This window comes from Chlorocebus sabaeus, chromosome 22, assembly GCF_047675955.1.
Source record: "Chlorocebus sabaeus isolate Y175 chromosome 22, mChlSab1.0.hap1, whole genome shotgun sequence".
In the NCBI taxonomy this organism is placed as follows: Eukaryota; Metazoa; Chordata; class Mammalia; order Primates; family Cercopithecidae; genus Chlorocebus; species Chlorocebus sabaeus.
Window position 1 is genome coordinate 91155731 of NC_132925.1, and position 273080 is coordinate 91428810.

At 54.0% G+C, this 273080-nt stretch overlaps 13 protein-coding genes across 35 annotated transcripts; 10 read left to right on the forward strand and 3 right to left on the reverse strand.

Moving 5' to 3' along the window:
- The first annotated feature begins 1240 nt into the window (after positions 1-1240).
- Positions 1241-28672, forward strand: CELSR3 (cadherin EGF LAG seven-pass G-type receptor 3). 4 transcript variants are annotated; one of them, XM_038003970.2, is made up of 36 exons: positions 2518-6288; positions 7837-8487; positions 8811-9036; positions 9324-9439; positions 9781-9869; positions 9974-10131; positions 10720-10883; positions 11165-11290; positions 11385-11554; positions 11988-12173; positions 12621-12737; positions 13112-13283; positions 13442-13583; positions 13681-13801; positions 14085-14268; positions 14579-14680; positions 14899-14913; positions 15965-16059; positions 16252-16461; positions 16719-16914; positions 17183-17338; positions 18254-18419; positions 18928-19095; positions 19319-19445; positions 19538-19744; positions 19979-20153; positions 20355-20467; positions 20877-20956; positions 21487-21613; positions 22062-22178; positions 22261-22409; positions 22678-22787; positions 23141-23299; positions 23623-23823; positions 24569-25454; positions 26905-27424. In XM_038003970.2, exons 1-36 carry the CDS (start codon positions 2541-2543, stop codon positions 26930-26932), a joined length of 9957 nt encoding a protein of 3318 aa, XP_037859898.2. In that variant the 5' UTR covers positions 2518-2540; the 3' UTR covers positions 26933-27424. The 4 variants fall into 4 exon arrangements, with proteins under 4 accessions (XP_007982334.3, XP_037859898.2, XP_007982332.3 ...); XM_007984141.3 differs by having other exon boundaries at positions 21490-21613; XM_007984143.3 differs by lacking the exon at positions 14899-14913 and having other exon boundaries at positions 1241-6288; positions 21490-21613; positions 26905-28672.
- Positions 28673-29345: 673 nt separating this feature from the next.
- On the forward strand, positions 29346-39359 carry SLC26A6 (solute carrier family 26 member 6). 7 transcript variants are annotated; one of them, XM_007984144.3, is made up of 21 exons: positions 29346-29766; positions 31511-31669; positions 31760-31899; positions 32066-32176; positions 32752-32888; positions 33087-33251; positions 33330-33482; positions 33824-33906; positions 33990-34137; positions 34410-34523; positions 34608-34685; positions 34964-35059; positions 35143-35249; positions 35411-35480; positions 36405-36497; positions 36578-36685; positions 37086-37178; positions 38046-38225; positions 38416-38470; positions 38732-38868; positions 39083-39359. In XM_007984144.3, the coding sequence occupies exons 1-21, from the start codon at positions 29744-29746 to the stop codon at positions 39095-39097; spliced, it is 2265 nt and encodes a 754-aa protein (XP_007982335.1). In that variant the 5' UTR covers positions 29346-29743; the 3' UTR covers positions 39098-39359. The 7 variants fall into 7 exon arrangements, with proteins under 7 accessions (XP_007982335.1, XP_007982336.1, XP_037859902.1 ...); XM_007984145.3 differs by having other exon boundaries at positions 38049-38225; XM_038003974.2 differs by having other exon boundaries at positions 33330-33368.
- A 2642-nt stretch (positions 39360-42001) lies between these two features.
- On the forward strand, positions 42002-45920 carry TMEM89 (transmembrane protein 89). Its single transcript, XM_007984137.3, has 2 exons — positions 42002-45194; positions 45613-45920. The coding sequence occupies exons 1-2, from the start codon at positions 44793-44795 to the stop codon at positions 45796-45798; spliced, it is 588 nt and encodes a 195-aa protein (XP_007982328.3). The 5' UTR covers positions 42002-44792; the 3' UTR covers positions 45799-45920.
- A 12708-nt stretch (positions 45921-58628) lies between these two features.
- On the forward strand, positions 58629-70464 carry UQCRC1 (ubiquinol-cytochrome c reductase core protein 1). Its single transcript, XM_007984136.3, has 13 exons — positions 58629-58757; positions 59026-59166; positions 63042-63128; positions 64387-64516; positions 64735-64933; positions 65521-65600; positions 68000-68115; positions 68342-68485; positions 68620-68780; positions 68905-68990; positions 69321-69409; positions 69758-69833; positions 70276-70464. The coding sequence occupies exons 1-13, from the start codon at positions 58689-58691 to the stop codon at positions 70338-70340; spliced, it is 1443 nt and encodes a 480-aa protein (XP_007982327.1). The 5' UTR covers positions 58629-58688; the 3' UTR covers positions 70341-70464.
- Positions 70465-74117: 3653 nt separating this feature from the next.
- Positions 74118-106298, forward strand: COL7A1 (collagen type VII alpha 1 chain). 3 transcript variants are annotated; one of them, XM_073010235.1, is made up of 119 exons: positions 74142-74161; positions 74269-74354; positions 74910-75090; positions 75757-75916; positions 76004-76097; positions 76190-76351; positions 76515-76678; positions 76754-76883; positions 76986-77102; positions 77205-77351; positions 77439-77555; positions 77631-77780; positions 77861-77989; positions 78632-78775; positions 78864-78989; positions 79092-79235; positions 79736-79855; positions 79985-80128; positions 80460-80585; positions 80667-80813; positions 81068-81190; positions 81528-81674; positions 81915-82049; positions 82136-82279; positions 82361-82497; positions 82785-82911; positions 82996-83142; positions 83228-83400; positions 83499-83534; positions 83618-83644; positions 83741-83785; positions 83857-83919; positions 84360-84440; positions 84530-84565; positions 84706-84741; positions 84919-84990; positions 85099-85176; positions 85413-85439; positions 85521-85574; positions 85695-85757; positions 85860-85919; positions 86047-86082; positions 86301-86345; positions 86423-86458; positions 86813-86857; positions 86953-86988; positions 87107-87142; positions 87517-87549; positions 87700-87753; positions 88134-88193; positions 88283-88318; positions 88426-88506; positions 88608-88643; positions 88839-88883; positions 89113-89184; positions 89421-89465; positions 89708-89734; positions 89952-89981; positions 90098-90178; positions 90250-90285; positions 90361-90396; positions 90488-90568; positions 90811-90846; positions 91269-91331; positions 91419-91463; positions 93393-93428; positions 93501-93536; positions 93648-93743; positions 93862-93897; positions 93985-94020; positions 94124-94171; positions 94518-94553; positions 94662-94784; positions 94867-95067; positions 95163-95198; positions 95279-95341; positions 95540-95608; positions 95684-95728; positions 95855-95917; positions 96099-96143; positions 96489-96524; positions 96654-96689; positions 96812-96856; positions 97021-97053; positions 97133-97195; positions 97310-97345; positions 97424-97504; positions 97638-97706; positions 97837-97872; positions 97953-97994; positions 98191-98235; positions 98316-98360; positions 99085-99120; positions 99203-99262; positions 99400-99507; positions 99656-99727; positions 99868-99903; positions 100034-100093; positions 100190-100234; positions 100453-100488; positions 100609-100644; positions 100721-100777; positions 100918-100989; positions 101506-101577; positions 101826-101861; positions 102213-102293; positions 102493-102546; positions 102621-102674; positions 102748-102810; positions 103184-103246; positions 103351-103467; positions 103632-103709; positions 103806-103859; positions 104044-104092; positions 104704-104736; positions 104875-104961; positions 105170-105262; positions 105394-105591; positions 105951-106298. In XM_073010235.1, the coding sequence occupies exons 2-119, from the start codon at positions 74270-74272 to the stop codon at positions 105965-105967; spliced, it is 8832 nt and encodes a 2943-aa protein (XP_072866336.1). In that variant the 5' UTR covers positions 74142-74161; position 74269; the 3' UTR covers positions 105968-106298. The 3 variants fall into 3 exon arrangements, with proteins under 3 accessions (XP_072866337.1, XP_072866338.1, XP_072866336.1); XM_073010236.1 differs by lacking the exon at positions 105394-105591 and having other exon boundaries at positions 74118-74354; XM_073010237.1 differs by lacking the exons at positions 99868-99903; positions 100190-100234; positions 100453-100488; ... (17 more) ...; positions 105394-105591; positions 105951-106298 and having other exon boundaries at positions 74118-74354; positions 99958-100066.
- A 363-nt stretch (positions 106299-106661) lies between these two features.
- UCN2 (urocortin 2) lies at positions 106662-108613 on the forward strand. Its single transcript, XM_073010240.1, has one exon. It carries the CDS (start codon positions 107241-107243, stop codon positions 107583-107585), a length of 345 nt encoding a protein of 114 aa, XP_072866341.1. The 5' UTR covers positions 106662-107240; the 3' UTR covers positions 107586-108613.
- Positions 108614-109075: 462 nt separating this feature from the next.
- On the forward strand, positions 109076-150586 carry PFKFB4 (6-phosphofructo-2-kinase/fructose-2,6-biphosphatase 4). 4 transcript variants are annotated; one of them, XM_073010239.1, is made up of 15 exons: positions 113490-113565; positions 119285-119355; positions 119981-120097; positions 120255-120351; positions 127761-127827; positions 131352-131426; positions 131810-131866; positions 132505-132626; positions 135268-135475; positions 136128-136274; positions 142565-142669; positions 144396-144525; positions 144627-144689; positions 146187-146251; positions 148355-150583. In XM_073010239.1, exons 3-15 carry the CDS (start codon positions 119986-119988, stop codon positions 148412-148414), a joined length of 1308 nt encoding a protein of 435 aa, XP_072866340.1. In that variant the 5' UTR covers positions 113490-113565; positions 119285-119355; positions 119981-119985; the 3' UTR covers positions 148415-150583. The 4 variants fall into 4 exon arrangements, with proteins under 4 accessions (XP_007982320.1, XP_072866339.1, XP_007982317.1 ...); XM_007984129.3 differs by lacking the exons at positions 113490-113565; positions 119285-119355 and adding an exon at positions 109076-109183 and having other exon boundaries at positions 148355-150585; XM_073010238.1 differs by lacking the exons at positions 113490-113565; positions 119285-119355 and adding an exon at positions 112934-113057 and having other exon boundaries at positions 148355-150586.
- A 16985-nt stretch (positions 150587-167571) lies between these two features.
- SHISA5 (shisa family member 5) lies at positions 167572-202551 on the forward strand. Its single transcript, XM_007984120.3, has 6 exons — positions 167572-167722; positions 170429-170585; positions 190377-190457; positions 200679-200794; positions 200948-201160; positions 201335-202551. Exons 1-6 carry the CDS (start codon positions 167653-167655, stop codon positions 201412-201414), a joined length of 717 nt encoding a protein of 238 aa, XP_007982311.2. The 5' UTR covers positions 167572-167652; the 3' UTR covers positions 201415-202551.
- A 225-nt stretch (positions 202552-202776) lies between these two features.
- Positions 202777-204663, reverse strand: TREX1 (three prime repair exonuclease 1). The gene is made up of 2 exons (XM_007984121.3): positions 204116-204663; positions 202777-203790 (listed from the first exon to the last, which is right to left on the reverse strand). The coding sequence occupies exon 2, from the start codon at positions 203763-203765 to the stop codon at positions 202821-202823; it is 945 nt and encodes a 314-aa protein (XP_007982312.1). The 5' UTR covers positions 203766-203790; positions 204116-204663; the 3' UTR covers positions 202777-202820.
- Positions 204664-204773: 110 nt separating this feature from the next.
- On the reverse strand, positions 204774-225516 carry ATRIP (ATR interacting protein). Of its 4 annotated transcripts, none has more exons than XM_073010244.1 (14): positions 225160-225510; positions 221765-221898; positions 219415-219585; positions 216895-217013; positions 212749-212906; positions 210948-211040; positions 210491-210620; positions 209609-210298; positions 206546-206682; positions 206295-206386; positions 205769-205849; positions 205345-205597; positions 205040-205073; positions 204774-204943 (listed from the first exon to the last, which is right to left on the reverse strand). In XM_073010244.1, coding segments are annotated over exons 1-14 (2340 nt in total). In that variant the 5' UTR covers positions 225407-225510; the 3' UTR covers positions 204774-204942. The 4 variants fall into 4 exon arrangements, with proteins under 4 accessions (XP_072866345.1, XP_072866344.1, XP_007982313.3 ...); XM_073010243.1 differs by having other exon boundaries at positions 205040-205076; XM_007984122.3 differs by lacking the exon at positions 205040-205073 and having other exon boundaries at positions 225160-225516.
- A 2412-nt stretch (positions 225517-227928) lies between these two features.
- TMA7 (translation machinery associated 7 homolog) lies at positions 227929-232225 on the reverse strand. Its single transcript, XM_073010245.1, has 4 exons — positions 232118-232225; positions 231963-232018; positions 231793-231880; positions 227929-228294 (listed from the first exon to the last, which is right to left on the reverse strand). Exons 1-4 carry the CDS (start codon positions 232131-232133, stop codon positions 228260-228262), a joined length of 195 nt encoding a protein of 64 aa, XP_072866346.1. The 5' UTR covers positions 232134-232225; the 3' UTR covers positions 227929-228259.
- A 70-nt stretch (positions 232226-232295) lies between these two features.
- On the forward strand, positions 232296-240650 carry CCDC51 (coiled-coil domain containing 51). 3 transcript variants are annotated; one of them, XM_007984117.3, is made up of 4 exons: positions 232296-232445; positions 237672-237991; positions 238952-239116; positions 239657-240650. In XM_007984117.3, the coding sequence occupies exons 2-4, from the start codon at positions 237680-237682 to the stop codon at positions 240413-240415; spliced, it is 1236 nt and encodes a 411-aa protein (XP_007982308.1). In that variant the 5' UTR covers positions 232296-232445; positions 237672-237679; the 3' UTR covers positions 240416-240650. The 3 variants fall into 3 exon arrangements, with proteins under 3 accessions (XP_007982308.1, XP_007982309.1, XP_007982310.1); XM_007984118.3 differs by having other exon boundaries at positions 237793-237991; XM_007984119.3 differs by lacking the exon at positions 237672-237991.
- A 2100-nt stretch (positions 240651-242750) lies between these two features.
- PLXNB1 (plexin B1) lies at positions 242751-269476 on the forward strand. Of its 4 annotated transcripts, none has more exons than XM_007984116.3 (38): positions 242751-242808; positions 247436-247488; positions 248152-249264; positions 250133-250315; positions 250619-250747; positions 250873-250973; positions 251273-251405; positions 251699-251855; positions 252126-252234; positions 252309-252417; positions 252825-253505; positions 253716-253838; positions 254043-254165; positions 254451-254544; positions 254630-254802; positions 254931-255082; positions 256565-256670; positions 256852-256988; positions 257260-257436; positions 257672-257858; positions 257977-258219; positions 258951-259127; positions 259204-259352; positions 259860-259960; positions 260060-260277; positions 260398-260576; positions 260713-260779; positions 261009-261155; positions 261967-262135; positions 262449-262552; positions 262627-262711; positions 262930-263102; positions 263277-263437; positions 263533-263680; positions 266228-266292; positions 266421-266496; positions 267530-267604; positions 268735-269476. In XM_007984116.3, the coding sequence occupies exons 3-38, from the start codon at positions 248158-248160 to the stop codon at positions 268837-268839; spliced, it is 6423 nt and encodes a 2140-aa protein (XP_007982307.3). In that variant the 5' UTR covers positions 242751-242808; positions 247436-247488; positions 248152-248157; the 3' UTR covers positions 268840-269476. The 4 variants fall into 4 exon arrangements, with proteins under 4 accessions (XP_007982307.3, XP_037859913.2, XP_007982304.3 ...); XM_038003985.2 differs by lacking the exon at positions 242751-242808 and adding an exon at positions 242834-243052; XM_007984113.3 differs by lacking the exon at positions 242751-242808 and adding an exon at positions 243244-243552.
- The last annotated feature ends 3604 nt before the right edge of the window (positions 269477-273080 follow it).

Here is a 273080-nt window from a genome sequence, read left to right on the forward strand (position 1 = left end):
CGATCTCACCGCTCAGGAGTGAGGAGCTTTGCTCTCCAAAAGGAGTGTTAGCTGGGGCCAGCGCCAGCCCTATAGGTGAGAGGGCAGGGCTTGATTTCCCTCAGCCATAGTCCCTTTATGCCTCTGCACATTTGCCCACACAGTCTCCAAGACCTAGGATGCCCACCCCCCATCCCTATCCCTCCCTGCCCTTCCTTTGCAGATGCAGATGTCCCCTTGGTCATTCAAGGCATTGCTCGGGCATCTTATGCAAGAAGGCTTCCCAGGTCTCGAAGGTGACTCAGACGCCTCCTTTGGGACCTTAGCACCCTTCCCCAGCAGAGCCCCTGCCTGTCTCCCTCTGTGGCGTCAGGTTTTGTGCCCTCTACTCACTAGATTGTGGACCCAGAAAGCGCTGGTGCTGTCAAAACCACTTCTGGGTTGCCAGGCGAGGTTGCTCACACCTATAATCCCAGCACTTCGGGAGGCCAAGATGGGCGGATTGCTTGAGCCCAGGAGTTCAAGACCGGGAGTTCAATACATGGTGAGACCCCGTCTCTACAAAAAATGCAAAAATTAGCCAAGTGTGGTGACACGTACCTGTAGTCCCAGCTACTCAGGAGGCTGAGGGGGGAGAATCGCGTGAACCTGGGGAGTTCGAGGCTACGGTAAGCTCTGATCACCATTGCACTCCGAAAGAGTAAGACCTTGTCTCTAAATAAATAAATACATAAAACCACTCTGGGGGACTTGCCTCTCCAGCCCCTGCACCGATTAGCTCCCATTCAAAGGAGTTCAGCCCTAAGCGCCTCTGCAGATCCTCCACCCCCACCCACAAACCCGTGGGAACCCCGGCCGTGTATCCGGCCCAGAGCTCTGATCCTCGGGAGGTCCTCAGATCCGTAGACGGGAGAGGGCACAAATGGAGACCTGCTGCCTGTCCTTGGTAGCCATAAGGGGCGCTGGGGAGGTGGGACCCGCAGGAGCCCCGCCTCCCGGAAGCGGAGAAGTCAAGGGGCGAGAGAATGCGCCCACTGATTGGTTGATGGTGATGTCATAGGTACCGTTCGCGGCGGGCCAGAGGCCTTGGTCGGGAGTTCCTCGCCTGTTAGAACCAGGATCCACCCCATCGCGGGAGCCGCACCCTGTGGAGCGTTCTGGGGTCCCGGCCCTGACCTCTTCCTGGGTGTCGGGATGCCCGCGTCCTCTGCACCCGGCGCTGCATCTCGTTATCGATTCTGCCTTTGGAGGCCGGTCCGTATAGTGTACCTCCCGGACTATCTCTCACGTTTAGCCGACAACCGGTGGAGCCCCCTCGCCCATGCGACGAGTCGTCCGTGAGGGGCGGAGCCTCCCATTGTGCCAATAGAAACAATGACTCTCTGATTGGAGTGCTTCGCTTTCACCCCTCGCCTCCGCTCCTCTTGTGACGTCTGTTGCGCCAGGTCCACCCATTGGCCTGGCGAGACCGGCGCGTGCCAGGAGTTACGCAGGGAGAGCTGGAATGCACCGAGGGTGGGGGGAGGACTGAGTTTCTGTGTCAGTCCCTTCAAGGGGTTAAGGGATGCGGTCGTGGCAGACGAGGGGCGGGGATCCGAAGAAGCGGGGTCCGCAGCCATGGGGTAACGCTGGGCTCCACGTGGCATCCCAGAGCACTCGGGACCCTCAGCCTCGGAGGGTGTGCAGCCTCCAGTGGAGGGGCCCCGAGCCCGGGAGACTGCGGGGGACAGGCAAGGCAGGGAAGAATTCGTCCTCTGCTCCCGCCTCGGGAGGGTCATCTCCGGTTCCTGCTCCGCAGGGGCGCTCCAAACAAGCAGGCGGTCGCGACATGTTTCATAAAACTAGCTGATCGGATAGTTAAAACTATTGTTCGGGGTGTTGGTATCCCAGATCCCTGTCCAGCCATCGTCCCCTCTACCCCAAGATTTCACACAGTACCCGCTCCCAGAACCATGAGAACGCTCTTGGGCACCAAAATTTCAGACCAAAATCCGGGACACCGTTCAGAACTAGTGGTCAGGAAGGGAAACAAGAGATCTGGAAGGGGAGAAAAAGGCTGAGAGACAGAGCTGGGACAGCGCCCTAGAAGGAGGGAGGTGGGTGAGGGCGGCGGCCGAAAGTGGGGAGGGCGGACCTAACGGCGGCGAACCCCCGTGCTCTGTTCAGCACCATGAGCAGCGCTCACGTCCTCAATAAAGATGGCGTCAAGAGCTTCCGTCCTCAGAGCTGCCATGCGCGATGGGTTGTACCACCGTGTTTCGGGCGCCGGGGCAGAGGTGGAGTGAACCATCGGGGCGGCCGGGAGCCATGTTGGAGCGGCGGGAGGCGGCAGCAGCGTCGGGGATGCTGTGGTGGGGGCGGAAAAAGCTGGGGCCGCACGCCGGAGGGGCTCCGGCCGTGGAGTAGATGGTGCCCAGAGGGCGGCGGGGGCGCGGAGAGACAGGCGGAGGGGCGGGGGCCCAGGGCGGCGGCAGGGGCCCGGGAGGGGGCCCGAGCGGCGGGGCCAGCCCAAGGACCGGACTGGGGCGGGGGGCGGTGGAGGCCGTGCAGGGAGGCGGGGGATGATGGCGAGACGGCCGCCGTGGAGGGGTCTCGGGGGACGGTCGACCCCCATACTTCTGCTCCTTCTCCTCTCTTTGTTCCCCCTCAGCCAGGAGGAGCTGGGGGGCGGTGGGCACCAGGGCTGGGACCCCGGGTTAGCTGCCACTACGGGGCTAAGGCCGCATATCGGTGGCGGAGCCTTAGCTCTTTGTCCCGAGTCTCCCGGGGTCCGGGAGGATGGGGGGCCTGGACTGGGGGTCAGGGAGCCTGTCTTCGTGGGGCTCCGAGGGGGAAGGCAAAGCGCCCAGAACAGTCGAGGTCCCCCTGAGCAGCCGAACGAGGAGTTGAGGATTGAACACGGCGTCCAGCCATTGGGCAGCCGCGAACGAGAGACAGGACAGGGACCAGGGTCTATGTTACACTGGCGCCCAGAGATCTCCTCTTGCGGGCGGACAGGACCTTTGCAAAGAGGTAGTCTGTCACCAGGGGCTCTGTCCCCAGGGGTCCCGGGCTCGGGGAACAGCTCACCCCTCCCTTCAGACTTTTTGGTTCGGCACCACGGTCCCAAGCCGGTGTCCTCCCAGCGGAACGCTGGGACAGGCGCCCGCAAAAGAGTGGGCACCGCGCGCTGCTGTGGGGAATTATGGGCAATAGGGAGCAAGAGTCAGGGCGAGAGAGCCACGACATCTGGAGCAGAAAGGACAGCCCCCCGGCGGAACTGTCTTCCAGGGGCCTCGGGATCTGGCCCCGAGGTGGATTCAGCACCGCGCACGGCGAGGACAGCTCCTGCACCAGGTTCAGCACCCCGCGAGTCTTGGACAGCTCCCAAGCCGGTGCCCGAGCGCATGCGCTCCCGGGGTCTCTTCCGCCGCCACTTCCTCCCTCAGCGCCCCGGGCCTCGCCCCCCGGGAATCCCGGCCCGTCCTGAAGCCAGGAAAATAACCTCGGCGAACCGGGCACGCTTTCGTCGCGCCGCAAACCGCCACCCGCAGTTTCCGCAGTACAACTACCAGACGCTGGTGCCGGAGAATGAAGCAGCAGGCACCGCTGTGCTACGCGTGGTTGCACAGGACCCGGACGCCGGCGAGGCCGGGCGCCTAGTCTACTCGCTGGCGGCGCTCATGAATAGCCGCTCTCTGGAGCTGTTCAGCATCGACCCGCAGAGCGGCCTCATCCGTACGGCGGCAGCTCTGGACCGCGAGAGCATGGAGCGTCATTACCTGCGTGTGACCGCGCAGGACCACGGCTCGCCGCGCCTCTCGGCCACCACGATGGTGGCCGTGACAGTAGCTGACCGCAACGACCACTCGCCGGTTTTTGAGCAAGCGCAGTACCGGGAGACGCTTCGCGAGAATGTGGAGGAGGGCTACCCTATCCTGCAGTTGCGTGCCACTGACGGCGACGCGCCCCCCAACGCCAACCTGCGCTACCGCTTCGTGGGGCCGCCAGCTTCGCGCGCTGCAGCTGCCGCCGCTTTCGAGATTGATCCACGCTCCGGCCTCATCAGCACCAGCGGCCGCGTGGACCGCGAGCACATGGAAAGCTATGAGCTGGTGGTGGAAGCCAGCGACCAGGGCCAGGAGCCCGGGCCGCGCTCGGCCACTGTGCGCGTACACATAACTGTGCTGGACGAGAACGACAACGCTCCCCAGTTCAGCGAGAAGCGCTACGTGGCGCAGGTTCGCGAGGATGTGCGCCCCCACACGGTGGTGCTGCGCGTCACGGCCACCGACCGGGACAAGGACGCCAACGGATTGGTGCACTACAACATCATCAGTGGCAATAGCCGTGGCCACTTTGCCATCGACAGCCTCACTGGCGAGATCCAGGTGGTGGCACCTCTGGACTTCGAGGCAGAGAGAGAGTATGCCTTGCGCATCAGGGCGCAGGATGCTGGCCGGCCACCGCTGTCCAACAACACGGGCCTGGCCAGCATCCAAGTGGTGGACATCAATGACCACATTCCTATTTTTGTCAGCACGCCCTTCCAAGTCTCTGTCTTGGAAAATGCTCCCTTGGGTCACTCAGTCATCCACATTCAGGCAGTCGATGCAGACCATGGGGAGAATGCCAGATTGGAGTACTCCCTAACTGGTGTGGCATCTGATACTCCCTTCGTGATAAACAGCGCCACTGGCTGGGTCTCTGTGAGTGGTCCCCTGGACCGTGAGTCTGTGGAGCATTACTTCTTTGGTGTGGAGGCTCGAGACCATGGCTCACCCCCACTCTCTGCCTCAGCCAGTGTCACAGTGACTGTGCTGGATGTTAATGACAATCGGCCTGAGTTCACAATGAAGGAGTACCACCTACGACTGAATGAGGATGCAGCTGTGGGCACCAGTGTGGTCAGCGTGACCGCAGTAGACCGTGATGCCAACAGTGCCATCAGCTACCAGATCACAGGTGGCAACACCCGGAATCGCTTTGCCATCAGCACCCAGGGGGGTGTGGGTCTGGTGACTCTGGCTCTGCCACTGGACTACAAACAGGAACGCTACTTCAAGCTGGTACTAACTGCATCTGACCGGGCCCTTCATGATCACTGCTATGTGCACATCAACATCACAGATGCCAACACTCATCGGCCGGTTTTTCAAAGTGCCCACTACTCAGTGAGTGTGAATGAAGATCGGCCAGTGGGCAGCACCATAGTGGTCATCAGTGCCTCTGATGATGACGTGGGTGAGAACGCTCGTATCACCTATCTCCTGGAGGACAACCTGCCCCAGTTCCGCATTGATGCAGACTCAGGGGCCATTACACTACAGGCCCCATTAGACTATGAGGACCAGGTGACCTACACCTTGGCTATCACAGCTCGAGACAATGGTATCCCACAGAAGGCGGACACTACTTATGTGGAGGTGTTGGTCAATGATGTGAATGACAATGCTCCACAATTTGTGGCCTCCCACTATACGGGGTTGGTCTCTGAGGATGCCCCACCTTTCACCAGTGTCCTGCAGATCTCAGCCACCGACCGGGATGCTCATGCCAATGGCCGGGTCCAGTACACTTTCCAGAATGGTGAAGACGGGGATGGAGATTTTACCATTGAGCCCACCTCTGGAATCGTTCGTACAGTGAGGCGGCTGGACCGGGAGGCAGTGTCAGTGTATGAGTTGACTGCCTATGCAGTGGACAGAGGTGTACCCCCACTCCGGACTCCAGTCAGTATCCAGGTGACGGTGCAGGATGTGAACGACAATGCACCTGTCTTCCCAGCTGAGGAGTTTGAGGTGCGGGTGAAAGAGAACAGCATTGTGGGCTCAGTGGTGGCCCAGATCACTGCAGTGGACCCTGATGAAGGCCCCAATGCCCATATAATGTACCAGATTGTAGAGGGGAACATCCCTGAGCTGTTCCAAATGGACATCTTCTCTGGAGAACTTACGGCACTCATTGACCTAGACTATGAGGCTCGCCAAGAATATGTGATTGTGGTGCAGGCCACATCTGCTCCTTTGGTCAGCCGGGCCACTGTACACGTCCGCCTGATTGACCAGAATGACAACAGCCCTGTGCTCAACAACTTCCAGATTCTCTTCAACAACTATGTATCCAACCGTTCGGACACCTTCCCTTCGGGCATTATTGGGCGCATCCCAGCTTATGACCCCGATGTCTCTGACCACCTCTTCTACTCCTTTGAGCGTGGCAATGAGCTGCAGCTGCTGGTGGTCAACCAGACCAGTGGAGAGCTGCGACTCAGCCGAAAGCTAGACAATAACCGCCCACTGGTGGCCTCCATGTTGGTGACTGTCACAGGTGAGGGGCAGGGGGCAGGCAAGTGACCCAGTGACCCCAACCTGTTAGGTCACAGGGACTCCACAGGGCACCTCATACCAAACAGGGATTTCTAAGCCTTCCAAGAACCCCTTAAGGGTAGGGTTCTTGCACCCTACAAGATCTGCCATAGACCTCACAAGGTTAGGTTCTCTGCTTAGGTTCCTGGATAATCTCCACAGAATCCCAATGATTCCAAGGCATCTAGCAGACTCCATAAAGCCTGTAAAGAACTGTCTGCTACCTAGGGATAGCTCCCCTCCTGACAAAAGGTCAGCGGTGCTGGGGTAATCCTCTGGAGGTCCCAGGCAAAGCCAGTATGGGCCAGTCAGTCCACGCTATGCCCATGTTCAGACAAAGGGTTACTTTGGGTCCAGTCTGATGCCTACCCCATCTGTGCAGGAAATGACCAATAATTGAGTGGTCAGGAACAGCAGCTTACTATGGAAGCTTCAGGTGGAGAGTGGCTTCATAGGGGCTGAGACCCTGACATTTGGGAAAATGTCCAGAGGTCTACCTGCCTCTTTCCTGCTCCATCTGCTCCAGTCGTTCACAAACCCCTCCATAATAGGAGAGTGCAGGTGGGGAGGCTCTTGAAGTCCTGCCTACTGGAGGCTGCAGAGGTTGTGAAATAGGCTTTACTGGTGCTCATTCCTCAGTTCTGGAGCAGGGACTCCTGGAACAGCCTGAGAAGGCACAACCTTCATTTATCCCTCAACTCACTCAACAGTCTGTCCTCATTGACCACCCAGTATGTGCTAGGGTGTGGGGACAAGATGAACAAGGCAGCTAAGCACTTCACCTTCATTTCTGGAGTGGTCACTGAAACCACAGGACCCAGATCTGAAGTAGCGAGCAGGCTGCTAACTCAAGAATGCTGGTGTGTGTGTGTGTGTGTGTGTGTGTGTGTGTGTGTGTGTGTGTGTTCAAGACCCTCCTGGAGCTTGATAACCCAGGATTCTGGAGGACGGCATTGAGTCTTCACTGGGCCAGGACCCCTTCTAGTGCTATGGAAGAGCAATTTGCTGACCAAAAGTAGGAGATAGGTGATTCCTGATCTGGAACCTTTGTTTTCTGTAGCGGATGGTTCTGCTATGCTGGGGGAGGGGAGAAGGGGAAGGTGAATGGGAATGAATGGCCAGTAGCCCTAGCTCCTCTCCGTGTCCTGAGTTGGGGTAGCCCGCTGACCATGATAACTTGGGGAAGTGTGGGTTACTGAGTACTCAGGGTATTTGAGTGCTGTTGGGGGAGTGACTTGCTAACCCATGGGCACTGTGTGGGGTTGGTTGATCCCTGGCCCAGACCCCTCCTTGTATTGCGGGTTGGGGGAGGAAGCAGCGGCTTTTTGACACCTTGATGCTGGGGGAGGTGGTGGTCACTAGCCCCAGACTCCCTTGTGTCCTGGTGGGGTCAGCATGCTGACTTAGAGGTTCTGGGGGCCTAGGCTATCACTGGCCCCAGCCCTCTTTTGTCCCAGGGAGGGGCGGCCACTGGCCCCAGGATGACCACTGCCCCTGCCCCCACCTGCAGATGGCCTGCACAGCGTGACGGCGCAGTGTGTGCTGCGCGTGGTCATCATCACGGAGGAGTTGCTGGCCAACAGCCTGACCGTGCGCCTTGAGAACATGTGGCAGGAGCGCTTCCTGTCACCGCTACTGGGCCGCTTCCTCGAGGGCGTGGCTGAGGTGCTCGCTACGCCCGCTGAGGACGTCTTCATCTTCAACATCCAGAACGACACAGACGTAGGGGGCAACGTGCTCAATGTGAGTTTCTCGGCGCTGGCTCCACGTGGGGCCGGGGCGGGCGCTGCGGGGCCCTGGTTCAGCTCCGAGGAGCTCCAGGAGCAGTTGTATGTGCGCCGGGCGGCGCTGGCGGCCCGCTCCCTGCTCGACGTACTGCCCTTCGACGACAACGTGTGCCTGCGAGAGCCCTGTGAGAACTACATGAAATGCGTGTCCGTGCTCCGCTTTGACTCGTCCGCGCCCTTCCTGGCCTCGGCCTCCACGCTGTTTCGACCCATCCAACCCATCGCTGGCCTGCGCTGCCGCTGCCCGCCCGGATTCACGGGAGACTTTTGCGAGACCGAGCTCGACCTCTGCTACTCCAACCCATGTCGCAATGGCGGAGCCTGCGCGCGGCGCGAGGGAGGCTACACATGCGTCTGCCGCCCGCGCTTCACAGGTGAGCAGGACGCCGGGCCAAGGCTGGGGGCGGGACCGCAATGCGAGTGAGTACTGGGCGTGACTTCTGAGGCCAGAGGCTGGTGTGGACGCGGTTAGGCCAGAAGCCGTGGAGCGTGGCCGGGAGAGGCAGCCGCCGAGGCGGCGATGAGACTGGGGAGGGGGCGGCGCCGCGGGGCGGGGCCAGTCGGAAGGGGCGTGTCCACCGAAGAGCTCGACCTTTCGGGGGTCTTGGCACCCGGCCTCTGGGCGCGCGGTCTTTGAAGAGGCCAGAGCAGGGGCGGGCGTGGGCGTGACCGCCTCTGACCGCGGCTTGGCCCCCAGGAGAGGACTGCGAGCTGGACACCGAGGCCGGCCGCTGCGTGCCGGGCGTCTGCCGCAACGGGGGCACCTGCACCGACGCGCCCAACGGCGGCTTTCGCTGCCAATGCCCGGCAGGCGGCGCCTTCGAGGGCCCGCGCTGCGAGGTGGCTGCGCGCTCCTTCCCGCCCAGTTCGTTCGTCATGTTTCGCGGCTTGCGGCAGCGCTTCCACCTCACGCTGTCCCTCTCGTAGGTGCCCGCCCCATGTCTGAGCGCCTCCACGCCGCCCCCACCTACCTGCCCTGACTCAGATTCCTGACTGCCCTGTCCTGGCATTCCCACGAGACACCGCCCCTCCCCTGACGCCCCGCCCGGGGTCTCCTGACCTCGCTGCACCCGCGTCCCCTCGGTCGGTCCTGCCGTCCCTTTCGCTTCCTCTCTCGCCCCAGCCCCTTCTCCTCGCAGGGATGGTGGGTGTGAAATGGTACCCTGCTCCTGACGCCCCCACCCCCGCAACCCCCTCCCACCCCGCCCAGGTTCGCCACGGTGCAGCAGAGCGGGCTACTCTTCTACAACGGGCGCCTGAACGAGAAGCACGACTTCCTGGCCCTGGAACTCGTGGCTGGCCAAGTGCGGCTCACATATTCCACAGGTGGGTGCCCCGAATGTGACGGCGAGAGGGTGCATGTGTGCTGGAGGACGCAGGGCCCAAGTCCCCTCAGGTTTGCCTCACTGTGCATCTGAGCACACACTCCACGCCATACAAGCAGTGAAGACCTACCTCCTTGTCCTTCCCTGTGGGAAGGTCCCTCCCTCCAAGAAGTCTGTTTCTCCTGTCTGTTCAAAGGCACTCCGGGCCAACCATTGTAGTCACCAGTGGGGGACTGATCTGATGCATCCAGGGTGGCCCTGGGAGTGGCTGTGCTTATATAACTAGGGTGAGATGGGGTGACTCCACTGCTCCTGATGATTCTACATGTGTCTCCCCTCCAGGTGAATCCAACACAGTGGTCAGCCCCACAGTTCCAGGGGGCTTGAGTGATGGGCAATGGCATACAGTGCATCTGAAATACTACAACAAGGTGGGGACCATCCCTGGCATCGGGTATGAGGGGAGTTGGGATGCTGACTTCTGCTCCTCGGGGGTTACTAGGGGCACTGTTGACTGGTGTGCCTGGGTCTTTAGCCCCGGACAGATGCCCTAGGGGGTGCACAGGGCCCCTCCAAGGACAAGGTGGCTGTGCTGAGCGTGGATGATTGTGATGTGGCCGTGGCTCTGCAGTTTGGTGCTGAAATTGGCAACTACTCATGCGCGGCTGCTGGTGTGCAAACAAGCTCCAAGAAGTGAGGCCCCCGCCCCTGGTCCCCTTGTCCCCTGCCTACCAAAGCCCACTCCAACCCTTCACATCCCATTCCTTATCCCATCCTGCCAAACTCTCCCATTTTTCCCCCAAACCACCAAGATTTCCTTCTCCTTTCAAAGACCCTGAAAGCCTGCTCACTCTAGCCCCCAATCCTGCATTCCACCCCAGACTTCCACCTCCCACACACAGTCCCCAGGCAGTCCTCCAAAGCCTCCACCTCCCCACCCCAGTCTCACTAATGCCCCACGTCCCCTCCGAGTCCCTTAATCTCATGTCCAGTCCCCAGACTCCTCACGTCTCCATCCCCTCCCCAGCCAGCCAGATGCCTCACTCTTTCATCATAGTCCTTAACCGCAGTTCGCCTACTTTTCCCCAGACCATTGGCCCATCATGAGCTCCCCTTTGCACCCCAACTGAAGTAAGACCCTAACTCCTTCCCCAACTTGGCCTTATTTTCCTCCCTCAATCACCCTACCCTCTGGGTCCTACCCCCTGCTTCCTGTGGCCCCCTAGGAGCAACTCTGCTTTGGCCCCAGTCCTACCAATGACCCAAACCCCTGATCCCCAGGTCCCTGGACCTGACGGGCCCTCTTCTTCTGGGGGGTGTCCCCAACCTCCCCGAGAACTTCCCCGTGTCCCATAAGGACTTCATCGGCTGTATGCGGGACCTGCACATTGATGGCCGCCGAATGGACATGGCGGCTTTTGTCGCAAATAATGGCACCATGGCAGGTAGGCCTGAAGCTTCCACCAGCCCAGCCCATGGCCCTGTCCCCATCATAGGGAGGGAGCAGAGGACTCCATGGGGTGACTCCACATCTGACTTCAACCCAGTCTCTTTGGGTGGCAAGCACCATGCTACAGCCCAGACTTTAGGGCCTGGCTCTTACCAACCCCACCCATCGAAAGAAAATGGGGCTGAGATCTTGGTCTCTTTCAGCCCCTCTGTACAATAAAGTCCTATCCAGCACTTGTGCCCCCCAACCCTTGTTCTCATGTCTTTCCTCTCCCAGGCTGCCAAGCCAAGCTACACTTTTGTGACTCAGGCCCCTGCAAGAACAGTGGCTTCTGCTTGGAGCGCTGGGGTGGCTTCAGCTGCGACTGCCCTGTGGGCTTTGGCGGCAAAGACTGTCGGCTCAGTAAGTGGGCAGCATGGGGTGGCGGGGGGGTGCCTGCAGGGTTAGATCTGCTCCTGGAGTAGGGGCTGTAACCCTGTTTCTCTTATCCACTCAGCTATGGCCCATCCCCACCATTTCCGTGGCAACGGCACACTGAGCTGGAACTTTGGAAGTGACATGGCTGTGTCTGTGCCATGGTACCTGGGGCTGGCATTCCGGACACGGGCAACACAGGGGGTCCTGATGCAAGTGCAGGCTGGGCCACACAGCACGCTCCTTTGCCAGGTGTGTCCACTCTGCTCACCCTCCCTATACTCTCAGTTCTCAGTCTCTTAGGCCACCACTGACATTCTTGTGTGTTCAGGTTGGTCACACAGCATACTTTTCTGCCAGATGTCCCAGCCGCACTTGACCCTGCTCTGGACCCTAGCTCTTGATTCTCTTTCTGTCATTATATCCTCTGTAGGTGCAGGGCTCCAGCATAGCTCTCTCTTATGCGAGCTGCACCAACCCACCCACAACACCTGGTCCTATCCTCTGCCACCTGACACTATATCAGCAACATGATGTCCCTGGCACAGTACCCTGTGTGCCAGGTATAACCTTGACCCCACTGTTCTGACCTCTGATATTCCTGACCTCTGAGCCCTCTGATCTCACCTCCAAGTCCCAGCCCACTTAGGGCTCTAACCCCAGGGCTATGCATCTCTGCCCACAGCTAGATCGGGGGTTACTGTCTGTGACAGTGACCCGGGGCTCGGGCCGTGCTTCCCATCTCCTTCTGGACCAGGTGACTGTCAGTGATGGCCGGTGGCATGATCTGCGGCTGGAATTGCAGGAGGAACCAGGTGGCCGGCGGGGCCACCATGTCCTCATGGTCTCACTGGACTTTAGCCTCTTCCAGGTCTGGCCTCTGACCCCAGGGTAGCCTGTTCTCAGCCTTCCAACCAGATCCACCTTTTTTGACCCCACCTCTAGTTCAGCTCCTCTCAGTTCCCTCCACTGCACCAAGTCTGATGTTCTCCCCGCAGTTCCCCACCATATATCCTTGCACTGATCCCACCCCACCAGCCAAATTGGTCCACTCTCAGGCCATCTTTGTGCCAGATTTAGGGCCTGGTCTTGGGGAACCTCTGTAGCCAGCACTTTGCCTGATTCCTAGAAGCCCCTTCTAGTCTCTGCCCCAGTCTCTACCCACCCCTGGTCAAAAGCAAGCAATATTAAGGTCTGCTGTGGGTCCAGGAGGGAGGGGGCAGTCTAGAAGGGCTAGAAGAAGGCCAAGATTGACTCTGGGCTATGACGGGTTCATCAGGCCCCTCTCCCACAGTGCTGACTGCCCCCCTTCCTCCAGGACACCATGGCGGTGGGGAGCGAGTTGCAGGGCCTGAAGGTAAAGCAGCTCCACGTGGGAGGCCTGCCCCCCGGCAGTGCGGAGGAGGCTCCTCAGGGTCTGGTCGGCTGCATCCAGGTGGGGGTCAGCATGGGAATGTGATATGGGGCATTAGGGTCAGGGGTCAGAGGTCAGAGGCTCCTTGGGACCTGAAAGGCAGCATTCAAGTGGGGGTTGGCACGAGGGGGTGAATGACCCAGCTTTGAGAGCTAGGTCAAGCCTTTCTGTGGCATTGGAGGTGGGAGTCTAGCTTGGATTATCAAGGACCTTTAGGAATCTGTGTCAGAAACAGCACAATTAGAGTCCCACAGGGGTACCAAATTGGGGATATTTTTGAGGCCTGGGTTTTTTGAGGGTCTCAGAAGACTGCATGTCAGGGTGGCTGACTCTGCAGTACTTGAGGCTGAGGTGCCTTAACATAGTCTCACCCCTTGCTGGCTGTGTGTCCATAGGGGGTGTGGCTCGGCTCCACACCCTCTGGCTCCCCAGCCCTGCTACCCCCCAGCCACCGAGTGAATGCGGAGCCTGGCTGTGTCATGACCAACGCCTGTGCCTCTGGGCCCTGCCCACCTCACGCCGACTGCCGGGACCTCTGGCAGACCTTTTCTTGCATCTGCCGGCCAGGTGGGCCTTAAGAGGGTTGGGGGAAGGGTGACCTGGGCAGATGTTAGGGGCCCATGATGAAGACTGGGGAACCTGAAGGAGGCAGGGACTTGGGATGGGTGCCTGCTTCCTTCCATGCTCTGTGACCAGGGTCCTGAGCTTTCTGACCCAATCTGCAGGTTACTACGGCCCAGGTTGTGTGGATGCCTGCCTCCTGAACCCCTGTCAGAACCAGGGATCATGCCGGCACCTCCCAGGAGCTCCCCACGGCTATACCTGTGACTGTGTGGGTGGCTATTTCGGGCACCACTGTGAGCACAGGTAAGAGGCTGGGGCTGAGGCGATGAGGAGACCTGGCAGGGACAGGGAGGGTCACTGGGATACCATGGAGGCATCTTACCTGGCTATGCACCCCCAGGATGGACCAGCAGTGCCCACGGGGCTGGTGGGGGAGCCCAACCTGTGGCCCCTGCAACTGTGATGTTCACAAAGGTTTTGATCCCAACTGCAACAAGACAAATGGGCAGTGTCACTGCAAGGTGCGCCTGGCCCCTGACCTTTTAACCCTTCCTTGGACGCAATCTGTAATTCCTGTCCAGCTTGCTGACCTCTGCCACCTGACTTGGGCCCTAACCTCTTGCCTGTGTCCTGTGACCCAGTTGCTGTCTCTCATCCTTTACCCATGACCCCTCCCTTGCCTTCACGCATGGCCCAGGTGTCTTCTGGCCCATGAGCGCTGTTCTGTTGACCCTTTGTCCTTGATTCCACTCATTCCCCAAGCCCTGACCTCTGACTTCAGGCCCCTGGCCCATCCTCAAACAGGAGTTCCACTACCGACCGCGGGGCAGTGACTCTTGCCTCCCATGTGACTGCTACCCTGTGGGCTCCACCTCGCGCTCATGTGCACCCCACAGCGGGCAGTGCCCCTGTCGCCCAGGAGCCCTTGGCCGCCAGTGCAACAGCTGCGACAGCCCCTTCGCAGAGGTGACAGCCAGCGGCTGCCGGGGTGAGCAGGCTCCACCCAGTGGTACCCATAGAGGGCTGGCTCCAGTGTGCCACCATCACGTATCAGTGGCACACTTGGCTCCTTGGGGACTCTGGAAGCTTCTCCTGAGGGAGACCACTTACACCCAGGGAACCCTACCTTTGCCCTAAGTACTTTGCTGACCTGTCACAGAATCTGACAGGTCAGCTCCTGAGAAGCCAGCAGGAGTGGCGGGCAGTGGGCCTTGGGGTGGGTGGTGGAGGGGCAGTGGGCGTGGCTGTCACCTGCCCTGGACCCTGACTGCCTGGCTCAGCACCTCTTCTCTCTCTAGTGCTCTATGATGCCTGCCCCAAGTCCCTGAGATCTGGTGTGTGGTGGCCCCAGACAAAGTTTGGTGTCCTGGCCACAGTGCCCTGTCCCCGGGGGGCCCTGGGTGAGTATGTGGGGGGAGAGGACATCACTGAGGGTGGGGGTGGGCCTGTCCTCTGACTGCTAGAGCCATCTCCTTTCCTGAGTTGGGTGGCTTTGTTCCTGCAAAGAGGTGGAAGTGGGGTGGGAGTCCATGTGGGCCCCTCACTACCGACTAGGGGCTCTGGGCCCTTCCCTACACCCTCATTGAGCCTCCATCTGTTTCTCTTGGCTTCTGGGCAGGATTGCGGGGTGCAGGTAAGGGGTACGTGTTTGCTCAGGTGCGCTGCCCCCTCCCACTGCCAGAGCTTTTGCAGACACCTCCTGCTGTCTGAGGTCCCTGCAGACCCTTCCCTGCTGCCTGAAGTCCCTGCAGGCCCCTTCTGGCTATCTGAGTACCCCAGGGTCCCTTCTCTGATGCCTGAGATCCTCAGAGACCCCTCCCTATTGCCTGAGGACCCTGCTGACCCCTCCTCAGTTCCTGGGGTCCCCATAGGACTTTCCCCACTGCCTGAGGTCACGAAAGATCCCTCCTCAGTCTGAGGACCCTATAGCTCCTTCCTGCTGCTTGGGGGGCCCTCCCCACTGCCTGAGGTCCCCTCAGAACACCCCCTGCTGCTTGAGGTCTCTGCAGTGGCTGGACAGAGATTGTCTGGGTACGCATGCTCATGTGTGTGTCTCTGTGCCTGTGCACGTGTCCATGAACCTGTTGCAGGGAGGGGATTCTGTGATTAAGTTGGGCTCTCTCTTGTTGGTAGCTACAAACTTTTTTAAGATCCAAGTCAATTCTCATTCAACCCCCATCCCAACCCCAGAGACAAGGGAGAGAAATGACAGCAAAGTAACCACTGGGGCAGTTAAAACTTATGTGAGAATCCTCCCACCTGACTTTGGTCACTGGATGTTCCTAGAAGCCCCTTCTGTGTTGGCATGTCTTGTGTGTGTGCAAGAGAGCACTGTGTGTCTGTGTGCTGGTCTGCTCCATACATGTGTGTGTGTAATTGGTGAGCATTGGTGTGTGTCTGTGTGAACTGGCATGTCTATGAGCCTGTCCTGGCCCACATGGGTGAGTGTGTGCAGCCCCACTCTTGTGCTTTGTGTGGTTGCAGGTTGAGAATGGCCTATAGCCCTCTCAGGAATTGCCTGACAAGCAGCTGGTGCCTACCTGGGCTTGGGCCACTACCTCCAGGGGTGCAGCTGTAGATGCTCATGACTCTGACTATCCCCTAGGATAGGAGAGGGTGCTGCGGTTATCTCCTCAGCAAAGGTATCCAGGCCCCAGGCCTGATCAGGGGTTGCCTGCCTCCAGGTGCTGCTGTGCGGCTGTGTGATGAGGCCCAGGGTTGGCTGGAGCCCGACCTCTTCAACTGTACCTCCCCTGCCTTTCGAGAGCTCAGTCTGCTGGTGAGACTGCCCAGAACTTTTCCTGCAACCTAAGACCTTCCTTGGCCTGTGGTGGGCCCCAGATACCACACCCTAGCCCTTGACCTCCTGAGCCTTTCCTGGTTGCCCTTTAATCTGGCAAGGCTTTCTCCCTGTGAGGCTTTGGAGGAAGGCCTAAGGGACCACAGAGCAACCATCTCCTTGTCCTGGCAGCTGGATGGCCTAGAGCTGAACAAGACGGCACTGGATACCGTGGAGGCCAAGAAGCTGGCTCAGCGGCTACGGGAGGTGACTGGCCACACTGACCACTATTTTAGCCAAGATGTTCGAGTCACTGCCCGCCTGCTGGCCCACTTGCTGGCCTTCGAGAGCCATCAGCAGGGCTTCGGGCTGACAGCCACACAGGACGCCCACTTCAATGAGGTGGGGCTGTGCCCTATGTTCTCATTGCCTTAGCCCCCCAGCTCCCAGCCTTCTGCCCCTGGATCCCCAGCTCAGGCCCTTGCTGTCCTCTTGGGAAGTGAAGGGCCTGGGCTCTCCCTCTGCCCTTGTCCTCTCCAGCCCCACCCCCTTGCTTGTTGGGGCCCCTCTGAGCACCTGTCCAGACCTCTCATGCCTGCCCCATCCCCTCATACATCCTCACCACCTGGCTGAGCCCAATTCTATCTCCATCCTCCCAGAATCTGCTGTGGGCCGGCTCTGCACTGCTTGCTCCAGAGACAGGGGACTTGTGGGCAGCACTGGGGCAGCGGGCCCCTGGGGGCTCCCCAGGCAGCGCAGGGCTGGTGAGGCACCTGGAGGAGTATGCAGCCACGCTCGCAAGGAATATGGAACTCACATACCTGAATCCCATGGGGCTGGTGACGCCTAATATCAGTGCGTTGTGGGTGGGGTGGGGCGGGGCATGGCAGGGGGCCATGAAAGGGCAGGTACCTGAAGGTCTGAGGGGCTGTGGCTATCGATGCCAATGTTAATGGCAGGAGACTCAGCCACCACCCTCAGTGTTTTGTAGGGACAGGCTCTGAGCTGGTAGCAAGGAAAACGGATTGTGGGACTCAGGTGTGGGATGCGAGTAAAAGGGAGTAGAACCCTTGGCAGGGGGAAGAGGTCCATGATGGGTCTCCCCTTTCTTTCTCCCGGGTAGTGCTCAGCATTGACCGCATGGAGCACCCCAGTTCTGCCCGGGGTGCCCGTCGCTACCCCCGCTACCATAGCAACCTCTTTCGGGGCCAGGATGCCTGGGATCCTCACACCCATGTGCTGCTGCCTTCCCAGTCCCCACGGCCATCCCCATCTGAAGGTGAGAGCCCCTGAGGGACCCCTGGGCCAAGTCCTGTCTCTCTGTCCCCCCAACCAGATACCATGTTGTCCTCCTCCCAATTTTCCCCTTTCCAGACCTCCCCAATGTCAGACCCTCCCACATCTCCCCTCCACCCTCCCACATCTCCCCTCCACCCTCCCACATCTCCCCTCTACCCTCCCACATCTCCCCTCCACCCTCCCACATCTCCCCTCTACCCTCCCACATCTCCCCTCTACCCTCCCACATCTCCCCTCCACCCTCCACCCTCCCACATCTCCCCCTCCACCCTCCCACATCTCCCTTCCACCCTCCACCCTCCCACATCTCCCCTCTACCCTCCCACATCTCCCTTCCACCCTCCACCCTCCCACATCTCCCCCTCCACCCTCCCACATCTCCCCTCTACCCTCCCACATCTCCCCTCCACCCTCCACCCTCTCACATCTCCCCTCCACCCTCCCACATTTCCCCTCCACCCTCCCACATCTCCCCTCTACCCTCCCACATCTCCCCTCCACCCTCCACCCTCCCACATCTCCCCTCCACCCTCCCACATCTCCCCTCTACCCTCCCACATCTCCCTTCCACCCTCCACCCTCCCACATCTCCCCTCCACCCTCCCACATCTCCCCTCCACCCTCCCACATCTCCCCTCCACCCTCCACCCTCCACCCTCCCACATCTCCCCTCCACCCTCCACCTTGCCACACCTTCACTTTGTCAGACCCTCTCCCTCATCACAGATGATCCCTCCCAGGCCTTGACTGTTCCTTTCTGGGTTCCTGTTCCCTGCATTCTCCAATTCTGCTCCCGTAGGGAAGAGACTCCCATACTTGATCAGGTTCAGAGCTGGGTTGGTGGGTGCTTTGGGTCAGAGGTCACTGACAGAAGCTCCTCCTCCTCTCCTGGCAGTTCTGCCCACAAGCAGCAGCATGGAAAACTCCACCACCTCAAGTGTGGTCCCCCCACCAGTCCCGCCAGAGCCAGAGCCTGGGATCTCCATTATCATTCTCCTTGTTTACCGCACCTTGGGGGGACTGCTCCCTGCCCAGTTCCAGGCGGAACGCCGAGGTGCCAGGTACTCAGGCCCCTCACCCCTGAGCTTCCTGTGAACTTCTCAGCCCGGCAGCCCCTTTTTTGGTGGGTAGATGCATAGGTTCACAACACACAGAGAGGAGCACAGCTCCAGGGAGCCCCGTCCTTGCTGGGTTCTGTGTGAATCTTATTCTCTGGAGTTGTGCAGAGTGGCAGAGACCCTGGCTGACAGACACAGAGCCACACACAGGAGGGATCCATGAGCCAGGTACAGACAGACCAAAGGGCTGACAGAGACAGACAAGGACAGGTTAACTGACGGTGGTCAGATGGGGGTAGGAGGGAGGACAATCAGAGGCAAACAGCTGCAGGTCCCCTGGAGCTGCTCAGCTCCTCAGCAGAGGCTGGAAGGGTTCTTAGAAACAACTTCCACTCTGGGGACATCCCAGACCCTGGGTCAGCTCTGGCGAGTGGCATGAAGATGGGGTGAGGCAAGCAGGCTGAGTGTGGGGAGGTCAGCAGTGTGCAAGCCCAGATGGGTGTCTCTCCAGGCTTCCCCAGAACCCCGTTATGAACTCCCCGGTGGTCAGCGTGGCTGTGTTCCATGGACACAACTTCCTAAGGGGAGTCCTGGAGTCCCCCATCAGCCTAGAGTTTCGCCTGCTACAGACAGCGAATCGGAGCAAGGCGATCTGTGTGCAGTGGGACCCACCTGGCCTGTGAGGACCCCCATTCTGGAAACCCTTGGTCCCCTGTTAGCCCTTGGGAGGCCAACTAATAGTCCCAGTCTACCCCTGGGGCCCCCACTAGTGCTGTCATGCAACCCGAATCATGAGGAATGCTGTACCCCAACTCCAGACACCCTCAGCCCTTCCTATGATCTCTCACAAACCCCTGCCTGACAGTGGGTCACAGTTGTGTCTAACTGCCCTGTGGCTGCAGGGCGGAGCAGCATGGTGTGTGGACAGCACGTGACTGCGAGTTAGTGCACAGGAATGGGTCCCATGCACGGTGTCGCTGCAGCCGGACAGGGACCTTTGGGGTCCTCATGGATGCCTCTCCCCGTGAGGTGAGGCTGTGTTCAGTGTCCCAAGGAAGTGGGGGGTCAAAGGGACACAGGGATTCTGCCCAACAGCCCATCAACCATCCCTGTCTCTGTAGAGGCTGGAGGGCGACCTGGAGCTGCTGGCTGTGTTCACCCACGTGGTCGTGGCTGTGTCTGTAGCTGCGCTGGTGCTGACTGCAGCCGTCCTGCTGAGCCTGCGCAGCCTCAAGTCCAATGTGCGTGGGATCCATGCCAATGTGGCAGCCGCCCTGGGGATGGCAGAGCTCCTCTTCCTGCTGGGAATTCACAGGACCCACAATCAGGTGCAGGATCAGGGCCAGGGAACTTGTGTCCCAATGACCCTACTGGCCCAGAAGGCCTGGGGCCAAAACTCAGGGTCAGAGGTCAGGGATGCTCAGGTTGGGGCCAGGGTTTTTGGCAGGGTGCTGGGGTAAGATATTGTGGTTTAGGGGTGAGAGGTGCGAAGCAAATGCCTGGGGTAGGGGTCAGAGGTGGGTGAGGCAGGAGAGGTCCTGACACACGCCCCCTACCCTCAGCTGGTGTGCACTGCAGTCGCCATACTCCTGCACTACTTCTTCCTCAGCACCTTTGCGTGGCTCTTCGTGCAGGGGCTGCACCTCTACCGCATGCAGGTTGAGCCACGCAATGTGGACCGTGGCGCCATGCGCTTCTACCATGCCCTGGGCTGGGGCGTCCCTGCTGTGCTGCTGGGTGAGGGCTGTGACCCCCAATCTCCATCACATGGCCTGACCCCTGACCCTGTCCCCATTCCTGCTCATGACCCCCAACCTCAAACCCCAAGCCATCTATTCATGGGGGGCTGCTCTGTCCTCACCCCTGCTTTCTCCCATACATGGGCTGGTCAGCAGTGCTGGAACACACGCCCTCAGTTCTACCGTTTCTCTTCCCAAGGCCTTGCTGTGGGCCTGGACCCTGAGGGCTATGGGAACCCTGACTTCTGCTGGATCTCAGTCCACGAGCCCCTCATCTGGAGCTTTGCTGGCCCTATTGTCCTGGTCATAGTGGTGAGTGCCCTGGACTTAGTGCCCCTTCTGTACTTCCCTCCCTCATGGGGGCGTGGAGCTGCAGTGAAGTCAGCTGAGGGCAGCCAGATGGCATTCTGCAGGCTTCCTGGGCTCGACCTTCATTTTTTCTGTCCTCTGGTCAGTGACCACCCCCATTCAACTGGCATGGAGATGGGGGCGGGGGGTCAGAGATTCAGTTGCCTGTCCATGCCTCTGCATCTCTCTATCTCTCAATCCCTCTCTGGTTCTCCATTTCTTTTTCTGTAATGCTAAGCTCCTTTGGTGTGTGTGTTTATGTGTGAATTTCTCACTGGTTCTGCCTCTCTCTGTGAATCTTAGTCTCTCTCACTCATTGCCTCTCTCTCTCTCTCTGCCCTGCCCGGCCCCACATGTCTGGCCGTGGGTCCAGATGAACGGGACCATGTTTCTCCTCGCTGCCCGCACATCCTGCTCCACAGGGCAGAGGGAGGCCAAGAAGACCTCCGCACTGTGAGTTGGCTGGCCGGAGGAAGGGGGGTTCTCAGGATGACAAGTCCTCCTGGGTGGGGTCTGGGGCCCCCAGATCTTCCCTGGTGCAGGTTGGGCTCCAAGTCCTGGATGAAGGAATGAAGTCACACCTGCCCTGACCTGCGGTCCCTCTCTGGCACCCTCACTATACTGTGGGCCCACATGTGCTTCTGCCCTGCTGTCTCTCCTTGTCCTCTGGGTGCCCCCAGAGTCTCCCATGGCCTGGGTGGCTCCCTTGGCCCCCTGCCCTGTGTTCCCACTTGTCTTCCATGCCCTCCCTTATGGCTCCCATACCTCTGTGTTTTTCCCACGTGTCCTCATGGCCCTTTGACTGCTCTCCTGCTTCTTTGTGGGACCTCTCATCTCCCCCAGTGTCCTCCAGAGACCTCCATGTTCCCGTGTGACTTCCTTTTTTTCACGTTCCGTGTATGGCCTGTGTGTCCTCCTGTGTTCCCTGCATGAGCCCTACATGAGCCTTGCATGTCCTCCTCTGTCTTCCCATGTGCCCACAGCAGGACCCTTCGCAGCTCCTTCCTGCTCCTTCTGCTGGTCAGTGCCTCCTGGCTCTTTGGGCTCCTGGCAGTCAACCACAGCATCCTGGCCTTCCACTACCTCCATGCAGGACTCTGCGGCCTCCAGGTGACTCTGGTGCCCCTCCCTCGCCCCAGAACCAGGTGGGCCTTCAGTAGGCTGGGGCCATCCCTAGGCAGATGCTGACCCCAGGCCTGGAGCTGACTCGTACTGGATAACTGTTGCCAGGCTGGGTACTACCCCAGACCAGACACTGGCCCTAGCTGCTGCCCCCAGACCTGGAGCTGACTCTAACCTAGGCACTGATCCCAGACTGAGTGCTGATCCTGGACTGACCTTCACCAACACCGAGGCTCCTGGCCCCTTGCTGATCCACACTGACCTGACCGACTCCAGCCACTCCTGCTGCTCCAACCTCTCCCCTGCTGACCTTCCCCAACTCCCTTACTGAGTCCTGCATGGGCTCCTCACTGACCCCCATTGCTGACCCACAGTGACTTATACTGGTCCCTGATTGACCCCTGCTGACCCTGCTTTGACCCTGGCTGACCCACAGGGCCTGGCGGCGCTGCTGCTCTTCTGTGTGCTGAATGCAGACGCTCGGGCTGCCTGGACGCCAGCCTGTCTGGGCAGGAAGGCAGCGCCCGAGGAGGCAAGGCCAGCACCTGGGACGGTGAGTCGGGATGGGGGCCCTGAGAAGCCAGGGTTTGAGGCTGCTTCAGGGTTGGCTCACATTCTGTCCCCACCACCCCCAGGGACCTGGAGCTTACAACAACACGGCTCTCTTTGAAGAGAGTGGCCTCATCCGCATCACTCTGGGCGCCTCCACCGTCTCCTCTGTGAGCAGTGCCCGCTCTGGCCGGACCCAGGACCAGGACAGCCAGCGGGGCCGCAGCTACCTCAGGTGAGGGGAAGGGCCTCCTTGTGAGGGCACACTCAGCTTAGTCCAGCCCCACCTTACCAGGGCTTGGCATGACCAGGTCCTAGGGTGGGTGGCTCCACCCATCTCGGCCATCTGGGGCCCTACTTCTGCCTCTGCCCTAAATGCTTCCCACCACACACCCAGGGATGCCATTCCACCCGCAGCTGGCTGTGCACTCAAAGACACTCCAGCCTCCAAGGCACCCCATCACATCCCTCTTTCATGGCGGGGGGGGCTCCTGCATTTCCAGGGACAATGTCCTGGTTCGACATGGCTCAGCTGCTGACCACACTGACCACAGCCTCCAGGCTCATGCTGGCCCCACTGACCTGGACGTGGCCATGTTCCATCGAGATGCTGGTGGAGTTGGGGCCTGGGGCAGGGAGGAGGGAGGCAGAGGATCTCTCCCCATCCCCTTTTCTTCTGCACCATACTGGGAGCAGTGGCTGACTGGGGTGGGATGATCTCCCCCAAGGTCCCTGCCTCAGGAGGCACCTACCTCTCCAGCCCTGGTTCTCCCAATCCACTCCTAATTCGTCCTTCCCTCTGCTAAGTCCCAGCCCTTCTGCTTCTACCTCCACTCCAAGCTCTGCCCAGGTTCCCATCCCCAACCCTAACCCCCTTGCCGTACCCACCTCTAGACCCTCAACTCCAACTTCCCTTATCTCCAAGTCCCTTACCTCTGAAAGTCCTTCTGACTTTCCCAACTCCAGGCGCAGACTCCGACTCCGACAGTGACCTGTCCTTGGAGGAGGAGAGGAGTCTCTCCATTCCATCTTCAGAAAGCGAGGACAATGGCCGGACGCGGGGGCGCTTCCAACGGCCACTCCGCCGGGCAGCCCAGAGTGAGAGGCTCCTCACCCACCCCAAAGGTGCCAGGCACCCTCTGACCCCTTGGGTGACCAAGGGATGCCCCATTTGTTATCCCTCCAGCTCCCCATCTTTCCTGCAGTTGGGGTTCAGCCTGGTCTTTCTGACCCCTCAGCCATCAGGTTCCCCGACTTCTAGTCTCTGTCCACCTCCAGTTAAGGGGAGGGGGTTCACCAGTCACCCCCACCCATTGATCTCTAGGAGATACCCTCCTGTTCCCACCTCTGCTCAAGGAGAACAGCCAGGGTTTCAAGGGTCTAGGGTCAGGGGTCATGAGTCACCGGGATCAACCCAGAAGCTCCTGTAACCTGCCCTGGCTCCACAGATGTGGATGGCAATGACCTCCTGTCCTACTGGCCAGCCCTGGGGGAGTGCGAGGCAGCCCCCTGTGCTCTGCAGACTTGGGGCTCTGAAAGGCGCCTGGGGCTGGACACCAACAAGGATGCAGCTAACAACAACCAGCCAGACCCGGCCCTGACCAGTGGGGATGAGACTTCTCTGGGCCGGGCCCAGCGCCAGAGGAAAGGTACAGTCCCTGAGCCCTGGCCCGCACTACAGGAATGCTGGGGGCTGCTCATGCCCTGAGCCAAGGGACTGCAGCTTCCTCATCCCAAACTGAGAGCTCTTCTTATTCTGACCTGGAGGGCTTCTGCTTCTCTAGCCTGTTTCATGGTCCTCAGTGCTCCTATCCTGACCTGGGAATTCTCTGTCCCCCTCTACCCTGGCCGGCACTACAGGGGGACCACAGGGGACCACTCCTGCGCCAGCCCATCTGTTTTCAGAGACCCTAGGAGTTGCTTCCCCCTGGCCTCCCACCCAGATTCCAGAGTTCCTGCTCTGATCTGGAAGATTTCTGCCCCCCACTCTGCTTTTATGGGAACTCGGAGAAAAGAGGTTTCTGCCCTCACCCTTGCATCACAGGGACCCTGGGGACTGCTCCTGCCCAACCCAGGGGCTTCCTGCATTTCAGCCAGGCTTGCATTGTCAGGATCTGAGGGCTGCCCCTTTCCTGACCTCAGGGAGTTTGCCCCATCCCTTGCACCATGGGACCTGCCCGCCTTCCCCCCGCCTTGGGACCACAACTGGAAGATGACTGCCCTTGCACTCTGACCCCTGTCCTGCTGCCTCTCTGGGGCCACCAGGGTTGCCTCTGCTGCTCCCAACCCTGTGTTGGAAGGATCCCAAGGGCTGCCACACCCCCAGACTCAGGAATTCCTGCCTGCCCTCCCCCTCCCACACACACCCTGCGCCCCATTTTCTTCCTCTCATAGGCATCCTGAAGAACCGGTTGCAATACCCACTGGTGCCACAGACCCGAGGCGCCCCTGAACTGTCCTGGTGCCGTGCAGCCACCTTGGGCCACCGTGCTGTGCCAGCTGCCTCTTATGGTCGCATCTATGCTGGCAGGGGCACAGGCAGTCTTTCACAGCCAGCCAGCCGCTACTCTTCTAGAGAACAGCTGGACCTGCTCCTCCGGCGGCAACTGAGCCGTGAGCGACTAGAGGAGGCCCCTGACCCTGTTCCACATCCCCTGAGCCGGCCAGGGTCCCAGGAATGCATGGACGCTGCACCGGGCCGACTAGAGCCCAGAGATCGGGGCAGCACCCTGCCACGGAGGCAGCCACCCCGGGACTACCCTGGCGCCATGGCTGGCCGCTTCGGGTCACGGGATGCGCTGGACTTAGGGGCACCTCGAGAGTGGTTGAGCACACTGCCCCCGCCCCGCTGCACCCGGGACCTTGATCCACAGCCCCCACCTCTGTCCCTGTCTCCCCAGCGGCAACTCTCAAGGGACCCCCTCTTGCCATCCCGGCCACTGGACTCTCTGTCTAGGAGCTCGAACTCTCGGGAGCGGCTGGACCAGGTGCCTAGCCGGCACCCCTCACGTGAAGCCCTTGGGCCACCCCCACAGCTGCTCAGAGCTAGGGAGGACCCGGTCAGTGGCCCCAGCCATGGCCCCTCCACAGAGCAGTTGGACATTCTTTCCTCTATCCTTGCCTCTTTCAACTCCTCGGCCCTCTCCTCCGTGCAATCTTCAAGCACACCCTCGGGCCCTCATACCACTGCCACACCTTCTGCCACAGCCTCTGTGCTTGGGCCCTCCACGCCACGTTCTGCCACATCTCATAGCATCTCGGAGCTGTCGCCAGACTCAGAGTAAGTATGGTCCAGCCACCTGCTTGCACCCTCATCAGCTTAGGGCAACCTCCTGTGTGCCCTGCCCTGTGTTCTGCCACAGAAGGGGATGAGGGCTGGCAGACAGGTATGGGCTACCCCAGGCCCGGCACAGCCAGAAGGCCACAGGCTGGGGACAGGAATCTGGCAAGAAATGGGGGTTGTGACTAGCAGTGACTTGCTGGCTGTGTGACTGGGGCCAGCCCGCCTTCCCAGCACCTCCCAGGCTAAGGAGAAATAGGTGCCTTCCAATGTGTTGAGCTAGTGGAGGGGAGGACAGGAGCTGAGGCCTAGAAGTGGGAGATGACCTGGAATATGCAAGGGGCAGAGAGGAGAGCAGGAGGCCTTGCTTGGGAAGCTTCACCTAGGGGGTCGTATAGGACAAGGAGAGGCTGGAAGTGGTGCCAGGATATACCAGGCTGAAGAGCTTGCTTTGTTGAGGATAAATCATTCATTCATCGATGTATTCAGTCAATATTGAGTTCCTCCTGTCTGTGGACACTTTGGGGTGGGGCTCACAGGAACTGAGTTGGAACCTGGTTCATCTCGGGTGCCTATGAAGCATCTGTGGGGAAGCGGGTGGCAGACAGGCCCAGGAAGTAGTAGACCCAGGAAGTAGCTGGATACACAGGAGTCTGAGAGGGACTGGTGGGAGTGGGGAGGGACCAGGAGCTGCCAAGTCTTGTAAGCCAAGAAGAGAGTTGAGTTTCAAGGAGGAGAAACAGCTGGGTCAGGCTCTGGGGGTTTGTGGGGTAAGAGATGGCTTGGGGAGGAAGGGAGTCCTGGGGTGGGGCAGGGGACCAACAGAATTGACCAGGACCCAGGGCAGAGAGAGGACAAAGGAGAAAGGAGCAAGGTTTTGGGGGTCCTGGGGCCTGGGCACTGAGGGCTGCTGCGGGGTAGGGACCAGAGGGAGCTAACCCACTGCCTGGGTCCCCCTGCAGTCTAACTTTGGGGTCTGGCTGTTTGGGAGGTAGACTAGGGACTGAGCAGGGGTTCAGGCTCTGGAGTCACAGAGGTTTGAGTTTGAGCTCTGTCTTACCTCACTAGCTGCGTGACCCTAGGCAGAGGCAAGTCTTTCTGGGCCTCAGTTTCCTCATCTGTAAAGGAGTCTGTAGTAATAAACTCTTTGAGATGTGGAAATCTATGAGATAATATCTGTCAAGTGCTCAGCATAGCATCTGTACACAGTAGGTGCTCTTGAAGCACTCAGATAAAAGACCTGGGCAGCCAAGGAGCCTTGCTGAGTCTAGGGGCACGGAATGAAGGACTCTGAGAACCCCAGAGTGGGCATGAAGGGGCTGGGGGCTAAGAGGCAAGAGCAATGGTGGAGGCAAAGGGAACAGCCAGGCCAAATGTGGTGGGGGAATCCAGAGCCGCCTGACTTGGAGCCCTCTGGGCATCAATCTCTGATTTCCTCATGTGCCTCCAGAGTTCCCAGAAGTGAGGGTCACTCCTGAGGGGACGACGGCGTGGACGAGGAACAGCTGAGGGTGACAGAGGATCTAGGCTAACAGGAGAGACTCCAGGAATGGGGGCGGATCCCAAGGCAGCCTCCTGCTCCCCAGTGGCAGGTGCCCCAGCTCCCCCTGGCATGGCAGGGTTGAGGCTCCATGCGCATCTGTGAGCATGCGTGTGACAAGTGCAGAGAGGGGGGACTGGAGGGAGACTTTTATACGTTTTGTACCTTTGTAACCAGAGAGATGCTTATGTTATTTTTCAGCTTTTCTGTCTCCTGGGGGGTTTGAGGCTGGGCTGGGAGGGGGAGGGAGATAGAGGGAGAGATGCAGTTTGACCCCATTTGGGTCCTGAGCAAACCTTATGCTCATCTCTCTCTTCTTCCTGGGGTGGACTCAGATGGGTGGGACATATGCCTTCCTCCCCCTATTCCACCCCCAAGTTGATCTGAGTATCATCAGGGGCCCAAAGCACAGAATTGTCCTTTGCTTTTTCTTGAATGCCCCAAAGGCCAAACTTCTGGGGCTGGGGGTTGGTCTTGGAAACAGGGGTCGTCTGACTTCCTCATGGGGGCTCACTCATACCGCCCCTCCCGGTGGATGTGTGTGTTTATTATGTGGAGTCCCTGCCACTTACTGCCTTATGACCTAGGACTGATGCTGTGGGGTGCTGGTGGAGCAGCTGATGTCGTGTTTACAGAGTAAGGCTTCCCTGTCTCCCACGGGGAGGGGCTCGGGCCTCTAGTCAGACATTCCTGCAGAGGGTCGGTGGAGGGGTCATTCACCTGCCCCTGCAGCGAACAAAAGACAAAAGTTGTCTGTGGTGCCATTTGATTCCCTGACACTGCCCCCTGCTTGAATCGATTCTGAAGGTTAATGTGGGAAGGTGAGCAAAGGGAGCAGAAACAAGGGAATTCAAGACCCAGAATGTAGGTGCCACTGCCTCCTATGTTTACAGGATCCTCCGTGGCCCTAGGCACCTGGGCTGCAGGAAGTGACTCCATTCCACTCCTCCTTTATTCCTTTAAAAAGGGAAAAGTGACTGTTACGACCCTGTTCACAAAACTCTTACTTTTGCTATTTTGTCTGCTGTCCAGAACTGGAGACTTCAAAATTTTGTTACTGTTTACAAGTCCAGATTCAAAAAATGTTTTTACTTTGTTTACAACTCAAAACTTTGAGCTTTTACACTTTGTTTACAGTAGAGAATTTTTTTTCCCCTTTGTTTGCAAGTGAAAGGTAGGGAAAGTAGGAGAGGGACTTGGGGGACCCACCTGTGAGGACCCTGACCTGGCCATCTTGAGGGGTTTTCTAACCTCCAGCTTTCCCAGGCCGAAGGTCAGCCTTGAGTCCCCAGACCTACAAGACCTTGAGAGTAGGCGTCTTCTAACCACTGGGGAGAGTGGCTGTGCAGGGTTGGGGGGTGGTCTGTGCAGACACCTCCTCACCCACCACCCCATGCATACTCTTGGGAAGCAGTTTCCTGGGAGATTAGAAATTCTACTTCCCTGACTGGAGCTAAATCCCACCAGCCAGGACCCAAACTCTTACCCAGAAGGACCCCAGCTCTTGAAGGGCTGAATGGCCTGCTGGGGGTGGGAGGGTGAGTTTGCTATGTCCTAGGTTTCCTCGATGCCCCTCTCTGGGGGGTTCCCCTCCTCCAGCCCAGCGGCCCTCTGTCCTGTCTGTGTAAATTGTTCCGTGAAGCCGCGCTCTGTTTTGGGAATAAACTTCTATAGAAAACAGTTGTTGCCTTTTCCTGTTGGGGGCTGGGGAGGTAGGATGGCAGCTGTGAATGATTCAAGCCAGACTGACCTTTGAGAGGAATCTGAGCCCCTCCCAAGAATATCCAGCTATTTTTAGCCCATTTCATGGCAGATCTCTTTCACCTTGAAATCTGGCTCCTCACCTTGTGAATGGGGCCTGATGTTGGAGCACAGGTGCTGAGAATAAGGTGCTAAGGGAAACCTCCCCCCTAGTCAAGGCAGCGGCACCAGGACTTCCTAATTCTTCAGGGTCTGCAGCCCTGGCCCGGCATTTTTTGCCCTCACCTGGGTGAAACCAACCTGAGGAACTGCTCTTGCAGTTCCCGCCTTGCCCACCAACAGCACCGACCCCCACCATTCTCCTCGGCGGCCCGCGCAGGAACCTTCTGGGAGCGATGTCCAGGCTGTGCTTAGCGCAGCAGAGGGGATCCTCCAACCATTTATGGCCTGGGTGGCCAGAGTTAAACGGGAGGACTTGGGGATCGTCGGCTCCGGATCTCAAAGACATGCCTAGTCTCAGAAAGCCTGAGGGTGGCGCTCTCAGCTGGAGGCATGAGAAGCCCCACAGACCTGGATCCCCCACAAGTTAAGGCTGGGGTCCACCGGCCACACCCCTAGGCCTCCCGGCCAGTGGAGTCTCCCTTTCCCACTCCGTGAGTACCTTCCGCCGAGCCAGTACCTGGGATCAGCTCCAACCTACTCAAGGCCTCGGGGCGCGACTACAGCCAGCCCAGCGCGGGTGCTTAGTTCCAGTTCTGCAATCCCATCCAGCTCGGGGCAGAGGGCCGGGCGAGCAGCGGGAGGCCTCATAGGCCAGGTCGCCAGGGTGGAAGCGGTTAAATCCTTCTTCTCCAGGCACTCCCCGCCCGGCGCGCGCCACTTAGGTCCCGCCCCAGCGCGCTGATTGGCCCAAGCCTCCCCGTCCTGCCCCGGGATTAGCTCCCGGGAGCGCGCCGCTGGCCTCACTCGGTCCCGGCGACGCCTTCCGGAGCGTAGGGGCCTCTAGCCCGAGCAGCAGGAGCAGCCCGCGCCGGACAACGTGCGAGCCATGGGGCTGGCGGATGCGTCGGGGTGAGTTCAGAGCACAGCCCCGGTGGCCCCGCGCAAGCGCCTCGCTGGAGCAGGCATTCTGCGCTTGCGACGCCTCGGTTTACCTCTGCCGATTTTATGCAGGCGGCTGCCCCTCTGCAGCAAGGGGTAGGGGCGGGAGCTGGCGCGACCCCAGTCCCTTGGGCTGTGCGGAAAGCCGCTGGTGTGCCGCCCGAGGGCCATCCCGGGCCACAGGGAGGCAGCTGCGTATGGAGGAGCCCGGCCAGGAGATGTGCCGGCCGGGGTACGTGGGGGCCGGGAGTCCTTGGCTGCGGCCCGTGGACTAGCTGCTTTCAGCTGGGTCCCGATTCCACCCAGCTCCACTGACCCCGGAGTGAGCGCTCCAGCCTTTCTGGCCCCAGTTGCCCTCCTACAGGGAGAGGCCAATGAATCAAGGCTCCGCCCTCCAGGCGCGGGTCCCACGTTGTGGGGTGAGGAAGCCCTTTAAGAAAACCTGAATGACTCACGTAGGAAGGGAGAGGGGGCTCTAAGATCTCCTTGAGATAGCGGTCCCAAGAGTTTCTGAGGATCTTCCTTGCACCCACTCCACACTCCCAACAGTACAGCCAGGTTAGAGGCCCTTCCCAGGTGAGTTCCTGTCCCTCAAATGGGATCCTCTCCCCAGGTCAGGGCTTTTCCTAGATCAGAACTTTCCTGACTAGTGAAATCTTCCCCAACAGGCTAGAGTTTTCCCCCAGAAAAGATCCCTCTGTGAGGTCTATTCACAGGTGACAGCTTTTCCCCATTCCACGTGGGAGCCTCACCCCAGGTCAGAACTTCCCCTAAGAGAGAGTACCCCGGAGGTGAGAACCCTCTCCCTCTAGGTCTTCTCCTTCTACGTGGGATCTTTCTCTGACTTCAAGTAGGTGCCTCTGGGCAGAGGGAAGATTCCCCCTATGTCAGAACTTGCCTGGCTGGTAAAGATTCTCTGGTAGGTCAGAGATCCCTCTAGGTGAGATTCCCCTTGAAAGCTTCTATTCCCAGATGAGCTCTTTCCCCCACTTCAAGTGGGTACTTCCCTTTCCAGGTGGGAGCCTCTCCCTCTAGGTGAGAGATTCCCACTGGAAAGAGCTCCTTCTCAGGTGAGAGCCAATCCGTGGCTTCCCCAGACCAGGCCTGAGCAGTGTACAACCTGGACCCTGGCGCTGGAGGCCCTGGGGCAAGCTTGGCCCCAACACTTTCCTTCCCTTAGAGGGGAGGGTCTCATCTGAGGCCTGAGGCTTGGGAAAGGAGTTGCTTGAGGAGATGGAGCCCTGGTCCCTGGTTTGCTGGACCCCTTCCCTGAGTGTGCTCTCAGCCAGCAGTGGGCTCCCGGGGCAGCCGGAGGAGGACCTGGAGACTGGACAGGGATTGGCTAGGGGAGAGGGATTGCGGTGGGAGGGATTGGCTAAGGGAGAGGGATTGCGGTGGGAGGGAGCAGCCTGGGACATGGACTGTTAGAGCGTTCAGCACTGGGCAGCCACATCTCGGCTGGAGGTATAGATAGTGCTCATCCTGCAGTCCCTACTTGGGGGACTTTGTCCTAGAAAGAGGCTTTCTCACCAGCCAAAGTTCAGGTCTGAGTTTGGGCATATGGCCCACAGATGCCAGCGTGGGGCTGGAATACTGTACCTTGATCTTAGGGCCCGGAAAAATCAGGTAGGTAACTCTCTGGTCCTAGGTGGAGGTGTAGGGGAGGTTGGGCCAGGGGTGCCCTCACTGTCTCTCTCTGGTCTTGCCACCCCAGACCGAGGGACACGCAGGCACTGCTGTCTGCAACACAAGCAATGGAGCTGCGGAGGCGAGACTACCACATGGAACGGCCGTTGCTGAACCAGGAGCATTTGGAGGAGCTGGGGCGCTGGGGCTCAGCACCTAGGACCCGCCAGTGGCGGACCTGGTTGCAGTAAGGCCAAGATTGGGGCTTGGGGGTGCTGGCAGGGCCCAGGTAGCCCCTGTTCCTGACGCTCACCTACCCCTCATATCATGTCCCCAGGTGCTCCCATGCTCGGGCCCGTGCCCTTCTGCTCCAACACCTCCCGGTTTTGGTCTGGTTACCCCGGTATCCTGTGCGTGACTGGCTCCTAGGTGACCTTTTATCTGGCATGAGTGTGGCCATCATGCAGCTTCCACAGGGTGAGCCGCCTTCAGTGCGTTGGCCTGGAAACCCTGTGGTCTGTGATGCCCAAAACTGGGGCCATGACCTCTACCTTGGAACTATGGCACCTAACCCAGGGCTGGGATTCCCCTATCGTTTCAAGATCTGCTCTCCAGGCCCGCACTGCTACCATTCTACTCCTAGGCTTGGCCTATGCCCTCCTGGCTGGATTGCCCCCCGTGTTCGGCCTCTATAGCTCCTTCTACCCCGTCTTCATCTACTTCCTGTTTGGCACTTCCCGGCACATCTCCGTGGGTAAGTGGAGGCAGGCCTAGCCTTCCAGGAGGATGCCCACATCCATCATGGAGGGCAGGGTGAGGGGGCGCTGAGCAGGGCAGGAGTGGCTGGAGAAGAGGACAGCATTGGTGCTGCATCCCTGGGCTAGCCCATGAGTCATACCCAGGCAGGACTAGACCCCTGACTGTAGGACCACAGAGGCAGAGGACCTCAAAGCCCTGGCTCCAGGAAGATGTGAGTGAGCGAGGCAGCCCAAGGGGCCTGGAACTTGGCGGAGGCCTGAGCAGCCTGAAGCAAGCCCTGACCTCTTCCCTACTCCGCAGAGCCTCTGTGTCCCTGGACCAGTAGACACAGGTGGGACAGGGTAGATGAGGCAGGGACAGCATTTCTAGCCACGCTTAAGGGCCCATGAGCTCAGGGTTCACTCCTGGCCTGGCCAAACCTGAACCACCAGCACTGTCCCTGTTCATGCAGCCATAATCTGAGGACATTTGTCCAGAACTGGAAGTCTCCTGGCCTGTCTCTTAGGACCAGGGCTCCAGCGCAGGACAGTGTGCTCTCCCCTTCAGACCTGCCCCGTGCCGTCCTTACAGGGACCTTTGCTGTCATGTCTGTGATGGTGGGCAGTGTGACAGAATCCCTGGCCCCGCAGACCTTGAACGACTCCACCAGAGACGCTGACCGGGTGCGGGTGGCTTCCACACTCAGTGTCCTGGTCGGCCTCTTCCAGGTGTGAAACAGTCAGGAGTGTGTGTCCCCCCCACCACTTCTGCTCCTGCCACTACCCCGTCTGCATTCCCCTGAGTGCTGACCATCGTCGTCCTCCTCTTGCCATCCACTCATCCCACTCCCATCCCACTTGCCCTGCGCTCCTCATCAACTACCCCAGGACCCCTGCCTGTCCTGACTGCCCCTGGCCACCCCACAGGTGGGGCTGGGCCTGATCCACTTCGGCTTCCTGGTCACCTACCTCTCAGAGCCTCTTGTCCGAGGCTATACCACAGCTGCAGCTGTACAGGTCTTCGTCTCACAGCTCAAGTATGTGTTTGGCCTCCATCTGAGCAGCCACTCTGGGCCACTGTCCCTCATCTATGTGAGTGAGGGCAGGGGGAGAGAGGGGTAGGTGTGCCCCATGGCCTTGAGCGCTGGCTGTAACCTGGCCTCTCCTCAGACAGTGCTGGAGGTCTGCCGGAAGCTGCCCCAGAGCAAGGTCAGCACGGTGGTCACTGCAGCTGTGGCTGGGGTTGTGCTCCTGGTGGTGAAGCTGTTGAATGACAAGCTGCAGCGGCAGCTGCCCATGCCGATACCCGGGGAGCTGCTCATGGTTCGAGGGCCAGAAAGTGGGGGGTAGGGGAGAAGGGCAGGACAGGCTGGGTCCCTGCCACGTGGGCAGCCTCCTGTATTTGAAGGCCAGCTGGAGGGGGACTGGGGGGGTTCTTGGGTATTGTGGGGGGCACAGCAGAAAGCCCCTGTGTTGGTTTCTTCCTGCCCCTGACAGCATCTCCCCATAGTCGAAATGGTGTTGCCCGTCTCTCACCCTATGTGACTTTTTCCCACCTCTGAAGAAGGTTTTGCCCAGTGTCTCCCTCCTCACCCCACAGTGGTTTACATGTCCCCCGACCATGATGCCAGCACCTGCCTCCCTGACTCTGTCCTCTCCCACAGCTCATCGGGGCCACAGGCATCTCCTATGGCATGGGTCTGAAGCACATATTTGGGGTAGATGTCGTGGGCAACATCTCTGCAGGGTGAGCTCTGGCGTCCGTCAGGTCAGGGAGGGTTGGGCAGCCAGGCCAGGACCTTGTTTTGGCCTCACAGATGCCTCTCACAGGCTGGTGCCCCCAGTGGCCCCCAACACCCAGCTGTTCTCAAAGCTCGTGGGTAGCGCCTTCACCATCGCTGTGGTTGGGTTCGCCATTGCTATCTCGCTGGGGAAGATCTTCGCCCTGAGGCATGGCTACCGGGTGGACAGCAACCAGGTCTGGGTGATGCAGGATGTGTAGGAGGCATCCAAGTGTATGGAGGTGCCAGCAACGGGTGGGGGAGGAACAGGTGGGACATGGGGAGACAGCAGATGTGCTGAGGCCATGTGGGGGACTGAGGATGGGAGAGTAGGACGTGTGGGACAGCATCCAGTCTCTGGGGGCCACTTGGTGGGGATGGAGATTGGGGATACACAGGCCTAGACACAGTGGGACAGTGACAAGCCACTTCTAGGAAGTCTCCTCACACCCACACTGCCCCCCGTCAGGAGCTGGTGGCCCTGGGCCTCAGTAACCTCATTGGAGGCATCTTCCAGTGCTTCCCCGTGAGTTGCTCTATGTCTCGGAGCCTGGTACAGGAGAGCACCGGGGGCAACTCGCAGGTGGGTTTTGGGTGTGGGCATGGGTGTGGACATGCCTTGCCTGGGGAAGGGGGTCTCGCCCCTCCTCATCCCCTCCCCCAACAGGTTGCTGGAGCCATCTCTTCCCTTTTCATCCTCCTCATCATTGTCAAACTTGGGGAACTCTTCCGTGACCTGCCCAAGGTAAGCCCCCACCCAGCCAGGCTTCAGGTCTTGGCCAGGCCAGGACTCAGATCAGCCAGTCTAGGTTCAGGTGAGGGGTGGGGACACAAGGTTAGGTCCTGTTTTTCAAGGCTGAGATCTTCAAGGTGAGATTTGGAGACAAGGGTCAGGGTCTGGGTGGGGGTTTGTGTCTGGGGTTCTGCCTGAGTGCTTGGGCTTAATCTGGCCATGCCTCGATGGGGAGGGTTGATGGCATCGGGTGCCCTCAATGGCCCCTGGCGGCACTGTTCCCACCCCAGGCGGTCCTGGCGGCCATCATCATTGTGAACTTGAAGGGCATGCTGCGGCAGCTCAGCGACGTGTGCTCCCTCTGGAAAGCCAATCGGGTGGATCTGGTGAGTGCCCTGGGAGCCCGGGGCAGGGACTGGGCAGCCCCATGGCTCCTCGCCACCCGCCGACCGCTGCCCTCTGTTCTCAGCTCATCTGGCTGGTGACCTTCACAGCCACCATCCTACTGAACCTGGACCTTGGCCTGATGGTTTCGGTCGTCTTCTCCCTACTGCTTGTGGTGGTCCGGACACAGATGTGAGTCCCCCATGTTGGTCCCCTCATTCCAGCTAGTGAGGGAGTGCCACAGGGCTCCCCGCAGCTTTCCCCACATCTCTGGGGGACTTCAGGCTCCTTTGGACCCCTCTGTTATCCCCTTTTTCTGCCCCCTCTTCTTGCATTCTTTCTCTCCTCCACAGGCCCCACTACTCTATCCTGGGGCAGGTGCCAGACACAGATATTTACAGAGATGTGGCAGAGTACTCAGAGGTGAGTGGCAGGGGCTGAGTGGAATGACGTGGATGGGGAGATGGAGGAAGAATGAGACTTTGTGGATTCGTTCCACACTTGGCCAGGGCACTGGGGGCTGAGGACACTTTAGTTTGGTCTTTGGGATTTCAAGGGAGGAGTTTGGGTCTACGACCCCCTCTAGAGGTATGAAGGCACAGAGGGAGAGTGGACAGAGATGGGTCTGGGGCTGGGGAGGGGTCTATCACGGAGTCAACAGCACAAGCTCCACCTGCAGAGCAGCCCTGGGTTAGAGAGCCGGAGTGGCAGCTCCCTGGGGCACCAGGATGGAAGGGAGGCATTTCCTGATCTGATCAGAGGGGTTTTTAAGTCTTCAGTCATCCATTTATCTCCTGAGAGGTCTTGGGCCAAGTGCTAGGAACATAGATGGGGGGCTCTGGAATAAAACAAGGCTGCTCCTTGCAACATGGGTGCAGTGCGATTAGGCAGTGTGGGGAGGAACTAAGGGGTCTGAGACATGGGAGAGGATGAGGGGGGCAGCCCAGCCCTTACCATGCGGGCCTGGAGCCCAGCAGAGACCTGGGCTGTGACCTGAATGGGGTGGGAGGTGGGGAAGGTCTGGTTGGTGTGACAGCCTAGGAGGACCTCTGGGTGCAGAAAACAGATCACAAGGCAGGGGTTGGAAACCCAGGAGAAAGGTTAAGAGCCTGTGAAGGCTGCCTGGGTGGTGGCAGGAGAGGTGGGGAGGGAGAGGCATGGTGCGGGAATGGGGATGACACCACCGGGCTTGTGGCCCAAGCCCCTGGGAGGGCCTGGACTGCAGCCTGGGGAACAGAGGGCTGGGCAGTGGCAGGCACTGGGCACACTAGGAAAGGAAAGGCAGGAGAACAGGATGCAGCCTGGAGAGAGGAGATTCAGCCACCACCAGTTCTGCCTCATCCCCAGGCCAAGGAAGTCCCAGGAGTGAAGGTCTTCCGCTCCTCGGCCACTGTGTACTTTGCCAACGCTGACTTCTACAGTGATGCGCTGAAGCAGAGGGTGAGGTGGGGTCCCCAGGATGGGTGTCAGGCCCCAGCTCCCCGAGAGTTCACCAACCCTTCTCTGACGTTTGCCTCCAGTGCGGTGTGGATGTCGACTTCCTCATCTCCCAGAAGAAGAAACTGCTCAAGAAGCGGGAGCAGCTGAAGCTGAAGCAACAGCAGAAAGAGAAGAAGCTTCAGAAACAGGCAGGGCCCCTTTTGTCTGGTGACCCCCGTCTGCTGCCCCCTGCTCCCTGCCCCAGCCTTTCTCCTGGCCTCCCGACTCCTCCCTCATCCGCACTCCTCATCCCTTCCCCTTTCTCTCTCATGCTCCCAGGGGCCCTGCCTCACTACCCTAGCAGGTCCAGGCTCTAGGTCGCATTTTGTTTCTCTCCCATCATCTGAACCAGTGACAGTGTGAACCGTCACAGTCCTCTTCTCTTTCATGGCTGTTCCTGGAGCTTCAGCCTGGTTGCTGCAGGTCCCACAGCTTCTGGTCCTGGCCCACCTACCTGCCCAACACCAGGGGGCATCACTAGGCCTACATGACATGGCTGTCATGGCAGCCAGGATAGCTGTTTCCCATTCCCTGTCTTCCCTGGTGTAGGCTGCCTCCTCCAAGGGCGCTTCAGTTTCCATTAACGTCAACACCAGCCTTGAAGACATGAGGAGCAACAACGTTGAGGACTGCAAGGTGATGGTGAGGCTGGAGGTGGGAGAGGAGGGGACAGCTGTGAGCTGCAGAGACACAGGATCTACACGTCTCATGAGGAGTACCATGGACCCAGCAGCTGTGGGCCAATGGCAGGAGTTGTTGGGGCTGGATCAGATATTCTGCAGGGAAATTCATGATATGCCACAGAATCTAGGCTTAGATTCTCAGGCCTAGATGAAGACCTTGACTTTGTAGATGCCACAAGACTCCCCCCTGAGTCTGCTTATGGGTAGAGGAAAAGGATTGGGTGTATGGGAGAAAATCAAGGGGTCAAAGACAGGCGTGGTGGTGCACACCTGCAGTCCCAGCTCTTTGGGATGCTAAGGCGGGAAAATCATTTGAGCCCAGGAGCTCGGGGCTGCAGTGCGCTCAAATGGTGCCTGTGAATAACCACTACATTCAGCCTGGACAATGAAGCGAGACCCCATCTCTGAAAAAATATATAGGGGTCAAAGAGGATGCCAAACTTAGAGACTCAGACAGGGTAGGGTGCTGAGGTGTCTGCGTGTGTTTCATGTGGATGCCTGTGTCTATTCTGGCCTGCTCCTGGGCCCCTCCCCTCTCAGCCCTGGCTGATGAGAATGGGACAGGGTCTCCCAGCACCGTGCTTTCTCATGTCCCTGTGCAGCCTCGGCCCAGGAGGTAGCAGAGCATGTCTGGGTGTGCCCTCCTGAGTGTCCCCATACATCTGTCCTTCCTGTCTTTGCATACCTATGTGACCCCCATGTTTGTGTCCTTATGTGTCCCATGAATGCTCCCCACCTGACCTTGCGTGTTCCCGCATGTCTGTGTGTGGCCGGTCCTGCCTTCACCCTCTCATGGGTGGCCCTGGCAGCATGTCTGGCTCCCCAGCAGGTGAGCCCAGGAGATAAGATGGAAGATGCAACAGCCAATGGTCAAGAAGACTCCAAGGCCCCAGATGGGTCCACACTGAAGGCCCTGGGCCTGCCTCAGCCAGACTTCCACAGCCTCATCTTGGACCTGGGTGCCCTCTCCTTCGTGGACACTGTGTGCCTCAAGAGCCTGAAGAATGTAAGGACGGGGGCAGGCCAAGGCCCCTCGAGCTTCCCCACTGACCCTGTAATTTGCCCTGAGAGTACTCCGAGACTCTGACTCCCCAAACCCTCAAAGCTCCCCATCTAAACTCCCTCCCCAAGCCTGCCCGAGCCCCCCTCTACGTCCCTGAGCCTTCCTCTGAGGCTGGCCCCCTTTTCCGCTACAGATTTTCCATGACTTCCGGGAGATCGAGGTAGAGGTGTACATGGCGGCCTGCCACAGTGAGTAGGGTGGGAACAGCAGGAGGGACCTGGGAAGAGGGTAGGATGCTTTTGGCCAAGGGGTTTTCCAAGTAGCACAAGGAAAAAGTCTTTCTCTGGAACTGAAGGTCAGAGGTGTCCTGGGAGACAGGAGTCCAGGGTTACAAGTGATGTGGATTCAGCTGGAGCCTCAGGTGGTGAGGTCAGGGCATTCTGTTTTCTCCTGGGAGTTGAGTTCCTGGAGGTTCTGAGAGTCAGGGGAGGCCTACTTCTTGCCCACAGGCCCTGTGGTCAGCCAGCTTGAGGCCGGGCACTTCTTCGATGCATCCATCACCAAGAAGCATCTCTTTGCTTCTGTCCATGATGCTGTCACCTTTGCCCTCCAACACCCGAGGCCTGTCCCCGACAGCCCTGTTTCGGTGAGCCTACCTCTGGCCTGCTGAGCTCTTTTTTGTTAATCTATTGCTTCTCCCCACCCTGGGTCCAGCTCCAGGGAGTCTTTCCTGGTGGCCATGGTTCTGTCCCCAGTGGGCCCAGTGCTTTCCCCGCTGTCTTTGGATAAAGCTGTTCCTAGGGGTGGGGGTTGGTCTGTGTCCTTTGGAAACTGGAGCCTCCCCTCCTCTTCCCACTCAGGTCACCAGACTCTGAACATGCTGCATACTGCCCGAGACTGCACCTCTGGAGGTTGTGACAGGGCACCCTTGAGAAGCCCCTCAACCCTAGGCCGCCTCCAGGTGCTACCCAGGAGTCCCCTCCATGTACACACACACACCTCAGGGAAGGAGGTCCTGGGACTCCAAGTTCAGTGCTCCAGGTCTGGGACAGGGCCTGCAGTCAGGCTGGCAGTGGCTGGTTACGGGGAGGGAACTGGTGCATATTTAGCCTCAGGAATAAAGATTTGTCTGCTCAACTCCAGGCTCTGCTGTGGCTTGGTGGGGCCCCGGTGGTGGGTGGTCCACAGCTGTGGCTGCTGACCCTTCCTGTGCCCTGAAGGTGAGACGGGGCAGAAAGTGCAGGAAAGACGCGGGAGGTCAGGGTACAGAGTGGGGGAGTTGTGGAGGCATCCCCTGTTTAGGTCTCTCCCCAGCCATGCATAGCCCTCACTCCCTGTCTCCTCAGCTGTGAAACAGTTGGAACTAGAGCTGCTTCTCAGGAATAATTCACTCTCGGGAATACCCGATAAGGCACAGGGCAGTGTGGATGCCAACGGGCAGTCCCTGGAGGATACAGAGTGAACACCTAAGAGCAGCTGTTTCCCCACACTGCTACTCTATGCTTAAGAATAAGCATGACCGGGCTGGGCACAGTGGTTCACACCTGTAATCCCAGCACTTTGGGAGGCATAGGCGGGTGGATCACTTGACGTCAGGAGTTCGAGAACATCCTGGCCAACATGGTGAAACCCCGCCTCTACTAAAAATACAAAAGTTTAGTCGGGCATGGTGGTGCATACCTGTAATCCCAGCTACTCGGGAAGCTGAGGCACGAGAATCACTTGAACTTGGGAGGCAGAGGTTGCAGCGAGCAGAGATCATGCCACTGCATGGGTGACAGATCACCTGGGCATGGTAGAACACTGTCAGCCAAGGAGTGTGTGTTGATTTCTGCCATTAAATGCCGACATCTGGGCATGTGACCCAGCAGGCAGTGGGGCGTTGGCCCAGCTGACACAGTGATGGCAGGGGAGGGACTAGGTCCTAGGATCTGTCTGGTCCTCAGTGTACTGTTCATTTGTAGAGCGTGAGTGGTCACAGTTCTTGTTTCATGGGTTGCTCAGTGAATATTAAATGAGTAGATGCCGAGCCTATAATCCCAGCACTTTGGGAGGCCCGAGGCAGGTGAAACCTCATCTTTACTAAAAATACAAAAATGAGCTGGGCATGGTACCAGGTGCCTGTAATCCCAGCTACTGGGAAGGCTGAGGTAGGAGGATCGATTGAACCCAAGAGGTGGAGGTTGCAGTGAGCCGAAATCGTGCTGGAGGGAGCTGCACTCCAGCTTGTGTGACAGAGCAAGACCCTATCTCAAAAATAAATAAATAAATGAGGAAATGCCGGGAAATGCTTAGAACAATGCTGAGCTCAGGTCCTCTGCTCCAAACATGTGAGCACTGCTGTTCATCAGGTCTGAGCAGGTGCCAGGCCCTGTGCTGGGGTCTGGGCACCATCCTGAGCATGGACAGAGGCCACCTTGCCCTTCAAATCACAGAGACACCCTTGCCTGGCTCTGTTTTATCATGGCCTGTGTTAGTACCTGGCACCATCATCCCCACCACCCCCATTCATGTCCTAGAAGCTCAGCCCCAGGAAATAAGAGCTTTTATTTATTCTGTCACACCACATCCTAGCATCAGAAATGGTGCCTGGCAGCTGCTCTGTAAATATTGTTTGAATGAAGCTTGTATGTTGGAGAGGGCAGTAGATCTCAAACAGGAAACTTCAGGTAGTTAGAAATGCTTTGAAGAAAATAAAGCAGGGTCATGTGATAGAGGTCATATGTTACCCAAGATGCTTATGGAGGGGGGACTCAGCAGGTGACCCTGGAACTGAAACTTCAGCCATAAGGAGGTGACTTTTTAGACATGGGGAGCTGTGGTCCTGACAGTGGGAACAGTGGGGGTATTGAGGGAGGCAGGGGCAGCATGAGCTGAGGTGAGAGGGTGAGGGGACCTCACAGTCCAGGGGGAGCCTTCGGGCTTTGTTCTGACAGTGGGGGAGCCGCCTGTGGATTTGGATTCCACATCTTCGAGCACTCACCCAACTGCGACGTGGACTGTGGGGCTGAGGCTGGGTGTGGGGGACCTGCAAGTTTGGTCAGCCTAGAGAGGTGATGCCCCTGGTGGAAAGCAAAAGGTTTTAGGGGCCATGTCGATTTTTTTTTTTTTTTTTTAATCGGCTCTTGCTCTGTCCCCCGGACTGGAGTGCAGTGCTGTGATCACCACTGTCTACAGCATTGACCTGGGTTCAAGCGATCTTCCTGCCTCAGCCTCCTAAGTAGCTGGGACTACAGGCACACACCACCACACCCAGCTAGTTTCCCCCCTCCCCCCAAAAAAGATGGAGTCTCACTGTGTCGCCCAGGCCAGAGTGCAATGGTACGATCTTGCCTCCCGGGTTCAAGTGATTCTCCTATCTCAGCCTCCTGAGTAGCTGGGATTTCAGGCATCTACCATCATGCCCAGCTCATTTTTGTAGAGATGAAGTTTCACCATGTTGGCCAGGCTGGTCTTGAACTCTTGACCTCAAGTGATCCTCCTGCCTCGGCCTCCCAAAGTGTTGGGATTACAGGCGTGAGCCACCGCACCCAGCCCCAGCTAGTTTTTGTTTGTTGGCTTGTTTTTTGAGACCGAGTCTCGCTCTGTCGCCCAGGCCAGAGTGCAGTGGCATGATCTCGGCTCACTGCAACCTCCGCCTCCTGGGTTTAAGCAATTCTCCTACCTCAGCCTCCCGAGTAGCTGGGACTACAGGGGTGTGCCAGCATGCCCAGCTAATTTTTTTTTTTTTTTTTTTTTTTTTTTTGTATTTTTAGTAGAGACAGGGTTTCACCATTTAGCCAGGATGGTCTCAATCTCCTGACATCGTGATCCGCCCGCCTCGGCCTCCTGAAGTGCTGGGATTACAGGCTTGAGCCACTGCACCCGGCCTTTTATTTATTTATTTATTTATTGAGATGGAGTTTTGCTATTGTTGCCCAGGCTGGAGTGCAATGGCGCGATCTCAGCTCACTGCAACCTCCACCTTCCAGGTTCAAGTGATTCCCCTGCCTCAACCTCCTGAGTAACTGGGATTATAGGCATGTACCACCACACCTGGCTATTTTAGTAGAGACACGGTTTCTCCATATTGGTCAATCTGGTCTCAAGCTCTTGACCTCAGGTGATCCGGCTGCCTTGGCCTCCCAAAGTGCTGGGATTATAGGCCTGAGCCATGGCGCCTGGCCTAGTTTTTAAAAAACAGTTTGTAAGGTCGGGTGTGGTGGCTCACACCTGTAATCCCAGCACTTTGGAAGGCTGAAGTGGGTGGATCACCTGAGGTCAGGAGTTCGAGACCAGCCTGGCCAACATGGTGAAACCCTGTCTCTACTAAAAATACAAAAATTGGGGCTGGGTGCAGTAGCTCAAGCCTGTAATCCCAGCGCTTTAGAAGGCCAAGGTGGGTGGATCATGAGGTCAGGAGATTGAGACCATCCTAGCTAACACGGTGAAACCCCATCTTTACTAAAAATACAAAAAATTAGCCAGGTGTGGTGATGCACGCCTGTAATCCTAGCTACTTGGGAGGCTGAGGCAGGAGAATCGTTTGAACCAGGGAGGCAGAGGTTTCGGTGAGCTGAGATTGCGCCACTGCACTCCAGCCTGGGTGAGAGGGCAAGAGTCTGTCCCCCACAAAAAAAAAAAAAAAAAAAAAAAAAAAAAAAAAAAAAAATCGTAGATGGGTTGTTACTATGTTTCCTAGACTGGGCTCAAATTCCTGGGCTCAAGAGATCCTCAGCCTCAGCCTCCCAAAGTGTGATTACAGGCGTGAGCCACTGCAGGTGTTTGGATTTTAGGGATTGGCTGATAGGTGAGGAGAAGGCCAGGGTGAAAGTGTTACTGAGGAAAACAACTCACTGCTTGAAATGCTAGAAACCAGTACTGTGACACTAGGTTTTGGGCTGAAGCAATCCTCCTACCTCGGCCTCCCAAGTAGCTGGGACTACAGGTGCATACCACCATGTTGGACTAATTTCTTTTTTAAAAAATATAGTGACGGGGTCTCACTATGTTGCCCACCATGGCCTCACTCCTGGGCTGAAAAGATCCTTCCACCTCAGCTTCCCAAAGTACTGAGATTACAGTTGTGGGCCGGACACCAGATTTGGGTTCAAGTGATTTTCCTACCTCAGCCTTCCCAGTGGCTGGGATTACAGCAGTGGCGTGATCTTGGCTCACTGCAACCTCCGCCTCCCGGGTTAAAAAATTATTGTGCCTCAGCCTCCTAAGTAGCTGGGATTACATGTGCCCACCACCACACCCGGCTAATTTTTGTATCTTTAGTAGAGACAGGGTTTCACCATGTTGTCCAGGCTGGTCTCAAACTCCTGACCTCAACTGATCCACCCACTTCAGCCTCCCAAAGTGCTGGAATTACAGGCGTGAGCCACCGTGCCCAGCCAAGAAAAGCTTTTTATTGCAAGTCAACTAGCAAGGAAGCAGGAGTCCAGCTTCAGTGTGTCTCCCTGTGCTGGCTTTAAGGCAGTAATTTTATTAGAAAAGGTTTAGGGGATGGATACTGGGATTAGTAGGTGGGTGATTGGTAGAAGGAAGCAGGAGGTCTGGAAAGTTCTCAGGCATGTGCAATTAACTCTTCATGCCTCCTCATGGGTCTCCTGTGCAAATTTTGGAGGAGTTATATGAAACATGGTGGAAATTCAGGCTGTGATGTCAGCAAGCTCTTTCTGTGCACACTCCAGTCGGGAATATTGGGTCCATCTGATTTCAGTTTTGTTATCTTACAAGCAGAGGGAATTTCAGCGTTTCAGCAAGTTGTTTCTTTCCTTATCTACCATCCTGTAAACTCAAGGATTTCTAGGGGCCAGGCATGGTGGCTCACAGCTGTAATCCCAGCACTTTGGGAGGCTGAAGTGGCAGGATCACTTGAGGCTAAGAGTTTGAAACCAGCCTGGGCAACATAGTAAGACCCCTATCTCTACAAAATAAATGTTAAAAATAAGTAAATAAATAAATTAGCCAGGCATGGTGGTGCACACCTGTAGTTTCAGCTACTCAGGAGGCTGAGGCAGAAGGATCACCTGAGCCCAGGAGCTCAAGACTGCAGTGCGCTGTCTCTTAAAAAAAAAAAATTCTGTTAGTTACTGGTTTCTTTAACTGTTCAGGGCTTAGTTTCTTTTTTTATCTTTTTTTGAGACAAAATCTCACTCTGTCGCCCAGGCTGGAGTGTAGTGGTGCAATCACAGCTCATTGCAGCCTCGACCTCCCAGGCTCAGGTGATCCTCCCACTTCAGCCTCCTGGGTAGCTGGGACAACAGGCATGTGCCACTATGCCCAGCTAATTATTTGTACTTTTTATGGAGAGGGGGTTTCGCCGTGATGCCCAGGCTGGTCTCAAACTTCTGGGCTCAAGCCATCCACCTGCCTCAACCTCCCAAAGTGCTGGGATTCTAGGTGTGTGCCACTACACCCAGCCTAGGGCCCAGCTTCAAAAGGAGGTGCTCCCTCAGTTTGGTGCCAGCCAGGCCCACTGGGAGAATAGGACCCAGAACCCAGGTCTGCCATTCTCCTCAAGCCCTGGACTCCAGCCCCCTTACCACAGCCAGTTTCTGGCCAGGCTGCTCATGAAAGGCCATGGGTCTCGCTGGAACCTGCTGCCTCAGAGCCAGGCCTGTTCATGGGGGAGGGGCGTTTGCCGGTCGCCAGGCGCCCAGGTTCCGGCCCCTGGCACTAGCGGCGGCCATGCTGCACGTGCTGGCCTCGCTGCCCTTGCTGCTCCTGCTGGCGATGCCTGCTCCAACCCACGCCTGGTCGCGACCCCTCTGGTACCAGGTGGGGCTGGACTTGCAGCCCTGGGGGTGTCAGCCAAAGAGCGTGGAGGGCTGTAGGGGTGGCCTGAGCTGTCCTGGTTACTGGCTGGGCCCTGGAGCAAGCCGCATCTACCCTGTGGCTGGGGTCATGATCACCACCACCATGCTGATGATCTGCCGCAAGATACTGCAGGGGCGGCGGTGCTCACAGGCCACCAAGGGTGAGGTGAGCGCAGCTCTTTCTCCCCCACAGCCCCTGCCTCCATGTACGCCCAGTGAGCCGCCTTCCACCCAACCCTGCCCCATGGGTCCACACTGGCCTGTGGGCCTCCCACACTCCCACCCCCAGCTCACAGCCCATTGTCCCTGTGTCCACACACCTTCGTGGAACCCATGTCCACCACCCACAGCCAGCACCCTGCCCCCAGCTCTCCCCTTTAGAACCCTTGCTCTCATCCAGCCCCTGAGGGCCCCGTGACCACTGTAGCCCACAACAGACCCTCGGTGATTCTGTCACCCTGAGTCTCCCATCCCATCTGGGCACTGCCCCACACCCTACTCCCTGCTCCCCAGCTTCACTGCCCCTCATCGCACCTCCCTCTCTGCCCTCCATTCTCACTCCTGCCTCTTGGTCCTGTTCTCAGCATCCGCAGGTGACCACTGAGCCCTGCGGACCCTGGAAACGGCGGGCCCCAATCTCAGACCACACCCTGCTCCGTGGGGTCCTGCACATGCTGGATGCCCTCCTGGTCCACATCGAAGGCCACCTACATCATCTAGCCACCCAGCGGCAAATCCAAATAAAGGGGACTTCCGCCCAGAGTGGGTGACCAAACATGTGCCTCTCTCTGCCTGACAGCCTGGGGTCCTGGGCCAGGTCTGCTCTCTCCAGGCCTATCTGGACCGTGTGTCCCTTTTCTACTTTTAAAGCCAGCTGACTTGGTGTCCAGGACAGGCGGGCAGGTGGGGCACAGGCTGGCTCACACTGCTCCATTGCCCCCACCAACTGACTTTTCCTCCCTAAGGATCCCTCCTGGAGACACAACTGCTCCTCTGGGCTGGGTGTGGTGGCTTACACCTGTAATCCCAGCGCTTTGAGAGGCCAAGATGGGAGGATCACTTGAGCTCAAGAGTTTGAGACCAGTCCGGGCAATATGGCAAGACCCCATCCCCACAAAAAATACAAACAAAAAAGTTAGCTGGGCATGGTGATGTATGCCTGTAGTACCAACTACTCAGGAAGCTGAGGTGGGAGGATGACTTGAGCCTGGCAGGCAGTGGTTGCAGTGAGCCAAAATTGTGCCACTGCCTTCCAGCCTGGGTGACAGAGCGAGAACTTGTCTCAAACAAAAACTGCTCCTCTGGCCTGACCAGTACCTGGGGACTCCCAGTGTGATGGGAGAGGACTTACCATTGGGACAGACTTGGGTGGCTCAGGAAGGGCTGCCCAGAGGAGCCAACAACCTGGCTGAGCCCTGAGGGGAAATGGCTATAAAGAAGGGAACTTCAGGTGGAGGTCTGGTTCTGAGCAAAGGCCACGTGCTGTCTTTGGTACTCTCTGCACATGGACAAGGCGGGCAGTGCCCATGATTAAGGGCCGCAAGTGCCGAGTGAGGGTCCTGGGCCTCTCCAGTGCACAGGGGGAGCCAGGAGCACAGGGGGAGCCGAGTGGTCAGCTGAGAAGAGGGGTGGGGGCAGTGGTGAAGTTGGAACCAGACACTGAGGATCTCTGATGGGGGACTGAGAGCCCCAAGCCCCCAGTCACTGTAGAGTCACACACCCTTTGGCTTCACCCATCCTTGTCACCACCTCATGGAGGTGACTTTAGTCCTGCCATCAATCAGCAGCTGGCTCTGGTTTCTTCTTCCCAGGCCCTGCAAGGCCTTCCCTTGAGGGACCACTGCTCTGTCTCCAATAACAGCCCCTCCCCAGATCCTTGGCTCCAGCAACCCCAACCTGGGGTCAGGCAGGCCACCCTAGCTGCCTTTGTTTCTATGGCAGTCTCAAACGTGCTCTAGTACCTCAGTGGCCCTTGCTCCAAGGCCCCTGGAGAAGCTCCATGAAGGGACCCTCACTTTACTCCCTTTCTCTTTTTTCCCTTTTTAAAAATTGTTTCTTTTTGTGTTTTGTTTTGTTTTGAGACGGAGTCTCACTCTGTCGCCCAGGCTGGAGTGCAGTGGCACGATCTCAGCTCACTGCAAGCTCCGTCTCCCAGGTTCACGCCATTCTCCTGCCTCAGCCTCCCAAGTAGCTGGGGCTACAGGTGCCCGCCACCAGGCCCAGCTAATATTTTTGTATTTTTAGTGGAGACAGGGTTTCACTGTGTTAGCCAGGATGGTCTCGATCTCCTGACCTCGTGATCTGCCCGCCTCAGCCTCCCAAAGTGCTGGGATTACAGGTGTGAGCCACCGCGCACGGCCTCCTTTTGTTTTTTTGACCAAATCAAGCAATCCTGCCTCGGCCTCCCAAGTAGCTGAGACTACAGGCATACATCACCATACCCAGCTAATTTAAAACATATATATTTGTAGAGATGGGGTCTGACTATCTTGCCCAGGCTGGTCTTGACTCCTGGCTTCAGCTGATCCTCCTGCCTCAGCCTCTCAAAGTGCTGGGATTACAAGCATGAGCCACAGTGCCTGTTCCAGGTTCCTGTTTTAGAAAAAGAGAACAACGTTATGAATTCAAAAATGGAAGTGAATTAAAATAATGAGAAAAGAAATGATGACACTATTTTTTTTTGGAAACTTTTTTTTTTTGAAAACTTTTTTAAATTGACAAATACTACAATACTAAATCCAGAAAAATAACATAACTGTGACAACTTCCTGACATATTTCTTTCTTTTTTTTTTTTTTTTTTTGAGACGGAGTCTGGCTCTGCCGCCCAGGCTGGAGTGCAGTGGCCAGATCTCAGCTCACTGCAAGCTCCGCCTCCCGGGTTCACGCCATTCTCCTGCCTCAGCCTTCCGAGTAGCTGGGACTACAGGCGCCCGCCACCTCGCCCGGCTAGTTTTTTGTATTTTTTAGTAGAGACGAGGTTTCACCGGGTTAGCCAGGATGGTCTCGATCTCCTGACCTTGTGATCCGCCCGTCTCGGCCTCCCAAAGTGCTGGGATTACAGGCTTGAGCCACCGCGCCCGGCCGACATATTTCTATAATACTTTGGTCCCGTACATGGTTTGGCTTCTTACTCTGAAGGCCTCCACATAGGACAAGGATTTTGTGATTTTGGGGGGATATTTTCCATACAGAGAAAAGATATTTCAGTCTTCCTCCTAACATGGTTGAAATTTGTGTTTTAATTATTGGTAGTTTAGGAAAGTTAAACTTCCTAACCTGTTGTTGATGATGACATATAAATGTTCTGGATTGTTGTAAAATTTGAGAAACTGTCATCAGCCATCTGTCATATAGGAACTGTGAAATTTGGAAGGATTTACCACAGATGAGGTTCTGGCTCCACGCATTTCAAACCTTGTTTTCCTTCCATGGCTCACAGTTTTCCCAGCACTGGGTGCCGTGGGGCATGTCCTTAAGGCAATAGGACTTTGCACTTCTGTCCTTAACCAGCAGGATTTTCCTACAAGCCACATTCCTAGTTTATTCTAGAACAAGACCAATAAACTAACTTTACACAAGGGTGGAGCAAACCACATAAATATGTCCCTCTAAACCTGGTGTAGAAAGTGAAAAAAAAGGCCGGGCGCGGTGGCTCAAGCCTGTAATCCCAGCACTTTGGGAGGCCGAGACGGGCGGATCACGAGGTCAGGAGATCGAGACCATCCTGGCTAACACAGTGAAACCCCGTCTCTACTAAAAAATACAAAAAACTAGCCGGGCGAGGTGGTGGGCGCCTGTAGTCCCAGCTACTCGGGAGGCTGAGGCAGGAGAATGGAGTAAATCCGGGAGGCAGAGCTTGCAGTGAGCCGAGATCTGGCCACTGCACTCCAGCCTCGGCCACAGAGCGAGACTCCGCCTCAAAAAAAAAAAAAAAAAAAAAAAAAAAAGAAAGTGAAAAAAAAAAGTTCCTCTTCAAAGATTCCCTTGTTAAAGAATAAATTATAAGTGTTAGAAATAATAGTTTAGTTTAAAGACTAACTTCCTTTAAGCCTCCTCACTTTGTTAAGCCCTATCCTATGTAGCTGTTAGATATAAAGAAATAAGTACATTCTATGTCCTTGTACCAAGATATTTGTGCTGGACATGCAGGCACATTCCAACTTGCAGCCTATGTGCCTGCCTTATTTCGAAATGTTATTACTTTTGGCCGGGTGCAGTGGCTCACACCTGTAATCCCAGCACTTTGGAAAGCTGAGGCGGGCAGATCATGAGGTCAGGAGATCGAGACCATCCTGGTTAACACAGTGAAACCCCACCTCTACCAAAAATGCAAAAAAGATTAGCTGGGCATGGTGGCGGGCACCTGTAGTCCCAGCTAGTTCAATGGCGAGAACCCATGGCGGAGCTTGCAGTTACCTGAGATTGCGCCACTGCACTCCAGCCTGGGCGACAGAGTGAGACGCCATCTCAAAAAAAAAAAAAAAAAAGAAATTTTATTACTTTTCTAAGTCCTTCTAAGTCTTTTTTTTTGTTTTTGTTTTTGTTTTTTTTTTTTTGTTTGTTTGTTTGTTTTTTTTTGAGACGGAGTCTCGCTCTGTAGCCCAGGCTGGAGTGCAGTGGCCGGATCTCAGCTCACTGCAAGCTCCGCCTCCCGGGCTTACGCCATTCTCCAGCCTCAGCCTCCCAAGTAGCTGGGACTACAGGCGCCCGCCACCTTGCCCGGCTAGGTTTTTTTTGTATTTTTTAGTAGAGACGGGGTTTCACCGTGTTATCCAGGATGGTCTCGATCTCTTGACCTCGTGATCCGCCCGTCTCGGCCTCCCAAAGTGCTGGGATTACAGGCTTGAGCCACCGAGCCCGGCCTGTTTTTTGTTTTTTTGAGACGGAGTCTCGCTCTGTCACCCAGGCTGGAGTGCAGTGGCCGGATCTCGGCTCACTACAAGTTCCGCCTCCCGGGTTCACGCCATTCTCCAGCCTCAGCCTCCCGAGTAGCTGGGACTACAGGCGCCCGCCACCTTGCCCGGCTAGTTTTTTGTATTTCTTAGTAGAGACGGGGTTTCACCGTGTTAGCCAGGATGGTCTCGATCTCCTGATCTCGTGATCTGCCCGTCTCGGCCTCCCAAAGTGCTGGGATTACAGGCTTGAGCCACCACGCCTGGCTAAGTCTTTTTGTAAGCAACTTCTTCTTTTCCTTTGTTCTCCCTTGCCTTTACCTATTTAAGAAAGTTTTAAATTATTAGCCAGTCAAGTTTAGCTTAGATTGTGCAGTCCAGCTCCAGCCAATGGAGACAGGATACAGTAGCAAGGACAAGCTGCATAAAGAATAAAAATTGCTTCCCTCCTTTGTTCAAGTGTGCTCTCACCATTGTTTCATCTGAGAGGAGCACCCTTTCTGCAGAAAGTAAATTTGCCTTGCTGAGAAAACTTTTTGTCTCAATGCTAATTTTTCCTTGCAGTACTGAAGAACAGCATTCTGTTTCTGAATAAACATTTTACTTATAACACCCGGTGTTTCCCTGTGGTAGATTCAGAGGTGTGCCACATGAAGGCCAGCTGCTGCCAGCCACGGGGGAGACAGCCAGCAGACAGGTCCACTCTGGCTGTGCAGAGCCCCTACAGCCAGACTTCTTCCTTGCCCAACCCTTTCCCTCCTTCCCTCAGGTGCTCATCTCAAGGGACTCTTATAAATATCTTGTACACTGATCTTCCACTTGGAGTTAGATTCCTAGAGAACCCAACCTGGGACCATCCTCAACCCACTTTCCCCTTGGCTGGACCCCGAAAATGCCACAGCCTCTCTGATGTCCTCCAAGTAAGGGGAAGTAGGCTGGAGTCAAAAGAGAGACAGGGTCTCATTATGTTGCCCATACTGGTCTCAAACTCCTGGACTCAAGTGACTCTCCCACCTTGGCCTCCAAAAGTTCTGAGATTATAGGCATGAGCCACTGCACCTGGCTGAAAAAGAGATTGTGACAGGAAGTATCCCTCAGGAAGCCCAGACATTGGAATTATTAATCAAAAACAATAAATCAACTGTCTTAGTATGTTCAATGAACTAAGGGAAGCCATGGACAAGAACTAAAGGAAATTAGGAAAATTATGTCTGAACATAAAGAATATTAACAAAGAGAAAAAAATTAAAGGGACCAAACAAATTCTGAACCTGAAAAGTATAGTAACTGAAATGAAAATTTCATTAGAGGAATTCAGCAGCAGATTGGAGCAGGCAGAATAAAGGATCAGTGAACTTGAAGCTAAGAGAATTAAGGCTGGATGCCATGGCTCACATCTGTAATCCTAGCACTTTGGGAAGCAGAGGTGGGCAGATCACTAGGAGTTTGAAACCAGCCTGGCCAACATGGTAAAACCCCATCTCTACTAAAAACACAAAAATTAGCTGGGTGTGGTGATGCACTCCTGTAGTCCCAGCTACTCCAGAGGCTGAGGCAGGAGAATCTCTTGAACCTGGGAGTTGGAGACTGCAGTGAGCCAAGATGGAGCCACTGCACTCCAGCCTGGGTGACAGAGCAAGACTCCGTCTCCAAAAAAAAAAAAAAAAAAAGTAATCAAAATGTTATAATGGTATACTTCAAAAATCAAACACCAAAAAAAAAAAAAAAAAAAAAAAAAAAAAGGCAGTAATAGAGGAATGGAGGAACAAGAAAATAAATATAAGACATACAGAAAACAAATAGTTAAACAGCAGAAGCAAATGATTTGTCAGTAACGTCATTAAATGTAAATAGATTAAACTCTCCTATTAATAAATGGATTTTCAGATTGGTTTAAAAAGGTTAATCTATATGTTGCCTATCAGAGACTCACTTCAGATATAAGAACATAAAAACACTGGAAGTAAAAGGATGGAAAAAATATTTTATGGCCAGGCATGGTGGCTTATGCCTGTAATCCCAACACTTTGGGGGCTGAGGCAGGTGGATTGCTTAAGGAGTTTGAGACTAGCCTGGGCAACAAGGCAAAACCCTATTTCTACAAAAAACAAAAAATTAGCTGGGCATGGTGGTGTGCACCTTTAGTCCCCGCTACCCAGGAGGCTGAAGTGGGAGGATCACCTGATCTCAGGAAGGTCAAAGCTGGAGTGAGTCATGATCACACCACTGCACTCTTGCCTGTGGCGACAGAGTGAAACTGTCTCAAGAAAAAAAAAAAAAAGAAAAAAAAATATTTCATGCAAATAATAACCAGAAGAGAGCCAGGGTGGCTTTATTATTGTCAGGTATAGTAGCCTCTAAATCAAAAAGGTTACAAGAGACAAAGAGGGGCATTATCTATTGATAAAAATTTCTTTTTTTTCTTTTTTTTGAGAGGGAGTCTCGCTCTGTTTCCCAGGCAGGAGTGCAGTGGCACGATCATGGCTCATTGCAACCTCTGCCCCCTGGGTTCACACCATTCTCCAGCCTCAGCCTCCCAAGTAGCTGGGACTACAGGTGTCCACCACCATGCCCAGCTATTTTTTGTGTGTGTGTGTATTTTTAGTAGAGATGGGGTTTCATTGTGTTAGCCAGGATGGTCTCTATCTCCTGACCTCGTAATCTGCCTGCCTTGGCCTCCCAAAGTGCTGGGATTACAGGCATGAGCCACTGCGCCCGGCCTTTTTCTTTTCTTTTCTTTTTTTTTAAGACAGAGTTTCACTCTTGTTGCCCAGGCTGGAGTGCAATGGCATGATCTTGGCTCACCGCAACCTCCACCTCCTGGGTTCAAGCAATTCTCCTGCCTCAGCCTCCTGAGTAGCTGGGATTACAGGCATGCACCACCATGCCCTGCTAATTTTATATTTTTAGTAGAGATGGGGTTTAACCATGTTGGTCAGGCTGGTCTTGAACTCTTGACCTGAGGTGATCCACCCAACTAATAAAAGTTTCAAAACAAGGCAATATGACAATTAGAAACATTCATGTGCCTAACAGAGCCCCAAAAATAAATGAAACAAAAACAGAATCGAAAGTAGTCAGCTCTACAATTATAGTACATATTTCAACCACCCACTTTCATTAATGAATAGAAGAGGCAGGCCATGGTGGCACACGCCTGTAATCCCAGGACTTGGGAGGCCAAGGCAGGCAGATCACAAGGTCAGGAGATAGAGACCATCCTGGCTAACACAATGAAACCCCATCTCTCAGGAGTTCAAGACCAGCCTGGTCAAGATGGTGAAACCTTGTTTCTACTAAAAATACAAAAATTATCCAGGCATGGTGACAGGCCCCTGTAATCTCAGTTACTCGGGAGACTGAGGCATGAGAATCGCTTGAACCGGGAGGTGGAGGTTGCAGTGAGCCGAGATCATGCCACTGCACTCCAACCTGGGCAACAAAAGCAAAACTCCATCTCAAAAAAAAAAAAAAAAAAAGAAAAAAAAAAAAAGGCTGTGTGCAGTGGCTCATGTAATCCCAGCACTCTGTGAGACTGAGGCAGGGGAATCACTGGAGCCCAGGAGTTCGAGACCAAGCTGGGAAACGTGGCAAAATCCTGTCTCTATTTTTAAAAAGTAAAAGTAAATTTAAAAAATAAAAATAAGGCCGGGCGCGGTGGCTCAAGCCTGTAATCCCAGCACTTTGGGAGGCCGAGACGGGCGGATCACGAGGTCAGGAGATCGAGACCATCCTGGCTAACACGGTGAAACCCCGTCTCTACTAAAAAATACAAAAAAAAAACTAGCCGGGTGAGATGGCGGGCGCCTGTAGTCCCAGCTACTCGGGAGGCTGAGGCAGGAGAATGGCGTAAACCCGGGAGGCGGAGCTTGCAGTGAGCTGAGATCCGGCCACTGCACTCCAGCCTGGGCGACAGAGCAAGACTCCGTCTCAAAAAAATAAATAAATAAATAAATAAAAATTAAAAAAAAAATCTAGAGGAATAAATAGGTGAATGTATCAAATAAATATTGAGTAAGAAGGGTAAGGTGAGTACCAGAGCCCTCCCAACAGAACACAGCCTGCAGGGACCTGGTACAGGTTTGAGAATCTATGGGATGATAGAGGGAACATTAGAGATGGATTGGAAAACAGGGCCTGGTCAAGAAATGGTGTTACAAAATTTAGTTTGCCGTTTAGGGGGAAAGAGGCTATTTTGACCTTACCTCACTCCATATACCAAGTAAATTCCAGAAAAGCAATGAGTCACCAAACACTGTGGCAAAATTATTGCAATGATCACTGCTTGCACTTAACATTTTAGTAATATTTCCTGTTTTGACCAACCCCTTGAAACACGTCATTCCCAACCAGCATCACACTTCCTGGTTGTCTCCTACTTCAATGGCCTTCCCTTCTTAGCCCAGGGTAGCAGTGAGTATAGGGAGGGAGGCTAGGTGACTGGGTTTAGAAATATTTCATATGGGAGGCTGAGGTGGGAGGATCACCTGAGCGCAGGAATTCAAGACCAGACTAGGAAATATAGTGACACCCCGTCTCTAAAAAAATTTATTTTTAAATTAGCTGGGTGTGATGGTGCATGCCTATAGTTCCAGCTACTCAGGAGGCTGGAGTGGGAGGATGGCTTGAGCTGGGAGGTTGAGGCTGCAGTGAGCCATGATCACACCACTGCGTTCCAGCCTGAGTAACAGAGAGCCTCTCCAAAAAAAAAGGAAGAGAGAGAAGGAAGGGAGGAAGGGAAGAAGGGAAGAAGGGAGGGAGGGAGGGAAGAAGGGAGGAAGGAAGTAAGGAAGGAAGGAAGGAAGTGAAATCCTGTCTCTACAAAAAATATACAAGTTAGCTGGGTATGATAGTGAGCACCTGTGGTCCCAGCTACTCAGGAGCCTGAGGTAAAAGGATCACTTGAGTTGGGCGCGGTGGCTCACGTCTGTAATCCCAGCACTTTGGGAGGCCGAGGCAGGCGGATCACGAGGTCAGGAGATCCAGACAATCCTGGCTAACACGGTGAAACCCCATCTCTGCTAAAAATACAAAAAATTAGCCGGGCGTGGTGGTGCGCGCCTGTAGTCCCAGCTACTCGGAGGCTGAGGCAGGAGAATGGCGTGAACCCGGGAGGCGGAGCTTGTAGTGAGCCGAGATTGCGCCACTGCACTCCAGCCTGGGTGACAGAGCGAGACTCCGTCTCAAAAAAAAAAGGATCACTTGAGCCGGGGCATGGCGGCGTGTGGCATCCCAGCTACTTGGGAGGCTGAGGCAGGAGAATTGCTTGAACCCAGGAAGCAAGATTGTGCCACTGCACTTCAGCCTGGGTGACAGAGCGAGACTCCGTCAAAAATTAGCCATATTGGCATGTGCCTGCAGTTCCAGCTACTTGGGAGGCCGAGGCAGGAGAATTGCTTGAACTTGGGAGGTGGAGGTTGGAGTGAGCAGAGATCATGCCACTGCACTCCAGCCTGGGTGACACAATGAGACGCTGTCTCAAAAAAGAAAGAAAAATAATAGACATCGTAAGACTGAAAGAATGAACTCTTTGTAGCAATAAGATACCAAAGTATAAACAAGACCGAAGGCCATGCCAGGCAAGAGTTAAGCCATTCACCAAAGAATAAACTATGTTCTAAATGCTGCAAGGTATTTCTTTTTTTCCAGCAGCTAAACAAGCACTGGCCTTGAGATAAGCAATACGGAAACAATTGCAGTTCATCCATCACAGACACTGACCCCACTCCCTGTTCCACAAGCCATAACTATAGCTTTGATTGGACAAGAGACTGATTTTAATGATTTTTTCCTGATAAGAGACCACTGACCAGGGACTGGCTTTAGTTGGTTTATGGAACCTGTGCACTGAGTGCTTTTGTACCCTTGCTTCATATTTTGACATATGGGGCTAATTGTATTTCTTTTGGTGGTGGTGGTGGTGGTGGTGGTGGTGGTGTTTGAGACGGAGTCTCCCTCTGTAGCCCAGGCTGGAGTGCAGTGGTGCGATCTCGGCTTACTGCAACCTCCGCCTCCCGGGTTCAAGTGATTCTCCTGCCTCAGCTTCCCAAGTATCTGGGATTATAGGCACATGCCACCATGCCTGGATGATTTTTTGTATTTTTAGTAGAGATGGGTTTTCACCGTGTTAGCCAGGATGGTCTCAATCTTCTGACATTGTGATCCACCCACCTCGGCCTCCTAAAGTGTTGGGATTACAGGTGTGAGACACCGCGTCCAGCTGAACATGTATGTTTAGCCAAGCCATTTGACATACAGCTCCTGCCCAAATCCCTCCTCTTTTGAGAGGTCTGTCTCTGGTTTTGACCAGAGGCCCACTTCCCAGACTGCAGGTTGCAACCCTTTATAAGAAATGAAGTCAGCCTGGTACGGTGGCTCACGACTGTAATCCCAGAACTTTGGGAGGCTGAGACAGGAGGATCACTTGAGCCCAGGAGTTCAAGATCATCCTGGACAACATAGTGAGACCCCTGTCTCTACAAAAAATTTAAAAAATTAGCTGGGTGTAGTGTGCGAGCCTGTGGTCATCATGGTGCCTGGCATGATTTTTATAAAGATAGTTTTATTTTAAGTATAAGAGTAGTTTTTATGGTTTTTTTTTTTTTTTTTTTTCCAGACGAACTCTCACTCTGTCGCCCAGGCTGGAATGCAGTGGTGCGATCTCAGCTCACTCACTGCAACCTCCACCTCCCAGGTTCAAGCAATTCTTGAAGCGTCAGCCTCCCGAGTATCTGGGAGTACAGACATGTACCACCACATCCAGCTAATTTTTGTACTTTTAGTAGAGATGAGGTTTCACCATTTGGTCAGGCTAATCTTGAACTCCTGACCTCAACTGCTCCACTCACCTCGGCCTCCCAAAGTGCTAGCATTGCAGGCGTGAGCCAAAACGGCCGACATTTTTATTTTCTTTGAGACAGAGTTTTGCTCTTGTTGCCCAGGCTGGAGCGCAATGGCATGATCCTGGCTCACCACAACCTCAACCTCCCAGGTCAAGCAATTCTCCTGCCTCAGTCTCCTGAGTAGATAGGATTACAGGCATGCATCATCACGCCCAGCTAATTTTGTATTTTTAGTAGAGACGGGATTGCACCATGTTGGTCAGGCTGGTCTCAAACTCCTGACCTCAGGTGATCTGCCCGTCTTGGCCTCCAAAAGTGCTGGGATTACAGGCGTCAGCCACCACGGCCGGCATTTAAAAATTTTTTTTGAAACGGAGTTTCATTCTTGTTGCCCAGGCTGGAGTGCAATAATGCGATCTCAGCTTACCGCAACCTCCATCTCCCAGATTCAAGCAATTTCCCTGCCTCGGCATCCTGAGTAGCTAGGATTACAGCTGCCCACCACCATGCCCAGCTAATTTTTCTATTTTTACTAGAGACGGGGTTTTGCCATTTAGCCATGCTGGTCTCGAACTCCTGCCTTCAGACGATCTAACCGCCTCGGCTTCCCAAAGTGCTGGGATTACAGGTGTGAGCCACCACACGGGGCCCTTTTTTCCTCTAAAGACAGGGTCTTACTCTGTTGCCCAGGCTAGAGTACTGTGGTAAGATGATAGGCCACTTTAAACTTCAGACTCCTCAAGTGATTCTCCCACCTTAGCCTGCTAAATAGTAAATAGCTAGGACTACAGGTATACCACCACCACACCCAGTTAAATTTTTTGTTTTTTTTGAGACAGTCTCACTCTGTCACCATGCTGGAGTGCAGTGGTGTGATCTTGGCTCATTGCAAGCTCCCCCTCCCGGATTCAAGTGATTCTCCTGCCTCAGCCTCCCGAGTAGCTAGGATTATAAGCATGCGCCACCACGCCCAGCTAATTTTGTGTTTTTAGTAGAGATGGGGTTTCTCCATGTTGGTCAGGCTGGTCTTAAACTCCTGACAGGTGATCCGCCCAACTCGGCCTCCCAAAGTGCTGGGATTACAGGCCTGACCCACCGCGCCCAGCTAGAATTCTTTTTCCTCTTACAGGAAAGGAAAAGTTTCACTATGTTGGCCAGGCTGGTCTCGAACTCCTGGCCTCAAGTGATCCACGTGCCTCGGCCTCCCACTGTTGGGATTACAGGCGTGAGCCACCGCGCCCGGTCTCTACTTAATTCTTTTAAAGAGAAAACTGGCAGGGCGCAAACCTGACCAACATGGAGAAACCTTGTCTCTTAAAGATACAACAATTAGCCGGGCGTAATCCCAGCTACTCGGGAGGCTGAGGCAGAATTGCTAGAACCCGGGAGGCGGAGGCTGCAGTGGGCCGAGATCGCGCCACTGCACTCCAGCCTGGGCGACAGAGCGAGACCGTCTCAGAAAATAAAAAATAAATAAATAAAGAGAAAAAAAACTGACTTTCAGCACCGCCTTGTGGTCCCAGGTAAGTTTCCACTCTGGTACTTCAGCCCTGGACTCGAACCTGCGGACACGCTGCGGCTGCAATGCCCCACCCGCCAGACCTCTACTCGGAGTACGCAGCCCGGCTGGTGAGAAACATCGTGCACTCTGACTTCCACGCGTGGAATGGGGAGATGGACCGCACGGCGGGCAAACCTGCTCGGGCTGATGGACGGCAGGCGGACTGTGTGCGCAGGCACAGGCGGCAGCACGGATAGAGCCAGCCAGCCAGCCAGCCAAAGCCAGGCCAGCACAACTGACGGTCCCCGATCCCGCCAGGAGGCGGCCGAGCGCCAACTTTACGATACTGCGCCTGCGCCACGACCGCCAACGCTCCTACTCTACGCTTGCGCGGCACAACTTAGAGCCGACTAGAGCTGGAAGATGGCGGCGTCCGTGGTCTGCCGGGCCGCTACCTCCGGGGCACAAGTGCTATTGCGCGCCCGCCGCTCGGTGAGGTGGTGGCGAGAGCGCGGGGCTTCAGGGGACAGGGCTTCGGGAAGCGGACGGGTGTGGGCTGTTAGCAGTGGCAGGTCAAGGTGGGGAGGACGCGGGGTCAGGGCCGTGGGAAGGTCATGGAGGAGGGCGGGGAAAGGTACCTCGCCGCTGGCCTAGGGGCGGGGGCGGGGACGGGGACGGGGACGGGGATCCTCCTGAGCACCTGGGAGGTGGTGAGCGATTCCCCAACCGAGTCCTCACTCGCAGCTGTTCCCTTCCACAGCCGACCCTGCTGCGGACGCCAGCCTTGCGGAGTACGGCAACCTTCGCTCAGGCGCTCCAGTTCGTGCCGGAGACGCAGGTTAGCCTGCTGGACAACGGCCTGCGTGTGGCCTCCGAGCAGTCCTCTCAGCCCACTTGCACGGTGAGCTGGGGACGCCACTGGGGAGAGGGCCTCCAGATTAGGCCTGCCATCTTTTCTCAGGTTGGGGTGTGACCTTGGGCTCGGGTCTTCCCGTTTATGGTTTGGGTTCGGACTCAGGATCACTCACCCCGAGAATGGCCCCATTCCCGACCCTAGCCACGCCTTGGCTTCACGGGACAATCTTCACTATAAGCCAACATTGTTTAGCATATAATGCCCGTCAAGTAGGCGGCCAAATTCTTTTCCAGCCTTTTGTTAAGGAGCCCATGTAAGAGAAGTGGTCACGTCTTCTCTTATAATGCGGAAAATGGGATTCAGACACCTTAGGTGACTTGCAGGCGTTCAGGTCTGTCACCCTCACTATGCCCAAGCTCATAATCTCCAGGCTAGACCACAAATGCATTTTAGGAAGAAATTAATTTTAACAGTACAATACAACAGTGATTTTCAAAAAAATACAAATTCTCAAAATTGACTCAAGGATAGAAATCTTGACTCACAAATAGATATATGAATAGGTGAGAAGATTCCCAAGAAATAATTATCTCCTCCTCCCTTCAGTCCCCATCCCCCAGCTCCAGGGCCATATGTTTTTATTGACACATCCTTTTAGTTTTCCAGAAACAATGTCCTGCGATTTAAATTATTACTAAGCATAGGAAAAGGTGGCCTGCAACTTCCTTGTTATATGGCACCTGTTGTAGTAAAGAATGCTATATTACATGAACTTCAAAATGTCCTAGATTGTAAGGAGCCGTCTGTGTTCCAGTGCAGAGAATCTTAAGAGTCTTGCCAATTTTGATAAAAGGGTACTGTAGATTGTAAAATGCCTCTTGCATTCCAAGATGTTAGATGTGAAATACATGTTCATCTAAGATTGTGTGACTTATGATATATGCGTTGACATCTCTTAGGAAAGCAAATTACGTTCTCACTTATCAGTGGGAGCTAAGAAATATGTACATACAGATGTAGAAAGTGGAATGGTGGACAGTGAAGACTTGGAAAGATGAAAGGGTGGATAATGAGAAACTACTTAATGGATTGGGGCCTGGAGGTTCACGCCTCTAATCTCAGCACTTTGAGAGGCCAAGGCAGGCGGATCACCTGAGATGAGGAGTTCAAGACCAGCCTGGCAAACATAGTGAAGCCCCATCTCTACTAAAAATACAAAAATTAGCCATGCATGGCAGCACATGCCTGTAATCCCAGCTACTGGGGAGGCTGAGGCAGGAGAATCGCTTGAACCCGGGAGGCAGAGATTGCAGTGAGCCAAGATCGTGCCACTGTGCTGCAGCCTGAGTGACAGAGCGAGAGTCCATCTCAAAAAAAAAAAAAGAAGAAGAAATTACTTAATGGGTACAAGGTGTGTTATTCTGGTGATGGATAATGTAAAAGCCCTGATTTGACTACTTGTGCTTTTTTTTTTTTTTTTTTTTTTTTTTTTGAGGCAGAGTTTCGCTCTTGTTACACAGGCTGGTGTGCAATGGTGCAGTCTCGGCTCACTGCAACCTCCATCTCCCGGGTTCAAGTGATTCTCCTGCCTCAACCTCCTGAGTAACTGGGATTACAGGCATGCGCCACCGCACCCGGCTAATTTTTTGTATTTTTAGTAGAGATGGGGTTTCTCCACGTTGGTCAGGCTGGTCTTGAACTCCCTTGACTATTTGTGCATTCTGTGCATGTAACGACATCGCACTTGTGTGCGGGGCACAGTGGCTAACACAGGTAATTCCAGGGCTTTGAGAGGCCAAAGCAGGAGGATCAGTTGAGCCCAGGAATACCAGGTTGCAGTGAGCCATGATTACTCTGGCCTGGGTGACAGAGCAAGGCCCTCTGTCTTTAAAAAAAAAAAAAAAAATTGGAGTTTTGGGTGTGGATAGAAACTTTTAAAAATTGCGCTTGTACCCCATAAATTTATACAATTAAAAAAAAGTCTTGGCGCAGTGGCTCATGCCTGTAGTTCTAGCACTTTGGGAGACCGAGGCAGGAGGATCATGAGGTCAAGAGATTAAGACCATCCTGGCCAACGTGGTGAAACCCCACCTCTACTAAAAATACAAAAATTAGCTGGGCGTGGTGGCATGCACCTATAGTCCCAGCTACTCGTAAGGCTGAAGCAAGAGAATCGCTTGAACCTAGGAAGCAGAGGTTGAGTGAGCGGACATCAGGCCACTGCACTCCAGCCTCGTGACCGAGTGAGACTCCATGTCAAAACAAACAAAAAAAGTGGCCGGGCGCGGTGGCTCACGCCTGTAATCCCAGCACTTTGGGAGGCTGAGGCGGGTGGGTCACAAGGTCAGGAGATCGAGAGCATCCTGGCTAACATGGTGAAACCCCATCTCTACTAAAAATACAAAAAATTAGCCGGGTGTGGTGGCAGGCGCCTATAGTCCCAGCTACTCGGGAGGCTGAGGCAGGAGAATGGCGTGAACCCGGGAGTGAGCCGAGATCACGCCATTGCACTCCAGCCTGGGTGACAGAGTGAGACTCCGTCTCAAAAAAGAAAAGTATCTTAGGAAAGTAGATGTGAAAAACTTAAATCAGCTGTGAACAAATACTAAATTAAAAGACTAGACCATGTGACCAGGTGGGGTGAGTGGTACACGTTTCTGTTTCTGTTTCTTTTTCTTCTTTCTTTTTTTTTTTCTTTTTTTTTTTTTTTTTTGAGATAGAGTTTCTGTCTCACCCAGGCTGGAGTGCAGTGGCACAGTCTGGACTCACTACAACCTCTGCCTCCCGGGCTCAAGCGATTCTTCTGCGTCAGCCTCCCAAGTAGCTGGGACTACAGGCATGTGCCACCATGCTCAACTAATTTTCGTATTTGTAGTAGAGACAGGGTTTCACCATGTTGGCCAGGCTGGTCTCGAACTCCTGACCTCGAGATCCACCCGCCTCGGCCTCCCAAAGTGCTGGGATTACAGGTATAAGCCACCACGCCTGGCCTGTGGTGCATGTTTCACAGTAACCAGGAGGCTGTCAAGAAAATTAATATTATCTTATCGGGTGCTAGGGCAACACTGGGCAGTGTTTGGTGTCCAGATCTGATTAAAAACAACAACAAGGCCGGGCGCGGTGGCTCAAGCCTGTAATCCCAGCACTTTGGGAGGCCGAGACGGGCGGATCACGAGGTCAGGAGATCGAGACCATCCTGGCTAATACAGTGAAACCCCGTCTCTACTAAAAAATACAAAAAAATAGCTGGGTGAGGTGGCGGGCGCCTGTAGTCCCAGCTATAGGGAGGCTGAGGCAGGAGAATGGCACAAACCCGGGAGACAGAGCTTGCAGTGAGCTGTGATGCGGCGACTGCACTCCAGCCTGGGCGAAAGCGTGAGACTCCCTCTCAAAAAAAAAAAAAACAACAACAACAACAAAATGGTGTTATAGAAACAATATTTAGTGTGATAAAATATACAGTCTAAACCAATAGTCCCTTCCTTAATGATGAAAGGATCAAATCATTGCCAGAACAAAGGCAGTGTGTAATTTTTAGAAAGGAAAAAATAAGTAGTTGTTTGCAAATGATGTGTTGTATGCCTAGACAAAAACAAATAATTAACCAAAAAGTGAGAGTGAATTTAAGGATTTTGTATGCTGGTGAGACCAGGTAAATGTGCACAGTTAGAAGTGTCCCTGGGGGTCCTTGATAGCCAATCAGGAGAGCAATGATGCAGTGTGACTAGTCATTCGGCTGGCCCTCTGTTTGCCAGGCATGACTGTATCTCCATACACAGGGGTCCTGCTGGGGCGGTTCTCCCTGACTCCAGGATTCATGAGTCCCTGCCTGGGGCTTGTACTGAGTCACTCAGGTGGGGTGTGAGTAGGGGGCTGGGGAGTGGTTTGTTTGTAACCTTTGTTGGTGGCTTCTTGTCCAGGTGGGAGTGTGGATTGATGTTGGCAGCCGTTTTGAGACTGAGAAGAACAATGGGGCAGGCTACTTTTTGGAGCATCTGGCTTTCAAGGTGAGGCTCTTGAAGTCTGTCTCTTCGGCTTAGGGCTGCCTGTTGTCCCTCCTGAGGATGAAGGTCAGAAAAAATAGCCTGATTATGGGCCTCAGTGGCGGGGCTGATGTCTGGCCGGCCTTCCTAAAAGGAACCACATGAGCTTAACGTCTCCTGAGTAGGCACGTATCTGATGAGCCCCTGCATGAGGCCCTCAGAGCCAAGAAGAGCCAAGGAACCACAGGAACCCCACTTTTCACCAGAGAAGCCAGGCCTGTGTTATGTGCGTGCATACAAGAGACCTGTGGAACACACATAGATATGCACGTGCATTGTAACAAACCCACAGACATGGGCATACATGCTTGCTTATGAAATGTTCTGCTGTTCTCAAGCCTGTAATCCCAGCACTTTGGGAGGCCGAGACGGGCGGATCACAAGGTCAGGAGATCGAGACCATCCTGGCGAACATGGTGAAACCCCGTCTCTACTAAAAATACAAAAAACTAGCCGGGCGAGGTGGCGGGCGCCTGTAGTCCCAGCTACTCCGGAGGCTGAGGCAGGAGAATGGCGTAAACCCGGGAGGCGGAGCTTGCAGTGAGCTGAGATCCGGCCACTGCACTCCAGCCTGGGCGACAGAGCCAGACTCTGTCTCAAAAAAAAAAAAAAAAAAAGAAATGTTCTGCTGTAGTGGAATACCTGGGCATCCCTTGGTTGGGGTGGGCAGGGCCATGGAGCTCTAATGGGCAACCCAGCCAACTGCAATGTCACCGGTATGTGTGCAGTATTAACCAAGAGATAGCACCACTGTTCTCCACACATAGGACTAGGATTAGGTCCCACAGAGGTGGCCACTAGCATGTATAAACAGACACATACAGTCATGGGAATGGCATGGGAGGAGTGGGTTCTATCACTTGAACACAGGTGTGGGCTTACCTGACCATGGCTGTCAATAAGAAGGGGGAGGTGTACTGGTAATGACCCCACTGCTCGTTGGTAAGGTGTTACAGGAGCTTTAGGAAACACTTGGTCTGGCCATGCCCTTCTGTCCTGTCCCTGGTTATCTCTATTCTGTTGGCCCATGATGCCATGGCCTTGGTCACCACAAGGCCTGCTTAGTACTTGGTAAACACAGACTCTGGGATCTGTGTCCCCAGAGTCTCTGCTGAGGGAGGTACCTGTGGACCAGTGGTCCTGCTGGATCTTTAGCCTCTGAGGACAGGGTTCTTGGGCTCCTGTGTGGCTTCTGATTGGTCTGGTTGAGATCTGATTCCAGGGAACAAAGAATCGGCCTGGCAGTGCCCTGGAGAAGGAGGTGGAGAGCATGGGGGCCCATCTTAATGCCTACAGCACCCGGGAACACACAGCTTACTACATCAAGGCGCTGTCCAAGGATCTGCCAAAAGGTAACACCCGGAGGAAGAGGTGGGGCAGAGGGCAGGGGGGCAGAGGACAGCTACCCAGGAGTCCCTGGCTGACCACAGAATCATATTACCCTTAGCGTATGGCTTTGCAGCTGGGCAACTAGGGGTGGGCAGCAGGAGATGCCAGGCCTGGGGATTTTGTGCTGTCGTTGGTCTCCAGTGGTCCACCTGGCACCTAAACATGTCCTCCTTGCATCTAGTTGTGGAGCTCTTGGGTGACATTGTGCAGAACTGTAGTCTGGAAGACTCACAGATCGAGAAGGAACGTGATGTGATCCTGCGGGAGATGCAGGAGAATGACGCATCTATGCGAGATGTGGTCTTTGACTACCTGCATGCCACAGCATTCCAGGGCACACCTCTAGCCCAGACTGTGGAGGGGCCCAGTGAGAATGTCAGGTGAGAGTTGGCTGGGCTTGTGGTGGAATGCTTGCCCCATTCTGGTCTGGCCAGACCCTTTCCAGGTCACATTTTTAGTTGGCTAACTGTCGGGGTTATTTTCCTGAGTCATGCAATTGGAGACAGTTTCTATATCCATGTGGTCCAGTGAGTCTTTTTTAATGGCTTTGTGGGCTTCACTTGAATTTTGGGCTTTGTTTTAAGGTATGTTTTGGTGTGTGTCCTGACAGTCCAAAGGTGGGGTGTCTGGGTGTCCCCTCCATGTGGTCTCTTGTCTCCTTTGGTGATGACTCTGGGAGCTTTGATACTGCCCTTTGAGAGTCCTACAGTGTTGGCTCACACCTTCTCAGAGAAGACTATGAGCCTGTCCTGAGGTCAGGCATGAGGCAAGGGCAGACGAGGGTTGCCCTCTGGGCCTTGGAGGCGTGGGTGGCAGAGATGGGGGAAGGGGGTCAGGGGTGTGCTAGGGCCCACTCTTCGGAGAAACCATGCCTCTCCTAGTCTGCCTCCTCAGTCCCATTCATGCACACACCCCAACTCACTCCAGTGTGGTAGAGGTGCTGACACACTGGCCATATGTCTTGTAGGAAGCTGTCTCGTGCAGACTTGACCGAGTACCTCAGCACTCATTACAAGGCCCCTCGAATGGTGCTGGCAGCAGCTGGAGGTGAGTGATGGACTCACTGAAGTGGGGTCCTAGCCTTGGTTATCAAAGCCAGGGTCCTGGTTCCCACCATAGGGGACGTTCCACCCCAGGGGACCCTGCCCCCACCCTAACCTTGAGGGGAATGACCTTCCGCCTGTGCTGTCTGAGGTGGGATAGGAGTCTACCCTACTGCCACCACTGGGACTGGTTAAACAGGATGCTGTCCCTCTGGTACAGGTCTGTCTTAGCCCCACCTGGTCCTAGGATACTGAGTTTATGGGCTGGTAGGGGATGTAAGCCCCTGGCCTTGTTCCTTGTGGCCTTGCCCTTGGGAGAGCCAGCCATTAGTTGTGTATTGATGCATGCCTGATAACAGACCTAGAAGTGCCTTGAAAGGAAGGCACAGAGGGGTCGGGGAGATTTCACTGGGGCCTCAGAGTTGTAGGTTGGGGGAGGGGCTTTTTAAAGCACCTGTAGTTTGAACAGAAGCCTGAAAGGTGGTGAGTGTTACTTAGGTGGTATGGGGAACTGAGCACAGGGGAAGAGCAGTGTCATGGTCTCAGGTTTGCTCTGCTGCTGTGTGGGGTCACAGTGCAGGCAGGCCAGCTAGAGAGGGGCTGTGGTAGGGACTGGGCAGGAGATGGCAGGAGCAAGGGGGAGCAGTAAATGTACTCCAGGTGGTTTTATAGATGGAACCTGGTTGGGGTCTGGACATGGGTAAGGAACTGAGGCTAAGATGCTTCCCATCTTGGCTGGGCGTGGTGGCTCACGCCTGTAATTCTAGCACTTTGGGAGGCCGAGGTAGGTTAATCACTTGAGGTCAGGAGTTCGAGACCAGCCTAGCCAACATGGCAAAACCCTGTCTCTAGTAAAAGTACAAAAATTAGCCAGGCGTGGTGGCAGGCACCTATAATCCCAGCTACTCGGAAGGCTGAGGCAGGAGAATCGCTTGAACCCGGGGGCGGAGGTTGCAGTAAGCTGAGATTGTGCCACTGCACTCTGGCCTGGGCAACAGAGTGAGACTCCATCTCAAAAAAAAAAAAAAAAGCTTCCCAGCTGAGCTGACTTTGGCGGCTGGGTATGCATAAAAGACCAATAGGATGAACATGACCGGGGCTTTGGAGCTGAGGAACTTAGGGGTAAGAGCAGTCTGACATGTCTGTCCGACTAGCAGGGCTTGAGCTCACGGAAGGAATAAAAGGCCAACGCTGGGCAGGGTGCGTTGGCTCACGCCTGTAATCCCAGCACTTTTTGGGAGGCCAAGGCAGGCGGATCACGAGGTCAAGAGATTGAGACCATCCTGGCTAACACAGTGAAACCCCATCTCTACTAAAAATACAAAAAAATTAGCCGGGCGTGGTAGCGGGTGCCTGTAGTCCTAGCTACTTGGGAGGCTGAGGCAGGAGAATGGCATGAACCTGGGAGGTGGAGCTTGCATGGAGCCGAGATTGTGCCACTGCACTCCAGTCTGGGCTACAGAGCGAGACTCCGTCTCAAAAAAACAAAAAACAAAAACAAAAAAAAAAAATAGGCCAACACAGGCCGGGTGCAGTGGCTCACGCCTGTAATCCCAGCACTTTGGGAGGCTGAGGTGGGCGGATCACGAGGTCAGGAGATCGAGACCATCCTGGCTAACACAGTGAAACCCCGCCTCTACTGAAAATACAAAAAAATTAGACAGGCATGGTGTCGGGCACCTATAGTCCCAGCTACTTGGGAGGCTGTGGCAGGAGAATAGCGTGAACCCGGGAGGCAGAGCTTGCAGTGAGCTGAGATCGTGTCACTGTGCTCCAGCCTGGGCAACAGAGCGAGACTCTGTCTTGGGGGGGAAAAAAAGCCAACGTAACTGGTGGCACCACAGAGCCCTCTTGTGGAGATGAGGAGGCCAGATCCAAGGAGTCCTAGGGTATACGTTTGTAACATTATTTGCAAATGTCCCCAGCTCTCAGGGGACCCCAGACCTTATCACAGCCCTGTAATAGCACCTCTTTCTGCCCCCTCACTTGCCACCCCCTGCCGGGCCAGCAGCCGGAAATACTTGAGGGAGAGCTAGAGGGAAAAGGCAGGCCAGGTGGCTTTGTACCCAGGAGTACCAGTCTTGTCCTTGATATAGGTGGAATGCATCTTCTCAAGTGAGAATCCACACTTACATCACATGGCAGCCCGTGTTGAAGTTCTGAGCGCTGCTGCTCTTCTAGGACTGAGGCCGTGGGAGCTATCTGGCCCTGAGGTGTCTGTCCTGTCCACAAGGCAGGGTCTGTCTGAGGAGGACCTTCTTTCCTCACCCTGTTCTAATGTCACATACTCCTGGTTTCTCCCACTAAGATAGGACATGGGGGTCCTCCGCCTGTCTGTGAACTCCCCTGCACCCTGTGCTTTGGGCCCTGGCTGGTCATTAATGCCACTGTCTGTCTCAGCAGGAGTGGAGCACCAGCAACTATTAGACCTTGCCCAGAAGCACCTTGGTGACATCCCTTGGACATACGCAGAGGACACCATGCCCGCTCTTACTCCGTGCCGCTTCACTGGCAGTGAGGTGTGCTGCCTGTTGGGCAGGGGTAGTGCTCAGCTGGGGGCCTGTGGGAGGACCCCCATGTGCATGGTTATCCTGGTGACTCCAGAGATACCTCAGCAGTTGGGAAGGGGTTCTCTGGCTTGTGCGTCACAGGCACACATGGTCACACACACGTACACCCTCTACCCACCTTTTCTGTTCCCCCGGCAATCTGGCTGTCCCTCAACTTTGTCATATACTGTTTCAGATCCGCCACCGTGACGATGCTCTACCTTTTGCTCATGTGGCCATTGCAGTAGAGGGTCCTGGCTGGGCCAGCCCGGACAATGTGGCCTTGCAAGTGGCCAATGCCATCATCGGCCACTATGATTGCACTTACGGTGGTGGCGTGGTGAGTGCCAGAGTGAGCATGGTACCTCACCTTCAGGGAAGAGAGGGTGCTGGGGCTGTGTGCTCCTGTGCGTGGGGGTCACAGTATGGGTTGAAGACAAGAGGGTGGGTGCTGACCACCTATCCCCCTGGCAGCACCTGTCCAGCCCACTGGCTTCAGGTGCCGTGGCCAACAAGCTATGCCAGAGTTTCCAGACCTTCAGCATCTGCTATGCAGACACAGGCTTGCTGGGTGCACACTTTGTCTGTGACCGAATGAAAATCGATGACATGATGTTCGTCCTGCAAGGGCAGTGGTAAGTGGCAGCCTGGTACTCCTAGGTGGCATGGCGGCTTTAACCAGTGCAGTGGGAGGCTGAGAGAGGACACATTGGCTCAAAGTGAACACCACCCACCCACCCCCGCCCCCTCCGACTTTAGGATGCGCCTGTGTACCAGTGCCACGGAGAGTGAGGTGGCCCGGGGCAAAAACATCCTCAGAAATGCCCTGGTATCTCATCTAGATGGTGAGTCCTGCAGCTCAGTGGGGAGGGATAGAGTGCATCTTGCCAGTGACAGCCCCAAGGTGGCCACCACTCCTAACTAACCAAAGTTAGAAAGGAAAACTTTGAAGACCGCACCGTGCCCCATCACCCCACCCTTGGAGATACAGGCAGGTGTGGGACAGGTCCATGGCCCATCGCTACCATAATAGGTGACCACAGAAGAGAGGGCTGTGATCTGGGTCAGCATGAGGTCAGGGAGGTCCTTGTCAACCTGAGGCTGGAAGTTGTTTGTGTACCTGTGGGTCCAGGATTGGGCTGGGTGGACTTCTGAGCCCTCCCCCACCCTTAAAGGCACTACTCCTGTGTGTGAGGACATTGGTCGCAGCCTCCTGACCTATGGCCGCCGCATCCCCCTGGCTGAATGGGAAAGCCGGATTGCGGTAACATGGGCCCCTGGGAGAGGTTCTGGAATCTTGACCTGGCAGACACCTGGAGGTGCAGCGTTGGGGCCTGGCACAGCAGAGCCTGCTCCTATAGGCATCCCTGGTGTCCTAGGCAGCTGTCACTTGCAGGGATAGCATAGTGGGAGGGCAGGGCAGAGGTGCTGATGGCTGTGGAGATGGGTGCGGCCCATGGAAGTCTATAGCAGGGATCCCTTCCGCCTTTCCCCTTTTGGGTTGGGGACAGCTGCATGCTGCCTGTGGGAGATCTCGGCTAGTTGGATGATGCTGACTGGCTGAGGTGGCCAGGTGCCCGTTAGCTAGTATGTCCTCTGCCTCACCCTGCAGGAGGTGGATGCCAGTGTGGTACGTGAGATCTGCTCCAAGTACATCTATGACCAGTGCCCAGCGGTGGCTGGATATGGTAAGTAGCCTAGGGGATCTGCTCTTTGTTTATTTCCTCAGGCCATTCTCTTGGCCTCGCCTTCCACCTCTGCTCCCCCACTGCTGCTCAGCTTACAGAGCAGCCAGTTAAGGCCCCAAGCAGCTCTCCCAAGTCCCCTGGCTGCCAGGGAGTTCTTGCTCAGAAAACCTGTCCCGGCAGTTCCTTGACTGCCTGCCAGGGTGCCTCCATCAATACCCTGCACCCATCAGGTAACGGGCACCTCCATGTGGGGTGGGGCTTCAAGGGCCAGAACATGAAGGGACAGGCTCAGCACCCCTGGGGGAATGTTCTCTTCCCTCTTTCCACTCAAAGCCTGTCTTGTGCTGCTCTAGGCAGCAGCTCCGAACTGGGTGCGGCACAGGGCCAGGTGTCCCTGTGCAGGCCAGGTACCCCACCCTGACGCTCCACCCTATCCCCACAGGCCCCATTGAGCAGCTCCCAGACTACAACCGGATCCGTAGCGGCATGTTCTGGCTGCGCTTCTAGGCAGGAAGCCTGTGTAAACAAGAGAGCTGGGCCGGGGCTCATGGTCCCCCCACCACAAACACAGCACTCCGGCTCCTCTAACCTGTGCCGCAGGTGACCACCAATAAAATCTTCTGCTGAGAAATGTGTCGTCCCTCTTTTGACATTGGCATGGAGTCCATGGGGCAGTAGATGGGGAGCAAGGACTTCCCTCTAGTTCTGCAGCTCCTGGATCCTCCTGCCTTCCCACAGGCTGATGTGTCCTCAGCCAGGGGCAAGCATGGGGGCTGCAGCAGAGGCCGGAAGTCTTTGATGCCTGCAGGGAGCTGAGCCCAGATGTTTCCACTCAGCCACTTAGGGGATGTTCCTCAGCCAGCCGGTCCCAAGAGTGGGCTATGGGAGTCCATAGGAAGTGTAAACCCAGCCTTTGCCCCTGTAGGAGTCCCAGCCTGGAATCCCTGGGGGCTCAGGTGGGAAACCCCTCACTGTGGACCTTGTGCCAAGTCACCCCCTGGTGGTCCCTAGTTTGCTGGGGTGGACCAGAGGGGCCAAGGGGTGTCTCCAAGGATGCCTCTTGCGTGTGTTTACTCTGGATTCTGGGAGGAAGATAGCCTGGGGCATAGTGTTCCCATTTGGTTTCTAACTGCTGCCTGGACAAGCAGGGCAAGAATCCTTTGCCTCCGCTGACTCAGGCTCCAAGAATAGCCCTGAGCTCAGTGGGGCCCAAGCCCCCTCCTTCAACTACATCTGTCCCAGGCAAGTCCAGAGCTGCTGCCCTGACAATCCCCTCCCCATTTTCCTGAGGCTGCCAGGACCCGGTACAGCTCTTAGCTATTTAGTCCCTCTGTTATCTCTTTGGATTCTGGTCCCCATGGTGGGTGGGCAGGTAGGCTGTTCCTCCTTCACCCCCCAGTGCTTCCACAATCAGGTTCTCTGGGATCCCAGGGGGAAGTTGAGAGTGAGGGGCCCAGTTTTCCTTTGAGGAAGTCACTGCCTGGCAATCACAAGCAGGGTGCTGGGACAAGGTCGTTTAGAAGAGGGCTGTTCAGAAGTCCCCCCGGCATCCTAGCTTGGAAGTAGTCCAAGGAACCCTTGTATCGTTCTCACCCTGCCCCAGTGCCTTTCCCTCACCATTGGGTGCCATAAGTTGTCAATTCGGAGACATTTGTTAAGCACCTTCTATGGTCCGGGACCAGGGCATTGCACAGATATTCTACTTTGTGAACCGCTGGAGAGAAGATGCTGGGCAGCGCAGAACCCTGACAGGCCCAACCCTGGGTGCTTGTGGAGATGCAACACCCAGGCAGGGGAACAAGTGCCAAGTCTGTTGCCAAGTTTGAGCTCCTGGAGGATGGGGCTTCATTTGTAAGCCCAGCCTGGCCCTTAGAGACTACAGGTGTGGTGGTCACGAGAGCTTGAGCTGCTGGGAGTGGTCTGGTTCTAAGGGACCGTGCATACCAAGCCAGGGACTCTGGTCTTTACCCTGGAGCCATGCTGGGGAGGTGTGTGGAGGTTACCATGAAGAGAAGTGACTTGGTCAGCATTGAGATTCAGCATGGGGACTCTCGGGCCACATTTCTGTATCAGTCCTGGTGAGCTGTGCTGTGGCAGAGCAGAGGTCATGGCCACATAAGAGCTGGAGCCAGCTGCAGGGGACACAAAGAGGACTACATTCCCAGCAGGGCTGGGAGACTCAGGGGCAGGAGTGGATTGGAGGAGGGTAATCTTCCATAGTCCAGTGAGGAGTTTGGTGGTGTCCAGGGCACAGTGGGATGTGTGGGGCTGGGACCTGATAAAGAGGCCCTGGTTGGAAACAGATTGGGAGAGGTAATGACTGAGGCCAGGGAAGGAAATGTTCAGGGAAGCTTGGGAGGGAGAAAGATGTGCTCTGGGGGCTCCACTGCCCTGATGGGATTGCAGATAGGTACTGGCCTCTGGGGCTGTGCCCTAGGCTGTGTGCCTCCCAGGAGGCCAGAGCTGGGGCCTCAGAGGGCCACACTCCTGCTCATAAGCCTCATAGGAGCTCCAGACATGTAGTCATTCCAACCTTACTCCTACCTTCCCAACAGCCTCTCCCAGCACCCTTTGAGAGAATCTCTCATAGCAACCTGTCCTTTCTTTTGGGAGTTGCTCAATTCTGATGAGGTTTGCCTGAGCACCCACCCTCCCAGCTGGGCCTCCTGTCTCCCCTAAGGCTGGCCCACGTGTGCACATATGTCTGTACTGTACTGTCTGTGCCACTGGCCTGCTCTTGCCCACCCTGGCTGTGCAGGAGGAAGTGACAGTCTTAGGGGGAAGGGGCTGCTCGTGTGATGAGAACATATGTGGTTCTCTGCAGCCCTCACCTGGAGCACACCTTGCAGGGATGGGGGGTCCTGGGACATGGTTGAGGAGACCCTGACCTGGGAATAAGGTTCTAGGCCCCATGGGGTCACAGCACTGTGCCCCAGGATAGTTTCGGGGGTCAGTAATAAGGAATAGCCCCAGCCTTCCTTGGGCAATAGGAAAGCAGGCAGCATGGATGGTCTTCACTGCCTCCAGCTCTGGCCACACCAGAGTCCTCAGGCTGTGGGGCTGGGCATATTAGAAGGGGCCCAGTGGCCTTGGTGAGTGTAGATGTGCTTTCTGGGCTGCCCAGAGTTATTCAGGATTAGCAGGAAAAAAAGGGGGAGCAGGACCCAGATGGAGGCCTGCCCTTCTTAGGGGTGCCTCTCTGCCTTAGTGTCACCCATCTACGCATATACGCATATACAAAGTCCCACCTCCTTGGGACAGTGGCCCTGGTCTGGTGTGTTGGACTGTCCACAGCCTCAGAAGCCCAGCTCGGGGAGGGTGGGAAGTCAGCCTGGGTAAGGGGAGAGGAGTAAGGTAGCAGGCAGTTATGAAGCCAGAAGCTACAGGTACCATGAGGGCAATGAGGAAAGGAGGAAGGGGCCCAAGGAGACCTCGGCCTGGTGGGGGAGATGGGTGGCAGGGACCTGCAAGAAAAGTAGATGGAAGGAGGGGATGCCTATGGGTGAGGACACGTAGGTAGGGGGACCCGGCCTGGGGCATGGAGGGCTGGATTCCTGAGAGATGAGCTGTCACTGTGGGTGGTCCCGCTCTCCACAGATGGGCGGCCCCCTCCCTTCAGGCACAGCTGGATTGCATCTGCCTGGGACATGGTAGAGGGTGTGGGACACTGGGACGTATGCATAAGCATGACACAGGTTCTCTCCTCCTTCTGGCTTATCCCCTACAAAGACAGGGTGAGTTACTTGGATCTAGGCCAACGGGACCTTGGTTTCCCTAAGACAGGCCCAGAGTCACTCATTTGCCAGGGCTTCTCTCCTGTCAAGGAGATTGGGGTGGGGCCCAGGAGGCCCACCAGACAGATGGCTGAATCACAGGAGTGGCCGGCGGGACCCATGGCCTGAGGGCTTGTCTGGGCACCCCCACCGGATTGGGGGTGAGTCATCCTCAGCTGCAGCCCCCACCCCCCACGGCGCTGCTGCCTTGTGGCCCTGCAGGAACCTGTCCACTCCTCAGCCTGGTCACTGTGATTGACCTAAAGCAGCCAAGACCTGTGACCTTAGATGGAGTTAGGGGTACTCCCTCAGCATCTGTCCATGGAGAACCTTCTGGGAAATTCCCAGAAGCCAAGGGGGGTCGGTGGGTTTATAGTTAAGTGCGTCATATCGTTTGTCTGGGGGAGGGGTGGTGGGGGCGGCGACCTCTCAGGGATGTGGGTGAGGGCGGGTGCCTGGGTCCCCGCCTGCCGCTCCGCCCCCCGAGATCAGGGACTTTTCTCTGCTCTGCCCGCGGGACTGCAGCGGCGGCGGCGGGAGCGGGCGGACGCGCAGGCAAGACCAGGACTCAGGCTGGAGGGGCGCTGGGCTCGGACCCGCCAAGACCGCAGGGGAGCAAGGGGCAGAGGCGGGGGTCCTAGCTGACTGCTTCTACCGACTAGGATGAGGCTGCGGCTTCTGGTGGCCGCGCTCTGCGCCGGGATCCTGGCAGGGGCGCCCCGAGTGCGAGCCCAGCACAGGGAGAGAGGTGGGCACCGCAAGGGAGGACCCGGCCCGGGGTACCGCAAGGGAGGACCCGGCCTGGGGCACTGCACCGTGTCACCCTCCGCTCCACTCGGCTTTCATCCCCGACACCCCCCCGCCCACAACCCAGCCAACTCCGCGACTGCCCGAGGATTCCTCCCAATTCTGGGACTCCCCGAACCCTCCGCGGTCGGTGCTGGGTTCCCTAAACTGCCTCCTATCCTGTTCCGACTCAAATTCTGGCTCCCTGGATGCACGCGGGGTCCCCTGCCTTATGTCAATCCGCGCCGGCCCCTAGAGGCTGACCTCAGTCCCTTAGTCCACACCCGTGCTGGCGACTCTCCCTCCCCCGCACACCCCAACCCCCCCGCGGGAGTCTGCTCTGGGACCCACCCAGCTCGACTCCCTCCAAGGCCCCCAGGCTCAGGCCGACTCAGCCCTGGTTTGCATAAGATGAGGCCTACTCTCCCCACCATCCCGAGTCCCAGCAAGGCCACCGTGCGGGGAGGCGGGTGGTTGGCCTCCCAGAAGAGGCCCTGATCTCTTCTGCCCGCCCCAGTGACCTGCACGCGCCTTTACGCCGCTGACATTGTGTTCTTACTGGATGGCTCCTCATCCATTGGCCGCAGCAATTTCCGCGAGGTCCGCAGCTTTCTCGAAGGGCTGGTGCTGCCTTTCTCTGGAGCAGCCAGTGCACAGGGTGTGCGCTTTGCCACAGTGCAGTACAGTGATGACCCACGGTGAGTAGCGGCCCTGGGGGCTGGGGACCACGGGATCCCACCAAGACCCCTTCCCCAGGAAGGGAGGAGACCCCGGAAACCTCAGACCGGGTCTTTCCGGAAACAAGTTTTGGGGAACCTAGAGACCCCCTAGCCAGGACCTCCTCTGGAGACAGAGGTAAGGATTCCCTAGGTAGAATCTTCATGCCCTGAAGCACCTCCAGGCTATTGCAAGACAGGAAGGTGCAAGACAGGCTGTGTTTCCTGAGCTGGAGATGAGGAGCCCAGGAGGGGGCCCCCATGCCTGTTGGACTCTTCATGTTCTAGCCCCTTAACCCCTGCAGCCGTTCACTAGAGGTGCTCCATCTGGCCAGCATCCACTTTCCTACATCTGGACCCCTCCTCTTGCAATTATTTAATTAAGCAGCATCTTGTTTCCCACAGACTGTGAGCCCCTAAGGGCTCCTTCAGGCCTGCCCAGGCCCAGCTGCAGATGGTGCACAAAGGAGCCCCTGGGGAGTTTGTTAACCTGGGGGTTCCAGAGGAAAGTGGATGTGGAGAATCACAGAATGAAGGAACCTCTCAAGAGAGCCTGATACCCATAACCCTCACCCTAGAGGCCTCCTCAAGGCCAGGGCCAGAAGAGATCCTGAGTCCTAGCCTGTTGCCACCCCTACCCTCCAACAGGACAGAGTTCAGCCTGGATGCACTTGGCTCTGGGGGTGATGTGATCCGCGCCATCCGTGAGCTCAGCTACAAAGGGGGCAACACTCGCACAGGGGCTGCAATTCTCCATGTGGCTGACCGTGTCTTCCTGCCCCAGCTGGCCCGACCTGGTGTCCCCAAGGTGATCCTTACCCCTTCCATGCCTCCCAAGATGACCCCAAATGAAGTGTTCAGGGGAGCCATGATTTGACCCCTGCACCTGTCCCAGGTCTGCATCCTGATCACAGATGGGAAGTCCCAGGACCTGGTGGACACAGCTGCCCAAAAGCTGAAGGGTCAGGGGGTCAAGCTGTTTGCTGTGGGTAAGGACCGAGCAGGGATGACAGGTCAGCTGGGGAGTGGGAGTGGTCAGAGAGCATGTGGGTGACTGAGTCCTGACTGGTTGTCACTTCAGGGATCAAGAATGCCGACCCTGAGGAGCTGAAGCGAGTTGCCTCACAGCCCACCAGTGACTTCTTCTTCTTCGTCAATGACTTCAGCATCTTGAGGACACTACTCCCCCTCGTTTCCCGGAGAGTGTGCACAACTGCTGGTGGCGTGCCTGTGACCCAGCCTCGTGAGTTCCTGCCTACATGGTGTGCCCCGACCTAGACCCTGGACCCCAACCCCCACTTGGGAATGCTGATTCCATCCTATGTGCTCCTGACCCTAACCCCAACTCTGCACCATACATGCCCACCCCAATCCTCCTGCCTGATCCCCTGATCCCCCATTCCCAGCGGATGACTCAACCTCTGCTCCACGAGACCTGGTGCTGTCTGAACCAAGCAGCCAATCCTTGAGAGTACAGTGGACAGCGGCCAGTGGCCCTGTGACTGGCTACAAGGTCCAGTATACTCCTTTGACGGGGCTGGGACAGCCACTGCCGAGCGAGCGGCAGGAGGTAGGATGTCAGGAGTGATAAGTGGTGGCTGGGGACTTGGCTGGGCAAGATAAAGTGACCTCTGGCCCTGGGCAGGTGAACATCCCAGCTGGTGAGACCAGCGTGTGGCTGCAGGGTCTCCGGCCACTGACTGAGTACCAAGTGACTGTGGTTGCCCTCTACGCCAACAGCATCGGGGAGGCGGTGAGCGGGACAGCTCGGACCAGTGAGCAATTCTGCCAGCCTCTGACCCCATTCACCTAACTCCCCACCCCAGTACCCCCTCCCACTCCTGACTCCATGAATCCCTGGTGGGACTCTCCCCCAGCTGCCCTGGAGGGGCCGGAACTGACCATCCAGAATACCACAGCCCACAGCCTCCTGGTGGCCTGGCGGAGTGTGTCAGGTGCCACTGGCTACCGTGTGACATGGCGGGTCCTCAGTGGTGAGTGATAGATGTGGGCTAAGGGGAGTCCCTGCACCTCAGACAAAACTGTAGAGTCCTGTGTCTGCAAGGCCCACTGGCCTCTTGGTGCCCCCCATGCAGGTGGGCCCACACAGCAGCAGGAGCTGGGCCCTGGGCAAGGTTCAGTGTTGCTGCGCGACTTGGAGCCTGGCACAGACTATGAGGTGACCATGAGCACCCTGTTTGGCCACAGTGTGGGGCCTGCCGCTTCCCTGACGGCTCGCACTGGTGAGAAGGCTGGGCACTTTCATCAGGCTGGGACGGGCAGGCAGGGCAAGGACCGGAGGCCACTGACATCCCATGTGCCCTGGGCAGACGCTTCTGTTGAGCAGACCCTGCGCCCGGTCATCCTGGGCCCCACATCCATCCTCCTTTCCTGGAACTTGGTGCCTGAGGCCCGTGGCTACCGGTTGGAATGGCGGCGTGAGACTGGTCAGTGTCGGGGAAGGGATGGACAGGCAAGGGTCAGGGCATGGCGTCAGCTGGCCTGACCCTGTCATCTTGCAGGCTTGGAGCCACCACAGAAGGTAGTGCTGCCCTCTGATGTGACCCGCTACCAGTTGGATGGGCTGCAGCCGGGCACAGAGTACCGCCTCACACTCTACACTCTGCTGGAGGGCCACGAGGTGGCCACCCCTGCAACCGTGGTTCCCACTGGTGAGGGCTTTGTGGGCTGGGCCAGTGAGTGGGGGAGGTGTCGGAGCCCCATGCTGCCTCTATGCTGTGCTCTCCAACAGGACCAGAGCTGCCTGTGGGCCCTGTGATGGACCTGCAAGCCACGGAGCTGCCCGGGCAGCGGGTGCGAGTGTCCTGGAGCCCAGTCCCCGGTGCCACCCAGTACCGCATCATTGTGCGCAGCACCCAGGGTAAGGTGGACACAGCCAGCACCCCCACCACACACACTGAAGTTCCAGCCTGAGGGGTCTGAGTGTACCTCCAGCCCTCTCCTTCCACACCTGGGTCCCTACAGTCTCCTCCATCTCCTTATCCATATGCTTCCCAGGATGGCACTGAGCCCTGAAGTCACAGGGTGTGTCCGCCCCTACCCTGCCCCAGCCAATCTCCTCCCTGCCCCACACCCCTGTCCATGGCTTGCGACTCTGCACAGCCACAAACTCAATCACCTGCCTTTCTGTGACCCTAGTGGTGACCACTGTACACCAACCTCTCATTGCATGTCCCCATCCAGCACCGACTTCTGCCATCCCACGTCAGTGTCTGTCAACAGCTCATCAGTTCTCACTGCAGTCCACTGGCTCCTGTCATCCTACATGCCAGCATCCCACGGACCCCTGTCCTCCAGTGTCCCTGCCATCACTGGCCCCTTTCATCCTATGTCCTTGTCTTGCATTCACTTTTTTCAGCCATATCCCATCTCTCTGGTCCCCACCACCCCACATCCCCACCTCCATGGCCTTTCTCGCTGTGTGTCCCTGTCCATCACTGCCGTCATCCCACGTCCCTGTCTCTTTTTGACCCCTGCCCACCTACGCTGACTTCTCTCTTAGGGGTTGAGCGGATCCTGATGCTTCCCGGGAGTCAGACAGCGTTCGACTTGGATGACGTTCAGGCTGGGCTTAGCTACACTGTGCGGGTGTCTGCTCGAGTGGGTCCCCGTGAGGGCAGTGCCAGTGTCCTCACTGTCCGCCGGGGTGAGCACTACAGGAAGCTTGTGGAGGACAGCTGTCTGCCTCACTCTGGTCCTGGTTCTGACCTCTGACCTCTGTGTTTAACCCCTAGAGCTGGAAACCCCACTTGCTGTTCCAGGGCTGCGGGTTGTGGTGTCAGATGCTACGAGAGTGAGGGTGGCCTGGGGACCCGTCCCTCGAGCCAGTGGATTTCGGATTAGCTGGAGCACAGGCAGTGGTCAGTGTGGGGTGTGTGGGGGGACTGCTGAAGGGACCAATGAGGGTATGGGGGCCGGAGGGGACAGGCAGGAGCCATGCCAGCATTTCCCTCTGACCTCAGGTCCAGAGTCCAGCCAGACACTGCCCCCAGACTCTACTGTCACAGACATCACAGGGCTGCAGCCTGGAACCACCTACCAGGTGGCTGTGTCTGTACTGCGAGGGAGAGAGGAGGGCCCTGCTGCGGTCATCGTGGCTCGAACAGGTCAGGGCCTGCCCCCGTCCCTTGACTCTCTGCCTCCATTGCTCTTTCAGACCCCCATGCCTCCCCTTGCAGACCCTTGCTACTCCCCAGAACTCCTGCCTCCCCCTTCAGATTCCTACTCCCTCCTCCCTCAGAGACTCTGCTTCCCCTTTAGTTTCAGCTGTCTCCCCTTAAGCCCTTCCCATCTTCAGATTCCCCTGCTTCTCCCCTAAGACTCCCACAGTCTTTGCCCTCAAATTTCCACCACCTCAGCCCTCAGACCCCCACCCCTTTTTTGCTGGACCCAAATCTCCTCTGAGATTTACACTTTCTCCTCCATCAGACCCCCTCACTGCCTCCTAAAACCTCCATCTCCCCACTTCTCCACTGGACCTATTCACCATCTCCTCTATCAGATTCCTGTCTTCTGTTAGACTCTCATCGCCTTCCACTATCAGTATCAGATAGCCCCACTCCTTCCTGCCTGCTCCAACAGACTCCCCATTACCTCTCCCCACTAGACCCACTGGGCCCAGTGAGGACAGTCCATGTGACTCAGGCCAGCAGCTCATCTGTCACCATTACCTGGACCAGGGTTCCTGGCGCCACAGGATACAGGGTTTCCTGGCACTCAGCCCACGGTGGGGACTGGGGTTTGGGAGGGGGCAGGTCAGGGTGGAATGGGGGCTTGGGGTTTATTGGGGGTCCAGGTGGGGCTCTGGGGGACAGAGTTTGACTAGCCCTGGAGTTGCCTCCATCCCTGCTCCTAGGCCCAGAGAAATCCCAGTTGGTTTCTGGGGAGGCCACGGTGGCTGAGCTGGATGGGCTGGAGCCAGATACTGAGTATACGGTGCATGTAAGGGCCCATGTGGCTGGTGTGGATGGGCCCCCTGCCTCTGTGGTTGTCAGAACTGGTGAGTGGACCCTGACCAGCTGCTAGCCACACCGAATTAGCTACCCTGCCCTGCTGAGTATTCCTGATTGCCCAGCTGCCTCCACGCCCCTGCTCAGTGACTGTCCTATCCACACTGACCCACCCCGCACTGATTAAGTGTCCACCCATGGTGACCTCCTGGTGGCCCCACACTGCCCACCCCAAGGCACTGACCTCCTCCCTCTCAGGGCTGTCTACAGTGACCTGTCCATACTAACCTCACACTGACTTTCAGATTACCCCCGTGTCAACCATGCTTGCACTACCACTCTGTTCTCTGCCAGACCCCCTTACCTTGCCTCTGTCCCCAGCCCCTGAGCCTGTGGGCCGTGTGTCAAGGCTGCAAATCCTCAATGCTTCCAGCGACGTTCTGCGGATCACCTGGGTAGGGGTCACTGGGGCCACAGCTTACAGACTGGCCTGGGGCCGGAGTGAAGGTATGGCTCCCTGATGCCACCCCTATCCTTCCTGGCTGGGACTGCCCACCCCTAACCATTGCTCTATGCCCACCTGGCCAGGTGGCCCCATGAGACACCAGATACTCCCAGGAAACACAGACTCTGCAGAGATCCGGGGTCTCGAAGGTGGAGTCAGCTACTCAGTTCGAGTGACTGCACTTGTCGGGGACCGCGAGGGCACACCTGTCTCCATTGTCGTCACCACACGTAGGCAGAGCATGAGCTGGAGAGCCTCGGGATGGGTGGTGTGGATGGTTTGGGGATCGGGGCTTGTGCTCCAGATTGGAGAAAGGACCAGGATTGGTAGTGAGCCTTTGGGGGCGGGGTCTGAGAGGAGGGAAGGTGAAGCCCGGGATAGGCAGAGGGGCTGGCTGGGTGGGGTGCGTGTGCCAGGGTGGGCCTGGGATTGGCACAGGGGCCATTGGGGCAGAGCCTCCCTGATTCCTGAGCTTTCTTTCCAGCGCCTGAGGCTCCGCCAGCCCTGGGGACGCTTCAAGTGGTGCAGCGCGGGGAGCACTCGCTGAGGCTGCGCTGGGAACCGGTGCCCGGAGTGCAGGGCTTCCTTCTGCGCTGGCAACCAGAGGGTGAGGGGTGTCCCTGGGAGGAGGTTAGGAACCAATGGGGGCAAGGCTGTGGCAGATGCTGCAAGGTAGGTGAGGACAGTGACAGTGAGTGGGGTCTGTCATTTGGGGTCTGCAAGATCAGTGACAGTAGGTAAGATCAGTCAATGAAGTGGGTGGGATCAATGAGTTCATGGAGGGTCAGTCTGGCAAGGTCCATAAAGTGGGCAGAGTCAGTGAAGATGAGGAAGTCAGGAGGGTGGACCCAGTTAACAGAGCCAGTGAGGTGGGCGGGCCCTTTAATGCCCCCAGGTGTCACTCTCCCACATGCTCTTGGCCCCCACCCTCACGCCTGCCCCAGGTGGCCAAGAACAGTCCCGGGTCCTGGGCCCCGAGCTCAACAGCTATCACCTGGACGGGCTGGAGCCAGCCACACAGTACCACGTGAGGCTGAGTGTCCTAGGGCCGGCTGGAGAAGGGCCCTCTGCAGACGTGACTGTGCGCACTGGTAAGCCTGCCTCACCTTGGCGTGCTCCTCCCCTACTGATGACCCACCCTGGCTTCCTGCACCCCGACTCTGAGTGACTCCTCCTGTACCCCCACCCCTCACCCTCTGACCCTGGGTGACCCCAGCATGACCTCTCATGACGCTTCAATAAGACAAACCCGACCCAGGATCTCAGACCTCTCTCCCCTCTGGGTTCTCAGGACTCAACCTCTGATCCTCGATCTTTCATTCCTCCTTCAGAGTCACCTCGTGTTCCAAGCACTGAACTACGTGTGGTGGACACCTCGATCGACTCGGTGACTTTGGCCTGGACCCCAGTGTCCAGGGCATCCAGCTACATCCTATCCTGGCGGCCACTCAGAGGCCCTGGCCAGGGTGAGGGGGAGGCCAGGGTTGGGGTGGGCTGGCAGTTGGGGTTCTGTGGAGACTGATTTTTAATCAAGTTCTCTCTCCTGCATAAGTGCCTGGGGCCCCGCAGACTCTTCCAGGGATCTCAAGCTCCCAGCGGGTGACAGGGCTAGAGCCTGGCGTCTCTTACATATTCTCCCTGACGCCTGTCCTGGATGGCGTGCAGGGTCCTGAGGCATCCATCACACAGGCGCCAGGTATGGCGGGCATAGTGGGAAGGGCAGAAAGGTGTGTCTGGGTGGGCTGCTCGCTTCAGTAACTTATTCCCCTTCCTGCAGTGTGTCCCCGTGGCCTGGCGGATGTGGTGTTCCTACCACATGCCACTCAAGACAATGCTCACCGTGCGGAGGCTACGAGGCGGGTCCTGGAGCGTCTGGTGTTGGCACTTGGGCCTCTTGGGCCACAGGCGGTTCAGGTTTGGTCCTGGGGCAACCAGATTCCTACCTCTCCCTGTGGCCCCCCACCCAGGTTCCATGCCAGTTACCATCTCCTGACCACCCAACAGGTTCAGTCATTCTCCCAGCTCTCCCACAGGCTCCAGATCTCACCTGCTGCCTGGCTTCCTATCCTGCCGTCACTGCTGACTCCCTAATAGATAGTCAGGCTTTGGTCACACACAGCCTGATGTGTTTCTCCAGGCTCTGTGCACCCCCATCCCTGCTCTGTCATCCTCCTCAGGCTCTGTGTCTCCCTCCACCCCAGGTTGGCCTGCTGTCTTACAGTCACCGGCCCTCCCCACTGTTCCCCCTGAATGGCTCCTATGACCTTGGCATTATCTTGCAAAGGATCCGTGACATGCCCTACATGGACCCAAGTGGCAACAACCTGGGTGAGGACTGCAGCAGGCATGGACTCTTGGGGCTATCCACTGGGAACTTGGTGCCCCAGGGTTCTGACATGTCCTTCCTTCCAGGCACAGCCGTGGTCACAGCTCACAGATACGTGTTGGCACCAGATGCTCCTGGGCGCCGCCAGCACGTGCCAGGGGTGATGGTTTTGCTAGTGGATGAACCCTTGAGAGGTGACATATTCAGCCCCATCCGTGAGGCCCAGGCTGCTGGTAAGGAGTAGGCTGATGGGGAAGGGGTCTGGGAATAGGGATGGCCCTGACAGGGCTATCAAGCAGCCACTGGACCCCACCTTAGGGCTTAAAGTGGTGATGTTGGGAATGGCTGGAGCGGACCCAGAGCAGCTGCGTCGCTTGGTGCCGGGCATGGACTCTGTCCAGACCTTTTTCGCCGTGGATGATGGGCCAAGCCTGGACCAGGCAGTCAGTGGTCTGGCCGCAGCCCTGTGTCAGGCATCCTTCACTACTCAGGTTTGGAAGAGGTCTCTGGGGGACTGGGTGGTAGAAAATAAGGGATCTGGGGGTTCTTGGTAGAAATGTTCAACCTCAAAGAGACCCTATGTCCACAGCCCCGGCCAGAACCCTGCCCAGTATATTGTCCAAAGGTAAGAGTCCTGCGACGAGAGGTGGGCAGAAGCTGCACCTGGGGCTAGCCACTCTGACCCACATCTGACATGTCTTTCCCCAGGGCCAGAAGGGGGAACCTGGAGAAATGGTGAGTGCCCATGCGGGGCGGGGAATAGAGAGTGGGTTGGGTGTCAGTGGGGCAGGGGAGGTTGGCAGCACAGGTCTCACTGATCACCCTTCCTAGGGCCTGAGAGGACAAGTTGGGCCTCCTGGCGACCCTGGCCTCCCGGTGAGTGCCCCCCACATCTGTCCCTGCACCCTGACTGGCTTATCACCACCTAACCTGCTCTCTTCTCTCAGGGCAGGACTGGTGCTCCTGGCCCCCAGGGGCCCCCTGGAAGTGCCATTGCTAAGGGCGAAAGGGTGAGTGTGGGGACCATCGAGGTTTCTCTGAGGCACTCCTCAAAGCTTTCTCTGGGTTTTTACAAGAGAGAAGGAATAAGCAGAGTTAGAATCATTGGAAATTCCTAGAAGCCCAGCTGGAGGTTATAAACCACCATAGAGACTTTAGGGGACACTCTGAAGTAGAAGGGCCAGTGGGGCTTCTAGCCCCTCTGCAGAGCCTGAGCAGCAGCTCTAAGTCCCAGAGGCAGGGAAGCCCTCTGCCTTGTCACTGCCCTTGTGCCTGGAATTGGACTCCATGCAGCTCTGAGGGGCCACTTCTCTGCCTCACTGTTCCACCCCCAATAATACCTGGGGGCCAGTGAGGTAGGGGACCCCTTGTTGATGGGGTAAGGCCCCTCCAGCAAACCAGGGGCCTTGGGGGAGGGTCCCTTCCTGCCCTGACCTCTTCACCTCCTCAGGGCTTCCCTGGAGCAGATGGGCGTCCAGGCAGCCCTGGCCGCCCCGGGACTCCTGGGACCCCTGGAGCCCCTGGCCTAAAGGTGAGCAAGCCTTGCCCTGTGGGTCAGGGTGGGCGCTGCCTGAGTGGGTGGGTGGCTCCGACTGTTCTGCCTCTGGCCTCCATTTGCAGGGCTCTCCAGGGTTGCCTGGCCCTCGTGGGGAACCGGTAAGGCGCCCTCCCTTCTTTGCTCTCCAAGTGTCTTCCCAGGGCTTTTCCACAGGGCGGGAGCCTGGGGTGGTGGGTCAGTGCCCACGCTGACACTCGCCTGAGCCCAAGCACCACCCTCTGCTCTGTTTGGTCCTCAGGGAGAGCAAGGACCTCGAGGCCCAAAGGGGGAGTCGGTAGGTGAAGGGGGAAGGGAGGCAGCCGGGATGTCCCAGGGAGGAGCAGGACTGCCCCACGCCAGACCCTGTGCAGGGCCTAAGGCGTGAATAGGAATAGCTGGACGTGTCTAGGGGCTTATTCCAGCTCAAGGCCCCCATATCCTGAATCCTGCCCACTGCTCTCTGTCCCTACAGGGGGCTCCCGGACAAGTCACTGGAGGCGAAGGACCTGGGCTTCCTGGGCGGAAAGGGGACCCTGGACCATCGGTAAGTCCAGGGTATGTGGTGGCGAGTGATGGGTAGTGGGGGGACTGACAAGCGGGGGTGAGAGGAGGGTCTGTGGGGTTGCACCTTATACTTTGTCTCCTCCATCAGGGCCCCCCTGGACCTCGTGGACCACTGGGGGACCCAGGACCCCGTGGCCCCCCAGGGCTTCCTGGAACAGCCATGAAGGTGACAACCTCATGAGTGCCATGTGATGCAGAGACCTGGTGACCCCATTTGAACCCACATAACCCCTACCAGTTCCTCTGGCTCTTGTGACCCTCTGATCACCCCCATCCTCACCATGATGCCTCAGTTCTCCCAAGATCCTTGTAATCCAATTGGACCCCATGACCCTCATCCCTCCTAGTATCTTTGGGAGTGAGGTGTGGCCCAGGGTCATGGGATCATCATCTGTTTTCTAGGGTGACAAAGGTGATCGTGGGGAGCGGGTAAGTGAGGGACAGGTTGTGCTGGGGGTGGCTTGGAGTCTGATTCCCCTGTTCATTCCGTGACCTGCTGTTCTCTCCCAGGGTCCCCCTGGACCAGGTGAAGGTGGCATTGCTCCCGGGGAGCCCGGGCTGCCGGTGAGTGGGCCTTGAGGCTCTGCTGGGGGCCCTGCTCAGGGCTGTGGGTCTCTCCTGGGGCAGTGGTTGGGTGCTGGGCTTCATAGTTCTTCGCTCACATTTTTACTCACTTCCTCCTAGGGTCTTCCTGGAAGCCCTGGACCCCAAGGCCCCGTTGGCCCCCCTGGAGAGAAAGGAGAAAAAGTAGGAAGCCTGACTTGATGATATCCCAGTTCTGGGGTGGGAGGCTGGGTGCTAGGGGCAGGGCCTCCCTTCGGTCTTCCCACCCATGCGTTTTTCCTTCAGGGTGACTCTGAGGATGGAGCTCCAGGCCTCCCAGGACAACCTGGGTCTCCGGGTGAGCAAGTGAGTGGAGGGGCCAGGGGTTCTGACTGTGGTGGGCACAGCTCCAGCCCCCACCTCAATCATCAACCACTGCTCCATCCTCATGCCCAAACGCAAATCTCTGAACCCCCAAATTAATCCCTTCCAGGGCCCACGGGGACCTCCTGGAGCTATTGGCCCCAAAGTGAGTACCAGTTGGGGGACTGAGGTGTGAGGGGTGCTACTCCGGGCTCCCTGTGGTGTTAGGGGAGGCTGGAAGATCAGGAGATAACAGTTCCCTCCAGGTCAGAGGTTGTGGTTTTGGAGGGAGTGGTTGGAGTTTGAGACCCCTGGTCTGGGGTTTGACATTCAAGCCCGCCACCAACCCTCTCTCTCTGTCGTTCTCTCACCCTCTGTCTTCAGGGTGACCGGGGCTTTCCAGGGCCCCCGGGTGAGGCTGGAGAGAAGGTAAGTGCAACCTGGGGGGCTCCAAGGGCCCTAGAGGATCTGGCCCAACTCAGCTCTGACCTCTTCTGTTCCATCAGGGCGAACGCGGACCCCCAGGCCCAGCGGGATCCCGGGTAAGCCCACTGGCTGCAATGCTCATACCAGCTGACCTGGCTGTGCCCTTTCTGGTTTTGGCTTTTTGCCCTTAACCCCCGCTGCCCCTGCTCCTCACCCCTCCTCAATGACCCCTTATCCCTGCTGATACAGGCTCTAACCATCAGCCCCAGGGACCTGGCTTTAAATCTCTGACCCTGCTGAACTGACCTTGACTTTCACTGACCTGGTCTCTGTCCTCCTGCCAAGTCTACCCCTGCCAACCTAAATCCCAATCTTCTCTGACCCCTCTCCAGCCCCCACCCCAGCCTCTAGCCCTGCCCATATCCCCCATCCCCACCCACCTGCACAGCTCCTCCCTTCCTCTCCTCCAGGGGCTGCCAGGGGTTGCTGGACGTCCTGGAGCAGAGGGTCCTGAAGTGAGTCTGTGACTGTGGTGGGACCACCAGTGGGACTTTTGTGTGTCCCTCCCCTTTCCTTTCCCCTCCTGGACTCCCACTTTCTCTACATTCAGGGGCCACCAGGACCCACCGGCCGCCAAGGAGAGAAGGTGGGTCCTCGACTGGGGGTGGTACTATCTGTACTAGGGGTGTGGCAGGTGGGACACTGGGATTTGGGGCTCCAAGGTGACTCCCTGACCTGTCCCTGCTTCTATCCTCTCTCCACAGGGGGAGCCTGGTCGTCCTGGGGACCCTGCAGTGGTGGTGAGTGATGAGAGGATGGGGCTCTGAGCACAGCACAGCCCTTGAGCAGTGATCCTCCTATAGAACACTATCTGGGCTGTGATTCCACAGTGCTGGGCCCGTGAGCAGTCTCAGAGCTCTGTGGCTCACCTGCTAGAACCTGCCTCCAGACTCCTGGCTGTGATCCTGTGACCCCATGACCACCATGCAGGTCATGAGCTCTTTGTGTCAGTCCATTTCGTATAACCCCTTCCCTGCTATCAGCGGTGACCCTGTGACCTCTGGGTGGGGACTGAGCTATATGACTTCGAATTCCATGTGACCTCCATTCCAATGAAGACTGGTCATACAACCCCAAGGCAGGGCCAAGCTGTATCTGTCCTGTTTGTTTTCAGGGACCTGCTGTTGCTGGACCCAAAGGAGAAAAGGTAAGCCTGGTATAGGACAAGGGGAGGTTTCTACAGAGTTGAGGTCTAGGTCATAGGGCCTATGTATGGGACTTGAGGGTCATAGGACTTGCTAGGTCAGGGGGTTAACTGGAGCCTGGGACTAGCACTGATGGTCTTTGTCACCTCCAGGGAGATGTGGGGTCTGCTGGGCCCAGAGGAGCTACTGGAGTCCAAGGGGAACGGGTAAGTGAAGGGAAGTGTTTTTTTTTGTTTTTTTTTTTTTTGAGACAGAGTCTCGCTCTGTTGCCCAGGCTGGAGTGCAGTGGCGGGATCTCGGCTCACTGCAAGCTCCGCCTCCTGGGTTCAAATGATTCTCCTGCCTCAGCCTCCCAAGTAGCTGGGACTACAGGCGCCCGCCAGCATGCCCGGCTAATTTTTTGTATTTTTTGTAGAGACAGGGTTTCACCGTGGTCTCGATCTCCTGACCTCGTGATCCGCCCGTCTCGGCCTCGCAAAGTGCTGGGATTATAGGCGTGAGCCACTGCGCCTGGCCCGTGAAGGGAAGTGTTTAGGGGGTGGTTGGTAGAGGTTGTCTTCCTGACTTCTTATCCTTCCATCCACAGGGCCCACCTGGCTTGGTTCTTCCTGGAGACCCTGGCCCCAAGGGAGACCCTGGAGACCGGGTGAATCAATGTCGGAATGGGGAGTGTGACAGAGGGAGATGAGGTGGTAGGACCCTGACTAAATCCTATCCCCCTTCTATTCCCTTCAGGGTCCCATTGGCCTTACTGGCAGAGCAGGACCCCCAGTGAGTACCCATGACCCTGGGCAACCTCAAGGCTTCCGAGATCCCCTCCCCTTGAGGACTGCCTGCTTTGAGCATCCTGCATCACCTCCCTCTTGCCTCCTCCACAGGGTGACTCAGGGCCTCCTGGAGAGAAGGGAGACCCTGGGAGGCCTGGCCCCCCAGGACCTGTTGGCCCCCGAGGACGAGATGTAAGAGGCTGGAGTCGGGGGAGTCACGGCGGGTAAAGGAGTAGGGCTGTTGCCAGCATCATGGGGTTCTTGAAACCAGGGCTGACACTCATGTTTCACAGGGTGAAGTTGGAGAGAAAGGTGACGAGGGTCCTCCGGTGAGACTTCTTCCCACTGTGGTTTCTGATCCTTTACCCTTGAACTAGGATCCCAGTGGGCTGGGGCTCCACCAGACCATCCATCCACTCCTTGCCTCCTGTCCAGCTGCTGCTCAGGCCCTTCTCTGTCCCCTCTCCCTGAGTGAGTTAGATCCTGACTCCCCTGTGCAGTATGACTTTTCTCTCTATCACCAGGGTGACCCAGGTTTGCCTGGAAAAGCAGGCGAGCGTGGCCTTCGGGTGAGTCTTGGCAGAGAGAAGTAACGGGGTGATGGGAGGTGGGCATGAAGGTGATAGGAAAGGCTGAGGGGGGCTAAGGGGTGATGGGAGGCCCTGCAGGGAGGCATGGGGTGATAGGAACCTCTGATGTGGATTTTGGAGTGATGGGGAGCCTGAGGCAGTGTAGGGGATCACAGGGGCACCTGCAAAATACTGGGAGGGTCTGTCTCAGGCCAGCTGCTCTTCTTAGGGGGCACCTGGAGTTCGGGGGCCTGTGGGTGAGAAGGGAAACCAGGGAGATCCTGGAGCGGATGGACAAAATGTGAGTCCCAATCTATGACTCCTCACCCCAACCTTAACCCTCCAACTAGTCAATTCCCAACACCTGATCCTACCCCCAACCCCGTAATGCTAAACCCTCCCAATCTTTACTTCCTGTGACCCCTGCATCACGCCCACCTGAAGCCTACCAACATTCCCATGAGTCCCCATGGTGCTTCCAAAGCTCCCCAAAACTGCTGCCCACCTTGAGTCGTCTTGACCCCTGCCTTTCTGCAGGGCAGCCCTGGACCATCTGGATCCAAGGGTGACCGTGGGGAGCCGGTGAGTAGGGCTGGTGTCCTGGGCTCAGAAAGGATGGAGGGTCCCCTGGCACTGCTGCCAGTGTGCTTTTACATGAGGGGTCTGGAGGTCAAGGTGGGAAGCATGGATGGCCACTCATGCCTGCTGGGGGCTGGCATTGGGGTACTTCAGGGAACTTGGGGGTAGAGTTGAGCCTGGAGCAAACCAGAGCCATGGCCTGGGACCTGAGGCTTCCTGTTGACTATAATCATTTCCTTTCCCAGGGTCCCCCAGGACTCCCGGGACGGCTGGTAAGGGCTGCACTGGGTCTGGTCCTCTGTCATTGCCCTCACTTGCCCCTTTGGCTCCACGTCATGTCCCCTCGTTCCTTCCGCTAATTCCCACTTCCCCCAGCTGCCCCTCTGAAACCTCCACAAATCCCTGGAGCCCCTCACAGACCCTGTATCCCCTCGCCAACCACTCTTCCCCTTGTTGAGCCATTCTTCTCACGGGCCATTCCCCCCACAGGTAGACACAGGACCTGGAGCAAGAGAGAAGGTATTAGGGTCTGTGGGTGGAGGGTAAGAAAGACCCCAGTGCCCCTCCCGGCAGGTTCTACCTTGGGCATGGCTTAGCTTCAAGGCTGTTCCTCAGCAAGCTTATCTCTGCCACAGGGAGAGCCTGGGGACCGCGGACAAGAGGGTCCTCGAGGGCCCAAGGGCGACCCTGGCCTCCCTGGAGCCCCTGGGGATAGGGTGAGTATGGCTGGTCCTGGGGGTGCAGGTGTGGGAGGGCCCACTCTGATTTCTTCCTCCCCTATCTTCAGGGCATAGATGGGCTTCGCGGGCCCCCAGGCCCACAGGTGAGTGATGCACTTTGCCCTGTCTGCCGAGTCCCCATCTTGCCCTCACCTCTTATCTGACCCTGTTCCCTCCAGGGGGACCCAGGTGTCCGAGGCCCAGCAGGAGAAAAGGTGAGAGGGTGTGGAGGTTTCTCAGGACATGAGCCTGGGTTATCAGATCCACCTCGGCCTTGGTGGCCTCTTACCACTCTATTTTCCACAGGGTGACCGGGGTCCCCCTGGGCTGGATGGCCGGAGCGGACTGGATGGGAAACCAGGAGCCTCTGGGCCCCCTGGGCTGAATGTGAGTCTTGGTAGTCCTGCCTGGTTGTCCCCTTCCCCTATCCCTTCACATGAGGGTCCTAGACCCCAGCCTCATTGGTTGGTCTTGGCCTTGACGAGCTCTGGGGCCAGACATGTTGTCTGTGTCTTCTCCCAGAGCCCTGCCTGGGTGGGGTGCGTTGTTGCCATGCAGGCCTTAGGCTTACAGGGACTAGAGCCCCTGACCCCATGACCATGATGAACTGACTTTGAGTCTCTCCTCAGGGTGTTGCAGGCAAAGCTGGGGACCCAGGGAGAGACGTAAGTGAGGGGAGATGCTGGGACAGAGGGAACTCAGGGGTTTGCATAAGCTCCGACCAAATCATCATAGTCACAGCATCAGGAGAGTGGGGGGCGTTGGTTCACCCTTGCCTTTGGGAGGGGTCTCAGTCCTTGGGAGGGGTCTCAGTCCCTGGCAGACAGGTTTTAGTAGAATCCCCCTTTCTGACTTTCTTTGCCTTGGGAGTCTTCACAGGCCCTCCAAGTTCTGGGAGTTCTTCCCTTGGGAGTATCAGCAGGGGCCCCCATCCATGGGGTCTGTGCCTGAGGGATCTCAATGGGACCTCCCAGTCTTGGGGGTCTCTACCCTGGAGGGAGATCTTATTGGGGTCCTCTTAGTCCATGGGGTATGCCCCAAGGAATATCTCAGAGGCCCTATAAATCTTAACAAATACTTTTTCCAGGGGCTTCCAGGCCTCCGTGGAGAACAGGGCCCCCCTGGCCCCTCTGGTCCCCCTGGATTACCGGTGAGTCCAGACTTTCATGTTACCCTATTTTCCCCCTTACTACCCTCACCTGATCCCTGACATCTGACGAGTGATCTGTTCCCACAGGGAAAGCCAGGCGAGGATGGCAAACCTGGCCTGAATGGAAAAAACGTGAGTGTGTCCAGGGCAACTGCAGCAAAACCTGCTGAGAAACGCCAGCACACCTACATAGCCAAGCTCTCTAGCAACACATGAGGCACACGTGCAGACACATGCATCCTGGCCCAGACATACAGATGCATCCAGAAACATAGTTCTTTTTTTTTTTTTTTGAGATGGAATTTCGCTCTTGTTGCCCAGGTTGGAATGCAATGGCACGATCTCAGCTCACCGCAACCTCTGCCTCCTGGGTTCAAGTGATTCTCCTGCCTCAGCCTCCTGAGTAGCTGGGATTACAGGCATGCGCCACCACGACTGGCATTTTGTTTTTTTTTGTTTTTTTTTTGTTTTTGAGACGGAGTCTTGCTCTGTCGCCCGGGCTGGAGTGCAGTGGCCAGATCTCAGCTCACTGCAAGCTCCGCCTCCCAGGTTTACGCCATTCTCCTGCCTCAGCCTCCCGAGTAGCTGGGACTACAGGCACCCGCCACCTCGCCCGGCTAGTTTTTTTTTTTTTTTTTTTTTTTTTTTGAGACGGAGTCTTGCTCTGTCGCCCAGGCTGGAGTGCAGTGGCGCGATCTCAGCTCACTGCAAGCTCCGCCTCCTGGGTTTACGCCATTCTCCTGCCTCAGCCTCCCGAGTAGTTGGGACTACAGGCGCCCGCCACCTCGCCCGGCTAGTTTTTTGTATTTTTTAGTAGAGATGGGGTTTCACCGTGTTAGCCAGGATGGTCTCGATCTCCTGACCTCGTGATCCGCCCGTCTCGGCCTCCCAAAGTGCTGGGATTACAGGCTTGAGCCACCGCGCCCGGCCAAAATTCCGGCTAGTTTTTTGTATTTTTTAGTAGAGACGGGGTTTCACCGTGTTAGCCAGGATGGTCTCGATCTCCTGACCTCGTGATCCGTCCGTCTTGGCCTCCCAAAGTGCTGGGATTACAGGCTTGAGCCACTGCGCCTGGCCACATTTTGTATTTTTAATAGAGACGGGGTTTCTCCATGTTGGTCAGGCTGGTCTCGAACCGACCTCAGGTGATCCGCCCGCCTCGGCCTTCCAAAGTGCTGAGTTTACAGGCATGAGCCACCGCATCAGGCCTGGAAAAATAGTTCTATATGCACACACATGCAGGCTCACAGACACATAGGGGTTAGGTGAATGGGCCAATTTGTGCCAGGATGGGTTGACGCATGCCCAGATAACCCACAGCCATAGGCACAGGTGAAGAGCCACAGACACGTCAACAGGCACAAACACACTAGTGTGAAGCCACATTTGAGGCACTTAGAGACATGTTGACACCCAGACACTTCCACCCAGACTCATGTGCTCAGACGTGGACCCAAGACTGCATGTGGGCCTGTGTTGAGACATGGTGAGACACACATGGATGGCTCTGACCTGTGACATGTGCTACGACATGCTGGCACATGACTTTATATCGTCACCCACACGCTTATGGTCGTACACATTGAGCTACACACGAGTTGCAGACAGATGCCAAGACATAGGCCTCAAGACCCAAGGCACTGGGGGCCTTTGGAGACATGTATAAGCCCATGCCCATATGCAGACATGGGCCAAGATGTGCAAACGGACCAGGACACCCAGACCCATGGGTACATGTACTAAGACACACATGGATATGCACACACCCAGGACATGTGGACAATCACCAACCCAGAGATGCATGAATGTGGAGCTACCTCTAGAGAGCCAGAGACAGAGGACATGTGTGCAGTTGCCTGTTGGGGTGAGCAGGGCTGCACAGGCACACCCTTAGACATGCAGCAACTCACTCAGATGGCCACAGGCCATGCTCCAAGACATACACAGCCATGGAGCTACAGGCACAGAAATACAGTCATAGTCGTCTGAAATCTGCCAAGATAGTGTCTTGCAGTCAGACACAAGAGAATGTTTGGGCTGATGTGAGTCCTCTGCCCACAGGGAGAACCTGGGGACCCTGGAGAAGACGGGAGGAAGGTAAAGTCCCCCACCTGGGGTCTCTCTGGTCTCTGCTTGGAGCCATGTCTGAAGCATCCTTGTTTTCCTTAGGGAGAGAAAGGAGATTCAGGTGCCCCTGGGAGAGAAGTGAGTGTTGGAGTTTTCTGCAACCTCTGACCCCTGACCCTGACCCTGGGGGATATGACTCCACTTTTTTCTGAGGTCTCAGGGTCCTGATGCTGACTGCATCCCTCACAGGGTCGTGATGGCCCCAAGGGTGAGCGTGGCGTTCCTGGTATCCTTGGACCCCAGGGCCCTCCAGGCCTCCCAGGGCCAGTGGGCCCTCCTGGCCAGGTGAGTGTCCTGGGTCATTCTGGGACTTGAGAGCATTAGAAGCCATTATGTTTTCATGGGTAACCCTCCCAGGAAGCCATAGGCCTGTGTGACCCCTTTGTGTTCTGCCGTATCTCAGGGTTTTCCTGGTGGTCCAGGAGGCACGGGCCCCAAGGTAAGTGTGTGGATGTTTGGTAGGGGGCGTGATGAGGGGCTGACCAGGCTGGGGGTCATTTCCTCACCTGGTCATTCTTGTTTTCAGGGTGACCGTGGGGAGACTGGATCCAAAGGGGAGCAGGTGAGGCCCCCACCTTTTCCACATGCCCAGGTAGCCACAGCACCCACATGCGCACATGCATGCCCATAGGCTGGTTCCTAGCAGTTTGTCTTCATGTTTCCAGGGCCTCCCTGGAGAGCGTGGCCTGCGAGGAGAGCCTGGAAGTGTGCCGGTGAGCCAGCCTTGGGAAGTCCCCTTGATTCTGTTTTGCATTCCCATGGGGGCCACCTCACCATCCCCTTCCCCTTGCCACGAGGCTCCATAGGTTCTGTGCTGTGTGTTCAGTGCCTTGCCCCATTGGGGTTCTTGTAGCCCACACTCAAGGGAACTTGGGCAGTGGGGACATGCCAGAAAGGGGCTCTCAGGGGTCTCCAGCCATGCCTCAGCCAAGTGCTAAAGGGTGCTCTGGGCAAGAGGCCTGGGGAAAAGGCCGTGGAGGTGCTTTCCTGAGGCTGCGTGGAGCAGAAGGCAGGAGCTTCTCTGTCATGGGCAGCCCTTCACCCAGCCTTTGTCCCTAGAACGTGGATCGGTTGCTGGAAACTGCTGGCATCAAGGTGGGTTGTTTAGGGGCTGGGGGTAGGGGCAAGTGGGCCTAGCGGGGCCCACAGGCATGGGAGCTGCAGCGATGCACCCTGCTCCTCTGACCTCTTGCTGTCCCTCAGGTGTCTGCCCTGCGGGAGATCGTGGAGACCTGGGATGAGAGCTCTGGTAGCTTCCTGCCTGTGCCCGAACGACGTCGAGGCCCCAAGGGGGACCCAGGCGAGCGGGGCTCCCCAGGCAAGGAGGTGAGCAGAGGTGGCTCAGTGGGGTGTACCCTGTGGGGGTGTAGCTGTACAGCAACCAGCATTCTCTCTTCAACTCCTGCAGGGCCCCATCGGCTTTCCTGGAGAACGCGGGCTGAAGGGAGACCGTGGAGACCCTGGCCCTCAGGGGCCACCTGGCCTGGCCCTTGGGGAGAGGGGCCCCCCTGGACCTCCCGGCCTTGCCGGGGAGCCTGGAAAGCCTGGTATTCCCGGGCTCCCAGGCAGGGCTGGGGGTGTGGGAGAGGCAGGAAGGCCAGGAGAGAGGGTGAGGCTGGGGGCTGGCCGGGAGAGTAAGGGAAGAGGGGTTGGGAGGGGTGGGACCCCCATGGGCTTGGCCCTCACCCGCTATTTGCATTTCAGGGAGAACGGGGAGAGAAAGGAGAACGTGGAGAACAGGTGGGCTGCGATGGGCTCTGTGGGGCAGGCTGCCTGGAGGCTGTGCTGGGGCTGCCACCCCATTTTCTTGTTTCCTGCAGGGCAGAGATGGCCCTCCTGGCCTCCCTGGATCCCCTGGGCTCCCTGGACCCCCTGGCCCCAAGGTGATCACCCCATCCCTGCCCTAAGCCTGTGACTGGTGACCAGGAAGCCACCCTTAGCTTGGTCCCCAGAAATATGGTAGTGTGTGCCATGACCCTGGAATTTCTGACCCTGTAACCCTCTGTGATGCTAAGATCTGTGATGCCCCGCCCATGCCTCTATGACACAGACATCTCTCCCCTGTGACCTTGTGTTTTTAGGTGTCTGTGGATGGGCCAGGTCCTGCACTCTCTGGAGAACAGGGACCCCCTGGACTCAAGGGTGCTAAGGTCAGTGTGTGGGTTCAGCTCGGGGCCACCCTCTACTGTGGCACTAGGGACTGACTTGATATCTCATCCCCACAGGGAGAGCCAGGCAGCGATGGTGACCGAGGTCCCAAAGGAGACAGGGTGAGACCTCTCCCCACACTTCCATAGAGTCCCCCTCCTTTCTGGGGGCACATGAGAGGTGATGTGCTTAAGTACCTGGGTGCATGGCAGTGACTGGGGGCTCAGGGCACAACACTCTGCCTTCAGGGTGTGCCAGGCATCAAAGGAGACCGGGGAGAGCCTGGACCGAGGGGCCAGGATGGCAACCTGGTAAGTTCTTGCCCAACAGCCACACATGTGCAAGAAGGTGGCTCTCATATATATTGTTCTATGTGCAGGGCTGGGGTCTGCACTGCCTGGGACTGTCTGAGTCCTGACTCTGTCAAGGGGGATGGTGGGTGGAGGGGAAGTTGGAACTGGGAAACTAAGGCCTGAAACCTGTTCTCTGCAGGGTCTACCGGGAGAGCGTGGTGTGGCTGGGCCTGAAGGGAAGCCGGTGAGTGGTGGCTGAAGCACCCGGCCCAGGCTCTGGACCCTCCGCTAGGTGCTGCTGCTGCTGTGTGTGTGCATGTATGTGTGTGTGTGTTTGTGTGTGCCTGTGTCTGTGTGTGCCTGCTTGTGTGTGCCTGTCTGTGTGTGCCTGTGTCTGTGTGTGTGGTTGTATGTGGATGTGTGTGTGCAGGCCCATGTGTGCTATCTGTGAGAGGCAGTCCATGGGTAGGTGTTATCTGTGACTGGAAAGGGTGAGGTATGGAAATTGCCCCAAGGTAAAAGCCCCAGAGGTTGGGAACAGGCCCAAGTGAGGCCCAGATTGAGGCTCATCAGTGCCCTCTCTATGTAGGGTCTGCAGGGTCCAAGAGGACCCCCTGGCCCAGCGGTGAGTACCCAAGAACCTTCACCTGTCCTGCCCCCATCCTGTGCCCTGCCCCACTGAGCAGTAATGCCTTAGTTTCCCTGGTGGGGCTAGGCTAATTCCCCCTCGTCAGACTCTTTTTCTCCCCAACAGGGTGGTCATGGAGACCCTGGACCACCTGGTGCCCCGGTGAGTGACCAGGGAGTGAGGGTCTGGAAGGGATGGGATAAGCATTGGCCACAACTGATAAGCCACACCTTCTCTGTGTTAATCCCTGAGCCCTGTTCCCTGCCCTTGACCCTTTTCTCTAGGGTCTTGCTGGCCCTGCAGGACCCCAGGGACCCTCTGGCCTGAAGGTAAGTCTAGGTGTGTGGATGGGAGGAGGAGGCTCCTTTGAGCCATGTCCATGCCCGGGGTAGTGTGTGCCAACCTCCTGGGCTGTCATCTCCTGCAATGAGGCTGAGCTCCAGGAGCCCTGGCCTTGTGGGCTCTGCTCATGCAATCTCTGGGTTGTTTGCAGGGGGAGCCTGGAGAGACAGGACCCCCTGGACGGGTGAGTGGCCTAGCTCACATGTTAGGGTCATAGGGAGATGGGTGGGGTTGGCACTGCCCTGAACTTTCTCTTCCTCCAGGGCCTGCCTGGACCTACTGGAGCTGTGGGACTTCCTGGTCCCCCTGGGCCTTCGGGCCTTGTGGTGAGTGAGCCCTGTGGCCCCTGCAGGGACACTGTTTTCACTCCTTGGGGCCCATGTTCTCTCATGTCCTCGTGTGTCCCTTGTTACCCTGACATCCTACTTGTTCTCCCTCAGGGTCCACAGGGGTCTCCAGGTTTGCCTGGACAAGTGGTGAGTTCTGGGGGTCAAGGGTTGGGCTCCAGGGGTCAGGGGTCAGCAGGCAGCCCTGACAGAGCTCCTCCCTCTCAGGGGGAGACAGGGAAGCCGGGAGCCCCAGGTCGAGATGGTGCTGGTGGAAAAGATGGAGACAGAGGGAGCCCTGGTGTGCCAGTATGTGTTCTGGGGGCAGCTTGCTGCGGGCCTGCTGTGGGATGTGGTGCCCCGCTGTGAGCTTGAAATATGAGGAGTGGGGCAGCAGGGGTGGTAGTGAAGACACTGAGTTCCTCCCGCTGCTGTGCCATAGGGGTCACCAGGTCTGCCCGGCCCTGTCGGACCTAAAGGAGAACCTGGCCCCACGGGGGCCCCTGGACAGGTGATCTTTGACCCTGACTTCCACCCCCTGCAGTAACTCCTCTGCCTCACCCACAAGCCTGTTTCCAAACGCATGGGGGTGGCAGGGTGGGGGCGGGGAGGAGAAGGAAACTCACTAGCATTCCCCACAGGCTGTGGTCGGGCTCCCTGGAGCAAAGGGAGAGAAGGTGAGTGTGTAGGGGCTGCCAGCGAGGAGGGGTCAACTGGTGGGGGCCGAGGAATCCCACTGACCCCTCCCCCTTACCAGGGAGCCCCTGGAGGCCTTGCTGGAGACCTGGTGGGTGAGCCGGTGAGTAGGGAACTTCTGACAGCAGAAGTTCTGGGGGTCCTGTCTCTCCAGTGGCCCAACATCTGACCTTTGACCCATAGTTTACCCACCCTCATGACCTCAGCTTTCACAGTAGACCTCATATTTGAGTCCTGGTCTCATGCCTCCCTCTGGAGTCTCATCTGTGACTGTGTTGCCTCCTGACCTCTGTCAACAGGGAGCCAAAGGTGACCGAGGACTGCCAGGGCCTCGAGGCGAGAAGGTGAGATGGCTGGCCCCGGGACCTGAGTACTGAGAAGAGAAGGCTCAGTCCAGACACCCCTCTCCAGCCATTCTTTGCAGGGTGAAGCTGGCCGTGCAGGGGAGCCCGGAGACCCTGGGGAAGATGTGAGTCTGGGGCCCGGGCAAGGGTGAGCCTGGCCTGAGGGGGGTGATGGTGGGCACAAGGGGCCACTCTTGGGTCTGGGCACATGTCTGAGCCCCTGAGTCAGGCTGCATGTCTCAACATCCAGGAGCCTGCTCCCTGGAGAACAGGGAGCCACAGGCTGTTGGCTTCCACACTCTGAGTTCTGGGGGGCCGTGTCTTGGCTTCTGTGTGCCTGTCCTTGGTCTGTTCCTCACCACATCTGTACACACATGTGTGCTCTGGTCTGATCTCCCAGCTCCCAGGACACACCTGAATTCTTGTGAACCTCTCCTTGGTCCTGTGTTTACAGTCCTCCTTTCCCCTGCCCCTGACTGCCAGCGTTCAGCCTGTGGCCACGCCTGCTCTACCCGGGAGTGGACGTGTTGGGGTTCCCCTCTGAGCTCCCGTGTGTCCGCACTCACGTCTGTGGAGCCAGATGTCTGCACTCGTGTGTGGGCTCCGTGTGCCTGTGGCCATGCCGGAACTCCCACCTGTCTATGGTCGTATCTGAGTGTCCCTCTGTCTGTGCCATCCTGAGACAGGCCGTGGTCATGTCTGAGCTCCTGTGAGCCAATTCTTGGTCGCACGTCTGAGTTCCCAGGTGTTCATGGTCACATCTGAGCTCCCCTGGGAATATTTTGGGCCATGTCTAAACTCTGTGCTCATGTTCCTACCCTCTCACATGCTGTTTGCTGGGTTTTTTAGGGTCAGAAAGGGGCTCCAGGACCCAAAGGTTTCAAGGTATGTGTACCCAGAAGGGTCCCTGCTGGGGTCCTCGTCCTGAGACTCCATGAGCTTGATCTGATGCCTCTTTTCCTCAAAGGGTGACCCAGGAGTTGGGGTCCCAGGCTCCCCTGGGCTGCCTGGCCCTCCAGGTGTGAAGGTAAGTCATGCCCCATCACCGGTTGTGGGGGCAGCGGGCCAGGTGGCCGCTGGAGGTAGGAGGAAGAGGGAGTTCTGATGAGAGTCCTGGGAGGGTCCTGCATTGACCATTCCCTCCCTTTGCTGTGTTGATTTCAGGGAGATCTGGGCCTCCCTGGCCCCCCTGGTGCTCCTGGTGTTGTTGGGTTCCCGGGTCAGACAGGCCCTCGAGGAGAGATGGGCCAGCCAGGCCCTAGCGGAGAGCGGGTGAGGGACTGGAAACAGCATGTAGGGGCTTGGTGAATCTGTGGTGGGAGGAGAGGGCCCTGCTTTGGGGGTTCCCAGTCTTGAGGGAGCAGAGGGTAGGAGGGTTTCCAAGTCACTCTCTGCCTCTCTTGCTCCATTTTTCTGGTAGGGTCTGGCAGGCCCCCCAGGGAGAGAAGGAGTTCCAGGCCCCTTGGGGCCACCTGGACCACCGGGGTCAGTGGTGAGTAGAGGTGCCCTAAAGCCCCACATATTTGATTGCCTGTCCTCGTGAGGACTTAAGATGGGGGCCGAGCCATACTGTGGGGTGTTGGGGGAGGCACTTTGAGACCCACAGGACCCTCACCTCACTCTGACCTATAGGGACCATCTGGGGCCTCTGGACTCAAAGGAGACAAGGTAGGTTGAACAAATGCTACTGGCTGTCTCTTGTGCCCTCGTCACCCCCTCCAGCCTCCACTGACCTCCCATGATCCTGCGTCCCCCACTGATTCCCCTCACTGATCCCCGGTGTCCTGTTGGTCTCCAGGGAGACCCTGGAGCAGGGCTGCCCGGGCCCCGAGGCGAGCGTGGGGAGCCAGGCATCCGGGTATGTACGTCCTACTCCACAGCCGAGCTCCCTTCATTCCAGCTCTTGCCTCAGATTTCCAACCTCTGAGTCAATGAACTTAATGTCACCATCCAGGGTGAAGATGGCCGCCCTGGCCAGGAGGGACCCCGAGGACTCACGGTGGGTCCCGCTGGGAGAAGTGACAGTGCTGTGACTTCAGTCCCCTGCCTGTGCCCTTTGTGCCCCAGGACTCTCTGCCATCCTCCCTAGCCCTCTGGCCCTCCTCGTCTACCCCTGTCCCCTTTGTCTGGTCCCCACTGTTTCCCTCCTCCCCCCGATCCTCCTCTGTCCTCCACTGCCCTAGTTCCTGTAGCTCACAGTCGCCTTCTCTCACACAGGGGCCCCCTGGCAGCAGGGGAGAGCGTGGGGAGAAGGTAGGAATGTGGGGAAGGTCCTGGCGTGAGTGGGATGGGTGAGTGGATCTTGCATGATATTAGAATTCAGGCCTGGGGCCTCCCCAGCTTGGGTGGGACTCACACTCTTTCGCACAATAGGGTGATGTTGGGACTGCAGGACTAAAGGGTGACAAGGTGAGTGTGGGCATGGGGAGGGCAGGGCAGGGGCCAGGGTGCTCCCAACTCCTCTGACTCCTCCCTGCCCCCTCAGGGAGACTCCGCTGTGATCCTGGGGCCTCCAGGGCCACGGGGTGCCAAGGGGGACATGGTGAGTGAGCCCACATGCAGACTGGGTCTTCCCCGGGTGAGAGAGGGACCCCATGGGGCTGGCCCAGGGCATCTGAGAGCTCAAACCCCCAGAGGGTGAGGGACCTTCAGCCCCTTACCATGACTTCTTACCCAACCCAGGGCGAACGAGGGCCTCGGGGCTTGGATGGTGACAAAGGACCTCGGGGAGATAGTGGGGACCCTGGTGACAAGGTACGGGGAAGGGGGTGGTGTACTGTCTGTGGGGTCCTGTGGCTATGAGGGTTCCACAGCATCTGTGAGGGCAGGAAGGGAGGACAGGAGGGGACTTTCTGGGGTTCAGGGGGAAGGGGTTCTGTGGCTGACTATGGAGTGACTGAGAGGAGGGGCTCTAGGGAGAGCTCAAGGCTTTGGTGTGAGGTTAGGAGAGCTCTGTGCACTGGCCCTATGAGGGGCCCTATAGGGACAGGAAGGGGGCTCCTTGGGTGTCCCCATCTGAAGGTGCTTCAGATGGGATGAGGAACCCAGTGATAAGAGGGAGGGGCAAGAGTCTGGAGTCCTTGGGGTGAGAAATGGGCCAGTCTGTGGACTACAGCCCCCAGCTCCACCCTGCTATGGCATGGGCTGGGAGGGGCGTGCCGCTGGGTCCGGTCGTGAGTGACTCAAGCTCTGCCCCAGCTGGCGGGCTCATTGTATTCTAAGCCCCCAGCCTGGTCTGGTCCGGATTGTATCCCTCTCCCTATCCCACAGGGCAGCAAGGGAGAGCCTGGTGACAAGGGCTCAGCTGGGTCGCCAGGACTGCGTGGACTCCCAGGACCCCAGGCAAGTCCTGCCCCAGGCCCAGGCCCAGGCCCAGGTCCAGAGCCAGCATCACACACACACATATCCTGGGGGTCCTCTGAGTGCTGGGGGTTCTGGCTCCCTCGCTGCTGGCCCCATGTGTGTTCACCTGGGATCTGTGTGTGGGCTGGGTCCCGGCCACTGAGCATCTGAGTGGCCACACATGCAGCGGATGGGCCAGCATTGGGGACAGTCCCACTGAAGGGCTCCCCCATTTGTGTTTCTCACAGGGTCAACCTGGTGCAGCAGGGATCCCTGGTGACCCGGTAAGATGCCCCTGCTCCCACAGGGGCCCCCTGTTCCCAGAGGGCCCCCGTCACCGTGGTGGTCCCACCAATGTGGTAGCTTTTGACCTTACAGTGACCCCGTGCTCTCATGGTGTCCTTATGTTGCCCAGGGTCCCCCACCTCGACAGTAGCCACCTATGATGGTATCCCCTGCTGATGGTGACCCTTATCCCCTGCCTGTGGTGACCCTTGTCCCCATGGCAAGCCTCAGTGGCTCCGGCCTCCAGAGGTGACTCCCATCCCATGGAGTTCCCTACCCACTATCCAGGGCAATTCTCTTTGGTCCCTCACTGACCTCCTCTGACCTCACATGGACCCTCTCCCTGCTAGGGCTCCCCAGGAAAGGATGGAGTGCCTGGCATCCGAGGAGGAAAAGGAGATGTTGGCTTCATGGGTCCCCGGGGCCTCAAGGTAGGAAAGAAACAAGATTGTATTTTTTTCTGGTCAGAAAGGCCTAATGTTGAAGGGCGAGTGGCCTGGGGTCAGATGTTAGGGTGCTGGGTCAGAGGTTGGAGTACCTGAGGCCTGTTTGGAGAGTTGGTTTCAGGGCGAAGGGGATCACAGAGTGAGGCGTCTGGGAATCACTTCTTCACCTGCTTTTCTCCCTCAGGGTGAACGAGGAGTGAAGGGAGCCTGTGGCCTTGATGGAGAGAAGGGAGACAAGGTGCAGAGGGGATGGGGGCTGGGGGGCTATGGGGCCTGGGGCCTAAGGCTGACCCCACTGCCTGATGCCTGCAGGGAGAAGCTGGTCCCCCAGGCCGCCCTGGGCTGGCAGGACACAAAGGAGAGATGGTGAGTGTGGGCACGCTCAGAATGAGGGGGCCATGGGCGGACTGGGGCCAAGCTCGTGTCTTTTTTTCTCCAGGGGGAGCCTGGTGTGCCGGGCCAGTCGGGGGCCCCTGGCAAGGAGGGCCTGATCGGTCCCAAGGTACAGGGTCTGTGGACAGTGGACATGACAGGGAGTCAGGATGGGGCAGGGAAGCTCACAGTCGGGTCATGGGGGTGTAGGGACAAGGAAGGCTGTGGAGGGTTGGGACTGAAGTGGGGCTAGTCTTGAGGTGTCAAGGTGGGTTGGGGTCACAGTGGAGTTAGGATGAAAGCATGGGAGGTAGAGGGGGCATTGTATCAGGGCAGGGGGCTATAGTGGAGTTGGAGTCATGGGGATCACATCTGGTTGGCTCACAGGTACTCGGGTTATGGAAAGTTTGGGCATGAGGCCAGGGAGTGCATGGCAGTTCAGGGAGGGTCCAGAGCTGAGGGAGATCAGGGCAGAAGGTCTCTCATGCTGCTTCTGTTCCCAGGGTGACCGAGGCTTTGATGGGCAGCCAGGCCCCAAGGGTGACCAGGGCGAGAAAGGGGAACGGGTGAGTTGAGGCCATGGTCATGGTGAATTGAGGGAAGCGTGCCCTTTGGGAGAGGGTCCATCTTTGGGGCCTCTGATTACTGACTCTGTCCTATATCTCCCCAGGGAACCCCAGGAATTGGGGGCTTCCCAGGCCCCAGGGGCAGTGATGGCTCTGCTGGTTCCCCGGGGCCACCTGGCAGTGTTGGTCCCAGAGGCCCTGAAGGACTTCAGGGCCAGAAGGTAAGGGGCCCCAGCTCTGACTCCTGACCCCTTCCCTACCCTTCCAACCTCATAATCATCCTCCAGCCTGCCTGCCCCAACCTTTGAAGCTGTGACCCCCAACCTGCCTGACTCCTGATCCCTACTGCCTCTGACCCTGCTCATTTGGTCCCTGTGTCTGACAGGGTGAGCGAGGTCCCCCTGGAGAGAGAGTGGTGGGGGCTCCTGGGGCCCCTGGAGCCCCTGGCGAGAGAGGGGAACAGGTGAGTTGGGATTCCCGGACTTGGGTCAGAGATCGGGGTGACCTCTGTTGTCCCTGAGATCAGAGGTCACAGCCTGGTCCCAACTGTTGTACATAGGGGCGGCCAGGGCCTGCTGGCCCCCGAGGCGAGAAGGGAGCAGCTGCACTGACGGTGAGTGTGGGCCTGGATGGGCCTGGATGGGCCTGGGTGGGCTGGGGCCCTCCCTCCCTCACCCAGCACCCCGACCCCTGGGCCCTGGCTCCATGCAGTCTCTCCATGGTCCCTGCATTATGTGCCCTATGTCCTTCCTGTGAGCCATGGGTTCTTCATGGTCCCCTTGGCCTTCTGCTCCCAGGAGGATGACATCCGGGGCTTTGTGCGCCAGGAGATGAGTCAGCACTGCGGTGAGTGGTGCCCAGCCTGCAGTCTCCCACTCCGTGCCAGCACCCTAGGCAAGGGCAGGCAGGCCCCTAGAACTTACAGGGCAAGCAGTTAAGAAAATGGGGGGATGGATGGATACACAGGACACGTGTGATTCAGTACTGACACATGACACGTGTCCCCAGTGAAGGGAGACACACAGGCAGATGAGGATTGCCATGCAGTGTTCTTGGATGTCCAGCTTGGCTGTATGGGGAGCAGGATGATGGTGGGAGCCAGAGCTGGTCCCCTTGGGCCTGGCCTGGACCCGATGGGACTATGACCTGAGGGGCATCAGAGTGAAGCTGTCTCTTCCCATCTCTGTCTGCACCGCCTGCGTGTTTCTGTGTCTGGCCTGCTTCTGTTTCTTGCCTTTTGTTGGCCTGTTCCCAACTTCCCTCTCCTCTGCCTTCTTCCCTTTTTCCATCTCTCTATCTACCTCCCACCCTCTCTCTTCCTCTCTCTCCTGTCTGTTACCCTCTCCTGCTGTCTCTTTGTGTATCTCTACTCCTCTGCATGTGTGTCTCTGTCTGTGTCTCCATCTTCCCATCCTTCTCTCTGTCATTTTCTCTCTATCCCTCTCTGCCCCCTCTAGCCTGCCAGGGCCAGTTCATCGCATCCGGATCACGTGAGTAGTTTTCTACTCGCAGAACTTTCTTCACCCCAGGCCCTGCCTTGCCTATCACCTGGGTCCTTTCAGCGGGGTTGGCTGGGATGGCTGCCCATGGTGACCTCAGGGCCCTGAGGCCCCTGCTCTTGGCTCCAGGACCCCTCCCTAGTTATGCTGCAGACACTGCCGGCTCCCAGCTCCATGCTGTGCCTGTGCTCCGCGTCTCTCATGCAGAGGAGGAAGGTGAGGACAGCTGAACCTGTGGGGCAGCTATGGGTGGGGCCCAGACATGCACATGGGTGTCCATGCATGCAGGGCACATGCCAAGCACATAGGGTCTGCATGCAGGGCACACGCATGGGCACTGTGTGCACACAATGGAGATCAGTGCTGCCCACCTTGCCCCGGGGCCAGCAGCCACTGTTCCCAGCACACCCTGCCCTACCTGCAGAGCGGGTGCCCCCTGAGGATGATGAGTACTCCGAATACTCCGAGTATTCCGTGGAGGAGTACCAGGACCCTGAAGCCCCTTGGGATAGCGATGGTGAGAATGGAGGGCTGCGCCCAACGGGGCTTGGGGAGGGGCAGGCAGAGCTGACCCTTGCTGACCTTCCCCTGACCTTTTAACCCTCTCTGATTCCCACAACCCCTGTTGACTTGACCCCATTGGCCCAGACCCCTGTTCCCTGCCGCTGGATGAGGGCTCCTGTACTGCCTACACCCTGCGCTGGTACCATCGGGCTGTGCCAGGCAGCACAGAGGCCTGTCACCCTTTTGTCTATGGCGGCTGTGGAGGGAATGCCAACCGTTTTGGGACCCGTGAGGCCTGTGAGCGCCGCTGCCCACCCCGAGTGGCTCAGAGCCAGGGGAGAGGTATGGGCTGAGCCCCCACAGTGGGGGGACTGGGCACTGAACCTGCCTGGATCGGAGTCTGGGGGAGGAGTCCTTGGGCCAGGGTCCCAGGTCAGGGTCCTGGAGGAGACGCTCCTTCACACTAGGGGACCTGGGGCAGACACCCAGACCAAAGAGTTGAATATTGAGCACCAGCCGTGGAGCCCCCAGTAGGGTCCCCTTCCATGTTCCCTTCTTTAAAGACCTAAGTATGGACCCTTCTGAGGTCAGAGCCCCCACTTCCTGTTGTAGCCTCAACTCCCTACCCATGGGTGCCCCTGCCTGAGCTTCTCCGGGTAAGGTCAGATGGCTGATGACCATTTCCAACCTGTCCTCACCAGGTGCTACCCAGGACTGAGGCCCAGATGATGAGCTGAGATTCAGAATCCCCTAGAGGAGTCAGGGTCTCAGCAGAACCCGCTGTCCCTCCCCTTGGTGCTAGAGGCTTGTGTGCACGTGAGCGTGCGTGTGCATGTCTATTATTTCAGTGACTTGGTCCCGTGGGTTTGGCCTTCCCCCCTGTGGACAAACCCCCATTGTGGCTCCTGCCACCCTGGCAGATGACTCACTGTGGGGGGTGGCTGTGGGCAGTGAGCGGATGTGACTGGCGTCTGACCCGCCCCTTGACCCAAGCCTGTGATGACATGGTGCTGATTCTGGGGGGCATTAAAGCTGCTGTTTTAAAAGGCTCCTGTTGTGACTGTTTGGGAAGATGGGGGTGTCAAGGGGGAAGGTTTTCCCTGGGGGGTTGGTATTATTCTGCATGGGTACACAGTCCCTCTGCCCAGTCCTGGTCACTGTCTTGTGATTCTCAGTCTCTAACTTGTCCCCAGAAAGGAGTAGATAGGGTGGGAGCTAAGGACATGTCTCCACTGCCCCCTGGGAGGGATGAGTCATAGGTGGGGGGCTGCCTCATGCCAGGAAGCATGTCCCAGCTCCCACCCCAAGGGGCTGAGGGAGATAAATGGGCCCTGAAGCAGGGTAGAGGGTCAGACCACAGGAGAGCATTGCTTGGCCCCAGCCCCAGGCAGCCACGGCAGCCTGACTTACCCCAGAAGAAGCTGGTGGCGGTAGGACTGGGTTGGGTCGGGATGGGAAGAATCTTGGGGGTTGAGTGGATCTGGGGTTTGGCTTTATGGAGGGCTTGGACCCAGAGGGCTCTGGGATCTCTAGCTGCTTTTCTGCCTCTGAGACCCCATTCCTGCCCTTCTCTTTCCTGGATCAACTGCAAGCTCTCCTGCTGAGAACTGCCTGCCCTCCTGTGGACTCTGTGTTTCTCTCTGTCTGAATCTTTCTTTCCATCGTGCTCCCTGTCTCTGGGATGGTTTCTGTCTCTGTCTTTTTCTTCCAGTTTCCATTTTGCTCTGCCTCCATCTCCTTCATCTCCCCCTCTTGCTGTCTCTCTGTCTCTGAATTTCTTTGTCTTTTTTTTTCTGTCTTGCTTTCTGCCTCTCCTCTTGTTTCCCCTTCTCTGTCTCTGGCCTGGCCTCTCTAACCCCTTTCTCGGTGTCTTCCTCTCTCTCCATCCCCCTCTCTGTCACTCTGCCCTTGCCATCTGTCTCTGTCCATGGACCCCTGTTGACCAGGGCCCCTGCCCTGAGCCCATTTTCTCCTTGCAGCCTGACCTCACGATGACCAGGTGTGCTCTGCTGGTGCTGATGGTCCTGATGTTGGGCAGAGTCCTGGTCGTCCCAGTGACCCCTATCCCAACCTTCCAGCTCCGCCCTCAGAATTCTCCCCAGACCACTCCCGGACCTGCACCTGCGGCCTCAGAGAGCCCCTCAGCTGCTCCCACATGGCCCTGGGCTGCCCAGAGCCACCGCAGCCCCACCCACCACTCTGGCTCGCGCATTGTCCTATCGCTGGATGTCTCCATCGGCCTCTTGCAGATCTTACTGGAGCAAGCCCGGGCCAGGGCTGCCAGGGAGCAAGCCACCACCAACGCCCGCATCCTGGCCCGTGTTGGCCGCCGCTGAGCCTGAGGGAGAGGGTCACAGTGATAGGGCTGCCCTGGATGGGAAGACCTGGAGGTTAGCCACACAGCTGGACAGATGCTGCCACATCTGGGCATAGAGTGTCTGGACACTGCCACACGAAGCCACTGTCATGCAGGTCATATCACATCTGAGTGCCCCACAGAGTCACAGTGTGTCTGGACAGCTTGGATATTGGACATTGCTAAGCTGGGTCACTGCCACATGGAGTCTTGCCATGCCTGTGTGCCCCACAGACCTAATATATGTCCGGACAGCTTGGATGCTACCACGTAAGGTCACTGCTGTGGCGAGTCTTGCTATGTCTGGGTGCCCCATAGTCACAGAGCACCTGGACACTGCCACATGCAGTCATCATCATGTTACTTTCAGGAGCCTCAACACGAGAGCTCAACACTGCCTCTGAGACCAGTCCCTCTGAGGCTCATAGGTCTGTCCTCCCATGGGCCACCACACAGGGAGATGCTGGCTGAGGGTCACTTGCTTGCTCTGTGCCCCATGAGGCAGCACCTGCCCCAGATGGATGGGGCTGTGAGGGGTATCTCCAGGCACAAAGCCCGAACACAGGAAGCCTATGACCATGGCAGCCTTGCCTTATGGGCGCATGTGTGCGTGTGTGGCTGGTCCTCTGACAGCTATGAGTGTGTGTGAGCAGGGTAAAGGTACGTGAGGGGTCTGAGAGGAGTGGGTGCTTGTCCCCCAGACATGCATGAAGCAAGCACAACTCCTAGCCAGGCACTGTCCTCCCCACGTACCCCTGCATCCCCAGCCTCAACCCAGGGACACGCATGGCTCACAGGAGACAGGGCTCAGGCTGCTGGAGCTCTGACCAAACTCTGCCCCACTTCATGCACAGATTGCCCTGGGCAAAGGTGTTCACCTTTCCAAGCCTTGATTTCCTTATCTGTAAAGCAGAGCGACACCAGCAAGCCTGTGAGCATTGTGTATGCAGCAGACATGGAGGTCCTGCAGCAGGAGGTGCTCAATAAATGCAAAGCAATTGAAGGATGGCATGTGCAAGAATCCCAGTCATGTGCACCCAGGCTGTGACACATGAGGGGTGAGTCACACCTGGCTTCTCTGCCTTCCTCCCTAGCTCCCCCCTTAACTGACCTGGTCCCTTGGCTTGGAAGGACTAGGTTTTGCCTGATTTCACAGCCCAACTCCATTGTTGGGCCAGAGACGGAACTGACTTTCTGGGCATCGTGGATGGGCTTGCCTGCAGAGGGGACAGGCACTCTGGGCCGTGCAGACAACTCTAGGTGGACATGAAGGCAGACGCTGGGTGGCATGGGCAGCTCTGGCAGGAGAGGGAGGCCATACTAACTGAGCGTGGCCGGCTGACTGGAGTGGGGGCACTGGCGCTGCCCTCGCAGTTGTAAGCAGCCCTGTAGGGGCGGGCCTAGGGCGGGCTGGGGAGGCGGGGCTGCAGGAACCACACTCTTCAGAGTGCTGGGCGGGGTGACCCCACTCTGGAGCTGCAGGGGGCAGTGGCCCTGGCCAGTTTGGTTGCAGGATGGACAGATGCTCGTTAGGAGGCAGCTCCCTGACGGACCTGGGGCCAGGGAGCAGCAGGCGGGGTAGGCACGGGACAGCGTGGGGAGGGTGGGGGGTTAGGGAAAGACCTGGATGAAGTCAGAGTTGTGCTGGAGGGGTGCGAGAATGCTGGGGGGGTCTCTCCTGGTTTAGGGGTGCTCTGAGGGGCATTCATCCGTCAGTGGCCTGAAGGAGGGGGAAGATTGTCGCCTTGCAAGGGAGAGGGGGCTGGGCCAATGGGGAACTATAAATAGTGTCTTCCTCTAGTCCAGGGGGAGGGACTGCCAGCTGGAGCTGCCCAGGCCCTCCTGCTCTGCTCTTTGCTGGCCTCCAAGGGATCATGTTTGTCCAGGTCTCCTCTTAGGGGTCACACCAGTTTGGGGAAGTCTAGAGGCTCATTTAGGAAGGGTTTCACATGATATGACTTTAGCCCTTAAACCAGCACTTCTAGGGTGTCTGCTGTGTGCCCTGTGCCAGTCCTGAGCTTCTCTGAACACCTGCTATGTACTCAGTTTGGTCATGAACCTCTCTGAACTCTTTCTGTGTGCCCTTGCTGGTCCTGAATCCCTAAGCACCTACTGTATGCCCTGTGGCAGGCTGGAAGAAGGAAGTGCAGATCAGGGTTCCCAGGCTGCTTGGTGACATGGCTCTATACCCCGAAGTCAAAACCTCACACTCCTTGTGAGCCCTGGGCCCAGGGAAACACAGGGGACAATCCTTTGCTGGAAATGGCCAGAGGAAGCTGGAATTCCTGGAAACTCCTGAACCTCCCAGTGGACAGCAGGGGTGGGGGTGGAGAGATATATATGGGAAGGGAGGCAGCAGAGAGCAGCAGGCCCCACTGCAGCCTGCCTGTCTCTGCACATGCCTGGGTACAGGGCTTGTGAGTGTGTGTGCATCTGTGTGTGCATGTGCAGCTGTGCCAGTGTCTCTGTGCATCAGTGTGAGGGCCTGTGTGGCACGCACTGACACCCCTAGGTCTTTATGCTGCAAAGGGTGGTTTGTGGGCCAGATGTGGTAGCTCACGGCTATAAACCCAGGGCTTTGGGAGGTTGAGATGGGAGGATCGCTTGAGGCCAGGAGTTCAAGGCTGCAGTGAGCCATGATTGCACCACTGTGCTCCAGGCTGGGTGACGAGTGCGAGACTCTGTCTCAGAAAAAAAGAAAAGAGTGTGTGTGTGTGTGTGTGTGTGTGTGTGTGTGTGGTGGGATGGTTTGGCAGTTCTGTCACGACTGGCCAGTAGATACAGGGACTGGGAAGAGTGAACTTTGAGGACTGGCCACCACATGGCTTCTAGGCTGGGACACTGGGAGGAAGTCCATTGTCAGTGCAGAGGGCATCCTGGGAGCCAACCAGGGTCAGGCCAGCCAGGTTCATGGTGGGCAGAGGCTGAGCAGAACATGTTCACACATGTGTGTACAGACATCCCAGCGTACTTCTCACACCTGGGACAGGACAGCTGGCTCGCTTTGGGATATGCTGAGGAGGAAAAAGCCATGAGGGCCAGGGATTCTACCAGGCATCCGCTGATGCTGAGAGAGCAGACGCCGGGACAGCATCTCCATGGAGAGGACACGGGGGAGTGGGAGCACACGTGTGGAGGTGGACTGTGCAATTCCAGTGGAGTGTGGGAGGCAAGGTCCGGAAGGCTGGGAGTTGAACTGAGTCCATGCTGCACTGTGGACTCACTCTGTGATCTTAGGCCCTTCTCCCTCTTCCCGACCCTGATGTTCCCACCTGACAAACAGGGCCATGGGAGGGGAGATGGAGAATATCCTCAGAGCAGATGTGGACCGTGGCCTTGGGGAGGAACCCCAGGCATCTCCTGATGTTGAACTGTGACCTTCCAGCTGGACATAGGGACTTGAAGGAGGGTGCCTGGGTCAGCCACGGGTAGACTTTCTGGGGAAGAGAGGGAGGTGCAGAGCTGCTGCATTTCCTGGGAACCAGGCTCATCCTGTCTGGGTGTGAGGATGCCTTCCCAGAGATAGCCGTGGCCCCCTGCCCAGGCCGGCTGTCCTCTACCCCCAGCCCTTGATTAGTGTGCCAGGAGGTCTGGGAAGAGAAGAATGGACAGGCCGGAGGAGGTGCTGGGTGTCTGTAGATGTCAGAGGAGATAGGTTTTGCAATGAGTGCTGTGGGTTAGACAGGGTGTGGGTGTGTGGTAATGAGGTCTCAGAGGCCACAGTGGCACCACGATGGCCTTGGCAGTGGCCAGAAGACAAAAGGGTTGACTGTGTCACAAACAGAATGAGTGGCTTTGGAGAAGTAGGGAACAGGTCACAAGGGGCACCCAGTTCATCAGGAGCCGCCCATGGATGTGCTCAGATCTGCTGGGACTGGGGTGGAGGAATGAGTGGGTGGATACTGCAAAAGGAGGATGAGGAAGGAAGAAGTCGTTGACCCTGCCTGGGGCAGGGTGTTCCCAGGGCAAGCAGCTAGAGCTGGTTTGGGGGAGGGTCCAGATGGGCTTCCAGAATGTGGACCTTCGGAATCTTCATTTCCTATGAAGTGGGTGAGACATCTGTGTCAGTCATCTTAAGGGTCCTTGCCAAGCTTTAAAGAGCTGGGTGGACTTGGACTGATCCAAGGCAGGGCTGTGGCAGGGATGGCATGGGAAGGGGTGCTACACCTATAGTCCACGAGGCCAGTCTTGTTGCCAGTCCCATGCCCTCAACACCTGGCTCCTGGCTGGGTACACACTGGGCAGAGAGAACTTGAGGATGCAGGGCACCGGACAGGGGTGTTGTGGATGACATCGCTAGAGGGCAGTGTGGCTCAGGTCGAAGCCGTGTTGGTGGGGGCTGGGGCAGAAAGTGTATAAAGCTTGGAGAGGCGGGGCTGGGGATCCTGAGGAGGCGGGAGCCTGAAAGAGTCCGGTGGGGGCCAAACAAGAGAGTGAGCCAGCGGTTTACGAACTTCTGGATCTCTCCCCTGTTCCTTGTTCCCAGTGCATTTTCAAAGACAAGAGGGAGATACAAATATAGTAAAAGGCAACCTTAACGTAGTTTAAAATGAATTTCTTAGAGATTGACATATTTAATTCATACTATAATACTGTAAGATTGACGATGTGCACATCCCATTTTCCTGATGAAGAGAAAATGTTAACATATTATTTTCAAAAAATATGTAAAAATTTAGTTGGAAAAAAAAATACTAAAAAACAAACAAAAAAAGTTAATTGGAAACTGAAATTCTGGAAAGACAAGATACTGCCGGGCTTAGTGAGTACCCAAAGTACTTGGTTACTAAATCCCACGCACGGCCGGGCGCGGTGGCTCACGCCTGTAATCCCAGTACTTTGGGAAGCTGAGGAGGGCGGATCACCAGAGGTCACGAGTTCAAGACCAGCCTGGCCAAAGTGGTGAAACCCCGTCTCTACTAAAAATACAAAAATTAGCAGGGCGTGGTGGTAGGCGCTTGTAACCCCAGCTACTTGGGAAGCTGAGGCGGGAGAATCCCTTGAACCCGGGAGGCGGAGTTTGCAGTGAGCCGAGATAGCGCCATTGCACTCCAGCCTGGGCAACAGGAGCGAAATTCCGTCTCAAAAAAAAAAAAAAAAAAGGTCCCACGCATTTGCTCCCAGCAGCCAAAGCAAAGAGAAAGAGGAACAATATTGAAATGTGTTTTGCGTCTCTCTATCCATGATATAAAGGAGCTTTTCCAGCGTGGTTGAGCGCACTCCTATGGACGGTGGAGAGTCCCGGGGCTCGGAGCAGTCAAGGGGGACCCCGACCCCGAGTAGAAGCGGAGTTGACGGCTGGCATAACGGGCCTAGTGGCCCGTGTCGACTCTGACCAACCTGGCCATGCGGATCACGTAGGCCTCGTCCCACTGCATGAAAACCCCTCCCTCCTGGGGGCCCCGGGCTCCCTGGCAAGGAGGGAGCAGAATTCACGCGTGCCGCTGCTCAGGTATGCAGCGCCGGGGCGGGGCCCGTAGGTGGGGCCTATGCAAATCAGCGCGGGCAGATTGGGAGCGCTGAGTTTGCGCATCCGGGGCGGGCCTACATAATCCGGGTCTTGAACTGGGGCGGGGCCAGCACGATCCGGAGTTGAGCATGCGCATTCTCGATCCTGGCCTGAAGAACTGGGCCCGCTTGTTCCAAAACGGGCGGGTACGTGAGTTGGGCATGCGTGGTCGGAGGCCGGGCCCTCTCAGCTGGGGTGGAGCCTACTCACTCTGGGGCGGGGCCTGCGGGAAGATAGACATGGGCTGTCGCGGCTTGAGGAGGGGCGTGGCCCAAGGGGCGGGACCTCGGGTGGCCCGAGGTGGCCCGGCTGCTGGGTTGGAAGCGGCGTAATCCGACTCATCCCGGCCCCGGGATGGCGTCCCCACGGGAATTGACCCAGAACCCCCTGAAGAAGATCTGGATGCCATACAGCAATGGGCGGCCCGCTCTGCACGCTTGCCAGCGCGGTGGTGAGGCGGGGTCCTCCGGGAGGGGATGGGAGGTGCACCGGGATGGGTGGGTAGGGCGGCCTGGGCGGGGGTCTCGCATGGAGAAGGGGCTGTAGACAGGTGGGGAACCGGGGACAGGTGAGGCTGCCGTGACTTGGGGAGGCTGCTGGGGACAGGTGAGGCGGTCGTGACAGTGGTGGGCCAGAGACAGGTGTGGCAGAGCAGGGGTCGGGGACAGGTATGTGGGGGCATATCGGCTTGGCGGTGACTAGGTCTGGCTACCATCACCTCGGGGAGGGCGCTGGCCCCCTCGCTTCCCTCCCCAATCCCCATCGCCCCCAGCCTGGGGAGGACCCTGTGGGCACCCCAGGCCCTTCCCTCTCTCCAGGCGAAGGAGTGTGGGCCGGATTGTTGGACTGGAACTGAGCTGTGTGGCCCTAGGTGAATTACTTGACCTCTCTGAGCCCAGAACTTTCAAAGGTGGGCTAGTTTTCCAACAGGAGGAAGGGTGCCTCTTGGCCTTAAAGCTGAGCTTGGGTAGGAACTTCAGCGCAGATGTGCTCAGGATAGAGACAGAAAAGTATGCCATGTGGGCCTGTGTCTGTGTCCCTGGACATGTAAGTATCCACCTGGGGTCATGGGTGTACAGTAAAACTGGAGGGTGAAATGGCTAGGAGAATGCTGAAATTCATGGAATTGTTCAGGGGCTCACCTCTCCTAGGGTCCCAGGTGTTTAAACCGCTTCCTTGAGTTTCTGCCTGTCCTTAAATGAGCTGGCAGTTTTGTTTTGTTTTTTTAAAGAGATGAGTCTCGCTCAGTGGCCCAAGCTGGAGCAAGTGCAGTGGCTCAATCATAGTTCACTGCAGTCACAACCTACTGGGCTCAAGCAGTCCTCCCACCTCAACCTCCCGATTAGCTGGGACTACAGGTGCGCCACCACACCCAACTTTTTTTTTTTTTTTTTTTTTTTTTTTGTAGAGACAGGGTCTTGCTATATTGTCTGGGCTGGTCTCCAACTCATAGCTTCAAGTGGATCCTCTGGCCTCTGCCTTGCAAAGCGTTGGGATTACAGGCATGGGTCCTGGGCTGCAACTTTTTTATTACCAGGAAAAGGAAAGATTTGTTTTAGGAGTAACTGAAACATTGTAATGAATTTGCAACTTGTCCAGGACCTCAGAGAACATCTAGTTTAACTCACAGTGAAATGGAGATCAGGAGATTGTGTGACATGCCTGGGTCTTCCTGTGATCCTGCCTCTGCTTATGTATGATAAGCAAGGGGAGAGTTCTTTGTGCTCATCCTGCTGCAGCAGCCTGGGGCCACGGCTTTGATCATGATATGAATCCTGGGGGAAGGGTGTGTGTATTTCTGGCCCCACTGTGGGTCCTGGTAGGGGAAGGCCATGTTTCTGACCAGACCAAGTCGTGGTAACTCATGGCTCTGATTGTGATGTAGGTCCTGGGGTCTGTGGCTGTCTACAATGCACATTCAGTCCTGACGGCTATGGCCAGCCCTCCTTTGAGACTTCTGGAGGCATGGAGGCCGAGCCAGTCTGTGTTATTAGTGTTATGTGGTCCTGACTTAGAGAGGTGGCTGCTATTACTACACAAAGGAAAGGAGTGAGGACCTGGCCTTTTTTTTTTTTTTTTTTTTTTTTTGAGATGGAGTTTCACTCTTGTTGCCCAGGTTGTAGTGCAGTGGTCCTGTCTCAGCTCACTGGCAACCTCTGCCTCCTGGGTTCAAGCAGTTCTCCTGCCTCAGCCTCCAAGTTGCTGGGATTACAGGCATGCGCCACCACGCCCGGCTAATTTTGTATTTTTAGTAGAGATGGAGTTTCACCATGTTGGCCAGGCTGGTCTTGAATTCCTTACCTCTAATGATCTGCCCCCCGCCCCGGCCCCCCAAAGTGTTGGGATTACAGGCACAAGCTGCCGTGCCCAGCCAAGCCTGTGAGCCTTTAAGGAGTAGGTCCTCAATAAGTGGAGGCAGAGTATTCTGTCATCACTACCATTCTTTGTTTGCTTCTCACTACGTCTGAGTCAGGGATTGATGTATCAGCTCCAAGCCAACCCCCTTTACAGGTGAGAGGAAGCTGAGGCCCAATGGGTAGGTCTCATAGCTCCTGAGGCAGGGCCTCTGTTTCTCCAAGCTCTAAGTGGGGGACTGAAATGTGGCTCTGGCCTGAGCTGAGGGGCTCATGCCATCACGGTGTCTCAGGGTGTTGGGGTAGACTGGGTTCTAGGTCCACACTTTTTCCTGGAGGAGGAAGTAGCACCTGAGAGGCCAAAGATGAGACCTGCAGGTTGTGTGGGGACTTGGGCCTCAGCCAAGGTCCCAGGGTTCACAGCAGGGAGTGGGTAAGCAGTGAATGAATGAAACCTACCCATGCAGCACCTCCAGCTCCCAATGCCTGCATTTGGGCAACATTTTACCCTTTGCAGGGTAGACTTGTAGGTTGAGTGACTGCAAGGACAGTCCGAACCCGGAGGGCGTGGGTGGGGCTGGAAGCGGATTTGGTCCCAGGGCTTTGTGGGGAGGAGGAACTAGGACCCACTGCTGGTCTGTACTTTGTACTGGGTTTTCTCTGGAGTCTAGTCCCCAGCTCCTCAGGGCACTAGGGGCTAGTGGACTGAGGGATGTACTGCACCTCCTCCACTCCCACAGACACACCCCCACTTGATAAAACCTAAAGCCACACCTGAGGGCTGGGAGGCTTTTACCTTTCCCATCATTGGCCTCTGAGCTCAGACCTGGAGAAACTCTGGGGGCAGGTGGGTCAAGAGCCAACTCAGGAAGGACTGCAGAAAGGACGGTGTTTGATGGCTTTTCTCAGCTGAAAGGTGGCAAGACTATTCCTGGGTAAGGACATGACTGGTGTGTGCACAGGGCAACAGGAGAGATGACTTTCTGTCCCCTCTGAACAGGGCCTCCATGGCACATTGCTTTATTTTAAAGAGCTCTTCCTTCCCTAGCCTGGCCTAAGGAGGTGAGAGCAGCTGCAGTTCAGGAGTCAATTCTGGCACCCCCTCCAGGGACTTGTGGCTGCTCCTTGGGTGGAAGTGCCGGAACATAAATACTGCCCCTTGCCAGGCATGTCTCAGGCCGCTTGGCTCCTAGAGCTCATGGGGCCTGCAGCATATTTACAGGAAAGGAACCCGTGAGGGAAGTTGGGCTGACATGTCTTCACATTTCCTTCTGCACATGCTCAATGTTATAAACAGTGTGTTCTTTTTGTTTGGAGACAGTCTCACTTTGTACTCCCAGGCTGGAGTGCAGTGGCACTATTTTGGCTCACTGTAACCTCTGCCTCCTGTGTTAAAGCAATTCTCCTGTCTCAGCCTCCTGAATAGCTGGGATTACTGGTGTGTACCACCACACCCGGCTAATTTTTGTATTTTTAGTAGAGACAGGGTTTTGCCATATTGGCCAGGCTGGTCTCGAACTCCTGACCTCAGGTGATCCACCCGCCTGGGCCTCCCAAAGTGCTGGGATTACAGGCATGGGCCATCACGCCCAGTTATAAACAGTGTGTTCTGCTGTCCTGTTTGCTCAGTGTCACGGTCCTGTGGGCTCACAGCCGCAGGTGCAGCTGCACACCCAGCCCGCTTAGTTCACGCGCTCTGTTTCAAGGGATGCAATGTGTTCCCTCCTTGTTGTGCCTCAGTTGGCAATTTCTCATGGCTGGAATTCCCCAGTGTTTTGCTATGGTAAGCGGAGCTGTTGTGATACACTTGAACTTTGGTTTTCTTTTGGGTCATTTCCTTGGGAGCTTATCTTGGGGAGCAGAGGAGATAGGTAATTTATTGCCTTGTTTTGCACCCAGGCCTGATTTGCTGCCCTGCCTGTGCACCTTGTGCTGCGCATGTGGGTGGGAGGGGGGAAGGGAAATGTCACCAAATGCCAAGGGAGGAGGCTAGAGCTGTCTCTGGGAAAATAGGAGATGTGGAGAGGGGGTGCAGATCCCCAGTCCTGAGGTTGTGGGAGCCCCTGAAGGAGCGGTCAGGGGGGTGGCCCCATCAGCGGGAGCAGGGTGGATGCAGGATTTCCTCCTGCTTAGCAGCTGTCACACTACCCTCGGTTGCTTGAGAGCCCGGCCACCTGGCCAGGAACTATGCAAACAATGCAGACCTCAGCTGTCCACCGGCCCTGAGGAGGCAAGGCCTTGCTTGACTTGTTTTCCTCTCACCTTAGCCAATGCTGAGATTTCTCTGCAAGTTTCTTCACTCTCACTCAGTCAGCCTGTTTCATGGGGTCTCCTCCTTCCTGCCCTTGAGGCTCACTGTTTGGGTCACCTTTAAACAAGGGGCATGCACAGGAGTGATGGAGCTCCCACTGGCCAGCAAGGCCCTTTGTTTCTCTGCAGGGCCTTCCTGGGGCCAGGCCACCGCCTCCACGCCCTGAGTCCCAAGGGCAGTCGGTGCTGAGGTATACCTATGGCTTTAGCTCAGTACCTGCCAGGATAGGACAGAGGGCACAGCTTCCCAGAAGTGCCCAGGCTCTTCCATGGGGATAGCACTAGGCTTCTCTGAGGGATGATTGCCCCGTTTTACAGCTGGGGACGCCGAGGCTCAGAGTTCCCAATGAGTGTCAGACTCGAGATGGCAACCCAGGCCTGACTCCTGAAACCCCGCAGAAGTGTTCCTGGGGCCTCTGTGCTCTGAGGGAGACAACTTGTTGGTGGGGACAGTCTGTCTAGGCAACCAGGTGAAGGCACTTGCAGAACCAAGTGGGCAGAAGAGGGGCAGTGACAGGTCCCCACATCTGTCCATCTGCCTGTCTGCTATGGTTTTACCTGACCCAGGTCCTAAGGATGAGGAAAAGGAAGCTTCCTGAGGCTTCTGACATGAGACCGCATTTGATGGCACTGGAAACTGAGCTGGGGGGCTGGGCTCATGCCTGTAATCCTAGCACTTTGGGAGGACAAGACGGGCAGATCACCTGAGGTCAGGAATTCAAGACCAGTCTGACCAACATAATGAAATCCTGTGTCTACTGAAAATACAAAAATTAGCCAGGTGTGCACCTGTAATCCCAGCTACTTTAGAGGCTGAGGCACAAGAATCGCTTGAACCCGGGAGGCAGAGGTTGCAGTGAGCTGGGCGCCACTGCAGTCCAGCACTCCAGCCTGGGCAAGGGCGACAGAGCGAGACTCTGTCTCAAAAAAAAAAAGAAGGCCGGGGGTGATGGCTCACACCTGTAATCCCAGCACTTTGGGAGGCCCAGGCGGGTGGATCACCTGAGGTCAGGAGTTTGAGATCAGCCTGACCAACATGGTAAAACCCTGTCTCTACTAAAAATGCAAAAATTAGCCAGGCATGGTGGTGGGTGCCTGTAATCCCAGCTACTTGGGAGGCTGAGGCAGGAGAATCTCTTGAACCTGGGAGGTGGAGATTGCAGTGAGCCAAGATCGCACCACTGCCCTCCAGCCTGGGAGACAGAGCGAGACTCCGTCCCAAAAAAAAAAAGAAAACTGAGCTGGGTGCCACGAGATGGAGCTGGCAGTTCTGCTGCCTTGGCATCTGTTCTAGCTAGCTGGGGATATAGGGGCTGCATTCAGACCCTTCATTCCTTTAGCCTGGCATCTTCTCTGGCTGGCACACTGACCTGTGGCACATGGATGGTGGTGGGTGGGCTATCAGAGGGACTGTTCTTGTGGGCATCAGTCTGGGTCTCTGGTCTCAACCCCTTGTCCTTATCCTGAGAGACTTCTAGATGCCTCCCTCCCTGATCCTGCCCACAGTTCCCGAGCACCAGCACTGTGCCAGGCCCCAGGACCCTGAAGGGCTCAGATACCACAGGGCTTCTTCTGCTGTAAGTGATCAGTCTAGAGAGAAGAGTGTCATTAGTGAGGTGACCAGGATTGAGGGTGAGGGTGTTCCTGGTGACCATGGAGATGCCTTGGGGAAAGGACTCGCTGAGGAAGTGACTTTTGAGCTGGGCTTTGTGTGATGAAAAGAAGTTCACCACGGGGAGGGCACGCAGTGGGGCTGTATGTTCTGGGAGCACTGAGTGATGGCTGGGGTGGAAGAGATGTAAAAATGTTAGGGTATGGATTCCTGGATGACAGAGGCAGGATGTTGATTACCCTGCTGGGTTTTGGTCCTGTCCTTCATGATGTGGGGACCCTCCTAGCTGTGTTTAGCCAGTGGCAAGGTCGGTTGACTTTATACCTGGTGCTGCACATCAGGATGAAAAGGGCTGGAGAGATCCCACTGTGTGTGTCAGAGCCCAGGCGGGCCTGGGGAAGGGGGACATGCCAATGGTGGCTTGAAACCGGCATCTGGGGCCACTCCAGGAACTGTGTGATGCTAGGAAGCCAAGAAGATACATCTGGTGCCATTCCCATGCCCTGAGGCTGAGAGAACATAAGCTGAGAGGAAGGGGTTTGCTGGGAGGGTCCCAACCCTCATCTGACACTGTGCTGCTTGCCTTTTAGTGTGCATGACCAACTGCCCAACGCTCATTGTCATGGTGGGCCTGCCCGCCAGGGGCAAGACCTACATCTCCAAGAAGCTCACTCGATACCTGAACTGGATTGGTGTGCCTACTCGGGGTGAGGCTTGGCCCCAGCTATCCGAGGGGAGCTTTGTGGGGCATGGCGAAGAGAAGAGAGAAGGCCTATCCTCTATTCTTTGGCCTGGGGGTGGATCAAGGTCAGGGTTGGTAGGGGTTGCTGTTGCTGTGAAAGCTGAGCCTCTCCTTTCCGCCAGAGTTCAATGTTGGCCAGTATCGCCGGAACATGGTCAAGACCTACAAATCTTTTGAATTTTTTCTCCCTGACAATGAAGAGGGCCTGAAAATCAGGAAGTAAGTATATGTGTTGGGTGTTGGGGGAGAGGTTGCTGGGGGACCCAGTGTGGAGATAGCTAACACATTACTGACTATTTACTGAGAAGCCCCTGGAGTGGAGCTGCTGGTGAATGACTGAGCTACTCCTGAGCCCTGGCCTTGCCCGGCCCTGACGGCTGTGTGACAGGGCCGTGTGACAAGGCTGGTCTCTGGATCTCTCAGGATGTGGTGGGGGTGGGAGGTGATGGGTTTGGGGATGAGAAGAGAGGGTGTGTTGTGTGGCCTCCTGGTGGCTGGGCCATTCCTGCCCTGGGGTTAAGGAGCCCTTGGGAACGACAGCCTGTGGGAGGGGAGGACAGAGCTTCAGGGAGGTGAGAGGGGCTCAGCCCACACAGGTCATAGGAGCTGCTGCCTGAAGGTCATCCTCGCTCACCCCAGCGCCCCCGTGGGGATGCCTGCTGCTGGGTAAGAGAACCTGAGTGAGTACAGGCATACAGGCCTTAGGGATGGAGCTGGGGGCGGGGGACTTCCTCCCTTGCCCCAGGATAAGCTCTCTCCTGTGTATTTGGAGCATGTTTGCCCTGTGCTTGCTATGTTCTTGGTGTGTGATTGCTGGTGTGATTGACTTTGCATTGACATCTCCTAGGTGCTGCTGGGTGAGTTGTTCACACTTCTGCTCTTATTCCTGAGATAGAAATGTGTATATGCTACCCCCACCCCGAACAACTTTCAGACTTGAACTGAGTCCTTTCCTCAAGGAACTGAGCACCAGCTGATGGTCTGAGCAGCCATGCTGTGCTTTTCTCGGGAGGTGTTAGCTGGGGGCTTGAGAAGCCCCTTATCAACTTAGGATGACAGAGACTTGCTCTTGGCCCAGCCATCAGGATAGGGCAGTGAGCAGAGGTTGACCCAGCTCTAGTGACTTCCCCAAATTAAGCCCAGCCCCAGGCCAGAGGCTACCAGACTGCCACTGGGGTCCACACTAGGCTACCTGTTCTTTCTCTGGCCACCAGGGGGCAGGAACTCCCTGCTGTGGGTCTTGGACCTTCAGACCAGAGACTGCCTTTGTTCTTGCATCGGTGTGGCCTGGCGAGGCTGTGGCACCAAGAAGGGAAGGGGAGCCTGACATTCAGGTTTCTGTGGCTAAATTGTGGATAAAAATCAAGGCTGGACCCTCTGGTTATATTGAGTCAGATAAAAAGTAGGGGACTAATGTCTGAACCTACCATGTGCTGGGTTCTTGATGCCTGTTGTCACCCCCCCTTTTACAGATGAGGAAACTGAGGCTCGGACAGGCCAGGAGTCTCACACAAAATAGCAAGTTTACGTCAGCACCCAGACTTGAATCTAAGCCCATCTACTGCTAAAAAGTGTCCATCATTCCAATATTCCTCAATAGGTAGGTCAAGGAACATATAAAATGCAAATTTTATTTTTTTTTTAATTATTACTATTTTTTTCGGCCGGGCGTGGTGGCTCAAGCCTGTAATCCCAGCACTTTGGGAGGCCGAGATGGGCGGATCACGAGGTCAGGAGATCGAGACCATCCTGGCTAACACGGTGAAACCCCGTTTCTACTAAAAAAATACAAAAAAACTAGCCGGGTGAGGTGGCGGGCGCCTGTAGTCCCAGCTACTCGGGAGGCTGAGGCAGGAGAATGGCGTGAACCTGGGAGGCGGAGCTTGCAGTGAGCTGAGATTGCGCCACTGCACTCCAGCCTGGGCGACAGAGCGAGACTCCCTCTCAAAAAAAAAAAAAAAAAATTATTATTATTTTTTTCATGATGGAGTCTCACTCTGTTGCCCAGGCTGGAGTGCAGTGGTGCAATCTCAGCTCACTGCAACCTCCTGGGCTCAAGCAATTCTCCTGCCTCAGCCTCCCAAGTAGCTGGTACTACAGGTACATGCCACCATGCCTGGCTAATTTTTTTGTATTTTTAATAGAGACGGAATTTCACCTTGTTGGTCAGGCTGGTCTTGAACTCCTGACCTCAAATGATCCTCGGCCTCCCAAAGTGCTGGGATTATAGGCGTGAGCCACCATGCCTGGCCTATTTTATTTTATTTTTTAATACCCCCACCAGATGCAAATTTTAAACAACCCAAGCTGTGGATTCTGATAGCCTAGCCTGTCTCATCTTCCCAGCAGCTTCTGTGGTGGGTGGTGCCTCACTTTTCCAGATGCTGAGACCAAGGCCAGAAAGTGAGGGGGGTGCCTTGGGTCACTCAGGGTTTGAATTTGAAGTCTATCCTGTCTGAATCCATAGTGTTTGTGGGGAGAGTCTGCCAGCCGTTCCACTCTGGCTGTCCCCCTAAGGTAGGGATATTTCGAATTAATTCAAATGAAGAGACCTAGACTCAAGAGAGGTTGGGAAGCTAGTCCAGTGTCACCCTGCGACAGAAGCTGGGGACAGGCTCATTGCTGCCTTTCTGCAGGCACACCCTGTGGCTGCCCTAGAAACCCTCTCTCCTGTATCCGAATCCTGGCTCTGGCTGGGCCACAGGGCCATTTCCTATTAATCAGCCCAAAATTTCCCAATTAGCAAAATAAAAGAACCGGAGTTTTTAAAGGGGAAAACCTGGGAAGAGACAGCTGTGTTTCCCAGAGGCCCAGTTACTCACACAATGTTGAAGTCCTTCTCTGACACTGGACACAGCAGAAGATCTAGAAAAGTGCATGCAAGGCTGGGTGCAGTGATTCACGCCTGTAATCCTAGCACTTTGGGAGGCTGAGGTGGGTGGATCACTTGAGACCAGGAGTTTGAGACCAGCCTGACCAACATGGCAAAACCCCGTCTCTACTAAAATCACAAAAATTAGCCACATGTGGTGGTGCACACCTGTAATCCCAGCTACATCAGGAGGCTGAGGCATGAGAATTGCTTGAATCTGAGAGGTGGAGGTTGCAATGAGCCAAGATCACGTCTCTGTGCTCCAGCCTGGGTGATTGATAGAGCAAGACTGTGTCTCAAAAAAAAAATGTATGCAAGGGCATGAGTACACATATTCTAAACAGGCACACACATACTCCTGCACACAGTCGTATACCACACACAAGCCCCCATGCACACACACACGTGGGCATGTGCACACATGTGTATGCCTCATAGGCACACATCTGGACATGCATATACCATATGTACAGGGTATATACACATGCACACCCCCTGTGTACACAGTCACATTATACATGAGGGTATATGTACATGTGTGGGCACCTACACATATAAATACTTGGGCTCACGTGAGCCACACATGATTCAAGGGCCATTACACACATGCAGGCGCACATGTTCTCACCCTGTATATACATACACACCTGAGCAGGCTCATACATGATGTGTTGGCATTCCCCAAGACTGCCCTCAGGTTCAGTGATTTGCTAGGGTGACTCCCAGGACTAGGCATATAGCTGGACTCATAGCTAAGACTTAGTATGGCAAAATGACACAAAGCAAAATCAGAAAGAGAAAAGGGGCCTGGGGTGAAGTCCAGAGGAAACCATCAAGATTCTGTCCCCATGGAGTCACACAGGATGCACTTAATTCCTCCTGCATTGAACTGTGACAACACGTGTTAAATGTTGTCTGCCAGGGAATTTCATCAGAGACTCAATGACCAAGGTTTTTATTGGGGGCTGGTCACATAAGCACCCTGTGCCTAGCATGTACCAAAATTCCAGACTCCAGAAGGAAAGCAGGTATTCAACATAAACCATGTTGTTTGTATAAACAGTCTATGCACAGTGAGCTCCTCTTATAATTCAGGGAAAGGTTTTGTTTTTTTTTTTTTGAGACGTAGTGTCGCTCTGTCGCCCCAGCTGGAGTGCAGTGGCACGATCTCGGCTCACTGCAAGCTCCGCCTCCCAGGTTCACGCCATTCTCCTGCCTCAGCCTCCCAAGTAGCTGGGACTACAGGCGCCCGCCACCTCGCCCAGCTAATTTTGTTTTGTATTTTTAGTAGAGATGGGGTTTCACAGTGTTAGCCAGGATGGCCTCGATCTCCTGACCTCGTGATCCACCTGCCTCGGCCTCCCAAAGTGCTGGGATTACAGGCATGAGCCACTGCGCCCGGCCAATTCAGGGAAAGTTTTATATCACTAGAGGGAACCATTTACCATCAATTTCCCCGATCCTGGCCAATGACCAACCTCACAAGCAGGCCTTTTGAAGGGGACCATTCTCACACCTGCTGTGTTAACTCTTCTACACACATGCAGTCACCCACTACACATGAAGGTGGTGCACACACATGCATACCTCAGAGGCATGTGTGTGGGCACATACACACTTGTGCTCACCTGTATGCACATGTGGATCTGTGCACACGTACACACCAAGCATGATCACATTTCTGCTCAGTCACATAGCACATGAAGAGACGTATACACACACCACGTGTACACACATGGGCACCCCCACATGCATACTCTGTATATGCTTGGACACACACACACAAACTTATACACATGGGTGCATGCACACACATCCTATGTGCACACATGCGGGCACACTCATTCACACCTGTGCCCATTTAGTCACACACTGCACACAGGGATTGTGCACGCTCATGTGTGTATGCATCTGTGCTCACATATGGGCCCAGGGAATGCTCACACAGGTACACTCACAGATTTACATGTACATATTTGGGCACAACACACTCATACATATCCACCCACACATGTGGATTCATGCACATATGCATCTCTTCACCCTATTCGCACTTTGTCACACACACACACATACACACACGCACACACAGGCTCCCAGGCTCTTCCCTCAGCATCTCCACCGGGGCCCTGAGGTGTCTTCTGCATGGTGGTGTAATGGCCAGAGCAGCCCACAAAAGAGATCTTAGCCCAGAACATGGGGCTTTAAGTGCAGGTGGTGAGAAATGTCCCCACAAATGCCAGTTACCTGGACTCTCAGAATTCAGATGTTTTTGGCATAAGGAAGAAAGCACCTTGAGGCTCTAACTGAAAGAACCGTTGGGGCAAAGAAATGGTTACAAGGGCTGGACATAGTAGCTCACGTGTGTAATCCCAATATTTTGGAAGGCTGTGGTGGGAGGATCACTGGAAGCCAGGAGTTAAAGACCAGCCTGGGGAGCATAGTGAGACCCCATCTCTTAAAAAAAAAAAAAAAAAAAGAAAAAAAAAGAAAAAAAAAGAAAGAAAAGAAAGGTCACAAGGAGCCATAAGAGGAGAGCTTCTTTCAGTGCCCTGGACTCAGCTCTACCACTGATTTCTCTGTGGTTTCCAGATCAGCTTCTGCCTCTGTATTTCAGGCATATCGTCCTGATGAGAGCTCTTTGACTTTGACACGCTGGGAGTTTAAACACAAAATCCAAAGATCAACAAAGTCAGGAGGGCTGGGCACTGTGGCTCATGCTTGTAATGCCAGGACTTGGGAGGCTGAGGAGGGTGGATCACTTGAGGTCAGGAGTTTAAGACCCACATGGCGAACATGGTGAAATCCCATCTCTACTAAAAATACAAAAAATTAGCTGGGTGTGGTGGCACATGCCTGTAATCCCAGCTACTTGGGAGGCTGAGGCAGGATAATTGCTTGAACCCAGGAGGTGGAGGTTGTAGTGACCTGAGATCATGCCGCTGCACTCCAGTCTGGGCAACAAAGTGAGACTGTCTCAAAAAACAAAAATCAAAACCAAAAAACACAAGGCTAGGAGATCTAGCTTTACCCTTACATAGAAGAAGGAAAGAAAATAGATCAAAAGGTAATTTAGCTGTCTCCAGACCTCATAGGAGAAATTGATAAGATAAGAACAGGCCGGGCGCGGTGGCTCACGCCTGTAATCCCAGGGCTTTGGGAGGCTGAGGATCACGAGGTCAGGAGATCAAGACCATCCTGGCTAACACAGTGAAACCCCGTCTCTACTAAAAATACAAAAAACTAGCCGGGCGTGGTGGCGGGCGCTTGTAGTCCTAGCTACTCGGGAGGCTGAGGCAGGAGAATGGTGTGAACCCGGGAGGTGGAGCTTGCAGTGAGCCGAGATCGCGCCACTGCACTCCAGACTGGGAGAGAGAGTGAGACTCCGTCTCAAAAAGAAAAGATGAGAACAATCCTGGCTGGGCGCAGTGGCTCGCGCCTGTAATCCCAGCACTTTGGGAGACCAAAGTGGGCAGATCAGTTGAAGTCAGGAGTTTGAGACCAGCCTGGCTAACATGATGAAACCCTATCTCTACTGAAAATACAACAATTAGCCAGATGTGGTGGCAAGCACCCATAATCCCTGGTACTTGGATGGCTGAGGCACAAGAATTGCTTGAACCTGAGAGGCGGAGGTTACAGTGAGCTGAGATTGTACCACTGCACTCCAACCTGGGCAACAGAGAGTAATACTCTGTCTAAAAAAAAAAAAAATCCTTATGTGTCAATCCATTTTGCAGCAATAAATGAAAAAGCTGAGAACTTATAAAGATTGTATAAGCCTGGGCAACATAGCAAGACCCCATCTCTAAAATAAATTTAAAGATTAGCCAGGTGTGGTGGCATACCCCTGTAGTTTCAGCTACTCTGGAGGCTGAGGCAGGAAGACTGCTTGAGCCCAGGAGTTTGGGTTGCAGTGAGACATGATCCCACTGCTGCACTCCAGCCTAGGTGGCAGGGCGAGACCTTATCTCAAAAAAAAAAAAAGATCTGAAACCTGTATAGTCAGTGTTCAGTCATAGGTGGGGGATTCCCATTCTGGAGGGTATGCATATGATAGAAGCAGAGATGCAGAACCCTCCCCCAGAAGGGGTGGTTTGAGGAATTCTCTTTCAGGAAAGAAAGTTGAGCATTAAGCCTAACACTGCCTGAGGGCCAGCACTAGCGTTCCTCCCATCCCCACCACCAACTCCTGACATGCACACAAGAAAACGGCTGCTTTTAAAAATGCTTATTTTGAAATACAAAAATTAGCTGGGTGTGGTGGTGCATGCCTGTAATCCCAGCCACTCAGTAGACTGAGGCACGAAAAGTGCTTGAAACTGGGCAGAAGTTGCACTGAGCCAAGATCGCGCCACTGCCCTCCAGCCTGGGTGACAGAGCGAGACTCAGTCTCAAAAAAAAAAGGAGGCCTATTTTGATAATCAGGGAAAATATATGACAATTAGAAATCATGAATATGGCACAATGACAACATGGATTTGCACACAATGAGAAGATGAGGGAAAATACAGAAACGTAGTGCTTAAAAAATGTTGCTAATGGCCAAGAATATATAGCCTTCCACCTCACAGGAGCAGAGTTAGCCAAACACTGAACATTATGCGGCGGAAAGACAAGAGAAATTTTGAAAAGAGAGCAAGAGATCTTGGGACTGTTCCTTCTCCTGTCATGTCTCCTCCTGTCGTGTGTCCCTGGCCACCCTCTTGCAGCCAGGGTCAGGTGCTGGGCTGACCCTGTGTTTTCTCTCCTGAAGGCAGTGTGCCCTGGCAGCTCTCCGTGACGTCCGGCGATTCCTTAGTGAGGAGGGGGGACATGTGGCGGTGAGTGTGACACCCTGGTGACAGCTGGGAGTGACACATGGGAGCCCACCCACATCTGTGCCTTTGCTTATCAGGCATCTAGAGGGGAAGGCAGGGTGTGTGTGCCCCAGATGCCCTGGGTGCCAGCCCTTGGGAGGAAGTCTACAACAGCTATGCAGGAGGAAGCGAGAGACTGGATGTGGGCCAGGAGTTTCCCTCTGGGCATGTGGTGGCCGCACTTAACCCTGCAGGACTTCCCTCTGGATCCTTGTATTGTTGGCCACCCCAGAAGTTACAGGTATCAGGTTGCCTAAGTCTTTAGTAAATGTGATTTCTCCTGGTGTGGAGAGAGTCCTGCCCAGCATTACTGGTTGTTGCAGGAACCCACCAAATCCTGGGTTAAGGGGATTCCACCTGTGTGTTGGCTCCCCTAGTCAGATGGAAGGGCGGAACAGGGTTGAGCTGGGGTGTCTGTGGGAAAGGGCTCTACCCCACCCTTATATAGTCAAACACAGGGGCTGTTCTTTCCCTTCCTTTTTCTTCTTGGAGTCATGCCTTCCGGAGTTCTCTGTCCCCAGCTACAATCTGTGCTTGTAGCACAGCCATTGCCCTTCTCTCTCCTGGGTTGAATGTTCTGCCTATGGATCCCACATCATCTTCTCCTAGACTTACTGATTTGTTTCGTTGAAGCACATTCACCAGTAACTTCCTGAGAAAGGTGCTTGGGGAGGTAAACTCTGTGAGACCTTGCATGTCTGAAGTGTCTTTTTTTAATCCTCACATTTGATGGTTGGGTATAGAATTCTAGGTGGAAAGTGCTTTTCCCTAAGAACTTCTACAACATCACTCTGATGTCTTACGGCTTCTAGTGTGGCTGTGGAGAAGTCTCACGTCATTCTGATTTGCTGATCTTCCTAAAAGCTTCATCTCTGAGAGGGAGCTGAGAATTCCTCATGCCCCTTCCTCTTGGGAGGCCTTTAGGGTCTTCAAGGTGATGTGGTTTGTGGTGGGTCTTCTCTCCTCCACCATACATGGCCCTAGGGGGCCCCTTTTCATCATAACACTCTTGTTGTCCAGGTTATAGAAATTGTCATGTATTATTTCTGTGACAAATCACTTCTGCCTCTTTCTGGCAACTCACTCCATCCCTACTCTCATTTTCTGAGCTGCTTTTTCTACAACTGGTGGCTGCATGCTAGCTTGATTCTTTTTTTTTTTTTTTTTTTTTTGAGATGGAGTCTCGCTCTGTCGCCCAGGCTGGGGTGCAGTGGCCGGATCTCAGCTCACTGCAAGCTCCGCCTCCCGGGTTTACGCCATTCTCCTGCCTCAGCCTCTGAGTAGCTGGGACTACAGGCATGTGCCACCATGCTTGGCTAATTCTTGTATTTTTCATAGAGACAGGGTTTCACCTTGTTGCCAGGCTGGTCTCAAGTTCCTGGTCTCAAGCAATTTGCCTGCCCCAGCCTCTGAAAGTGCTGGGATTATAGGCATGAGCCACTGCACCTGGCCCAAATTCCTTTTTTTTTGTTTGTTTGTTTGATTTACTTTCTGTTTTTCTCGTTAAAGGTTTTGCTGGAGTGTCCAGTGAGCCCTGGCTGGATGCCCTTTTTAAAAAAATGATGCTGGGCTGACATGGTAGCTCGTGCCTGTAATCGCAGCACTTTGGGAGGCCAAGGCAGGAGGATTGCTTGAGCCCAAGAGTTTGAGACCAGCCTGGGCAACATAGCGAGACTCTGTGTCTACAGAACATTTTTTAAATTAGCCAGCTGTGGGCCAGGCACGGAGGCTCACGCCTGTAATCCCAGCACTTTGGGAGGCCGAGGCAGGCAGATCATGAGGTCAGAAGATCGAGACTATCCTGGCTAACACAGTGAAACTTCGTCTCTACTAAAAAAATACAAAAAATTATCCAGGCATGGTGGTGGGTGCCTGTAGTCCCAGCTACTCAGTAGGCTGAGGCAGGAGAATGGCGTGAACCTGGGAGGCGGAGCTTGCAGTGAGCTGAAATCATGCCACTGCACTTCAGCCTGGGTAACAGAGCAAGACTCCATCTCAAAAAAAAAAAAAATTAGCCAGGTATGGCTGGGCGCAGTGGCTCACCCCTGTAATCCCAGCACTTTGGGAGACCAGGGTGGGCAGATCATGAGGTCAGGAGTTCCAGACCAGCCTGGCCAACATGGTGAAACATCATCTCTACTAAAAATACAAAAATTAGCCAGGTGTGGTAGCACATGCCTGTAGTCCCAGCTACTCAGGAGGCTGAGGCAGGAGAATTGCTTGAACCAGGGAGGTGGAGCAATTCTCCACCTCCACCTCCAAATTCTTGCAGTAAGCCGAGATCACGCCACTGCACTCCAGCCTGGGCGACAGAGCAAGACTCTGTCTCAAAAAAAAAAAAAAAAAAAAATAGCCAGGTATGGTGGTACATGCCTGTAATCCCAGCTACTTGGGAAGCTGAGGTGAAAGAATCACCTAAGCCCAGGAGGTTGAGGCTGCAGTGAGCTATGATTGCTCCACTATATTCCAGCCTGGGCGACAAAGGGAGACCCTGTCTCAAAAAAAATTTTTTTTAAACAAAAACAAAAAAATGATGCTGTAACCCAGGTGTGGTGGTGCACAATTGTAGTTCCAGCTACTCAGGAGGCTAAGTTTAGGGAATCTCTTGAGCCCAGAGGCTTGAGGCTGCAGTGCATATGACCTTGCCTGTGAATAGCCATTGCACTCCAGCCCAGGCAACACAACGAGACTCCATCTCTGAAAATAAAACAAAAACTTAAAAAATAAAAAAATGATGCTGTTAAAAAAATGGCTTAGACATGCTGGTGGGTGGGCCGCATCAAAGGATGCTTCTCAAAGAGCTCCAGATGGGTCGGTGCCCAGCTGGATGGGGTTGGGAAGGGGGCCTGGGCCTCCAGCTCTTCTTTATCAGCCAGCCGGTCTTCCCATTTCCTCCCCACCTTTGTCCCTTTTCCTAGCAATGCCAGCACACCCTCCTGAGTTCTCTGGTCCTGCGCAGGTGGTGTGAACTGGTTGGCGAGCACCTGTGTTTGGTTTCTTCCATGACTTTGAGTCCGTCACCATGGATCTATCTGACAGAATGTTGTAGATGCCTCCATCTCCTGTCCTCTCTTTTTCTCTTTATCTTTCCGTTCCCATTTTACTGGGGTGTCAAGATGGAGTAGAAATAAAAGTAGGTTCAGTTCACCAGGTTTAACTGGTTTCACTGAAATTCCTGTTGGTCAAACACAAACTGAGTGCCCATTGTGTGCAGAGCAGCACTGAGTAGGTTCTTCTGTGCTAAGGGTCTGCTCCCCTGCTGGGAGCATAGGCATCCTCTCCTTCCAACTTCCTTGGGTCATTCTCTCCAAGGAAGGGGAGGGCCAGCCCAGCCCTTGCAAGTCTGAAGGAGACCGGCCAGGCAGGTGGCCCTGGCAGCAGCTGGTCCTTGTAAGAAATCCAGTCCCCAGAGAGCCTGTGCTGCGGCCCTCAGGTGACTCCTACCTTCCCCAGGGCCAGAGGCTGAGTTAACCCTGGTTTGGTCCTAGGTTTTTGATGCCACAAACACCACCCGAGAACGGAGAGCAACCATCTTTAATTTTGGAGAACAGAATGGCTACAAGGTGAGGCCTCCTTGGCTCCCCTCCTTGGTGGAACTGTGGCATGCCCCCTGCCCTCCAGGGCTCCTTTCACCGCCTGCTGATGCATAAGGGGCATGGGGCTGGCATGGCTCCTGAGTGTAATTTGGGATGAGAAGGGGTGTCTCCACCTGGGGTTTGCTTTCCAGAGGGAAGGGGGTTTTGGTGGGAGAGTCTAGGATGGGGCAGCACCTGATTTAGCTCCGGACTCCTTGACCCTGCCTCCAGCCCCCTGAAGCAGGGTTTCAGGGCCTGGCTGCTGGTCAGCATGGGCCTCGGGGGATGGAGAGCTCCGAGCAAGGCAGGAGGCCCTGAACATGTCCGTGTTCCTCCCTCCCACCATCCTGGCGCTTCTGGTCCTGCCGCAGACCTTTTTTGTCGAGTCCATCTGTGTGGATCCCGAGGTCATAGCTGCCAACATCGTGGTGAGTGGTGCATCTGACCTTGTCAGAAGGTCATGTGTGACAGGGACATCCCTTTTCAGGTTTTGGCTAATCTTCATTTGATCTTGAACCTTGCGCGGGGTAGGGAGGCAGTGTAACATCAAATGCTGGGTCAGGTGAGCCTTGCCCTCTGTGGACCACTGTGTGGAAGGCTGGGTGGCTGGTGGACATTCACTCACCCCTCCTCCCCATCGTAACCACCTGGACACTAGGAGAGCACCTTCAGCAGGAGTGGGAGGGTGGGTGAGGGGCATGTTTTATATTTCAGAGAAAGAAAGACTCATTCTTCCCTTTTCCTCCCCCAGTTTATCTCAGGAATGGCCATCTGGGTCTGGGGAAATGAGAGTTCAGGGTGGGGAAAGGCCTCTAGGCCTGCCCCGTACCCACAAGGATGAGGGACTTCAATCCCTGGACCCTTAGTGATACCCTCTCTGCACTCGTGTGAGAACTCAGACCAGGGAGCTGCTGGACCAGCCCCCAACCTCAGCTTCCAGCCTCAGGCCCCCGCCCTGGTCTCTGTCCCGACCTCCTCCAGCCCCCTGCCCCGCAGTCTCCTTGGTCTCTGGCCCCGCCTGGCTTCTGACCCTGATATGTCCTTGCTCTGTGCCTGGCTCCGGCAGCAAGTGAAACTGGGCAGCCCTGACTATGTTAACCGCGACAGTGATGAGGCCACCGAGGACTTCATGAGGCGCATTGAATGCTATGAGAACTCCTACGAGTCGCTAGATGAGGACCTGGATAGGTGAGTCAGGGCAGCGCCGGGCCCTGCAGCTGCGATGGCGGGCAGCAGGGGTCATACTTGGTTGCCTCCTGTGGCTCCCCATGGTGGTGGCTGGGGGACCAAAAAGCAGAGATGGTCTGATTTTCTTTTTTTTTTTTTTTTTTTTTTGAGGCGGAGTCTTGCTCTGTCGCCCAGGCTGGAGTGCAGTGGCACTGTCTCGGCTCACTGCAAGCTCCGCCTCCTGGGTTCACGCCATTCTCCTGCCTCAGCCTCCCGAGTAGCTGGGACTACAGGCGCCTGCCACCACGCCCGGCTAATTTTTTTGTATTTTTAGTAGAGATGGGGTTTCACCGTGTTAGCCAGGATTGTCTCGATCTCCTGACCTCGTGATCCACCCACCTCGGCCTCCCAAAGTGCTGGGATTACAGGCTTGAGCCACCGCGCCCGGCGAGATGGTCTGATTTTCTTGTTTATTTCCTTGGGGCAGAAATTTTTGGCCAGAGGTGACTTGCAGAACACCTGCTACCTCATCCGAAACTCTGCGAGTCAGGATTTTATACTATTCCATCATGAAATCAAGCCGAATTTCTATGCAGGGGGTCTTAAAGCAGGGGTTGGCAAATATTTTCTGTCAAAGATCAGAAAGTAAATATTTTATTTAGACCTTGGAGGATGTACAGCCTCTGTTGCAGGCACTTGCTCTGCTGTCACAGTACAAATGAAACATAGATGATATGTAAATCAATGGGTATAGCTGTGTTCCAGTAAAACTTGATAACAACAGCCCGCAGCTGAATTTGACTGTCTGGCCATAGTTTACCAAATCCTGTCTTACAGAACACATGGGGCAGTGGCTGGGTAAATAATAATGTGAGGTATTACATCACAGAATGTAATACTTGGTGAAGTATTACAGTCATCATTATAACTCGTCATTGTGGAGAGACATGGGAAAATATAACGCTGCATTCAGTGAAAAGGCTGGAATACAAACTTGTGCTTGGGTTCTATAATTCTATAAGCATCTGTAATACACGCTGGGCAGAGTGGCTCATGCCTGTAATCCTAGCACTTTGGGAGGATGAAGCGGGAGGATTCCTTAATCCCAGGATTTTGAGACCAGCCTGGGCAACATGGTAAAACCCTATCTCTACAAAAAATACAAAAATTAGCCTGGCGGCCAGGCACGGTGGCTCACGCCTGTAATCCCAGCACTTTGGGAGGCTGAGGTGGGTGGATCACGAGGTCAGGAGGTCGAGACCATCCTGGCTAACACAGTGAAACCCCGTCTCTACTAAAAATACAAACAAATTAGCTGGGCGCGGTGGCAGGCGCCTGTTGTCCCAGCTACTCGGGAGGCTGAGGCAGGAGAATGGCGTGAACCCAGGAGGTGGAGCTTGCAGTGAGCCGAGATCACGCCACTGCACTCCAGCCTGGGCGACAGAGCGAGACTCTGTCTCAAAAAAAAAAAAATTAGCCTGGCGTGGTGGCGCACCCCTGTTGTCCCAGCTACTCAGGAGGCTGAGGTGGGAGAATCACCTAACCCCAGGGAGGTCAAGGCTGCAGTGAGTTGTGATTGCACCACTGCACTCCAGCCTAGGTGACAGAGTGAGACCCTGTCTCAAAAACAAAAAAAGGATGCACGTAAACCAAGAAACATAAGCAACTCTGAGATGAATGCTTTTGGGGTATGCATAGAGCAGTGTCCTCAGCCGGGTTCTGGAGCCAGCCCAGGCCAGGCCTGAGCTGAATGGCCTCTGCCGCCTGGGTCTCTCTGTGGTTTTCTTTTCATGGTTCTGTGATGTGATCCATTTGTCTGGAGTGGTGGTTTGTCAGTAAGCATTGCTCTTGCTTTTATGGTGGTGTCATCACGACACCCCCAAACCAAGGTCCCAAGGTCCAGACAGTGAGGGCTCAACTGAGAATATCCAGAGGACTCTCGGCCTGAACCAGAGCCCCCTTGCACCCCCACACCCTGCACCCGCACAGAGACTGATCAGTGTGCTGTCCAAGCTGCAGTGCCACACGGATCCAGAGCACGGAAAGTGGCTGAGCTGGACTTATTGGCTGCCACCACCGGCACCATCCTCCTGTGCTTCTTGTCTCATCCACCAGCTGCCCAGGGTGGGGTGTGGCAGCTGCTCAGCACACTTGGATGACCTGGACTGGGCTGTAGTGGGAGGAGGTCACGGGAAGGAAAGGCCAGGTCCTTGGATGGCTGGCCAGGAAGAGTGGGGGCGTGGAGCGTTTGCCAGCTACTCTCAAGTCAACAACCCTGGGGAAACCTGTCTCTTGGTTCAACTTACAGACAGTGTGTTGAGAACTCGGAGGTAGGCCAGAGGGGCCCCAGGGACACATGAGCAGCGGAGAAAGTCATGATGTGGTATGGCGGACCCCCAACTTTGGATGTCACCTTTGGGAAGCATGATGAGTGACGAGCACCTCCCATCTCCTGTCTCCCACAGGGTTTGCCTGTGCGTCACACTCACTGTGTTGCTCCCGCCTCACCCCCATCACTTGCACACCAGCTGACGGTCCTGAGGGTTGTAATCTCTGGTGGTCAGAGGTGCAAGGCCTCGCAGCGACTCCGTGGCTGGCCAGACGTGCTCTGTGAGGACCCTGGCCACACTCACAGGCTTCTTTCTACCTTCTCTGTGGACAGGGACCTGTCCTATATCAAGATCATGGATGTGGGTCAGAGCTACGTGGTGAACCGTGTAGCTGACCACATCCAGAGCCGCATCGTATATTACCTCATGAACATCCACGTGACCCCCCGCTCCATCTACCTCTGCCGGCACGGGGAGAGTGAGCTCAACCTCAAGGGCCGGATTGGCGGGGACCCAGGACTGTCCCCCCGGGGCAGGGAGGTCAGTGCATGTGTGCCTGTGTGTGCACGTGGGCCTGCATTTGTACCTCTGCATGGCTAGGTTTATGCATGTGTGTGTGTGCTGGGGCTGGGCTCCCATTCTTTTTTTTTTTCTTTATTTTTTATTTGTATTTTTTGGGGGTGGGGCTCCAATTCTTTTAATGTGCAGTCGAGGTGAATGACCTTCCTTCAGCCTAGAATCTTCCCATCATGTAAGGAAGGTCACCAAGCAACAGGCAAATCTCTGGTGTCCGTGTGAGCTGTCACTCGCTGAGCCCCTTTTGTCAGAGGCATGCCACCCTTGGAGCGACCTGAGTCCATACAGTGTAGCAGATGGCTGTGTCACAGTCCAGGGGAGACAGTGAGACCTCAGTGGTCACGAAGCACAGGGCACATGGTTGTGGGGAGGCAGTGGCCCTGATGAGTCACAGCTGGAACTGCGCTACTGTGCTCAGGGTCTGGGAGGGTGGACAAGAGCAGCACTTGTGTTCTTGTGTGTCAGCATGTGTGTCATTGACAAGTTAGTTCATGCTTTTTACCAAACCTGTAGTGAGTGTTCAAGGTGAGGATGATCTCATGAACCCTGTGGCTGTGGGATGCTTTAAGGGCATCCCAGGACCTGTGGGTCTGAGTTTGCTTATGATGTATTTCAGTTTGCCAAGAGTCTGGCCCAGTTCATCAGTGACCAGAATATCAAGGATCTGAAGGTCTGGACAAGCCAGATGAAGAGGACAATCCAGACGGCTGAGGCGCTAGGTGTGCCCTATGAACAGTGGAAGGTCCTCAACGAGATCGACGCGGTAGTTACCGTCCCTCCCTCCCTGTCTGCTTCCCGGACACCGCAGGGCCGATGCATCGCATTGTAACAACAGTGACCATTGCTCCCCTTGGGCAAAGGAGAGGAGAGAGAAAGGATACAGGAACCTAGGGGCTGGGAGCAGAGAGGAAAGGGCAGCCTAACAGGATGGGACCTTGGGTGAGCCCTAGACCATTCTCAGGAGTGAGCCTGGGAATTGACACCTCAACCTTACTCTCCTCCCTCCCTGTGGCCTCCTGCTAGGGTTCCTCATGGTCTAGCTCAACAAGAAATCAGCAGCCGGGGGAGCTTGGTAGCTGCAGTCAGCCATAGCCAACCTGCCAGGGATCTGGAGACACAAATGAGGTGAACCAGCATGGCCTTTGTCTCTTTAAAGATGCTGTTCTGGCCCAGAGCGGTGGCTCACACCTGCAATCCTAGCACTTTGGGAAGCTGAGGTGGGCTGATCACCTGAAGTCAGGAGTTTGACTCCAACCTGGCCAACTGTCCAGTATCATCCCATAGGTCACTGAACTTCTGGTTTTTTCTTTCTTCTGTTCATTTTTTCTCAGTCTTTTTTTCCTTCCGAGCTTTAGTTCACTTATCTTTACTTCTGCATTTTTATTTATTTATTTATTTATATTTTTTTTTTTTTTTTTTTTGAGATGGAGTCTCGCTCTGTCGCCCAGGCTGGAGTGCCGTGGCGCGATCTCGGCTCACTGCAAGCTCCGCCTCCCGGGTTCCCGCCATTCTCCTGGCTCAGCCTCCTGAGTAGCTGGGACTACAGGCCCCCGCCACCTCGCCCGGCTAATTTTTTGTATTTTTTAGTAGAGACGGGGTTTCACCATGGTCTCGATCTCCTGACCTTGTGATCTGCCCGCCTCAGCCTCCCAAAGTGCTGGGATTACAGGTGTGAGCCACTGCGCCCAGCTACTTCTGCATTTTTATTAAACCCATCCAGTGAACTTTTCATATCAGATGTGGTGTTTCAAAGCTCCGGGAATTCCACTTTTTTCCTTTCTTGAATCTTTCATTATTTCTTCATGGTGCTTGGCTCTGAAGTCTGGGAAGTGCCTCTGGGCAGTAAGCTGCTGCCTCTTCCCCTCCGCTTGCTTCCCTTTTCTCAAGGATCACAGTCCTGCCTAGTCTCATGTCTAAAAACAGTTGTTTGATTTGTCCTTTTATTTATTTATTTATTTATTTATTTATTTGAGATGGAGGTTTGCTCTTGTTGTCCAGGCTGGAGTGCAATGGCACGATCTCGGCTCACTGCCACCTTTGCCTCCCGGGTTCAAGTGATTCTCGTGCCTCTGCCTCCAGAGTAGCTGGGATTACAGGCACCCGCCACCACACCAGCTAAATTTTGTATTTTTAGTAGAGACAAGGTTTCACCACATTGGCCAGGCTGGTCTTGAACTCCCGACCTCAGGCAATCCACCTGCCTCGACCTCTCAAAGTGCTGGGATTACAGGTGTGAGCCACGGCACCCTGCCAGTTTGTCCTTTTTAAAATAATAGTTGTTTTTGTTGGGGCCAGAGCAAATCTGGTACCAGTTGCTCCATCGTGGCTTGGTCTGTATTATGGGTGGTTCCCATTTCAATATGAAAAGCTTTTGCTGTGGATATATACTTTGACTAATCTGAATATTACCACCCCTGCTTTTGTTTTTCCATTTTTTTTTTTTTTTACTGTAGTAAAATACACATAACATAAAATTTATCATCATAGCTGTTTTGAAGTGTACTTTTCAGGGGTATGAAGTATATTTACAATGTTATGCAACCATCACCACCATGCATCTCAGAACTCTTTTAATCTTGTAAAACAGAAACTCTGCATCCATTGAACAATAACTCAAGCCAGATGTGTTGGTTCATACCTGTAGTCCCAGGTACTTGGGAGGCTCAGGTGGGAGGATTGCTTGAGCCCATGAGTTTGAGGCTGTAGTGTGCTATGATTGCATTCACCAATGGCCCTTGCACTCCAGCCTGGGCAACATATGAGACCCCATCTCTAAAAAAATTTTAAAAAGAAAAACAATAACTCTATTTGCTACTCCCAGCCCCTGGCAACCACTTTGTCTTTATGACTTTGACTACTTTATACACCTCATGTAAGTGAAATCATATAGTATTTGTCTTTTTGTAACTGGTTACTTCAGTTAGCGTAACATCCTCAAGGTTCATCCAGGTTGCAGCTTGCACAAGAGTTTCCTTCCCCGCTTTTTTTTTTTCAAGACAGCATCTCACTCTGTCACCCAGGCTACAGTGCAATGCAGCAATCACTGCAGCCTCAAACTCCTAGACTCAATGATTCTCTTGTCTTAGCCTCCTTTGTAGCTGGGACTAGCAAGTGTACACCACCATGCCTAGCTAATTCTTTTATTTTTTGTAGAGAAGGGAGGCTCGCTATGTTGCCCAGGCTGGTCCCAAACTCCTAGCCTCAAGCGATTCTACCACCTTGGCCTCCCAAAGTGCTCAGATTACAGGTGTGAATCACCACACCCAACCTGAAGAATTTTCTTCCTTTTTAAGGCAGAATAAGATTCTATTGTATACCACATTTCCTGTATCCATTCATCTGCCAATGGACACTTGGACAGCTTCCACTTTTTAGCTATTGTGGATAATGCAGCTATGAACATGGATACAAATGTCTCTTTGAGACCCTGCTCTCAATTCAGTTGTTTTTGGTATAGACCTAGAAGTAAAATTGCCAGATCCTATGGTAATTCTGTTTTTATTTTTATTTTATTTATTTATTTATTTTTGAAACGGAGTCTTGCTGTGTTGCCCAGGGCAAGGCGCAATCTCAGCTCACTGCAACCTCCACCTCCCTGGTTCAGGCAATTCCCCTGCCTCAGCCTCCCGAGTAGCTGGGATTGTAGGCGCGCACCACCACGCCTAGCTAATTTTTTTGTATTTTTAGTAGCAACAGTGTTTCACATGTTGGTCAGACTGGTCTCGAATTCCTGACCTCAGGCGATCCACCCGCCTCAGCCTTCCAAAGTGCTGGGATTACAGGCATGAGCCACCATGCCCGGCCTCTGCTTTTATTTTTTTGAGGAACTGCTGTACTGTTTCCCATAGCAGCTGCATCATTTTACATTTCTACCAGAAGTGCACACGGGTTCCAATTTCTCCACATCCTCGTCAACACTTGTTGTTTTCTTTTCTTTTCTTTTTAAACAGTAGCCATCCTAATGGGTGTGGTATTGCATTGTGGTTTTGATTTGTTATTCCTGCTTTCTGTCCATATAATTTTTTCTTTTTCTTTTCTTTTTTTTAGCGACAGAGTCTTGCTCTGTTGTCCTGGCTGGAGGTCTATGGCACCATCACAGTTCACTGTAGCCTTGACCTCCCGAGTTCAAGTAATCCTCCCACCTCAGCCTCCCAAGTAGCTAGGACTATAGGCGCACATCACTGTGCCCAGCTAAATTAAGAAAAAAAAAAATTTTTTTTGGCCAGGTGTGGTGGCTTATGCCTGTAATCCCAGCACTTTGGGAGGCCACGGTGGGCAGATCACCTGAGCTCGGGAGTTCGAGACCCGGGAGGTGGAGGTTGTGGTGAGCCAAGATCGTGCCACTGCACTCCAGCCTGGGCAACAAGAGCAAAACTCCCTCTCAAAATTTAAAAAAAAAAAAAATTTCTGCCTCCCAGTTTCAAGTGATTCTCCTGCCTCAGCCTCCCGAGTAGCTGGGATTACAGGAATGAGCCACCAAGCCTGGCTAATTTTATATTTTTAGCAGAGATGAGGTTTCTCCATGTTGGTCAGGCTGGTCTCAAACTCCTGACCACAGGTGATCCCACCTCGGCCTCTCAAATTGCTAGTATTACAGGCGTGAGCCACTGCCCCTGTCCTAAATTTAAAAAATTTTTAGAGATGTGGTCTTGCTATGTTGCCCAGGGTGGTCTTGAACTCCTGGGCTCAAGCAATCCTCCTTCCTTGGCCTCCCAAAGTGCTGAGATTACAGGCATGAATCACCATGCCCAACCTGTCCATATTTTTTTATTATATTTTTTTCCCTTTTATTTTTAACATTTTTGTATCATTTTCTTTAGAATAAAGAGCATAGGCCAGGCGCAGTGGCTCATGACTGCAATTCCAGCACTTTGGGAGGCTGAGGCGGGCAGATCACCTGAGGCCAGGAGTTCGAGACCAGCCTGGTCAACATGACAAAACCCCGTCTCTTCTAAAAATACAAAAAATTAGCCAGCTGTGGTGGCCTCTGCCTGTAATCCCAGCACTCAGGAGGCTGAGGCAGGAGAATTGTTTGAACCCAGGAGGCGGAGGTTGCAGTAAGCTGAGATTGCACCACTGCACTCCAACCTGGACAACAGAGCGAGACCCTGTCTCAAAAAAAAAAAAAAAAGATGGAAGCTTTCTCTGTCTTCCTCTTCACTTCCTTCTGTGCCTTCACCAGAATAATCTTTCATGTCTAAATTTCTACTAACAGTCTCTTTAAGACAGTCTAAGCTTTTTATCATGCACCACAAAATTCTTCCAGCCTCTACCCACTATCCAATTTCATAACCACTTCCACATTTTTAGTTCTTTATTACAGCAGCCAGCAGCACTTCACTTCCTGGTACCAAAATATGTGTTAGTATTCAAGTGTGGTGGTGCACGCCTGTAGTCCCAGCTACTTGGGAGGCTGAGGTGAGGGGATCACCTGAGCCTGGGAAGTTTGAGGCTGCAGTGAGCCAAGATCACACCACTGGACTCCAGTCTGGGTGACAGAGTAAGACTGTCTCAAAAAACAAAACGAAACAAAACAAAAGAACCACTAAATATAAAAAAATTGTATGTATTAGTTTACTAGGGCTGCCGTAACAGAGCACTACAGATGAGTGGCTTAAAACGACATGAATTGATTCTCTCACAATTCTGGAGGCTGGAAGTCTGAAATGAAGGCCTCAGCAGGGCTGTGCTCCCTCTGAAGGTGCTAATAAAGAACCTTCCTCACCTCTTCCTAGTTTCCAGTTGTTGCCAGCAATCCTTGGTATTTCTTGGCTCATAGCCTCATCATTCCAATCCCACCTCTGTCCGCTGGCTGTCGTCACATGGCTTTCTTCCCTATGTGTGTCTGTCCGTGCCTTCACATGGCATTCTTTTTTTTTTTTTTTTTTTTTTTTGAGACAGAGTCTCACTCTGTCACCGAGGCTGGAGTGCAGTGGCACGATCTCAGCTCACTGCAACCTCTGCCTCCCAGGTTCAAGAGATTCTTCTGCCTCAGCCTCCCAACTAGCTGGGACTATAGGCGTGTGCCACCACACCCAGCTAATTTTTGTATTTTTTTAGTAGAGACGGGGTTTCACCATATTGGCCAGGCTGGTCTCAGACTCCTGACCTCATGATCCACCCGCCTCAGCCTCCCAGAGTGCTGGGGTTGCAGGCATGAGCCACCGCACCTGGCCTACATGGCGTTCTTAAAAGGACACCAATGATTGAATTTAGGACCCACTCTAATACAATATGTCCCCATCTTTTTTTTTTTTTTTGAGACAGAGTCTCACTCTCTTCCCCAGGCTGGAGTGCAGTGGTGCGATCTCGGCTCACTGCAATCTCCACCTCCTGGGTACATGTGATTCTCCTGCCTATAGGCGTGCGCCACCACACCTGACTAATTTTTGTATTTTTAGTAGAGATGGGGATTCATCATGTTGACCATGCTGGCCTTGAACTCCTGATCTCAGGTGATCCACCTGCTTCGGCCTCCCAAAGTGCCGGGATTACATGCCCAACCAACTTTTCTTTTTTTTTTTTTTTGAGAGGGAGTCTCTCTCTGTTGCCCAGGCTGGAGTGCAGTGGCACAGTCTCAACTCACTGCAACCACTGCCTCCTCCACCATGTTGGCCAGGCTGATCTTGAACTCCTGACCTGCTCAGCCTCCCAAAGTGCTGGGATTACAGGCATGAGCCATCATGCCCGGTCAGCTTTTTTTTTTTTTTTAATGGTATTTGTAGAAGATGATCTATGCTGTGTGTGTGTGTGTATGTGTGTGTGTGTATCCCAAATAACACAAGTAAAGAAAAAACACATAGCATCTCTGTATGTATTGGATGGGTGATGAATAGGTGGACAAGGCTGTCCTGGTAGCTTTTTACAAACAAGGAACCACCAATGATCAGTGTTCCTAGAGGGCCTCCCCTCCCTGGACAGGTTTCTGTTCCCTTTGCCCAGGAAATGCCCATGAATTTGGTCTCCTCTGCTTGATGCTGCCTTACTCCAAACACCCGCAAGGCTTGTCTTCTAGGCATTGTAGGAGGTGTGATGGCTGTGGTATCTCCCTAGGGCGTCTGTGAGGAAATGACCTATGAGGAAATTCAGGATAATTACCCACTGGAGTTCGCCCTGCGGGACCAGGACAAGTACCGGTACCGGTACCCTAAAGGGGAGGTACGTGGGATTTGGGGCTTAGTGCCAGCCACCTACCGCCCGTCTGGGAGTACCACCTGTGGCTGAGGGCCTGTGGGGCTCTACAGGGGCTGCGGGGGTAGCAGAAGGGGCCTGGTCTCAGAGGCAGGCCAGCCTGAGTGTGTGGTTCATTTCCACCCCTTCCCAGCTGCGCGGCCCAGGCCTTAGTCCCTTCCTCAGGTGTGAGGTGGGCAGTACCGTGTAGGGCAGACCTTCAACCCAGAGACCTTTGGCTCCCTGCTCTCCATTCTTGTCTTTCCCCTTCCCAGGGGTGGAGAATTCGGAAGGGCTGGGCCTGAGGTGGGGGTCTGTGGGGTTAGGCTTTCCTGGGACCCCTATAGACAGTGCGCTGTCCCCGGGAATTCCCAGGCCAGCTCCTTTCCCAGGGAGTTGTCGGCCCTTTCCAGGGTGCTCAAATGGCTGGGGAGTTTGGGGGTCCATGGCAGACCTGGGACTTGGGTCTCAGCTCATTTGCGTCCCTGTCTCAGGCCTCACCCTTCCTTTGGATGCTTCCTTTTGTCACAGGCTGAGCCCATCCTCCCTGTGGCTCCAGGCACCACCCCTAGCCCTGGCACCAGACCCAGGGAGACCTTCCACACATGAGTTGGCTACCACAAGCCACTGCACTTGTCACCTTCTCTGACAGAGGTCAGCCCCGGCCCCAGGTCAGAAACTGAGGGTCACCTTGACTGAGGCATCTCCTTCCAATTCCAGGAGGTGGCCTGGGGCAGGGGCCAAATAAAAATACCCCCCATCAACACACATATGTACACGTATATGTACACATGTAGAAGCACCTCCACCCAGAAACTAGGCTCACAGGCCCCTATACTGTACCATCCTCAGGATAATATAGCTCTTGGAAACATTAATTATTCCCCACATCATGTTGTGAGGCCAAGTTCAGATTTAGAACCAACCCAGATAATGGTCAGGAGAAACAAAGCAGCTGGCTGCTCAAACTTGAGAATACAGGGAGGAGAATTGGTTGAGAAATTCATGTTACCAAAAAAACTGATCTAGGATTTTCTCAGAACTACCAGGAGCTGGCACAAATCAGTGTGTCATTCTTGCTTCCTAATCAAAGCTCGGGGTACATTCAATTCCGACTGCTGGTGGCCATTTTTGAAGGACCACTCATTGTGTGCAGAAAGATGAAACTGATGAAAATCTCTAAACCTGCCAGGTCGAGAGGCCCAGCAGGGGCCCAAACCGTACATTGTGGCAGGCATGGGGGAAGATACTGGGCAGGTAGACTGAGGATAGTTCCTGGGGACCCCAACTGTTTCTGATGAGTCACACTCAAGAAAGTTCCAGGTCTTTGCTTTCTTCCCCTGCACTCTTGTTGGTGCACTCTGTTTGCTGTGGGCTGGAAGCAGGCAGAGTCTTCTCCAGTCACATTAATTCCATAGCTGAGGATTCAGTGCAGAGCCCCATGGGTGAGCGCTGAGGTGGACCCTGGGATGGAGCCTGAGGCCTAGCTGTGCACTCTCAATCCTACCAGAACCTGGCCCTGAGATGGGAGAGGTGGCCCCTTTCCTCAGCTGCCCACCCCCATGCCCTCAGAAAGCTAGGCTGGAGGAGGCCCAGTCACAGCTTCCCAGAATGGTGAGCAGCTGCAGGAGTGGTAGGTGGCCCAGTGTCCGGGATGTGTCTGTCCCTCCCCCGGAGCCGGGCCTGAGGGACACCTCTCTGCTTGCCCTTGCAGTCCTACGAGGACCTGGTCCAGAGACTGGAGCCTGTCATCATGGAGCTGGAGAGGCAAGAGAATGTGCTGGTCATCTGCCACCAGGCTGTGATGCGCTGCCTGCTGGCCTACTTCCTCGACAAGGCAGCAGGTGCGGGCCATGCCCCGGGGGAGGTGGGAGGGTTGTGTGAGAAGGTAGGCACTGTCACCAGGCATTTCTGGTGTGCTAGCCATCCCCCTCTGTGTCTACAGAACAGCTGCCCTACCTCAAGTGTCCACTGCACACAGTCCTGAAGCTGACCCCTGTGGCATACGGTAAGGAAGCTTCCTGAACATTGACCATGGGTAGCCATGACCTTGGATCTCTGTGCAGTTCCATGATTTTCTCCAAATTCCTTGAAAATTGTGTTAGGAACCCATTCCTTCACCCACTACCCTACTACCTTTCCCAATATGTTTTTCTTCTTTCAGACGGAGTCTTGCTCTGTCACCCAGGCTGCAGTGCAATGGCGTGATCTCGGCCCACTGCAACCTCCACCTCCTGGGTTCAAGTGATTCTCTTGCCTCAGCCTCCCGAGTAGCTGGGATTACAGGCGCTGGGATTACAGGCGCCTGCCACCATACCCAGCTAATTTTTGTATTTTTAATAGAGGCAGGGTTTCACCATGTTGTCAGGCTGGTCTCGAACTCCTGACCTTAGGTAATCTACCTACCTTAGCCTCCCAAAGTGCTGGGATTACAGGCATGAGCTACTGTCATGAGCTACCATCCCCGGCCCTAATTTGCCTTTAAAAAGTTTGTTGTGGGGCCGGGCGCGGTGGCTCACGCCTGTAATTCCAGCATTTTGGGAGGCTGAGGCGGTCGGATCACAAGGTCAGGAGATCGAGACTATCTTGGCTAACATGGTAAAACCCCGTCTCTACTAAAAATACAAAAAAATTAGCCGGGCATGGTGGCGGGCGCCTGTAGTCACAGCTACTCAGGAGGCTGAGACAGAAGAATGGCATGAACCTGGGAGGCGGAGCTTGCAGTGAGCCTGTATCGCGCCACTACACTCCAGCCTGGTCGACAGAGCGAGGCTTCGTCTCAAAAAAAAAAAAAACTTTGTCGTGAAAAAGTTTATGTGGCCACAGAAGGCCTCCCCAGTGACTTTGCTTACCCATTGCCTACCTGCATGAGGGGCTTTTCTACTGATTTTTCCAAACCCCCAGAAGGCCCCATGGTCCCCAGGGCCTGGACTTTATTCTGGGTGCAGGGCAGTGTCAGTCCCACCCCTGCCTCTTGCTATACCAGCAGAGACCTCAGGCAACTTCATCTCTCAGGTCTTAGCTCCTCACCTTTAACACAGGTGCTCTTGGGGGAATGGCTGTGAAGCCCAGTGGCAGCTGATGTCACTCCAGTGTGTGATAATGGCCTCATCACCCATTGCACTGTGCACCTGGCACGTGGTTGACTGGGCCTTGCATGGTAGAGTTGGGATGTGGGTGGTTTGGGGGCCCTGAAGACTTTGAGAGTCAGTGACCTCAGCTTAGGCCTTCTGCTCCCCCGATCCCTCTCGGTCCTGGGGTTGGGGAGCCTGGGGCCTCTGCGTGGCCCTGTCTGGGCCGTCACATGGATAAGTATGGGTCTGGCAGGGTGTCTCGTCCTTCCTCCTGGGGCTCCCCAGAGCTGCCTAAAGTGGAAGAACTAGAGTGAGACTGAGATGGCTGCTCCATTCCACACACCCAGACCCCCCTCCAAGAGAAGTTTCTAGCTTCTGCAGCTCAGCTGCCTTTCAGGAGTAGGGATGGATTTGCATCTTCCCTTTGGCAGGTTGTAAAGTGGAGTCCATATTCCTGAATGTGGCCGCTGTGAACACGCACCGGGACAGGCCTCAGGTAGCAATGGGGTCACTGCTGGGGTAGTGGGGTATTCCTGATGTGGGGGTGTCCAGACTGCACATCCTCCAGGGCCAGGTCCAGCTGGGGCACCTGCCAGAGGGAGCTTGAATCTTCTGACAAGACTGTTGTCCTATCAGCAGGGTGGAGCCTGCATCAGCCCTTCCCAAGGCACCTGCCCTGGCAATGGGGAAATCCCTGATGCTGAGCCACCAGGCTCAGGAGTGCCTGAGCTTGGGTGCGGTTGGACCCCCAGGACTTAAGGAGCCACAGGGCTCCCCAGCAGCTCCTTGGAGGTCTAAGTCAAGGGGGCCCTTGGGCTCAGTGAGAAAGAGGCTGGAGGCTAAGAATGAGGCTTACTCTTCCCACTCCCCATCCCTGTAGCCGAGGCCTCATGAGCCCCTTTTCTAACCACAGCACCTTTAAAAATTAAAATGGGATCATGCGCTTTTGGGAAAAGGGCCATGCAGATGCTGAAGGGGCCTCCGCATGGGGTGGAGACCTTGGTCCAGAAGAGCAGTCACCACCTGTGCTCCCCAAGTGCCTTGTGGAAAGTAGAAGCTCCTCAGAGTGTAGCTCAGAACCACTCTTGGTCCCATGTGGGGTCCCTCCACAATGGTGGCTCCCTCTCCCATTGGGGCCAAGGGTAGGACCTACACTTCTGGGAGCCCTGGTCCCAGTTCCTGGAGTCCATTGCACGGAGAAGGCTCCTGGGCCTCAGTGATGCCTGTTGCCATCCATGATGGGGCCTGCTTCGGCTCTGGGTCCCTGCTGAGGGTGCAGGCCTTGAACTGGACCAGGACATCTGGCCTTGGACCTCACAGCATAGCTGTGTAGATGTGTCCTGTCCCTTCCCAACACCACTGCCCCCAAGCAGGACCAGTTACCCTGCAGGCCTCTCTTCCCATTGCTCTGAGAGTCCGTGCATGTCTTGGTCAAGTTCAGCCCAGGCCCAATTTAGTACCCACAAGTCACAGGGGAAGGCACCTCCCAACTGGCATCCTTTGGGCCAAGGAAGGCCCAGATGGCACTGGGCCCCCAGTGCTGACAGAGTGATGGTAAGAGAGGCCCCTGGGCCTGGCAGCCCTTGGGAGCTGACCCTGCCAGCCCATCACCATAGTGTGACTGACGGTCACTCTGCCCACTATGGGTGGGTGCTTCTCAGAGGCAAACTGCTACTAACCCCAGGTTCCTTGATTGCTCCCTTCCGGCCCATCCGTTGGGGCAGGCTGTGGTGGAAAAGGGGTGCCTCAGGAAGCCTGCCCAGCAATAAGAATTATACCTGCCCCTACAATTCCAGGGGCCGGTCCTATGAGCCCAGGCTGTGGGCCATGGGGGCCATGTCTCTCTCCCTGCAGATCTGGGCATGTCATGTTGCATAAGGCAGCAGCTCAGGTCATCAGTGACCTGCTCCTGCAGGTGATGGTTCCGGGGCCCACAGCTGGGAGGAGGCCACCAGGCTCGGGGGAACATAAGACAGCCTCAGAGAGCTAAGGGAAGTTTCAGATTCCCTGTTCCTCAGGCCTGAGACACCCTGAGCCCGACAGACCAAGGATGGGACTGAGCTCTGCAATTTGGTGGGGGCTTTCTATAGCTGAGGGCTTCAGGAGGCCCTGTGCCCCAGTTCTGAGGGGACAGACCAGGCTGCAGACCAGGAAATGCCCTTAGGCTTCTGGGGCACCTCTGACACCTGTGTGCCCACACTTTAAACCAGGATGGAGGCACCCCCAGGAGCTGAACCCCATCCCTGCCCCAAAAATGAGGATAAAATCCCCAAGCCAGGCGTTCCTCCTCAATTGACCCAGCCCTAAGATAGGAGGAGGTAGCAGCCTTGCTTTGGGTATTGCCTGACCTGGCTGCAGTGGAGCAGGAAACGTGGTGGCATCCTCCACCGCACCTTTGTTTCATTGGCCATTCACCCACTGTGTGGCACGAAGCTCTTGGCCATGCATTCTTAGGGAAGCTTGCGTTCTAGAGTCTTGCTGCCAGGGCTGCTATAGTGAGAATGTGAAGCCTGACGAGCCACAGTGATAAGGAAGGTAGACAGCAGGCCTCTCATCTATTCCTGCTATGGAGTGAACGCTCTGTGTTTTTATTGTACAGAACGTGGACATCTCAAGACCTCCAGAGGAAGCCCTTGTCACGGTGCCTGCTCACCAGTGACCACGTTCATCCACTGTGACCACTAGGCAGGCACTGGTCTCTGCAGAGGGGGTCATTCCAGGCCCTCCAGTGTGTGTGATAGTCACCATGCCATGCAGGGATATTCTTGAAGCCACATATGGCTGGCGGAACCCAGAACCCCCGCCCCAGCGCACCTGGCTGTTTGTTGACAGTCGGCAACAAGGTTGTGCATGGCTCCTGACCTGCTGCTAAGAGTCCCTTGACCAGCCTGCATCTGCATGGGCTGTGCGGAGGTTGCCCAGCCCCAGGTTCTTCCGGCGCAGCTCTTAGGTGTTCACTCTCGCCAGCTCAGTTGGCTTTGTGAAGTGTGAAACCCTACAATGTGAAAGGAAAGTGCTTGCTGTGATGTTCCTACTGTGGCCCAGCTGTCCAGCGTGGACCTGGTGACTCTCCGCAGGGCCTCTACCATCCTCTCTGTGGCCACTGCCTGAGCCAGAGGCCAGGTGTTCATGGGGCCCTGAGCTTCTGCTGCCTCTGGTGAGAGGGAGAGCCCTTCTCATCCTTACCCACCAGGAACTAGAGCCCCAACCACAGCAGATGCTTCCCAGGCAGCCACTGGCCAGGCCCTTGTATCCATGTCACCCTTATTTGCGGGCATTCATGGAAGCAATGCGCTTGCTTTGGCACATTGCAATGCACAGAAATGTGCAGGCAGGGGGGCAGTTGTGGTCGCCCCTCCCCTGTTGTGCATGTACCCAGCTACTTAGGTATGCTTAGGGGAGCTGGTGGCCAGGGACGCCCCTTCAGGCCTGCTGTCACAGTAAAACCACCTCAAGACAGGGTAGGCATACGAGTTACCTTCCAGGTGCACACACCGAAGTGCTCGAGGGAGAGGCTGCCGCCCCCTCTCCCTTTCCCTGGCTGTGAACACTGGCAGCCGATGGGGAGGTGGCCTCTCACCTGTTGCTGCCCGTGTCCACACAGGAATGTACACTGGTGGCAGAGACATGCATTTGCCATAAATGATTCAGAAACACTTGTATGGTCCTGTAAAACTTTTCTGGTGTTTGTTGACTTCTGCCTGTGGGCCTGAGGAAGGGAGAAGGCAGAACCCATAGGCAGTCCCTGGGCAAGGGAGGATTTTCCCAGCTGCAGCACAGCTTTCCATTCATGTGCATGTGAGTCTGGTGAAAATGGCCTTGTGTAGTCCAGTGTCTGTCATGCCCCTGAGTTCTTTTGGTCCCAGAGATGCAGCCTGGGCAGTCTGTTTACAGCTGGCAAACACTGGCTGGCAAGTTGTGCTGCTGGGCCAGAAAGTGTCTGGACTGGTAATCGGGTGCCCTGCTGTCCACAGGTGGACTCTAGGGAAGCCAGGCCCCTGGATCCCAAGTCCTTTGTGTCCGGAGCCTTACCTGGCCTGTGCCTGGAACGTAGCACATCTTTCCAGCCTCCCAGGGCTTTGCAGCCTGCAGATGCCACCTGCCCCTGAGAGAAGTTAGCATCCCTGGCCCTGGCTGGTGGTCTCTCATCCTTGTGTGCTGCTCTCCTAAGAGATGTTCAAGGCAGAGCAGGGGCAGGATCCTCTTTCCACACTCATCTGTCAGAGCCCCAAACCCTTTAGACCCACAGCCCAAGGACCATGCCACTCCCTTTGGGGCATGGGGACTGCAGCCTTTGCTTCTGTGTCTTTTGGAGTTTCGGTGACTTTTGTCACCTGGACACACTCACTTGTTAGCCATAGTGGGTCCCCTTGGTCAGCAGCAGTGCATGTACCTCTGGATGTCACCTGAGGTGAGACCACTGAGGCCTTTTCTCTCTGTGTACAGAGGGGAGTTAGGAGCTGCTGGACTGGATGCATTACAAGGACTGGGGACAGGGCAGAGGGACGTCCAGGGATCAGGGCATGAGTGGGGGCAGCCCCCCGGCCTCTGCCCTGGCATGGTCTCCGCATGGGCTGTGGCATGGCTGATTGGCTGCCACATTTCGGCCATGTGGGCTGGCGTGCCCATGTTGCAGATATTTTCCCGAGTTCCCCAGAGTGGATGGTATCGAATCTCAGCCACATGCAACACTGTGTCCAGCATTCTTTGCAATAAATACTTTTTAAAAAATAATCTCAGGTTGTATTTGACAGCCAGTTCTCCATTTGTGAAGTGTTTTTTTTCTGGCCTGCTTTGTCGATGTCTGGTGCTGTGGTCTTCCTCGAAGGTCTGTGTTGGGATCCTTGGTTCAGCTTCCACCCCCATGTTCACTCTCACTGAAGAGGAATGGTGCTGCCTTGGAGTGAGCCCTGGCCTGGCACACGTGGGCAGGGGCCTGAGTCTTCCCTGGGCTGACCTGGGGTATGGGGCCGTTGTCCCTGAACAAGAGGCAGATGTGAAGGGGCGGTGAAGCTGGAGTGGAGCACTGTTAAGGGAAGGATTCTGAGGTCCCTAGGTATGTGGGCTCCAAATGCAGCATTCTTGGGGAAGGGTCCCTGGGGGCTGGGTCGAGGATGTAGTGGCTACATGAGGCTGTGGGTGAGGGCATGCTGACCACTGTTTGGTATTTTCTTTTTCTTTTTTTTTTTTCTTTTTATTTTTGGAGACGGAGTTTCTCTCTTGTTGCCCAGGCTGGAGTGCAATGGCACAATCTTGCCTCACTACAACCTCCGCCCCGGGTTCAAGCGATTCTCCTGCCTCGGCCTCCCTGAACAGCTGGGATTACAGGCATGCGCCATCACACCCAGCTAATTTTTACATTTTTAGTGGAGACAGGGTTTTTCCATGTTGGTCAGGCTTGTCTCGAACTCCCGACCTCAGGTGATCCACCCGCCTCCGCCTCCCAAAGTGCTGGGATTACAGGCGTGAACCACTGTGCCCAGCCTGTTCTGGTATTTTCTTTGTCATCTGCATCTGGGGTGGGGAAGGTGGAGACAAGGGGCAGGGTGTTCTTTTTCCCATACCTCAGAACGTCATGGGGCTGTCCATACTTCCTGCCCTGCAGCTGGCTTTCCGGGAAGTGGGTTGTAGGAGGGCTCCTCTGTGGACAAGATGGGGCAGGGCATCACCAGGTACCCACCTGTGCTCCTCCCAGTGTGTCAGGGCAGAGGATGGCTGTGGCTGGCCTGCTTCTGGGTGGTTTGAGTGGCCAGCAGCTATGTTTCTGCCTTCTCCAACTATGCCAAGGGGTCTGAGGGAGAGGCAGCTTTGCAGGATTCAGGTGGTGACTAACCTCCACCTGATGAGAGCTTGGAGGACAGCTTCAGGGTCCTCACCTGTGTCTTGGCACTGAGTTCCTAGGGTCGACACCTGACTCTCTTTGAGGCTTCTCAGCACTTTTGGAAGAAGGTTTTGAAGATATTAGTAGAAAACAACAAAAGGAATGAAATATAACAATATCGGAGTTTTTCTTCAGGTCCAGTGTTGTACTATAACCTAGAAAGGGCAATTATATTATTGTGTTGAGTAGCATTTTGGGTTACTGGGAAATAATAGCCATCATATAAGGTCACAGGATATTTGTTTTGTATTTTATTTTATTTTTTTTGAGACAGAGTTTCACTCTTGTTGCCGAGGCTGGAGTGCAATGGCGTCATCTCCACTCACTGCAACCTCCCCATCCCGGGTTCAAGCAATTCTCCTGCCTCAGCCTCCCAAGTAGCTGAGATTACAGGTGTGCGCCACCACGCCTGGCTAATTTTGTATTTTTAGTAGAGACGGGAATTCTCCATGTTGGTCAGGCTTGACTCGAACTCCCGACCTCAGGTGATCTGCCCGCCTCGGCCTCCCAAAATGCTGTGATTACAGGTATGAGCCACTGTGCCTGACTGTTTTCATTTTTTCTTACACCAACAGGAATGAACTTGAAAGGATCAGATAATATTTGGATAGAATCAAATACTGTTGCAAAGACATAGGTACGTTTCAGCAATATTGGATTTATATCTATAAATATATATAATATTTTTTACTTGCAGAGAAGAGTGTTGCCATATTTGGTTTAGACTGATCATTTCTGGGTATGCTATTGTTTAAACAAAACTATTTTATTTTATTTTTGTAAAAACAGGGTCTTGCACCGAACACAATAGTTCACACCTGTAATCCCAGTGCTTTAAGAGGCCGAGGTGGGAGAGTTGAGTGAGCCCAGAAGTTTGAGACCAGCCTGGGGAACATAATGAGATCCTATCTCTACAAAAAAAATTTTCAAATGACTAAGTGTGGTGGCACATATTTACAGTCCTAGCTACTTGGGAGGCTGAGACGAGAGAATTGCTTGAGCCCAGAAATTAGAGGTTGCAGTGAGCCGGGGTCAGGCCACTGCAACCTGGGCGACAAAATAAGACCCTCTCTCAAAAGCAAAAATAAAAACAGGATTTTGCTCTGTAGCCCTGGCTGGTTATGAACTCATGGCTTCAAGTGATCCTGTTGCCTCAGCCTCCTGAGTAGCTGGGATTACAAGCACGTACCACTGTGTCGGCAAAACTATTTTATTAAAAGTGAAAAATGAGGTGGGGTGTAGTGGCCCATAGCTGTAATCATTTGAGATTAGCCTGGGCAGCGTAATGAGACCTTGTCTCTACACAAAATCAAAAACTTAGCTGGGCATGGTGGTGCGTGCCTGTAATCCCAGCTACTCGGGAGTCTGAGGTGGGAGGACTGCTTGAGTCCAGTAAGTTGAGGCTGCAGTGAGCTATGAGTGTGCCACTGCACTCCAGCGTGAGTGACAGAGCGAGATTCTGTCTCAAAAACCAGAAAAGTGAAAAATGGCTTTGTCGTAGACCACAAGTAGTATCTGCCACACCTGGATTGTGGCCACAGGTCTCTTTGGGGAGATTGTGAGGAAAATGCCAGGATGAATCTGTGCTGTTTTTATAGGGCCCTCCTTAAGAGTGCATGCCCCACCTCCTTCAGGGGCCCCTGGGTTTGTAAACTGACTTTTATCTAGAAAATTGGTGAGGGTCTCCTCTCTGTTGCAGATGAGTCTCTGTCAGTTGGACCTCACACTCTCTTGTTATATAAGTGGGATTCTTCTGGCCTCTCCTTCTATTTTGGTGCTAGGGGTCTGGTGATCAGGCCCCTATTGCTAAAGATTCCGGCAGGTTGCTAAAGATCCCTCCAGGTCTGACTTTTCCGATAACCTGTAAATCCTGCATTCCCAGTCTCGGCTCCTCTCTCTCCTCTGGCAGCTCAACACTGCTGCTTGACCCTTGGCACCCCAGACTCCTCGTATCTGCATTGAAATCAAAGAGCCGGCTTGGTGCGGTGGCTCACGCCTGTAATCCCAGCACTTCGGGAGGCCGAGGTGGGTGGATCATTTGAGGTCAGGAGTTTGAGACCAGCCTGGCCAACATGGTGAAACCCTGTCTGTACTAAAAATACAAAAAAATTAGCTGGGCCTGGTGGCACATGCCTATAATCCCAGCTACTAGTGGAGGCTGAGGCAGGAGAATTGCTTGAACCCGGAAGCTGGAGGTTGCAGTGAGCCAAGATTGCGCCACACTGCAGCCTGGGCGACAGAGCGAGACTCCGTCTCAAAAAAAAAAAAAACAATCAAGGAGCCATTTCAACTCTAGTGTCTCCCACTAGAATCCCTAACCTATATGGAGAAGAGTGACTATGGTGCTTATTATGCACCCGCCACCAATTTATATGTTGAAGTTCTAACCCCTAGTACTTCAGAATGTGACCTTATGTGGAAATAAGGTCATTGCAGATGTAATAAGTTAAGACGAAGTTAGACTGCGGTAGGATGGCCCCTAATCTAATATAACCTAGTGTCTTCGGAGAGAACATGGACCTGCGAACACCCTGATCTGACTTCTAGCCCCTGGAACTGTAAGACAATACATTTTCTGTTGTTTTAGAGACTCAATTTGTGGGACTTTGTCATGGTAGCCATAGCAAACTAAAACTAAAGCTTTTCAAAGATGCACCTCTCAGCAATGAATTTCCCTTTTCATTGCTGAGAAAGGAATATCTTCTGAATCTTCAATCCAATCCCTTCAATCCAGGGGATTGGTTAGGGAAAAGATGAGTTGTCCATGATAAATTCAGTCCAATATTTATTCATTTATATATTTATGTATGTATTTATTATTATTATTATTTTTTGAGACAGAGTTTCACTCTTGTTTCCCCTTAGCTCACCACAACCTCCGCCTCCCGGATTCAAGCTATTCTCCTCTCTCAGACTTCTGAGTAGCTGGGATTACAGGCGTGTGCCACCATGCCTGGCTAATTTTTGTATTTTTAGTAGAGACGGGGTTTCATCATATTGGTCAGGCTGGTCTCGAACTCCTGACCTCAGGTGATCCACCCGCTTCAGCCTCCCAAAGTGCTGGGATTACAGGCATGAGGCACTGCACCTGGCCTCTATGTATTTATTTTTTGAGATGGAGTCTTGCTCCCCTGAGTAGCTGGGATTACAGGCACCCGCCATCATGTCCAGCCACTTTTTGTATTTTTGTAGGGGTGGGGTTTCACCATGTTGGCCAATCTGATCTTGAACTCCTGACCTTAGGTGATCCACCTGCCTTGGCCTCCCAAAATGCTGGGATTACAGGTGTGGGCCACCGCGCCCAGCCTCAACATTTATTTTGAATGAATAAAAATAAATACATCTTTTTTTTTTTTTTTTTTTTTTTTGAGACGGAGTCTTGCTCTGTCGCCCAGGCTGGAGTGCAGTGGCTGGATCTCAGCTCACTGCAAGCTCCACCTCCCGGGTTTATGCCATTCTCCTGCCTCAGCCTCCCGAGTAGCTGGGACTACAGGTGTCCACCACCTCGCCCGGCTAGTTTTTTGTATTTTTTAGTAGAGACGGGGTTTCACCGTGTTAGCCAGGATGGTCTCGATCTCCTGACCTCGTGATCCGCCCGTCTCGGCCTCTCAAAGTGCTGGGATTACAGGCTTGAGCCACCGCGCCTGGCCTGAATACATCTTCTTAAGGCTTTGGATTCTTTCCTCTGTGTTATACCAGGGAGCTTTTGGCACCTTAACTGCATTGAGTGGGATCCAGTTTTTATTCAGCCAACCAAATAGATGTGTGGAACAACCCCCGACAGCTTGAGCTGGTGCATGGAATCCAAATCCTTGCTAAGTGCACCCATATTGATAAATTCAGCCCAGTATACACTTATGTTCTTATATTCTTGGTCTAGAACTTCAGTCTGTTCCCACACATATTCTCCATATTTTGGCAACATAAAATAACAGTCTTGCAATTCTTTTGATATGTGAGCCTCCCACTCTGGACTTGACTTTGTGAAAGGGTCTCCAGACATGCTGAGATCTGTCTCCAGTTAAAAGCTCTGGAAATCATAAGGAATTGGGGGGAGGGGCCATGAGAAGAGTTGGCTTCCTCTTGCAAGGTAACTCCTTCATGATGTCCATGGTGTCTTTCGGAGGAGGACACCTTGCTTCAGCAAGCAAGGGAGGTGCAGAAGAGGCTGAGGGTTGGTGGGGATCTTATTCCTCTGAATTCTTTCATGTATCTTCATTCCACTTCATTCATTAATTTCATACTTGTGGGGGTTTTTTGTGTTTTTTGTTTCTGTTTTTGTGTTTGTTTTTGAGAGAGTTTCACTCTGTTCCCCAGGCCAGAGTACAGTGATGTGATCTCAGCTTACTGCAGCCTCAACCTCCTGGGTTCAGGTGATCCTCCCACCTTAACCTCCCTGGTAGCTGAACTACAGGTGCACACCACCACAACCGGCTAATTTTTTTTTCTTTTTGCAGAGGTGGGGTTTTGCCATGTTGCCCAGGCTGGTCTCAAACTCCTGGATGGGAGCAATCTGCCCACCTCAGCCTCCCAAAGTGTTGGGATTACAGTTGCAAACCACTACACCCTGTCTGTTTTTGCTTTTTTTATTATTTAAATTTTTTTTTGTTGCGATGGGGGTCTCGCTTTGTTGCCCAGGCTGGCCTCAAACCCATGGCCTCAAGAGATCCTCCCACCTTGGCCTCACAAAGTACTCAGAATATAGGCATAAGCCACAATGCCTAGCCAATTCAGCACATTTATCAAGTGCCCACCATGTGCCAGGCAGTGGGGATACAGGAGTAAGCACTACCCTGCTGTCACAGAGATGATATTCTAGTGGTAGGAGATACAGTAGGCAAATAAGTAAAACACAGAGTATATGAGGGTGCTGGAATGGAGGGAACGGGCATGGGAGGGGGTTGCAAGCAGGCCTCACTGAGAAGGTGACCAAAGGCTGCAGGAGGCCATGGAGCATTCCATAGCCAATGCAAAGGCTCTGAGGATCGCTATGCCCAGTCAAAAAACACAAGAGGCTGGTGGAGCTGGAGAAGAGAGAGGAGGAGGAGGAAGACCAGGTCAGAGAGGTCATGGGGTACAGAATATGTGGGGCCTTGGAAATGGGGAGCCCGGGAAAGGGTTTTGAGCAGAGTGACTTGGTCTGATAAGTATTTAAAAAGAACTCCTCTGAAATGGGGCTAAGTGGAAGCCAGGTCACTTATCCGGAGGCTGCTGCAATGTGAGACAATGAGCTCCTGATGGAGCTGCTGAGAAGTGGTTGGATGCTACATATACTTTTCAGGTACAGTCAAGTTTGGCTGACGATTTGGATGAAGGCATGAGAGAGAGATAATCCCAAAGTCTGGAGCTACCACTTATGGACATGTGGAAGCCCGTGGGGGAAGCAAGCTGAGGATTGGGGTTGGCAGTTGAAGGTGGGTTCAAGATGTAATGCCCAGCCCGGCACAGTGGTTCAGGTCTGTAATTCCAGCATTTGGGGAGGCTGAGGCGGGTGGATCACCTGAGGTCAGGAGTTTGAGACCAGCCTGACCAACATGGTGAAACCCCATCACTACTAAAAATACAAAAATTAATTGAGCATGATGACCTGTGCCTGTAGTCCCAGCACTTGGGAGGCTGAGGCAGGAGAATCAGTTGAACCCAGGAGGCAGAGGTTGCAGTGAGCCCAGATCACGCCACTGCACTCCAGCCTGGGCGGCAGAGTGAGACTCTGTCTTAAAAAAAAAAAAAGTATGGCTTGAGAAGCAGCAGTGTGAGGAGTGTGTGATGGAAGAGGGAGTGTCCCGCCCTGTCACTGAAGCTGGAGGGTCAGGGAAGGTAGTCAGAGAACTGACCACTGGATGTAGACATGCATGTGGACTCCAGTTTCCTAGGGGCATGCTTTGTCTTGATCAGTGCCTAACTTTCACAGGAAAGACTGAGTGAGCCTGGTCGAATATGAAAGGAAAATAACGACTGGGTATGGTGGCTCACGCCTGTACTCCCAGCACTTTGGGAGGCCAAGGCAGGCGGATCGCAAGGTCAGGAGTTCGAGACCAGCCTGACCAACATGGCGAAACCCCGTCTCTACTAAAAATACAAAAATTACAAGCCTGTAATCCCAGCACTTTGGGAGGCCGAGACGGGCGGATCACGAAGTCAGGAGATCGAGACCATCCTGGCTAACACGGTGAAACCCAGTCTCTACTAAAAAATACAAAAAACTAGCCGGGCGTGGTGGCGGCGCCTGTAGTCCCAGCTACTCGGGAGGCTGAGGCAGGAGAATGGCGTAAACCCGGGAGGCGGAGCTTGCAGTGAGCTGAGATCCGGCAACTGCACTCCAGCCTGGGTGACAGAGCCAGACTCCGTCTCAAAAAAAAAAAAAAAAATACAAAAATACAAAAATTAGCCGGGCGTAGTGGTGCACACCTGTAATCCCAGCTACTGAGGAGGCTGAGGCAGAAGAATCGCTTGAACTCAGGAGGCAGAGGTTGTAGTGAGCAGAGATGGTGCCACTGCACTCCAGCCTGGCGACAGAGCGAGACTCCATCTCAAAAGGAAGGAAGGAAGGAAGGAAGGAAGGAAGGGAGGGAGGGAGGGAGGGAGGGAGGGAGGAAGGAAGGAAGGAAGGAAGGAAGGAAGGAAGGAAGGAAGGAAGGAAGGAAGGAAGGAAGGAAGGAAGGAAGGAAGGAAGGGAAGAAAGAAAGAGACTGAGTGAGGCTGTGATTCAACCAGTATTTTAATCTGGAACACACAGAATCAGCCCTTGGGTTTGATATTGGGCCATCTCAGCCCCATGGCTGCAAGAGGCTCATTTTAGCAGAGTTGAAAAAGTTTTCAGTTTGTGCCTGGACACAGGCAGCTAACAACTTGACCTCATCCTGCCGTTCTCTTTCTTTAAGCTGTTTGGTGCCATTAGAAGCAACCACCTGACACCTTAGTGAATTTCTCAGGCCATTCATGCTATTCGAAAAGGCCTTGTCTTCTGTGAGCTCATCATCTGACTGGACTCCTTCAGTGTCTTTTTTTTTTTTTTTTTTTTTTTTCTGATACCAAACTGTGTGGGGTTTTCCACACCAACAATCATTCGCTCATTCTGACACCAGCTGATGTCCAGCAATTCAATTCACATACCAATTCCTGGAGTTAGCACGGACCCTGAGCCTGAGTCTCAAAAGAAAAAAAAAAAAGAGAGAGAAGGCCGGGCGCGGTGGCTCAAACCTGTAATCCCAGCACTTTGGGAGGCCGAGACGGGTGGATCACGAGGTCAGGAGATCGAGACCATCCTGGCTAACATGGTGAAACCCCGTCTCTACTAAAAAATACAAAAAACTAGCCGGGTGAGGTGGCGGGCGCCTGTAGTCCCAGCTACTCAGGAGGCTGAGGCAGGAGAATGGCGTAAACCCGGGAGGCGGAGCTTGCAGTGAGCTGAGATCCGGCCACTGCACCCCAGCCTGGGCGACAGAGCAAGACTCCGTCTCAAAAAAAAAAAAAAAAAAAAAAAAAGAGAGAGAGTAAACTAGGCTGGGCGTTGTGGCTCACCCTTGTAATCCCAGCACTTTGGGAGGCTGAGACGGACAGATCACTTGAGTTCAGGAGTTCCACACCATCCTGACCAACATGGCGAAACCCCGTCTCTACTAAAAACACAAAAATTGGCCGGGCGCGGTGGCTCACGCCTGTAATCCCAGCACTTTGGGAGGCCGAGGCGGGCGGATCACAAGGTCAGGAGATCGAGACCATGGTGAAACCCCGTCTCTACTAAAAAATAGAAAAAAAATTAGCCGGGCGCAGTGGCGGGCGCCTGTAGTCCCAGCTACTCGGGAGGCTGAGGCAGGAGAATGGCGTGAACCCGGGAGGCGGAGCTTGCAGTGAGCTGAGTTCCCGCCACTGCACTCCAGCCTGGGCGACAGAGCGAGACTCCGTCTCAAAAAAAAAAAAAAAAAAAAAAAAAACACAAAAATTAGCTGGGTGTGGTGGTGCATGCCTGTAATCCCAGCAACTGGAGACGCTGAGTCATGAGAATTGCCTGAATCTGGGAGGCGGAGGTTGCAGTGAGCCAAGATCATGCCACTGCACACCAGCCTGTGTAACAGGGCAAGACTGTCAAAAAAAAAAAAAAAAAAAAAAAAAAAAAAAGGGCCGGGCGCGGTGGCTCAAGCCTGTAATCCCAGCACTTTGGGAGGCCGAGACAGGCGGATCACGAGGTCAGGAGATTGAGACCATCCTGGCTAACACGGTGAAACCCCGTCTCTACTAAAAATACAAAAAACTAGCCGGACGAGGTGGCGGGCGCCTGTAGTCCCAGCTACTCCGGAGGCTGAGGCAGGAGAATGGCGTAAACCCGGGAGGCAGAGCTTGCAGTGAGCTGAGATCCGGCCACTGCAGTCCAGCCCGGGCTACAGAGCAAGACTCCGTCTCAAAAAAAAAAAAAAAAAAAAAAAAAAAAAGGAGAGAGGGAGAAATAAAAAATTAATAATTGTTTTTAAAAATTAGTCCTCACCAGGAATGGTAGCAGATGCCCAGGGAAATGGGGGTGTCCGACTGGTCATCTGCCTGGTTGGAGCTAAAAGCAGTGGAAGTCCAACCCTGAGAAAGGAAAGGGCTCTGGCAACTTGTGGCAGGCAGCGGACACTGAGGTGGTAAAGTCACTGCTGGTGGCGTTGCATGATAAAAAACTAAACATTTGGTCTTAGTTCTCCATTCCTCACACAGAGCGCTTTAACCCCTTAGAATTTACCGTCCTTCTGATGCAAATGAGATGACTCCTAGCAGAGGGCCACTAGATAGCTTCAGGATATAGGCCTGAAAGACCAAGTAAGTTTCCAGGCACAGTGGCTCACGCCTGTAATCTCAGTACTTTGGGGGGCAGAGGCGGGTAGGTCACCTGAGGTTGGGAGTTCGAGACAAACCTGACCAACATGGAGAAATCCTGTCTCTACAAAAAATACAAAAAATTAGCTGGGTGTGGAGGTACATACCTATAATCCCAGCTACTCGGGAGGCTGAGGCAAGAGAATCGCCTGAACCCTGGAGGTTGTGGTGAGCCGAGATCACACCATTGCACTCCAGCCTGGGCAACAAGAGTGAAACTCTGTCTCAAAAAAAGAAAAGAAAAGAAAAGAAAGACCAAATAAGGATAAGAGTTTTGGAACTTTCGGTCACATCTCCCAAACTCTGGGGAAGGGAGGGAGGCTAGAGATTGAGTTCAATCACCAATAGCCAACGATTTAATCAATCATGCCTTTATAATGAAACCTCCATAAAAACCATTAAATAGTGGGGTTTGGGAGCTTCTGTGTTGATGAACACATTGAGGTGCAGGGAAGATTGGTGTGCTCGGAGATGACATGGAAGTTCTGTGCCCCCTCCCCTCATACCTTACCCTGTGCATACCTTCATTTGGCTTGTTAAAAGAGAAAATTACAATGAATTTATAGAAATAATTGGCTTTTATTCACAATTCATGAATAGGGCAATCTCCATTTTACATGAGACTTCCCACTGGGCAGTAGCAGAATGGTGGGTTTTGTAAGGTGGGAACAAGGAAACAATACGGGAAAAGATGGTTGATTAACATCAGTTTACTTCAGGTTACTTCCTGGTAAGGGTTAAAATAGAGGGGACTCCTGACGCAGGATTTTCTTCCTGGTCACTTTGCAAGCCAGGGACCTCTGCCAGTGACATCCTGTTCAGGCCTGGCTCAGTCACACAACCTGCTGCAGGAGACAGCCCGCCCACTCGGCACCCCCAGAGCGAGTCTGGCTTACACACGGGTTTTCTGTGCACTGGTTCCCTGTGCACATGTTCCTGAGTTCTTATCCTGCGCCCAAGAAGAATGAGGATGCACTGGCAGTCGAAGAGTGAGCAAGGCGGGGAGTTTTATTGAATGAGGAAACTGCTTTCAGCAGAGAGCAGATGTGGGGGTGGTTCCCCTACCCAAAGGCAGGAGAGTCTCCCGTGTGGCTGGGTCTGGGGCCTTTTATGGACTCAGAATGGGGAGTGCATGATGATTGGTTTGTGAGTCTGCAAAAAAGGTTAAAGTGAAGACACCACTCAAAGGTGGGCACGACAGTGTAGAAAACCAATTGCGAAAGGGTAGGTCTATGTAAAATAGGTGAAGGATAGGAATCAATCAGAGGAAAGCACGACAAATGGGAAGACACATTCTCAATCTGGTCTGAGGATTTAATTTGTAGCTTGGCTTTCAGGCTTTAAACTGTTTTCAGCTTGGAGGTGAGGTTTCACTGGGAACCCACTCCTCTTTGACTAGGCATTTGGCTGCCTCCTGTTGCTATCACTTCCTTATTACACTGGCTCAGGTAAACTGGTTTTCAGGAAAAAACTGGTCTATTTTGAGATCTGTTTGCTTTCCCTCCCTCCCTCCCTTCTTCCTTCCTTCCTTCCTTCCATACTTCCTTCCTTCCTTCCTTCCTCTCTCTCTTTCTTCTTTCTTTCTTTCTTTCTTTCTTTCTTTCTTTCTTTCTTTCTTTCTTTCTTTCTTTCTTTCTTTCTTTCTTTTCTTCCTTTCTTCCTTTCTTCCTTTCTTCCTTTCTTTCTTTCTTTCCTTTTTTCCTTTTTTTCTTTCCTTTTCTTTCCTTTTTTGAGATGGAGTTTAGCTCTTGTTGCCCAGGCTGGAGTGCAATGGCATGATGTTGCCTCACTGCAACTTCCACCTCACGGGTTCACACCATTCTTCTGCCTCAGCCTCCCAAGTAGCTGGGACTACAGGCACCCACCACCACACCTGGCTAATTTTTTTGCATTTTTAGTAGGGACAGGTTTTCACTGTATTAGCCAGGATGGTCTCCATCTCCTGGCCTTGTGATTGGCCTGCCTCAGCCTCCCAAAGTGCTGGGATTACAGGCATGAGCCACCGTGCCCGGCCTGTGCCCGGCTAATTTTTGTATTTTTAGTAGAGGCAGGGTTTCACCGTGTTGGTCAGGCTGGTCTCAAACTCTTGACCTCAGGTGATCCGCCTGCCTCGGCCTCCCAAAGTGCTGGGATTACAGGCCTGAGCCACTGTGCCTGGCCTACTTTCTTAAAGTTTCAGTTTGGGCCAGGCACAGTGGCTAATGCCTGTAATCCCAGCACTTTGGGATTATTTGAGCAAGACCTTGTCTCAAATAAAAGATAAAGTTTCAGTTTGCGGCATTTAGCATGAGTGACTCCATTTTGATTTGGTCTAGTTTGCTGGGGCCTACTGCAGGAGTTCAGTCCAAACAATGGCTCCCATAATTTTTATTTAACAGTTGTTCCTTCTGTGGTTAGGGGAGCGCTGAGAAAAACAGCAACAGGCTACTCCTCAGTTACATCCTTTTCTTCCTTTATAATAAATCAGTAAATATAAGTAAAGTATTCTCATGAACTCTGTGAGCTACTCTGGTGAAGCACAGAACCTGAGGAGGGGGTTGTAAGAACCCCTAATATAGGCCGGGCGCGGTGGCTCAAGCCTGTAATCCCAGCACTTTGGGAGGCCAAGACGGGCGGATCACGAGGTCAGGAGATCGAGACCATCCTGGCGAACACGGTGAAACCCCGTCTCTACTAAAAAATACAAAAAAAAAAAAAAAACTAGCCGGGTGAGGTGGTGGGCGCCTGTAGTCCCAGCTACTTGGGAGGCTGAGGCAGGAGAATGGCGTGAACCCGGGAGGCGGAGCTTGCAGTGAGCTGAGATCCGGCCACTGTACCCCAGCCCAGGCGACAGAGCGAGACTCCGTCTCAAAAAAAAAAAAAAAAGAACCCCTAATATATAGTCAGCCCAGTCAGAAATACAGTTGGCCCCCACCGGACTTGGTTTTTTGTCTGTTTTTGTTTTATTTTGATTTTTCAAGAGACAGAGTCTTGCTTTGTCACCTAGGCTGGAGTGCAGTGGTGCACTCACAGCTCATTGCAGCCTTGACCTCCTCGGCTCAAGAGATCCTCCCACCTCAGCCTCCTGAGTAGCTGGGACTACAGGTGCACACCACCACACTTGGCTAATTTTTTTTTTTTTGTAGAGACAGAGTTTTGCCATGTTGCCCGAGCTGGAATCGAACTCCTGGGCTCAAGAGATCCACCTGCCTAGGCCTCCCAAAGTGCTGGGATTACAGGCATGAGTCGCTGCACCTAGCCTGACCAGGTTGATCTTGGACTCCTAGGCTCAAATGATCCTCCTATCTGGGGCTCCCAAAGTGCTGGGATTACAGGTGTGAGTCACAGCATCTGGGCCCCCCTGGGACTTTTGACTGGCCTCTGAGTCTCTGTCGCCCAGGCTGGAGTGCAGTGGTGCGATCTCGGCTCACTGAAACCTCTGCCTCCTGGGTTCAAGTGATTCTCCCACTTCAGCCTCCTGAGTAGTTGGGATTATAGGTGCATGCCACTATGCCTGGCTAATTTTTTTTGTATGTTTAGTAGAGATGGGGTTTCGCCATGTTGGCCAGGCTAGTTTTGAACTCCTGACCTCAGGTTATCCACCTGCCTCAGCCTCCCAGAGTGCTGGGATTACAGGCTTGAGCCACCTCGTCCAGACGTTTTCTTTTTTTTTATAAGGTGGTTTTTTTTTTTCCCTTTTTGAGACAGAGTCTTGCTCTGTTGCCCAAGCTGGAGTGCAGTGGTGCAATCTTAGCTCACTGCAACCTCTGCCTCCTGGGCTCAAGCAATGCTCCCTTGTAACTGGGACTACAGGTGTGCATCACCACGCCCAGCTAATTTTTGTATTTTTTGTAGAGACAGGGTTTCGTCATGTTGCCCAGGCTGGTCTCGAACTCCTGCGCTCAAGAGGTATCTGCCTACCTCTGCCTCCCAAAGTGCTGGGATTACAGGCATGAGTCATCACTGTGCCTGGCCCTGGTGAGAATTTCTCTATCATTTGGAGGAAACTGACTCTCCTGCCACGAGGGGGAAGCAGGGGCCTTTGTGACTCACACAGCCCTCCCCACAGGTGCAGACTCACGTTGCTGCCAGGACTGCTGCAGCCCTCCATCAAAGCCGGTCACCAGTTCCCCTGACTGACTCCAGGGAGGCTACATCTGATTGGTTGGGGCTAGGGCAAAAGCACTTGCCCTGGGGCAAAGGAATCTGAAAAAGATAATATCTAGAATGTTCCTCCTCTGATGTGGAGGAAAGGGGACCAGGTGCTGAATGAAGAAGAATGGCAAGTGTTCTACTGTAGAACTCACCCATCCTAGCCCTGCGGTCAGTCCTGGGGCTGGGCTGATGGCCTCATCCTCACTGGTCACTCTCACCCTGGGCTTTACAAGCATCAGTGGGTGTTGCTTTGCCCCAACAGCCTGATGCAAAGTTCTCACCTACAAACTGTAACCAAGGTCCCAGCAGAAAACAGTCATTCTTATCAAACTGGGTATTTGAGGAGAGTTTAATAAAAGTGCTGTTGCACTTTGGGAGGCTGAGGCGGGCAGACTGCTTGAGCCCAGGAGTTTGAGACCAGCCTGGGAAACATGGCAAAACCCCATTTCGACAAAAATTACAAAAATTATCTGGGTGTGATGGTGTGCATCTGTGGTCCCAGTTACTCCGAAGGGTGAGGTGGGAGGATCACCCCAGTTTCCTGGGAAAACTGAGGCTGCAGTGAGCCGTGACTGTACTCCAGCCTGGGTGACAGAGTGAGACCCTGTCTCCAGAAAAAAAAAAAAAAAAAAAAAAAGTGCTGTTTACAGAGCTACCTAGCCTTGGTACAGCATCTGGGCCAAGTTTGGTTTCTGCCTTGGAGGGGTCACTTTCCCCAGGCAACTTGTATTTCCAGGCTTTGTAAGCCTGACCCACAGAAAATGCCTGCACACGTGGGCATATGCCTGTGAGATGTATGGTTGCAATTTCCAAGCCACTGGGGTGATCCTAGCCTCCACTCTTGCCCATGCACAGCCCTGAGTGGGGCCCAAAACACCCACCAAGCTCAACCATGAGCTGTGGGCAGATAAGAGGGTGTGTGAGAGCCAAAGACTAAAAAGGCAGGGAGGAAGCCAGGTGAGAGGCCCCTAAAGGATCTGGGGGTGGGGCAGCAGAGTAGAGAAGCCAAAGGAAGGCATGGGAGGTGGGAAAGGACAATTCTTTTTTTTTTTTCCTTTTTTTTTTTTTTGAGATGGAGTCTCACTCTGTCACCCAGGCTGGAGTGCAGTGGTGCGACCTTGGCTCACCACAACCTCTGCCTCTGCCTCCTGAGTTCAAGCAGTTCTCCTGCCTCAGTCTCCCGAGTGGCTGGGATTACAGGCATGCACCACCATGCCTGGCTAATTTTGTATTTTTAGCAGAGAAGGGGCTTCTCCATGTTGGTCAGGCTGGTCTCAAATTCCCAACCTCAGGTATCTGCCCGCCTCTGCCTCCCAAAGTGCTGGGATTACAGGCGTGAGCCACCGCGCCCAGCCTTGTTTTTCTTTTTCGGAGACGGGGTTTTGCTCTGTTGCCCAGACTGGAGTGCAGTGGCGCAATCATAACTCACTGCAACCTTCATCTCCTGGGCTCAAATGATCCTCCACCTCAGCCTCCCAAGTAGCTGAGACCACAGGTATGTGCCACCATACCCAGCTAATTTAAAAATTTTCTGTAGATACGGGGTCTCCTTATGCTGCCCAGGCTTAGGACAACTCTTAGGAGCTTGGCTAGAGGGCAGGGACTGGAAAACCAAGGGAAAAGAAACCAAGCTTGTGGATGGTGCAGAGTGGAATGAGCAACCTTTAGGGAGGCAGAGGGTTGGGCACCCAGGGTGTGGAACACAGGATGGCTCTAGAGCTGGACATGAGGGGCATGCAGTGGCCATTCTGCAGAAGGGGGACCTGGGCTGCACCCAGCTTTGGAGAGTGGAGCTCAGGAGGCAGAGGTGGGATAACAAGGCTGGGCTGTCAGGGAGGATGTGACTCCAGTCCTATACTAAGACTCTCCCAGAGGGCATCCTGCCTGAGGACAGTCATATCCCTGCGCCCCACATGTGTGCTGAGCAGGGTGAGTCTTAAGCCCTTCTTGGCCAGGAGGTGATGGGGGCTTATTGGAGACCCAGGCCTTCCTCTCCCGGTTCTAACACCCTAGCCTGGGAAACTGCTGGGAACATCCCAGATTGTCCCTTTCGGTTTCTCTTCGTCTACAGCGATGTCCCCACCTTTAGGTGAGAAATATATGGTGGCACACAGGGTGCACAACCCGGCCTGTGTGCCCCATTAGCGTGACATTTCATGTTTTCTGTCTTGAGTGAAATGTTCTGATTGTGCCAGGTGCAGAGTGGGGGTGGGTCAGGAACTCTGGGCATAAAAGGAAGAACGACTCAACATCCCTGATTCTGCCTGGACCCCTGCCCCGCAGTGAGGGGGCAGAGCCCTGTGCGGGAAGTTGACCTGGCTGTGCCCTGGGAGCTGCCAGTTTCTAGCTCAGTCCTGGCCCACTGCGCCAGCGCTAAGCCTGCCAGGGCTGAGGCTGGGGATCACCTTGGGATGAGGGTATCAGTCCCAGGGGGCAGGAGATCGAGTGTCCTCTGAGGTGGTGACTGGGCTTGCAGAAGGGAACCGGCATTTGTGGAGTGTCTACTGAGTGCCAAGGTCTGCGCTGGGCACTGTCCTCGCACCGCCTCACTTAGTCCTCGGGCAAGTGAGGCTCCGCTGGGACCGCGGCTGGGAGGGATGGCTGTGGCTGCCCCCCACCGCCCACACAGTAGGCGCTCAGAGTTAGGGTGCATATTCCCGGGGACGCCCTCCCAGCCTGAGAGCTGTGGGCCGCCCCCGCCCCCCAAGCATCCGGTCCGGGAACGGTCCAAGTTTTCACGCAGACCCCGGGCGCGGAGCTGGCCCCGAGGCTGGGAAGGCATCCGCTTCCTTCCCTCCTCCTACCTCCTCCTTCTCCTCCTTCTCCTCCCACTCCTCCTCCTCCCCGCTCCTCTCCCTCCTCCCCCTCCCCCTCCTCCTCCTCCTCCTCTCCCGGGCGGGGGTTCCGGGAACCGTCCGGGCCGGGGCTGGGCGGGGCGAGGGAGGGGGCGGCCGCGCGGATCGCTGAGGCAGTGGCGGCACCGCGCCCCGCGCTCGCGTCCGTCTGTCCGTCCGTCCGCCCGCCCAGCCATGGCTGCGCCGGTCCCCGCGCTGCGGATCCTGTTGCTGTTGCTGCTGCTGCTACCGCCGCCTCCGGGTGGTGAGCCGGGGGTGGGGGCGGCCCGTCCTGCCCTGGGACCGGGCAGACACTTACCCGCGCTGCCGCTTCAACGAGCCGGGCAGCACCAGCCCCACCATGTCCCCCACCGACCCCTGATTGCCCCGAGGCCGTCAGCGTCCCCCCACGACTGCGGACCTCTCCTCCACCTGAGCACCCTCCTTGCCTGAACAACCCTGCGCAGACCCCAGGCAGCTGCCACCTTTGTCTGTCCTGGAACGGTGGGGAGGGGTCTGCCCTTCCGCCCTTGTCCCTGGGGATGGGATCCCCAGAGGCTAGGGTAGGGTTCCCCCACCTAGCTTTAGTCTGGCGGGTGGCTGCAGGGCGGCCTGGCCTCTCCATCAGAGGCCTTCCCTCTTTGCCTGTGTTTAATGTCTGGGATCCCCCACTGCTGCCTCCATTGGCCCTTGTGTTGCTGGAGAGCCTGGCGCTGAGGCTGTCCTCTGGGGTGGAGACACCACTGTGTGTGTTGGTTGCAGATAGATAATTCACAGACTCTGGAAGGCTGGCCGGGGGCGGGCCCTTTAAAGGGTTAGGAATTGGAACAACCCCCTGCCCACCCAGGAGAAGCCAAAGACCCTTTTGGGGTGGGTGGCTTCGTGGGGGGGAAGGCTATATTTCCTGGGGGCTGGGATGAATCCAGAGGACCTGGGCCAGAGAAATGAGAAAGGGGAGACCTGTGCCCCAAATCCCCCACCCCTGGAGTGAGCCTGTAGGAGGGTCACAGATTCAGTGAGGTCTGGGGGTCAGAGAGCATTTGTGCCACGGACTCAGCCTAAACAGCCTCACCGCTGTGTCTTCAGCCCTAGCTCAGAGGTTGGGCTGTGAAGACCCTGCCCCATGTGTTTTCACCTGAGCCACCAGGCGCAGGCCATGCTGATGATACCAGGTTTCAGATGGGCAGCTGGCCAAGCTGGGCTCGTCAATGGTCCAATCCTCTGCTCCATGGCTTTGCCCAGAGCAGGGTTCTGCCTGGAGCTGCCAAGAAGTGCAGTTCCCCCCAATTCCCCACTAAAGTTCCCTCTTCCCAAGGAGGTCACCCAGTGTCTCTGTCTCTGGGCTTCACTCTACTGACAGCCTTAGGATGTGTGGTGCCCTGATCAGGCTTGGGCACCAGATGCTGCACATGGCCAGGTGCCTGGCCTGGCGGGGTCTCCAGAGGCCATGTGCTATGCCAGACTGTTTCCAGGCCAACCTAGTTATGCCTCAGGGCTATCATCAGGCCTGTCCCCTGACTACTGTGGACTTGTGGGCCTTGCTGGACTAGGTGTTCTCTTTGGAGTCTGCTCTGGCAGAATCTGGTACTGTTCCTTCCTGCTAGTGGGCACAGGTCTCCGCTAATGTAGCCTGAGGATACATGGGAACATTTGACTGTAGCATCTTCCTGGAGGTTTGTAAACCTTGTGGTCATCCAAAACCCTGGGACATTTTCCACATTTGTTGTCAGCCAGATCCCCTCAGCATGACCTTGTATATTGAGACTTGTAAGGATGTCATTAGATCCCAACTGTGTGCTGAGAGGCTTGTGATGGCTCCAGGGCTACAAATGGTGCCACTGCCTTGGAGCCCTGTTGCCCAGGCTGGTCTCAAACTCCTGGAAGAAACAGACATTTCCTGGATAACTGCTGCAGGCCCAGAGCAGGGCTAAGTGCTTTGTGAACACTGGTATGTTGGGTGTGACAATTTCTGACCAGGAGCTAGCCTACCATCACGGTCATGGGGTGGTCCGTGAGAGCCAGGCCCTTGCGGTTGTGGTGCCCAGCAGGGGCTGAGGCTGCTATGGCTGAGTGAGAGGGAGAGTGAATGAGGATTAAGAACCAGACAGTCTGGCTGGGGCATGGTGGCTTATCCCTGTAATTTTGGCACTTTGGGCGCCAAGGTGAGTGGATCACCTGAGGTCAGGAGTTCAAGACCAGCCTGGCCAATATGGTGAAACTCTGTGTCTACTAAAAAATACAAAAAATTAGCTGGGCCTGGTGGCAGGCGCCTGTAATCCCATCTACTCGGGAGGCTGAGGCAGGAGAATTGCTTGAATCTGGGAGGCAGAGGTTGCAGTGAGCTGAGATCGTGTCACTGCACTCCAGCCTGGGCAACAGAGCGAGACTCTGTCTCAAAAAAAAAAAAAGAAAGAAACGGACAGTCCAGTGTCTGATCCCCTGCAGGTGTTGAGCTGTGTGACTTCTTGCCTGGGCAGCTTCTGGAGGAGGCTGTCTGGAGTAGGGCCTTGAAGGATGAGTAGAGTTGAAGAGCAAGGGATAGGAACCAGGCAAGAATGTGAGCAGAGTGTGGATAGGTTGGAGAGCTGGAGTGATCTTCAGGACTCTTTGCAGTTTAGACCCTGCTTGGAAACTCGGGGCCTTGATCCTGAAGTAGTGGGAGTTAGGGGAGGTCTGAGAGCAGGGTGTGGCCCCATCAGACTCACACTGAGAAAGCTCACCCTCCTATCAGGAGGCCAGTGCACTGGCGAGGGAGAGAGGGAGCCCAGATAGGGCAGCTCTGTTGTGGCCTTTGGGATAGGGCAAGGCTGAGGGGGAGCAGTGGCCAGGGGTCAGAAGGTGGCCTGTGGCTAGGGTGGCTCAGAGATGGTGCAGCATGTGTGTGGTCTGGTGGCTGTGCCAGGGAGGGCACTGTGTCTGCTGGGGCCTGGCCCTGTGGGCACAGATGAACAGATGTGTTTCTCCTCTCCAGCGCATGGTGAGGTGTGTACGGCTTCCCATGGACTCAGCCTCTTCCCCGAGTCCTGTCCAGATTTCTGCTGTGGTACCTGTTATGACCAATACTGCTGCTCTGACGTGCTCAAGAAATTTGTGTGGACCAAGGAAAGGTGTGCTGTGCCTGAGGCCAGGTGGGTGCAGCGGTGGGCCACAGGGTGGGTGGCTTGAGCCTGTGCCTCAAAGGAGAATATGTGGAAGAGAAATAGCTCTGCACCTCTGGCCTCTCAGCCCTCTCCAGGTGGTGGCCAGAGCATTGGAGCAGAGGGTTTAGGAATCTCCTGTTCTGGGCTGGATCCCCTAGATCCCCTAGACCCTAGACTCAGTTAATCCCCTGTCCATCTCCTCCCTACCCTGAGGGCTCTGGCTCGCTGAGCCTTGGGCTGAGCAGGTTTCTTAGGGGTCCTTGGCCTCAGCTGGTCCTGTGGCTCACCCCAGGTGTGTACCTGTGCCAAGATACATCCTCAGGGTGGGTACCTGGGCTTGACTGTACCCCAAAGTATGCACATGCCCCCAAAGGGTATCCTTTGTTCAGGGACCCTCTTGTGGAGCCTGTAGGGCGCAGTGCGTAGGCATGTGACCCAGTGTGAGCTCTATCCGTGTCCTCCCAGTGCAGCCTATGAATTTCCCTGCACGTTGGGTGTAGACGGTTTCATGGCTGGGACGAAGGTTCCAGGCCCCTGTGTGTGGCTGTTTGCCGTATTCTGTATTTCCTTTGTTTGGCCTCATGTGTAGAGGGTTGAGATGGTCATACTCCTCTGCTCATGGCAGGTGATTATCCTGGGTCTGGGCAAGACCAACCCCAGCTCTCTTACATAATTATGTTTGTGAGATGGAGTCTCACCATGTTGCCCAGGCTGGTCTCATACTCCTGGGCTCAAGCCATCCTTCTCCCTCAGCCTCCTGAGTAGCTGGAACTATAGGTGTGCACCACTGTGCCTAGCCTATATATTTACTTTAATATCTCAGGACCATTTCATTCCCTTCCCACCCCACGGGCAACTGTCTGCTCTGTATAAGGTGCATCCTTTTTATTACTTGAGTTCTTGCAAAGTAAGAACTTGTAGGTCTTGTAGTGTAAGACCTAGCCATATTGCTGTGGCACGTCTGGCTCTTGCCCACTAATGCTGTGTCCCTCTGAATGGTGTGAGTCCACAGTGGTTGTCACGATAGATAGCTTCAGTGGGCATCTGGTATACCTCCTTTTATGGAGCTGTGTAATAATTTTCTTGGAAACACATCTAGTTGTTCAGTTGCCATGTCATAGATGCACACAGTTATCCACTAAGAACTTCCAGGTGCTCTTGGGAGTGGTGCACAGGACCGCACACATGTCAGTTCTGCCTGAGGGTTCCTAACGGGTCAGCTTTTACCCTTTCACTTCACCTTTTGGCTTTTTTTTTTTTTTTTTGAGATGGAGTCTCGTTTTTGTTGCCCAGATTGGAGTGTAATAATGTGATCTTGGCTTACCGCAACCTCCACCTCCCGGGTTCAAGTGATTCTCCTGCCTCAGCCTCCCGAGTAGCTGGGATTATGGGCGTGCACCATCATGTCCAGCTAATTTTGTGTTTTTAGTAGAGATGGGGTTTCTCCATGTTGGCCAGGCTAGTCTCGAACTCCTGATCTCAGGTGATCTACCTGCCTCGACCTCACAAAGTGCTGGGATTACAGGCGTGAGCCATCGCACCCGGCCTGGCATTTGTATATTTTACAAATGTCTTTAAAAACATCTATTGTAGGCCGGGCGCGGTGGCTCATGCCTGTAATCCCAGCACTTTGTGAGGTCGAGGCGGGTGGATCACGAGGTCAGGAGACTGAAACCACCGTGAAACCCCGTCTCTACTAAAAATACAAAAAAAAAATTAGCCAGGCATGGTGGCGGGCGCCTGTAGTCCCAGCTACTCTGGAGGCTGAGGCAGGAGAATGGCGTGAACCTGGGCGGAGGTTGCAGTGAGCTGAGATCACACCACTGCATTCCAGCCTGGGTGACAGAGCGAGACTCCATCTCAAAAAAAACAAAAACAAACAAACAAAAAACATCTATTGTAGCCGGGCATGGTGGCTCACGCCTGTAATCCCAGCACTTTGGGAGGCCGAAGTGGGCAGATCACCTGAGGTCGGGAGTTCAAGACCAGCCTGACCAACATGGAGAAACCCCGTCTCTACTAAAAATGCAAAATTAGGCTGGGTGCGGTGGCTCACGCCTGTAATCCCAGCACTTTGGGAGGCTGAGGCAGGCAGATCACCTGAGGTTAGGAGTTCAAGACCAGCCTGGCCAATGTGATGAAACTCTGTCTCTAGTAAAAACACAAAAAACTAGCTGGATGTGGTGGTGGGTTCCTGTAACCCCAGCTATTCAGGAGGCTGAGGCAGGAGAATCACTGGAACCCGGGAGGCAGAGATTGCAGTGAGCCGAGATTGCACCATTCCACTCCTGACTAGGTGACAGAGCAAGAGACTGTCTTAAAACAAAAACAAAAACAAAAACTATTGTGGTATTTCTTTTTTTTTTTTTAATTTTTTTTGAGACAGAGTCTCGCTTTGTCACCCAGACTGGAGTGCAATGGCACGATCTTGGCTCACTGCAACCTCCGCCTCCCAGGTTCAAGCAATTCTCCTGCCTCGGCCTCCTGAGTAGCTGGAATTACAGGTGTGCGCCACTACGCCCGGCTAATTTTTGTATTTTTACTAGAGACAGGGTTTCACCATGTTGACCAAGCTGGTCTTGAACTCCTGACCTCAGGTGATCTGCCCATCTTGGCCTCCCAAAGTGCTGGGATAACAGGCATAAGCCACCACACCTGGCAGTATTTCTTTTTTTAAAAGCAGGAGCATTCCATTTAAATTTAATGTAGAGGGCCAGGTGGGTGCTGTGGCTCATGCCTGTAATCTCAGCACTTTGGGAAGCTGAGGTAGGAGGATCACTTGAACCCAGCAGGTTGAGGCTGCAGTAAGTCATGTTTGGTGCCACTGCACTCCAACCTGGGCAACATAGCAAGACCTTGTCTCAAAAATTAATTAATTAATTAATTTAATGTAGCTATTGATATTCTGGGGTTATATTTGCATCTTTTGTGCTATTTGTCTCTCCTGCATTAACCTTTTTTTACTTCCTGTATTGTTTTGATTTGTTTTTACACCATGTTTTTCTTCGACTGTTACTTCTTTTCTATTCTGTTTTTTTTTTTGTTTTTTTTGTTTTTTTCTGGAGACAGAGTCTCTCTGTCTCCCAGGCTGGAGTGCAGTGGTGTGATCTTGGCTCACTGCAACCTCCACCTGTCGGGTTCAAGCAACTCTCCTGCCTCAGCTGCCCAAGTAGCTGGGACCACAAGTGCATGCCGCCATGCCCAGCTAATTTTTTTTTTATTTTAGGAGAGACAGGGTTTCACTGTGTTCCCAGGCTGGTCTCGAACTACTGAACTCAGGCAGTCTGCCTGCCTCAGCCTCCCAAAGTGCTAGGATTACAGGCATGAGCCACCACCCCCAGGCTTCTTTCCTATTCTGAATGCCTTTTTTTTTTCTTGCCTTGTTGTGTTGGCTAGGCCCTCAGTTACAATGTTGAGTAGAAGTGGAGAAAGCAGACATCTGTGTCTTGTTTCCGAGTTAAGGGGGAAGGCATTCAGTCTTTCACTAGTAGGAAGGATGTCGGCTGTGGCTTTTTCACAGGTGTCCTTTATCAGGTTGAGGCAGTTCTCCGCATTTCTAGTACACCTAGAGTTTTAATTATGGATAGATGTTGAATTTTGTCAAATGCTTTTTGTGCATTTGTAGAGAGGACTGTATGATTTTAAAATTTTTATTCTCTTAATATGGTAAATTATATTACTCTCTAAAACAGTATTTTATGTGAGTATAGAGCTTAGGTTGATGGTTATTTTTTCTTAACATATTGAAGCTTCCATTCTCTGTCTCCCAGCTTCCATTATTTCTGTTGAGACATAGGCTTAACAGCCAGTGTCTCTCATTGAAAAGAAATCTCTCTCTTGCTCTTTTTTTTTTTTTTTTTTTTTTGAGACAGGGTCTCACTCTGTTGCCCGGGCTGAAGTACAGTGGTGCAGTCACTGCTCATGGCAGCCTCAGCCTCCTGGGCTGAAGCATATCCTCCTACCTCAGTTTTCCAAGTAGCTGGGATTACAGGTGCCTGCCACCATGCCTGGCTAATTTTTGTTTATTTTTTGTAGAGATGGGGGTCTCCCTATGTTGCCCAGGCTGGTCTTGAACTCCTGGGCTCAAGTGATCCTCTCACCTCGGCCTCCCAAAGTGCTGAGATTACAGGTGCACCTAGTTGAAATCTCTCTCTCTCTTTTTTTTTTAAAACCCTCTGATTGCTTTTTAAGATTTTTTTTTCTTGTCTTTGGTGTTATTCGTTCACTGTGCTGTATGTAGGTATGGATTTCTTTTTTTTATGCTGCTAAGGATTTGTTAAGCTTCTTACGCTTGTGTTTTTTGTGGTGGTGGTGGTTGTTTGCTTTTTGTGAAGCACGGGGTCTTGCTATATTGCCCAGACAGGTCTTGAACTCCTGGGTTCAAGCTATCTTCCTGCCTCTGCTTCCCTAAGAGCTGGGATTACAGCGTGAGCCACTGCACCTGGCTGGGATTTGTTAAGTTTCTTGAACTGTGGTTTCACATCTCGTCAGTTCAGGAAAATTGTCTGCCATTACTTTTTTTTTTTTTTGAGTCCAGGTTTAGCTCTGTTGCCCAGACTGTAGTGCAGTGGCACAATCACAGCTCAAACAAACCACCTGCCTCAACCTGCCAGGTAGCTAGGACTACAAGTATGTGCCACCATGCCCTGCTATTTTTTTATGTTTTATTTTTTGTGCAGATGGGGTCTTGTTATGTTGCCTAAACTGGTCTTGAACTCCTGGCCTCAAGTGAGCCTCTAGCCTTGGCCTCCCACAGTGCTAGGATTACATCTGCCATTCCTTTTTTTATTGGTAGGGGACAGAGTATTGCTCTGTCGCCCAGGCTGGAGTGCAGTGGTACGATCTCGGCTCACTGCAACCTCTGCCTCCCAGGTTCAAGCAATTCCCCTGCCTCAGCCTCCCGAGTAGCTGGAATTATAGGCGCGTGCCACCATGCCTGGTTAATTTTTGTTATTTTTAATAGAGACGGGGTTTCACCATTTTGGCCAGGTTGATCTTGAACTCCTGACCTTATGATCTGCTCACCTCGGCTTCCCAAAGTGCTGGGATTACAGGCGTGAGCCACCGCACCTAGCCCCATTACTTCTTTAAATATTGCTTCTTTCCCCTTTTTCTTTCTGTCTGGGACTCTGAGTAGACACATGCTATACTTCACCCTTTCGTGTGCATTTCTCTTAGCCTTTCTCTTATGTTCATCTCCATGCTGTTTTCTGGGTAATATCTTCTAACTTCTCAGGTCATGTAATTCTTTCTTCAGCTGTGTCTAATCTGCTGTTTTTCTTTTTTGTTTGTTTTGGTGTTTTTTTGCGATGGAGTTTCGCTCTTGTCGCCCAGGCTGAAGTGCAATGGCGCGATCTCAGCTCACTGCAACCTCCACTTCCCAGGTTCAAGTGATTCTCCTTCCTCAGCCTCCCGAGTGGCTGGGATTATAGGTGCCCACCACCACGCCCGGCCAATTTTTATATTTTTAGTAGAGACGGAGTTTCTCCATGTTGGCCAGGCTGGTCTCAAACTCCTGACCTCAGGTGAGCCGCCCACTTCGGCCTCCCAAAGTGCTGGGATTACAGGTGTGAGCCACTGTGCCAGCCTCATCTGCTGTTAAGCCCATCCACTGAGGTTGTTTTGTATGCTGTTATATTGTGAAATATAAGTCACAGAAAAGTGAACAAAATAAACATACAATTCAATGATTTATCATGAAGCAACTGCTTTACTACTAGTAGTTGTAGTGAACTACAGACACACGCCACAACTCACAACTATATGCATTTATTTTAAATATGTTCGTAGTAGAAGATGTGAGAATCAAGTTTCATTTTTAAATTTGGATATCCAATTGACCCAGCACCATTTATTGAGAAATCCTTTTCTTCTATCGCTCTGCAGTTACAACTTTGTTATAAATCGAGTGTTCACATGCGTATGGATAGATATGTCTATAGGCTCTATTCTGTTGCATTGATCTATTTTTCTATCTTTGAGCTAACAGTAGGCTCATAATTACTGTAGCTTTGTAATAAAGCTTGATATTCTTCAATATTGTCTTGGCTATTTTTGTCTCTGGTATTTCCAAATAATTTTAGAATCAGCTTGTCAATAAAACTACTTTGGACTTCACTGACTCTATAGAACATTTCTGTGGAATTTTTTTTTTTTTTTTTTTTTTCCCCGAGACAGAGTCTCACTCTCACCCAGGTTGGAGTGCAATGGCGTAATCCCGGCTTACTACAACCTCCACCTCCCGGGTTCAAGTGATTGTCCTGCCTCAGCCTCCCGAGTAGCTGGGATTACAGGTACCCGCCACCACACCCAGCTAAGTCTTTTGTATTTTTAATAGAGACAGGGTTTCACCAGGTTACCCAGGCTGGTCTCAAACTCCTGACCTCAGGTGATCCACCCGCCTCAGCCTCCCAAAGTGCTGGGATCACAGGTGTTAGCCACCACACACGGCCATTTCTGTGGAATTGATATTTTACTATATTGAGTTTTCCAATCCATTAACATGGTATTTCTGCTTGTGTATTTAGTTTTCTTTCCTTCTGTCTCAATTTTGTATTATATTTTTTCTATTTCAAAGTCTTATATATATTTCATTTTTTCCTTTGTACTTTTTTTTGATGGTATTATATTATAAATATTATAGTTTAAATTTCTTTTCTTTTTTTTTTGAAATGAAGTCTCGCTCTTGTCCCCCAGGTTAGAGTGCAGTGGTGCGATCTCGGCTCACTGCAACCTCTGCCTCCTGGGTTCAAGCGATTCTATTGCCTCAGCCTCCTGAGTAGCTGGGATTACAGGTGCCTGCAACCACGCCCAGCTAATTTTTTTTTATTTTTAGTAGAGACGGGGTTTCATCATGTTGGCCAGGCTGGTCTTGAGCTCCCGACCTCAGGTGATCCACCCGCCTTGGCCTCCCAAAATGCTGGGATTACAGGCATGAGCCACTGTGCCCGGCTTTTTTTTTTTTTTTTTTTTTTTGAGATGGAATCTAACTTTGTTGACCAGGCTGGAGTGCAGTGGCATGATCCTTTCTCACTGCAACCTCTGCCTCTCAGGTTCAAGTGATTCTCCTGCCTCAGCCTCCCAAGTAGCTGGGATTACAGGCGCCTGCCATCTTGCCTGGCTAATTTTGTTTGTTTGTTTGTTTTTTGAGAGGGAGTCTGGCTCTGTCACCCAGGCTGGAGTGCAGTGACGTGATCTTGGCTCAGTGCAAGCTCCGCCTCCCGGGTTCACACCATTCTCCTGCCTCAGCCTCCCAAGCAGCTGGTACTACAGGCACCCGCCATCACACCCGGCTAATTTTTTGTATTTTTTTTTAGTAGAGACAGGGTTTCATCGTGTTAGCCAGGATGATCTTGATCTCCTGACCTCGTGATCCCCCCGCCTCGGCCGCCCAAAGTGCTGGGATTACAACAGGCATGAGTGACCACACCCGGCCTAATTTTTGTATTTTTAGTTGAGATAGGGTTTTACCATGTTGGTTGGTCTGATCTCGAACTCCTGACCTCAAGTGATCTGCCCTCCTTGGCCTCCCAATAGTGCTAGGATTACAGGTGTGAGCCACTGCCCCCGGCCACAATTTTTATTTTCCAATTGTTTATTGATACATAAATGTGGAAAACTCTGGGTGCGGTGGCTCACGCCTGTAATCCCAACACTTTGGGAGGCTGAGGTGGGCAGATCACGAGGTCTGGAGTTCAAGATGAGGCTGGCCAACACGGTGAAACCCTATCTCTACTAAAAAATACAAAAATTAGCCAGGCATGGTTGTAGACTTAGCCACTTGGGAGGGTGACGCATAAGAATGGCTTGAACCCAGAGGGCGGAGGTTGCAGTGAGCTGACATCGTGTCACTGCACTCTAGCCTGGGCAACAGAGAGACTCCATCCCTGCACCCCCCAAAAAAGTGGAAATACAAACTCAGAGTGCTTTGTCTATTCTCTCACACCACAACAATCAACGTAAGATTTCTGTGACCAAATGTGTGGGAGTTTCTTCCCACCCACTGACCAAGCAATCAATTTTTTTTGTTTTTTGTTTTGAGCCATTTCACTCCAGCCTGGGTGACAGAGCGAGACTCCCTCTCAATTTAAAAAAAAAAAAAAAGACATTGTAAAAGGAACATATTTTTTCTGGGTATATATCTAGGAGTGGAATTACTAAGTTATTATGTGCAAGTTATCAGTTTAGGCAGATAACTTCCAAACAGCTTTCCAACATGTTATAAATGTGCCATTTGTACTCCCACCAGCCATATATGAGGGTTCCAGTTTGCTCTATATCCTCTTCAAAACTTGGATTGTAAATCTTTTTCAAAATATTGAGATATAGGCTGGGTGGAGTGGCTCACACCTGTAATCCCAGCACTGTGGGAGGCTGAGATAGGAGGATCACTTGAGCCCAGGAGTTGGAGGCTAGCCTGGGCAACATAGCAAGACTCAGTCTCTAAAAAGAAAAGAAAAAATTGATATATAATTACATACAGTAAAATGCACAGATCTTTCATGTTTCAGTTTGATGAGTTTTAACAGATGTATACATTTCATGTATACAACATGCTAGACCACATATAAATCATTGTCATGGTAAAAAGTAGGAGGTTCCCCCAAAAATGAAAAGTAGAGCTACCATGTGCATATGATCCAGCCATCACATCACTGGCTATATATCCAAAGGATATGAAATCCATACCTCAGAGATACCTGATCTCCCTCATTCATTGTAGCATTATCACAATAGCCAAAGTATGCAATCAATCTACCTGTCATCAGTGGATAAATGGATAAAGAAAATGTGGTATATGTACACAGTGAAATACCATTCAGCCTTAAAAAGAAGGAAATTGGCCAGGTGCAGTAACACACGCCTGTAATCCCAGCACTTTGGGAGGCTGACAGAGGTAGATCACGAGGTCAGGAGATCGAGACCATCCTGGCCAACATGGTGAAACCCTGTTTTTGCCAAAAATACAAAAATTAGCTGGGCGTGGTGGTGTGCACCTGTAATCCCAGCTACTCCGGAGGCTGAGGCAGGAGAATCCCTTGAACTCGGGAGGTGGAGTTTGCAGTGAGCTGAGATCACGCCACTGCACTCTAGCCTGGCAACAGAGTGAAACTCTGTCTCAAAAAAAAAAAAAAAAAAAGGAAATCCGGAAATCCTGTCATTTATGATGACATGGATGTACCTGGAGAACATTATGTTAAGTGAAATAAGCCAGGCACAGAAAGACAAATACAGCACCATCTCACTTATATGTGGAGTGTCAAAGTGAAACTCATAGACTATAACAATAAAATGGTGGTAACTGGAGACTAAGAGGTGGCAGGATTAGGGAGACGTTGGTCAAAGGACACAAAATTTCACTTAGGAAGAATAAGTTGAAGAGATCATACATCATAATTATTGTACATCATAATGGTGACTATAGTTTACAATAATATGTTGTATACTTGAAAATTGCTAAGGAAGTATATTTTGAGTGTTCTCACCACAAAAAAAATAAGTATGTGAAGTAGTGCATATGCTAATTACCTAAATTTAACCATTCAATATATACATATTTCAAAACATCATTTTTGTACTCCATAAATATATACAATTTTTGTCAGTTAAAAAAGAAATCAGATGGGTGCGGTGGCTCATGCCTGTAATCCCAGCACCTTGGGAGTCCGAGGCAGGTGGATCACCTGAGGTCAAAAGTTCAAGACCAGCCTGGCCAACATGGTGCCACCCCATCTCTACTAAAAAATACAAAAATTAGCTGGGTGTGGTGGCACACACCTGTAATCCCAGCTACTTGGGAGGCTCAGGCAGGGAGAATTGCTTGAACCCGGTAGGCAGAGGTTGCAGTGAGCTGAGATGGTGCCACTGCACTCCAGCCTGGGCGACAGAGCGAGACTCCGCCTCAAAAAAAAAAAAAGAAACTGGATTTGTCAGCCTCTTTCTTCAGCTTCTCAGCTTCCTCGGGCGAAGGTTTGTACAGACCTGCTCACCTCCAAACATTGGGGCATGCATGCAGAGAGAAATCGAATTTCTCTTCCTCTTTTTATAAGGACACTAATCCCATCCTGGCAGCTTCGCCCTCATGATCTCGTCTAAGCCTAATTACTGTTTCACGCCTCGGTGTGAAGAGACCACCAAACAGGTTTTGTGTGAGCAACATAGCTGTTTATTTCACCTGGGTGCAGGCGGGCTGAGTCCAAAAAGGGAGTCAGTAAAGAGTGGTGGATTATTATTAGTTCTCATAGGTTTTGGGATAGGCGGTGGAATTAAGAACAATGTTTTGGGGGCAGGGGGTGGATCTCACAAAGTATATTCTCAAGGATGGGGAGAATTATAAAGAACTTTCTTAAGGGTGGGGGAGATTACAAAGTACATCGATCAATTAGGGTGGGGCAGAAACAAATCACAATGGTGGAATGTCATCAGTTAAGGCTATTTTCACTTCTGTGGCTCTTCAGTTGCTTCTGGCCGTCTGGATGTACACGTCCAGGTCACCGGGGATATGATGGCTTAGCTTGGGCTCAGAGGCCTGACAATTACCTCTTTTTTTTTTTTTTGAGATGGAGTCTTGCTCTGTCCCCGGCTGGAGTGGAGTGGTGCGGTCTCAGCTCACTGCAACCTCCACCCCCTGAGCAGTCTTACCTCATTCCAGAATCAACTCTTAACTCTAAAGTGCAAAGCCTTATTCAAATATTATCTAAATCAGATATGAATGAGACCATAGGTGCATTTCATCCTGAGGCAAAATTTATCTCCAGTTGTGAAATCTGTGAAGCCAGAAATGCATTTGTGGGACAGGCAAAGGATAGCCACTCCTATTACAAAAGGGAGAAAAATCAGTAGGAAGCGTAGCCAGGGCAACATGGTGAGACCCCATCTCTACTAAAAAATCACCAGGTATGATGGTGCGCGTATGTGGCCCCAGCTATTGGGAGGCTGAAGTGGGAGAATTGCTTGAGGTCGGTGGGGGCAGAGGTTACAGTGAGCTGAGATTGTGCCACTCTATTCCAGCCTGGGACAGAGTGAGACCCTTGTCTCAAACAAAACAAAACAAAAACAAAAACAGTAGGAAGTGATAGGTGCTGTCAATGAAGAGCCAAACTCTGTAAAATATTTGAAGAGATTTATTCTGAGCCAAATATGAGTGACCATGGCCCGTGACACAGCCCTCAGGTCCTGAGAACATGTGCCCAAGGTGGTCCGGGCACAGCTTGGTTTTATACATTTTAGAGAGGCATAAGACATCAATCAAATACATTTAAGAAATACATTGGTTAGACCGGGCGCAATGGCTCATGACTGTAATCCCAGCACTTTGGGAGGCCAAGGTGGGTGGATCATGAGGTCAGGAGATGGAGACCATCCTGGCTAATACAAAAAATTATCTGGGTGTGGTGGCAGACGCCTGTTGTCCCAGCTACTTGCGAGGCTCAGGCAGGAGAATGGCATGAATCTGGGAGGCGGAGCTTGCAGTGAGCCGAGTACGTGCCACTGCACTCCAGCCTGGAAGACAGTGAGACTCAAAAAAAAAAAAAAAAAAAACACACACAAAAAAGAAATCCATTGGTTTGGTCCAGAAAGGTGGGACAACTCAAAGGGCGGGGAGTTGGGGGGTGGAAGGCTTCCATTCTGTAGGTGAATTTAAACATTTTCTAGTTTGGCAATCGGTTGAGTTTGTCTAAAGACAAAATTGATCGATAGAAAGGGAATGTTCAGATTAAGATGAAGATTGTGGAGACCAAAGCTCCAAGAAGTCTTCTAGTGGCTCCCCTTAGTGACAACAGATGACAAATGTTTCCTATTCAGATCTCAGTTAATCTCTTTAGGATTGGGAGGGTCTGGAAGAAAAAGATCTAGCTATGTTAATAGAGATTCTTACAGATGCACATTTTCCCCCATAGAAAACAGCTTTGCAGGGCCATTTCAAAATATGGCAAAGAAGCATGTTTTGGAGTAAAATATTTTGATTTTTTTTCCTTGTCTGGTAATGTTATGCCAGAGTCAGGTTGGAAAGTCAATCACGATCTATAGGATTAAATAAAACCCATTTGATGAGAATGTATGATTTGTAGGGCATGACTCCCCAGGCCCCTTAGATAGGAATTTGGGCAAGATAAAAAGTCAGAGTTTCGTTCTCAGTGCCAAGCAATTCTAAATTCTAGCAAGACAAACTCCAGTAGACTTTAAGGCTTGGGAATAATCCTCTTTGGCTGGACACTCTGCCCTCTGGACCCACTGGGGTGGCGGCTGTACCCCCATGGCTCTGCTGGGTGGTGGTCCTAGCCTTCAAAACTGAGGTGGCTGGCCCGGCGCAGTGGCTCATGCTTGTAATCCTAGCCCTTTGGGAGGCCAAGGTGGGCAGATCACCTGAGGTCAGGAGTTTGAGACCAGCCTGACCAACATAGAGAAACCCCATCTCTATTAATAATGCAAAAATAGCCAGGCGTGGTGGCTCACGCCTGTAATCCCAGCACTTTGGAGGCCGAGGCAGGTGGATCACAAGGTCAGGAGATGGAGACCATCCTGGCTAACACAGTGAGACCCTGTCTCTACTAAAAATACAAAAAATTAGCCAGGCGTGGTGGCAGGCGCCTGTAGTCCCAGCTACTCAGGAGGCTAAGGCAGGAGAATGGCGTGAACCTGGGAGGCAGAGCCTGCAGTGAGCCGAGATCGAGCCACTGCACTCCAGCCTGGGCGACAGAGCAAGACTCCGTCTCAAAAAAAAAAAAAAAAAGTATGCAAAAATAGCCGGGCATGGTGGTGCATGCCTGTGATCCCAGCTACATGGGAGGCTGAGGCAGGAGAATCGCTTGAATCCAGGAGGCGGCGGTTGTGGTGAGCGGAGATTGTGCATTGCACTCCAGCCAGCCTGGGCGACAAGAGCAAAACTCCGTCTCAGAAAACAAACGAACGAACAAAAAAAAACTGAGGTGGCGGCAACCCTGTTTTGGCCTGTGCACCCTGGGCCTTTGGTGGGAGTGGCAGCCTTGATGATTGAATTGTCTTTGGGATCCTTTTCTTGTCTTTAAGAACACTGCACCTTGAAAATAGCTCTTCCAGGCATGATGGCTAACGCCTGTAATCCCAATACTTTGAGAGGCCGAGGTGGGAGGTTTGCTTGAGCCCAGGAGTTCGAGACCAGGCTGGGCAACATAGTGAGACCTCATCTCTATAATTTTTTTTTTTTTTTTAATTAGCTGGGCATCGATGGTAGCATGCACTTGTAGCCCCAGCTACTCAGGAGGCTGAGATGGGAGGATTGCTTGAGCCCGGATGATCAAGGTTGCAGTGAGCTGTGATCACACTACTGCACTCCAGCTTGGGTGGCAGAGTGAGACCCTGTCTCAGAAAAAAAAAAAAAAAAAAGACCAGGTGTGGTGGCTCTCACTTGTAATCCCAGCACTTTGGGAGGCTCAGGCGGGTGGATCACGAGGTCAGGAGATTGAGACCATCCTGGCTAACATGGTGAAACCCTGTCTCTACTGAAAATACAAAAAAAATTAGCTGGGCGTGGTGGCGGGTGCCTGTAGTCCCAGCTACTTGGGAGGCTGAGGCAGGAGAATGGCGTGAACCTGGGAGGTGGAGCTTGCAGTGAGCCAAGATCATGTCACTGCACTCCAGCCTAGGTGACTGAGCAAGACTCCGTCTCAAACAAACAAACAAACAAAAATAGCTGTAGTAGGGGTGTCCAACCTTTTGCCTTCTCTGGGCCACTTTGGAAGAAGAAAATTGTCTTGGGCCACACATAAAACACACTAATGATAGCTGATGAGCTAAAAAAAAAAAAAAAGAAATTTCAAAAAAAAGAATCTTGGCCGGGCGCGGTGGCTCAAGCCTGTAATCCCAGCACTTTGGGAGGCCGAGACGGGCGGATCACGAGGTCAAGAGATCGAGACCATCCTGGCTAACACGGTGAAACCCCGTCTCTACTAAAAAATACAAAAAAAAAACTAGCCGGGCGAGGTGGTGGGCGCCTGTAGTCCCAGCTACTCGGGAGGCTGAGGCAGGAGAATGGCATAAACCCGGGAGGCGGAGCTTGCAGTGAGCTGAGATCTGGCCACTGCACTCCAGCCCGGGCGACAGAGCGAGACTCCGTCTCAAAAAAAAAAAAAAAAGAATCTCATGTTTTAAGAAAGTTTAAGAATTTGTGTTGGGCCACATTCAAAGCCATCCTGACCTGAATGTGGGCTGCTGGCCACAGGTGGGACAAGCTTGCTCTATGGCCTAGTCCTGTAAGATCTTAGACGTCCGACAGCCTTCCTTCACTTCATCCCCTTTCTTCCCTCTGGCCGGTGCTAGGGTGACTGATTAGGTCTGTGGTTCATACCCATTCTAATCTCCTTACCTCGCAGTTTTTGGACTACACTCTTAGTATTTACAGTATGAATAGGCTGAGAATTGTCCAAATTTTTAAGTTCTAGTTCTTTTTTTTGCTTAACAATTCATTTCTCTTTTTTCACCTTTTTTTTTTTTTTTTTTTTGAGGTGGAGTTTTGCTCTTGTTGCCCAGGCTGGAGTGCAGTGGCGTGATCATGCCACCATGCCTAGCTAATTTTTTTTTTTTTTTGTATTTTTAGTAGAGACAGGGTTTCACCATGTTGGCCAGGCTGGTCTTGAACTCCTGACCTCAGGTGATCCACCCACCTCTGCCTCCCAAACTGCTGGAATTATAGGTGTGAGCCACCACACCTGGCTGCCTGTGGGTTTTTCTGTTGTCAGTTGTTTCTGCTGTTTTCTATTCGTACTGTCTAGTCTCCTCGTGTTCCTGAAAATTTTTGATTGTGTGCCTAACATTGCATTTGCAAAATTGATTATAGAAATTTGGAGCTCAGGACTTTCTCCAGGGAGGATTTAGGTTGCTTCTGGCAGTAACTCTAGTGTTCTCGGATCACCTGGTTTAGCTGCAGAGACTGAAATGATTAGAGGCTGAGCCGTCTACTCAGTCTCTCCCTTCCTCTTAAGGTACAGCTTTTTGGGTCTCAGCCTAAGTGAATGGGGGTCATCAGGGCCGCCTCACCTGCTGGGCTCTGGATGTAAGCCCTGTCACCTTGGTCTCCTGAAGCTTCCAGAAGTGCTGCTTAGCCTCTCAACTGCCGTTCTGAAACTGGCTAATGCTCCAAGGAGAAAAAGGACCTCAACTGTCAGGCTCATCTCTGGATCTTTGTCCCCAGCCTCACCACCGCTCATATCAGCTTCACATTCTTTCCAATTGCTCTCTGAAGCTTTCACACTGATTTCTTTTATATGTATATATATAAACCATATATAATTTATAAATCTATATGTTTTATATATAAATATATATCTGTTATATATATGTGTGTGTGTGTATATATATATGCACCCAGCCCACAGATTTCTTAAAAAATATTTTCTCCTTAGCTTTACTGGTTTTCCTCCAAGTGTATTAGGGTATAATTGTTTATAACGCTTTTACATTTTATTTTGTTTTACATCTAATTTTGGAAAGTTTCAAATCAGTACAAAAGCAGAGAGAATAATATAACTCCATGCATCCATCACCCACTACCAGTTACCAGTACTCTGACACCATTATGCTATATACCTCCGGCCACTTTTCTTTTTCTGAATTATTTTAAAGCAAATCCCAGACATCATAAAAAATTCTCCTTAAATATTAGTATATGGCTGGGTGTAGTGGCTTGCACCTGTAATCCCAGCACTTTAGGAGGCTTTGGCGGGAGGATCACTTGAGTCCCGGAGTTTCAGACCAACCTGGGCAACATAGTGAGACTTTGTGTCTACAAAAAATTCAAAAAATTAGCTAGGTGTGGTGGCATGTGCCTGTAGTCCCAGCTACTTGGGAGGCCAAGGTGGGAGGATCACTTGATCCCGGGAGGTCATGGCTGCAGTGAGCTGTGATCACACCACTGCATTGCAGCCTGGGTGACAGATGAGACCGTCTCAAAAAAAAAAAAAAAAAGGCCAGGCACGGTGGCTCACACCTATAATCCCAGAACTTTGGGAGGCCGAGATGGGCGGATCACGAGGTCAGGAGTTCGAGACCAGCCTGACTAACATGGTAAAACCCTGTCTCTACTAAAAATACAAAAATCAGCCGGGCATGGTGGCACGTGCCTGTAATCCCAGCTACTCAGGAGACTGAGGCAGGAGAATCGCTTGAACCTGGGAGGTGAAGGTTGCAGTGAGCCAAGGTTGCACCACTGCACTCCAGCCTGGGTGAACAGAGAGGAGACTCCATCTCAAAAAAAAAAGTGAGTTTTCATTGCTAAAAATGAGGTCTTTGAAGGGAAATATAACTATTTCCCTTCCAATATAAGGGAAATATAACCACTATTATATTTGGCACAATTAGCAATAATTCACTGATAGCTTTCTTTTTTTTTTTTTTTTTGAGACGGAGTCTTGCTCTGTCGCCCAGGCTGGAGTGCAGTGGCAGGATCTCAGCTCACTGCAAGCTCCGCCTCCTGGGTTCACGCCATTCTCCTGCCTCAGCCTCCTGAGTAGCTGGGACTACAGGCGCCCGCCACCTCGCCCGGCTGGTTTTTTTCTATTTTTTTAGTAGAGACGGGGTTTCACCATGTTAGCCAGGATGGTCTCGATCTCCTGACCTCGTGATCCACCCGTCTCGGCCTCCCAAAGTGCTGGGATTACAGGCTTGAGCCACCGCGCCCGGCCCACTGATAGCTTTCAATACTGTGTTCAGTTGCCTCCACTGGTTTCCAAAATGCCTTTTCACAGATGGTTTGTCCAAATCAGAATCCAAATAAGGTTATTATGTTATTTTATTTATTTATTGTTTTCGAGACAGAGTCTTACTCTGTCGCCCAGGCTGGAGTGCAGTGGCGTGATCACAGCTCACTGCAGCCTGGAACTCCTGGGCTCAAGTGATCCTCCCACCTCAGCCTCCTGAGTAGCTGGGACCACTGGCATGTGCTACTTCACTTGACTGCCTCCTTTTTTGTGGTTAGTCTTGTCAGAGGTCTATCAGCTTTGGTTTGCTAATCTTCTCTATTTTCTATTATTCTCTGCTCTGTCCCCTAGGCTGGAGTGCAGTGGTGTGATCTCGGCTCACTGCAACCTCCGCCCCCTGGGTTCACACTATTCTCCTGCCTCAGCCTCCGGAGTAGCTGGGCCTATAGGCGGCTGCCACCATGCCCGGCTAATTGTTTATAGTTTTAGTAGAGATAGGATTTCACTGTGTTAGCCAGGATGGTCTCGATCTCCTGACCTGGTGATCTGCCCGCCTCTGCCTCCCAAAGTGCTGAGATTACAGGCGTGAGCCACCGTGCCCAGCTGAGACAGAGTTTTGCTCTTTTCGCCCAGGCTGGAGTGCAATGGCATGATCTTGGCTCACTGCAACCTCTGTCTCCCAGGTTCAAGCAATTCTCCTGCCTCAGCCTCCCGAGTAGCTGGGATTACAGATGGCCACCACCACGCCAGGCTAATTTTTGTATTTTTAGTAGAGACAGGGTTTCGCTGTGTTGGCAAGGCTGGTCTTGAACTCCTGACTTCGTGATCCGCCCTCCTCGGCCTCCCCAAGTGCTGTTATTACAGGCGTGAGCCACCACCCTGCCTGGGTTTTCCATTACTTTTAAATAAATCATCTTGAGGTTTTTTTTTTTTTTTTTTTTTTTTTTTTTTTTTTTTTTGAGACAGAGTCTCGGTCTGTTGCCAAGGCTGGAGATCAGTGGCGCAATCTTGGCTCACTGCAACCTGCATCTCCTGGTTTCAAGCAATTCTCTGCCTCAGCCACCCGAGTAGCTGGGATTACAGGCGCTTGCCACCACACCCGGCTAATTTTTTGTATTTTTAGTAGAGACGGGGGGGTTTCACCATCTTGCTAGGCTGGTCTTCAACTCCTGACCTCGTGATCTACCCACCTTGGCCTCCCAAAGTGCTGGGATTGCAGGTGTGAGCCACCAAACCTGGCTCATCTTGAATTTAATATCATCTTATTTATTTATTATTATTTTTTGAGATGGAGTCTCCCTCTTGTTGCCCAGGCTGGACTGCAATGGCACGATCTCGGCTCACTGCAGCCTCCACCACCTGAGTTCAAGTGATTCTCCTGCCTCAGCCTCCAGAGTAGCTGGGATTACAGGTGCCCGCCACCACGCCTGGCTAATTTTTGTATTTTTAGTTGAGATGGGGTTTTACCATGTTGGCCAGGCTGGTCTTGAACTACCTCAGGTGATCTGCCTGCCTCGGTCTCCCAAAGCGCCAGGATTACAGGTGTGAGTCACTTCACCCGGCCCATATCATTTATTTTTAACCATTCCTATTTCCTGATAAATTATTATTATTATTATTATTTTTGAGATGGAGTCTTGCTGTGTCGCCCAGGCTAGAGTACAGTGATGTGATCTTGGCTTACTGCAACGTCCTGGGTTCAAGCGATTCTCCTGCCTCAGCCTCCCGAGTAGCTGGGATTATAGGTGCGTGCCACTGTGCCTGGCTAATTTTTGTATTTTTAGTAGAGACAGGGTTTCACCATCCTGGACAGGGTAGTCTTGAACTCCTGACTTTGTGATCCACCCTCCTCGGCCTCCCCATTTCTTGATAAGTTCTATTAAAGATATAAATCTCCCACTAAGAACTATTTTATCTGGGTTTCACAAATTTTGATGTATTTTCATCATTCAGTTCTACATACTTGTTAATTTCCTTTTTTACTTCTTTTTTTTTTTTTTTTTTTTTTTGAGACGGAGTCTTGCTCTGTCGCCCAGGCTGGAGTGCAGTGGCCGGATCTCAGCTCACTGCAAGCTCCGCCTCCTGGGTTTACGCCATTCTCCTGCCTCAGCCTCCTGAGTAGCTGGGACTACAGGCACCCGCCACCTCGCCCGGCTAGTTTTTTGTATTTTTTAGTAGAGACGGGGTTTCACCAGGTTAGCCAGGATGGTCTCGATCTCCTGACCTCGTGATCCGCCTGTCTCGGCCTCCCAAAGTGCTGGGATTACAGGCTTGAGCCACCGCGCCCGGCCTCCTTTTTTACTTCTTTGTGATCATGGTATCTCCCCTGCTAGGTAAGTATCTTGTATGAGTTCTTATTTAACACAATTTTATTTTGTTTTAGTTTTATTTTGCTTTTTTTTTTGTACTTTCTTAGTTTCCCAAGGTTTTTTTTTTTTTTTTAGTGCTTTTTAAAAAAAACTTTGTGGCAATGTAGGCCAGGTGCAGTGGCTCACGCCTGTACTCCCAGCACTTTGGGAGGCCAAGGCGGGCAGATCACGAGGTCAGGAGTTCGAGACCAGCCTGGCCAGTATGGCGAAACACCGTCTTTACTAAAAATACAAAAATTAGCTGGGCAAGGTGGCGGGTGCCTGTAATCCCAGCTACTCAGGAGGGTGAGGCAGGAGAATCACTTGAACCCGGGAGGCGGAGGTTGCAGTGAGCCAAGATCATGCCACTGCATTCCAGCCTAGGCAACAGAACAAGACTCCATCTCAAAATAATAATAATAATAATAAACTTTGTGGCAATGTAGTTACTGATTTGTAACTTCATCCTGTTGTGGTCAGAGAAGATCCTTTGTATGGTATCTGTCTTCTAAAATCTGCTGAGATTTGTTTTGTGGCCTAACATGTTCTCTCCTGGAGACAGTCCGGTGGACACCTGAGAGGACGTGTGGCTTTGTGCTGTGAGATCCCAGTGTGGTCAGAGGCCACCTCTGGAAGGCCATTGAAGCCACCGGTTCATAGTAGCTTCCGCACACGTTTTGCGGTGCCCTAAGATAGTGTTTGTGCTGGCGCGCTCGGTGGGGTTTCATTGTGCTGATCATGAGGTTTCCTGTTGGCAGTGTGCCCGCCAGTGTAGAGCCGGTGGAGCAGCTGGGCTCAGCGCTGAGGTTTCGCCCTGGCTACAGCGACCCCATGTTAGGGTAAGTAAAGCCTGCAGGCTGGGTGCATCTTCCTGGCAAAGGTGACAAGAGGACTCAGTGGGGGCCAGCGTACATCTGGGGGACTGGGATGATTCGGTCATTGGGGTGGAGCCCAAGAAGCTGTCACCATATCTGACCGCGAGGACACTTGCTCCTTATGTTGTGAAGGTGTCTTCATTAGCGTGCTGGGGTGGTGGGGACGGGAGTGACTGCGGTCACAGGTTGACAGTTGAAGGACCAGGAGTCGGGGTCACATTGACCAAGATGCTGGGTTGAGTCAGCAGATGACTGATGGGTCCCAATGGGGGCAGGAGTGACAGAGAAGGGGCTGTGTTGGGCATGCGATGATGGTAGATGGGGGTGGGTATATTGCGGTTGGGCATTGGTGACAAGGGTGATGGTGATGGGGTGATGGTGCTGGCAAGCGCATGGTAGTGGGGTGATAACGGTGGGGAGAGATCCTGGGATAACCAATGACACCACAGTTCGTGTCAAGCTTTGTGGGTCGTGGTTACTGTGTCAGGACTCTTCTCTCAGGGAACCAAGGAGCAACCCCAACCCCCAAGCCCCAGTCCCCTTGGCTGGGCTCCGGCCTGTGTTATTGCCATGGTGACAGGAGTTGTGACATCTTCCTGGAGGTGGAATGGGTGTGCAGCCACTAGGGCGGGCTTTCCTGGCTGGGTCTGTTCCACTTGCTGTCTCCCCCCTGCCCTGGTGGATCTAGAAGCCATTTAAAGAAAAGGTCTGCCCAGGAGGGCAGGGTTGCCCCTTTGGAGGAAGAGACCTTGGGCTCTGGGCCTGGGTGGGGGGCTTGGGTTCTTCTTTTGTCCCATCCCATCCTGTAGGCCCAGGCAGGTGTGTGGCCTCACTGGCTACAGCAGAATCAGGGCAGGGTTCCTGTGCATGGAGGAGGGGAAGAAGTGCAGTTGTGCCCCTCTTCAACACCTCAGGGCTGGTTGGAGCCTGAGATCTCTACAGGCCTTCCCCTCCGTGTCCAGGAGCCCAGAAGCGGCTGGCTGTCCTGCCCCGAGGCCCAGGATCGTGGGCTTTCAGATGGCCCTGTGGGAGATGCCTACGCCCAGCCTGTGTGGGCCTGGAGGCAGTCCAGGAGTGGGCCTCGTCCTGAGGACAATGGGCATCACGGAGGGTCCTGGGAGCGCTGGGGACTGAATGGTGTTTTAGGAAGACCACACTGGCTGCTCTGTGGAAGATGGAAAGAGCAGATGGGGCAGGTGTGGGAGGTGGGAAGTTGTTTCTGTAGGAGATGGCCTTAGGCAGCATCCTGGCCAGAGGCACTGGAGGCCAGAGAGAGCCAGAGCTTGGAGGGGAGAGGTGAGGATGGAGACATACATTCAGCAGCTCCCTCAAGGGAGGGTGTGGAGGGAGCGGGAGGGACCTGGTGCTGGACACTGGACAAAGGCAGGCTTGCGGTGAAGTGCACTGTGGAATAGAGATTTCACACCATGGAGTCCATGGCACCCTGGGCAAGAGCCAGGCAGTGGAGCAGACTGAAGAGCGGTTGGAAATTGTATGCTGGTTGCAGGCAACTCCTTGGAGAGTTTTGGCCGTGAATGGATGAGGAATAAGACAGGCATTGAAGCTGGGCACAGTGCCACACTCCTGTAGTCCCAGCTACTTGGGAGGCTGAGGCAGGAGGATCACTAGAGGCCAGGAGTTCAGGGGTACAGTGAGCTATGATCCTGCCTGGGAGTAATCCCTGCACTCCAGCCTGGGCGACATAGCGAGACCCCGTGGATTTTTTTTTTTTTTTTTTAAGGGAGGCCGGGTGTGGTGGCTAATGCGTATAATCCCAGCACTTTAGGAGGCTGACACGGACAGATCACCTGAGGCCAGGAAATCAAGACCAGCCTGGACAACATGGTGAAACCCCGTCTCTACTAAAAATACAAAAATTAGCCGGGCGTGTTGGCAGGTGCCTGTAATTCCAACTACTCTGTAGGCTGAGGCAGGAGAATCACTTGAACCCAGGAGGCAAAGGTTGCCGTGAGCCGAGATTGCGCCACTGCACTCCAGCCTGGGCGACAGAGTAAGAGTCCGTCTCAAAAACAACAACAAAAAAGGGAGTTGGAGAATCCTTGTGAAGGGTTTCTTGTGGTGTTGTTTTTTTTTTTTTTTTTTTTTTTTTCCCTTCCAATGGTAGTGATTTGAGCTGGGACAGCAAAGAGGAGACAGTGCAGAACAAGCTCCCAGAGGGGCATAGGAGGAGGAGTGGCTTCCTGGGGTTGTGGCAACAGGGAGGTGACTGGGGCCAGCTCAGCTGCACCTCTGACTCCCCAAGGTATGCGTGTGGGACCTGTTCTGTTAGCCCAGCTGCCGCCGTGGCGTGCACAGCACTGGGCCTCCTGTGCTGTGTGCTTGGTGCGCCCTGCTGCCTCCTGCCCCAGGCTATTTTGCCCATGCACTGAGAAGAGCAGGTGACTGGAGTGATGCTCCCCATCCCGCACCTCATGTCATCCCTTGTCCTCTGCTTGGTTCTGAGCCCCAGCTTATGCCTAGGACCTGCTTTATAAAGGTGCAGGAGCAAAAGAAGTGGGTGCTGGGAGGAGAGGGGGGGACAGGGTCATCAGTGACTCCTCTCTTTTGAACACTCTCAGGTGGCTGCCTGTCTGGCTCCCAAAGAGACATCCTCTGCTGGGCATACGTGTGCTGCCTACCTGGCCAAGGGCACTGTTTGTCCACTGGAGAGTTGGCTCCTTGGTGAGGGTCTGGCCCCTGCTGTCAAGGCCATGGCCAGGAGCTCAGGAGAAGCCAGGCAGGGGAAAGACCCCAGGCCAGGGGCCCCACCCAGCTCTGCCCCACTCCCTGCCACTGACCTCTCCTCCTCTTCGTATTTTGGGACCCTTGCCTCAGACTGTCTCCCTCAGGGGTTTTTTTTTTTTTTTTTTTTTTTTTTTGAGATGGAGTGTCTGTCCTGTTGCCCAGGCTGGAGTACAGTGGCACAATCTCTGCTCACTGCAACCTCTGCCTCCTGGGTTCAAGCCATTCTCCTGCCTCAGCTTCCTGGGTAGCTGGGATTACAGGTGCTGGCCACTATGCCCGGCTAATTTTTGTATTTTTAGTAGAGATGGGGTTTCACCATGTTGGCCAGACTTGTCTCGAGCTCCTGACTTCGTGATTTGCCCGCCTCAGCCTCCCAAAATGCTGGGATTACAGGCGTGAGCCACCGTGCCTGACCTGGACTACTTTTTGACTTTTCTAGGCATGAGGCAGCAGGCTGGAGCCTGGATTCAGATGGGTCCACATATGCCTGGCCCAGAACCCCTGCCGCAGGAGGATGCCACCCATGGCAGGGGTTATAGTGTGGCCCTGTTTGTGGGCTCAGGGTTGGCCCAGGTCTTCTGCCCCCTAGACTTTGGCAAGTGAATCTCTGTTTAATGGTGAGTGGCTCCAGCCATTCATGGCTTGTTCACTCCCTAGAGCTTCCTTAGTCTCCTGGTTGTTTTGGATCCTGCCCTCATGTCCTCTTCCCAGCTCCTTGCACTCACGGGACTGTCGGGCAAGACTGTTGGGTTTCTAAGCACCGAGTGGCAGAAGCTCTGGCTGCAGACCCCAAGGAGGCCACCATTGACCCTCTGCCATGACTCCACTGCCACAGTGCAGGGGAAAGGGAGAGAGGCCCATTAGGCAAGGTGTGGCCACAGCCACTGTGCTACCTCCCAGCCCTCAAAGCGTCCTTTTTGTGGTTCTCAGGCCCTCTGTGGTACAGCCTGTCTGGGGCCTTGCTGACACCATGGGGGTAGTGTGGGTATCCCAGGTCCAGAGCCAGCCTGTTCACTGTCAGGCCTCTGAGCCCACGCCAAGCCATCGCATCCCCTGTGACTTGCACGTATATACGGCCTGAAGTAACTGAAGAATCACAAAAGAAGTGCAAATGCCCTGCCTCGCCTTAACTGATAACATTCCACCATAAAAGAAGTGAAAATGGCCGATCCTTGCCTTAAGGGATAATATTATCTTGTGAAATTCCTTTTCCTGGCTCATCCTGGCTCAAAAAGCTCCCCCACTGAGCACCTTGTAACCCCCACTCCTGCCCGTCAGAGAACAACCCCCCTTTGACTGTAATTTTCCTTTACCTACCCAAACCCTATAAAACAGCCCCACACTTATCTCCCTTCACTGACTCTCTTTTCGGACTCAGCCCATCTGCACCCAGGTGAAATAAACAGCCATGTTGCTCACACAAAGCCTGTTTGGTGGTCTCTTCACACGGACGCGCATGACATTCACAGTCTAAGGCTTGGAGCCTTCCATTTCTTGGAGGCCCCCCAGTTCTCCCCAGACCCTACAATCCTGCCCGAACTCCCTGCCAGGGTGGCTGCTTCTCTGCCTTCTGTTCTCTCCTGCTTGGGCTGACTCTGCCTTTTGATCTTGGCCCCAGCCTTGGGGCCTTTGGAGACCCCATTCCTTCCTCTCAGAGGCGTGGTTCCTTTGGTACTGTAGCCATGTGTGGCCTTGGACCCTAGGCCCACTCTGCAAGCACCCCTTGAATTTGCTTGGTTTTCTAAGGTCACCATGCCTGGATGTCCTGCCAGGAGCTACCAATGGGGTCCCTGAGTGAATTTATTCATTTACCCGTCCGATATTTATTGATTCATTCACAAGATTGTTTAAAAAATTTTTTTGATTGAGCACTCACCATATGGTAGGCACTGGAAATACAGTGGTGGCCGAAAGCTATATTGGATTATAATGGTACAAAGCAGGGGCAAGATGTAGTTGATCAAATGCTCACACACAACAGAGTGTCTGTTTATGAACTGAGGTAGAAAGGAATTTAATTCCATGTGGGCATGTGCTAAGGGGCCTGGCCTCTTCTGCGTGGTGGTGAAGGTGCTCCTGAGGAAGTGACACTTTGAGCTGAGGCCTGAGGGGTGAGCAGAAATGAGTTAGGTGTGGCTGAGATGACAAGAGGAAAGGGCTGAGCTGGCAGAAGGATCTGCATGTGCAAAGGCCTTGAGTAGGACACAGCATGGTGCTTTCAAAGCTGAAAGGAGGGGGATGGGACTGAGCACCGAGGTTGAAGGAGAGGGGCCAGTTCCAGACCACACATGACTTTGTGGGCCTAATAGGGAGTTTTATTTTATTTAAAATGTTAATTAAAGGTCGGGCACGGTGGCTCACGCCTGTAATCCCAGCACTTTGGGAGGCCAAGGTGGGCAGATCACCTGAGGTCAGGAGTTCGAGACCAGCCTGGCCAACATGGTAAAGCCCCATCTCTACTAAAAATACACAAATTAGCCAGGTGTGGTGGCGTATGCCTGTAGTTCCAGTTTCTCTGGAGGCTGAGGCATGAGAATCACTTGAAACCTGGGAGGTGGAGGTTGCAGTGAGCTGAGATCACACCACTGTATTCTAGCCCTATGACAGAGAAAGACTCTGTCTCAAAAAAATAAATAAATAAAATAATAAAATAAAATTTTAATTAAATATTAAAATCTAGCCTGGGCAACACAGTGAGACCCTGTCTCTATAAAAAATAAAAAAAATAGCAGAGTGTGGTGGTGCGTGCCTGTGGTTCCAGCTACTTGGGGGACTGAGGTGGAAGGATCACTTGAGCCTGGGAGTTTGAGGCTGCAGTGAGCTGTGATTGTGCCACTGCACTCCAGCCTGGGCAACAAAGTGAGACCCCACCTCAAAAAAAAAATAAATAAAATTTCCTTTATTATAAGTTTCAGTGTCTGGTGAGATAAATCTTCTTCTTCTTCTTCTTTTTTTTTTTTTTGACAGATTCTCACTCAGTCTCCCAGGCAGGAGCAAGCTTCCTGAGTAGATGGGATTACAGGTGCGTGCCACCATGCCTGGCTAATTTTTGATTTTTTTGATAGGTAAAGACGGAGTTTTGCCATGTTGCCCAGGCTGGTCTCGAACTCCTGGGCTCAAGCTTCCCAAAAGCCTCGGCCTCCCAAAGTACTGAGATTACAGGTGTGAGCCACAGCACGTGGCCTCTCTTCTTCTTTTATCGTCAACTATAATACATATACAGGAAAGCACAGATACACACACTCTATTTAACATGTAATTATAAAGCAAATTCCTTTGTAATCCCAAGAGCTACAGGAGCCATAGCTGGCGTTGGAGTAGGGGGTGACATGATGGACCCTGCAGGGTGGCCGGAGAACAGGGGAGACAGATTGGAGAGAGTGCTGGTGGGAGAGGAGGAGCTGAAGGGATAGGCTGGACTTTGCTCGCTGTGGTGTGTCAGCCAGGGCCCCAGGGTCGCCCTCTAGGCCTAGATGGATGCAGAAGCTCCTCCTGGAGGCTGGTGGAGCAGGGCCGGTGGGTTAGGTGGAAGTGGGGGTGGGGGTGCTGCTGAGCTAGAGTGTGGTTGGGGCCCACAGAGGCTGGGGTGGCTCTTGGACTCCCTAGTGGCCAGGCTGCATTCCGAGGCCAGGCCCCGCAGGCTCCGCTCAGAGAGGCAGCTCTGGGAGGCAGCTGGGGCACCTCTGCTTCCCCTCCTCTCCGGCCTCCACCCCTTGGCTCCTTGGCTGCTAGCCCGCTACTGGGTGGGGCCATCCTGTGTCTTTAAGAGGGTGGAACGGGGCCTCGCGTCTGTGCTTCCTGTGGCCGACGTCATCTGGAGGAGATTTGCTTTCCTTTTCTCCAAAAGGGGAGGAAGTTGAAACTGAGTGGCCCACGATGGGAAGAGGGGAAGCCCAGGGGTACAGGAGGCCTCTGGGTGAAGGCAGAGGCTAATATGGGGTGAGCTTGGGCCCCATGCTGTGTGTGTGTGTGAGAGACAGACACTGAGAGAGCTCTGGAGGGATGATAATGGCCTTGCGGTCGCGTGTCATTGATGGCGTGTGAATGTGTGTGCGTTTCTCCGTTCCTGCCTCTGGTTGGGCGGGAAGACACCTATAGTCTGCTGGTCCTGTCTTAGGGCCTTGTCCTGGACGGCCTGGGGCTGATGGCTCCTGCTTTGAGAGTCCTGAGGGGTGCTTTTGAGCCTGGAGTCTTTAGCTCTGTCCCTGGCTGTGTTGTGGGGCCCTGCTGAAGTTGTGCAGCCCCAGGGCGGGGAGGGGGGGAACCCACACCCTCCTTGGGCCTCTGTGGGGCAGAGGCTGAGGGGATGCCCTACAACTCTGGAGTTTTTGAATGCGTTTGATGCAGTTACCAAGCATTTGCCTTTTGTTAGAATAAAACTTGGGTTGGGCATGGTGGCTGACACCTTTTTAAAAACTTACTATTTTTTATTTTTTTGGAGATGGAGTCTCGCTCTGTCACCCAGGCTGGAGTGCAGTGGCGCGATCTCGGATCACTGCAACCTCTGCCTCGTGGGTTCACATGATTCTCCTGCCGAAGCCTCCAGAGTAGCTGGAACTACAGGCACGTGCCACCACCCCGGCTAATTCTTTTTTTTTTTTGTATTTTAGTAGAGATGGGGTTTCACTATGTTGCCCAGGCTGGTCTCAAATTCCTGACCCCAGGCGATTGTTTTGGCCTCCAAAAGTGTTAGGATTACAGGCGTGAACCACTGCTCCTGGCCTATTTATTTTATTTTTTAATTTTTTGAGATGGAGTCTTCCTCTGTCGCTCACGCTGGAGTGCAGTGGCGCCATCTTAGCTCACTGCAACCTCCACCTCCTGGGTTCAAGCGATTCTCCTGCCTCAGGTTCCTGAGTAGCTGGGACTACAGTCTTGTGCCACTACGCCCGGCTAATTTTTGTGTTTTTAGTAGAGTCAGGGTTTCACCATGTTGGCCAGGGTAGTCTAGAACTCCTGACCTCGAGCGATATGCCCACCTTGGCCTCTCAAAGTGTTGGGATCAAGGGCGTGAACCACCGCACCTGGCCAGTTTTTTATTTTTATTTTTTATTTATTTACTTTTTTGAGACGGAGTTTTGCTTTTGTTGCCTAGGCTGGAGTGCAATGGTGTGATCTCGGCCTACTGCAATGTCTGCCTCCCCGGGTTCAAGAGATTCTCCTGCACAAGCTTCCCAAGTAGCTGGGATTGCAAGCACCCGCCATCATGCCCGGCTAATTTTTTTTGTACTTACTTGAACTCCAGATCTCAGGTGCCTCGGCCTCCCAAAGTGCTGGGATTATAGGTGTGAGCCACCGCGTCCAGCTGTTATTTATTTATTTATTTATTTTTTGACACGAGTCTCTGTTGCCCAGGCTGGAGTGCAGTGGCCTGATCTCAGCTCACTGCAAGCTCCGCCTCCTGGGTTTACGCCATTCTCCTGCCTCAGCCTCCTGAGTAGCTGGGACTACAGGCGCCCGCCACGTCGCCCGGCTAGTTTGTATTTTTTTAGTAGAGACGGAGTTTCACTGGGTTAGCCAGGATGGTCTCAATCTCCTGACCTTGTGATCCACCCGTCTCGGCCTCCCAAAGTGCTGGGTTTACAGGCTTGAGCCACCGCGCCCAGCCCGTTTTTTATTTTTTAAAATCTTTTATCACCCAGCACAAAATGTCAGGCTAACAGTTTTTTTTTTGTTTGTTTGTTTTTCTTTTTCTTTTTTCGAGACAGAGCCTCACTCTGTCTCCCACGCTGGAATGCAGTGGCGCGATCTTGGCTCACTACAACCTCTGCCTCCCGGGTTCAAGCAATTCTCCTGCCTCAGCCTCCTGAGTAGCTGGGATTACTGGCGTGCACCACCACGACCGGCTAATTTTTGTATTTTTAGTAGAGACAGGGTTTCGCCATGTTGGCCAGGCTGGTCTCAAACTCCTAAGCTTGTGATCCACCCACCTTGGCCTCCCAAAGTGCTGGGATTATAGGCATGAGTCACAGTGCCTGGCCGGCCATGATGACAGTTTTAATCCCAGCACTTTGAGAGGCCGAGGAGGGAAGATAGCTTGAGGCCAGGAGTTGGAAACCAGTTAGGTAACATAGTGAGACCCCTGTCTCTACAAAAATAAATGTGGTAGTGCATGCTTGTGGTTCCAGCTACTGGGGAGGCTGAGGTGGGAGAATCACTTCAGCCTGGGAGGTGGAGGCTGCAGTGAACTGTGATCACACCACTGCACTCCAACCTGGGCGACAGAGCGAGACCCCGTCTCAAAAAATAAATTGAAAAAGAGAAGAATGAAGCTTGGCCTCTGCGAACACGGCAGGGTGGCTAGTAAGGGGCTCTGTCTGCACTTGGAAGTCAGGTTTTTCTGTTTTTTTTTTTTGAGACAGTTTTGCTCCTGTCTCCAGGCTGGTATGCAGTGGCGTGATCTCAGCTCACTGCAACCTCTGCCTCTCAGGTTCAAGCAATTCTCCTGCCTCAACCTCCCAAGTAGCTGGGATTACAGGCACCTGTCACCGTGCCTGGCTAATTTTTGTATTTTTAGTAGAGACAGGGTTTCACCATGTCGGCTAGGCTGGTCTCGAACTCCAGACCTCAGGTAATCCGCCCTCCTCGGCCTCCCAAAGTGCTGGGATTGTAGGCATGAGCCATCGCCCCCGCCTAGAAGTCAATTTTGGTGAACTTCCCAGCCCAGGCTTGCTTTCTCAAAGGGCAGGCCCTCTGACCTCCTGCCTCCAGGCCTCTGTGTCCTCCCCTTGGCTCTTGGCCCTTTCACCTGTAGAAGTGGCCGAGCAGGTCAGAGGTGGGGGACCCAGGGGTGTGTGTGACCCCTGGCACAGTGCTTGGCACACAGCAAGCTTGCAGGCAGAGGCAACTGTCCTTATCACTCAGGGGCCAGCCTCCCTGCCCTGGGGCTGTCGTGGAGTGCAGGGGAACACTAGGGGCCTCCTGTTCCGGCCACACTGGCTTCTTCCCTCCTGGGGCTTCTCTCTCTCTTCACCCCGTGCTTCCTGAGCCATTTTACCTTCACTGTCTGCCTCCTACACTGGACTGTGGGCTCCCAGAGGCCAGGGCTGGCTGTCTTGCCCACTGTTAAGTGTTTTGACTCAAATCACAGTGCCTGACTATGGCATGTGCCCTATACCCACCTCCTGATCACTTGGCTGTGAGGCGGACAAGATAGATGTATGTGTGTGGGGTGGGACCTGAGCTTCCTCCCATGCCTCTGAGGGTGGGACAAGCGGGGCAGACGCGGGGCGAGATGGTTACAGAGACTCACATATACCCCAGTTTACACACAAGGAAACAGATTGAAACAGGTGCAGGCCACCCGACAAGGAAGTAGCTGTATCTGTATTGTCCAGACCCCTTCTGGCAAGAGGGGCGTGCCCTGGGAAGGGGTAGAGTGTGGATGCTGGTCTGGGGGGAGGGTCGAGGGGCCCCAGGTCACATCCAGCTCTTTGGCAGGTTCGGAGCAACCTTGGCCGTTGGCCTGACCATCTTTGTGCTGTCTGTCGTCACTATCATCATCTGCTTCACCTGCTCCTGCTGCTGCCTGTACAAGACGTGCCGCCGACCACGTCGTAAGTGTGCCTACCCTGCTCCACTGTGACCCCCTGGGATGGCAAGGGGAGCTGACCAGGCCCTGCTTTGGCTAAGCTGGAGGGATGGGTGACAAGCCTGGCCCTAAGACCTGGGGAGGTGGAGGAGGGTCCTCACTGGAATTCTCTTTGCAGCGGTTGTCACCACCACCACATCCACCACTGTGGTGCATGCCCCTTATCCTCAGCCTCCAAGTGTGCCACCCAGCTACCCTGGACCAAGCTACCAGGGCTACCACACCATGCCACCTCAGCCAGGGATGCCAGCAGCACCCTACCCAATGCAGTACCCACCACCTTACCCGGCCCAACCCATGGGCCCGCCGGCCTACCACGAGACCCTCGCTGGTGAGTGCCCCTGCTGACTCTAGCCCTGCCTAACTTCTTGAGTATCTGCCAGCATCCTTCGGGCACCCATCCCAGAGTACATCACTGAATAGGCCTCTGCCCCTTTCTGCTCGCCTGCCACTCATACGGCAGCCCACCATGCTCACAGCCAACCAGGATCCTCTCTGCTTTCAGGAGGAGCAGCCGCGCCCTACCCTGCCAGCCAGCCTCCTTACAACCCGGCCTACATGGATGCCCCGAAGGCGGCCCTCTGAGCGTCCTCCGGCCTCTCTGGCTGCCACTTGGTTATGCTGTGTGTGAGTGGTGTGCACGCACAGTTCCTTATGTCCCAGCCGTGCTGTGTGTGTCCTGCCTGTGTATGTAGCTTCCTCTGATGCTGACGAGGTGGGGAATGATCCTTGCCAGAGTGGGCTGGGACCAGACTTTGTTCTCTTCCTCACCTGAAATTATGCTTCCTAAAATCTCAAACCAAACTCAAAGAATGGGGTGGTGGGGGCACCCTGTGAGGTGGCCCCTGAGAGGTGGGGGGGTTCTCCAGGGCACATCTGGAGTTCTTCTCCAGCTTACCCTAGGGTGACCAAGTATGGCCTGTCACACCAGGGTGGCGCAGCTTTCTGTATGATGCAGATGTGTCCTGGTTTTGGCAGTGCAGCCAGCTGCTGCTTGAGGTGATGCGGGCAAAGCTTGGGATCTGACCAAGTTGGGCTTTGATTCTTTAGGCAGATGTCCCATTGTTCCCTGGAGCCTGTGTCGTGCCTGTTGGGGGTCAGGCAGCCTCCTGATGCCAGAACACCTCAGGCAGAGCCCTACTCACCTGATAGCTGTCTGCCTGGACTGTTCCCTGTCCCTGCATCTTCCCTGGGACCACCCAGAGGGCCACATCTACACACAGCCTAGCTGCCCACAGGGAGCTCTGCTGCCCTTGCTGGCCCTGCCCTTCCCACAGGTGAGCAGGGCTCCTGTCCACCAGCACACTCAGGTCTCTTCCCTGCAGTGTTTTCATTTTATTTTAGCCGAACATTTTGCCTGTTTTGTTTTAAACATGATAGTTGATATGAGACTGAAACCCCAGGGTAGTGGAGGGAAATTGGCTCAGAGGAGACGGACAACCTGGCAACTGTGAGTCCCTGCTTCCCCTGACACCAGCCTCATGGAATATGCAACTCCTGTACCCCAGTCCAGGGTGTTCTGGCAGCAGGGACACCTGGGCCAAGGGGCCATCTGGACCAAAGGTGGGGTGTGGGGCCCTGGATGGCAGCTCTGGCCCAGACATGAATACCTCGGTGTTCCTCCTCCATTACTGTTTCACCAGAGCTGTCTTAGCTTCGAATCTGTTGTGTTTCTGAGTCTGGGGTCTGTACTCTTGTTTATAATAAATGCAATCGTTTGGAGCTGCTGCCCCCTTTCTTCCTGGCTGCTGGGATTGGAATCAGGCTGTACTGTTTCCATCAACCATTCGGGCTTCTCGTGTTTTCCCTACTTTTATTGAGCTCAGTTAGTTATCATCCTGCTAGGGAAAGTGAGGGACAAACACTATGCCCTCCTCCCCAGGTCCCTGAGTGTGGGCAGAGGTCTGGACTGCCAAGAAGGGTAGGAGCCAAGTGACCACTCAATGCTGGAGGGGGGGGGGGTCTTTATTCATCAGATTTTCCTTCTTGGCCTACTCCCCAGGTGCAGCCAGGGATAGTCCATACAGTGTGGCCACTGCCAAGGTCAGGACGGCCAGTAGACCCAGTGGTGCCAGCAGCCCCTCCCTGGGTAGGGCTCCAGGGTCCTTCATTGGAGGAAGATCCTTGGGTCTCCTTCTCTCTCCAAGGCTGGGACTAGTGTTCCTGGTTGTGGCCAGGTGTGCAGGGGCTATGACAGCAGATGGTCTTGGCTTGGTCCCAGCAGAGGCTGTGACCCCATACATGGGCCTGATGGTGCTGAAGGGCCTGGCGTGAGCATCCACCCACCGCAGCAGGGCCTGTGGTCTCCACTGACAGATGCTGAGCAGGGCCAGGACATCACCCTCAGCCGTGTGCGAGTCCGGAGGGGACTGTCCATACAGGCGTGTGTAGATGCTGCCTAGGCTGTAGCTCTTCCTTGGGCCGTGTTCTGAGGGGCTGCCTGCTCGCTCCACGGCCTTCAGTGCAGTGATGCTATCCACACAGAAGGCACCATCCAGAGCACTGGTGAGGCCTAGCATAGCCAGCTCTGCTTGGAGCAGGGGGAAGTCATAGCGGTCACCATTGTGTGCCACCAGGCACCAGGGCTGTGGCTGGCGCCGCAGGAAGGCTAGGAGCAGGTTGGCCAGGTTGTCATCGAAACATTGACGCCCATGCGCTGCCAGCACAGCTGTGCTCAGACCTGTGATCTCGCTGGCTGCAGGGCTGCAGGCTTTTCCCGGAGCCACGCACAGGGAGAGCTTGTCTACCACACGCGGTGGTGGAGGAACTGTGGGAGGTGGTCCCTGAGAGGTGGGGGGGCTCTCCAGGGCACATCTGTGGACAGCCAGCAGGCACAGCTCTGTGACCTTGGGCTGGGAGAAGGGCAAGCCAGTGGCCTCCATGTCGAAAAAGATGAGGGTCTGCATGGGCCCCGGGGGCAGGGCCTGCGAGCCCATGGTTGGGTAGGACCTGCCGCTGAGCCTGGGGAGGAGCATGGGGTGGGTGTGTGAGTGCCCAGTGTTAAGATCCGAAGGGGAGGGAGTGGGGTAGGGGGTAGGGGGTGGGCAGAAGCACATCTCAGGCCTTCCCTGCACAATCCTGCCCTGTCTGTGAGCTCCAGGGCCCATTTTCAGGCAGGAAGTTGGAGAGGGTGGGGTGGTTTCCTTAGTGGGACCAGCACATTCGACTGTCTGAGAGGGCTCCCTCTTCACATGACTTGGCCCCTCCCCTAGTGCCCCCTTAGTCTGGGGTCGGGGAACCCATGGCCCTCCTGCCCTGCGCCATCCCCTTGGGGAGCCACACTTACCGTAGCAGGCAGGCAGGCAGGCAGTAGTGACTTTGCTGCACACTCTCCCGCGGCTCTCGCTGGCAGCGGTGGCGGGAAGTGAAACTTGGTGTGGGCCCGCCTACAGCCCCACGTGAGCCAGGCCCGCCCTGCTCGTCAGCCTGCCTGGTCTGTCCCTCTCGCTAACATCCGTCCCCCCACCCCCACTTCCCCGCCCTCAGGGGACCCCAGAGGCCTTCTGAGATCCACGGCTGTGGCCTGATGGTGGCACAATGCACCGGGCCATCACACCAATGATAGGCAGCTGGAAGGACCAGGGCAGTGGCGCCAGACCAGCTCCTGGTGTTACACACTGCTGGGAGCTCCTGCTGCAGCCCTTTCGTGCCCACCTGTGGGTCCCACTTTTCCAGGCTTTCCTGGTTTAGGCCTGGGCCAAGAGCCACCTCCTTCCCTGCCACACAATGGTTTCTTCCCATGGCCCCAGCCCAAAGCAATGACTCAGGACAATTCCACAGGCAGGGCAGGGCTCCTTCCTCAAGGCAGATCGGTTACCATGGGGACTGGGGCTCAGCAGCAGCCAGGGACAGGAAGAAGGATCCCAGCCACTCAAGGTCCCGGTCCCGGTCCCGCTCCACCCCTCCCACTCCGCCAAAAAGATTAGACTCAGGAAACAAGGCCAGCCGGTTCTCTGGGCAGTTCTTGCTGGTCACTGCTTTAATCAGTTGATGTGGTAAGGAAAGGAACGGTGCTGGTGCCACCATGTGGCTGGACGCTCAGGGCCTCAGCCACACTCCAACTCGGGGTCGTCCACATCGGTTTCCGCGGCACAGAGGTCATCCAGGGCTGCCTCTGAGACAAAAAGGAGAGGTTCTTGGTGAGGGCCCAAAGGTGCCAGGGCCTAGGGCAGGTCCCACCTCTCCTCCCCCAACGCCCGCAGGAACTAACCAGTCCCTTCCAGACCCAGGCCTTGCTCCCTCAGCTACTGCAAACAAAGTGATACAAAAGCAATTCAGACACAGGTATTTCTGGAAAAACTGTGGCTCTGCCAGGCACATTCAACAGATAGGAGCAAAAGGCAGCCCAATATGCTTGGAGAAGAACTGGGGCAGAAGATAAAGAAAATGACCCCAGTGCCGGAACAGGCTGTAGTGGGCAGGGGCCTGCCGAGGGGACGCCCAGGAATATGAGTTGTTGGGGAACCTCAGGGAGAAGCCGTGGGGGCTGGGCGGGAGGGCCTCTGGCAGGCTCACCTTCACAGTCGGTCACGTCAGGAAGCCCGCGGATGAGCATGCTGACCCCTGGCATCACCTGGTCATACTGATGCAGGACCTCCACACAGTGCATTATGAAGAGCTTGTCCTTCTGGGACAGGCCGTGCAGCAGCAGCACCGTGTCCCGCAGACAGCGCACTGTCCGCCTCTGCTGGTCAGTCCTTGGGGGCCCACCTGCCCTCCGCACTGTCAGCCACTGTCTATGCAACATCACCGTGAGCGCTCTGACCACCTGGGAGAGAGGGGGCACAGACTGAGGTCTGGTGCCACCATGGCCTGTACCCTAACAATCCATTCAGCCTAGCCACCTCAGGTGAGGGGGTTTGCAGTGGGGTCTACAGTCCTTGCACAGAGTCCCTTTACCACCCACAGAGCTGCCAGCTGTTGGCCCCTGCCTACTCACCTCTACATTACACTGGCAGTTGGAGCCAGTGACTAGGGGCAAGGGGCTCTGCACACCAAGCTTAGCCAGGAGCCACACCACCTAGAACAAGAACAGATCAGCTCCATCGTGGGCAGAAGGAGACCAGTCCCTGTGAGGGCTTTCTCAAGCTTCTGTAAGAGTTCACTTACTTCAGCAACTGCTTGTCTGCACAAATGGGGTCCAAGAAGTTGTGTGGGACCTTCCCAGGGCAGACCCAGGATGAGCACCCATGTCTCACCAGCAACCCACCTGCCTCCAGCCCCCCATCCTGCCCCCAAGCCCCAAAGCCAGGACAGGTTCAGTCATCAGGCAACTCTGCCAAGTCCTGTCTGCATTGCATCTGTGTAGTGCACAGCCCCCAAACTGAGTTTACCTCTTTAGTTGCTTGATAAACTCGTTACTAAAATGAACTAAAGCTCCTTTTCTCCCCAGTAGAAAGAGGAGATTCTGTCGGTTCTTAGGATGGGGTGGGGACAGTGTCCAGAAGGGGCTCTGGAGTTTTTACCTCTTGTTCCAGCTGGAGCCATTGTGTCTCTGAGGCCATTCTGTCAGGCCGTGATGTGATGTACATGTACAGCAGCAGCAGGAGGCAGTCTTCTGAAAAGGACAGTGCACCTCGAACTCAGGGTGCCCTTTCTCATGAAGAGCCTGGGCTACATGCTGCAGAAGCCCTCCGAGGCCCCTGACCCTGTCCCCACCCCAACACTTCCCTTGATCTGCAGGAGCAGTCCAGACGCCCGCCCCACCCTGCTTTACCCGAGTGGGAACAGAGCTGAGGTGCCAACTGGTCGTGGTCCGCCAGGAGGGAGAGGAGCTCAACAGCCAGCACCACACCAGGCAGGGGTGTCTCTGGGCTGAGGCACTTTGGCAGCACTTGGAACACACACTGGAACCTAAAAGACAAGGACCCAGAGACAAGTGACACTCCCCAACCACAGCTTCATAACCTACCCTCACATTCCACTAGAGGTAACAGAAAATTGAGCAAGGCAGTACGAACAGGTGAGTTGGTTCAGCCAGACTTGGGTTTCAGTGCTGGCCTGACCTCCACTTACTTGCTATGAAACTTGTTTCATGTGAACAAGCGGGCACTTCCACTGCAAGACTGCTGCAGCTGAGAGGACAGGCCCTCATCTGGCATAGCATCGCCCAGGAAGTGGGATGACCTCCTGGACCCGGGATGCCTGGCTTCCACATGCTCCCTAACAGGGATGCAGGTCCTAACTTAGGTGGGAGAGAAATGTTCTGTGCCCACAGAAGGATCGGCCAGGGCTCCACAAGTGATAAACATGGCCTTGGCTATAGTTGGATCTTATGAGACCTCTTGCAGGGCAAGAAAAACCATTTTCTCTACTTGTTAGAAAACGTATCTGCTGCCAGTAGGAGAATGTGCCTACTGTGGGGTGTGCGGGAGGGAGGAGTTCTGGGCACACTGCCACAGGTCTCAGGGGCAAAAGGAAAGCTATTACCAAGAAACCAAGCCCCAAGGCAACTGCTGCTGTTTGCTAAACCCACATAGCCTGGAGAAGCATGGTGGACTGGCCTGGTGGGTGGAGAGAAGAGCAATTCTGAAACACCCTGTGGGGACTGGCCAGGTGTGTACCCCTTCAGACATCTGCAGTTTCTGAGCACAGAAGGACAAGATATCCCTCAGTATGTCCTTAGGAAGTAAGGTCTCACTATGTGGGGTGAACTCACTTTAGAGCAAATCCTGCACAGCAGAGAAAAAGTTCAATGCTTTTTAGTTGCCAGGGTGTGCAGACCTTTGCGGGAAGCTGCAATTTAACATGGTTGTTACCTGGTTTCATTACTGGGCTGTAAGAGGCCCAATATCTGCCACTTGCAGAAGGTATTGCAAGGAAAATCCACCTTTATATACAACACAGTGGTTTCCAAGTTATTTTTTGATAGTGTAGTAACTTTTTTTTTTTGAAATGGAGTCTTGCTGTGTTGCCCAGGCTAGAGTGCAGTGGCGTGATCTCAGCTCACCGCAACCTCTGTCTCCAGGGTTCAAGTGATTCTCCTGCCTCAGCCTCCCGAGTAGCTGGGACTACAGGTGCCACTACACCCAGCTAATTTTTTGTGTTTTTAGTAGAGATGGGGTTTCACCGTGTTAGCCAGGATGGTCTCAATCTCCCGACCTCATGATCCACCCGCCTCGGCTTCCCAAAGTGCTGGGATTATAGGCGTGAGCCATCACGCCTGGCCCATAAGAACCTTTTTAAATGAAATTTTATGAAGAGCCCCAGTACATGAAATAGATAAGCACCCAGCCATGGCTGTGTTTTGAATGTCCCTGTGGACAAGCTCAACAGGAATGGAATAATGGTGTGTCTACCACCAGCAAAAACATGGTTTCTGGGATTCTTTTTTTTGAGATAGGGTCTCACTCTGTCACCTAGGCTGGAGTGCAGTGGCATGGTCATAGCTCACTGCCACCATGCCTGGCTAATTTAAAAAAAAAAAATTGTAGAGATAGAGTCTCGCTTTGTTGCCCATGCTGGTCTCAAACTCCTGGGCTTAAGTGATCCTCCCACCTTGGCCTCCAAAAGTGCTGAGATTACAGGCAGGAGCCACTGTGCCCAGCCTGGGATTCATTCATTTAACAATTATTAAACAAATAACCAAGACTGGGCCCAGTGGCTCACGCCTATAATCCCAGCACTTTGGGAGGCCAAGGCGGGTGGATCACCTGAGGTCAGGCATTTGAGACCAGCCTGGCCAGCATGGTGAAACCCTGTCTCTACTAAAAGTACAAAAATTAGCCGGGCGTGGTGGCAGGCACCTGTAATCCCAGCTTCTCAGGAGGCTGAGGCAGGAGAACTGCTTGAACCTGGGAGATGGAGGTTGCAGTGAGCCGAGATTACACCATTGCACTCCAGCCTGGGCAACAAGAGTGAAACTTCGTCTCGAAACAAAACCAAAAATAAACAAACAAAACAGCCACTATGAGCTGGGCCCCTGCTGGGCACTTGAGTGCTGGGTCTGCCTGATCCCACTGCCTACACTATACTGTGGTGCTGTGTCCAGCTCTGAGTACCACCTTTAGCATGGGCCAGACCAACCAAAAATATTCAGATGGAAACAGATCAGGAAACAGCAGTGCTGAGCTCAGAGATGAGATGGTTTCAGATATATTCAGCTGGTGGAATCATTCCAACATAGAAACTGGCCCTTTGGTAGAGTGCTGAGAGGGAGACTGGATTACTGGATGAGGGGATGGGCTGGCTGTGTTCACAGTTCTCCCCAATCTTGTGGCTCTGGAATCCCAAGGGAGGAATTTATGATCAGTGTTCATTTGCTAGGTTCACTGTAATACTACTACCCACAAACCGTAAGAGGAACACGCCACCCCAGATGCATGCTAAAGATGGGCACAATGACAGGCAGAGACTCCAGCAAGGTCAGCCTGTGGGCCGCAGATCCTCCCCACATCCTCTGCTTCCTTAGGGAACCCACTAAACTTCAACGTGCTTGTGATATATGGTCTTCACCTTACCCACATCTCAGGTTCAGAGGCCCCTTGTCTTAGCCCTTGTTCTGGGACAGGGCTCTCCTCCACAGAGGTTAGCAGCCTCCTTTAATCATGTGTGCCTTCTGCTTACCTGTTGTTCAGAGGCAGAATTAAACCAAATAAACCACTTCCTTGGTTCTCCCATTTGGTCCCACTTCCCATCACTTCAGAACTCCCTGAACCAGGCCTTAGAACTAACTAGTGTAGATAAGTCAAGATGTGAGCAAAGTACAAGAGACACGGGTTAGACCTTAACAGGTCAGGTGAGACCCACAAAGAATCATGACTCCTATGCTGCTTTATACCTGGGCAAGAAATCAGAGGAAGTGTTTTCGGCTAATTTCACCAAAACCTTAAGGCACTGGGTCAGGACACTGGCTTGAAGGTGACCTGTTGCTGCAGAAGAGAAAGCCAACAGGTGAAGAAGCATCTTCAACAGTGGGTGCTGTCCTTGGTCATCAGCAACCCCCCTTGGGGCTGAGGTCATATCTCCATCACTAAACCTGTGAACCAGGCTCCCATTTCCTTCCCCAGCAGCAGAATCTGCCTCAACTCGTGACAGTAATAGGGAGACCACTGCTCCACTGTGGCACACCAGGTGCTGAAGAATGCTAAGTGCAGTCACAGAGAAGCCTTCCAGGATGCACACTGAGTCCTCAGGGTTGATCTCTACCCCAGAGCTCACACGGGAGGAATGTGTCGGTGAGTCCCCAGGTGCTCCACTTCTCTTAGCAGCTGCCAAGTCCTGCAGGGCCTGGCAGTGTAAGCCGATGAAGAACTGTACAAGGGGGAGGAAATGCACGGCTCCAGGAAGCTGGCAGAGTGGGAAGGCCCTTCTGCCTCCCTCTGCTGGGTCTCCATCACGTGAGCACTCATTCCTGGCAACCAGATTCAGTCCAGTGAATGCCAGGTTCTGTGCTTCTCTCAGGGCTGAGAGGGAAAATGACCCATCCTGAGAACCTGTGGTCCTGAGGCCTGACATTCCAGCCAAGGTACTGGCAACAAACACAAAGAAAAATAGATAAGTGTGGGATGGAGATAAGGTCAAGGGCCCCAAACAGCTTGCCTGCCAAATTCTCCAGGCTCCCTGCCCTTCCCACAGACTTCCCAGGCTGGCCAGGGCCAGAAAGGAATTTGCTTCCAGGAAGCTCCTTCCCAAACAAGCTTTCCAGGAGTCTTATGCTTACCTGCCAAACCCTGGTGGCTGCAGGGGGGTGCCAGCAGGAGACTCAGAACTACTACTCAGGAGGTGGCACAGGCTTAGGGATGACCCTGGGATCAAAGGCTGCTTCAGGAGCAGGTTTATCAAAATGGAACCTGTGAAGACAAGGTGACTCTAGAAGGTTCTGACATGGGAGATCTTTTCTGTGGCCTCAGAAGGAAACAGTAAGGACTCTTTGGATGCCAACTGTCCTCTAAGTTGCCACTAAGCCCCAGGTGGATGCCTGTGGGTGCAGAAGGCTCTGGGACATACCTGCCTTTGGCCCTTTCCACTTTATAAAGTCTTCTGCTTAAGCCACATACTTTGACTTCCCTGGACTCCCTGAAGGACTGCCCAGGGCGCCGGTTCTCAGAGGCCTGGGCAATTCTTCTGCATATCACTCAGAGCCATGCAGGCCCCTGCAGAAGCAGGGATTCTGGTACCTTGAGTGTTTGATCTCTGTCTCCAGCTGTCAACAAAGCTTTTCTGGGCCTCTTGTTTTATGGAGTCACCTCTCAGACTGTGGGTCTTACTATCTGAAATGTGATAAAATGTAAATCAAAACTTGAGCACAAAAGCATGGGCATATTAGAAACTTTTACATGCAATGAGTTTAAAACACAGGCTGTTCTACTTCTTCCACCTTGGATCAAACAAGAGCCAAAGCAGCTCAAAAGCCCTGCATTTTTTACCTTTCTTATGTAAAACAGGAACTCATACAAGGAAAGGAAAAGAAAATCAAGCTGTTTGCCTCACTCAAAATGAGGCAATTAGATAAAACAGTAACCACTAACATTGACATGGTGCTTGTTATGTGCTAGACACTGTTCTAAGAGCTTTACACACAACAGCCCATTTGTTCCTCAGTGACCCTACAAGTAGTTATCATTAGCTCTGTTTTACATATAGGGAAACTGAGGCACAGAGACTAAAGGACTTGCCCAAATTACATAAGCCAGTAAGTAGCATTACTGGGACTCACATCCAGACTATTGGGCTCTACTGCCTGCTTGTAACACTACTGTACACTGCCACTTTAGCTGCTAGATTTCAAAAATGTAAGTGGGCTGCAGTTTCACAGAAGTGTGTAATGGCCAAGGATTTGAAAGGTTGATGGTAAAAAGAGCATCTGACATAGCAGTCTGAAAACCTACTGATGTTAGATTGTCTCTCTCAAAAAAACAGCAGCATCCCCTCAACCTGGACTGAGTTATAAAAACTCAAAAGCTGGACTACAAAAGGAAAACAGAGGCTGGGCATGGTGGCTCATGCCTGTAATCCCAGCACTTTGGGAGGCTGAGGTAGGTGGGTCACGAGGTCATGAAATTGAGACCATCCACGCCAACATGGTGAAACCCATCTCTACTAAAAATACAGAAATTAGCTGGGTATGGTGGTGTGCACCTAGTCCCAGCTACTCGGGAGGCTGAGGCAGAAGAATCACTTGAACCCAGGAGGCGGAGGTTGCAGTAAGCCGAGATCACGTCACTGCACTCCAGCCTGGTGACAGAGTGAGACTCCACCTCAAAGAAGAAGAAAAAAAAAAAAAAAAAAGAAAAACAGGTTCCTGCATACTACTGATGGTTTAAAAATATACCCACAACCATGATGGCAGGTGCCGGTAATCCCAGCTACTCGGGAGGCTGAGGCTGAAGAATCACTTGAACCCGGGAGGCGGAAGTTGCAGTGAGTCGAGATCGTGCCATTGCACTCCAGCCTGGGTGAGTGACAGAGTGAGACTCCGTCTCCAAAAAAACAAACAAACAAACAAAACCCACAAATGCTTTGACACACCTCCCTTCAAAAGGTATAGCTTGATTTCCCCTCCTTGAGTGAAGCCCAGACTCAGTGATTTGCTTCTAACAAACAGAATGTGGCAGAGGTGATGCTGTGTGACTAATGAGGCTAGGCCACAAAAGGACAGCTTCTGCCTGGCTCTCTCTCTCTCTCTGGATTTGCTGGCTTTAGAGGAAGCCACCCACCAGGTTATAAGGATACCCCGTATCCATGTGCAGAGGCCCATGTGGCAAGGAATTACACTGCCAGTCATGTGAGTGAGCCATCTTGAAATAGATCCTCCAGCTTAAGACAAGCTTTCAGTGATTCCAGTCCCTGCAGAGATTGTCCCCACTGTGCCCTGTCAGAATTGCTGATCACAGAAATTGGGAGAAAATAAATAACAATTGTTTTAAGCCACAAATTTGGGTAGTTTGTTATACAGCAATAGATGACTTATGGACTTACCCTCTCTGCCCACCAGAGGCTTGTATCCTGACTCTGTCTGGCAGGGGTGGGGAAGGGACATGTTAGCACTAAAAGACTCCTTTGTAGGAAAAGATGTTTTTCCAAATTGTGGAGAACATGCTTCTGGCCTTATAACCACAGAAGGGTTTTTCCTAGGACTGGAAAAAGTTAACTATGAAAGCAAAGTAATGATTCTACTAAAACAATTCAAAATACCTGGTTACAAAATTTCTAACAAACTTTAAACTTTTCATGTCTAGGTGTTTTAACCAAAGGTTTTATCTATTATGTCTACCATTCTTTGTCAGGGGAGCAGTGCAAAATTCCAGGCATTTGGTTTTCTTTTTTAAAAATATTTTTTTTTTTTTTTTTTTTTTTTTTTTGAGACGGAGTCTTGCTCAGTCTCCCAGGCTGGAGTGCGGTGGCGCGATTTCGGCTCACTGCAAGCTCCGCCTCCCGGGTTCTCGCCATTCTCCTGCCTCAGCCTCCCAAGTAGCTGGGACTACAGGTGCCCGCCACTACGCCCGGCTAGTTTTTCGTATTTTTAGTAGAGACGGGGTTTCACCGTGTTAGCGAGGATGGTCTCGATCTGCTGACCTCGTGATCCGCCTGTCTCGGCCTCCCAAAGTGCTGGGATTACAGGCGTGAGCCACCGCGCCCGGCAAAAATATTTTTAAATTTTAATTTCTCTATAGAGATGGGGTTTCGCTAAGTTACCCATGCTGGTCTGGAACTCCTGAACTCTAGTGATCCACCCACTTTGGCCTCCCAAAGTGCTGGGATTACAGGCATGATTCACCGTTACTGGCCAATTCCAGGCATTTTGATCCAAATCGTTGAAAAAGTTTTTTACTCATTTTTATATTTTTCTAATCATCCAAAAATATAATATTAGCCAAAATTCCTTTACTATTCTTTATTATCACTATTTCCAATTCCACCAAAACTTTTTTTTTTTTTTGAGACAGAGTCTTGCTCCGTTGCCCAGGCTGGAGTACAGTAGCATGATCATAGCTCACTGCAGCCTTGACCTCCTAGGCTCAAGCGATCCATCCACCTGTAATCCCAGCCTCCTGAGTAACTGGGATTACAGGCACACACCAACATGACCAGATAATTTTTTTTTTTTTTTTTTTTTTTGTGAGACAGCGTCTCACTCTGTTGCCCATGCTGGAGCCCAGTGGCACAATTATGGCTCACTGTGGCCTCGACCTCTTGGGCTCAGTGATCCTCCCACCTCATCCTTCTGAGTAGCACAGGGTCTACAGGTATGCAACCACCACATCTAGCTAACTTTTTATTCTTTCTAGAGATAGAGTTATTTCTAGAGATTGAGTTTCACCATGTTGCCTAGGCTAGTCTTGAACTCATGGGCTCAAATGATCAGCCTACCTCAGCTTCCTAAAATGCTGGGATTACGGGCGTGAGCCACCAGGGCCGGTAATTTTATTTTATTGTTTTTTTAGTAGCAGTGGGGTTTTGCTATGTTGCCCAGGCTGGTCTCGAACTCCTAGCCTTAAGCAATCTTCCTGCCTTAGCCTCCTGTGTAGCTGGGATTGCCTGTGTAGCTACCATGCCTGGTGCAAAACATCTTTTCAATGTGGAACAAACCGGTTTTTTTTTTTTCTGGGACGGAGTCTCATTCTGTTGCCCAGGCTGGAGTACAGTGGTGTGATCTTGGCTCACTGCAACCTCTGCCTCCAGGTTCAAGTGATTCTCCTGCCTCAGCCTCCCAGGTAGCTGGGATTACAGGCGCATGCCACCATGCCCAGCTAATTTTTATATTTTCAGTAGAGACAGGGTTTCACCATGTTGGCCAGGTTGGTCTCGAACTCCTGACCTCAAGTGATCTGCCTGCCTCAGCCTCCCAAAGTGTTGGGATTACAGGTGTGAGCCACTGCGCCCAGCCAATGTGGAACAAACGATTTTTTAATAGTCACAAGACTTCCAGGCTGGGCGTGGTGGCTCACACCTGTAATCCCAGTAATTTGGGAGGCTGAGGCGGATGGATCACCTGATGTCAGGAGTTCAAGAGCAGCTTGGCCAACATGGTGAAATCCCGTCTCTACTTAAAAAAAAAATACGAAAAAATACTAGCCTGGCGTGGTGGTGTGTGCCTGTAATCCCACCTACTTGGGAGGCTGAGACAGGAGAATCACTTGAACCTGGGAAGTGGAGGTTGCAGTGAGCTGAGATCATGCCACTGCACTCCAACCTGGGCAACAGAGCGAGACTCTGTTTCAAAAAAAAAACTTCCAATAGAATGCAAAGACTTTAAATAGAAAAAGGGTTATCAAAATAAGTATCAAAATTTTGATAAACCTATTAAGTATGTTGAAAACTGAGCAACTTCTCAGTGCTAATGTCTTTATGTTAGAGAAGCAGTGTTAACCCTCTGATCTGATCATATAATGCTGAGGTCTTTCTGTTACTGATGTGTGAAGAGGATCCCCTCAGCTCTCTTATGTGGACAATGCAAGGCATGGAGAGTTCAGTGTCACACACTGCCCATTATGAGCAAAGGCAGCAGAATGTTCAAAACCAGAAGATGCCCTGACACTGTTCAAATCTCAAGGCTGGGCCAGGCACAGTGGCTCATGCTTGTAATCCCAGTAGTTTGGGAAGCCCAGGCTGGCAGATCATTTGAGTCCAGGAGTTTGAGACCAGCCTGGCCATGATGAAACCCCATCTCTAAAAATACAAAAAGTAGCCAGGTGTGGTGGTGCATGCCTGTAATCCCAGCTACTTGGGAGGCTGAGGCAGGAGAATCACTTGAATTCGGAAGGTGGAGACTGTAGTGAGCCGAGATCACACCATTGCACCCCCGCCTGACAGAGTGAGACTCCATCTCAAAACAACAACAACCACAACAACAAAAAACCACAGCACATTTCAAGGCTGATACTGATAGTGCCAGACATCTCTGTAAGGCAGAGGGCAGGACAGATCATTAACAAATTGAGGCCAGGCACGGCGGCTCATGTCTGTAACTCAGCACTTTAGGAGGCCAAAGTGGGAGGATTGCTTGAGCCCAGGAGTTCAAGATCAGCTTGAGCAACATAGTGAGACCCCGCCTCTGTATAAAAACAAAACAAGGCCGGGCTTGGTGGCTCACGCCTGTAATCCCAGCACCTTGGGAGGCCGAGGCGGGTGGATCACGAGGTCAGGAGTTTGAGATGAGCCTGGCCAACATGGTGAAACCTCATCTCTACTAAAAATACAAAAATTAGCTGGGCGTGGTGGTGTGTGCCTGTAGTCCCAGCTACTCAGGAGGCTGAGAGAGAATTTTTTGAACCCAGGAGGTGGAGGTTGCAGTGAGCTTGAGATTGTACCACTGTACTCCAGCCTGGGTGACAAAGTAAGACTCTGTCTCAAAAAAAAAAAGAAAAACAAAAAAGTTGAGCACATCTGACCACAAAGAATGGGGCTGTTGGACAAGGGTCCCCAGACAGCAAATAAGAAAAAATATTCCAAGTAGCTGGAACTAAAATACACTCATGCTTGCAACAAAATCAGTTAAACAAATTACATAAAAGTAAAGACTGGCCCACCCCCAAAATTTGGAGATCATTTCTCCAGGTCTTTCTTTCTTTTTTTTTTTTTTTTTGAGACAGAGTCTCGCTCTGTCACCCAGGCTGGAGTGCAGTGGCGTGATCTCAGCTCACTGCAAGCTCTGCCTCCCAGGTTCATGCCATTCTCCTGCATCAGTCTCCTGAGTAGCTGGGACTACAGGCACCCGCCACCATGCCTGGCTAATTTTTTTGTATTTTTAGTAGAGACAGGGTTTCACCGTGGTCTCAATCTCCTGACCTCGTGATCCGCCTGCCTTGGCCTCCCAAAGTGCTGGGATTACAGGTGTGAGCCACCACACCTGGTCCGTTTTTCCAGGTCTTTCTGGTCTGGAGGAATTATGTTTGTAAAGTGCCATATAGCGGCAGCATTTCTAGAGTATGGGCCTTTATGCTGTGATGTCTCAAACCATGCAAGCTTCATCTAAACCACCTCTGAATCCTTCAGGAAAAGAGGATCTCTGTCCAGGTGGCAGGGTGTAAATGACCTTCATTTAGGACCGGCCTGACATTGTTATGCAGATTGTTTACTAAATAATGCAAAACTGAACTATCCCTCCTCCAGCACCATCATTACCTGACATGGGAAACAGAGGGAGCAGCCAGTTTATTTGCGCGTTCACTGGTCTGGAGCTTTGTCCTTAATTCATTCATCTCTGCATCTTTAAACTGGAGTTCAGACTGCAATGATTGGAGCTGGAAGGCAAAAGAAACATGCTTGTAGTGGCCCCATCATATACACAAAAATATCTCCGGGCTTCAAAATCACAAGCCAGTAAAAGACAAACAATGAAAAAATACATATGAAAGTCTGCTGTGACATAAACGTCCTAAAATATCAAACATTAGCTTTCTTTCTGAAAGACAATATGGTGCTCTAAAAAGATAATGGACTCTAACTATTATAAGGGTAGTTTGTGAGGGTTCAAATACCAGCCCTGGCTGGGTGTGGTGGCTCAGGCCTGTAATCCTAAGCATTTTGGGAGGTTGAGGCAGGAGGATCATTTGAGTCCAGGAGTTCGAGACCAGCCTGGGCAAAATAGCAAGACACTGCCTCTACAAAAAATTTAAAAAATAAAAAAAAGAATTAAATACCAGCCCACCATTTACTAAATGTCTTTGAACTCTAGCTTATTTGAAACATAAAATGCCTGTCTTCATCATCGTTGGGAGGATTAAGCAGAACGATGAGTGTAAAACACTCAGCACAGAGCTTGGTAAGGGGCTGTATGTCAGCGGTAACATACTGACCTTTATTAACCAATGCAATGGTGCACAATTCCAGGTCTTCTTCAAAGTTTGGGCAGAGTATTTGAAATAGTTTACCAAGACACTGTGCAGTATAGAGACAGCTGCTGCTCTGGCCTGCAGGTGCCACACCCAACAGTAACTGCCATCATTCCCCAAGCACACTCTGTGCCAGGCCCAGCACCAGACACAGTAAGTGCAAGAACGTGTGAGTCTCCCAACAACCTTTCTGGTTATGTTTTGGAACAGATAAGGGAAATGAGCCATGGAGCTTAAGTTATTACCTGGAGATCACCGCTAATGTGTGATGAAGCCTGGATTCAAATTCAGGTTTGTCTGACTGCAAATTCCTTGCTCTTCATCACTTATACAGAAAGTTAACTATTGTGGTTAGTGTTGGGCACAGGTAAGTTCTTAAAGTTTGCTAAGTTTGCTGAATGAAACAATGAGAGAATAAGATCCCATGTCCTTGAGACTGAAGCATGGGGAAGTGCTGAGGGAAAGTTGTGGTAGGTACTGGATACCTACTGTTTTTCTTTCCAGAATAGCATTTTCCTCTCCCTGAGAAACAGGCTAGGCATGGTGGCTCATGCCTGTAATCTCAGCACTTTGGGAGGCCAAGGTGGGAGGACTGTGTGAGCCCAGGATTTTGAGAACAGCTTGGGGAACATAGCAAGACCCCGTCTGTACCAAAATTTAAAAATTAGCTGTGCCTGGTGGTGTGTGCCTGTAGTTCCAGCTACCTGGGAGGCTGATGGGGGAGGACTGCTTGAGTCTGAGAGGTCAAGGCTGCAGCAAGCTGTGATTGCACCACTGCACTCTAGCCTGGGCAACAGAGTGAAACCCTGGACCTTGTCTCAAAAAAAAGAAAAAGAAAAAAGAAAAAAAAAATCAGTAATTTCTCTACCTCTGACTATTTTATTAGAATGAGAGCTGTCATTTTTTTTGCTTTTGGTTACGGCAATTGGCCAGGGACAGACACTTAAGTTAGACCAATCAGAGCCTTTCTCAGAATTTTAAAACTTGCAATAAGGAAGCCAAAGTCTTTTTTTGAGACAGGGTCTCGCTCTGTTGCCCAGGCTAGAGGATAATGGCATGATCGTGGCTTACTGCAGCCTCAACCTCCTGGGCTCAAGCAATTCTCCCACCTCAGCCTCCTGAGTAGCTGGGACTACAGGTGCACACCACCATGCCTGGATGATTTTGTTAATTTTTTCATTTTTTTTTTTTTGTAGAGATGAGGTCTCACCAGTTGCCCAGGCTGGTCTCGAACTTCTGGCTCAAGTGATCCTCTCACCTCAGCCTCCCAAAGTGCGGGATTACAGGTGTGGGCCACTGCACGTGGCCTTAAGTCTTAATTCTGCTCTGTATTTACAAAATATGAGCCCAGGAGCTTCTGGTGAACACACCCTCTACCATAATGATAGAGCCTTTTTATAGCATAGAGAATAAAAATGTCCTGGCAAGATTTAAGTCATTTAAGGCCCCAGCACACCCCTGTTCTTCCAAGACTTGGATATGGAAGCCAATACATTTCCTTTTAGCCTAAGCTAGGTCAGTTGAGTTTCTGATCTAGCAAAAGAGCCCTAATGTAAGCCTGTTTCTAGAAATGCTAAGCTAGTTATTCATTCCCGCCAAGACCAACTACCACAGCAAAATAGAGTTTCACCTAAATCCCTTTCCAAAACATATCCAGACACTAGAAGAAGAGTGCTTGGCAATTAGATGATAGCAGAAAGTATTTAAGATAAACAAATGTTGAAATCTCCCTGGAAGATTTACAGGCAACCCTGGTCAAAGGAACTCAGTGGGCAGGAAAAGCTGGTGCAAAACAAATGCTCTGGGTCACCTTTTTGGAGAATTCCTTTTCTTTGTCACTGAGTGCTTGGGTTTTTTCTTGCTCAAGAAGAAAATGTGATCTTCTCTGTTCCTCTAGAACGGATTCCGTCTGATGTAGTGAGTCTCGCAAAATTTTAATTTCTCCATTCTTAATGAGAACTTCTTCTTCCATTACTTTCATCTGTAAATACCAAATTAATCTCGTGAAAACTTTGTAAGAGAAAACTACTTATGTACTTTGTTTTAACATGTAGTTGGGGAGATGGAGAAAGCACAGGAAAAACATATCCTACAGACAAATGAGTACTCAAAATATATCCACAGCAACCAGATGTCACCATGGTCTGCTAGGCCTGTTCATGGGACAGCTGATATTCATCAAGACAGCTTAAGGATACACTTGTCACTCATGCATGCAGGTTCTTTTTGCCAGGGAGGGGGATTGGGTTGCTTAGGCTGGAATGCTGTGGCACAATCATAGCTCAATGTAACCTCGAACTCCTGGGCTCAAGTGATCCTCTCACCTCAACCTATTGAGTAGCTAGGACTATAAAGCATGTGCCACTAACCTGGCTAATTCTCACTTTTATTTGTAGAGACAGGGTCTCATTGTATTGCCCAGGCTGGTCTTGAACTCCTGAGTTCAAGCAATTCTCTCACCTTGGCCTCCCAAAGTGCTGGTATTACAGGCATGAGCCACCTTGCCTGGCCAGATTCCTTTTTTTTTTTTTTTTTGAGACTGAGTCTCGCTCAGTTGCCCAGGCTGGAGTGCAGTGGCGCGATCTCGGCTCACTACAAGCTCCGCCTCCTGGGTTCACGCCATTCTCCTGCCTCAGCCTCCCCAGTAGCTGGAACTACAGATGCCCGCCACTACGCCTGGCTAAATTTTTTTTGTATTTTTAGTAGAGACGGGGTTTCACCATGTTGGCCTGGATGGTCTCGATCTCCTGACGTCGTGATCCGCCCGTCTCAGCCTCCCAAAGTGCTGGGATTACAGGTGTGAGCCACCGTGCCCGGCTTTTTTTTTTTTTTTTTTTTTTTTTTTTGAGACGGAGTCTTGCTCTGTCTCCCAGGCTGGGGTGCAGTGGCCGGATCTCAGCTCACTGCAAGCTCCGCCTCCTGGGTTTACGCCATTCTCCTGCCTCAGCCTCCCAAGTAGCTGGGACTACAGGCGCCAGCCACCTCACCCGGCTAGGTTTTTGTATTTTCTAGTAGAGATGGGGTTTCACCGTGTTAGCCAGGATGGTCTCGATCTCCTGACCTTGTGATCCGCCCGTCTCGGCCTCCCAAAGTGCTGGGATTACAGGCTTGAGCCACCGTGCCCGGCAAGCTTTCTTTTTTTTTTTTTCTTGAGACGGAGTCTCTCTGTTGTCGCCTAGGCTGGAGTGTGATGGCACGATCTCGGCTCTGCAACCTTCACCTCCTGGGTTCCAGCCTGCCTTAGCCTCCCGAGTAGCTGACCTATTACAGGTGCCCGCCACCACGCCCAGCTAATTTTTGTATTTTTAGTAGAGACAGGTTTTCACCATGTTGGCCAGGCTGGTCTCGAACTCCTGACCTCAGGTGATCCACTGGCCTCAGCCTACCAAAGTGCTGGGATTACAGGTGTGAGCCACCATGCCTAGCTGGATTCTTTAGGCTCTAAGAGGCATTAACAATCTGGGTCAGCTGGGTGTGGTAGCTCATGTCTGTAATCTCAACACTTTGGGAGGTTGAGGCCAGGAGTTTGAGACCAGCCTGGCTAGAATGGTGAAACTCTGTCTCTACTAAAAATACAAGAATTAGCTGGGCATGGTGGTGCACACCTGTAGTTCCAGCTACTCCAGAAGCTAAGGCATGAAAATCGCTTAAAACCAGAAAGCAGAGGTTGCAGTGAGCCGAGATTGTGTCACCGCACTCCAGCCTGGATGACAAACTCCATCTCAAAAAAAAAAAAAAAAGATCTGGGTCACATACTTTGCACAACTAAAATTCCACATTATATTCCTGGTTTTCTTAGGGACCTACAGATGGTGATATGAAGGGTGTCTGCTTTCTTGCAAAGCTGCTAGTGAAAATAGCAACCATTATGAAGTTGTGTTCTTCACATGAAGATATATGCTATAAATTCGTCTCAGTACCCTAAGTTTGTATCTCTTTTTGGATCTGGTATACAGTGTTTTTCTTCTTGCCTTTGCCATTAGGAATCTCACGATTTAGTTTCTTTCAGCCTAAACTTTCTGGCTGTCTTTCCCTAGTCTTCTCCCATGTCATAGGGATGAATCTAGACACTTTTACAACTTTTGTATATTTTACTGTACATGCTCTTAAACACATAAGTGAATGAATTAGCTACAAAAACAGCAAGTTAAGTCACTTACCTTTTCTTTCAGTTCTTTGTATTGTGCTTGAAGTACCTCTAATTCAAAATTATCTTTAATTGGAACACTTTCTCTGTTTTTCCCCGCAGGATTTTTTGACATGCCATCTAATAATCTGTGGACCTTATGATCACCTGTAAAAAACAGTTCCATATACATTTCAGGACCCAATATTTTCCCACTTTCACCAGAAAATGCTGAAAATATCCACTTTTTTTTTTTTTTAAATAGGGTCTTGCTCTGTCACCCAGGCTGGAGTGCAGTGGTGTGATCACTGCTCACTGCCACCTTGACCTCCTGGGTTCAAGTGATCCTCCTGCCTTAGCCTCCTATGTAGCTGGGACTACAGGTGTGTGCCACCATGCCTGGCTAATTTTTTTTTTTTTTTTTTTGTATTTTAGTAGAGATGGCGTTTCACCATGTTGGCCAGGCTGGTCTTGATTTCCTGTCCTCGTGATCCGCCCGCCTCAGCCTCCCAAAGTGCTGGGATTACAGGTGTGAGCCACTGTGCCCGGCTGCCTGGCTAATTTTAAAATTCTTTGTAGAGATGGGGTTTTTTTCCTTATGTTGCCCAGGTTGGTCTTGAACTCCTGGGCTTAAGCAATCCTCCTGCCTTTGCCTCCCAAAGTGCTGGGAAGAATTACTCTTGAAAGCAAAGCAGAGAAAGACCTAGTAAGCAATATAGGTGTTTTTCAACCTAAGAACATGGTTCAAACTCATAAATGATCCTTCTTTTTTTTTTTTTTTTTTTTTTTTTTGAGACGGAGTCTTGCTTTGTTGCCCAGGCTGGAGTGCAGTGGTGTGATCTCAGCTCACCGCAACCTCCACCTCCCAGGTTCAAGCGATTCTCGTGCCTTACCCTCCTGAGTAGCTGGGATTACAGGCATGTGCTACCAGGCCTGGGCAATTTTTATATTTTTAGTAGAGATGGGGTTTCACCATATTGGCCAGCCTGGTCTCAAACTCCTGGCCCCAAGTGATCAGCCCGCGTCGGCCTCCCAAAGTGCTGGGATTACAGGCATGAGTCACCACACCGGCTGAAACTCATAAATGATCCTTCTAAAACAACAGATCCTGTTACTCTTTCCCTATCCTTCATCCAATTCCAAGAGTCTCATCTAAAGTCTGAGGAGATCTCATTGGCCAGAACTCAATGATCTATTTATTATTCAATAATAGTTACTGGCCAGGCGCAGTGGCTCAAGCCTGTAATCCCAGCACTTTGGGAGGCCGAGACGGGCGGATCACGAGGTCAGAGATCGAGACCATCCTGGCTAACACGGTGACACCCCGTCTCTACTAAAAAATACAAAAAACTAGCCGGGCGAGGTGGCAGGCGCCTGTAGTTCCAGCTACTCTGGAGGCTGAGGCAGGAGAATGGTGTGAACCCGGGAGGCGGAGCTTGCAGTGAGCTGAGATCCGGCCACTGCACTCCAGCCTGGGCGACAGAGCGAGACTCCGTCTCAAAAAAAAAAAAAAAAAAAAAAAAATAGTTTACTGACCACATACAATATGCCAGGCATGTTAGGCTCTACAGATACAATGGCGAGCAAAATTAATACTGTCCTTACACTCACAGAGCTTAAAAGACATTTGACAAATAATCACACAGATAAATGGAAAATTATAACTGTGATTAAGAACTGCAGAGAACAAATACAGGAAAGTCTGTAATATGACAGCAATCTGACTTATGTGGGATGACTGGAACATTTCCCTAGGGAAGACTTGAAGGAGCTGAGAGCTGAAGGACAAGTAGGAATTAACCAGATAAGTGGAGATGAATGAATGGAAAGTATACTCAATGTACAAAGAAAGAACAATGTATAAAGTTCCTGTATTGTAAAGAAGCAGAGAGAATTCAAAGAAAGTTAGTGCAGCCAGAACCCAGAGAGTGAGAAAGGGCCAAATCAGGCTGGGCTTTGCAGGCCATGTTAAGGATTTTGGTCTTTACACTAGAAGTGGGAAATTATTAAAGGGCTTTCATTAGGGGTGTTCATAGCTGGGTGTGGTGGCTCACGCCTGTAACCCCAGCACTTTGGGAGGCAAAGGCAGGTGGATCACCTGAGGTCAGGAGTTTGAGACCAGCCTGGCCAACACAGCAAAATCCCGTCTCTACTAAAAATACAAAAATTAGCTGCGCGTGGTAGCGGGCACAAGTAATCCCAGCTACTTGGGAGGCTGAGGCTACTAGGGAGGTTGAGGCAGTATCGCTTGAACCTGGGAGGTGGAGGCTGCAGTGAGCCAAAATGGCACCACTGCACTTCAGCCAGGGTGAGAGAGTGAGATCTCAAAAAAAAAAAAAAAAAGGAAAAAAAAATAGGGGTGTTCATGCATATAAGATAATAGTTATGTATATAAGATAACAGCCAGATTTGAGTTTTGAAAAGATCACTCAGAATGTAATGTGAAGCCTCACTTGCAGGGAGTCAAGACTGGAAACGGGAAACCAATTTAGCAGACTATTGTTCAAGGGAGGACTCATGGCAGCATAGATCAGGTAGTTGGTAGAAGTGATAAGAGTCCAGAGAAGGATTAAGAAGGTAAGCTTGACAGGCTTTGCAATGAAATTAGATGTAGAGTCAAGGAAAGGCGAAGAGTCGCCTTGTGCCACTGGATGGAGAGTGGTGCTAGTTACTTCCTTGTGGTCATCATTCTCTGAATGTCTGCTTTGCCGGCACCATGCTAGAAATGCTGGAGGAGGACTGGGTTTCCAGGAAATGATCGTGTTGAGTTTAAGGTGCCTTGAGACACCCAAGTACAGATGCAAGGTGCACTCAAAACCTTTCTCCTTCTGGGAGTCCTCAAGACTTCACTCATTCCTCAACTAGCATGTAAGCTCCATGAAGGACAGTTTTTGTATTTTGTTCATTGTTAGCTCAGTTGCAGTTCCTCACGTTTGGGCACCTAGCACAGTTTACTGGTTGTATAAAAGAATAAATTTATTTCATCTCTTGCCTGTGTCAGACTCCTCCCACGCTAACACTGCCCAAGGGAGACAGTGGGCTTCATAAGATCTAAAGCCGCTCAAACTTGTCACAAGAATGGGTCCTCATGCATGGGTAGTGATGGTTCTGATGGTGGTGGTAGGTGTGTTCCAAGGATCTCTGCTTAGAACCAAGAACCAAGAACCAAGTGGCCTAAACTTTAGAAAATAAAGTAAAATGTCAACTTAGCGTTCTGTGTTTCAAATCTGCTGTATGACCTGGCTAATTTATTTCCCCCTAAAATCAAAGGACCTTCTGGAAGACAACCGCTGCTTAAATCAGAGTGTTCCCATATTTTAAAAAGGCGAAAGGGCAGTGCTGGCCGCGAGGTTCCGAAGCCACAGCCATCAAGGCTATCTGGCACGGTCTGCAACTCCCTCCGAGAAAAAGGCCGCGAGGAGCACTCACTGGACACGTGCTGAGCCGCGGCCGGACATTGGCTCAGGGCCTGTGACGCGAGGGTGTCAAGCTCCTCCAGGTCGTCGGCAGTGAAGTCCCCATGCGCGCCAAACGGGTCGTCAGGGTCCGGGGCAGCGGCCGCGGAGAAGCCCCGGGCCCGCTTGCTAGGGGGGTGCCCGGTGCCCGGCGGCGGGCCGGGGCGAGGCGCCGGGGGCTCGCTCCGCCTCTTGCTGCCTGGCGCGGAGGTCCCCGCCATGCTTTCCGCTCACCCCAAGTATCCGACAGCTACAAGCCAGACTCGCCTACCGCCAGGCCCGAGAACTGGACCAACCGCCCGCGTGCCGCGACTTGCCTCCACAGCGAGTGCCCCGCCCCTAGCCCAGGGGCCAATCAGCTGGCAGGCGGAGGGCGCGGGAGAATGACGAAAGTCCCAGCGCGCCGCCAAACCCGGCCCTGCCGGGTGTTCAGAGGTCCACGGCTGGAATTCGGCAGGTTTGCTGCAAGGACTCAGTGGCGCACGACCGGTTACCGTAGGCGCGGGTCGGAGGCGCACCAGCTCCGCCTCGCGGGTGGCTTTACGCTCTCTCCCTGGCACTCTGTGGAGGAGGGCTGCGCAGGAGCAGCTTGCCCTAGCATTTAACGGGTGTTGCGTTTGAGTCGAGCCAGGCAGCATTCAGGGATGTGGTCTCCGTGACCTCGCTTTCGTTCTCCCGCCAGACCTACTTCCTACAAGCCCCGAGGCTTTCTTGAGGAGAGAATTTGTTGGATGAGGAGTATGAATAGAGCTGTCGTGTGCAGACATCTTCGGGTATAGTGAATGTTTCACATATGTACATTTGAGGTAGGCTTAGGGAGGAGGAAAGTCCCAAGGAGGAGTGATGTTTGGAGCTGTTCCTGTGTGGGAGGGGGTGGGAGCTGCCCAGGCTGTTAACATTCATTCCTCTGAGTGCTGGAGTGTTTTTTTTTTCTAAGCCCTGGTTGCATAGAATAGGGCTCAGGAGGTCAAGGAAGTCCCTCTGTAAATGGCACCTGGGCTGTCCTACAGGTTGAGTCAAGTTAGCAGGATAGAGGGGTAGGAGGCCGGCACATAAGACTAACACGAGAATTCTACATTGAAAGGGAAGCCACAGAAAGGCCAGGTCAGTTACCTGTGGCGAAGACAGAGGTAAAGCTTCACAAAGGAGCAGCAATTTGAGGTGGGCTTGCGTGCCTGACACATTTTATTGGGCAGCTGTGGTGTGCAGAACAGCCGCAATAGAGAACTGGCAATGGAGAGTAACAGGAGCAAGACCCTTTCAGCCTTACCTGCTCAGTGCCAAACTTCACCTGTGAGTGTCCTAGGAATGTTTGTGAAGGCATTAAATAAAAAGATTAAATGAAAAAGAGAGTGCTATCAGGGCCTTCAATGTCTAAGGAGTTGAAAGTTTTTTGGAGTAACTGGTAGTCTCCCTCAGATAGCTGCCCAAATGTTGCATGCTTAATTGCTGCAGGACTCTGGTCCTGGAAAGAGACAGGATTGTTCATTTGTTAAAGGGGGATAGGTTCCACCAAGTAACTTGCTTTCACGAACAGTGTCAATCACTGGTGCTCAGGCTTGTTTTAGCAGCATACGGCTGGGTGCCAGCTGGCAGAGCCCCATAGGGAATGCCTGAAGCCTATAGAAGGGTGCTCCTGGCTGTGCAACTTTCTGGAGAGGACCAACACAGGCTTCCCCCCGCCCCCCCCCATCCTGCGTTAATATCTAGTACATTAATCATGAAAGTTTTAAATATTCTAAAACCTAGTTTTGATTTAGCAAAGTCCCATAATGGTTCCAGAGCTCTCTTTGTGCTTCTGAATTTTTTTTTAAAATACAGGGTCTTGTTCTGTCTCCCAGGATGGAGTGCAGTGGTGTGATCTTGGCTCACTGCAGCCTCAAACTCTTGAGCTCAAGTGATCTTCCCACCTCAGCCTCCCAAATAGCTGGGACTACAGAAGTGCACCACCACACCCAGCTAAGCGTTTTAATAGATATTTAGCATACATTATGGTCTCTGTCTTTGCATTTAGTAAGGGGCAAGCGGTAGGTATGCCTGGGACTCCAGTCCTGGGCAGCAGGAGGTAGAGTGAGCCTGTTTTGCCTCACCCCCAACCCCTTGCCTGGCACTGGCACCCCCTCCATCCACCAGCAAGTGGGCTGGGGCTTCCTGCAGCTGCTGCCCTGGACCTGTTTGGTGGGCATGGGGACTTCACTGCCAGCAACTTGGAGGATCATATCATTTGCCCTGCCCTGCCTCTTCCACAGTAGAGAAGTTCCTTGACAACAGGAACTGTTCCCTGGTACGTACCCCAATGCCTGCATATAGCACACGCCTTACATGAACAGATGAACAAATCTCACCAAAACATTTGGCAATCTGGATGTCACAACATAAAGATGGGTTTTAAAAGCACAAATTCTGGTCAGGCACAGTGGCTCATGCCTGTAATCCCAGCACTTTGGGAGGCTGAAGCAGGCAGATCACTTGAGGTCAGGAGTTTGAGACCAGCCTGGCCAACATGGTGAAACCCCCCTCTACTAATACAAAAAATCAGCCAGGCATGGTGGCAGGTGCCTCTAACCACAGCTACTTGGGAGGCCGAAGCAGGAGAACACCTTGAACCCAGGAGTTGGAGGTTGCATTGAGTAGAGATCATGCCACTGCACTCCACCCCCTCCCCCACCAAGAAAAAAAGTGCAAATTCTTCCACTAACCTCATGTAAGGTATTGTCAGGCATACAACCACACGAGAAGGACATCCTTTCAAACAAGTTGGTTTAATTTCAGGTGATACAAAGTTTAGGGTAGAACAAAGACCAAAGAGCAGACTCTGGCAAGGTTCTGAGCTGGTTTTACTTTAAATTCACAGTTATGGTAGGAATGACTTAGTGAAAACAACTAAAGAGATGATGAACCACTGTAAGTTTTTTTTTTTTTTTTTTTACAAAAGTTTATTCTTAAATGTACAACAGCTCCAAGACAACACTTAATTCCAGCTTTAGGTGGCAAAAGATGTTATGGCAGGGAATATAGACGTTTAAATAAGGATGAAATAAAGGATCACCATCTCCTCAGGCATAAGGAACAGCTTACTTTTTGCCAGATTTCTTAATTCCACCTGTGGCTGCAAAAGAAAAATAGTCACAATTAGGGAAAAATATAGTTCTTACGGTAGAAGCCCCATGGACCTGCTGTGGACCTTAGTAAAGCCTGGCTTTTGTACTGGGCATTCGCTTTAACACAAGCATGGATAGCAGCTTCACTGATATTGTCTGTTCTAGGTAAAGGTAAAATGAGGATAAGATGGTGTTTACAAGCAGTGGCTGGCTGCGCACTGGTCTAGATCTACACTCCTGTATACTTCACAGATTGGCTTATTTAATCCTCATTCCCTATCAATCCATTTTACAGAAAAAGAAGTTCTTTTTTTTTTTTTGAGACAGAGTCTTGCTGTGTCACCCAGGCTGGAGTGCAGTGGCACGATCTCAGCTCACTGCAACCCCCGCCTCCTGGGTTCAAGCAATTTTCCCGTCTCAGCCTCCCGAGCAGCTGGGACTACAAGCCCCAGCTAATTTTTGTATTTTTAGTAGAGATGGGGCTTCACCATATTGGTCAGGCTGGTCTCGAACTCCTGACCTCAGGTGATCCGCCTGCCTCGGCCTCCCAGAATGCAGGGATTACAAGTGTGAGCCACTGAGCCCAGCCTTTTTTTTTGGGACAGAGTCTTGTTTTGTCACCTAGGCTGGACTACGGTGGTGCAATTTTGGCTCACTGCAGCCTCCACCTCCCGGGTTCAAGTGATTGTTTATGCATCAGCCTCCCGAGTAGCTGGGACGACAGGCACACGCCACCACATCCGGCTGATTTTTGTATTTTTAGTAGAGATGGGGTTTCACCATGTTGGCCAGGCAGGTCTCAAACTCCTGACCTCAAGTGGTCCACCCACCTCAGCTCCCAAAGTGCTGGGATTACAGGCGTGAGCCACTGTGCCCAGCCAAAAAAGAAGTATTATTGTTAGGTGTTGTTCAATGTATGTGACAAGCCAGGATTCCAACCTGAGTTGTCTGACTTCAAAGTCCACATTCTTAACTGCCACATTACACTGCCTTCCATATTATGATCCTGGCACCTGGTATACTCTACTAATTTACAAATCATCATATATGTGGAACCCAGTAGGCGATTTAAGAAACAGTGTAGGATTGGGCCAGGCGCGGTGGCTCACGCCTGTAATCCCAGCACTTTAGGAGGCTGAGGCAGGCAGATCACAAGGTCAGGAGATCGAGACCATCCTGGCCAACATGGTGAAACCCTGTCTCTACTAAAAATACAAAAATTAGCCAGGAATGGCGGTGTGCACCTGTAATCCCAGCTACTCAGGAGGCTGAGGCAGGAGAATCACTTGAACCCAGGAGGCGGAGGTTGCAGTGAGCTGAGATCGCGCCACTGCACTCCAGCCTGGGCGACAGAGTGAGACTCCCTCTAAAAAAAAAAAAAAAAAAAAGAAACAGTGTAGGGTTATGTATGCCTAATACAGGAAAGAAGATCCAAAGGGGCCTGACAAAATAAACCTTAAAAAAAAAATATTAGATGATGCTCAATGACAAACAACTAGCATAGAGTTACACTAAGGACTGATCTTTTCCCTATACACAATCACAGATTAAAAGAGGGTGCAAGATACCTTTTTTTTTTTTTGAGATAGGGTCTCACTCTATCTCCCAGGCTGGAATACAGTGGCGTGATCCCAGCTCACTGCAGCCTGAACTCCTGTGCTCAAATAATCCTCTTACTTTTAACTCCTGTGCTTAAATGAGGCTGCCTCAGCCTTTTAAATAGCTGGGATTACAGGAAATGAGCCACCACCACCACGCTCAGCTAATTTTAAAATTTTTCTGTAGACAGGGTCTCCCTTTGATGCTGTGAACTCCTAGCCTTAAACAATCCTCCTGCTTAGGCCTCCCAAAGCACTAGGATTATGGTCGTCAGCCACTGTCCCTGGCCCCTTACACCATTCTGAAAAGGAATCTCAAGAACTAGAATCTCAGTGCTGGGTAGGTAAAGAATAATGGATCAGCCGGGCGCGGTGGCTCAAGCCTGTAATCCCAGCACTTTGGGAGGCCGAGACGGGCGGATCACGAGGTCAGGAGATCGAGACCATCCTGGCTAACACGGTGAAACCCCGTCTCTACTAAAAATACAAAAAACTAGCCGGGCGAGGTGGCGGGTGCCTGTAGTCCCAGCTACTCGGGAGGCTGAGGCAGGAGAATGGCGTGAACCCGGGAGGCGGAGCTTGCAGTGAGCTGAGATCCGGCCACTGCAGTCCAGCCCAGGCTACAGAGCAAGACTCCGTCTCAAAAAAAAAAAAAAAAAAAAAAAAGAATAATGGATCAAACCCACTGGGAGAGAGGTCTTGAGAAGCCCCGATGACACTCCCACCATCCTTGTCTCCATCATGCCTAGTGTGGCTCACAGTGCTCAAATAGGGCATAAACAACTGTGGAGAAAATAATCACTAGTTGGATGAATGTAAAATAATGCTTAAGATGCACATAAAGTACTAGAACTGCTGGGCCTGAAAAATCTTTTGAAATGTAATGAATTCCTCCTACATAAAAGATGTAAAAAGGTGGAGGATTCAGTTAGAAAAGCATATGGAGCAACAGCACACTGAAGAGCCTGGACTTTTAGTCTAGGCACACCCAGAAGTAAAAAGACTCAGAAAGCAAAAGCATAGAGATAATATGAGTACAAAAAAAAAAAAGGGTGGCCGGGCGCTTTGGCTCAGGTTTGTAGTCCGAGCACTTTGGGAGGCCCAGGCGGGTGGATCACCTGAGGTCAGGAGTTGAGACCAGCTTGGCCAACATGGTGAAACTCCGTCTCTACAATAAATACGAAAAAAATTAGGCGCGGTGGTTCACGCCTGCAATCCCAGCATTTGGGAGGCCGAGGCGGGTGGATCACGAGGTCAGGAGTTCAAGACCAGCCTGGCCAAGATGGTGAAACCCTAGCTCTACTAAAAGTACAAAAATTAGCCGAACTCCGTCTCAAAAAAAAAGAAAAAAAGAAAAATTAGCCAGACGTGGTGGCAGCCACCTGTACGCCCAGCTACCTGGGAGGATGAGGTAGGAGAATCGCTTGAACCAGGAAGGCGGAGGCTGCAGTGAGCCGCGATCGCGCCGCTGCATTCCAACCTGGGAGACGGAGTGAGCCTCTGTCTCAAAAAAACAAAACAAAACAAAAAACAGAAAAACTTCGAAGTCAAGTAACGTTCAAACACTAATAAGGCAGTAAAATACGAATTTGGGGCAAGAGATTGCGGAAGACACTGAGAAACTTAACTGTATGAATCTGCGTCTGAGGTAAATACATTTCAATGTTTCCGTTTCTCCATTCCCTAAGGAATGGAAGCCCAGACTGCCTGGGAGGCAGACTTCGTTTCCAGCTCCCGGCCCTTACTGCTGCTGCAAATCCGAGACTGGCTAAAGACCATCCGCTACAGCGGACGTCGGAAAACGAGACCTCGCAGTTCAGGAGGCAGGAAAAAGGCATGTCCGCGCCCTCATCCCAACAGACGCTCATAGTGTTTGGCCAGCTTGAGCTACATTCAGCCTCCACTTACCCAAGGGCCCCTTCCCCGCGGCCTTCGCTTTTAGCTCCTCGAGTTTCTTCTGCTCCTCTTTTTGTTTCTGCTTGAAAGCCTTATCTTCCTGGGGAGAGGCAAAGGGGGTTCAACTCAGGCCTGTTTCCCAGGCCCTCCGCACCCGCCCGTGCCACCGCGCCCGCCCTCACCTCGTCCATCTCCTTGGCCTGCTTCTTAGGCTGTTTCAGTGGCTTCTTCTTGCCACCTGTGGGCGACACGAGCACGTTCGGCCTGCCCCTGCCGCCCGATCCCCGCCCCGCCGTCCCCGTAGTCCTCACAGTCCTCACCGTCCCGCAACACTTACCTTCGCGGCCGGACATGGCGCCTGCCGCCCCTTCCCCAGACCCTGCCACCGGAAACGGCGCGTCTTCCCCCACCCTCTGTCGTAGACAGCGAGGCGGCTCCCCTGATTGGCTCCTAGTCAGGAAGTTGAACTCTCGCTACCGGATGCGGCGCTCCAGGGGCGGGGACTAACAGGTCAGAGGTCAACTGAGTGGCAGACGCTAGGTCCGGCCGCTCCTGGTACGAGGAGCTAGGGTCGTCCTGCCAGGGTAGAATCCGGAACCTTAGGAGGGGTACTTAATCGGAAGGCCCCCCCAGGCCTGTGGCCGTGCGCAGGAAGAGCACTTCAGGTACACAGCAGGGCATGTGCATGTGCAAAGGCCTTGAAGCTCGGCGCGTTCCTGGAACCGAGGAAAGCACAGCTTGGGTGGAGGTAGAGTAGGCTGGGAGATGGCAGAAGTGGGAGGGAGTTATATCACATGGTCCTATAGCTTTGAAAACCCCTGTAAGGAGTTTGTTTTATAATATAGTCAGGGGTGCAGCAGTTTGCGAATTCTGTTTATTCATCTATGAAAATGGTCTAAAAAATTTATTTTGGTGATGGCCATACAACACTGTGAATATGCTAAAACCACTGAATTGTACACATTGCGTGAATTATATGGTATGCAAGTTATTGCGTGAATTATATGGTATGCAAGTTATATATCAATAAAGCTTTTTTTTTCCCCCCCGAGATGGAGCCTTGCTCTTGTCGCCCAGGCTGGAGTGCAATGGCACGATCTTGGCTCACTTCAACCTCTGCTTCCTGGGTTCAAGCGATTCTCCTGTCTCAGCCTCCCCAGTAGCTGGGATTACAGGTGCCCACCACCATGCCCAGAAAATTTTTGTATTTTTAGTAGAGACGGGGTTTCACCTCCCCAGTAGCTGGGATTACAGATGCCCGCCACCATGCCTGGAAAATTTTTGTATTTGTAGTAGAGACGGGGTTTCACCATATTGGCCAGGCTGGTCTTGAACTCCTGACCTCATGATCCTCCCGCCTCAGCCTCCCAAAGTGTTAGGATTACAGGTGTGAGCCACCGCGCCTGGCCAAAGCTCTTAATTTTTTAAATAACAGTGCTGAGTGCTGGGATGCTACAGTGTCCAAAGATTAGGCAGATGAATACATTTTTTGCTGGGTATGTACTATATGTAGGTACCAAGCTGAAATTCTAGTGAGTGAGACAGACTATAACCAAAGCAAATAAATGAGATACATATTGTAGGTCATGTGATAGGTGCATGGAAAAAATAAAGCGTAGACAGTGGGTCAGGAGTGCTAGGGTGGGAGTGGGATCGCCATATCTGATAGGGTGTGTGTAGACCTCCCAAGGGGCTACTAGTTGAGCAGGACTTGAAGAAGGTGAGGGAGCAAGCAGCACTGATAGCAGCTGTCATGAAGGCCCTGAGCTGGGGACAACCTGGTGCGCTCCAGCAACTTCAAGAAGATCCATGTGCTTGGAGTGGAGTGAGGAAAGGGAGACTAGTGGGAGATGAGGTCAGAGAAATGAGAGCCAGTGGGTAGGTTCCCTGTAGGCCATGGAAAAGACAGGCTTTTACCTTGAGAGAAGTGGGGAACCATTGTAGGGGTTGAGCAGAGAGACATGGTCCCACCTGTGTTTGGAAAGGAACATTGACTCTGCTGACAATAAATTGCAGTGACTGGAATAGAAGCAGGGTGACGTCTGTCAGGAGGCTCTTGGGATAGTCCAGGCTAGAGATGTGATGTGGGTCATTGGGACCATTTGGTAGCAGTGGCAGAGGTGAGAAGAGGAGGGATCCTGGATTTGGAAAGCCAGTGGCATTTGCTGATAGATGGATGTGAGGTGGGAGAGAAATGAGGAATCAGGGGTGATGCGAGGTTGTTGGTCTGAATACTTGAACTTGGTATTGCTGTCATCCATGTTGGAGAAGGCTATGGGAAAAACAGGTTTGGGAAGGGAAGATGAGATCTCCATTAGATTTTCAGGCAGACGGGCTGGGCGTGGTGACTCCTGCCTGTAATCCCAGCACTTTGGGAGGCTGAGGTGGGTGGATCACGAGGTCAGGGATTCGAGACCAGCCTGACCAACATGGTGAAACCCCGTCTCTACTAAAAATGTAAAAATTAGCTGGGCATGGTGGGGTGCCTGTAATCCCAGCTACTCAGGAGGCTGAGGCAGGAGAATTGCTTGAACCCGGGAGGTGGAGGTTGCAGTAAGCCGAGATTGTGCCACTGCACTCCAGCCTGGGCGACAGAGCAAGACTCCGTCTCAAAAAAAAAAAAAAGATTTTCAGGCAGAGATACAGGTTGGGAAGTTTGATAAATGAGCCAAGAACCCTGTGGAGAGAGGTATGGGCTGGAGGAGTCAAGAGTATAATTTTTTTTTTTTTTAAAACAACTTTATTGATGTATAACTTGCATACCATACAATTCATGCAATGTGTGCAATTCAGTGGTTTTATTATATCACAGAGTTGTATGGCTTTCACCAAAATAAATTTTTTAGACCATTTTCATAGATGATTTTTAAAACCACAGGACTGGATAAGAGAGGAGTCTGAGTGCTGAGCGCTGGGGTGCTGCATATTCCAGAGGTTAGGCAGATGAGTGGGGACTGGAAACCAAGTGAAACGGCATGTGAAGGAGGAGCGGGTGAAGGCCAGATCAGAGAAAGCTGGACGGAATCAGAGAAGAGGAACAGAAACAGTGAATTCAGGCAGTCTGTCAAGGAGTTTGGTTATAAAGGGAACCAGAGAAATGGGGCAGTTGCTGGTGGGGGTGTCAGATCAATTACTGAGCAGTGCCTCAGGAAGAGAGAGGATTTGGGCCCTGGGGCACAGGTTGGTCTTCCCTAGAAGCATGGGTTTTTTTATCCTGAGGATCAAGAGAGGAGGTGGAAATGGGGCAGTTACTGGTGATTGGGAGTTTGTGGAAGTTCTCTTCCAACTTTTTATTATTTTCTTGGTGGAAAATGAAGCAAGCAGACTATCAGGCTGGAAGTGAAGATGAGGAACATGATAGAGGCTTGAGGAAGGGGCAGTTGGTAGGAGACAGCCATCTACATAGAGTGGGAGAATGGATCTGAAGGGGCAGGATTCTGAACTTGACCCTCAGGGCCCTGCTTCACCTGTCCAGCTTCTCCATCCATTCATCTCTGCTTTTGCTTTCTAGTTGCACTGACTGCCTTTCAGGTTTTGAGCAACCTCAAGCACTTTCCACCTTTTCTCTTTGCCAGGAACATTCTTCCCCTTGGTGGTTGGGGGGCCTGTGAAATATCTAAGTGGTGACATCCTGGGGGCTGAGAAATGGGGCCTGGGGTTGGGGGCTGGTGGGGTGGTGGAGAGGCTGAGGGGAGGGACTGGAGTGGATAAACAACTTGGGAATTATTACCACATTCCCTTATGAAGTCTCTGTTGTCACCCAGCTTAGGTTCTAGTGAGAGAATAGGCAACACATAAGGAAATGTGTCCATCAGGAGAAAAATAAAGCAGAGAAGCTAGTTGGGGAGGGAGTGGTCAAGGAAGCCTTACTGAGAGGTGATATTTGGGCAAAGATGAAGATGTCAGGGTGAACTGAGTAGACTTGTGGAGGAAGAGTCATCCAGCTGGAGGAGGTGGCAGGGCACAGAGCAGCACAGTGGCTGGAGCAGAGTATGGCAGTAGAAGGAAGAGGATGAGGGCTGAGAGGTCTCAGGGCTTCTTGGCCACCGCCAGGTGAAATGGGAGCTTTTGGGGGATTTTGATCAGAGGAATGTAATCTGATTTTTGTGTTACAGAGCCTTGGGCTGCCATATGCAGAACGTGGGGGTGGGGGAGGGGAGGGAAGAAAGCGAAGATTGCACAAGAGACAGTAGAGTAGTTGTCATCTCTGCCAGGAATGGGTGACCTTCCTGGGGTCTAAAAGTGGGCAGCTAGTAGAGGCGGTGCTGGGAAAGGAGGCTGAGAAGGTTGGAGGAAGCCAAGAGGGGCAGTGATGTTGGGAAGAGAGGGTGTTGAAAAGTGGTGCCAGCCATGGTGGACACTGCATGCTTTGTTTGATGAAGGATACACCTGCAGGGGTGTTATAGAGTCCCAGCCTGTGTGTCGTGGGTGCTGGCCTTGAGGCCTGGGAGTCTGACTGGCTGCTGGGGCCTGGATGGTATGCACCCTCATGGCCATGGAACCCAGCCTTATGAAGGGGGCCCAGGGGTTTGGATGTGGCACGAGCTTGGGACCACTGTCACAGTGATGTTCCCTTCTGCAGCTCTCAGCTCAGGCCCACTTTGCCCAGAAAACATGTTTCTAGCCTACCAGCTGTGTTTTCAAAGCCCCTGAGCTTCTCCAAAGACAGCTCTTAGCACAGCATGATGGAGAGGAGGCTAGGGTGCTGTGGGGGGCCTCTGTCTCACATCACCTTCCATCAGGAAGCCCCTTTCTATTCTGTATTTGGAGCTCCTTCAGTTTCTTCCTGTCTGCAGCTCCCTCTGCTTTTCTCTCTCTGGCCTAGTCTGTTGGCCGCCAGGTGTCGCTCTCACAGCCAGGATCAGCGCTTAGGGACTTTGAGGTGTGGTTTGGCCAGAGGAGGGTGCTATTGGCTCAGCTTTTTCTGAGAAAATGGGTCACCTGGCCACCTCTTTGTGGTCCTCAGAGTCACCTGCACTCTTGGGCTCAGGTGAGGCCTGATTCTGGATAACAGGAGACTCCCTGCTGTTCAGGTAATGAGAAGCAGGCCCAAATATCAAAGCAAGATGGAAGAGGGAAAGATGAGAGAAACCTAACCCGTTGAGCAATGGCAGGTTGGAGAGGAAAGAGAAAACTTATGGAAGTCAAGGAGTATGAGACTGAGAGTTGGTGGCCTGGAAAGTCTGGGGGCGAAGACGGATGGCGTGAACCTAAGAAAAGTCCTCTGTGGCAAAAACAGTTTTGTTTTGTTTTGCCCTTGGAATTGTCTTAGAGGAGAGCTAAGAGTTTTCTGTCTTGGGTCACAAATGGCCTGTGTCCTTAGGCCCTTGTACAGAATTGAAACTCTGCTTCCCTTGTGCTGAGGCAGTCCTTAGAGAGTCTGGGGAGTTGGTTTTGAGGCTGTTTGACAGAAATGATCCTGGATCTTAGTCTTCCTAAATTCCCCTGAGTTCTACAACATTGCAGGGAGTATTTATGCATCTTTGTGGGGCTTTGTCAGCATGTGTACAACTCTGGTTTCAAAACTGTCTTTGATATCAGAAACCTGGACATCAGGATTCTCATTCAAGTCACAGCAGAGAGACCTGGGGGATGTAGGGAAGTGGGTAGCAGGGAAGGGTCCGCTTTGTGTGGCATGGTGGCAGGCACTGGAAGGAATGGTATCCTAGAGGCTCTTCCCCAACTGCGTTCCATTGCCCAAGAGCACCCAGGGGAGAGCCTGAGCATCCTCTTGCCACAGGGGCCACAGTCTCTGGGCCCAACAGGGTGGTGCTCAGTTTAGATGATTTTAGTGAGGATTAGTCTGTTCAGAACTGTCCCTAGGCCTCAGAACGGACTTATGTCCAGCCTTTCTCAGCTGTGAGCTGACCTGTCTGGCGTCCCCCTCACAGATCTCCTGATGGCGGGGCGCAGCCCTGGGTTTGCCATGCAGCACATCGTGGGTGTGCCCCGCATACTGGTCCGGAGGGGCCTCCTTGGAAGGGACCTCTTTATGACCAGGACTCTCTGCAGCCCAGGCCCAAGCCAACCCAGAGAGAAAAGACCTGAGGAAGTGGCCCTCGGGCTGCATCACCGCCTCCCAGCACTGGGAAGAGCCCTGGGGCACAGCATTCAGCAACGAGCGACCTCCACAGCCAAGACTTGGTGGGACAGATATGAAGAGTTTGTTGGACTCAGTGAGGTTCGAGAGGCCCAGGGAAAGGTGACAGAGGTGAGGAGGGGAGCTGGGGTGGCTGGCCCTGCCCTCTGACTTGGGAAATGTGCCAAACCAGTCACGTGGTGCTGGGTAGCCACATCCAGACTTGTGTTTGGCCTCATTTCTCATGTGGAAACCTGGGCTTGATGCTTCTGGGGTGAAGGTCTCCATGTAACTGTGCCACCTACTTTCTCTAAAAACAGTTACTGTGTACTAATAAGTCCCTGGCCACTAACATCCAGTCTGTGAGGCCAGCAAATACTTCCTTTGTGGACTGTTTGGGGATTGATGGTGAAAGTTACCTGGGGCTTGCTGCAGTACTCTTACTGTGTGTAATTACAACATCTTTTGCGAAGGTAGAGGGCAGTAGGAAATGTCACACTGTGAGTGGAAAGAGCGAGTTGTGGTTGTCAAGTCCTTTGTGGTGGCAGAAAAGCATTCTGTCATCTCTGTTCCCACTCCTGCTTAGGCATGGAGTAGTATAGCAAGGTGGGAAGAACCTGGGGTTCAGCGGGGGCTTTGAGACAAACAGTGCCATTTCTTTCCTTGGAGATTTTGAGCTTGGCTGAGCTGGTGTTTCCAGGTCTATAAACTGTAGGCTGCAGCAGTGCCTTTCATGGCATTGTTATGAGGCATATATAAGGCAACACACGGGAAACAGCCTACCAACACAAGCCTACCAACACAGGTTTGATGGACACAAATTGTGTGCATTGTTAGCTGTTTTCAAGTTTTTTCAGGGGCATGTTATTTCTGCTTGAATGGCTAAATCTCGTGATTCTGATGGGTGTGGCCCAAGGCTGCACTTTGAACACCACTGGGTGAGCCAGGATTAGTGTCTAAGGAATTCCGTTTCCACCCTTTGCAGCTCACACCCCAGTGACCTCTTCTTAGCCACAGCCTCGCTGGGAATGCAGCTGAGCCTGTGTGGGTGTGGAGAGAAGGTGCAGATGGCCTCCGGTTTTCTCTTTGCAGGCTGAGAAAGTGTTCATGGTGGCTCGAGGGCTTGTCCGAGAGGCTCGGGAGGACTTGGAAGTTCACCAGGCCAAGCTGAAGGAGGTGAGGGACCGCTTGGACCGTGTCTCCAGGGAGGACAGTCAGTACTTGGAACTGGCTACTCTCGAGCACAGGATGCTGCAGGTAGGCACCTCAGGAGGCAATCCTTTCACACCTGGACAGTGACCCTAGCCTGGCAGATCATGGAGGGGCCAGGTGGGAACCCTGACTGGTCCTTAATCAGAGGCCTGGTACAGAGGTGAACCAGAAGCTCCTATGGAGGGACAGAACCCCAAGCTTCCAGAGCCTGTCCATCTACTTTCTTCTGGAGTACAGGGGCCAACTGTTCAGAGCAGTGTAGCCTGGGACCCAGAATGCTGAGGAAGGAGAACCATGGAGGGGCTGGCCCAGGAAGTGCTGGACACTTCCCTTCGTGTAGACATAAGTATACCTCTGGTCAAACCCAGGACTGCTCAGGTGGGACGATCATGTAACTCACTTTGCTCACTCTCAATTCCTTTGCCCCTCTGACCCAGCCGGGTTCGTGCTACCTTCATTCATTCAGCAGGGGTCTATAGAACATGTACTCTGCCAGGCACAAGGTAGTGAGCCATCTGTTGGTGGCTATAGCTGCAGGGCCACCTTGTCCCCATGTAACCCAGTAACATGGCTTTGCTTCTGCAGGAGGAGAAGAGACTTCGCACAGCCTATCTGCGTGCAGAAGACTCTGAGCGCGAGAAATTCTCCCTCTTCTCTGCAGCTGTGCGGGAAAGTCATGAGAAGGAGCGCACAAGGGCGGAGAGGACCAAGAACTGGTCCCTCATTGGCTCAGTCCTGGGAGCCCTGATTGGTGTGGCTGGCTCCACCTATGTGAACCGTGTCCGGCTACAGGAGCTGAAGGCCTTACTCCTGGAGGCACAGAAGGGGCCTGTGAGTCTCCAGGAGGCCATTCGAGAACAGGCGTCTAGCTACTCCCTCCAGCAGAGGGACCTCCACAATCTCATGGTGGACTTGAGAGGCCTGGTACATGCTGCTGGGCCAGGGCAGGGCTCTGGGTCACAGGCAGGTACTCCCCCTACCAGAGACAGAGATGTAGACGTCCTTTCAGCTGCCTTGAAAGAGCAGCTCAGTCATTCCAGGCAAGTCCATTCATGTCTAGAAGGCTTACGAGAGCAGCTTGATGGCCTAGAAAAGACTTGTAGCCAAATGGCTGGGGTGGTTCAGCTTGTAAAGGCTGCAGCACACCCAGGCCTGGCGGAACCAGCAGACGGGGCTATGCCCAGCTCCTTGCTAGAGCAGGGGAGTATGATCTTGGCACTGTCGGACACGGAGCAGAGACTAGAAGCCCAAGTCAACAGGAACACCATCTACAGCACCCTGGTCACCTGTGTGACATTTGTGGCCACACTACCTGTGCTCTACATGCTATTCAGAGCCAGCTAACCCCTGGCCCCTCCTCCAGAGGGTCTGAGGCAATAGCTGTAAATGTGGATTTAGTTAGAGACTCATAGCAATGAAGTGAGCCTTTGGGGGCGTGTATAACCTCGATCTGAAGGAGCAGCATCTGTGTCACTCACCAGCAGGCACACTTCACTTTGCAGACAAGGTTCATTTACATTAATTATCAAAACTTTGTGCTAATGTCCAGTTAAAATATCCTGAGTTTTATTATTTAAAACAATCAGACTGAGTTTTTTTCATTGAGAATCAAGATCCAAGACTTGAAGGTTAGGCCTGGAGTTGGGGTAGTCACCCCCTTTAGTTCCTCTCTCATCTCCTGTTTGTCCTCTTTTCTGAACTGTTATGGATGCACTCCTGAGGCCTAGATTTTCATTTTGAATTTCCTGGCCTGCCCTCCACTTACCTGACTGTCCGATGTCAGATGGCCTGGGAGTTCCAGCGAGTGGAACCTAGCCAGCTGCCTACTCATTGGTGACCACGGTTACTTCCCATCTCCTGGATCACTTTCTCTACCATGTGGGGGAGAACTTCCTGGTTCTAGTACTGGAGGAGTGATCAGAGGAAAGCAGGGAAGAGAGACTGGGGGAATGGTTGATAAATGTTGCTGGGGACATAAGTATAGGAATTGATGGCCAATCTGGATCCCTGGTACAGAGAGTGTTTTGGGCAGCACTGGTGTGCCACTGGGGCTGGGTGCACCTCCACACAGCCCGGGGAAATCTTCCACAGGCATAGGCAGAGCTCAGGACACCAGGAGTGTGCATGGAGAGGCAGTGAGAGGGAAGAGGGGGTCTCCCACGGGTGGGAGGTGCAGTGGGGGCATGTGTATGATCTCTTTTCAGAGGGGAACAGTGACCCATGACCTCCTGGACTAAATGGCCATGGGTGGCCTCGTGTGCCCTGAGTAAACAGGAGCTTTGGGCTGGTATTCAGTCCTGGTGTTGGAGTATTGGAAGTCAGGCACGTTCCAGAGAACCCACTCCCCTTTGAGAGCGCAGGGTAGCTGTATGCAGGGGCTGCAGGTGGGGGCTTGTTCACTGATGTCTGTGCAGAGCTGTCAGAGCCTGTGGAGCCAGGAGTGTTTCCTATAAGGCATACTTTCTTCTTGGAGCCTGTGTTCAGTCTTGGAGAGTGAGTATGGCCCAAATGCCTCCCACCTCAGGTTCTCAGCACCTGGTCCCTCAGTCACTCTATCCTTGGCAAGTAATGGCTCCCCAGAATGGCATGGGATGGAAAGACCCTGCGCTTAGAGTGTTCACATTCCTCATAGGGCAGTAGGTATCGTATCTGTGTACAGATGAAGGGGGTTGTGGGGTTTGGAAGACCCAGTTTCCTCTGGGGTGAGATAGGTCCTGAAGGGTGTGTGCTTGGATGAATGGATTTGGGGAGGGAGGGAGTCTGTGCATGTGAAGGGAGCTCCTGCAAGCTACATAGGCAGGAAAGCCAAAGTGGGTGAGGGACTGGGGCAGACTGTCCTGGCTGGGGTGGTGATGAGTGTGGGGGAGTTGCGCAGAATGAAGTTAGAGGTCTAGGGAACCAGGTTGGCAGTCTGAGGTCAGAGGCTAAGGGTGAGGGATCCAGGGAGGGATTGCTATGCTGCTGCAGAAAAGGTGCTAAGCACCTGGACTCAGGTGCTGGAAGTGGGAGTGGAGGAAAAGGGGTGACCTGACGGGAGACCCTTGATAGCTGGCGGGAGGCGGGAAGAGGGTGTCTGTAGCTCTAGGGCAGTAGCCAGTGTGGATGACCTGAATCTCTTGATTGAGGTTCACCTAGCCTGTGGAGGCCTTGGAGGCTTTCAGATGATGCGTGTGACATTTTTGCCTCCCAGGAAGCTGTGCCAATGGCTTTTAGCCAAAGTCCTCCAAAAGTCCTAATCGGATGGGCCAGGTTCTGGCTCCTGAGTTAGCGGTGGGCGTGCCAGGGTGTGAATGGCCCTGCACAGGGGACAAATGGTCCCCAGGAGAGAACCCTTCTGCCAGTGTTTCCTCCCGCAGAAGGCCCAGGTGTTTGCCAGTGAGAGAGCCCAGACTTGTCCAACGCTTCTCAGCTTGGGGTGGGTCCAGGTCTGGGTCCTGGGCTGGGAAGAAAGGAAGGAAGTGAGCCCTTGCTTGTGCGCCTCTGCAGCCCAGGTGCCCTGCCTTCACAGCCCCGCTAGAGGTGGTATCACCCCCACTTGCTGGTGAGCAAATAGGCTGGGGGGGTTGGTGTCAGGTTACATGGCTTAGTTGATGGCGCAAGCCCAGGTCCAAAGCCCATGTTCTCAAACAGCCAGAGGTGGGGCCGGAAGGAGGGATTGGCTGTTGGGGAGTACTGGGAGCAGGGGCGGTGGGCAGGGCCAGGTGCGCAGGGGAGAAACAAGGCGCTTCGGAGTTCAGGTAAAGAAAGTTGGGGAGGATGACTACCGGAGCCGGGTAAGGAGCTCCGGGCGCCGGGCGAGGCCGGGCGCTGGCAGGAGAACTGGTCGGGCAGGTGAGGGACCCGTGTGCGACCCGGCTCTGGACGGGCGGGAAGAGGCCAGGGCGCTGTTCCACCAGCACCTGCGGGTGCGGAGCGCGACCCTCCGCCTCGGCCCCTCGCAACCGGGAAAGTTCCCAGTTCCGGTTCCAAGGCGGCGCGCAGGTGAGGCCGACTGGGCGGGGCGGCTTTGGCTCCTGGGGTTCGCTCCTCACCCCTCTGGGCTACCGGTGTTGCCATGGCGACCGCCGCTGTGCAACCCGCCCCCGCCCTCCCGCGTGCGGGAGGGGTGGGATCCCCAGCCCTCGGCCGACGCTGAGCCCGCGGGGTTGGAATGCGGGGTCCCGGGCGGCTCGGGGCCGCGCGCCCGGCTCTCCGGGCTGCTTCCGGCCTGGCTCGGGCGGCGGGCGGGGGGAGGGCAGCCCGGCAGGCGAGGGGGAAGGAGCGGAGCCGGGCCCGGCCGACGCGGCTTTGTCTCCTTTGTTCCCGGCGGTGGCAGCGCCGCGCGGGAGGGGCGGGCAGCGGGCGCAGTTTTCCGCCCCTCGGTCTCCGGGTAACAGCTGCGGCTCCGCCAGACCCGGGGGGAGGCCGCTGCGCGCGGAGCCCGAGCGCGGAGCGGCCGGCGCCCGCCTCGGCGCGCACATCCCGTGGGGCCTGGCCGGGTGGTGAGTGCGGGGCTCGGGGCCGGGGCGGCGAGGACCGGGGCTCCAGAGGTGGAACGGGTCGGGGCCTCGATCCCGCCGGGCAGGGGCGGCCTGGGTGAGTGGTGGGCGACTTTGGTTTTGAGAGTTGGGACCACACTTCTCCGCGCGAAGGGAAACTCTGGCGGCTCCGCCTGGAACGCGATTGGGAGACTGAGGAGGTGGAGCTGCTCCTCCGCGCCCCCTCCTCGCCGCCGCCACCGGGGACCGGCCGGCCCCTTCCCCGCCCTCCCAGGGCCACTGATGGGGTCCTCGCCTCGGGGTCCGGGGGTTGGGGAGGGTCAAGGACGAGCCGAGTGGGGAGGTCGGGGCTTCCCCTCAGTAGTAACAGCCCTTTCTGGCTGTTCCCGGTGGGACTGACAAAGGCGGACCTCGAGCCTCCTGACCCCCAGAGGGGGGCCCTCCTCTCCACACACAGACATATTCAGTGGGTGATCGATCAGCGCCTGGGGTCATCGCAGGTGCCTGGTAAATGGTGGATCTCCCCACCCCTCCTCAACACACAGAAAACAGGGCGAGGAGCGGGCACTGCTGCACTGGCAATGAATAACTCACCTCTGTAGTGGACCCTGGAAGCTGAGCAGGAGGGTGAAACGGGAAGGCCGGCTTCCCACTAATTGGAAAGCAAGGCAAATGTGGGCTGTCCTATGGTCCCTCTGCAGGTGCGGAATGGCGGGGTTTGTGAGCCCCTTTTGTTGTCGAGGACAGCTCCACGGGGGTCCGGGAGGTGCTTGCTCTGCAGACAAAAGTTGGGCAGTCTTGGGCCCCCTGAAAAGGTTCAGAGTAGGGTGGGCCCAGAAGAGACTCCAGGCAGGCCTGGGCACAGGCAGAATTAGGCTTTGGCTGTGAGCCTGAACAGGGCCTCAGATGTTGGGAGTGGGCAGGAGATCCAGGCTGTGTAAGTTGGGAATGTGAGGTCTGGTTCTAGATCAGCCTTTTCAGTCTGCCCTGGCCTGGTCATTAACAAAAGTGGGGCCAACGTCTTCCCTTTGAGAGACCAAGTGGCTTGGAGGGATTGTGGGCCTTCTATCTCCCCTATTTGTTGGGTTTTCTTGGCTGTGAAATGGGGGTACGTTCACCATGCAGGGAGCATCTGGTCTGTGCTGAAGTCTGTGCAAGTTGCTGGGGCCTCTGAATCAAAAGCATACTCCCTGCCTTCAAGGAGCTTCAAGTCCAGAGTAGGAGGGTGGAACTGGGAGAAAAGTGACCCTGGCTGGCATCACTAATGCCAGGCACATGCTGTATCATGTTTACTGGTCAGAGCAATCCTTCTTCCCATTGTACAGCTAGGAAATCTGAGTCTCGGAGAGCCTGAGGCCGAGCGGCCGTGCCTGTCAGGGTGTTGGCTAGGTGTGTCCATTCTGTCCACTGCATGCAGCGGCCTCCTCAGAAGCCTGGGAGGACAGGGGAGGCTCCCCAGTTAGAAGATGGTTGGTGTAGGAGTTAATGGGATAGCGAGGGAGTGGGCATTCCAGTCAGCGGCAAGAGCCTGTGCAGCAGCTGGAGGAGCGAGGCAGCCTGCAGTTCAGGCTGGCAGGAACGAAGGGCATGTGTGGGGGAGCACTGGCATGGATCGGGTGGGAGAGGTGTGGACTGGAGGGGTGGGCCTTTATCCCTCCTGCTCTGGGGTGCCCCAGAGGCTTTTGGGGGAGGGGTGTACTCCAATTCTACTCAAGTAAAGCCCCGAGAAGTTGGGAGTTGGGAGGCTAGATTGGAGGGGCTGGGAGCTGCTCAGTGGCCTGTGGCAGAGATAAAGTGAAATCCATGTGCCTGAAATGGAGGAGAAAAACACACTGCTCTTCTTTCTCTCCTCCTTCAGCTACCCATGGTATGTGTGGAGGGGCAAGGGGTGCTAGGTCCTGATTCACAGGGAGACTGATTGCAGAAGCCTGACCACTTTCCCTGGAGTGGGTCAGCGGCCAATCTCCTCGGTGGCCTGGCCAGGAGCTGTTCTGATCCCACCCATTTCTTCCTGTTGTCTCCTCATCCAGTGTTTTTTTTTTTTTTTTAATTAATTATTATTATTACTATTTTTTCATCTCCCAAGGCTCTGTCATCCATCAATCCAGTTTTGATATCACATATGGGGAGTGGTTTTGTTGCTGCCCCTTGAGGGCTGGAGAACTTTGGCACGCAGTAGGCTCTGAGCAAATATTTGTAAACATGTAGGAGTGAGTATTGGTCTAACTATGGGACCCTGTGCCCAAGGCCCATCCCTGGCATGCAGTGGCAGGAGAATTGAACAGTAGCCCCGTGCAAGAGATGACCTCTGCCCATCCTCAGGTGGACTCTGTCTTCCCATGGGAAGAAACTTTCTTTCCTCATCCCTTGGAAACTAGGTGGGGGGCTCCTGGGCAGCCTGGTCTTGCCACAGTCCTGGGATCCTGGCCGGGTTCAAGACTTTCCCTGCTGCCCCCTTCCCCCCCGCCCCCTTGGGTGGCAAACAGAGGCAGCCTTGTTCCTGCTCCCATAGAGCTGCCCTGTTTTCTGCACACTAAAAATGGAAACCCCCAAGCTATTTCGGGAGCAGTGCCCAGCCAGGCTGTGACCATGGCCCCCCTGCTCCCACCGGGCTGTGGCCACAGTGTCCCAGCTTCCACCAGGCTGCTGGACCCTCCCCTGAGCCTTGTGCCCAGCCCTGTTCACTTTGGGGCAGCCTCAGGAGTACGCTGCTCAGGCCTCTGCTAGGATGAGCCGACCTGGGAGAAGCAAGTGCTTGATATTTTGCACAGGCAGCTTGGCAGCTGGGTGATGGGAGGGGCTGGGCAACATGGCCTGGGCACAGGCAAGTAGGGGAAGTGTCTCCCAGTCTGAGATGCATTGTCTGTCCCAGCACTTCACCAACCTTGGTGCTCTTGGCTGGGGACCACTGGGGAAGGTGGTGTTGCCATAGTTTCTTGGTTCAGGGACTCAGGAGCCTCAGCTGGGGCCCAAGAAGGGGTCTGTGTAGAGAGCAGGCACCCAAAGTCTGGGGAGGTCCTGGTGATGGGCCTGGGAACAGCCAGGCATGGCACCTTCCTCCAGGACACACTCCACTTAGCCCACATCTTGGGTCCTGGCACTACTCTGAAGTGCAGGAGAGGAAATAGCAAGAGATGGCCTAGCTTCTACAGCTCTCTATATGTAGGGCTCCAACTAAGTACTCTTGAACGAGGGGAGTGTGCATGAATGTGTGTGTGTGTCTAAATGTGAGTGGTGGTCTGTATGTCTCAGGTGAGTGTGACGTGTGTGTGTTTCTGTGTCTCGATATGGATGTGTCTTCATGTGGTGTTTGAACATGAGTGGCTGTGTTTGTGTGTGTCACTGTGCTGTGTGTATAGATGGCATCTGCATCTCTGTGTGTGTGTGTGTGTGTGTGTGTGTGTGTGTGTGTGTTGTAGGCGTACACATGCAGGGTGGGTGGTGTGTATGCATCTTGCTGTGCGAGTGCCTGTCTGCTGAAGCGCTGGTAGCCCTTTGGGCTGGGACAGCCCCTGGCCGTGTAGAGGGTGTATACCTGGGTTCCTTTACAAGGTGGAGTTTGAGCGGAGAGAGGGACCTCACAGGGAGAGGGCCATGCTGGGGGCCTGGCTGGACCCTGCCAGCCGTGGGGCTCCTTCCTAGCTGACCTTTCCCAGGCCCCTCGGGTGCCTGGCTCTGCCGCCCTCCCCCTCCTCGTGTGGGCTCCGAGGAGGCGTCCTCTGTGGAATGTGTTTGGTGGCCAGGGGCCAGGCTGGGCCCAGCTCCACCAGCAGGCTGGGCGGTGGGGAGGGGGTGCTTCTGTGCTGCCTCCCCAGTGGGGAGCCCAGGGCTTCCATGTGCCTGCAGCCCAGGCCCCAGCTTCACACTCGGCTTTCCCCTCTTCTAGGTGACTCCCACACGGGTCATGCTGTTGGCTCCTGATCCAGCCGGCCCTGCCAGGTGAGCCTGACCTCACACTACATATCTAGGAACAGCATGACTCCTACCTATTCTGAGGGCTCTCGGAGGTGGGGTGCAGCCCTTCAGGCCCCACCCCTCCGAGCTGGAGCCTCCTCACATCTCTCAGGCCTCTTGGTTCTGTGGTTATTACCCTTCTGGATTCCTGGCCTGAAAGGCCCTGCCCCCAACTCTTGTCTTGCTCTAACATTCTGCTGGCTCAGGAGACCTCCCTCTCCTTCCTCCTTCTGCCTGGGAAACCCTCATCCATGTAGAGCCTCTCCTTTCTTGGGGTCTGGGCCCCTCCTTCCCATCACCTGCTCTCCTGCCCCATCCAGACCCTGCTTCCTGGGCATGGCCTCTCCAGCCCCTCACCCTCTGATCTGGGGGGATGGTGAGTGGGGTGCAGGTCTCCTTAGAGAATCGTGCCTGCAAAGAATGGGCAGTGTTGTCTAGGAAGTATCTCCTATTTCTGACCTCGTTCTAGTGTGTGGTCCTGAGGTCATCCTGGACATAGTGCCTGTCTAAGAAGCCTGGTCCTCCTCTGCTCACCCCCTAGGTTAGGAGGGGCATCTTGGCAATGCCACAGTCCTATCCCTTACCAGTGGCCCCAGGGTGCTCTGATGGCCACATGAGCCCCACTCTCTCGACCTGTCTCCCTTCCAGGTGACCATGCCTGCCCTGGGCCCAGCTCTTCTCCAGGCTCTCTGGGCTGGGTGGGTCCTCACCCTCCAGCCCCTTCCACCAGCTGCTTTCACTCCCAATGGCACGTATCTGCAGCACCTGGCAAGAGACCCCACCTCAGGCACCCTCTACCTGGGGGCCACCAACTTCCTGTTCCAGCTGAGCCCTGGGCTGCAGCTGGAGGCCTCAGTGTCCACCGGCCCTGTGCTAGACAGCAGGGACTGCCTGCCACCTGTGATGCCTGATGAGTGCCCCCAGGCCCAGCCTACCAACAACCCGAACCAGCTGCTCCTGGTGAGCCCAGGGGCCCTGGTGGTGTGCGGGAGCGTGCACCAGGGGGTCTGTGAGCAGCGGCGCCTGGGGCAGCTTGAGCAGCTGCTGCTGCGGCCAGAGCGGCCTGGGGACACCCAGTATGTGGCTGCCAATGATCCTGCGGTCAGCACGGTGGGGCTGGTAGCCCAGGGCTTGGCAGGGGAGCCCCTCCTGTTTGTGGGGCGAGGATACACCAGCAGGGGTGTGGGGGGTGGCATTCCACCCATCACAACCCGGGCCCTGTGGCCGCCGGACCCCCAAGCTGCCTTCTCCTATGAGGAGACAGCCAAGCTGGCAGTGGGCCGCCTCTCTGAGTACAGCCACCACTTCGTGAGTGCCTTTGCACGTGGGGCCAGCGCCTACTTCCTGTTCCTGCGGCGGGACCTGCAGGCTCAGTCTAGAGCCTTTCGTGCCTATGTGTCTCGAGTGTGCCTCCGGGACCAGCACTACTATTCCTATGTGGAGTTGCCTCTGGCCTGCCAAGGTGGCCGCTACGGGCTGATCCAGGCTGCAGCTGTGGCCGCGTCCAGGGAGGTGGTGCATGGGGAGGTGCTCTTTGCAGCCTTCTCCTCGGCTGCACCCCCCACTGTGGGCCGACCCCCACTGGCGGCTGCTGGGGCATCTGGAGCCTCTGCCCTCTGTGCCTTCCCCCTGGATGAGGTGGACCGGCTTGCTAATCGCACGCGAGATGCCTGCTACACCCGGGAGGGCCGTGCTGAGGATGGGACCGAGGTGGCCTACATCGAGTATGATGTCAATTCTGACTGTGCACAGCTGCCAGTGGTGAGTTCCAGTGTTGCCCTGCTTTTCCCCCTCTCTGAGGCCACTGGCCAAGTATATGCAGCCAAGGAGCTGCCCAGAGTGTCCGAGGGCAGCTGGTGGTAGCACGAGGATAATCAGATCAGCAGATATTAAGTGCTTTCTGTGTTTCCTGGGCAGTGGTACCTTACCACAAACCTGGCATGCGGGTGGCAGCAGTGTCTAGATGGGCTTGGACTAGGATGCTGGAGGGGTGGCCCTAGTGTAGGTGGATTGGGAGGATGTTTGGGGGTTCTTGGGTGGGAACAGGGACCTATAATGGAATGAGACCTTTGGGTCTTGAGCAGGAGAGGAAGGTGAGGTCGGGATTGATGAGCTGTAGCCTCAGGATGGATGAAAAAGGGAAGAAGCTGCGCACAGGGTTGAGTCAGTGAGAGGCAGGAGAGGGCCCTGGTGAGTGGACTTGGAGCAGAAAAGCAGGCTGTGAGAGGTTTTGGAGAAGTGGTCCAGGAGCAAGGTGACCACAGAAACTGGAGGAAGCACTCCCAGGCCAGGAATGGGAGAAGGTGGGGCCACAGGCAGCGGTGGGGATCAAAAGAGGGGGAAGGAGCCACTGGAAACTGCCCAAGGACTGGAGCAGAACTGGAGATCAGTCCACTGTGATGGGGCTAAGGATGTACCTGGGGGGATATTGTCCAGGGAAGGGTTGTTAGGGAGGGCCCAGAGAGACTGGGGCAGGGATGGGGTTGTCTCAGGAGGGCCAGCAGAGTAGACACTGTTGTATAGGGAGAGCTACCAGAGCGGCTGCGGGAGGGAATGAGGTTGGCCAGGGAGGATGTGGCCAAGGAGGTTATCCAGGGAGGGCCTTCCTGATGCTTCTTGCTGCCTATAGGACACCCTGGATGCTTATCCCTGTGGCTCAGACCATACGCCCAGCCCCATGGCGAGCCGGGTCCCACTGGAAGCCACACCAATTCTGGAGTGGCCAGGGATTCAGCTAACCGCTGTGGCAGTCACCGTGGAAGATGGACACACCATTGCTTTCCTGGGTGATAGTCAAGGGCAGCTGCACAGGGTGAGCCCACAGGAAGTACTGGCCCCTGTCCCAGAGTCTGGAGGGAACAGGTTGCTGGGGACCCAGCCTGGTTTAAGCTATCCCTGTGACCCCTGGGCCAGGAGAGATGACCTGAGCTGCTCTCCCAGGACTGGGTGGTGGTTACCTGTGATTTTCCTCCTCCCCGCTAGGCTGGTTGGTATGACCTGTGACTGCCCAGGAGGAAATTCTGTCTGTAAATTACTTCGATTGGGTGGAAGAGGGGAGGGCTTTGGGCCTCTGCCCATGGACTTGGATCCCAGACCCTGTGGTCTCTGATCCCAGGTCTACTTGGGCCCAGGGAGCGATGGCCACTCGTACTCCACAGAGAGCATCCATCAGGGGTCTGCAGTTAGCAGAGACCTCACCTTTGATGGGAACTTTGAGCACCTGTATGTCATGACCCAGAGCACAGTGAGTGCCAGGCACAAACAAGGGCATGGCTGCTGGGAGGGGCCTCTGGGTGGGGCCAGAGACCCATTTGTGGGTGAGCCACTGGTGTTTGGATTGCTGGCCTCAGGTCCTCTTTGCTGTCACAGCTTCTGAAGGTTCCTGTGGCCTCCTGTGCTCAGCACCTGGACTGTGCATCTTGCCTTGCTCACAGGGACCCATACTGTGGGTGGTGTGTGCTCCTTGGCAGGTCAGATTCCTGACCCCATCCCAGTCCCAGCCTCAAGCCCACAATGCTCCTGCATAATTGTCCTGTCCAGAATTCCTGAACCTTAGCGCTTGACTCTCAACCCCTGATCCCCAGACAGCCTGATTCCCCACCCCCATCCTCTGCACTGGGCATCAGTGCCCTGCCAGGGCAGACACAGGAACCTGTATCATACCCACTCTAGGGCCCTGCCCAGGTCCTCCAGATTGTAGGAGTCCCTACCCTATGAACTCCCAGTGGCCTGTGAGGGTCACAGATAGACACTGGTCATTCTTGCTCAGGTGCAGTCGCAGTTCTGAGTGCTCAAGGGGCCAGGGCCCAGAGCAGTGGCTATGGAGCTTCCAGTCTGAGCTGGGCTGTCTGCGAGTGGCAGCCATGAGTCCTGCCAACATCAGCCGAGAGGAAACGAGGGAGGTGAATGATCAGATAGGGAGGGCCCTGGTGGGGAGGGCTCTGGGCATCAAGGTCTGGGTAGAGATCTTAGATCCTGGTGTCAGACATGTCAGATACCACATGGCCTCACACAAGTCACTTCTTTTAGGAGCTCAGTTTGCCCATGTATTTCTAACTCAGGCCAGAGGGTGTTTGGGGAGGCCTGAGGTCTGTTAACTGCTGGTGCCTGTCCACATTGGGTGCCCCATAAATGTGAGCCCTGGTCTGCTGCCCACTAGCCCCAATGGTGTGTCTGTCCTTGGCTCTCTTGGCAGGTTTTCCTATCAGTGCCAGACCTGCCACCCCTGTGGCCAGGGGAGTCATATTCCTGCCACTTTGGAGAACATCAGAGTCCTGCCCTGCTGACTGGTTCTGGTGTGATGTGCCCCTCCCCAGACCCTAATGAGGCCCCAGTGCTGCCAAGAGGAGCCGGTGGGTGAGAGAATGGGCCAGCCTGGGGGGAGGCCAGCCCCTGCTCCAGGGGATGCGGTGGGGTTAAGATGTGAATCCAGGCAAAGAGCCATGAGTGAATGCCTTTCTCTGAGTCCTCCCACTCCCCAACCACCTGAAGCCTCCATTCTGTGACCTTGGACTGTATTCCCTCACCCCGGGTCCTCTTCCCCATTCAAGGGCTCAGGATATCAGCTCTGGGTCTGAGTGTACCTCCTTGCTGCTTAACCCTGGCCCTCTCCCCTTCTGCAGACCATGTCTCCGTGAGCGTGGAGCTCAGGTTTGGCGCCGTTGTGATCGCCAAAACTTCCCTCTCCTTCTATGACTGTGTGGCGGTCGCTGAACTCCGCCCATCTGCGCAGTGAGTTCCTCGCCCTGTCCCCAGGCCTGGGCTTCCCCATGGCGACCCCTGCCCCATGGCTGTGCTCTGTGCAGGTGCCAGGCCTGCGTGAGCAGCCGCTGGGGGTGTAACTGGTGTGTCTGGCAGCACCTGTGCACACACAAGGCCTCGTGTGATACCGGGCCCATGGTTGCAAGCCATCAGGTGAGTGTGACCTTGGGCTGGGCCATACGGAGGTGGGTTGGGGGTCCCAGTGTGAGAGTTTTTCTTATGGCCTGGGGTCTGTCTGCCTATGTGAGGCTCTGTCCTGAGCACCAGAGCCGCTGTGTGTGATGGACTCCCTGGAGAACAGCCGCCGATACATCCCGCCTGTTTTGGGAGAGGGCGTTTGTAGCTGAGAGGCAGGGGAGGTCTGGCCTTCATGCCCCACCTCGGCACAGACACCCCTGGAGCCTTCCCCACAGTTTTCTCCTGTGGAGAATTAATGGGCTGTTTTTATTTCTCTTTTCCTTGGTCTCCTTTCCTCTTAACATACACTGTGCCTGCCTGCATCCTGTCCCGCGCCTGCCTGCTGAGTGGCCCTTCCTGTCTTCCTCTGCCTCCCCCTTCAGAGCCCCCTTGTCTCCCCAGCCCATCCTGCAAGAGACGGACCCAGCCCCTCCCCACCCACAGCCCCCAAAGTCCTAGTCACCCCTGCTCCTAACACCCTTCCTGTGGAGCCTGGGGCTCCGTCCACAGCCACAACTTTGGACATCTCACCTGGGGCCAGTCCTTCCCTGCTCAGCCCCTGGGGGCCGTGGGCAGGTTCTGGCCGCATATCTTCCCCCAGCTCCACAGAGTCGCCTCTCCATGAGGAGCCCTCCCCTCCCAACCCCCCAAATGGACCTGGAACCACTGTCCCTGCCCCCACTGACTTCAGACCCACAGCCACACCTGAGGACCTCTTGGCCTCCCCACTGTCACCCTCAGAGGTAGCAGCAGTGCCCCCTGCAGACCCTGGCCCCGAGGCCCTTCCTCCCACAGTGCCCCTGGACCTGCCCCCTGCCACTGTTCCTGCCACCACTTTCCCAGGGGCCATGGGCTCCGTGAAGCCCGCCCTGGACTGGCTGACGAGAGAAGGCAGCGAGCTGCCCGAGGCGGACGAGTGGACGGGGGGTGACGCACCCGCCTTCTCCACTTCCACCCTCCTCTCAGGTGATGGAGACTCAGCAGAGCTTGAGGGCCCTCCCGCCCCCCTCATCCTCCCGTCCAGCCTCGACTACCAGTATGACACCCCCGGGCTCTGGGAGCTGGTGAGGCCCAGCCCAGGAAGGAGGCCTCAGGGGAGGGGATGTGGGGAAGATGCTACCCCTAGCTTGCCTTGTGATTCTGCACTGGGAGGGGGCGAGGGGCAGGGTGGAGTCTGCAGCCCCACACAGGCCTTGCCCCTGGAATCTGGCAAGGCAGAGGGCTGAGCTGGGCAGGGTGGGCTCCATAGACTGCCTTGCCCTTGGTGCCTGCAGGAAGAGGTGACCTCGGGGGCAAGCTCCTGCCCCTGTGTAGAGAGCGTTCAGGGCTCCACGTTGATGCCAGTCCATGTGGAGCGGGAAATCCGGCTGCTAGGCAGGAACCTTCACCTTTTCCAGGTCAGTGTGTCCTGCCTGCCGCTGTCCTTGCAGCCTCCTTAGCTTTGACAAACTCTGCACAAGCCCTGGGGAGCAGGAAGAGGGCAGAGTCCGAGGGCTCATCTCCAACCCAGAGGCTGTGCTGGGGGATTTGTTGGGCGACCTACAGGACTCCCTGGACCCAGCTCCTGAAACTGCCCAAACAGTTGTGTTCTCTGCCCTCAGGACGGCCCAGGAGAAAATGAGTGTGTGATGGAGCTGGAGGGCCTTGAGGTGGTGGTTGAGGCCCGGGTCGAGTGTGAGCCACCTCCAGATACCCAGTGCCATGTCACCTGCCAGCAGCACCAGGTGCACACCATGAGCGCCTGCCACCCTGAGGAAGTCTGCACACCCATTTCCGACCTCTGACCATGTGCCCCATAGAGTCCTTGCATCCCAGCTCTGATCTGTAACTTGAGGCCCCGTGGGGTCCCCATACTCCATTTCTGGCTCTGCCCTCCAACCTGTGGCCCCATGGGGTCCCTCTGACCCTATGCTCCTAACTGGTCATTTTAGTCCTTTCTCTGACTACCCCCTCCCCAGGCCTGACGCTTCCCCCAGTGCTTGACTCTGAACCCACTCCAATTTCTCCAGCTCGGCTATGAGGCTCTGCAGCCAGAGCTCCGTGTGGGGTTGTTTCTGCGTCGGGCCGGCCGTCTGCGTGTGGACAGTGCTGAGGGGCTGCATGGTGAGCCACCTGCGGGCTGCTGGGCTGGCGGCGGTAGCAGGGCTCTCCCAGGCCTGCCTCTCACGTGCGTCTCTGCCACCCCCAGTGGTACTGTATGACTGTTCCGTGGGACATGGAGACTGCAGCCGCTGCCAAACCGCCATGCCCCAGTATGGCTGTGTGTGGTGTGAGGGGGAGCGTCCACGTTGTGTGACCCGGGAGGCCTGTGGTGAGGCTGAGGCTGTGGCCACCCAGTGCCCAGCGCCCCTCATCCACTCGGTTTGTTGAAAGACTGGCCATCCCTTCCTCAGTGCTGCCCTTAGAGGGAGGGTGTGGGGGCCCAAAGGTGGGAGGTTGGGGCTGCCTTTCCAGTTGAGTAGAGGTGAGCAGTCCTTGTCCTGGAACAGGTGGAGCCACTGACTGGGCCTGTAGACGGAGGCACCCGTGTCACCATCAGGGGCTCCAACCTGGGCCAGCATGTGCAGGATGTGCTGGGCATGGTCACGGTGGCTGGAGTGCCCTGTGCTGTGGTTGCCCAGGAGTACGAGGTCTCTAGCAGGTGAGCTGGCTGCACCCAGCTGGAGCATGGCACAGCCTGGGGCCTCCACGGTTGGCTTTTCTGCTTGGGGCCTCCATCCCCCACTCATCTGCCTCACTCTCTCCCTGTTCCTTGATTCTGGCCACAATGCCTGAGTGCCAGGGTTGCCACTGAAGACCCTGGGCGCCCACCAGACCTGTAAGTTCCTGGCATGGGCTGCTGGGGAATCCTTCCTGGGCCTGTCACTGCCCAGAGCTGACTGGTGGCTCTGTTTCCTGCTCTGCTCACCTGGTCTTCAGAGGAACTGTGGATATATTAATAGCTGTGGCAGCAGGACCCTGAGATCAGACAGATAAACTCAGGGGCTGGCCTTCTCACCAGCTTACTCTTCCCCAGGCATTGTCCTGGGCTGCCAAGCTCCTCAGGAAGGTAGATTTGGAAGGCACACCTCAGAAAGGCACACCTGCCGAGGGCCAGACTCCACTGTCGTCTCTCGGGACCCCTGCTGCCTTCCTGGGGCTCCTGGGTTATGGTAACCTGGCCAGCGGTTGCAGGCCCCAAAGGTACATGTGCAGGACATTCCTAAGGAGATGTCCACAAGCAGCAGGGCCCAAACCTGGCTGAATATCAGGGTAACCTGCAGACCCTGTCCCAAACCAACACAGAGCAGATCCTCAACTGCCCCTCAGACATCTGGGTTCAGGAGGCCCACGGTGGGGCCCCAGAATCTGTATTTGAAATAAAGAACCACTCTGCTAGAGCATGGAGTGTCCCCTGAATGTGTTATGACTGAGAACTTACAGTGACTACCTAGACTGTTAGTGTTCCAGACCATAAGACTTTGTGATTTATGAAGCAATTGTCATATATTCTGTCTGGAGCCTCCCCTGCGTGGCTCACATGTCACTTGCGGCTTCCTAGAGTGTTTGCAACAACTGTGACAATGTCACTGAGTTGAGCCACTGCAGGCTTAACACTCTGGAAGTTAATTTGCCCAAGCTTCTGTTTTTTGGCTAAGAACCAGCATTTTCTTAGACAGTTCATTTTCCCTTCACATGTGTTCCCCTGTCTGACTAGAGGCTTTCAGGGACTCTTTTTCCTGAATAAATCAAGTTTCTACCATGCTTTGAGTGGGTACTGTGCATGTGATGTGGCAGAGGACATGGGCGGCTAGCTGTGCCCACTCTTTTGCTCAGCAGCTCACCCCACAACCAGGCTAACAGGGCCCCTTTGTAAAGTTATGCCACAGATAAATTCTTCCTTGTTGGGGGCCTCTGGGGTTGAACTTAAATGATTGAAAGCACAAATATTAATTATCAGATACCAAGGCCTTCTGGTGTGTCATAAAGAATTCCCTCCAAAGTGAGAGAGGGTCTCTGTCAATCTTGTGGAGGATGGGAAGGGGAAGACCACCTGACAGTGGGGCAGGGAGAGGGGCTGCCAGGTAAGCTTGAGGGGCCCTCGATGCAGCCTGGCACCCCCTAGCCTGCTGTGTGCCTACAGCCTCGTGTGCATCACCGGGGCCAGTGGGGAGGAGGTGGCTGGTGCCGCAGCGGTGGAGGTGCTGGGAAGAGGACGTGGCGTTTCAGAGCACGACTTTGCCTACCAGGTACCTGACTGCTGAGCCACCCCCAGCTGCCAGTGGACCACCCCCTCTGGTGACTCCTCTCAACCTATCTGGTTTTGCCTTGGTGGGGCTGCCAGTCCTGGACCATCCTGTTTCTCAGGCTGTCCCCGCCTCCCTGTGTCTGGTCTGATGCTTATCTCTCTCCCTGTTCTCCTTCCCACAGGACCCGAAGGTCCATTCCATCTTCCCAACCCGCGGCCCCAGAGCTGGGGGCACCCATCTCACCCTGAATGGCTCCAAGCTCCTGACTGGGCGGCTGGAGGACATCCGAGTGGTGGTTGGAGACCAGCCTTGTCACTTGTGAGGGGCACTTCCTCATCCTGCAAAAATCCACGTGCTCCAGGGGAAAGATGGAGGGGTCTGGGATCCTGGGGAGAGCAGAAAGGGGAAGAGGGCCAGTCTGCTTCTTCAGAGAGTGGCTGGACCCTCCCTAGCCAGCTGTGGTGGGAGTGCACCTCCAGGGACACCTTGTGGAGACTGCAGTCAGCACTAGAGGGAAGCCAGCTGGGGCCTGAGTGGTCCAAGTTTCCCCTGCCTGTGCCCCTCCATTCATTCCCACCTCCCCTCCTAGGCTGCCGGAGCAGCAGTCGGAACAGCTGCGGTGTGAGACCAGCCCATGCCCCGCACCTGCCACGCTCCCTGTGGCTGTGTGGTTTGGGGCCACAGAGCGGAGGCTTCAACGTGGACAGTTCAAGTACACCTTCGACCCCAACATCACCTCTGCTGGCCCCACCAAGAGCTTCCTCAGGTGTTGGGCCAAGGGTGTGGCTGCATGGCAGGTGGCAGGGAGATCTTTGCAGCTCCACTATGTGGGGGTTTGTAGGGCTTTATGTTGGGGCACTGAGAATCCCATGCTGCTGGTAGGGGCAGGGGGTCATGTGGTTTGGGGCTGGGGCTGAGCTGACCTAGCTGGGACTGGGCTGTGCTTTAGGTCCAGGTAACATAAGCCATCTTATGTTACGTAAGTTCATGGTCTGTTTCAGTGGAGGACGTGAGATATCGGTCCGTGGCCAGAATCTGGATGTGGTACAGACGCCGAGAATCCGGGTGACCGTGGTCTCGAGAATGCTGCAGCCCAGCCAGGGGCTTGGACGGAGGCGTCGTGTGGTCCCGGAGACGGCGTGTTCTCTTGGACCCTCCTGCAGTGGCCAGCGTGCAGGACACCCTTGGGTACCCCACACTCTCCCCTCGCCCCATACCACACCCTGGGGATAGCCAGAGCAGGTGCCAGAGGAGGCTCTTCCCATTTTTGCTTGGCCCCCCGTCAACCTGCCTGTCTTCCTTCCAGTTTGAGGAACCATGCCATGTCAACTCCTCCCAGCTCATCACATGCCGCACACCTGCCCTCCCAGGCCTGCCCGAGGACCCCTGGGTCCGGGTGGAATTTATCCTTGACAACCTGATCTTTGACTTTGCAACACTGAACCCCACACCTTTCTCCTACGAGGCCGACCCCACCCTGCAGCCACTCAACCCTGAGGACCCCACCATGCCATTCCGGCACAAGCCTGGGAGTGTGTTCTCTGTGGAGGTACAGCTCCTACTTGGACCTGGCAGGGCCCCAAGACCCTTCCCTTGGCTGGACATCTCTACTGTGTGTGGTAGAGAGGCCGAGACAGTAGAGCAAGGGCCGGTGGCTGGACATGGCTCCTCATCTTTGCTGTGTCGGGGGCAGAGGGGGCTGGTGGGGGGTGCCTAGCCTAGGATCTGGCATGGGCTTGACTGCTTGGCTGGTGGCCTGGGTCCTGATGCACTCCATGGCAGGCTCTGGAATGACTGCATTTGTATGTTTGGCCTGTGCAGTAGCTGGGTGGCGTGGTCCACATAGGCCATCGGGCTAATCCCCGAGTTGGCAGCCTGGCTCATGTAGACATGCACTAGGCATGTGTCTTGGACATACACAGTGGGCAGCTGACGGGCATGCGGGCAGACCACAGGTCTGTATGCCATCATCACCCACCTGGTGAGTCATCAGACACAGAGTGGGGGCTCCAGCTTTGTTAGGTAACTGGGCAGGGTTTGGGAGACAGCTTTATGTTCTCCAGATTTTTCATTCTGGAACAGAAAGGTAGGAAAGGGCAGCGAAGGGTGATGAGGAGCAGCTTGGAGGACACCTTGTGACTGGCCTGCATGCAGGGGAAGGGTGCTGAGAGGCTGTCAGCCCTGCTGCTGGGAGTGGGTCTCAGGGTCCTTCCTGCATTTGGGGAGGACAGGATCTGAGGGAAGGGTCCTGAGTGATTGATCGGTGACCCTCTGTTCCAGGGAGAGAACCTGGACCTTGCAATGTCCAAGGAGGAGGTGGTGGCTATGATAGGGGACGGCCCCTGTGTAGTGAAGACGCTGACCCGGCACCACCTGTACTGTGAGCCCCCGGTGGAGCAGCCCCTGCCACGGCACCATGCCCTCCGAGAGGCACTTGACTCTTTGCCTGAGTTCACGGTCAGTGGGCAGGTCCCTGGCCGGGCTGGGCATTGACCTGGGCTGAACCCTTGCTTACAGGCGGCTCCCGACACAGGTGCAGATGGGAAACTTGCGCTTCTCCCTGGGTCACGTGCAGTATGATGGCGAGAGCCCTGGGGCTTTTCCTGTGGCAGCCCAGGTGGGCTTGGGGGTGGGCACCTCTCTTCTGGCTCTGGGTGTCATCATCATTGTCCTCATGTACAGGTGGGTGCAGTCAGATGTGGCTGGGCTGGGGCAGGTCGTGGGATCTGGCTGGACTGGGAAGGGACAGACTGGGCCAGGAGTCAGGAAACATTCTCTGTAAATGGCCAGAGAGTAAATATTTTAGGCTTTGCAGGCCAAGTGGTTTCTGCTCAACAACTCAACTTTGCCACTGTGGCACAAAAGCAGCCAGGGACGACATGGAAACACATGAATGTGGCTGTGTTCTAACAAATCTTTATTTATAAAAATAGGTTGTGGGATGGATTTGGCCTGGTTGTGGTTGACTGATCTCTAGGCTAAACCGTGCTGGGCTAGACAGGGCACGGGTGTTTGTGACTTGCTTGGGAGGGGAAAGGCTGAATTGTACTGGGCTAGGCTTGAGCTTGGCTGGCATGGCTGGGTTGGACTATGCTGGATGAGGCCAGGGTGTGCCTGGGGGATAGGTCAGGCAGGCCTGGGCCAGTAGGACTCATCCGGCCGTCCCCTCCTGACCCTGGTGCTGAGCAGGAGGAAGAGCAAGCAGGCCCTGAGGGACTATAAGAAGGTTCAGATCCAGCTGGAGAATCTGGAGAGCAGTGTGCGGGACCGCTGCAAGAAGGAATTCACAGGTGTGCCCAGGAGAACGGGCCCCGCCCTCCAGGGCTCTGCCCAAACCTGCTCCCATCACATGGGATTGGTGCCCAAACCTGGCCTCTTCTGCTCAACAGACCTCATGACCGAGATGACCGATCTCACCAGTGACCTCCTGGGCAGCGGCATCCCCTTCCTCGACTACAAGGTGTATGCGGAGAGGATCTTCTTCCCCGGGCACCGAGAGTCGCCCTTGCACCGGGACCTGGGTGTGCCTGAAAGCAGACGGCCCACCGTGGAGCAAGGGCTGGGGCAGCTCTCTAACCTGCTCAACAGCAAGCTCTTCCTCACTAAGGTGCCCCCACCTGCATCTTCCTGGCCTGCCCCTGGCCCTGCCCCTTCTCCAGGGCGTGGTTTCTGAGCCCGCCCTTCTGTCCCCCAACCCCCTTCTCCCACCCCCTCTCTTTGGCTGCAGTTCATCCATACGCTGGAGAGCCAGCGCACCTTCTCAGCTCGGGACCGTGCCTACGTGGCGTCTCTGCTCACTGTGGCGCTGCATGGGAAGCTTGAATATTTCACTGACATCCTCCGCACTCTGCTCAGTGACCTGGTTGCCCAGTATGTGGCGAAGAACCCCAAGCTGATGCTGCGGAGGTCTGTGTGGCTGTTGGGGCTGGGTGGCCCTGGATAGCTGGAGCTGGGGTGGGGCCTCAGGCTGGGGGGTCTGCAGGATAGAGAGGCCCGCAGCCCTGCCTGCTGACCCTGGCATTCCCCTTTCCCATCATCTCAGGACAGAGACTGTGGTGGAGAAGCTGCTCACCAACTGGATGTCCATCTGTCTGTACACCTTCGTGAGGGTGAGGGGACAGAGCTAGACAGGGCTCCTGTCCAGGAAGGGTCAGGCCCTCTAAACTGCTAAGCCCTCAGCCACCATGCAGCTCGGACACTTGTGCCAGAGCAGAGACTCCTGCTCAGCCTGTCCTCAGTCCCCTTAAGCCCGTGTCCTGTCCCCTTTCCTAGTGTGCGTCATGTCCCATACACCTCTGCCACCTGCCGGGAGGGCCCTAACTGCCTGTGCTCTCCTAGGACTCTGTAGGGGAGCCTCTGTACATGCTCTTTCGAGGGATTAAGCATCAAGTGGATAAGGGGCCAGTGGACAGTGTGACAGGCAAGGCCAAATACACCTTGAATGACAACCGCCTGCTTAGAGAGGACGTGGAGTACCGTCCCCTGGTGAGGGTGTGCAAGTGTATGGCCTGCAGTCTGAGTGCGGTGAGGGCAAGGGTGGAGAGTGTGTGGGTGTGTGGGCTCTGGACACCAGCTTCTGATGTGGGTACCTGGATGTAGAGCGGGGTGACCTCTGGCGGGTTGCTGGTGAGAGCCCGTCAGACTAGTTTAGCAGGATGGCAGTTTAGAGCAGACCTTGATGATAAGGCCTCCAGGTGCCCCAGACTAGGGATGGAACCAGGGTAGCCACAACCAGGGTTTAGGAGGAGCCAGCCCTACCTTGGACCATGGGCTTGAGCTGTGCCAGGGCCTGACCCTGTCGGCCTGGCCCTCCTACCAGGGATGCAGCCTTGCCCACCAAGCCAGCCCCACTCTGGCAGGTCTTCTCTCTAGGTTGCTTTCCCCTTAGTTACGCACAAGGGTTCCTGCGGGAAACCCCCATTAAGGCCTGCTGAACCCCTCCCCTGCTGGATGGGTGGGAATATTTGCTCATGCAGGCTTCCCGAAGCTCCTTCAGCCTGGCCCATTCAGCCAGGAACCTGGGGATCTGAGTAATGAGGGACTTGTGCTCACTCCTTTTTTTCTGCCATTTACCCTGTAGTCATTTACAAGTGCTCTCTGCTAGGTGCTGGGGTCACAATGGGGAGGAAGCTGCTGTCCCTGGGGAAGGCAGGCAGGTGAAGAGACGAGAGTTAGGGAATGTGTGGTGCATGGGGGTCAGAGGCAGCAGCCCCTCATAGTTGTCCCTGCCCTTGGTCTGTGTCTTGATCATCCTGAGTGTACATGAACCCTGACGACTCCTGTGTGTCCTGCATAGACCTTGAATGCACTGTTGGCTGTGGGGCCTGGGGCAGGAGAGGCCCAGGGTGTGCCCGTGAAGGTTCTGGACTGTGACACCATCTCCCAGGCCAAGGAGAAGATGCTGGACCAGCTTTATAAAGGAGTGTCTCTCACCCAGCGGCCAGACCCTCGCACCCTTGATGTTGGTAAGGGCGTGGAGAGCCCCTGGGGACCTGAGCCAGTGTTGGGCCTGGGCTGGCCCCGGACCAGCTCTGCAGGGACAGCTCATCACTCAGGGTGGGGAGGATGCTGGGAGGTGGGCAGAAGCCGGCTTTGGAACATCTTTGTTGGACAGCCTCTCATCTGGGGAGGGGTCCTGCTCTTGGTCGTTGGAGAGGTTGAGGTTGAGTATGACTGCCCCGTGATGGAGGGGCTGGTGTCCCCGTGGAGGAGGAGATGGGCTCTACTGTGGGAAGGGTATCCTCCAGCCCTGCACCCAGTTCTGCCTTGCCCTTGCAGAGTGGCGGTCTGGGGTGGCTGGACACCTCATTCTTTCTGATGAGGATGTCACTTCTGAGGTCCAGGGTCTGTGGAGGCGCCTGAACACACTGCAGCATTACAAGGTAGGAGGGGTGGGAGCTGGAGGAGGGCATGGTGAGCTGGGGCTGGTGGAGGGATTACCAGCTGTGCTCAGCAGGTCCCGGATGGAGCAACTGTGGCCCTCGTCCCCTGCCTCACCAAGCATGTGCTCCGGGAAAACCAGGATTATGTCCCTGGAGAGCGTGAGTACTGCCCCCAACACGGCCCTTTGTCCCTGCTGTGCTCAGCCCAGAGTCATGGGGAAGGTCCTCTGGGCCTCAGGGCAGGCTTGTGCCTATTTCCTTTCTGCCCAGGGAAGCTCTCAACCAGGTGCCCCCACCCCTGGGAGAGCTGGCAAGAACCAGGGGGCCTGGGGAGGTGGCACCTGGGGAAGGGTGACAGCTGTGGGCTCTTGGCACAGGGACCCCAATGCTGGAGGATGTAGATGAGGGGGGCATCCGGCCCTGGCACCTGGTGAAACCAAGTGATGAGCCGGAGCCGCCCAGGCCTCGGAGGGGCAGCCTTCGGGGCGGGGAGCGTGAGCGTGCCAAGGCCATCCCTGAGATCTACCTGACCCGCCTGCTGTCCATGAAGGTGGGGTGGGGCCTGCCAAGGTGGTGGGACCTGGGCTGAGGGGGAGCATGGCCACTCGTGGGATTTGGGGGTGCTGTGGGGCTTGTGCAGGTACAGTGCCAGGGGGTGTCTGAGGCTGGGCTGCTGCTGAGGGCCCTTTGCTGACCACACCTCTCTGCTTCCCCCTTCCCACAGGGCACCCTGCAGAAGTTTGTGGACGACCTGTTCCAGGTGATTCTCAGCACCAGCCGCCCTGTGCCACTCGCTGTGAAGTACTTCTTTGACCTGCTGGATGAGCAGGCCCAGCAGCATGGCATCTCCGACCAGGACACCATCCACATCTGGAAGACCAACAGGTAGGGTGGTGCTGGGTGGGCTCTAGGTGTGTGTGGGGGGGTCTTCTCTTCTGCCTCCCCAGCACATTCACTGGCCATGCCTGCCCCCCCCGCAGCTTGCCTCTGAGGTTCTGGATCAATATAATAAAAAACCCGCAGTTTGTGTTCGACGTGCAAACATCTGATAACATGGATGCGGTGCTCCTTGTCATTGCACAGACCTTCATGGACGCCTGCACCCTGGCCGACCACAAGCTGGGCCGGGTGAGCAAGTCTGGGATGGATGCGGAGGGGGATGGGGGAGGGTGGACAGTGCTGTGTGTGCACTCAGATTCTAGGCTTTTCTGAGAACTTCAAGGAGGACTTCGGGGAGACCTCTGACCTTCCAAGCCAAGGCTTCATCCCAGGGCCGCCTCAGTTTTAAGGGATGAGCAAGAGGTTGGGGCATTGTGTGCCAATTCACAGCTGAAGTTGTGGGCAGCAAGTGCAGCCTGGTGTGGCTGGGGCATAGAGTGCTGGCCAGGCGTGGAAGTAGGCCATGGCCAGTTGGTCAGGACTCACTCCTGTGGCAGTGGGAACCACAGAAAGTCTGGGAACAGGGAAGTGGTGTGACCAGACCTGAGAGTCTGTGGAACATTGTGGCTGCTGTGCATGGATGAGCTGAGTGAGGGAGTCCCACGAGGGCGCTGTGCTGTCCTTCTGACAAGCAGTGGCTGGGTTCAAGCTGGGCAGGAGGGTGCAGGGCAGGCAGAAGCTGAAGGTTGGATGTGGGGGATGAGGAAGAAGGAGGGGGGTTCATACATGATCCCTGGGCCTCTGGCTATGGTAAGCTCAGACTTGGGGGAGGTGAGTCTGGTGTTTGTGGGGTTTCCAGGTAGAGACATGGATTGTTCAATCCCAGAGCAGCTCTGGGCTGCTGGGTGGGTTTGGTTCCTTAGGGTGCTGGAGGTGTCTGCCTGCCAGTAGGGCAGTAGGGAAGAGAGTCCGGGGGTGTCACGGTTTGAGGGATGTGTGAGGAGGAGAGCTGGGAAGCACAGGAGACTGAGTAGTCTGAGCTGTCCGGGAGCACAGAGGTTGGGAGTCTGTTGTCACAGCAGTCAAAGCCGGGAGTCCCCTGACATATGAGGTCCCCAAGGTGTCTGCTCAGGCATCCAGTGGGCAGGGCCCTAGTGTAATTCTGCAGGTCCATGAGTGGGGCTCTGCTTAGCCTTGACCTCCAGGTCTCAGTCGGCGAGGGACCTCTTGAGAGATACTTCTCTACACCTCTGGGAAAAATCAAAATTAGCTGAGCACGGTGGCTCACACCTAGAATCCCAGCACTTTGGGAGGCTGCAGTGGGCAGATCGCCTGAGGAGCTCAGGAGTTTGAGACCAGCCTGGGCAACATGGCAAAATCCCGTCTCTACAAAAAATACAAAAATTAGCCAGGAGTGGTGGTGTGCGCCTGTGGTCCCAGCTACTAGGGAGGGTGAGGTGGGAGGATCACTTGAGCCTGGGAGGTTGAAGCTGCAGTGAGCCATGACTGCGCTGTTTGCTGTACTTCAGCCTGGGTAACAGCGAGACCGTCTGAAAACAAAAAAACAGAAAGTTCTGTTCAAAATTGTAGCACTGTCTTTTGGGAGCCATTTTTGATCCAGATGTTGTCATCATGCCTATAATGAGCTAAGAACCAAAGGGCCACACCAGGACCCACAGGGCCACCTCCAGGGTAGACCCTATGTGGTGGCTGGGATTTTTTTTTTTTTTTTTTTTTTTTGAGAGGGAGTCTCGCGCTGTCGCCCAGACTGGAGTGCAGTGGCCGGATCTCAGCTCACTGCAAGCTCCGCCTCCCGGGTTTGCGCCATTCTCCCGCCTCAGCCTCCCGAGTAGCTGGGACTACAGGCGCCGCCACCTCGCCCGGCTAGTTTTTTGTATTTTTTAGTAGAGACGGGGTTTCACTGTGTTAGCCAGGATGGTCTCGATCTCCTGACCTCGTGATCTGCCCATCTCGGCCTCCCAAAGTGCTGGGATTACAGGCTTGAGCCACCGCGCCCGGCCGTGGCTGGGATTTTTTCCAGATCTTCCCAGTACCTCCCCTTCCCAGCAGAACAGCAGATGGTTCCTGGGTAGCTCAGGAGTAGCCCCAACCAGGAATGCCAAGGGTTCCCCCATGGGGAGTTGTCGAGAAGGTGCGAATCCTGACTCAGGTTGACAAGAGGAGCTGGCCTTGGGTCCCTGCTCACGGTGGGCAGTGCCACCTCGAGATATTTCTCACCTTCCCAGCAGCTCTAGGATGAGGAGAGGTCCTGAGAACAGAAGTATGCTGCCCAGAGCCCATGGCTGCTGGGACTTGAACCCAGTTGAGTGGTAGAGGCTGTGTCTAGGTGTGTTAAAGTGGTGGAAACTGACTGGACAGACCTGCTTCAAATCCTAGCTCAGCCACTGGGGAGTGAAGTGGTCTGTGGCCGCTTAGGTAATGTTCTGGGTCTCAGTTCACTCACTTTTAATGACCCTGAGAGTGAATAGCAGCTTCATGCCCTGCATACTGGGCTCTTGCTGGATCTAGATGGAGGCATGTGGAGCCGAGAAATTATTTCTGATGACATCAGAGGCTGGACGTTGGTGGAGGGGAGGGAGCAGTGGAGGCTTCTGCGGAAGGAAGTAGGCTAGGGTGACCACCTGAGCTGGTTTTCCGGGACTCAGGGGCTTCCTGGGATGTGAGACTTTCCTTTTCAAAACTGAAGCAGTGCTGGGAAACCCAGGACACTTGATCACTCGAACAGGGTGATCATCCTTCCTTCCTTCCTCTTTTCTGTCCTCCTGCTATGTCCAGGACTCCCCGATCAACAAACTTCTGTATGCACGGGATATCCCCCGGTACAAGCAGATGGTGGAAAGGTATTGGAGGGTGCGGTGGGTAGAGGTTGGAGGGTGTGTGCAGCTGAGACTCGGGGGGTGGGCTCTGGTGGGGAGCAGGGGAGTGGGCTTGTTTACCCAGCAGCTGCTGTGCCCTGTCTCTCTGGCAGGTACTATGCAGACATCAGACAGGCTGTCCCAGCCAGCGACCAAGAGATGAACTCTGTCCTGGCTGAGCTGTCTTGGGTAAGGCCTCCCTCTGCTTATTGGGTTGGGCATAGGCCTCCTGCCACAACAGTCCTGTCCACTTCACACTGCCCCTTTGCAAGGAAGCCCTTGGGAACCTCAGTAGCCCTGTGAGCTGGTTGGGGCAGGAAACATAAGTACAGAATGTTCCAACTGCCACTGAAAGACCAGAGCTCCCACCATCTCATCACAGAACAAGCAGGGGTCTTGTCCTGGCAGCTGCCATATACCCTGATTCAGCCAGGCACTTCTAAGGGAGCTGGGATTCAGCCTCAGGCCTGCCTGGGTCTGCCTGTGTGCGTCTTCCCACTGCTGTGCCTCCCTTGGTGGCACAGGTGTCCCCTCCACTTCCCCCATTCCTAAAACAGCCCTAAAATGTAACTCCAGGGAGTTATGAACAATGTTTCTGAAATGTTGATGGTGGTGACAGCCACAACCACGACACTAATAGCAGCTGTAATTTTGGGGTGTTGTGTGTGAAGCCCTTCATGGGGTGCTTTGATTGTCTTACTTGGTCCTCACAAGAATTCCACAAGTTAAGTGACACTGACTCCATCATCCAGGTGAGGAAGTTGAGGCTCAGAGATGTCCCCATGGAGGGGCCTGAGAGTGACCTTAGGAAATACTTGAGTTAGGCCAGAGCAGAATCATGCTGGGCTGTCAGCCTGCAAGTGATATCAGTGCCACTTGGCTCTGGAGTCACCTGGGTGGCAGAGGGTCTGGGCTAGAACCTTAAGGGGCTGAGAGAGGCAGGGCTCCAGTGGAAACCCCAGACCTTGCTGAAGCAGGTAGACCTGAGCTGTCTTCCTACCACGGAGACCCTCTTGGCGCTGCCCTGTTCTGTCACCATCTGGCACGCCTGGCCTGGGGTCCCTGGGCCATGGAGGGGACTCTGCTTCCCACTGTAGTGCCCATCCCATTCCCTACCTCTCAGGTCCCCTTCTCCCCCAACCCTTCCCTGGGGTCCTGGGCCACCTCCTGTGGCTGTCTGTACCCCTCATCTCTCTCACCTTTCATTTGGCCTCTTTCCTAGAACTACTCTGGAGACCTCGGGGCGCGAGTGGCCCTGCACGAACTCTACAAGTACATCAACAAGTACTATGACCAGGTGGGCAGGCCCTGGGCCCCAACTGGGAGGCTGACCAAAGGCATCCCAGGAGACTTAAGGGGCTCTGACCCTGTGACTCGTGGTGGGGGCTTTGGTCTTCCCCAGGGACAGCGTAGTGGGGGACTGGGCCCCTGGGCGGCTTGGGAAGTGTTCTCCAGGCGGGTTTCCTGGCATTGACTGTGCTCTCACCTGTCCCACCACTCCCCATTCCGGCTCCCCAGCAGGATGGCGAGGCACAGTGCTGGTGGTTGTGGGGGCCAAGGGGTCTACCAGGGCCTGGAGATGGTGTGCATTTGCTGAGTTGGCAGCATGTTGGGCACGGCCAACATGCAGGTGCAGGCCTGGCTTGGCTGCATGAGCTGAGAAGAGGAGAGTCTAGGCACACGGGCTGGGGTGTGAGGGTACACTGGAGCTGGTGAATCTTTTTGGACGATCCCTGGGCTGGGCCTGAAGAGCTGAGCACCTGCCAGTCAACCTGCTGGGTGCCTGATGGAATAGTCCACTTAGATGTTTGTGTGGCACCAGTGAAGTGACTGTTGCTGCTCAGAGATGAGGAACCTGCCTCATGGCCCACAGTCTTCCTGGGCATGGTATGGGCCATGGCATGGGGCATGGGGGAGGCAGAGTGTAATGCAGGCGTGTCCCCTCGTGGAGACATAGTGGGCAGTGGCTGTTTTCCGAAGTGCTGCTGCCCTCCGGTTCCTACAGGTTCCCTTGGTGGCAGCCCCCAATTTGTGGTTGGTGTTTGATCAGTGTCTGTTTTCTCAGCACATGTGTCTGGTCATTCTTGGGTCTCTGCCCCTTGTCTGGCACCAGGCAGACAGGAACTTGGGAAATGCTGTTGCCGGGCGGGTGGGTGAGCCAGGATGGCTGCATCAGGGCTTCTGAGGGGCTCGGTACTGAGTCAGGTCCTTCATTTCCTACCCTATTCGTCCAGAAACGGTGGCTTTGATGTTATTACCCCTCCTGCTGGCGAGGCCCTGAGGTCACAGAAAGTACGTGAAGTGACTGGCTGGGTTTCTTGGCCTCCTATCCCACTTGTGCCACAGCGTCTTAGGAGGGCTGTTGAATTTTGCAGCAAACACGTTGGCCAAAGAAGTCTCCCCTGATGGCATCGGTCTCTGTTTCAGATCATCACTGCCCTGGAGGAGGATGGCACGGCCCAGAAGATGCAGCTGGGCTATCGGCTCCAGCAGATTGCAGCTGCTGTGGAAAACAAGGTCACAGATCTATAGGGACCCAGGAGCCAACGGCCTGCTATTGCTTCAGCCCGGCCTGGGCAGCCCTGGAAGCTCGGGGGGAGAGGCCACCTTCTTAGGTGCCTGTAGTGACTGACAAGCAGTTAGTGGAAGGTGACTCACAGTCTCCTGGTGGCTCTGGCCTCAGCCCTGCTGGACCCACCTCCTAGGCCAGGGGCCTCAAGGCTCATGGGGTAGGACCTAGCCTGCTTCCCGAGTTCAGGGACCCTATGACACCGGTCTGTAGGGAGTTGGGGACTGAGGGCTTCCAGAGAGTGGCCGGAAGAGCCTCCAGGCCCCTGGGGAGACTGTGCTGTTCCTGAACACTGGCCTTGGCTGCACTGGGATTCGGAGAGGAAGGAGGAGAGCCCCACACTTCCTGTCTGCCTCCTCTACCATCCCTGACCTCAGTTGAGCTGCCTCTGGCCTCGTTGCTGCTGCCACATCCTAGGTCTAAGAGTTGAATGCCTCTCCTAGGCCACTGCAGACTGACCCCTCAGCAGGGCTGGCTGTCACAGGGCCACCCTGCCTCACAGGGAGCCATGGTGAGGGCCATCTGCTGCAGGGGGGTCTTGGGGAGAGTGGTGGCTCAGTTGACCCAGCTCTTCATTAAAGGATAACACACTGCACTGAGTCTGATGTGTGAGCCTGGCCCAGCCCCCGGCTACTAGGAGGACGGCAGCTATGCCTGACAGGTACCAGGGGGATGTAGTATCTGCGCCCTGGGGAAGTCTCATGGTCCCCCATCATATCCCAGACTGCAGGACTGGCTGAGGCTCTCCTTGACTCCTGGGCAGGGCCTGGTGGGGTCAAAGCTTCCATGAAGGAAGTAAGAACCCCACCTGGGGCAGGGCTGGTGACTGAGATAGAGGGGTCTGCAGTCTCTTCAGGGGGGCCTGCTTTATCTGCAGTTTGCATATTCTGACTTCTCCACTCATGTTCTATTTATCTTGAAAGGGACTAGGAAAGGATGACATAATTACAGGCAACTCTAGGCAGAGGGGGTCTCGAGGGCTGTTTTCCATGGTCCTGTTCCTGGACTTAGGGTTTCTGTGTTGCTTTCCAAATCAGGGCATCCTAGGGCCGGCTCCTAAACTGTCTGCCTCCATGAAGTCCGCCTTATATGGTTCTTCCTGATTTGTAGCTGGGGGTGAGCTTGGAGACTGTCTTACCTGCTCTCATGTTGCTAGTTGGGTCTGTAGGGCGGGGGGTTGATGCCCCTCTTGACTGAGACCACCCTCAGCCTTAGCAGAAGGCCAGCCCCCCATGGAACAGAAGAGATAGGGTGGCAGCTATGCCTGGCAGATGAGAGGAGGGCCCTTCCGCCTTGAGGCCTTCAGAGGGCTCATCCCTTTGGCCCTCTGCTTACCCTTCATAACCCAGTGACCCTTAGCATTTCCTCTCATTTGGCACAGAGACCCATCCTCCCCTCAGGGTCTTCATTGAGTGTTTGGAGATATAGAGACTGATAGAACTCCAGGAGGACTCTTATCCCCTGCCTCTTTTTGGCCCTAAATAAAGCCATCCACAAAGTCGTTGTCCCTAAGGAGCCATGTTGGTCTTGTCTGTGCCAGAGGTAGTCATAGCTGCTATTCTTTGCAGTGGCTTCATCGTCCCTTCTTTCCCATTTCTGCTGGATGTGGGGAGCACAGTCAGGTCAGCAGCCAGGTGCCATCATTTGGGAGCATGTGAGCTTGGATGCTTTGGCCAGGTTTTTGTAGCCACCCAGAATGGTCCTGACTCTCCCCCATTGGCTGCTCTGGCCAAACTGTGGAATGGGTCTCCATCTTGACCATCTCCAGGAACAGGGTGGATGGGAAATCCACTTGGGGTGGACTTCAAGCAGGCACAGAGGGAAACAGCCTTGGTCAGCATCACAGACCTCGACAGAGCCGTGCTTCTGTTCCAGAGGCCTCTCTGTTCCAGATTCAGGCCCATGCAGGTTTTAGGGGCAGGTGAAGGCTCCCAGGAGAGGGGGGCCATGTGCCTGCACGCCTCGGTGCATGCCCGCGGGAGGGGTGAGTACTGAACGTGCTCTGAGTCACTCACTGAGTCATAGCTCGGCCGCCACAGAACATTGTTATATAGACATAGAGAAGAAAAACCTGGCACAAGAAGATAGGAAATTCTGTCTTCGCTCCAAACCATGACCAAGAATGGAGATTCCAACACCAGCAAGAATTTGTGATCACTTAACTTGGGTCATGACCACAATTTCTGCATAGAACATTTGTAATTCAGTTTGATCAATTTTTTCCTAATTTTTTCTTAAGACTGCAACGAAAGTGTGCCCTCATTATTACATTTTTCACAAACCTGTTAGCATATAAAGGGCCTTTGTTTCTCATTACCACCCGGGGCTCCTTAAGGCATTTTATGGAGTGATTTGCTTTATTAAAAAGAGCTTTCACCAACTTAAAAATTGGAATAATTGTCCAAATGGTTACATGACTCAGGAGTTCTATATTTTTACTAATTTTCTGATACTGAAAGAGTCATGTGCTAATTAAGATAACAACTGAATTTATGCTCATGAATGTTGGAATTCTTAGAAGCCACTTGAAACCTTCCCAGTGGTCAGGACTCTGGATCCCATTGGCCAGTGCCAACAGGTGGCTCTGGGCTGTGCTGGGGGATACAGGGAACCCAGCTGTGTTCTGCTGGGCACCAATGGCTGCCGATGCATGTGTTTCCTCCACCAGGTTCCCTAAGGATGGCACATTGAACAACAAATACACCCAAACCACCTAGGTCAGCTGACTGGTGATGTTTTATGGATCTCTCTTTAAAAGTGTTCTGTCAGCCAGGCGCAGTGGCTCACGCCTGTAATCCCAACACTTTGGGAGGCCAAGGCAGGTGGATCATCTGAGGTCAGGAGTTTGAGACCAGCCTGCCCAATGTGGCAAAACCCAGTCTCTACTAAAAATACAAAAAATTAGCCGGGTGTGGTGGCGGGCACCTCTAATCCCAGCTACTCTGGAGGCCAAGGCAGGAGAATCGCTTGAACCCGGGAGGCGGAGGTTGCAGTGAGTCGAGGTCGTGCCACTGCACTCCAGCCTGGGCAACAAAAGTGAAACTCCATCTCAAAAAAAAAAAAAAAAAAAAAGAGAAAGTGTTCTGTCTTAATTAAGGATGATGGTTTATCCAATTCCAAATGTTTACCAAAAATCTAAGATAAGGATATCACCATGATGTTTGAAAGAGAATTTATGCCCTGGTTGTGATGTTGGGGTTTTATTGATAAGAGTTTCAGTTATCTGGATGATATGTGCACGTGTAAGGAAACAGAATGGTTTGCCAGTTGTCCAGGTGGCCATGAAGAGAACCTCTGCAGGTCTAGGAATGTGAAGCTCAGATTTTGGAAACTTGGTCCGGTGTCCTGGGCCACAGGTGAGTGGCTAAAGCTGGTGGTTTGCTGCCATCTTCTGGCCATAGTGTGGAATTTATCAGAAGCAGCTACCAATGAGGGTGTCTGGAGCGCTATAAATTGCAAGCCTGGGCAAGATAGCCAGACCCCATCTTTAAAAAAAATCTTTAAAAATTAGCTGGGCATGGTAGCACACACTTGTCGTCTCAGCTGTTTAGGAGGTTGAAGTGGGAGGATTGCTGGACCCCAGGAGTTTGAGGCTGCTGTGAAAGATTATGCCACTCCACTCCAGACTGGGTGACAGTGAGACTCCGTCTCTTAAAAAAAAAAAAAAAAAAAAAAAAAAAAAAGAGAGAAATCACAACAGTGGAATTCAGTAGTGCTGGGGCGTAGTGAGTAATCTTACCTTGTCTTTAACGTGAATTCTGGTTTTAGAGTGAGCTATGTTTTAGGATGTAGTTGAGATAGAAGCTGATAAGGGGGTGGTGAAGCACAGCTATTATTAGTCCTGGGCTAACAGCTATCAGTGAGTGACCAGTCAAGAAAATAGCCGGGCACAGTGGCTCATGCCTGTAATCCCAGCACTTTGGGTGGCCGAGGTGGGTGGATCACCTGAGGTCAGGAGTTCGGGACCACCCTGGCCAACATGGTGAAACCTCATCTCTACTAAAAATGCAAAAATTAAGCCGGGTGTGATGGTGTGCACCTGTAATCCCAGCTACTGGGGACGCTGAGGCAGGAGAATCACTTGAGCCTGGGAGGCAAAGGTTTCAGTGAGCCGAGATCACGTCACCTCACTGTAGCCTGAGCAGCAGAACCAGACTCTGTCTCTAAAAGAAAAAAAAAAAAAAAGAAAACAGAAACCACTCTA

Bases quoted from the DNA above. Each gene is read 5' to 3' on its own strand.
- TREX1 (XM_007984121.3), bottom strand. From the start codon at position 203,765: ATGGGCTCGCAGGCCCTGCCCCCGGGGCCCATGCAGACCCTCATCTTT.
- TMA7 (XM_073010245.1), bottom strand. The intron at 231,881-231,962 runs GTGAGGGCGGGC...GCCTCTCCCCAG, and splicing joins AGGCCAAGGAGATGGACGAG to GAAGATAAGGCTTTCAAGCA. The intron at 228,295-231,792 runs GTAAGTGGAGGC...TTTCTTTTGCAG, and splicing joins CGCGGGGAAGGGGCCCTTGG to CCACAGGTGGAATTAAGAAA.
- SHISA5 (XM_007984120.3), top strand. From the start codon at position 167,653: ATGGCTGCGCCGGTCCCCGCGCTGCGGATCCTGTTGCTGTTGCTGCTG. The intron at 190,458-200,678 runs GTAAGTAAAGCC...GCTCTTTGGCAG, and splicing joins TACAGCGACCCCATGTTAGG to GTTCGGAGCAACCTTGGCCG. The intron at 201,161-201,334 runs GTGAGTGCCCCT...CTCTGCTTTCAG, and splicing joins CTACCACGAGACCCTCGCTG to GAGGAGCAGCCGCGCCCTAC.
- TMEM89 (XM_007984137.3), top strand. From the start codon at position 44,793: ATGGGTCTCGCTGGAACCTGCTGCCTCAGAGCCAGGCCTGTTCATGGG. The intron at 45,195-45,612 runs GTGAGCGCAGCT...TCCTGTTCTCAG, and splicing joins CACAGGCCACCAAGGGTGAG to CATCCGCAGGTGACCACTGA.
- UCN2 (XM_073010240.1), top strand. From the start codon at position 107,241: ATGACCAGGTGTGCTCTGCTGGTGCTGATGGTCCTGATGTTGGGCAGA.
- CELSR3 (XM_038003970.2), top strand. From the start codon at position 2,541: ATGATGGCGAGACGGCCGCCGTGGAGGGGTCTCGGGGGACGGTCGACC. The intron at 20,468-20,876 runs GTGAGTGCCCTG...CCGTGGGTCCAG, and splicing joins CTATTGTCCTGGTCATAGTG to ATGAACGGGACCATGTTTCT. The intron at 21,614-22,061 runs GTGACTCTGGTG...GCTGACCCACAG, and splicing joins CAGGACTCTGCGGCCTCCAG to GGCCTGGCGGCGCTGCTGCT.
- PLXNB1 (XM_007984116.3), top strand. From the start codon at position 248,158: ATGCCTGCCCTGGGCCCAGCTCTTCTCCAGGCTCTCTGGGCTGGGTGG. The intron at 250,748-250,872 runs GTGAGTGCCAGG...TTGCTGTCACAG, and splicing joins ATGTCATGACCCAGAGCACA to CTTCTGAAGGTTCCTGTGGC. The intron at 266,497-267,529 runs GTAAGGCCTCCC...CCTCTTTCCTAG, and splicing joins TCCTGGCTGAGCTGTCTTGG to AACTACTCTGGAGACCTCGG.
- UQCRC1 (XM_007984136.3), top strand. From the start codon at position 58,689: ATGGCGGCGTCCGTGGTCTGCCGGGCCGCTACCTCCGGGGCACAAGTG. The intron at 58,758-59,025 runs GTGAGGTGGTGG...TCCCTTCCACAG, and splicing joins TATTGCGCGCCCGCCGCTCG to CCGACCCTGCTGCGGACGCC. The intron at 68,486-68,619 runs GTGAGTGCCAGA...TCCCCCTGGCAG, and splicing joins GCACTTACGGTGGTGGCGTG to CACCTGTCCAGCCCACTGGC.
- COL7A1 (XM_073010235.1), top strand. From the start codon at position 74,270: ATGAGGCTGCGGCTTCTGGTGGCCGCGCTCTGCGCCGGGATCCTGGCA. The intron at 74,355-74,909 runs GTGGGCACCGCA...TGCCCGCCCCAG, and splicing joins AGCCCAGCACAGGGAGAGAG to TGACCTGCACGCGCCTTTAC. The intron at 85,758-85,859 runs GTAGGAAGCCTG...TTTTTCCTTCAG, and splicing joins CTGGAGAGAAAGGAGAAAAA to GGTGACTCTGAGGATGGAGC.
- CCDC51 (XM_007984117.3), top strand. From the start codon at position 237,680: ATGGCGGGGCGCAGCCCTGGGTTTGCCATGCAGCACATCGTGGGTGTG. The intron at 237,992-238,951 runs GTGAGGAGGGGA...TTCTCTTTGCAG, and splicing joins CCCAGGGAAAGGTGACAGAG to GCTGAGAAAGTGTTCATGGT. The intron at 239,117-239,656 runs GTAGGCACCTCA...TTGCTTCTGCAG, and splicing joins TCGAGCACAGGATGCTGCAG to GAGGAGAAGAGACTTCGCAC.
- SLC26A6 (XM_007984144.3), top strand. From the start codon at position 29,744: ATGGGGCTGGCGGATGCGTCGGG. The intron at 35,250-35,410 runs GTGAGTCCCCCA...TCTCCTCCACAG, and splicing joins GTGGTGGTCCGGACACAGAT to GCCCCACTACTCTATCCTGG. The intron at 35,481-36,404 runs GTGAGTGGCAGG...CCTCATCCCCAG, and splicing joins ATGTGGCAGAGTACTCAGAG to GCCAAGGAAGTCCCAGGAGT.
- PFKFB4 (XM_007984126.3), top strand. From the start codon at position 113,469: ATGGCGTCCCCACGGGAATTGACCCAGAACCCCCTGAAGAAGATCTGG. The intron at 136,275-142,564 runs GTAGTTACCGTC...GTATCTCCCTAG, and splicing joins TCCTCAACGAGATCGACGCG to GGCGTCTGTGAGGAAATGAC. The intron at 144,526-144,626 runs GTGCGGGCCATG...CTGTGTCTACAG, and splicing joins CTTCCTCGACAAGGCAGCAG to AACAGCTGCCCTACCTCAAG.
- ATRIP (XM_007984122.3), bottom strand. From the start codon at position 225,406: ATGGCGGGGACCTCCGCGCCAGGCAGCAAGAGGCGGAGCGAGCCCCCG. The intron at 221,899-225,159 runs GTGAGTGCTCCT...TGTTTTTTACAG, and splicing joins CGCGGCTCAGCACGTGTCCA to GTGATCATAAGGTCCACAGA. The intron at 204,944-205,344 runs GTGAGCCTGCCA...TTTTTGTCTCAG, and splicing joins TGACGTGACCGACTGTGAAG to AGGCAGCCCTGGATGACCTC.